The sequence below is a fragment of the Heloderma suspectum genome, chromosome 4 (genome assembly GCF_057233095.1).
Source record: "Heloderma suspectum isolate Gila_16-S chromosome 4, 16-S_ref, whole genome shotgun sequence".
Lineage (NCBI taxonomy): Eukaryota > Metazoa > Chordata > Lepidosauria > Squamata > Helodermatidae > Heloderma > Heloderma suspectum.
The window spans coordinates 118,749,177-119,011,674 of NC_139461.1; the positions used below are offsets into that span (position 1 = coordinate 118,749,177).

Consider the following 262,498-nt stretch of genomic DNA (forward strand, 5'->3'; position numbering starts at 1 on the left):
CCACTTATAAGGAAGCACCATTTTTTAATAACGTATCACTCCCTATTGCAATACCCCAGAACCAAAATGGCTTCAAACAATGAGGTATGTGAGCTCTTCAGTCTTATCTCGCTGATTAAAATCTGCCCCATAGATTAATCTATTAAAGCAGAAGTGGCCAATCTTTTTCAGCAAGTGGAACACATATGAAGAAGTGCTTTGCCAAAAATTTCAATTCTTCCATTTTCAGCATTTCATGGGGGGTTTGAGGCAAAATGAATACTCTGGAGAAAGTGTCTGGGAGAGCTGAGAATTTCAGAGAATTTTCTCCTTGGGAAGGGGGACAGGGTTTCCACATACCTTTTTAAGTGTAGACAATTCTTGAGGAGTCTTCTTTCTAATTTTAATTTTTTTAAAAAACAGCCCTTGCATTTGCAGGAGCCCAGGCCTCTTCTCCAGCCCAGCAGTTCTTCCTGAAGTCCCAGGAAACCATGCGATGGCCTCACCCTCTTCAACAGGCATTCAGGAAGAACTCCTGGCTGAAGAAGAGTCCTGGACTCCTACAAGTGCAAGGGGTGTTTTGTTTTGGGTTTTTTAAATAAAAAATAGAAAGACCCCTCAAGAATCGCCTACACTTTAAAAAGCTATATGGAAACCCTATCCCCGTCCCTAAGGAGAAAATTCTCCACAATTCTCCCCCTCCCTGCAAAAGAGGCAGAAAAACAATGCCTCTTTCACAGGGAGAGAAAACATTTCCAAAAATAGCGGTCAGGATTTGGCACAACACTACTAAAATGAAGTTCAGAGGATGAAATAATGTCATTCTACTGCCCCATATGCTGCCTCCTTTCTGTGGTTTTGCCTCTAGCAGGGCTGGCTCCAGAGGGAGACAAAGTTAGGTGTTTGCCCGGGCCCCAAGTCCAGCAGGACTTGCCATTCTCACTTTGCACAGAGTACCCAAGAGGGCAGAGGCAATGTGAAGGAAATCTCAGTCCCTCTGTGTGTACCTCCTTGCTTGCTTACAAAGGCCACTTATGTTATAGTTCTTAATACTGGATGAAAAGACTGGTTCCTTCAGTTTCTCCATTTATATCATTCTTTGAACATACTTGTTTCGTATAAGCCCCCAAATATGAAGATTTTAAAGTCTGGAAGGAACATGATATCTACCAGAGGTGGGCAACCTCATGAGGTCCAGGGGCCATTATCACTCCCCCAGACCCCCCCCCCATGGGCTGCAGTCCATAGAGCACCCTGGAAAAATGATTATTATTTTGAGTGCCCCAAGATTTTCGGGGGGGCAGAACTGGGGGGACAGCAGTGTTGACCATCACTGATGTATACAAACCTAGAGACTTATATGTTAACTCTCAGCCCCATAGAGCCAAATGACACATCATGCTTGTGTAAGCACATAAATCCCCACCCCCATATGTGTGGGTGGGTGGGGAGAGGGAAAAAATTATCCACTGGAGTCAATGGAGGCTTTTTGCCTCCTTTTTTTAAATGGGTGTGGGATTTCGGGGTGGGGGGGAGCCATTCCAAAGTGAATCAAAGTTAGCATGCTTACACAGGAGTAAGGATGTACAGATTTCATAGAATCTGTTCCATCTGCATTTCATGGATTGTCAGGTGCCTTTCATTCCATTATCTGCTCACTGACAGAATTGGACTTTTTTCCAGTTTCCTGAATTTGTGTGAATGTGGGGGGTATTTGCAAAAATGTGCAAATACCCCCCAAATGTATACATACCCCCAATGCATGAATCCCCCCAAATGCACATTTTCATGCTTAGCCTGTGGGGGAAATGTGCTTTTTTTATTTTTATCTTATGTATTTTTCTATGACTAAATGTGCTTAAAATTCCAGAAAGTAAAATAACTGGTCTGCAAGTACACAGAATCCATGTGACTTGAGAAAAGCTGATCAGCTGCGGAATCTGCAGGTTGGATTTATAGAAATCCGAACTCTTTTGATTCCATTGTGGATTTTTGCAACATTCAAGCACAGAATAAAACCCAAGATTAGCCTCAGCAACCCACTATGAGATTAGCATAATGTGTACGTTGGCTCTTAGTTGTGTGAGCAAATTTACAGCCTTGTAGGAGTGTCTCTTTGCTACAGTTCCATTTTACTTGTATATTTGCTGATAAAGTAAATATTACAATAATGCTAAAATATAGTAAATGTCAATGAATATGGTGAATATTTTCTAGAGCTATACACAAAGCAATTTGTACAGGGTCAGTATAGGCCTGCAAAGAGATGTACAAGCCACTGATTTTTTTATGTAAATATTTACGTAAGATAAATCAGTGAAAAATAGGGAACGCAAATGGTGGCCACTGTAGCCACCGCCATTTGCGTACACTGCAGGGTTTTGGGATTTTTTGAGGTTAGCTGTGATAGGCTATGTAAATTCTTATGTAGCCTATCACGGTCCAAGGATGGCAATGGCAGCAGCAGCAGCAGCCCTGCCGCGGCCTGCCAGGAGACCAGCCGCCGCCGCCGTCGAATCCGCCCCAGGTAAGTGCCGTCCCGGGGGGATTCCGCAGGGGGGCGGGGGGGCAGGAGGTCGTTCTGCCATGGATTCCAGGGAGGCGGATTCTAAAGAATCTGGCCTCACTGGAATCCGTGGCGGAATTCTCTGCCATCCCTAATAAAAAGTGCTTCGTGCCCCTGAGTTCACCTGTGCCTCAAGTGACAGTTCTGGGTCCAAGTGCAACCCAAACTACGAACATGATCCTTTAGGGAGAGTGCAACCCCCTCCAGAACTGGTTGAATATCACCTAGCCAGGCAGACAAACCACCCACTAATAGTACCTCCATTTTTTCTGGATTGAGTTTCAGTTTATTGGCCCTCATCCAGTCCATTACCGTGCCCAGGCACTGATTCAGAACAGCCACTGCCTCACCTGGGTTTGATGAGAAAGAAAGAGAGGTAGAGCTGGGTGTCATCTGCATATTGATGGCACCTCAGCCCACACCTCCAGATAACCTCCCCCAGTGGTTTCATGTAGATGTTAAACAGCATGGGGGATAAAATAGATCCCTGTGGAACTCCATGCAGAGGGAGAAGGCTGCCAAGAGTCTAAACTTCAACAGGAAGTGATCTGACAAAGGGACAGATGTTAATTCCTCCACTTTCAGATCACCATCCTCCTGCCCAGTCGAGAAAACCAGATCAAGCGTGTGTCCTTTTATGCGTTGGGCCGATGACATGTTGGGACAGCCCCATGGTTGTCATGGTGGCCATGAAGTCCTGAGCTGCCCCGGATACAGCGGCCTTAGCATGGAAGTTGAGATCCCCCAGGACCATCATCCTAGGGGTCCTAAACACCAAGTCTGAGACCATCTCCATCAGCTCAGGCAGGGAGTCTGATGGGCAGCAGGGTGGGCAGTCCACCAACAGACTCCCTTATCTGTCCCAGGTACCCAACACAAGGTACAAGCACTCAAGAGCTGCACTTGAATGAGCAGGAAGCCTAGAGAGGGGGATCGAATTCCTATAGACCATGGCAACCCCCCTTCCCCGACCCTCGAGTCAGTGCTGGTGCTGCACTGAGTACCCAGGAGGGCACAGCTGGGAGAGAGTAACCCCTCCCAGTTCCCCCACCCAGGTCTCAGTAATACATGCCAGGTCAGCCCCCTCATCCACAATCAAATCATGGATGAGGGAGATTTTATTTTGGGCCGACCTGGCATTCAGCAGCAGCACCACCAGACCTGAGGGCAAGTCAGTAAGGCCACCAGGAACCATCAGGTTGGAGGAAGAACCAGAAGAGGGGATAGCCATAAGGTGTCTAGCCCCTCTTCTCCTCAGCTGACCTGTTAATCCCCCAATGCCATGTCTCCCCCTACCCATGACCACAGTTATGGTGGCACCTCCCCGACCCCTGAGTCACTCAATGGACTTCCCAGGCACATATTAAAATGTTAAGATGTAAAATATAAAACAGTATAAAAGAATATAAAAGAGAGCAGCAGCTAAGAAGGAGCAGATAAGATCCGTGTTTGCCCCTTTCTTCCTGTTCTTTAAAGATGCTGCCCTCTGCTGCTGCTATTTGCTGCTGGTATCTCTGGCTGCTGATGTCTCTGGAGAGGCAGTGGGTAGATCTTCATATGCTCTTCCATGTGTCTCCAAGTGAGACGCTAAGCGCACACTTAGCGTCACACTTGGCACGACGCCGAAGTGCACGCCGCCGAGGCGCTGACTCTGGCAGCCCCGCCTCAAGTACCTGTTTGGCAGGGGCAGCAACAGGCTCAGGGTCCACCTGGTGCAGCTGGTCCTTTTCCCCACAAGCCCCTTCTCCTTTTACACCTTTGTAAAAGTCTTGCTTTTGGAAGGCAGGTGAAGACCTTTTTCTCCCGCAGGGCATTTCGAATCGGAATGGAGAGCATCTTTATACATGCTGCTGTTACAACTCTGTTATTTTGTTGTTTTTACTTGTAGCAGCAGCAACATGAATGTGCCTTTATAACTGTGCACACTCCATTGGAGGGTTCTCCTGTAACAGGCCCACTGGAATTAATAGGAGCCATTCACTCCAGTGCAGCTGCATGGGTGTTCTTCCTGGTGGCTGCACCCAGTGTTTTAGGAATTAAAAAAAGCCATATATTATAACCTTTTTCACCATGAAAAACTATGCAGTTGACACAGGGCTGCATGAACTAGAGCAGCTTTCTCCAAACTGGTGCCCTCCAGATGGGTTGGGCTGCAACTCCCATCATTCCTATGCTGGCTGGGGATGATGGGAGTTGCAGTCTAACCCATCTGGAGGGCATCAGATTGGGAAAGCCTGAACTAGATGTTCAGTGGTGACTCTGGTTCCCTGACCCAGGACTGCTGCTAAATGTCTAGTTTTGACCTAACTTGGCTTTTAAGGCTGAGAATTGTATGCTGTGTTTGTGCTTTCATTTGTGTAAGTTGAATGTGATTTTTTAAAAAGTGATCTTCCTTATTTTTTTATTGCACAGTGTAATGTTTGGTTGCACATCACCTTGACCATTCTATTAAATAAATTGAGTAAGGAAGTAAATAAATACAAATGATATTCCTTACTATCACGATCACATATGGACACTTCAAGTGAAACAAAAAGTTGTTTGTTACCCCATTTAGAGCACAATTTCCAGTTCCCCAAACAAGTCCAATAACAATAATTGACCCCAATTGACCTACATTAGTTCCATCTAACTTTACTTCCAGGGGTCTTTAGAGCAAGATGTGTAAAGTTATGACTCTTTAAGATACATCTTAACTCAATGTGAAATGAAACAGAATCATGTAGTAACTCCCACCGGTATTTATGTTTAGCTTAACCATTTGTATACAAGGCAAACAAACAAACAAAAACAGCTCCTGCTTTTGAACATATGCACCTTAACAGAGCAATGCTAACAACAGAGTTGCACATATTTTTATATTAAGGCAATACTTTCCTTCCTAATCCTCAGCATTGTCTTATTGGTATCTTACAATTTTTAAAATACATAAATATTTCCCTTTAATCACAGCCTGTTGGGACATTCCTAACCACGATGACCACTTTAACATTTAAATAATCACACTTGATATGCATAAAGGAGGAAAAATACAAGCAACAATTACAGTAGAAAACTGAGCATAGACTTTCAGCAGCTCTGGAGGAAACATCAGTCGATGTGGCGAGTGCATATGTGCAGTAGCGTATCCATGTCCACTCAGTATTTGCCAGAGAAATCACATAGCTCTCTCAGGCTACAGCAGCACATAATCTCTTTGAAGGTTTTCCTCAGCTCTTGACTCCGGAATGCATAGATAAGTGGATCAATAATGGAGTTGCACATGATAAGGATGAGGTACAAGTGAAAATGGGACATGAAACAGATGCAGTATGGATTATGAGGGCATGAGATATAGAACAGCAAGTGGAGGAAGAGTGGGGCCCAGCACACCACAAAAACTCCAATCAAAATGGTCAAAGTGATGGCTCCTTTCATGTTGGCCCCTTGCCGAATTGAGCCAGTGCCGGGGAGAATTGCAATCTTTTTAATATGCAGCCGGGCCAACATAAACATGTGGACGTAGAGGGAAGCCATGAGGACTAGCATAGTAAAGAACATAGTGATGAGGCAAATGATGACAACACTGCTGTCGGAATAAATAATGAACAAAATGCCTGAAATTGTGCAAGCAGCCCAGATGCAGGTGATAATGATACTGACACGCCTCACCGTCATGATGTTGTGGTATTGTAGAGCATAGAAGATCGTAAAATACCTGTCCACAGCTATGGAAAGTAGGCTACAAATGGATGCAAGCAAGGAGCTGCAAATGACAGAGTCAATGATGTTGTCAATGCTGACCGTGAAACTGTGCGCGTCAGCCTCTGTGTTGTTCAAGAGGGTGATGACAATGGTTTCCGATCCATTTGAGACGCTCACCAGCAAGTCAGCCACAGCTAAGCTGCAAATGAAAAAATACATTGGCGAGTGCAAATTCTTGTTCTTGGCTATGGCCACGATCACCAGAATGTTCTCTAATAAGCTGACAAAGCCTAGAGTGACGAACACTTCCGGCGACACAAAAAGTTGCTCATAGCACCCTTCTGAAGAGTAGCCCTTTCCCGCTGATCTATTCATGCCGCCACCACGTAGTCCATAGCTGTGATTCCAAGAGTCAAGAGGCTGATAAACTCCATAGTGGTGTGTGAAATTCATCTTACGAAGCACTGATTCAAAAGCAGATGGTGCTTTGCCAGCTTGCTGCTTGTTAGTTCAGTCCACGGGTCTCTGAGTTCCCCTGCGCTCTTTGAATGGTTTCTTGGGGTTTTCATTGGCTAGGGAGCTGTAGAGATAACAGGGAGGATGCCACCCCAAACAGCAGCCCAGTGTACAACTGGAGGAAATCAAACTCCAATATGCAAGAGGAAGATGCAGTCTTTTGTTGTCATTGCTTGCTTATCCAACTCCACGATTGCCTGTATCCACTGGGACGAGACACTGTATGGTGTTTCCTTCTCATATAGCCTGGAGTTTCAAGAGGCATTTTTCTGTGATTGTCTGTGAGAGTAAAACCACAAGAGTAAAATGCTCTGGTCCCTACAGCTGAGTTAAAAAATCATTTCAAACCATAAATAGTATTCAGCCTTCTGTGCAGTGCGCGCCTGCCTGCTGCCTGCCTGCCTGCCGCTGCTTCTTATACTGTGTTGGGGGGGGGGGGAATAGTTAGAGGCATGCCCCACCTCCAGATTTCTGCTCAGCCAATAGAGAGAAAGGGATTTGTGAGTGCAGGAGGTGCTGCTGAAATGCATTTCAGATTTCTGCACGGCTTGGTAAAACGGCTTCAGATGCTATGCAGTTCCTGAATGCTACAGGAATGCAATAGGGGCATAGCGGATTTCATTTGATTTATTTGGGTGATTTTTTGTTGAGATGTTACAACCTTATCAGTGTCACTTCTGGCTTCCAAAGATGTTCACTGGGATGCAGAAAAGAAATCCTTCACATGCGCTGTGCTACAAGTTAGAGCTTTTCCCTCTTCCTTCTTTTCGTTGCACAATTCAGTCAGTCTGTTTGAATTCGCTTTGGCTTTGCTTAGGAATGCCAAAATCACACAAAGGCTTTTGCGGCGCTGAAGTAACGACTCCTCACATTGCAGCAATGCTGGATTTGTTTACACCAGTAAACAGCTTCATTGTGTGGCAGCAGAACGATGCACCCGGTTACTAGCCCATAAAGCCTGACTAAACTAGCAGTGTGTTTCTCTAGGGAGAAACAGTCTGTGGGAGAGGTTTTCCATAGCAAGCAGCGCCCACAATCTGTTAGGTCCTGTTTGGACTGTACCCCTCCAAGAGGGCAGCATTGCCGTTCCGCAGACTCAAATTCCACTAGCATACCTCCGCTGAATCTTTCTGTTGCGGAAGTGATTGCCCATTATACTTGGGCAACCGGTTGTGCAACAGCAAAAGTTATGTTCGCACGAGCACGGTTGCGCAAGCAAGCAGTTATGCTTGTGCAACTCGTTGTGCGTAACTCTTGGGGGGCAACTCATTGTGCAAAGCATTGTGCAACCATTTGCACAACAGGTCACCCAATGGGTTCATAAGTATAATGCACAACCGCGCTTGCACAAATGGAACTTTAGTTGGATTCTTCTTTTGCGCATAGTTCAGAACCTAGTGTCCACTAGCGCAACATCATTTCGGCTAACAGAATGATGCGGTTGGATACTGCCCCAAGTACCATATAAGTGCAAATCTCAGAGCACAAGTGCAGGCCCTTTAAAGAGACACCCCTTATCCCCAGAAGGTGAAACCCAACTGGGTCTGCAGGGCCTACTGTAAAAGCTCAGTCTGGCTCTGATTTTACCTGGAATGGAACTGCCAGCTTTGGAGCTGAGGGCCTGTTGCTCATACCCAGGCAAACTGGCTACCTGGTCACTACTTTCCTAGAATTCCATACTATCAGGCCACTCCCACAACTTTGCCTTGTCCTGAGGATTCCTGCTGGAGCATTCTCTAAAAATGTGTGTATTGCTCTTAGGGGTGTACGAAACCCACTCACCAGTCCTCTGGGGGGGTCCACAGGGGGGGAAGGTGATCCATCCCTCCCCCTGGAATCCTCCCCGGCCGGTTCCTCTCTGCAGCGAGTCCACGGAGCTGCTGGCCGGGTCCATCGCAGCCGGACTTCCATCTGCCCCCAGTCTGCGGACGCAAATGGTGTCCAGCGTAGCAGACACCATTTACGTCCCTGCTCTTTGCCATGATAGGCTGCTTAAAGGTTTACATCCCACTACACTGGATACCATTTGCTTCTGCAGGATGGCAGCAGATGGCAGTGGACAGACCGGACCTGGCTGGTGGCAGGTAGGATCCGTTCTGGGGAAACTTCGCAGGGTGGTGGAGGTGAGTGGTCCGTTCCACCATGGACTCCGAGGGGCTGGATTCTTTAGAATCCAGCCTCATTGGAGTCCGTGGCGGAATTCTCTAACATCCCTAATTGCTCTCCCTTTCAATTAGGAATGTCAGAGAAATCCACAATGGATTCAAATGAGTTCGGATTTGTATGAATCCAATCCGTGGATTCAGCAACAGATCAGCTTTTTCCGAGTCATGCAGATTCAATGGACTTTGGGACAGTGTTTTTTTCACGGGGGGGGGGTATTTGCACTAATGTGCAATTGTGCAAATACTAATGTGCATTAAATAATGCAGATTAGCACATTTGTGCAAGGGCACATTTGCGCTAATTCAAACTAGTGCAAGTAGAATGAAATTCTTGTTTTAAAAAATCTGATTCGATCAATGAGTGGATGATTGAATGAATGATGCCTGGCAGCCGGTGAAACACAGAAGGAACAGATAGCAGTGTATGAAACCCCACTTACCTGGCTCCGCTGCAGTCTGCAGGTGGGGGGAGGTGATCCGTTCCTCCTCCCCCCCTGGAATCCTGCCTGGCTGTCTCCGCTCCGCGGCCAGTCCACAGAGCCGCTGGCCGGGCCAACCCGCAGCAGGGCCTCCACCCGCTGCTGGGCTGCTGCAGACACAAATGGCGTCCTGCATAGGGGACGCCATTTGCATCCCTGCTTTAGCTGTGATAGGCTATGTAAATATATAAGTAGCCTATCACAGGCTAGCATAGGGACGCAAATGGCAGCCGCTACGATGACCACCATTTGCAGCCGCAGGAGCCCGGCAGCGGCCGGAGCTGCTACAGCCGCCGCCACTTCATTTGCCGCTAGAGCCGCCGCCAGAGCTTCTGCCACTGCCACATCCACCACCGGGTAGGTCCGTCCTGGACAGATTCCGCGGGGTGGTGAGGGGGAGGGAGGCCATTCCATCATGGACTCTGGGGGGGCAGACTCTAAAGAATCCAGCCTCACTGGAGTCCGTGGCGGAATTCTCCGCCATTCCTAGGAACAGATCTAACAAAATCCATACATGGTTACTTTCAGTTGCTTTTGCTTGCTTTCAGGGACATCATCCTGTAGCCAAATTGGATTTGACATTCTGATTAAATGTGTGGTTCCTGATTGAATGGGATCACCCATGCAACGACTCTGGGAAGAAGAAAGAAGCAGCAACAAAGGAGAACAATTGTCCTGTTATAATTTTTTTTAGTGGTGAAGATTTACACCAAATTCTACTCCATTGAAGTTACTATTTTCAGTCAAAATGGGATAATATTCAGCAGAGTCCTATGGCTTTCTTGTTGCTGGTAATTCTTCCTTATCACCAGCAAAGCTGTAACTCAAAGGCAGGTTGAATTCTGTTTCCTCTGAACTTTAAGGAGAGGCATTTTTTCTCCTGAGTTGCCCTTAAATAAATACATATTACATTTAGCTCTCGCCCTTTCCCCCAAGGAGTCCAAGGTGGCATCTATTATTATTATGATCATCAACCTCTCCATTTTGTTCTCACAACAACCCTGTGAGGTAGGTTAGGCTGAGAGTCAGTGACTTGTCCAAGGTCACCCAACGAGCTTCATGGCTGAGTAGGGATTAGAACCTGAGTTTCCTGGGTTCGCAGTCCAACTCTCTAACCACTACACCACAGTGGCTCTCTTAAACAGAATCAAGATGTTCTTTTTGGGACTGAGTCTACAAGCATCTCTCATTCATGCTTCCTTAATTTAAAAGCATACTACCTCATTCAAGCTTCACAAATATGACAGTTATTTAGCTACTTGTAGACACATATTATTATAACTACAGAAGAACTATACATATAAAAAAGAAACAAGTGTAAAATTATGTGTTGACCTTAACATTCATAGGAAACGTCAAGGAAGAGATGCCATTTCTGCTTGATTTATTGTTGTGAAAGTCCTTGTTTGTTTCATGAAATATTTTATTTAAAAATTTCAGTTCTGGTCAAAGCTGTTTTATTTTGACTTGTCATGTTTATCTTTTTCACCTTGACTCATAATTGCCATCTGTCCATCACCTAACTAATGAAACAGATGTAAAATACTTTCCTTTCATATAAACTGCACTCAAATGAATGAAGCTGTTTCAGCTGCCCTTGAAAAGAGTGAGTGAAGCACAACGGTAAATGTACCAAATACTGTCAAATAGCTCTGTATTTTGATGTAGCCTTTCTTTAAATTCAATTTTTTGTCTAAAATCTACTTTCTCCTCATAAAGATAAGAGAGATAAGAGAAGTGCAATAAAATGTCAGGGCACACACTCATGGTTACAAATGGGGGAACTTACCCTGAGTGAATTTCTTATATACTCAGAAAGTAACTAATTTGTCCATGTGAGGTCAGATGAGAGTTTTCCTTTAATATGAACTCACATTCCGTGTATATGACTTCTTGCACATGTGAAATATCAAGGTGCATCTTGGGAGCTGTAGCAAGGATGCTGGGGAAATCCGCTGTGGACTCCAATGAGAATTCCCAAGAATTCAAACTGCAGAGTCCACAGTGGACCTGCTCCACTCACCTCTGAGTCCTTTGTATTTGCCATGGAGCAGCTCTTTAGCATTAGAAAAGGTGCGATAAGTGAATGGTGGCTGCCATTAGCCTATCATGGGGAAATTACAGGTGTAATTGGCATATTTTATACTCTTTGTGGCGGAAAAGCACCTCCTTCTATGTAAATTACAGCCGTTCGTGGCTGCAATTTATGTAAAAGTGCTTTAGCCATTAGCCTATCACACCTTTTATAATGCTGGAAAGCTGCCCAACAAAATCTAGTAGATGCACCAGGGCTCTGGGGAAATTTGCAGGAGCTCAAGTGGCCCAGATTTCCCTGTGCCAGACCCTCTCCCCCAGACCGGATGTTGGGGGTATTTGCCCACCCCTAAGCTGTAGTTCTCCAGCAAAGGAGATTGTTACCTTGTCATGGTGCTGGAGCTTGAGCAACTCAATGACACCATGAGCTAAACCATGAAGGGACACCCAAGACAGGAAGGTCATGGCAGAGAGGTCAGACTAAATACGATCCCTGGGGAAGGTAATGGCAACCCACCCCAGTATTCTTGCCATGAAAACTAAATGGATCAGTACAACCAGGGGGACAGGGGGAGTGCGACCCTGTTGATTCTCCTGGACCTCTCAGCGGCTTTCGATACCATCGACCATGGTATCCTTCTGGATAGGTTGTCTGGGTTGGGAGTTGGAGGCACTGCACTACAGTGGTTCCGCTCCTACTTGGATGGCCGATTCCAGAAGGTGGTGCTGGGGGATTATTGCTCTGTGCCATGGCAATTGTGCCATGGGGTTCCACAGGGCTCTATTCTATCCCCCATGTTGTTTAACATCTACATGAAACCGCTGGGGGAGGTTATCCGGAGGTGTGGGCTGAGGTGCCATCAATATGCGGATGACACCCAGCTCTACCTCTCTTTCTCATCAAAACCAGGTGAGGCAGTGGCTGTTCTGAATCAGTGCCTGGGCATGGTAATGGACTGGATGAGGGCCAATAAACTGAAACTCAATCCAGACAAGACGGAGGTACTGTTAGTGGGTGGTTCGTCTGCCCGGCTAGGTGATAATCAACCTGTTCTGGAGGGGGTTGCACTCCCCCTAAAGGATCATGTTCATAGTTTGGGGGTGCTCTTGGATCCAGAACTGTCACTTGAGGCACAGGTGAACTCAGTGGCACGGAGCACTTTTTATCAGCTTAGGCTGGTATACCAACTACGCCCTTATCTGGACAGAGATAGCCTAGCTACAGTTATCCATGCTCTGATAACTTCTCGTCTGGATTACTGCAATGCATTATACGTGGGGCTGCCTTTGAAAACGGTCCGGAAACTTCAGCAGGTCCAAAACAGGGCAGCAAGATTGTTAACAGGGACTGGCCTGCGAGCGCATATTACGCCAGTACTTTTCCAGCTGCGCTGGCTGCCGGTCCATTTCCGGGCCCGATTCAAAGTGCTGGTGTTAACATTCAAAGCCCTTAACGACTTGGGGCCAGGTTACCTGAAGGATCGCCTCCTCCCATATGTGCCTGCCCGGACCTTAAGATCATCAGCAGCAGCCCTTCTCCGTGAGCCCCTGCCAAAGGAAGTGAGGCGGGTGGCTACTAGGAGGAGGGCTTTTTCTGTTGTGGCACCCCGGCTCTGGAATGAGCTCCATAGCGAGGTTCGCCTGGCGCCTACATTGTACTCCTTTCGGCGCCAGGTGAAGACCTTTTTATTTTCCCAGGCATTTTAGCTTTCTAAATTTTTATCTTTGCTGTTTTAAATCTGTATTTTAAATTCCTGTACTGCTGCTAGGTTTTATTGTGGTTGTATTGTTATATTGTGGTTTTAATGTTCTATATATTTTAAATTGTTTTATTGTGTGTTGTTTGGTTTTAGTTTTTGTGAACCGCCCATAGAGCTTCGGCTATTGGGCGGTATAGAAATAAATAAATAAATAAATAAATAAAAATAAAAAAACCAGAGATATGTCGGTATACCATCGGAAGATGGTCCTCCCAGGTTGGAAGATGGTCAAAATGCTACTGGGGAGGAACAGAGGATAAGTTCAACACGCCCCAGATGTGATGATGCAGCTAGCTCAAAGCCGAAAGGATGGCTAGCGGCCAGCGGTGCTGGTGATGAACGACGAATCTGATGTTCTAAAGATCAACACACCATAGAAACCTGGAATGTAAGATCTATGAGCCAGGGCAAATTGGATGTGGTTATTGGGGAGATGTCAAGATTAAATATAGACATTTTGGGTGTCAGTGAACTGAAATGGACTGGAATGGGCCACTTCACATCACATGACCACCAGATCTACTACCGTGGACAAGAGGACCACAGAAGAAATGGAGTAGCCTTCATAATAATAAAGTGGCTAAAGCAGTGCTTGGATACAATCCAAAAAAAAGATAGAATGATCTCAATTCAAATTCAGGGTAAGCCATTTAACATCACAGTGATCCAAATATATGCCCCAACCACAGATGCTGAAGAAGCAGATCAGTTCTATGAGGATCTTCAGCACCTACTGGATAATACGCCAAAAAGAGATGTTATTTTCATTACAGGAGAATGGAATGCTAAGGTGGGTAGTCAAATGACACCTGGAATTACAGGCAAGCATGGTCTGGGAGAACAAATTGAAGCAGGTCATAGGCTGATAGAATTTTGTCAAGACAACTCACTGTGCATAACAAACACTCTCTTCCAACAACCTAAAAGATGACTTTATACATGGACTTCACCAGATGGTCGACACCGAAATCAGATTGACTACATCCTTTGTAGCCAAAGGTGGCAGATATCTATACAGTCGGTAAAAACAAGACCTGAAGCTGACTGTCGTTCAGATCACAAACTTCTTATTGCACAATTTAGAATCAGACTAAAGACAATAGGAAAGACCCACAGATCAGTTAGATATGAGCTCACTAATATTCCTAATGTGCAGTTAGGAGGTGAAGAATGGATTTAAGGGACTAGATTTAGTAGATAGGGTCCCAGAAGAACTATGCACAGAAGTTCACAACATTGTTCAGGAGGCAGCAACAAAAAACATCCCAAAGAAAAAGAAAACCAAGAAGGCAAGATGTCTGTCTGCTGAGGCTCTGGAAGCAGCCCAAGAAAGAAGGAAAGCAAAAGGCGACAGTGAAAGGGGGAGATATGTCCAATTAAATGCAAAATTCCAGAGGTTAGCCAGAAGAGATAAGGAATTATTTTTAAATAAGCAATGCACAGAAGTGGAAGAAAATAATAGAATAGGAAGGACAAGAGACCTCCTCCAGAAAATTAGAAACATCGAAGGTAAATTCCAGGCAAAAATAGGGATGTACGAAAGTTACGCCACGGATCTCCGGGAGGCCGAATGCCAGAGCATTCGGCCCCCCAAAATCGGTGGCGGAACGGCCCGCCCCCCCCCGCCCTCCCCCCAGGACGAGACTTACCTTGGGCGGATCTTCCTGGCAGCGGCGGCTCCAGCGGCGGTGCAGCGGCGGCAGCGGCAGCCGATCTTCCGACCGGCTGCCACCGCCACCATTTCCAGTTTAAAAACAAAACAAAACGTGATAGGCTACGTAAAGATTTACATAGCCTATCATAGCTAGGTTTTAAAAAAAAACGTGATAGGCTACGTAAATGTTTACGTAGCCTATCACGGCTGACTTTTTTTTAAAAAAATGCGCGTACGCAAATGGCAGTGGCCATGGCCACCGCCATTTGCATTCCTTATTTTGGCACGTCTTAGTCTACGTAAACATTCTACGCTTAGTCTACGCTATTTGCATTCCCCTTATTTTCGCCGTCTTAGGCTATGTAAATCTTTACGTAGACTAAGACGGTCCAAAATAAGGAACGCAAATGGCGGCGGCCGTGGCTGCCGCCATTTACGTACGCGTGGGTTTTTTTTCATTTTTTTTAAGTCAGCCGTGATAGGCTATGTAAACATTTATGTAGCCTATCATGGCTGACTGCAGGGACGCAAACGGCGGCGGCTATGGCTGCCGCCGTTTGCATCCCTGCTAGCCAGGGGCCGGATGTCTGGCTGCTGGCGGAGCCGGCCGGCGGCTCCGCAGAATTGCTGCGGAGCACAGCCGGCCAGCCAGGATTCCGGGGGGGGGGAGAACGGAGTGCCTCCCCCCCAGCAAGGATTCCAGGGGGAGGAACAGAATGCCTCCCCCCCAACCATAAACATAATTCACGAAAGGTAAGTACCTTTCGTACATCCCTAGGCAAAAATGGGTATGATCAAAAACAAAGAAAGGACCTAACAGAAGCAGAAGAGATCAAGAAAAGGTGGCAAGAATATACAGAAGATCTGTATAGGAAGAATAATAATATCGGGGATAGATATGATGGTATGGTCAGTGACTCAGAGCCAGACATCCTGAAGAGTGAGGTTGAATGGGCCTTAAGAAGCAGTGCTAATAACAAGGCAGCAGGAGATGACAGTATCCCAGCTGAACTGTTTAAAATCTTGCAAGATGATGCTCTCAAGGTGATGCATGCCATATGCCAGCAAATTTGGAAAACACAAGAATGGCCAACAGATTGGAAAAATCAACTTATATCCCCTTACCAAAAAATAGGGATGTACGAATCCCTTACCTGGCTCTGCACTGGGGCATCCGCGGTGGGGTTGCAAGAACGCAAATTATCCCCCCGGCCAGGGGATAACCGTGGGGTTATCATGGCTGCAAGAATGCAAATGGCGGCCGCAGCAGCCCGGCCTCAGCCGGCCAGGAGACCAGCTAGAGCCACCGCCGGAGCCACCACCACATCCACCCCAGGTAAGTTCTGTCCTGGGGGGATTCCGCAGGGTGGCTGGGGGCGGGAGGCCATTCCGCCACAGATTCCGGGTTTAGAATTCTTTAGAATCCGGCCTCACTGGAATCCGTGGCAGAAACATCCCTACCAAAAAAGGAAAACACTAAAGAATGTTTAAACTATCCAACAGTGGCACTTATTTCACATGCCAGTAAGGTAATGCTCAAGATCTTGCAAGGTAGACTCCAGCAATTCATGGAACAAGAATTGCCAGATGTACAAGCTGGGTTTAGAAAAGGCAGAGGAACTAGAGATCAAATTGCCAATATCCGCTGGATAATGGAGAAAGCCAGGGAGTTCCAGAAAAACATCTATTTCTGTTTTATTGACTATTCTAAAGCCTTTGACTGTGTGGATCATAACAAATTGTGGCAAGTTCTTGGTGGTATGGGGATACCAAATCATCTTGTCCGCCTCCTGAGGAATCTGTATAATGACTAAGTAGCAACAGTAAGAACAGACCACAGAACAACAGACTGGTTTAAGATTGGGAAAGGAGTATGGCAGGGTTGTATACTCTCACCCTACCTATTCAACCTGTACGCAGAACACATCATGTGACGTACTGAGTTTGATGAATCCAAGGCTGGAGTTAAAATCACTGGAAGAAACGTTAACAATCTCAGATATGCAGATGATACCACTTTGATGGCTGAAAGCAAGGAGGAGCTGAGGAACCTTATGACGAAGGTGAAAGAAGAACATGCAAAAGCTGGGTTGCAGTTAAACCTCAAAAAACCACTATTATGGCAACCAGCTTGATTGATAACTGGCAAATAAAGGGAGAAAACGTGGAGGCAGTGACAGACTTTGTCTTTCTAGGCACAAAGATGACTGCAGACGCTGACTGCAGCCAGGAAATCAGAAGATGTTAACTTCTTGGGAGGACAGCAATGACAAATCTTGATAAAACAGTTAAGAGCAGAGACATCACATTGACAACAAAGGTCCGCATAGTTAAAGCAATGGTATTCCCCATAGTAACCTATGGCTGTGAGAGCTGGACCATAAGGAAGGCTGAGCGAAGGAAGATAGATGTGTTTGAACTGAGGTGTTGGAGGAAAATTCTGAGAGTGCCTTGGACTGCAAGAAGATCAAACCAGTCCATACTCCAGGAAATAAAGCCAGACTGCTCACTTGAGGGAATGATATTAAAGGCAAAACTGAAGTACTTTTGCCACATACTGAGAAGACAGGATACCCTGAAGATGCTGATGCTAGGGAAAGTGGAAGGCAAAAGGAAGAGGGGCCAACCAAGGGCTAGATGGATGGATGATATTCTGGAGGTGATGGACTCGACCTTGGGGGAGCTGGGGGTGGCGATGGCTGACAGGAAGCTCTGGCATGGGCTGGTCCATGAAGTCGGAAAGTCGGAAGCGACTGAACAAATAAACAACAAACAAAGCTGTAGTTTGGAATCACATAGTGCAGCATGATGTCATGCATCACTGTGTTATGCTCCCCTTCTGATTGATTGTTTTCACAAAGCCTGCCTGTGTGATGATGCCATGTGATGTTTATTGACCGTCACTGATCACTGGTATGAAGATGGACCCTGTGGAGTCAGAAACTGCTCAGGAGACTGCTTCAAGTACATTTTGGAGGGGCCTACATGGTAGGATGTCTGAAAATTTGGGGAGGGGAATCTGTGTACTGCTTTATTGCACATGCTCTGAGGCTCACAATCAATTCCAAACTTAATAGCAAGTTCATAATACATAGAACCAGGCTCACTACAAAAGTGAGCATTACAAAGAGACAAATTTCATCCAATGAGCTGATTAATTATAAAATTCAGTGACATGACTATTCATGGTCACTGAATCCCAGTTCTTTATCCATTGGTAACTCTTTAGCTATCCAGTTAAATCTACAGTCAAATCTATCTATCTAAAATTAATTCTAGGCCACCTTTAAGATGAACTTTTTCCCACCTTTTCATATCCAATTTAGTAAGTGTGGAAACAAGATGTGGTAGGAAGTCTCTCTCTCTCTCCCCCTCCCCCTTTCCCTCCCCCTCTCCCTCTCCCTCTCCCTCTGTGTGTGTGTGTTTGCATGTGTGTGCAGGTGCGTCTGCCCTATAGCTGCACTATAATTGGAATCTAGTCCACACTCTGAAGTGGAACTCACAATGGCCACTTGACCTCATCAGGCAGGTGTTAGAGGCCTACCATAAACTGGAAATGTCCCCAGAATGCACAAAACCTAGCAGAACATGGTCAGCAGTGTTCTGCTCTAACATGGCAAGATGTTGCCTTTGTACCTTGAAGGTCCCATGGCATGCCTGTACATGTGTACAGAAATTTAGCAAAGTCTGCAAGCCGCTAGGTTAGGGCCAGAAGCTAACAGGAACTTAGTCCCAGTTCAGATCCAGAAATAATTCCTTCCCATCTGGAAATCCAAATCAGAGTCTGATTCTGGTTTAGGAGAAGTTCTGAGACTTTCCACTCATATGTAAAGCTCATGTAAGCATTATTTGCTTGGTGCATTTCAGCTAGGGTGGCCATATGTCCTACTTTACAGAGGTCTGTCCGCTGTTTGAAGGGCTGTGTCTATCAGAGAAGTGTCCTCTATTTCAAGGCATCGTCTGTTTGAAGGGTTGGCCAGTCCATGTCCTGTTTAAAGATATAGAACCATCAGAAGGAAGAGCATTGGCCTTGACCATCAACAATACCTGGACAGCAGACTTTGCAGACCCACTGGTAGGGATGGCACAGGCGCCCAGCTCAGTCTGCGAGTCCAGGCTGCATCCACCTAGCCACTGCCCCACTTGTGCCCTCCCTGCCTGCACTTGCCAAGCTGCCCTCACCTACCCTGAGCCATCTGTGAGCATCTGTTGTTCCCGCAGTTGCCATTTTGTGAAAAAAATGTCAACTCAGGAACTCCCATAAATTTAATATTGCACACATAGTGGCAATGAAGGCCCCATCTATGCAGTATTACAGTCATAATTGGGCCAAGCTCCTGCCCTTGCTCACATGCCCCCCAACCTGCTCCCCCCCCCATGCTCATGGGTGCAGGGGCACATGAGCGGGGGCAGCAGCCTGGCGGGCACCCAGAGGGCCCGGATGGGGGGGGCATCCATCCATCCCTACATACTAGTCACTGTCTTCCACACCATATTAAATTTTTATTTAAATCATACTAATTATTTCTAGATTTGCATCTATACACAACATTAACATATGCAAATCTTTTCTTCTTTTGTCCTCTGTTTTTGATGATGCATTGCTTCTTTTTCCTGTAAGTGGCCACCCTAATTCCAGCCACGGAGGGTGCTTCCAAATGAGGTTTTAATGTGCATTTGCCTTGCCTCATTCAGAGAATGAGGTGTTGTTGTGTTGTATGGGGAACAGGAGGCTGTCCTTGGGGCATGTCCTCCTCCTCATAAGCTCATTGGCTCCCTACATGTGAGGATTGCATGTGGCTGTCACTGCTACCAGAGCCACTAATTTGTGGCCTTTGGTGGTGTCAAGAATGGGTTAATAGATAAGAATTTTGAGGGCCATTGGGGCAGTCACATAAACAGCAGCCACCTGGAGGTTGATGGGTTTTGGCCATTTTTCAGCCTGGCAGCTCAAGGCCATAAGTTGCTCTGCCTAATTGGGAAAGTGATAACAGCCATACCTGGTGGGAAGATGCAACCTCATTGTCTCTTCTCGCTCTGACAGTACTAGGGTGTGCTGCTGGTCAATGGCTGTCCTGGGAGGCCCATACTGTGGTATGTATAGGATAGACTAGTTAGCTTTATTGTTTTGCTCTTGGGAGTGTGCGCCCTGAGGTTTGGCGTTTCTGGTTTTGCTTGGAGTTTTGTATCCATTCGACTTGCTTGTAATTTCCTGTACAACCTCCCACCTCTCCCCTATTCCTTCCTCTTTGCCCTTCCTTTCTTTTTTTTTAAATAAACTTTTACCCAACCTTTAGTTGGTGTGGTCTACGTGAATAACTTCAGTGTTAAATACAGTGCCTATTGGCCTGGGTGGGAGCTACTGGGTTACCTTGGGGAAAATTGTGGCCAAGTTAGGCCCATCCTACCTTGCAAGGTTGTTGGGGTGAAACCAACAATCCTTCACAGGTGGTATTTCCATGCATGCTGGGGGTGTGGCTGCCATTTTTGCACCATTTGAGGATTCTCCTAGTGGTGTATTTTTCCCCTCTCCTCATAGGCTGAGTGTATGTATGTATGTATGTATGTATATATATATATATATATGTGTGTGTATATATATATATATATATATATATATATATATATGATAGACAGACAGACACACACACAGAGTAGCAGCGGTGTGTTGTTCCTCCAGTGTAACTGAAGTATAGGATCGCTTGACTCATGGTGCAAGGCTCCACCCCCTGCTCATACAGGGTCCACCTGTGAGTCTCAGGCTCCACCCTTGGCAACCCTGTCACTCACAGCAGAATTTGTGGACTGCCTCCATTGAAAAGCATGGTGTTTGGGATTATGCAAGGCAATACAACCATTTTTCCCCTATAAGATCTGACCATGATATTGCAGTGAAGAGATTAATTCCATAGAGCTGTGAATTCACTTGATAAATCTGAGCTATAATGTTCCGAGAAACACATCTGCTTCAAAGGGGCACATTTTCTTCCCCCTTCAGAATCTGGCAGCTGACTAAAAAGAATGAGCAATCAAAGTTCTTAATGAGTCGTTAATGAAGCTTCCAGTTTTGAAAACAAGCATGTGTTTATGCCTCTGTAAGGTCTTGGCAACAGAACAAGTCTTCTCAGCAATAAACAAAACATTTGTATCAGAAATGGTCCATTCTTTTGCCAAGACCTTAAAGCTGCATATGCATACATTCTCATTTTCAGAAGTGAAACCTTAATTAACAACTCATTAAGAGATCTCTTAGCTAGTTGTGGGTGAAACATTTGCAAAATATGCATGCGTGCGTGTGTGTTCATGGCAATAACTGCTTTTTAACAGACAGAATTAAAAGGGCAAGTTTTCGTATAACAACATTCATGCTCTTTTTCAGCAACCTTCATTTTCACCCAATTTACATTCAATAAATGTGCTCCAATCCTGAGAAACTTGTTCATCTTTAGATCCCATAGCAACTCACTTCCTCTGGATTTCAGCCATTAAGTTACTCTGCAATGTTGATACAATATCCTACTTGATACTGTGGTTGCTAGGTTGCAAACCAGAAGTTTGTGCTGGATCTTTAAGATCATGGTGGAAGGAGGACATAATGCAGTGATGGTTTCTCCTCTACATTCCTTCTGCAATCTTTCTCTCTCTCTCCTTCACTCCCTGTCTAGTAACTAGTAAGATTACTAGTTAAGTAACTAGTAACTAGATGTAACTAGTAAGATTCCAGCTGGGCTCAATAACAGGTAGAAGAGAGGATACAAATAGTAGGAATGTACTAGATAAGAGCTTTGTTAAAGATTTTAAGCATGCAGTGCAAATCTCGAAGGCTGGATCTACACTTACCGCCTTTTTTCGCTTCCAGTGAGGTTTCACCACCCGCCTTTCACACTATGTAGTACCCGCCTTGAATTGGAAACGGAATTTCCCACTTCTGTGCTCCCACTTTCAAAACCCTAATATCCCGGTATTTCCCCTTAACGTGCTCTGATTTTCCGCCTTCACTACCGTATCCGGTCGTAGTCCCCTCCCCCGCCTGTCCATATACGGCGGTATTTGTATTTCCCTCTTGTCCAATCACAGCTCTCGACGGCCCCATGTCTTCTTCCTGCAACTGATCGCATAGCTTCCTCAGCAGCCCCCATATCCTCAGCAACAAGCAAAGGGCTGGATGTGCGTGCGCTTGTCTGATCTCGGAAGCTAAGCGGGGTCGGTACCAGTCAGTAGTTGGATGGGTGACCGCCTGGGAATCAGGCTTCCTGCACTGAGCAGGGGGTTGTTGTATCCCTTCAAATGAGATTAAGTTTTACCCTCTCCTATCCCCCGCTCTGGATGTGTTTTTTTAAATTAAGGCAAACATCGAATCTTCGAAGATCATGCCTGAATTAGAAAAAAAAACATCGCGGAGAAGCCCCGATTCTGCAAGGATAACGCCTTAATTTAAAAAAAAAACATTCGGAGCGGGGGATAGGACGGGGTAAAACTTAGTCTCATTTGAAGGGATAGAACAACCCACTGCTCAGTGCAGGAAGCCTGATTCCCAGGCGGTCGCCCATCCAACTACTGACCAGGGCCGACCTCACTTAGCATCCGAGATCAGACAAGCACACGCAGGAAAACAGCACAGCGCTAGAGTGTGACCCGAGCTCGTGCATTTGATGAAGCACTGCAACAGAGAAAATGGGTGAGTGTGAATAATCACGTTTTAATGCGAGAGCATTTAACCCAACAGGACACCAAATTCATTGCAATGGCAGGCACAATGTAGATCAGCCCTAGGTTGTATCCTCCTCTCTTTTAAGCCCTAAACAGTTTGGAGACTGGATACTTTATGTTCTTTCCTGAACACTCCAATCCACATTCGAGCTTCTGTTCTGGGTCCCCCACTCCCACCAGCGGAAGTGCGGCTGGTGGGTAAAAAAGGCAGGGCCTTTTTCTTTATTTATGGCACCAGTGCTGTGGAATCCTATCTTGCAGGAAGGCTCTCCCCTTCTCCATCATCTGGTAAAGACATCAATTTTTAAGGAGCTAGGATGACTTCTTCTTTTTTTAGAAGGACTTTGTGGAAGATAATTGCTGCCTGGGATTTCATACTGGTAGTGCAAAGTGTGTGTTTGGGTGGGGTGGGGGGCGTTATGGCTGCTGTTGGGTTTTTTTTCTTATTGCTGCTTCCATTATTTTATTATGTTGTTTTGATCAGTTTTGTTTGATTGTTTGACTGTTCTTTGCTGTTAGCTGCTTTTGAGTTTTCTGGAAGAAAGAGAGAATGATGTAATTCTTTTTTAAATAAAAGAGCAAATTTATTTAGCAAACAGCCACCCATCCCATCCCGGCATTTTTGTCCCATTTCAGGTTAGTTTCTTGTATCCTAACTGAGGCAAGAGGGGGAGTCAAGTGGTGGATCATCTGCTATTTCCAAAGCCCTGCTAACTCTGGTGGGGCGGCTTCACCTTTTTCTATCTGCGATGGGCCTTTGTTTTTTTATATACATTTTCCCCTTCCCAATGGTTTCAACAGGAAGGAAAATAACTATGCCATCTCCAGGCTAGTGTGGGTGAAGGATACCATTTTGAAGCCTCTTGGGGGAATGAAGGGGTCTTGGATCTAGTGGGCCACCTCCAACCTGCCCCCTGACCCACCACCCCCGGATGCCCCATTTCAGGCCCCACCACTGGCAGAAACACTATCAGCAGTATATCTATGCCCATGGAGCTTTCCATGGGTGTACTGGGGGCGCCAGGACAGACATGCTCCCTTCTAAAGGCAGATATGTTCTCTGTTTGTGGAGGGGCTCATCTTTCCCAATCTTAATCCTCTCTAGCCAGTGGATCTGGGGTTAGGATTGTGCTCTTAATCAGAAAAACTCATTTCCAAATATTATTGCACAGACTGGCCTCTTAGTACTAAAACTGATTATTTCCTTATACATGGTTAGGTGACTGCCTTTACTGCCAAATGTTCACATTTCCCTCCCTAACCCCATAGCATCCATGTGAACATCATATGTGATCTGGTCTCAAGATGTAGCTTCACTTCAATGGCTTCCCACTTTAAATTGCCAGAGTTTGACTTTTTAAGCTGGTCCTTAGACATTATTAGTAGGGCTGTGCACGGACCCCCCTGATGTGCTTCTGATGCTGCCTTGGATCCTCAGAAGTGATCCCTATCTGTTTCAGACCGATTTGGACCCCCTCCACTCTGACTCGGATCCGAAGCGAGATTTGGATATACAGATCACCCGTTTTTGATGTTTTCCCATTCACATTGGCATGGGAAAACACAAATAGTCATAACTTTTTCAGTTTTTATGATACAGGCATGAAATTTGGGGACCTCTCCACCTCCTGGAGAGGAGGCCACATGCAAAATTTCAGACAGTTTGGCCCAGTGGTCTTTGTGCTAGGTGGAGTTAAAATTAGGGATGTATGAAAGTCACTTACCTTTTCGAAGGGTGACATCTGCAGTGGGGGGGAGGCGCTCCCCCCGAAATTCTCCCTGGCCTGCTCCGCTCTGCAGCGACTCTATGGAGCCGCTGGCCGGGGCCACCCGCAGCCAGACATCTGGCCGCTGGGCAGCCTGCACAGGGACGCAAATGGCGGCCACCGTAGCCGCTGCCATTTGTGTCCCTGTATTTTGCTGTGATAGGCTACGTAAATATATACATAGCCTATCACAGCAAAAAAAAAAGGGGGGGACACAAATGGCGGCGGCTACGGTGGCTGCCATTTGCATTCCCTTTTTTTTTGCCATGATATTTACCTAGCCTATTACGGCAAAAGACAGGGGCGCAAATGGCCGCCATCCCTGCGTTAGCCGTGATAGGCTACGTAAGTATTTACGTAGCCTATCACGGCTATAATGAAGAAGTGAATGGCGGCCGCAGACACAGCCACCATTTGCAAAGCAGCACGAATGGCAGCAGGTAGTTGCTCCGTTTCGCGCGCCTTTTGCGGGGTGGGAGGGTGGGGGGCTTCATTCCGCCATGGATTTCAGGGGGCCAAATGCACTGGCATTCGGCCTCACTGAGATCCGTGGCAGAACTCTCTGACATCCTTAGTTAAAATCTGATGTTTTCCACAGAAACTCTCAAATCAAAGAGCTGTAACTTCTCCCTGTTTCTACACATGCACATGACACCTTGGCCTCTCCCAGCCCCTATCGAAGGCATTGCACCCCCCGAAGCCCAGGCAGTTTGGCCCACCAGCATGTGTGGTAGGCACAGGTTGAATTTGATATTCCCAGAAACTCAGACCAAACTCAGAAGGGAAAGTGTGTTGAAGCAGAGGTCCCTAATCTCTGCCACAGGTTTCTTTGAAGTGCAAAACAACCCTTATTCAGAAGAATCACCAGCTCTGCCTCTTTATGTCTGAATACACACATTACCTGGCAGGCAGGCTGGAAGAGGTTATTTTTTATCTGCTTTTCTTTATTTCTAGCACACACTAAATGAGTATTTTGAATGTATTTTACATAGTGGTTGCTGCTCTGGGTGCAACTAAATTTTGATTTTCTCCACAAAAACTGCCAAAGTAAGGAGCTGTAACTTCTCCCCATCTCTGCCCCTGCCAACACCCCAAAGATGCCTCATATTGAGCTGGATTGCTTTGCCACACAGTGGAGTGTTATTGGAACAAGAAGGTGATTAACATAAATACTATGTGTCTCCTGCTTTTTCAACACTGAGTTGAAATTTGGGCTTATAGCGTTGGTGAAACAACAACCTAGCACTCACGCACACACAGACACAGACACAAGACATTTTTTTTAAAAAAGCAGAACTACCTAAGCAAATGATGGGTGTCTTTAATTTATTGTTTTATATTTCATGGTCTTTTATGGAAGGCATGGTAACTTCAAGAAATACAGGACAACAGCGCAGGCGATAAGATAAGACCCAATAATATAATATATTAATTTAATATATAATGATATAATATATTAATATAATAATAATAATAATAATAATAATAATAATCCTTCTTTAATTTCTGTTTTGGGAGGATCAGCACAGAGAAGACACAGACAGTTCACTTCAGCACAGGGGGCGGGGGGACAAACACTACATACATAGGCTGCTATAATATGCCTTTCTTTCAGAATTTAGAAAGAAAACAATAAATGCTTGAATATGACTTTAAAAGGTGAAGGGTGAAGGACATGCCCAGAAGTCAATGTTTGCTTTTAAAAATAGAAATAAGACTGAGTTTTTAAAAATCTAAAAGAGACAGAGTTGAGTTAACAAACAAAAATGACAAGGAAATAGAATAGAGAAAGCAGACCTGAGGGTCGACCTTAAACAACAAATGCAGCCTTTTCCAGAGTCCAAAATTGAGATAAACAAACAAACACAGGAACAACAAGCTTGAAAAAGCTATGTTAGTTTGAAAAAATATGGAAAGGAGAGATGAATCTAAACAAATACAAAAAATGAACAAGTTGGAGGTAGAAGGGAATAGGACAAGGCAGCTGGAAGAGGTGCTGCAAAAGACACTATCCCAAAGGGGACAGAATATCAAGGAATGAGGAAATGCTCCCAATACAACCAAACTGTTTCCTTTTAATTAAAATGTTGAGGAAAGCCTAATGGTGATCAACACCAAATGAAGTGAATGAACAACTCCTAGAAATGCACGCACGTGCACACACACACACACACACACACACGTTCATCTACCCACACCAGCCCTCTCCCAAAGACACAGCTAGCGCAATAACTGAACGCAGCCTTTCGCCAAAGTATATATACCCCCTTCCTTCACCTCTTTCTCTGATTTGAGGCTGCTGGCGTCAGTTCTGGCTGAGAGTTCCTATTCGCCAAGGCACACTCCCTCCTTCTTCTGTGCTCACCTTCCCACCTCGCCACACCTTCCCACATCCACTTGCCTTCCCCCTCCTCCTCATGCCCTTCCACCTGAGCATTCAGAAGTTGATACATTTTGAAGACAGCCTGTCCGGACTGCTCTGGCATTAAGAAGATCTCTGAATATACGCGGTGGAGGAGGTGCTTCGGGGGGGGGGACACTTTGGTACTGCTCTGACCCACTTTGTATCATGAGGATTTTGCTCCAAATAAGCCTGCTTTGCCTCATTATTCGGGCTTCGTAATGAGGCAGTGCACAGCCCTAATTATTAATTCCATGGGAGGGAGAAGTTTTGTTTGGCAGGTGCAACTTTTCATTGCTCTGCACACTTGTGACAGAGGAATGTTATTCCCAAAGACCAAGGACACAAGTCTGGGCATGAGCTGGCAATGTTATGCCTGAAAGATGAATTAAGAAATTATCTGAGTGAGTTGCAATTTTAGTGTGGTGATATAGACACACACTTTTTTGTACATTTATAGTAGCATCCCAGCCCAAGGTGTGTAACAAGTTAATATATGACAAATCCATCTGGTTAAAATACCATTGAATAACACAACTGGCCAGTGGGAAGGACCAGGAGAGTGATAGAGGCAAGAAAAACAGACATTAGAACCTGTTCCAGTTGAGTTGTGTCTCCCCCCTCCCCCGGCCAGGACAACGAGCACATACCCTGTGGGAAGGATCCTAGTGAGTTTTATTTCAACATTATCTTACTGTGATATTATTATTGTATTTTGATTTCACTTGCAAGATGCTGTGGGAGGATCTGTTTTTTTAAAGGTAGGATATAAACAATTGCAATAATTTATTGTTCCCAGCTCTCTGCCCTTGAAAGCCAGCCCAAAGAGGTCTTAACAAAGCTTACCAAAATGTTGCTCAGGTTCAATAGTGCCTACTAGATGTTTTTGGTTTCAACTCCCATCAGCCCTAGCCAACATGGCTTATGGTCAGGAATTTTGAGAGCTGGAGTCCAACACATCCGGAAGGCACCAGTTTGGGGAAGAATGTCCATATTCAGAGAGATTATGCCTGTGGAAGCTAGATGCTGAGGACCAATAGCACCTGGCCTGGCAACCACTGTCATGTCCTGCTTGTAAATTTCCCAGGAGAATCCTACAAGCTACTGTGGAAAACAAGTTGTCCCCAGTAGGGATGTCAGAGAATTCCGCGACGGATCTCAGTGAGGCCGAATGCGAGTGCATTCGGCCCCCCAAAACCCGTCGTGGAATGAAGCCCCTGCCCCCCCACCCCATGAAAGGCACGCAGGACGAAGTCCCCACCACCACCACCCACGAAAGGCGCGCGAAATGGAGCACTTACCTGCTCCCGTCCGTGCTGCTCTGCGAATGGTGGCCGTCCTGCTGTACGTCCTATAGCCGTGATAGGCTACGCAAATACTACATAAATACTACGCAGGGACGCCATTTGCATAAATATACGTAAATATTTACATAGCCTATCACAGCTCAATACAGGGACGCAAATGGCGGCAGCTACGACAGCCACCATTTGCGTCCCTACAGGGCTGCCCAGCGGCTGGATGTCCGGCTGCGGGTGGCTGGAGCCGGCCGGCGGCTCCACGGCTTGGCCGCGGAACAGAGCCGGCCAGGCAGGATTCCGAGGGGAGGGACGGCGTGCCTCCCCCCCCCCCACGGATGCCCCTGCGCGGAGCCAGGTAAGGGATTTGTACATCCCTAGTTAGGCCTCATCTGGAGTACTGTGTCCAGTTCTGGGCACCACACTTTAAGAAGGATGCAGACAAACTGGAGAGGGTTCAGAGGAGGGCAACAAAGATGATCAGGGGATTGGAAACAAAGCCCTATGAAGACAGACTGAAAGAACTGGGCATGTTTAGCCTTGAGAAGAGAAGACTGAGGGGAGATATGATAGCGCTCTTCGAGAACTTGAAAGGTTGTCACAGAGAGGAAGGCCAGGATCTCTTCTTGATCATCCCAGAGGGCAGGACACGGAATAATGGGCTCAAGTTACAGGAAGCCAGATTCCGGCTGAACATCAGGAAAAACTTCCTGACTGTTAGAGCAATACGACAATGGAACCAATTCCCTAGGGAGGTGGTGGGCTCTCCCACACTGGTGGCGTTCAAGACGAGGCTGGACAGCCATCTGTCAGGGATGCTCTGACTTGGATTCCTGCATTGAGCAGGGGGTTGGACTCGATGGCCTTGTAGGCCCCTTCCAGCCCTACTATTCTATGATTCTAAGATTTGCAGAGGTCCAAACAAATCTTTAAGAAAACCCTCTAAAAGGTCAGCTCCCCCCACCCCCAAAAAAACAGCCTTAGGAGGACTGGGCTTGCTCAATGGCCACAGTATACAGACTATATTGTGGGGGAGGGATAAAAAAAAAGGAAGGGGAAATGGAATAGAGTATCCCAGAGGAATACATGGTTAGCTGGATGGCTGAACAGGAGCACTCCACACTCCAACATTTTGTTGGTGCTACATCCAATAAGAAATGAGAGTTACAACAACGTGTATTGTGTTTACAGAGAGCTTTTCTACACAAGGCATTTACTGTGCACTCATCTTTCCCTACTCACTATTGTTTATGGCTTCTTTAGACAATGTCATGAAGCTCCCGTTTTGCTTCTGTTTTAAATGATACTTTCAGTGAGTTTTTAGAGCAAGAAAAATGCAGTATTATTTAAAGAAAGCAAAAGGAAACACTATTTCCACTTGTGTATTTGCACTATTCCATTATACCACAGAGCAACCTAGAGGTTACGTAGCAGAAAAGCAGGAAAGGAAATGTGCTTTGTGTAGTGTTTGGATCTCAAGCCTATGACATAAATGAAAGTAGATTCAGCACATTAACAGCCTCGTGCAGAACAGCTCAGAGTAACAAACAAAAGACAGATCCCTGCCCTTTACAGTCTAAAACTAGCCACAGGACGAAGCAATAGAGGGAGAGAGACATGCCCCAGGCTACACACATGGACAGGGCCATGTCCACATTGACAAAGTACAATGTTTCACTGTTTGAAATGATCAGATCCTTTTCTTTCCAAGGGAGCAACACTGGTCACTGAAAACGTAACCCCACAAATAGCAGTAATTTCAGTACTTCGGATTTGCCCAGTGCTCTATGCCCCCACTCCCCGTACACATGCAAAATCTGCTCCAGAGGGTTAGGGGATCCTGATGACTGACCAAGAGTCCCCCACTCCTCACTTGAGCCAGACTGAAGGAAATACAAAAATCCTACCAACTTTTTCAGATCCATCTAAAGATCAGGGAGAACCTTTACTATGTGGATGAAGTCTATAGTCATCTCAGCCTCTGTGTCTCTTCTTTTAAAGGGAAACTTGTTAGAATTATTCACAGCAACAAGGACATGTGTTTAGATTACAATGTTTTGTACATTTTAAGCCACAATTTCTAACTGCAACTCAAGTCTGGTACATTAAATGATGTTTTCCCTTTGTTGTTACCTATGCACTGTTTCTGACATGCCCCATCTCTGATGCAATTCCAAAATCTGGTGCTCAGTTTTGACCAAGTTAGTTTAACCTAGAATTATGATAAAAGAACAGCATTACATCATATAAGGCAGACTTAAAACAAGAAAATAGCCAAGCGCTGCCCACTAGTATGTATTGCTATATTAATAATAATAATAATAATAATAATAATAATAATAATAATAAATATCCTGCCCTTTTCCCAATACTGGGACTCAAGGCAGCTATACTGGGACTCAAGGCATATTGGCTTTTAAAAACTGCCAACTGCTCAGACAGAGAACTGTTGCAAAGTAGAAGCTTCTGCACTAATTACTCAATTTGTAAATATTCAACTGTATCACCATTTGTTAAGACAATTAGAAGCTTCATTCTGCCTTGAAATACCCAGAGCTTGTTCATCTTCTTTTTTTTAAAAAAAGGTTCCTAATTTATATACCCTTTCAGACATAAACTTTGCCAGCTTCAATATGCAAGGTTAATAGCTGTTTTTATTGAATCGGCTGTAAGTCATTGAAATGTACGGAAATAATCTTTTTCAGCAATTACCTCACTGTAGTAAACAGAGCGGTAGGGATAGGGACTTAACTACATGAATAATCTGTAAATCCCTGTGTTAGATAAAAAGTCCTTGCTTTCGGTTTAGAAGAAAAGAATGCCAGGCAGGCAGCAGTGGATCCAACACTATTTTATTGAACGTTTTGCAAAACGGGTGCAGAGCAGTCTGGACCCCGAGACACGTGTGCAAAAGCCCTTTATATCATATCGCTTCTATTGTTCTCACCAGTAACCAATGAAACAGTTAGTACATCGGCTCACTAAGTTAATATCCAATAAACAGTCACTATCAGCTTACCAAGCCGTTAGTCATGAGTGCGTCAGTATGATTCCCTTTTTGCTCCGCCTATATTTTCCCGCCACTCGGGCTCTTACGTAACTTGAGACGCCAATGGTTATGGAGTCTCCTTTTTTCTAACAATTCCCTCCTTTAAGTCTTTATTCACGTCTTAAAGCATTTAAAATGGAGTTTCTTTATCAGCACAATAAAGCAAGAGCATCTGTTTTGACAGAGCGGTTTCAATTAACCGCTGGGATAAGCCTCTAGCGCAGGGGATAATGCAACAACCAAATAACACTAAAACTCCTATCATCACTACTAGCGAAATAAGGATTGAGGCTGCTAGGTGTTTCCATTTTCCAAACCATCTCTCCAACCAGTCAGTCACGGGGTTGTTAATCCCTGAATTCTCGGCTAATTCTTCACACAAGGCGGTGAGACCCTGCAAAGCCCTTGTTACCGTGCCATCTGGGGCAGTGTTGTTAGGGATGAAGGTGCAACACCGTCCACCTAGCATGACACAAACCCCTCCTTTTTCTGCTAACATCATATCAAGAACACGCCGATTTTCCCAAGCCATTTGGCTGGTGGCATCTAGCTGCTCAGCCAATCCTTTTACAGCATCTCGAGTATAGTTTATAAACCTCTGCTGATTATAATAAACGTAATTGATCCAATCTACATTTTTGTTAATGGTCACCCACCAAAACAGGGTAGATTCAAATCCTGCAGAAATTTGATTTCTTCCTTTGAACTCATCTGGCACTCCCCTTGGTACTCCTATGGAGTCAATATATATTTGATCATCAAAAGGGGTTACTGATCGTTTCTGCCGGGGTTGGCCAGTCTTCTCTGCTGGATGATATGCAATTGAAAAGGGGACTGCCAACTGAACTAACCCACAAGCTCCGGACCAATTGGAGGGCAATACCTCATACAACTCTAGGCCACCACAATACCACCAGAGATCAGCTCGTGGGATTGAAAGGGAATTATTCCTAAAGCGGGTAGAATTAACACATCTTACTTTACTCGTCAGGTTCCCTATACGCCCCTCTGTGTCTGCAAGGTTTCGGTGTATGCATCCGGTATGGTTTCTTCTTTGCAGGAAGACTGTGGAAGGTCTGACACGATCCTTTGATTTGAGTGGGGGGTATAATTTATTGAGGGTTTGGCATTCCTCCTCTCCCCATGCATCAGGGTGTTGGAACAAACGGATCACGCAGGTGAGGAGGGAAGGAGTGTCCCATCCCAGTGGAAAGGGCAGCACCTTTGCCACAGATCTCCCTGTGGCACAAACAAAACAGTCAGACTTATTTAAAGACTTGGCTGTATACTTTATCCACTCTAACCACACATTATCAGTTTCCTCTGTTATTGGGATCCCTAACCTGGTTCTCCAGGGACGCCTCTCTTTCTCAGGGATCTGTACCAGAAGTGGTCTGAGGGGTGTTGGTGTGACATTTCGGGGTTTTATCTTAAAGCTGTCAAGCCCAAGTCCTTGAGGTATCACCATCCACGTTAATATTTCTTTAACCAACATTACCAACACCACCCACAATACTTGCTTCATATTACAAGTTTTTTGTAATTCGAACCCGAGCTTTTCCCAGATGTTGTGACTTGTATATTACAGGCGATTGTGGCTCCTGGATGGCTTCTTCGCCTGTGTCCTTGGCAGCTTCCAGAGGGGTGCCAGGGAGCAAAGGACCGTTGCCTGTGTCCTCCTGTTCTTTCCAAGTGACAGAAGGAAGCGAGGGTCGCTTAAATGGCTTTATCCGGCTGCAATGTGTCCATTTACTAGAACCCACAAGCTTTACACACGAGTGGCTGGTTGGTCCCACCAAATAAGGCCCCTCCCACCCTTCCTTTAAAGCTTCTTTATTCCACTTTTTCAGCAACACCTCGTCTCCCATCTGGAAGAGATGGATAGGTGCATCTAACGGCAGTCTCTGAAACGGAACGGAATAAGCTCGTAGCTGTGAAAGAACAGACTGTAGAGAAGTCAACTGATCCCTTAGCATCTGATCACCCACCTCCCACTTGACTTCCTCCCTCCTTCTGCAGTGTACCCGAGGCGGGAACCCAAACATCAGTTCAAAGGGGGACAATTTTATGTCCTTTCTTGGCATCCTTCGAAGCTTCGTTAAAGCTATTGGCAGAGCCTCAACCCAAGTGAGCTTCACCCCTCGTTGGAGTTTGGTTAAAGTCTCCTTGAGGCTCCGATTGATTCTTTCAACCTGTCCATTTGCCTGGGGCCTCCAGGGGCAATGTAAATGCCACTCTACTCCCAGAGCTTGTGCCAGCCCCCGTGTAATAACTGAGGTGAAATGTGAGCCCTGATCGGACTCTATAACTTCGGGCAGGGAGAACCGGGGCACCACCTCCTGTAACAATTTAGCAACAACAGTTTTAGCTTGGCAGTTCCTACATGGAAACGCCTCTACCCACCCTGTCATTTGACATACTATTACAAGCAAATACCTGTAACCCCTACATGGTGGCATCTCAGCAAAATCAATCTGCGCCCTCTGGAAAGGATAGTAGGCCCATGGTCGCCCTCCTTTTGGAGGAGGGGGTGCCCTGGGAGGGTTGGTTTTCTGGCAGACTTCACAGGTTGCGGCTAGTCGGTGGGCGCATACAGTTAAGCCAGGGGAGACAAACAGCCTCTTGCAATAGTCGATCATGGCTGATGCTCCAGGGTGTCCAAGAGAATGGTGAACTTGCTCTAGAACAACCCTCTGCAGGGTCTGTGGAAGAAGCAGTCTTCCATCTGTCATCTGGATCCATCCGTCATCGCAGGGACTTATTCCGTGTTCTTGTGCCATCCGTAACTCAGCAGGGGAGTATGTGGGGCGCTCTTTTCTCTTGGGTAGAATGAGGAATGTTCCTTGGATTCCCTCTCTGGCTGCTCTTTTTGCGGCCTCATCTGCCTTCTGGTTTCCCTGTCTCCATTTTTCCTCTTTTTCTTTCCCATGGGCTCGGACGTGGACAACAGCTACTTGTGAGGGTAGCTGGAGGGCATCCAGAAGATCCACTATTAGGCCGCCATTAGCCACTGGAGATCCGTTTGCTGTAAGGAATCCCCTCTCTTTCCACAGTTGCCCATGAGCATGCACAACGGCGAAGGCATTTTTGCTATCGGTATAAATATTTACTCGCTTTCCCTTGCTGGCTTGCAGGGCTCTTGTCAGGGCTACCAGTTCAGCGGATTGGGCGGAGAAATGAGGAGGCAGCCTTTCCTCACGCACACTCTCCTCCAGAGTAACGACAGCCGCGCCTGTGTAGCGCCTTCCATCCAGCATATAGCTAGATCCATCTACAAACAGATCTCTGGCTCCCTCTATTGGTTCATCCTCAAGGTCCGGTCGGCCTTTGGTGTCCAGGTCTAATACTTCAAGGCAGTCATGATCTGGGAGTCCTGATCCGTTTGTGCCCAGTAATGTTGGCAGTAGTGTGGCGATATTAAAGCTGGAGCAAGCCTTAAAAGTGAGGTTTTCGTTTGTTAGTAAACCTATTTCATATCGGGAATGCCGGGCTGGGTTGAGAAATTTGCTTCCTCCTCCTGATCCCAAAATTTGTGGCACTCCATGCAGCACCCAAATTTCAATGGGTCCTCCCATTGTCAGTTTCTCCGCTTCAGCGCAAACCAGAGCCGTTGCCGCTACTGCCCTCAGGCAACTTGGCCATCCTCGCGCTACGACATCTAGGACCTTGGAGTAATATCCCACTGGTCTCCAAGAGGGCCCTTTTCGCTGGCAAAGCACTCCCGAAGCTATGCCCTTATTTTCATGCACATAAAGTCTAAATGGCCGGCTGGGATTTGGTATGGCTAGAGCAGGTGGTGACACAAGAGCAGCTTTAAGACTGAGAAAAGACTTATTCATTTCCTTAGTCCATTTCCATTTATCCAGTCTATCTTTCTGCAGCGCCTCATACAGCGGCCGCGCTGTCTCCCCATAGTTTGCTATCCATAGTCGGCAGAATCCGGTCAACCCCAGGTAGGCCCTCAATTCGCGGGGGGACTTAGGGACAGGAGTGTCACGGATGACTTCAACTCTTTCTTGATCTAGGCTCCGAGTCCCCTTAGTTATGTGGTAGCCTAGGAATTTTACAGTTGGTTGGGCCAACTGTACTTTTTCTTTTGACACTTTATACCCCCCCCCCCCCCGCTAGATAGTTGAGGAGGGAAACCGTCCCACTCAGGCACGCATTCTTGGCCTTGGCTGAAATCAGGAGGTCGTCACAGTACTGGAGGAGATGCACCTCTGAGTGCTGCTGGACCCAGGGTTCGAGATCCTTTTGAAGCTGCTGGCCAAAGACCACCGGTGAGAGATTCAGCCCCTGAGGGATGACTGTCCATGCTAATTGAACTTTTGACACCCCCCCTGGGCTTTCCCATTCAAAGGCGAACAAAGGCCTTGAATCAGGGTGGAGGGGGATGCTGAAAAAGGCGTCTTTTAAGTCTATGACAGTGAACCAGGCGTGCTCTTCCGGAATTCCTACAAGGAGGGTGTGTGGGTTGGGGACCACAGGATGGGGGGCCTCGATCTGCTGATTAATGAGCCAGAGGTCTTTCACTAAGCGAAAGCCCTTGCCCCCCTCCCCTTTTTGGCACAGCGATGATGGGCGTGTTATAGGGGGACATTATCTCAATGAGCCGGCCTTCTTCTCGGAGCTTTGTTATTACTGGTTGTAGGCCCTCCTTTCCTTGGCGGGAAAGGGGATACTGTTTCACATGAACAGGCCTTGCTCCCTCCTTGAGGGGAATTTTGTATGGTGCTGCCGACTTGGCACGAGAGGCCCCTCCAATCCCGGCCCAAGCTAGAGGGTTGACTCTGTTTTCTATTAGGCTCCAGTCCTCAGTGGCCTCTGGGGTGGATTCTTCTGCAACCTTCAAAAGGGCCATTTGGTAGTTACTACTCTGCTGTTTAGGGAGCCGTATCTCCATCCTTCCGTCAGGAGTAAAAGCAATCTCAATTTGGAGTTTAGTCAATAAGTCCCTCCCTAGCAATGCCACCGGACAGGAGGGGGTACAGACAAATGCATGTTCTAGGTGTGTTTTCCCAACCTTGGTGAACAGGGGACGAGAGAGGGGCACTTGGGTTGCCCTTCCCTCGACCCCCATTATGGTGGTGAACCCCCCACCTCCCGTTGGGGGCTCACTGAGGGGGAGGACGGACAGGGCGGCCCCTGTGTCCACAAGGGCTTTGTAGGAGCGGCCCCCAACCTTTATTTTGACCATGGGGTCCCGTCTTGCCTCAGAGACGGCTAAGAGGGGGCCGGGCCCCGGTCTGTCCTAATCTCTTTCCTGTTCATACAGAACTCTCTGCGCTTCTCCCGTATTTTCCCCTCTCTCCTTCCTCTTCAAAGCCTCACAGTCACGCTTCCAGTGCCCCATTTTCTTACAAAAGGCACATTGATCTTTCCCCAGGGGAGATCCTTTCCTTCCCCCTTTCCTCCCCTTCCTAGCTCCCTCCTTGTCAGGTTTAAGAACCGCAGCAAGGAGCTTGGCCTGCCTCTTGTCTTTTTCTTTTCCTTCTTCTTCTTCTCGCCTCTCATAAACCTTTTGAGCTACTTCAACTAAAACTCCTAAGTCAGCTGCCAACCCTCCTTCAACTTTTTGCAACTTCTTTCTGATGTCCTGGCAGCTATTTCCCACGAACTGAGTCGTGAGGATCCTTAAATTATTTGGATCATTCAAGTCAATGTCAGTATATTTAGCGAAGGCTTCCCTCAGCCTTTGGAGGAACACAGCAGGAGGTTCGTTTTTGTCTTGCTTTAGAGTCAGGACTTTTTGCAAATTGGGGGCCCTTCTCGCGGCTTGCTTCATGCCTGCTAAAATGAGTCGAAAATAGTCAGCATGTAAGCGTCTATGTGCCGCTGTGGCCACCCCCCAATTGGGTCGCCCTGTGGGCAGAACCTCCACCGTCTCCTCCTCAGTTGCTTGGGGATTTTCCTCCCTATACTTGGCTCGTGCCCCCGCAAGGATGGTTGGCTTTTGGCTGAGAAAACAGGTGTTCAATAGCATTTGTGTATCGTCCCATGTGGGGTTGTGAGTAAGCCTCACATTCTCCATCAGAGACAGGAGTGGCCCGGGATCCTCTTCAAAGGAGGGGTTAAATTGTTTCCAATTATACAAATCAGATGTTGTGAATGGGACATAAACAAACATCGTCCCTTGAGGATGTTGGGTGGTAGGGTTGGGGACTTCTCTGATGGGGAAGGTGAACTTCACCGGTGGTTGGGGGTCCTTTCGCAGGTTGTAGTTAGGTCCCCCTTTTGCCTCTCTCTGTAGGACCTCCAATCTTTCCTCTAGGGAATATAGACGATCTTGGAGAGTGTCCTGGCGTTCAACTAGAGGGGTGGGGTCCTCCGGTACTATTTCATGAGAGGGGTCCTTCTCGGGGGCATCTAACCGCTGGGCAGGCCCCTCAGGAGAGGGTGGTGGTTGCAACGAGCGCCCTGCGATGGCTGTCCCGTAGGGAGGAGGAAGCAGTAGGTCCTCCGGTGCCGTGGCCATGACCCTGGGTGGTCCTTCTTTTGGTGGTTTCCTTTTGACCACCATGGGAAGGGCAAGGGACATGCATTTAACAACCCACGGAGCAGGCCTGCCGCCAAGGAGCACACAAGTTGCCCACGGATCAATATAAGGGAACTGGTCCCAACTTCCCCTCTGTGCTACTATTGTTCGCACATCAGATACCAAGGTTGGGTCAAAAGACCCCTCGGGTGGCCATTTGGGTTCTAATATTGGCCATTCCCGGGTGCAAAAAAAGACAAGACGATCCTTTGTCATCTTAGTTCCATAATCCTGCTTAAAATGTGACCAATTGCGCAAACAACACTCCAAGGGCGTATGGGACTTCTTCGCAGACTTAGATTGGGACCCGCCCATGACGGTGGGAATTTCAGTCAGCAATTCTTGCGCTTCGCCCTCCTCTGACCTAGCCCGTCTCCGGGGTAAGGAAATGCAGATCGGGGCTCCTCACTCGCTTCGCCCGTAGGCGTCTCACACAATCACAAACACACCACCGTCCTGCGTTTATCCCCTAATGTAAGCTGTTTCACTTACCCCAAAAGCCTCTTCTGTCCCGCCCGCAGCTGCGTCCAGCTGCTTTATTGATCCACTGCCGGTGCCTAAAAGGAGTGATCACGTCTCCCTCTTCCTCTGGCGTTGGTCCCCAGGCACTTCTGCCGCCACCGTCATGAGGAGAAGGCAGTATAAAACAACCGCCTGTGGCCACTTCTCCTCCGCGGCCCCTCGGCTCAGCGCGAAGGGGACGCGCCCCGAAGCAGGATCCGAGTCACGGCACCAAATTGTTAGATAAAAAGTCCTTGCTTTCGGTTTAGAAGAAAAGAATGCCAGGCAGGCAGCAGTGGATCCAACACTATTTTATTGAACGTTTTGCAAAACGGGTGCAGAGCAGTCTGGACCCCGAGACACGTGTGCAAAAGCCCTTTATATCATATCGCTTCTATTGTTCTCACCAGTAACCAATGAAACAGTTAGTACATCGGCTCACTAAGTTAATATCCAATAAACAGTCACTATCAGCTTACCAAGCCGTTAGTCATGAGTGCGTCAGTATGATTCCCTTTTTGCTCCGCCTATATTTTCCCGCCACTCGGGCTCTTACGTAACTTGAGACGCCAATGGTTATGGAGTCTCCTTTTTTCTAACACCTGGATAGATTCGCAGCATGTTTTTATTATTTTATCGTGCAATCCCATGCTTGTCTATTGAGAATTAAGTCCCATTCAGTTCAATGAGGTTCATTCCCAAGTAAGTAGATATGGGATTGCAGCTTTAGTGGATTTTAGTGATTGTCCCATTCCTTCCTATTAGGCATACGCAAATCCAATTCACCACAATTCCTGGTACATTGGGATGCTAGAGTACAAATTTATAGCACTGTCAGAAGGATCAAATTATAGAGGAGAAACTAAAACAGGAAATTAAGGCTGCAATGCACCTACCTGGGAGTAAGTCCTACCTTGAACTAGACATGTATAGGATTGTGCTAAAATTACATGTGGGGATGTGTTGTGTAGTAGTTAGAGTGCTGGACTAGGACTGAGAGATGCAGGTGCTAGTCCCCACTCAGCCATGAACCTCACTGGGTGATTTTGGGCCAGTCACTGGCTCTTAGCCTAACCTACCTCACAGGGTTGTTGTGAGGATAAAATGGAGAGGACAAGGATCATGTAAGCCACTAGAGTTCCTTAAGGAAAAAAAACAGGTGGGATATAAATGTAATACTAAATAAATGAATAAAAAATAAAAGTATGTATGCTGCATTGTTACAGAAGTACATAAAGCATCCAGAAAATGGTAAAGGTACAGATTTTGCATCTTAAGGATCTCAACTTTATTTCTTTTTTAGAAAATCGAGTTTCCTGCTTCTGCTTGGAAATGTATAACAATGCTTGGTGAAGTGTCAGGATCCAGGGGCCTTGTTAAGTAAGAATTCCAACATTCAGTATACCTCATTTTCCTCCCCATGACTAGAAGAAGCAGAATCTATTATTTAAACTAGACACATTGCAAAATGCTTTAAGAAAAATATAAGAAATCACATAAAGTTGCTGAATTTGCATAATTTATACAGGTTGCATAAGTCAATTTTTTGTTGCAGAATCAACATCTTGTTAACTTTTAAAAGCGTAGATTACAAGGAGCCATGAATTTATTGATACTTGGTTAAGATGGTCTTGCATTAAAAAAGCAAACAAACCATTAAAGGCTACTTAGCAGCACAAAGTACGCACTCGCCCTAGGCCACTTGTTATATTCCAAAGCCACAGCCCAGAGAATTTCATGACTAAATCCGTGCGGTCGAAAGAGCTTTAAAATTTCAAACAGCGCCCACCACCACAACCACACTTCTTTTGAAACTCAGGGAGCATTCAGAAATAGATTGCAAGAAAACATGGCAGGCTTCTGTCCATATATAATGCACAAAAGGATATGTAGATGATAACATATATAAACAAAAACAAACACTGCAATTGCTATCCCACTAGACTCAGCATGGAAGTCTTGGAAGAAGCAATGTGCAGCAGGAGTCTTCATCCATACATGAATGCTGATCAGGTGGATATGCTTATCTGGATGCATGAAGGTGTATGCACCACAATGCTCATTCAGCCCACTCAATCAGGACAAATTACAAGATTCTCCTGAACTTGGCAAATAAACAAAGTCCAAGTCACAGAAGGCTTTCAGATTCAATAATCTTCCCAACATTTGCCAATAACCATTATATTCCTTAAAACGGGGGGGGGGGCATGTGTCACATTCTTGCTTTTTGCACTTTCCAGCTTCCTTTTTCTCACTGCAATAGATTTAAAAACACACAAGGACCTTGTGCAGAACTCCATTCAGCACGACTTTGAATGTTTAAACCAGTGCAGTTTGGCACCTGCAGTGCTTCATGGCTCTTTAAAAAAGTGTTGATAAGTGCTTTTCCCAAACATAGCTCAGCAACATCATCATTAGACTGAAAACAGTAAATCATCAATCAGCCCAAGCTGCAATGGAATAGATAAAAGTAGCAACATAACAGTGTGCAGCTGGGCAATCCCACTTTAAACAGAAAAGCCACTTTTTAAAAATGCTGAGAAGTCAAGTAATACTGAACATTCTGAAACGTTCAAAGCCCTTCATATAATGGAGGCTGGTGGCTCCAATTTCGGTGGGGCTGTGAATCCATTCTGGTTTTCAGTCAGAACCGGTCAGAACTCTAAAGGAGCTATCCAGTGTGCTGAAGCTATTTTAGGGATAGGATTCAGCACCTTGGAAAACTCCCTTGGGGTACTGGATGGTTCTGACTGAAACCCAGAATGGATGTACAGCCCCACCAAAATCAGAGCCACCGGCCTCTACTGGCTTCATATCTATTGTATATCTTCCAATCTTTACAACAGCCCTGCAAGGTGTACTTACCCTGTAAGTATCATTATTCCCATATTTCAGATGGGAGACTGAGGTTGAGAGATGAGAACTTGCCCAAGGCCAACAACAAATTTCAGAGCAAAGGGAAGATTCAAGCTTACCCTTTTAGCCACAACACCACACCAACTCTTTTGTTAAATAATAACAGAAGCAAATTTGTTTCTGTTCTTTCATTCCCACCTTGCTTCAATTCTTGACTGAAAATGTATTAATTTAGAGAATTGTATAAACAAGTTTATTTATAGAGAATTGCATAACCAGAAGAAATAAGTACTGTATATAATGAAAGACTATATAGATTATAACATAGATAAACAAAAACAAACCATGCATTCCCTATCCCAGTAGACCTTCCTCACCCCATAATTTTACACTTTTATCTCTGCCCATAACCCTGTTCAGGTGATCTGTATAGGAATAGGGTAAATACGGGGGGAGAGGGAACACTCAAGCCCAACCTCTCTCATTTGTCACATTCATCGCCCTCTACTTGTGGAGGGCGACTGTCCATGGAGGCTCTCCAGATGAGCTAAGCACTAATTTCCCAGCATTCTGGCTTGTGTGGAGAGCCTCCACAGATACAGGAGATTCTCTTCTGTAGACAGTTGCCTTCCACACGTCGAGGTGGACAAATGTGACAACAGAGAAGGGGTGGGGCTTGAGTGCTCCTTTTTGCCACATGTTTGCCCTATTCAAGTACAGAACACCTGAATAGGGCTCATCTCTATCCACAGGTGAATGATGACTGATAACCCCTAAAACAGCCAGACATTTATATTGCATTTATTTGCATTTATTGCATTTATACCCGACCTTTTTTCCTCTTGCAAATATATAGAATATTTGGATAAACTTTAGAAAATGTTGCCTAATTTAATTTAAATGGCTGTGAAGAATTTCTTCTATTATATTTTCTCGTTCTTTTCAGCTGTAATTTCTTCTATTTGTTTCTTTATGTTCCTTTACTTTGATGCTATTGGGCAATCAGAATGTAACAGTGCTATGCTTCCTTTTCCCCTTTTTCTTTTTTTAAAATACTATTAAATCCAATTTCCACTAATAGCCAGTTTGTGAAACTTTAAATATAAACATAGCCCAGAACAAGAAATTGCCACTACTCCACCAAAAAAAAAGTGCTGGATATCAGCAATCTTTAGTGTAACATATGTATTCTACATGAGAATTTCTACAGTCAAATATTCACTCAAGACTTCAAAGCTATGTACTACATACCTATAATTTCCCCACCCACACCCCGAAAGAGAATTGTGTATTAATCATTGTAGAACGCCCTGTAAATTTGCTAGTCCTTCCTACCACCATCAGCTCACCAACACCTCCAGAAATGTCTACAGTAGGTACAAATGTTTTCGTTTAAGCATTCCAGCTCACATAGTTCCTGACTTAGTTCCTCCTATAATTCAGCCAGCTCAATCATATTTATGCTTCTCTGTAAGCAACAATATGGATACATTTTTATCCATGGACTGTCAGTTATTTTCCATAGGAGCTATCTCAAGTGTACACAAAGGCATTTGTGTAAGGCATGGGTGGGATGAATTCAGTCTTCTTTTGTCTACATTCCTTTTACGAGTATCCTCTGCTGACAGAATGAAGGTGTCAGGGTTGTATCTGAGGCCATAGAGTCCTAAAGCAGCTCTGATTCTGAGGAAGAGAGGCAATTCATGGGGGAGGAACTTTCCCAGACTTCAGAGGCGCAGCTGGAGGGGGAGCCCCCCCCCCTCGCTCACATCCCTGGGAGCGACAGCACACAAGGCATGGAAAGGGGAGGAGAACCTGAGCTTCTAGACGTGAGGCACAGACACAGGCACAAGCGAGAGATCGCAGGGGCCGAGCTTCGGCGCTCAGCCCGATTGGCTCAACATCAACAGCTGCGCCCAGAAGCATCACGGGGGAGGGGGAGATCTTCCCCTCCCACCCCTTAAGTTCAGAGAGTTGCCACGTTTTTCCTAAACGGAGATCAACGGACGGCCTGACCCTTAGAAACCCCTAGATGGCTGTTCCTTTGTAGTATCTCTGAGTCTCTAGCAATTAGCATCTGTATGCCTCATTAGGATAAATGGAATTAAAGCCTCGGAAAGCAGCCCTTTTGTCTGAGTGTTGATTTGGCTATTGGAGTATTCAATAGGCAAAAGGGGAACCCTGACAGAAGGTATTATTAACTATTACTTATGTAATAATGTCCAATGCCATATGAATAGAGAAGGCCGAGTGTTCCTGCCCTCCTTGTTCACCTGTTTCACTTCTTTACATCCATTATGGGGGCATAGCATTTGAATATGGTAAACAAAAGACTGAAAATATAAAAGCACTGAATGATTTCAAGCCATCCCATGTCACCATGTGGTCCACCAATGGGCCTTAATTGACAAAGCAAGAGTGTGTACTCAGGATCTCTTAACAGGCAAGGCATAACTAATTTGTGTTAAGTGATCCTGTAAATGCACTCTTCTTTCTTCTTCTCCTTCTAAAAATACAAATGTACAAAACACAGACGTCATAAAAAAGTCAGTAGTACGAAATAAAACATACACAGCAATTAGGGATGTACGAAAGTCACTTACCTTTCGCAGATTATGTTGATGGTGGGGAGGGAGGCGTTCCGTCCCTCCCCCCGAAATCCTCTCCGGGGGGAGGCACTCTGTTCCTCCCCCCCAGAATCCTCAACGGCTGGCTGTGCTCTGCGGCAGCTCTGCGGAGCAGCCGGCCAGGCCCGGCCAGGCCAGAGCCATCCGCAGCCGGATTTCCGGCTGCGGAGGGCTCTGGGTAAAAAGAAAACAAAACAAAAACCGCGAATGCAAATGGCGGCGGCTATGGCCGCCGCCATTTGCATTCCTTAGTTTGGGCCGTCTTAGTCTATGTAAATATTTATGTAGACTAAGATGGCGAAAATAAGGGGAACGCAAATAGCGTAGCAGACGCTATTTGCGTTCCCCTTATTTTCGCTGTCTTAGTCTACGTAAATATTTACGTAGACTAAGACAGCCCAAACTAAGGAACACAAATGGTGGCGGCCGTAGCCGCTGCCATTTGCATATGCCTTTTTTTTTTTTACCCAGTCGTTTTAGGCTACGTAAGTTTTTATGTAGCCTAAAACATCTGGGTAAAAAAAAAAAAAGGCGTACGTAAATGGCGGAGGCAGCAGCCGGTCGGAAGACCAGCCACCGCCGCCGCCGGAGCCGCCGCCGCCCGGAAGATCCGCCCCAGGTAAGTCTCATCCCGGGGAGGATCTGCGGGGGGGCGGGGGGGCAGGCCTTCTGCCACAGATTTCGGGGGGCCGAATGCACTGGCATTCAGCCTCACCATGATCCGTGAGAGAATTCTCTGCCATCCCTAAGCAGTATCCAATACAGCCCACCCACTAGCGCAATGGGAGCATAGCAGTGTCCGAAGCAATCAGAAAACAAGTCAGCTGAGCTCGAAGGAAAAACAAAAGGTGTTTTAATCGCACTCCATATATTAATTAATTTACTGGGATGTTTGTGTTATCAGCAACAACTGTTTTGTGAATAGCCACTGTTAAGGAAGGAATTGTCACTGTCTGCACTTCCTGCATTTAATTTCTCATGTGTATATATACATGCAGTTCAGGATAATACTTCATACATCTGATGAAGTGAACTCTAGTCCACAAAAGTTTATGCCATAATCAATTTGTTAGTCTTTAAGATATGACAAGGCTCTTTGTTGTTTTGTTCAGTTACAATGGATGGGGTTAATTTAGGCTGCTACTGGAATTTAGGAGCCTTTCTACACAAGGCATTTATTGTGTGCTTGTAATTCCTCACTCATGTTAGTTTGCAGGTACTCTGCATGATGCTGTCATCCTCCAGGGCCTGTCCCGTGCTTTCCAACTATTTTTGCTTTTTTTTTTTTTTCTAATGAGGAAACTCTGGTATATCCTGAATGGGGGCATAAAATCCTCGAGCATTTCCATAATTCCACTATATACCACAGTGCCACTTAGTGGTTGTGTAATGGAACATATAGAAAGGCCGAGAGGACACCCCCCCCAAAAAAAAAAAGCATGTGTAAAGGAGTCGATCTTAATCCCACAAAGAATCCAAAAGCCTTGGTAAAGTGGCAGGTTAAAACCCTCAAGTAGAAAAGCCGTAGGTGGTTTAGATTTTAGCATTGTGGCTGCATGGGCGAGGGAGGGGAGGGATAGCTTGTTTTTCCAGTTATTAATTTTAAGACTAATATACAGGGGGTTTGTTCTTTAGGTTTGTGCAGCAGTTCATTATGAATCTTTGGGAAAAGGCTGGATTGTTTGAAACAAACAAAACACTAAGATAAGGTTATTCAGCACATGCTTTCCTTGAACTGTAATGCTCTGTTTCAGAGTGCTGAAAAGCTACCACTGTGAGAGCCAAACATCAGAGGAAAATTGTACGTGACCAAGAGATAATAACTGCATTCACGACTCACTATGTGATAGATACCCAGGGGTGGGCAGAAGGCCTGGGTAATTTGAAGTAGATAGGCAAGGATTTCTGATTCCCAGTTCTCTAACAACAGCAAAATCTAAAATGCTTTCTCCTCCACTCCCACTAAATGAGGTTGCTGATAAAGAACACCAGAGTAGATTTTTGTGTAAAAAGACTTGTGAGCTTAGGGCTGATCACAAATCCCTGGGATGAGGACATGCTCATAGGCACTCTGGACCTTAATTCTTACCTTACGTCTGCTCATTAATTTTACTAATTAAAAGCTCTATGGTTACAATCCAGCCAGAGGTAAGACTTTTAAGTCTGAATGATTTCAGTGGGAAGGTTAAAGTACATGTGCAACTTCCTCCAACTGAAACCAATGGGAGAACGTACAAATCAGTTGGATTATGTTCAAATTACTTGTTAAGAAAAAAAATATTTGGTCACTCTGTAAGGATTTTCTTGGGCCTTGCAATTTACATTTGGGTACAATATGAGGTATGGGGACTTTAGAGTTTAAGGGGTAAGAGATGGTGCTTTTAAGTGGGGTCAACGTTAATGGGGTAATGGCACAAGTAGGGGAGCAAGTTCCATTGTATTAGAAGCTTGCTAGATGCCATATATAAACTGATAAGAGATGTCCTGATAACTTTCCAACTGTCTATTCCTTATAAGGAAACTGGGTAATAGGTAAGGGGTCATAGAAAAGAATACATTGTGATTTGGGATTCCCCTGTCTGGAAATAAAGGAAGAAAAAAAGGAGCTGTTGACCACATCAAAGAAGAACTAAGGCTCAGAAAGGAGTAAATACCTTATGTCAAGAAGGGAGGTGATTTTGGGGATGAAAGCTTAGACTTTCTGGGAATAGGATGACCTAAAACGTTACATGAACCAATAGACAAAAAGATTTCAGAATATGTATGAGAAAGGAGGTTACCAATTTGGGAGAGTATTTAAGTTGATCTGGGTCTGTCTTTCTTTTTTCACCCTGAACCTGAGACTTTACTCTGAGCCTATCACTTAGGCCTCAGTGACTCCCCAGTCACGCTTGGAGAAGGAGAGAGTCCCTTTACTCATGCTGGTAAAGTACAGGTGTGAGTGATAGGCATACAGCTGCAAGGTTTGTGAGTATGCCTTATATCTTTGCTTGGCTGAAAGTTTGTGTATTTGATAAATTTTCTTTATCTTTCTTTAATAAATGCATTTAGCTTAGGTAATTGTTCTAGCCCTTATTTGCAGAATTTAAGTAAATCTGAGTGAATGTGAAAACTCTGTCGCAGTTGCCAAAGGAACCTCACCTACAACATCAGGGCCAAGCTGAGGCTACTTAAAGTAAGTGTGCCTATCCAATACCAGGAACCCTGAAATTTTGGCCTCCAGTTTTCCCCTTGTTGTTGTTCTTCAGTCGTTCAGTCGTGTCCGACTCTTCGTGACCCCATGGACCATAGCACGCCAGGCCTTCCTGTCCTGGGCTCTCTCCCGGACCGTGCTCAAGTCCATATTCATTGCATCAGTGATGCTATCTAGCCATCTCATCCTCTGCCGTCCCCTTCTCCTTTTGCCTTCAGTCTTTCCCAGCATCAGGGTCTTTTCCAGAGAGTTTTCTCTTCGCATTAGGTGGCCGAAATATTTGAGCTTCAGCTTCAGTATCTGTCCTTCCAATGAGCACTCAGGGTTGATTTCCTTTAGTATGGACTGGTTTGACCTCCTTGCAGTCCAGGGGACTCGTAAGAGTCTTCTCCAGCACCACAGTTCGAAAGCATCGATTCTTCGGCGCTCAGCCTTCCTTATAGTCCAGCTCTCACAGCCATACATTATTACTGGGAAAACCATAGCTTTGATTAGACGGACCTTTGTCGGCAAGGTGATGTCTCTGCTTCTTACTATGCTGTCTAGGTTGGCCATAGCTTTCCTCCCAAGGAGCAAGCGTCTTTTAATGTCATGGCTACAGTCACTATCTGCGGTGATCTTGGAGCCCAAGAAAATAAAATCTGTCACTGCTTCCATTTCTTCCCCTTCTATATGCCAGGAAGTGATGGGGCCAGATGCCATGATCTTAGTTTTTTTAATGCTGAGTTTCAAACCAGCTTTTGCACTTTCCTCTTTCACCCTCAACAAGAGGCTCTTGAGATCCTCTTCGCTTTCTGCCATTAGGGTGGTATCATCTGTATATCTGAGGTTGTTGATAATTCTCCCGGCAATCTTAATTCCGACTTGTGATTCATCCAACCCGGCGTTTCTCATGATGTACTCTGCATATAAGTTAAATAAGCAGGGTGACAATATGCAGCCTTGTCGTACTCCTTTCCCAATTTTGAACCAATCGGTTGTTCCATGTCTGGTTCTTACTGTTGCTTCTTGACCCTCGTACAGGTTTCTCAGGAGACAGGTAAGGTGGTCTGGTACCCCCATCTCTTACAGAATTTGCCACAGTTTGTTGTGATCCGCACAATCAAAGGCTTTAGCGTAGTCAATGAAGCAGAAATATACCTTTTTCTGGCATTCTCTTGCTTTCTCCATGATCCAGTGAAAGTTGGCGATTTGATCTCTAGTTCCTCTGCCTCTTCAAAACCCAGCTTGTACTTCTGGTAGTTCTCGGTTCGCATACTGCTGAAGCCTAGCTTGTAGGATTTTGAGCATCACCTTGCTGGCATGTGAAATGAGCGCAATTGTACGGTAGTTTGAACACTCTTTGGCATTGCCCTTCTTTGGAATTGGAATGTAAACTGACCTTTTCCAGTCTTGTGGCCACTGTTGAGTGTTCCAAATTTGTTGGCATATTGAGTGCAGCACTTTAACAGCATCATCTTCTAGGATTTTAAATAGCTCAGCTGGAAGACTGTCATCTCCGCTAGCTTTGTTGTTAGTAATGCCTCCTAAGGCCCACCTGACTTCACTCTCGAGGATGTCTGGCTCAAGTTCAGTGACCGCACTATCATGGCTATCAGGGACATTCAGATCTTTCCTGTATAGTTCTTCTGTGTAATCTTTCCACCTCTTCTTAATCTCATCTGCTTCTGTGAGGTCCCTGCCTTCTCTGTCCTTTATCATGCCCGTCTTTGCACAAAACATTCCCTTGAGATCTCCAATTTTCTTGAAGAGATCTCTAGTCTTTCCCATTCTGTTGTTTTCCTCGATTTCTTTGCATTGTTCATTTAAGAAGGCCTTCTTGTCTCTCCTTGCTATTCTCTGGAACTCTGCATTCAGTTGGATATATCTTCCTCTTTCTCCCTTGCTTTTCGCTTCCCTTCTTTCGTGAGCTACTTGTAAAGCCTCATCAGACAGCCACTTGGCTTTCTTGCATTTCTTTTTCTTTGGGATGGATTGAGTTGCTGCCTCCTGAACAATGTTATGGACCTCCGTCCATAGTTCCTCAGGCACTCTGTCTATCAGGTCTAATCCCTGAAATCTATTTGTCACCTCTACTGTATATTCATAAGGGATATGATTTAGCTCATACCTGAATGGTTTAGTGGTTTTCCCTACGTTCTTCAATTTAAGCCGAAATTTTGCAACAAGCAGCTCATGATCTGAGCAACAGTCAGCTCCGGGTCTTGTTTTTACTGACTGTATAGAGCTTCTCCATCTTTGGCTGCAAAGGACATAATCAATCTGGTTTCGATGTTGATCATCTGGTGATGTCCATGTGTAGAGTCGCCTCTTGTGCTGTTGGAAAAGAGTGTTTCTGTGATCAGCGTGTTCTCTTGGCAAAACTCTATTAGCCTTTGTCCTGCTTCATTTTGTACACCAAGGCCATGCTTGCCTGTTATCCCAGTGATTTCTTGACTTCCTACTTTAGCATTCCAATCCCCTATGATGAAGAGGACATCTTTTTTGGGTGTTAGTTCTACAAGGTGTTGTAGGTCTTCATAGAACCGATCTACCTCAGCTTCTTCAGCATCAGTGTTTGGGGCATAGACTTGAATTACTGTGATGTTGAATGGTTTGCCTTGGATTCGTACTGAGATCATTCTGTCGTTTTTAAGATTGTACCCCAGTACTGCTTTTCCCACCCTTTTGTTGACTATGAGTGCTACTCCATTTCTTCTCAGGGATTCTTGCCCACAGTAGTAGATATGATGGTCACCTGAAGTAAATTCGCCCATGCTTGTCCATTTTAGTTCGCTGATTCCCAAGATGTCGATGTTCAATCTAGCCATCTCATGTTTGACCACCTCCAGCTTACCTTGATTCATTGATCTGACATTCCAGGTTCCTAAACAATATTGTTCTTTACAGAATCAGATTTTCTTTTCACAGCCAGACACATCCACAGCTGAGTGTCCTTTTGGCTTTGGCCCAGCCGCTTCACTCTTTCTGACGCTACTTGGAAATACCCTCTGCTCTTCCCCAGTAGCATATTGGACACCTTCCAACCTGAGGGGCTCATCTTCCGGCGTCATATCTTTTAGCCTTGTGATAGGTTCCATGGGGTTTTCTTGGCAAGAATACTGGAGTGGGTTGCCATTTCCTTCTCCAGTGGACCACATTTTGTCAGAACTCTCTGCCATGACCTGTCCGTCTTGGGTGGCCCTGCACGGCATAGCTTATGGCTTCACTGAGTTACACAAGCCCCTTCGCCACAACAAGGCAGTGATCCATGAAGGGGAGTTTTTTGTGTTCCGTAATTCTGAACACAAGGGAAGGGACTCTGGATTACTGGCATACCTAACCCAGGCAATCCTTACACAGGGTTCCAACCCCCAGACAAAGAATGGGAATTATTCCTAGAATGACCCCTCAGGTAATCAAGGGATAAATTCTTGAAAGGCCTAAACAAAACCACACCCGTAGAGAGTCCAACTTCACATCTTTTGTTGATAACTCCAAGCTACATAGTTGAAGCCTATCAAGATCAATAGAAGGGTAAACCCAGACATACCACCCCTTTCGCATTGGTGCCTCCACACTACATGCATCCAGGCAGAAGAAAGTCTAAAAGTCGTAGAACAAACCCAGCCTGTCAGTACACTGACCTGACGACAAACAAAGATCCACAATCTTTGGATTGTTTACAGCAAACAAGAATCGAACTCTATGAAAAGCCTCACAGTACTTTTCATAGCAAGTTTTTAGCACTCCAAAGTTCCAATTAAGGGAGAGTCCATGTGCATAGTGCCTCCAGAAGCCCAGAAGATGATGGATCCAAACAGAGAAGGCTTCGGACAATGAAGATGAGATGTTCCTGGCAAAGACTCTTCACCTTTGCATAGGGGTGGACGAAAGTCACTTGCCTTTCGTCGAAGCTTGTTCACGGTGGGGGGGAGGCGCTTCGCTGCTCTACCCGTGAAGTTCAGGCCGGGGGGGGAGGCTTCCCGCCTCGCCCTGGCTGAAATTCAGGCCGGGGTGGAGGCTTCCCGCCTCGCCCGGCCGAAATTCAGGCCGGGGAGGAGGCTTCCCGCCTCGCCCGGCCGCAAACTCGAAAGTTTAAAAAAAAAAAATGCTCCCGTGATAGGCTACGTGACGATTAACGTAGCCTATCACGGCTAGATCTGCAAAGTCAGCCGTGATAGGCTACGTTAATCGTCACGTAGCCTATCACGGGTGATTAAAAAAAAAAAAAGCGCGTACGCTAATGGTGGCCCCCATAGGGAGCCGCCATTCACGTTCCTTATTTGGTCGCTGTAGTCTACATAAATCTTTACGTAGACTACAGCGACCAAATAAGGAACGGGAATGGCGGCTCCCTATGGGGGCTGCCATTATCCGTACGCGCTTTTTTTTTTTTAAGTCACCCGTGATAGGCTACGTGACGATTTACGTAGCCTATCACGGCTGACTTTGCAAATCTAGCCGTGATAGGCTACGTTAATCGTCACGTAGCCTATCACGGGGGCGATTTTTTTTTCTTTTATTGGAATGGCGGCGGCGGCAGCCGGTCAAAAGACCGGCTGCCACTCCCACCCCGCACGAACACCCACCGAACCGCCGGCCGGACCCGCCGCCGGGAGGGACATTCGGCGAAGGTAAGTCCCGTCCCGGGGGGGGTGCGGGGGGCGGGGGGGTACAGAGGATTTCTCCCCAAAACTTGTTCGGGGGGCCGAACACGTTGGCGCTCGGCCCCCCGAAGTTTCGGGGAGAAATTCTCCACCATCCCTACCTTTGCATCAGCTTAAAAGGGAAGGCATGATGGTAAGACACCCCCTCTGGATCCCTTGATAGACAAGGGTTTTTAGCCTTTTAGCAAGGCCCCTGTCTAAACAGGGTGTCAATTCTCAGCCCTCCAAGCAGTGACGCTTCAACCTGGGCGACCCTTCTGCAAACCCCACCCCACCCCTGTCAAGTTCTCACAGACAACTTCCAGCCTCCCTGCCTGCCAAGGCCAGACCAGCAGGTGGACAGGGAATCAGGTGACTCCCCCTGGCTCTGCCCTGAGAACACTTGACAGAGATAAACTCACACAGATTCTGACATTCCAGAGGCTGAATAAGCCCAAGCCCTGCCAGGCTACTTCTAATCAAAATAGCTATGACTTACAAGGCCCACCGCAGTGCTGAAGCTGGACCCTGACACTTAAAAGTGCAGCACCAGAAAAAGAGATCTGACTACAGAAAACCTTTTTAAAAACAGAGGTATATAATGATATTACAGTCTTAATCAAGTTTCCTAGAATATGTTCTGCCTATTTCCAGAAGAGGCTCTTGGTGCATAATGGCTGATGGTGAAGAGTTAATTGAAACTATCAAAAAGAGAGGCAGAGGCAGATAATGGCCCAGCCATGATTAAAGTCTGTGGCGAGCATAATTAGTAATTAAAATATTAGCATGAAGAGTTGTGAAGACTATCCCTTGAAATAAGACATGGTAATCAAAAGCAAAATAATAATAATATTAATAACCACCACCAAGAAATAATGCTTAATTTCACATGGCAACTGCAAATTACTTTTAATGTTCTTTTCATTCCAGCCACAGCTTGTGTAGCAAAGGCAGTGTAGTGTTGGTGTAATCATCAATGTGGTGAGTTTCAGTACAAACATGGGGAAGTACCTTAGGGTATGACTTCATCTTGTTAAGCGAGATGTAATCGTTTAACATTAATTATAACAACACCGAGTGGCATTTTCCCTGAACATTATGTACTCTAAGGAACTGTGGAATAGGTATCTGAACATGTCCCTCCTTGGAATGGATATCCTTGCACTACACTGGTTTTTTTTCCCACAGGCCCTTTTTTCTTTTTACACACTTGATGCTGCACATAGGGTTGGTGGAGAATTTCTCCCCGAAACGTCGGGGGGACGAGCGCCAACGTGTTCGGCCCCCTGAACAAGTTTCGGGGAGAAATTCTCCGCACCCCCCCGCACCCCGCACCCCCCCCGGGACGGGACTTACCTTTGGCGAATGTCCCTCCCGGCGGCGGGTCCGGCCGGTGGTTCGTCGTGTCTTCGTCTGGGGCGGGAGCGGCAGCCGGTCTTTCAACCGGCTGCCACCGCCACCATTCCAATAAAAGAAAAAGAAAAAACACCCCCATGATAGGCTACATGACGATTAACGTAGCCTATCACGGCTAGATTTGCAAAGTCAGCCGTGATAGGCTACGTAAATCGTCACGTAGCCTATCACGGGTGACTTTAAAAAAAAAAAGCGCGTACGGATAATGGGGAGCCGCCATTCATGTTCCTTATTTGGTCGCTGTAGTCTACGTAAAGATTACGTAGACTACGGCGAAAATAAGGGCAACGCTATTTGCGTTGCCCTTATTTGATCGCTGTAGTCTACGTAAAGATTTATGTAGACTACAGCGACCAAATAAGGAATGGGAATGGCGGCTCCCTATGGGGGCCGCCATTTGCGCACGCGCATTTTTTTTTTTTTTAAGTCACCCGTGATAGGCTACGTGACGATTTACGTAGCCTATCACGGCTGACTTTGCAGATCTAGCCGTGATAGGCTACGTTAATCGTCACGTAGCCTATCACGGGGGCGTTTGTTTGTTTGTTTTTACTTTTAATTTCGCGGCCAGGCGAGGCGAGGCGCCTCCTCCCCGGCCTGAACTTCACGGGGGGAGCAGCGAAGCGCCTCCCCCCCACCGCGAAAATCTGCAAGACCAGGTAAGTGACTTTCGTGCACCCCTAGCTGCACACATACCTGACTACAGAATGCACCGAGGAAAGGTGCATTGCTGCACGCTTCCCTAATTGCAGGGCATATGCATTCATACCGTTCCCAGCATGAATCTTTGGAGAGCAGTACAGCCGTTATCCTAAAGCATGTCGAAATAGCTGATCACCGGACAGCACTGCTCCGCAATACTGTGCTCCTCAGCTTGATAAGTGCTGTACTGCTGCCAACAGTTATTGACCGATGAGCATATCCCACATGTTCATTTCCATGTCCCACATTCCATGTCTTACGACCAGAATGTGATTTAATTTCCTATTTATTTTATTCTTGAAGACAGGGGAAGTTAAAAAGTAGGAGAGCCTGTATTACAAGGACAGACCTGTAGGCCTGAGACAGTTATATCACATGTTCTCAGAATTTCTAGAGAGTCTACTCACTTGCAGGTCGTCTCTCTAGCCAACTTGGCTGTCCTTCCCTGACCCAGAGTTCATGGAGCTGTCCAAAATAGACTGGTTCTTGTTCTCTCAGAGGGGCCCCTGAGAACTTCTCCATGGCTTCAAAGAAGCCCGCCTTTAAGGTCTTGAACTTCTTCTAGCCTGAACTGTAGTACACTGGTAACCCTTCTCGGTGAGTGCTCTCACAGCACTTTTGAAAATATAGATGGTGGCCAGGCTGGAGCTATGCATGATCTGCTCTGCCTCCCCACTCTGTAACAATAAGGAAAGAAGGATTGTTATCTCCCTGTCCTGCCAGTATGCAACACGGGGGCGGGGGGGAGCCATATTGGGAAGAGAAATGGACTTTGACTTCTAGGAACCATAGAGTAGAGTTCTGTTAAAATAAAGTACAGCACCACCACCTGACAGGCATGCACATATGTGCATCATCACTCAACAGAGACAGGAATTGGATACAAGGGCAACCCATTGTTTATTATGAACACTTTAGAACCAAAGAAACATACATACATTGAAATTTGGAAACTACAACAAACTGAGGCAAATGTGTAAAATTCACAGACTGCTGTAGGCAGACACATACATTCATCGCCCAACTGCCCTCCTGTTTTTCCAAAGGTAATTTTTAATTGCCTCCCTGACAGCTTAACCCTGCTCAGACTGAACATTGCCGTCATCTGGGTAGGGCAGACCCAAGGTGGGAAGAACAATGGTATTGTTTTCCTGGAGATTTTCAGATAGGGCATGTCCCTTAGTATCACATATGTTGTGTAATATAACACAGGCACAGATGACCGAAGGCACATTCTCCTCCGCAATGTCAAGTCGTCCAGAAAGGCACCTCCATCTGCTTTTCAGCCTTCCAAATGCCCTTTCAACAACATTCCTGGCTCTCCTTAAACAGTAATTGAAGAAAGACTTCTTTCCATCCAGATGCCCTCTGTAAGGTCTCATTAGCCAGGAACGAATGGGGTATGCTCTGTCTGCAACTATTGGTGTGTGTGTGGGGGGGTATTTCTTCTACATCCCCTACAGACCAGGTCAGGTTTCCTGGAACAAAAGCTCCAGCCTCCATCGCCTTGAACAGTGCTGAGTTTCTGAAAACATAGGCATCATGATTTATTCATTCAATTTATTCAAATTTATTTATTTATTATTTAGCCAGCAGCTGCACCGGGTGGATCCTGAGCCTGAGCCTGCTTCTGCCCCCGCCCACAGGTACTTAAGGCAGGGCTGCCAGAGGCTGCTCGGGAAGGAGCCTGGGGAAGGAGGACCAGCCAGCAGCTGCACCGGGTGGATCCTGAGCCTGAGCCTGCTTCTGCCCCCGCCCACAGGTACTTAAGGCGGGGCTGCCAGAGGCAGCACCGCGGCGTCGCACCAAGTGCGACGCTAAGTGCGCACTTAGCGTCGCACTTGGAGTCACGTAGGACCTGAAGACCTACCCACCTGCTTCTCCAGAGACACCAGCAGCCACAATACCAGCAGCAAATAGCGGCAGCAGAGGGCAGCAGCTTTAAAGACAAGGGGAAAGGGGCAAACATGGACTTTATCTGCTCCTTCTTAGCTGCTGTTCTCTTTTATCTCTTTTATCTTTTATATTTTTTAAACTGTTGTGCATTTTATATCCTAACATTTTAATATGTGCCTGGGAGGACTATTGGGCAACTCAGGGGGTGGGGGAGGTGCCACCATAACTGTGGTCACGGGCAGGGGGAGGTATGGCGCTGGGGGATTAACAGGCCAGCTGAGGAAAAGCGGGGCTAGACACCTTACAGCTGTCCCCTCTTCTGGTTCTTCCCCCAACCTGATGGTTCCTGGCAGCCTTACCAGTCTGCCCTCGGGTCTGGTGGTACTGCTGCTGAATGCCAGGTAGGCCCAAAATAAAATCTCCCTCATCCATGATTTGATTGTGGATGAGGGGGCTGACCTGGCATGTATTACTGAGACCTGGGTGGGGGAACTGGGAGGGGTCACTCTCTCCCAGCTGTGCCCTCCTGGGTACTCGGTGCAGCACCAACACCGACTTGAGGGTCGGGGAGGGGGGGTTGCCGTGGTCTATAGGAATTCAATCTCCCTCTCCAGGCTTCCTGCTCATTCGAGCGCAGATCTTGAGTGTTTGTACCTTGTGTTGGGTACCCGGGACAGATTGGGGATTCTGTTGGTGTACCACCCACCCCGCTGCCCATCAGACTCCCTGCCTGAGCTGACGGAGGTGGTCTCGGACTTGGTGTTGAGGACCCCCAGGATGATGGTCCTGGGGGATCTCAACTTCCATGCCGAGGCCGCTGTATCCGGGGCGGCTCAGGACTTCATGGCCGCCATGACAACCATGGGGCTGTCCCAACATGTCATCGGCCCAACGCATACAAAAGGACACACGCTTGATCTGGTTTTCTCGACTGGGCAGGAGGATGGTGATCTGAAAGTGGAGGAATTAACATCTGTCCCTTTGTCATGGTCAGATCACTTCCTGCTGAGGTTTAGACTCCTGGCAGCCTTTCCCCTCTGCAAGGGTGGGGGAACTATTAAAATGGTCCACCCCCGGAGACTAATGGATTCCGATGGATTCCAGAGGGCTCTGGGGGATTTTCCTGCTGGTATGGCTGGTGCTCCTGTTGAAGCCCAGGTCGCTCTGTGGAATGCAGAGATGACTCGGGCAGTTGACACGATCGCGCCCAAGTGCCCTCTCCCTCTGAGCAGAGCCGGGCCAGCTCCTTGGTATACACCTGAGCTGAGGGTAATGAAGCAAGAGGGGAGACGGCTAGAATGCAGGTGGAGGAAAACTCATGCTGAGTCTGACTGAACACAGGTAAGAGCCCACTATCGAGCCTACTCTGTGGCGGTGAGGGTGGCAAAGAGACAGTTCTTTTCCACCAACATTGCATCTTCTCAGTGTCGTCCAGCGGAGCTTTTCCGAGTGGTTCGCGGCCTGTTACATTCTGGGCCAGGGAGAGAGACGGTGGAACCCTTGGTAGCACGCTGTGACGAGTTTGCACAGCAGTTTGAGGATAAAGTCGCTCAGATTCGCCATGAATTGGACACCACCATTAATGCAGTTCCATTGGTAGAGGCGTTCAGAGCACCATCTGGTCCAGTTTTATTGGATGAGTTTCAGTTACTGAGGCCTGAGGATGCGGACAAGGTGCTTGGCCAAGTCCGATCGACCACTTGTGTGCTTGACCCTTGACCTTCATTGCTTATTAAATCAAACAAGGAGGGGTTGTCCGGCTGGGTCCAGGAGGTTGTAAATTCCTCCTTGAGAGAGGGAGTGGTGCCTGCCACTTTAAAAGTGGCAGTAATTAGACCACTCCTGAAAAAGCCTAACCTGGACCCAGAGGATGTTAACAATTATAGGCCAGTGGCCAACATCCCCTTCCTGGGCAAGGTGCTTGAGCGGGTGGTTGTAGGACAGCTCCAGGCACTGTTGAATGAAACGGGTTATCTAGATCCATTTCAATCGGGCTTCAGGCCTGGTTTTGGAATGGAAACTGCCTTGGTCGCCCTGTGGGATGACCTCTGCCGGGAGAGGGACAGGGGGAGTGCGACCCTGTTGATTCTCCTGGACCTCTCAGCGGCTTTCGATACCATCGACCATGGTATCCTTCTGGATAGGTTGTCTGGGTTGGGAGTAGAAGGCACTGCACTACAGTGGTTCCGCTCCTACTTGGATGGCCGATTCCAGAAGGTGGTGCTGGGGGATTACTGCTCTGTGCCATGGCAATTGTGCCATGGGGTTCCACAGGGCTCTATTTTATCCCCCATGCTGTTTAACATCTACATGAAACTGCTGGGGGAGGTTATCCAGAGGTGTGGGCTGAGGTGCCATCAATATGCAGATGACACACAGCTCTACCTCTCTTTCTCATCAAAACCAGGTGAGGCAGTGGCTGTTCTGAATCAGTGCCTGGGCACGGTAATGGACTGGATGAGGGCTAATAAACTGAAACTCAATCCAGACAAGACGGAGGTACTGTTAGTGGGTGGTTCGTCTGCCCGGCTAGGTGATATTCAACCTGTTCTGGAGGGGGTTGCACTCCCCCTAAAGGATCAGGTTCGTAGTTTGGGAGTGCTCTTGGATCCAGAACTGTCACTTGAGGCACAGGTGAACTCAGTGGCACGGAGCACTTTTTATCAGCTTAGGCTGGTATACCAACTACGCCCTTATCTGGACAGAGATAGCCTTGCTACAGTGATCCATGCTCTGATAACTTCTCGTCTGGATTACTGCAATGCGTTATACGTGGGGCTGCCTTTGAAAACGGTCCGGAAACTTCAGCAGGTCCAAAATAGGGCAGCAAGATTGTTAACAGGGACTGGCCTGCGAGCTCATATTATGCCAGTACTTTTCCAGCTGCAATGGCTGCCAGTCCATTTCTGGGCCCGATTCAAAGTGCTGGTGTTAACATTCAAAGCCCTTAACGGCTTGGGGCCAGGTTACCTGAAGGATCGCCTCCTCCCATATGTGCCTGCCCGGACCTTAAGATCATTGTCAGCGGCCCTTCTCCGTGAGCCCCTGCCAAAGGAAGTGAGGCGGGTGGCTACTAGGAGGAGGGCTTTTTCTGCTGTGGCACCCCGGCTCTGGAATGAGCTCCCTAGTGAGGTTCGCCTGGCGCCTACATTGTATTCCTTTCGGTGCCAGGTGAAGACCTTTTTATTTTCCCAGGCATTTTAGCATTTTAGCTTTCTAAATTTTTATCTTTGCTGTTTTAAATCTGTATTTTAAACTCCTGCACTGTTGCTAGGTTTTATTGTGGTTGTATTGTTATATTGTGGTTTTAATGTTCTGTATATTTTAAATTGTTTTATTGTGTGTTGCTTGGATTTAATTTTTGTGAACCGCCCAGAGAGCTTCGGCTATTGGGCGGTATAGAAATGAAATAAATAAATAAATAAATAAATAATTCCACTCCAGCCAATTTCAACATCCACAAACCGACCGGAATGATCTGTTGTTCCTTGGAGAAGCATGGAGTAGTAGTTCTTCCTATTTATGAAATCACTGCCTTGACGAACCAGAGATTTGATACAAACATTTGTGCTGTCCACCACAGCAACACCATGAGGGAATCCAAGGGCATCAAATCTGTCCATAATATGTGTTGCGTTGCCATTGTTTGTAGGCAGGGTGGAAAGGGAGATAATAAAATGAAGAATAGTTAGCTCTGGGTAGAAGTCAAAGGAAGTTCATTTCAAGTAAGTACATACTTCAAGAATGTTCACACACACACATGCGCAGGCACACACGCACAGGGAAGGGCATACACAGACATTTAGGGATGTACAAAAGTGACTTACCATTCGTGGATTATGTTGATGGGGGGGAGGCGTTCCGTCCCTCCCCCCGGAATACTGGCCAGGGGGGGAGGCGCTCCGTTCCTCCCCCCAGAATCCTCGAACTTCCTCGGAATCCTCGGATTTCCGGCCGCGGAGGGCTCTGGGTAAAAAAAAAAAAAAGCGTATGCAAATGGCGACGGCTATGGCTGCCGCCATTTGCGTTCCTTCCTTTTGGCCGTCTTAATTACGTAAATATTTACGTAGACTATGACGGCGAAAAGAAAGGGGAACGCAAATAGCGTAGTGGGCGCTTTATCATTCACCGTTTTAGCCTACGTAAATCTTTACGTAGGCTAAAACGGCGAATCAAAAGGGGACGCAAATAGCGCCTGCTATGCTATTTGCGTTCCCCTTTCTTTTCACTGTCATTGTCTACGTAAATATTTACATAGATTAAGATGGTAAAAAGAAGGAACGCAAATGGCGGTGGCTGTAGCCGCCGCCATTTGCGTACATGGTTTGTTTTTGTTTTTAACCCACCCAAACATGATAGGCTATGTAAAAAGATAGGAATGTAAAAAGATTTACGTAGCCTATCACGTCTTTTTTTTCTTTTTTTTTAAACCTAGCCATGATAGGCTACATAAATCTTTACGTAGCCTATTACGTCTTTCTTTTTTTTTTTTTTACACAAGCCTGGAAATGGCGGCGGTGGCAGCCAGTCGGAAGACCCGCCGCCGCAGCCGCTGCTGCCGGAGCTGCTGCCGGAGCCGCCGCCAGAGCCCCTGCTGCCTGGAAGATCCGCCCCAGGTGAGTCTCGTCCCGGGGGAGATCTGCAGGGGGGCAGGGGGGTGGCAGGCTGTTCTGCCACGGAGTTCAGGGGGCCAAATGCACTGGCATTCAGCCTCACCGAGATCCGTGATGGAATTCTCTGACATCTCTAATAAAAATGCACAAGCAGGGGCAGGTTTTGTGCCAGAGGAGGAATAAGGACATCGGTATGAATCACTTACTTTCCTGTAGGGATGGTGGAGAATTCTGCCACGGATTCCAGTGAGGCCGGATTCTGTAGAATCTGTAAAATCCAGCCCCCCGGAATCCGTGGTGGAACGGCCTCCTGCCCCCGCCCCCCCCGCGGAATCCCAGGACTGCAGTCACCTGGGGCGGCTCCAGCAGCCCAGAGGCAGATTCAGCGGCAGGGATGGTGGCGGCAGGTGTGGCGGTGGTGGTGGCGGGGCGGCGGAGCAGCGGCGGGGGCAGCGGCAGGGCAGCAGGGGAGGTGGCGGCTGGCAGGTACTGCGGCGGGTCGGCGGGTGCAGCGGGGGCAGGGGTGGCGGGTGCTGTGGCAGGGCAGCGGTGGCTGGTCTCCTGGCCAGCCATGGCCAGGCACAGCTTACACAAATGGCGGTGGCTACGGAGGCCGCCATTTGCGTTCGCTATTTTTCGCCGTTCTAGCCTATGTAAATACTTACTTAGGCTAGAACAGCGAAATATAGCGAACGCAAATGGCGGAAGCCATATCCACCGCCATTTGCGTACGCATTTGTTTTTACTTTGCCATGATAGGCTACATAAATATTTACGTAGCCTATCACGGTTAAGTACAGGGACACAAACGGTGGCGGCTACGGCCACTGCCATTTCGTCCCTGCTACCCAGCAGCCGGATGTCCAGCTGTGGGCGGAGCCGGCTGGCGGCTCCGCAGAATCCCCGCAGAGTGGAGCCGGCCAGGCAGGACTCCAGGGGGATGGATGGAGCACCTCCCCCCCCCATCGAGGATTCCGAGGGGAGGGACGGCGCGCCTCCTCCCCCACCACAAAGCAGATCTGCAAAACGGTAAGTGATTTTCGTACATCCCTGCTTTCCTGGCATCTCTGAGGAACACTGTACGTCGAAGGAGGTTATTTTCCAAGCTGGAAAATCCTCCGGAGCAGATTTTTAGGCAGCAGCACAGATGGCTTTGCCAGGGAGAAGAGAGAGTGAAAGTCCCACCATGCTAGCTGACATCCGCTATTGCGACATGGGATTTAACCCAATGTCTGTACCAAATACATGATACTAATGCAAAGTGACTGCCATAATGGTTGAAGCTCTATTGAGGTTTTATAGAATTTTTAGTGTGATGTTAAGGGAAATTTATCTGACATGTGCAAATGTTAAGCTTTATAACAATTAATTGTAACTTTTACACCCAAATAGAATGGTTCTACTGGACTATTAATAAAAACATTCTGTCAGAGTCTTCTGGGCTGGGCACTCTTGTTTGTATACAAAATTATTCACATGAGACACTTCAAAGCTCATCTCTGTATCACGAGTAAATGTTATTAATGCAAAAGATAATTACATTTTGCATTCCAGCCAATGTAGGTTTTATGATCAAGACTAGACTGTCAGTTATTTGGGGCTCAGTTCTATGGGTTGTGCTCTGGGTACACAAAACCCCTGCAGCTATTATTCTGAAATTTGGCAGACTTCATCCAATTATGCCATGAAATACAAATGTTAGAGGCAGTTCCCTTTTAATTAAAAAAAAAAAATCTAATTTAAAGGCACATAGCACAAAGTCTCCTCCTGTACCTATTGTTCTGATATTTGGCAGGTGTGATTATCATCCAATCCTGACTGAGAGAGAGAAAAAAGTTACAGCCATTTTTAGACTTCTCATTAGTCAATTGGAAGCATGAAGCCTCAGATTTCTAATCCTCAGCTCGGGTTCGGTACCAAGTCAAAGTGGGCAGATTCTGAATCGGTCTGAGCCACATTGGGCCATTTTCTGAAATGCCAGATTGGGGTCTGAGTCAAAGCTAGGGGTTGGCGCACACCTCTAATATTTGTATATACTTGAATGAACACTTCATGCATCTGATGAAGTGGATTGTAATCTAAGACAGTTTAAGCCATAATAAATTTGTTGGTCTTTAAGGTGCCACAAGACTCTTTGTTATCTAAGTGTTATTCCAGCATTCTTTTTCCTTTCTATGGCAAAATTCATATGAATAAGTGAAAGAAATTTTTTTTTTTTAAACTCAGCAACTGGGTGGCACATTGTGAACCATAATCATTTAAGTTACACTCCAAGGGAGAAGGAAAGGCTTACTTTGCTAGAGCAGGTAAGAGCACATTTCATTGCCAAAAAGCTATTCTTCTCACTGTAATACAAGAGAGGACCAGCTTGAAACATAAATGCATTTTCAATGATGCCATTTATTATAGTTAACTAGTTACCATTTGTATAACAAGAATTTTATCTATATATACAGATAGCCAGACCAGACTGAGTGGGTAAAGCTGCATTATGTAGTTTGAGGGGGGGGGGGTGACATTTTAGATAATTTTACTAGATAGGTCTCATCATGTTTCTTCACTTGCCTTTGAAAATTGCTGTGAAGAAGATTCTTTGGAACATTATCCTGAATGGGAGCCTAAATGCTCATAATATGCTTGAAACGCACATCCACTGACCATTCAGTCCATACACATCTTTGTACCCCCACTCCTCACCAGACATTGCCCTGCTTATGAGGAAACACAAACCTCTGACTACAACCCAGGGATTTTTCCATAGCAGCATTTCATATAGGGTGGCCACTTATGTGTAGGGATGTACAGATTGTGTACTATCTATTCTGCCTGTGTTTCGCAGATTGTGAGGTGCCTTTTGTTCCGTCATCCACCCATCGACAGAATTAGATTTTTCTTTGTTTCTGAATTTGCGCATATTTGCACATGCAAAAATGTGCAAATTCCCCCCAAATGTGCATTTTCACGCTTTAGTCTATGCAGGAAATGCACATTTTTGGCCAGGTTTTTTTTATTTTGTGTATTTTTCTATGATGAAATTTGTGCAAAATTCAGGAAAGTTAGAAAACCGGTCTGCAAGTCTGTGGAATATGCCCAACAGGGGAAAAAGTGGTCCACTGTGGAATCCCCTGGTTGGATTCATGAAAATCCAAGCTCATTTGGTTCCATTGCAGATTTCTCCAACATCCCTATTTATGTAGGGGTGGACGAAAGGCACTTACCTTTCGTCGAAGCTTGTTCGCAGTGGGGGGGAGGCGCTTCGCGCCTCCCCCTGCGAAGTTCAGGCCGGGGGGGAGGCTTCCCGCCTCGCCCGGCTGAAATTCAGGCCGGGGAGGAGGCTTCCCACCTCGCCCGGCCGCGAACTCCATTGTTTTTTTAAAAAAAAAAACGCCCCCGTGATAGGCTATGTGACGATTAACGTAGCCTATCACGGCTAGATCTGCAAAGTCAGCCGTGATAGGCTACGTTAATCATCACGTAGCCTATCACGGGTGACTTAAAAAAAAAAAACGCGTACGCTAATGGCGGCCCCCATGGGGAGCCGCCATTCGCATTCCTTATTTAGTCGCTGTAGTCTACATAAATGTTTACGTAGACTACGGTGAAAATAAGGGCAACGCAAATAGCGTTGCCCTTATTTTCGCCGTAGTCTACATAAATCTTTACGTAGACTATAGCGACCAAATAAGGAACGGGAATGGCGGCTCCCTATGGGGGCCACCATTATCCATACGCGCTTTTTTTTTTTTTAAGTCACCCGTGATAGGCTACGTGACGATTAACGTAACCTATCACGGCTGACTTTGCAAATCTAGCCGTGATAGGCTACGTTAATCGTCACGTAGCCTATCACGGGGGCGTTTATTTTTTCTTTTGTTGGAATGGCGGCGGCGGCAGCCGGTCAAAAGACTGGCTGCTGCTCCCGCCCCGCTCGAACACCTGCCGAACCGCCGGCCGGACCCGCCGCCAGGAGGGACATTCGGCGAAGGTACGTCCCGTCCCGGGGGGGGGTGCGGGGTGCGGGGGGGGTTCAGAGGATTTCTCCCCGAAACTTGTTCGGGGGGCCGAACATATTGGTGCTCGGCCCCCCGAAGTTTCGGGGAGAAATTCTCCGCCATCCCTATATTTATGAATCACCCTAAAAGAGAAAACACATCACCAAAAAAGAGGACCAAAGAGAGTACAAATAATATTGATGAAAAACTTTCTGAATTGCCACATTATCGGTTAATTCCAATCCACTTTCACTTATTTTCACAATTGTCTTCTTTTCTTTTTCCTTTCTGGGTTTATAGGCCAACCATCTTCCTGGTTTATTAGCAAATTCAAAATTTCTTTGTTTTACGAAGTTTTTTTTTTTTTTGCATATCCTGAACTGTTAACATCGACAATTGTTGTTGGAGTAATTTAATCTGTCAGAGGACACTTGCCTTTCCCAGTTTTTTTCTATAGGAATTCTTCTTTCTCCTTTATCTTTTTAAAAATATTTTGTACCTTCTCTTCTCTTTTCTTTTTCAGTTGCGTGTTTTGTTGTATAAAATAACCTCTCATATAGGCCTTACTTGCATCCCATACTGTTCGGATATTTGTTCCCTTGTCCAAATTCAATTCAAAAAATTCTCTCAATTTCTTTTTAGTGTCATCCACAATACTTTTATTTTGAAATATCATTTCATTCAATCTCCATCTAAAAGTAGTGCTTCTTTCCTCATATGACATAGATATAGGGTTATGGTCCGAAAATGATCTTGGTAGAACTTGTATTTTGCTAATATTTGTGGCAAGTTGTTTTGTTGTCAAAATCATATCAATCCATGAAAAAGATTTATGTCTTTCTGAAAAATATGTATATTCTTTTGAATTTCCATTTTTTTCTCTCCATACATCTACTAAGGCCAAGTTGTCCATCAATTCAAAAAAACTTTTAGGTAATTTTCCTTGATTACTCTTTATTTTTTTTTCTCTGATACTCTTATCAGTTTGAGGTGCAATCACCTCTTTCCAATCTCCCATTAAACACCAACTGTCAAAAGTTAGATCCATGAGTTTGGTTAAGAGATCCTCATAAAATTCCCCTTTATGGTCATTAGGTGCATAAACCCCTAAAATCAACATTGATACGCTGTTCAGTGTGATTTTAACTCCCACAAAATGACCTTGTTCATCTGACAATACTAAGTCCGGTCCCACATGTGGCTTAATATATAGAACTGAACTGCTCCATTTTTCTTTTTTTGGCTTGCAGTTATAATCTCTTCACCTAATTTTTTATTAATTAAATATTGGTATCTTCTTTCTACGCTCCGGGAGAGAGCGCAGGACAGGAAGGCCTGGCGTGTTATGGTCCATGGGGTCACGAAGAGTCGGACACGACTGAACGACTGAACAACAACAACAACAACAACACTCTTCTTTCTTAATACGTGTTTCTTGTAAGCATATTATATCTTGTTTCAATTTTTGTAAATAATAAAATATTTTCTTTCTCTTTTGGGGAGCATTTGCCTCATTGATGTTCCAAGTTAAAAATGTGTAATCCATTTTTTAAGAAATATAAGATTAAGATACCTTCTTAATTTCCACCTGTTGCACCCTAAGTGCTGTCCTCGTCTTGTACATCAGGTTGTAAGTCTGTCCAATCTTTTCCATAAGTTCGCAGGAACTCTCTTGCTTTTTGAACTGAGTTCAACTTATATCTCAGTTCTCTATAAGAAAAGACCACACCTTCTGGGAATTCCCATCTAAACATCATCTTTTTCTGTTTCAGGATTATTGTTAAAAATGTGTAATCTCTCTTTTTCCTCAAATCAGAAGGAGAAAAAGAGACAGAAAAAACAGAATAGAAAAAGAAGAAAGATTTTTCATAAACTGCTGATTTTTTAGCATCCAACGGGTGTCAGCAATACTCCTTCTTTAATAAATTTCAAGCAGTCAGCCCACAAATTGATATTATTCCAGCATATTCCAGGCTTTCTGCCAACTTTTTTTTTTTTTACTTTGTCACTTTCTCAAGGTCATGCAGAAGAAAATAGTAACTGGACAAAAACATAGCTTTCAGCCATATAAATTCAAACATTCAAACCTTGAAACAATGATTTAAAGAAACAGAAAGTTAAATAGACTATAATACTTATTTTAAAATGTAAACAGTCTTAATACTCTTTTCTTTTTTCTCCTTCTCTAAAAGAATCTCCTGAGGTAAATTCGCTTTGTAAAAGTCTGCAACTCCTTGCCCCTTCATGGATCACTGCCTTGTTGTGGCGAAGGGGCTTGCGTAACTCAGTGAAGCCATAAACTATGCCCTGCAGGGCCACCCAAGACAGACAGGTCATGGCGGAGAGTTCTGACAAAATGTGGTCCACTCATCTCCAATCAACTCCTTGATTTTAATTCAGGTTAGTTTATACAACTGCCATACTTTCGCTTTTTGCTGTGCAAGAGGTGCTTGCTGGTAGCTTAAGTTTCCAAATACTATCTAAAATTGGAGCTCATTTGTCCTTGTAGTCTCTTAGTTAATTAAGAGTTTCAAAACAGTGTTTCAGTAGGTGATTAACTCCAGCGACTAACCTTAGTTTTGGGCCCCCTTGCACCCTCCACAAAGGCAGCTGTTCTTCTTAGTTTTTATCCGGATGGCACCGTAGGCTTCCCCTTTATCTTCCGGGGGGGGGGAGAGGTTTCTCAATCTTTTCACAGCTGTTTGAAAAAAGCAACCTGAGGAGCCCTGCAAGTCACTGCCAGGACGACACGGCTCCTTACCGCAGCAGGCTCTTTATCAAACGGCCCCACAATGTCAATGGCCAGCTTCTCCCAGGCTGAATCAGGCAGCGGGACAGGCTGTAGTGGAGGCACATGTTTGGTTGCTATCTTGTCATGAAGCTGGCAAGTTGCACAAGATTTGATAGCAGCCTCAGCTTGCATATCCATTCCAGGCCACCAGTATAAATCACGCAGTCACTGTTTCATTCGTACAATCCCCTGATGCGTATCATGGACCGGTTGTATCAGTTCTGCTTGTAATTCTGGTGGAACAATGGGAAAATGAGTACCCTGGATCACTAAACCATCATATAAGGACAATTCCTCACAAATCTTAAAGAAAGGCAACAGGGCCTGATCCACATTACGCACATTGTGTGGCCACTTCACCATGAAGTAATCCCATAGTTTGCATTGTACCAGACAGGACAAGCAAGCAGCTTTAAACTTCTCCCTGGAAATAGCTGTCAGAGCAGATGTGATGGAAGCAATCACCTCTGTGTCCTCATCTTGTTCAGTTTCTGAGGATGGCAAATGTAGCCAGGATAAACAGTCTGCAGTAACATTCTCAGTGCCAGGTCTGTACTCCATCTTGTATGTAAAAGCCAACAGTTTAGCAGACCATCTAGTAATCCTCTTTCCTGCCCTCCCCAAACCTTTAGTTGTAAGCAAGGTTGTCAATGGATTGTTATCAGTGCACAATGTGAATGCGCGACCCCACAAGTAGGTCCTCCATTTCTCTGTAGCCCATGCACATGCCAGTGCCTCCTTTTCAGCTGTAGAGTAAGATCTTTCTGACCCTTGTAAAGTTGTGGATGCAAAAGCAACTGTCCTTTCACTCTTGTCACCATGAACTTGGGTAAGTACAGCCCCAAGACCATAGTCAGAGGCATCTGTAGTCACAATGGTAGGTAGTGCAGGGTCAAATAAGGACAATGCTGGCCTATGTACAATCAGTGATTTCACTGTCTCGAAGCTGGTTTGTGCAGCTGATGTCCACATCCAGGGTGTAGATCCACCAAGCAACAGATGTAGGGGTTCTACTACAGATGCATAATCTGGCACACATTTGGCATACTAAGACATGAGGCCTAAGATGGAGCGCAGTGTTTGCATATCTCCAGGTAGTGGAGCACCTGTAACTGCCTTGACATGGTCAGGATCAGCTTTCAATCCATTTTGTAATATAATATGCCCAAGGAAAGGTAACTCCTTCTGTCTGAACACACATTTGGAAAGGTTCAACTTCAGTCCTGCTCCTGCATCCATTATGCATTGCAAGACAGTTTGCAGATGTTTTTCATGTTGTGGTGGGGTCTGTCCAAATACGATAATGTCATCCAGATAGCACTGAACTCCTGGCTGATTCTTAAGAATCAGAGACATCGTCTTTTGAAAGGCACTGAGGGCTGATGCTAAACCATATGCAAACATTTAAAATGAAACAAGCCATAACGGGTGATGAATGCAGTGGGGTCTCTGCTGTCCCCCTGTAATAAGACTTGATGATATGCATTTTGCAGGTCAAGGGTGGAAAATAATGCGGCTCCCCGCAGTTCAGTCAAGATGTCTTCCATGTGAGGGAGCGGGTGGCTGTCAACCACCACGGCCTTGTCTGGCTCCTTCAAGGCCACACAAAGGTGGATATTTCCTGTCTTCTTTGTGATCACAACAACGGGGGAACCCACTCAGAGGAATCAATGCCCTCAATGATGTCATTCTGCACTAATTTGTTAAGTTCTTGTGAAACAGCATCTCAAGCAGATGGTAACCTGTGTCGTTTCCATTGTACTGGCCTCACATTGTGTCTAATTTTAACTTTGTGAATGAAGCCCTTTCCCCAGCCTAATTCTCCTTCTGTATTGTGAGCTATTATGGTTGCAAGTGAAGTATGAACTGTCGTATTGTTGGGTGGCATGGAGGTGTTAGTCCCGTTAAGTCCTTGCACACACAGGGCAACAAAAAGATCTCTGCCCAGGATGGGAGTTCCCTCTGGTACAACGCAGAACTCAGCTGCCACACAATGTATCTCAAATGCTACTTTTGCTGATCAACAACCAAGGACTGAAACTGGATTCCTTGAGTAACTTATGAGACGCAATTTAGGTGCTGTAAGTGGTGAGCTACTGTATATAAACAGACTTGGGCAGTATGGAGACTGCACAGCCTGTATCTAACATCAACTCAATGTCCTGGGACTTCCTTACCATAGGAACACTCACTGTAACAATGCATGTCATTCTGTCCACTGTAGCAGCTTCAGCAAGTTCTTCCAGATTTAAAACAGTAACTTCTGGTACAGCAGCTTCACTTATAGATTGTTGAGACTGGGCACTCCGGCATACCCTGGCGAAATGTCCTTTCCTTTTGCACTGCCTGCACTGAGCCTCCCTTGCAGGGCAGTTAGCATAATTTGATGTATGTTTGGTTGATCCACAATGATAACATACTGTCTGTGCACATTTTGAGGGCTCTGGGCACCTACCATCTTTATACTTGTCCACAGACCTCAGGATTTTTTTTGAAACACTGCACAGCCTGTACTGGTTCTACCTTGCCTTGATCCATTAGCTTTGCCTCTGCCACTGCAGTTTTTATCTGGCTGGCAATTGTCATGGCTTTCTGCAAGGTAAGGTCAGTTTCTAGCAAGAGGTGTTCCCTGATTCAGGGCATCACTGTCATCTCTGCCAACTGATGCTGAATCATTTCCTCTGCCATATCTCCAAAATCACAAGTAACAACCTTTTCCCTCAAAGCTGCAATATATTGATCTATGTAGTTTCCCCTTGTTTCTGTCCCTACTGGTGAAATTTATAGCATTCTGCCACAATATTTATTTATTTATTTATTCATTCATTCATTCATTAATTCATTTCATTTCTATACTGCCCAATAGCCGAAGCTCTCTGGGCGGTTCACAAAAATTAAAACCAAACAACACACAATAAAACAATTTAAAATATACAGAACATTAAAACCACAATATAACAATACAACCACAATAAAACCTAGCAACAGTGCAGGAGTTTAAAATACAGATTTAAAACAGCAAAGATAAAAATTTAGAAAGCTAAAATGCTAAAATGCCTGGGAAAATAAAAAGGTCTTCACCTGGCGCCGAAAGGAATACAATGTAGGCGCCAGGCGAACCTCACTAGGGAGCTCATTCCAGAGCCGGGGTGCCACAGCAGAAAAAGCGTATAATACGTATAACGCATTGCAGTAATCCAGATGAGAAGTTATCAGAGCATGGATCACTGTAGCAAGGCTATCTCTGTCCAGATAAGGGCGTAGTTGGTATACCAGCCTAAGCTGATAAAAAGTGCTCCGTGCCACTGAGTTCACCTGTGCCTCAAGTGACAGTTCTGGATCCAAGAGCACTCCCAAACTACGAACCTGATCCTTTAGGGGGAGTGCAACCCCCTCCAGAACAGGTTGAATATCACCTAGCCGGGCAGACGAACCACCCACTAACAGTACCTCCGTCTTGTCTGGATTGAGTTTCAGTTTATTAGCCCTCATCCAGTCCATTACCGTGCCCAGGCACTGATTCAGAACAGCCACTGCCTCACCTGGTTTTGATGAGAAAGAGAGGTAGAGCTGTGTGTCATCTGCATATTGATGGCACCTCAGCCCACACCTCTGGATAACCTCCCCCAGCAGTTTCATGTAGATGTTAAACAGCATGGGGGATAAAATAGAGCCCTGTGGAACCCCATGGCACAATTGCCATGGCACAGAGCAGTAATCCCCCAGCACCACCTTCTGGAATCGGCCATCCAAGTAGGAGCAGAACCACTGTAGTGCAGTGCCTCCAACTTCTAACCCAGACAACCTATCCAGAAGGATACCATGGTCGATGGTATTGAAAGCCGCAATATTAACTTTAGGCACAAAAAAAGTTTCTTAGAGCAGCCAAAGCTGTCTCATATTTATCATCCACAACAGGTAAATTATAGAAGATTCTCTGAGCTTCTGTTCCCAAGCATTCTGTTCCCAAATGGATGAGTAATGCCCGCTTCCTTGCATCTGGAAGTTCTTTATCATGAATAGCCAGCACAGAGGTCTCAAACATTCTAGTCCAAGAAGTATATGGAATCAACCGGGGTTTGGAGGAAAGGTGATGGTGGAGTCAAAGAGCCACCCCACCGTTGTTGCCAAGTTGTTGTATTGCAAGAATCCAGAGACACCAGAGACAGCTCCTTAAATGTTTCTTTATTCTATGCCTTCACTAGGCCTTTTATCAAACTGAAACTCAAGCAGTCTTCCTCTGTAACCCTCCTGACTCCTCCCTTTCACTTCCTCTTCCTTCCCCCTTCTTTCCCTGCCTCTGCTACAACTCCCAACATGCAATTCACCTACCACAATGCCACATCCAGCTGACAAGGTCTTCCTGCCCCCTCCTCTTTCTCTTAGCTCGCACAGCTTCCCCTGGGATAAAAAAGCTGGTCAATAATCAATGTGGAGGTTAGCTCTCTATGGGAGACAGCACAAAGGAAAGGTTCAGGCCATTATTAAGGTAGAGACGTGCTCTCCTTTCCTACCTCAGGGTCCATTCCTCCAAGTCTCTCAAGTGTGTGCAAGCTCCATCTCTACTGTATTATTAGAGGGCAGTGGCCAAATACAGCCAATTTCTCCAACTGGGCCATGGCTCCCTCCCCCACCTCTTCCCTGACTCCTGTGGGTCAGGGTCAGACTCATTAAGTGCCGCAGGAGTTTCTACAAAATGGTGGAAGGGCTGTGATGCCCAGCACCGTAACACATAGTAGAATCCAGCCTTCCCAAGGAAATAACGAGACCCAATTCCTTCAAAATTGTGAAGGATTTTTGTTTTGAACACATCTACAGAAAATCAATGCATATTTTAGTCTTAAAATAATAGTACCATAAAAGAATAGAATAAGACTTTTTAAAAAATTCTGTATTAGCAAGAAAGCTTTTCAAGGTTTTGCTGTTTTCCAGTAGTGATATTATGGGGAAAATAATGTTCCTTTCAACCGCCAAAAGCTGAAGAATAGCAGAAAAGAAAAGAAAAAAACTGTGTCAGATCACCATGACCCATTTGTGCTGAAATTAGAATGTCCTGTACAATAAAGCACATCTCAGCTCTTCCAAAATGGATAACATTGTTTTCAGGCACTAAAAGGTATGAAAAATTAGGAGTGAATCCTACTTCCCATTGCCTGTAAGTATGTTTTCTAGGGTGGTCACTTATGAATCACCAAAAAAGAGTGCAAAAGAGCACAGTGATTTGTATAAAATGTGCTTGTGCTCATTTAGATGCAAATTTAGAATTAATTATTGTGAGTTAAATAGAAATAAAAGTACACCTTACCATAATGTGGAAGATGTGACCTGTGTGTTTGCCTGCTCAGTCTGGTGTCCAACTGCTGATGGGCAATAGTTCTTATGGTTCTTTATCTTCAAACCAGAATTTGACAGGACAGCCCTTCAAACATAAGGTACCTTCACACAGAGGACAGTGCTGTGGCAGCCCTTCAAATAGAGGACTGTTCTCTGTTAAAAAAAAAAAAAAAAGGACTAATGACCACTCTTTTCCATTTACGAGGATGTGTGCATCTGTACATAGCTGCACGGGACTGCAAACTTCATATTTTCAATGGGGAAAAGTTAGTTGGAAATTATATTTTATACATGGTAGTTCTCATAATACCCTCTCATAATACTAGACGCCAGGGTCATCCCATGAAGCTGATTGGTGGGAGATTCAGGACAGATAAAAGGACATACTTCTTCACACAGTGCATTGTTAAACTATGGAATTCACTTCCACAAGATGTAGTGATGGCCACCAATTTGGATGGCTTTAAAAGGGGGCTAGAAAAATTCATGGAGGATAAGGCTAACAATGGCTGCCAGTCCTGATGGCTATATGCTACCTCCAGTATCAGAGGCAGTATCTCTATCTACACCAGTTGCTGGGGAACATGGGTGGGGGGGTGCTGTTGCATTCCTGTCCTGCTTGTGGGTTTCCTGTGGACAGCTGGTTGGCTAATGTGTGAAAAGAATGCTGGACTAGATGGACCCTTCGCCCGTTCCAGCATGGCTCTACTTATGTTCTTAGTTTTTGGAACATCGTATTTTGAGAAATGGGTTGATGCTAAGTGGAACATGTAACAGAGTCTAGCACTTTTTTCTGTTACTGGTGTTAACTTGGTTTTATGCGCTGGAATGGTTTTATCCTTTGCTGTTGGTTTTATCTTGATTTTATTCTGCTCTGTTTTTATTTTTTTGTTTTAACATTTGTAATATGTTTATAATCTATTCTACATTATGCAGAGAACTTTGGCTATTAGGAGGTTTAAAAGAACAAGAAATAAATTCACTGTTTTCTGAAACCATGTCTGTTAGCCATGATAACTAACTAGAAATGTGAACAGCATAGTCAATATTTACAGTTGCCAGCCTAAAATCTGTAGTTTGGCCTTTACCATTTGCATCTAAATATTTACTTATCAGTCACGTTTCTGTGAAAATAACACTGAAGGTGATGAAGATTAGAAAACCAAGCAATAAACAAGAAATATCAATATAATCTGAAGAGAACAATGCAGAAATAAAAACCATTTAAAAGTCACAGGAGATTTTTTTTAAGGTTTTAATCTTTAAAAAGCAGAGTGGGGCCCTCCTGGAAAGCTGTTTCCAAAGCTTTGGTGACACAACAGAGAATGCCCTCTCCCAGACCTCAATAGATTTTACTTCACACAAAGAAGGGGCCTGGAAGAAGGCTTCTACAGCATGTTGCAATAAGCAAGAAGGTTCATATGTTGCTGACCAACTGAGAAACAACTTATTTCCACAGCGCCACCTCCCACATAAATTCCCTAATCTCCATCTTTCTCTGTCTTTGTGTCAAGCCTATTAGAACCTGTAGACTGGTCCATTCGCTTGGAGGTTGGTATATTAACCAAGCTGTTTTTCTCTTGTGTAACGTGTGTGTGTGTTGAAAAATAAAGTCTGTAACTTTGTACATGAATGGTTGTTTGAGCTAACTCTCCTTATCTCCTCCCACTTTTGGACTAACTGCCCCCACATTGAAGCACAGCGCATAAATCTGCTGTGTGCACACCACACCTCAGGCAAAGGAATCTTCATTCCCAAGTCTGTCTCGACACATGTATGCATGTGAGTTCTCTTGTACGTGTGGGAACAGACGAGGACATGTGGCAACAGGCAAGTGGAAATTAATGTTTCACAGCCTCTTGTTATTGACACCACCTCTGAATGGTGTGGGTTTTTAAAAATTGCTTTATCTTTTTTGCCAGTACTACTAACACCACATGGACTGTTTTTCCTCCTTACAGGGAAGTTTAAATTCTTTTTTTTTCCTACTGAGTTCACACTGGTCACTCTGAATATAAAATAATTCTAAGGGCTTCCAGGGGAAATTTTTTTTTAAATGCACGGAGTTCAAACATAACTGATGTCTTAGAAAAAATCGATGTTTGTAATCTTGGCTGCCAAAGTAAAAAAAAAAAAAAATGTTGGCAATTATTTCCTTTGGCCAGTTCTTTCCAGTCAGTGCTGAATAACATATATTTACTGCACAATTACAGAAATGTTCAAAGGGCCTAACTGGTAGATTAGGAGATTAAATAAGGCCAAACTACACATTTTAAACAAACTGAAATGCAGCTATGTAGGTCTTGGATTTACTCATAGCATGGAGGGAATGTTAACCTTTCTCTCTTGCATCTGCAGCAATTTCCCAATCAAAACTGCCTGCCCCTGGTGCTGTTTGCTCTGGGAGGGAAAAAATATAGTTACTAAGAAATTCACACATTCAGTACCCCACCTGGATGTGGTACACTTCTGGAATGTATTTACCACATGTCTACCACATGTGTACATTGGGTGTGAGTATGGGAAAGATAGGATATAAATTACTATATAATATACACTTACTTTATTGTATGGAAACCTCTGCCAGAAAATACCCATCTACTGGTAGTGCTTCCTCAATCAATGATAGCATTTTTCACTTGTGCTTTTGAATTCTTCACTGTCAAGTATCAAACAGGGAGTCCTCTGAGGTGAACTCTCCATCTCTCCCTGCTTCACAGTTCACACAAAACATTGTGGTTTTGAATCTTCTCATTTTAAATAAGTTCACATCAAACCCCACACCCATACCTTTTCTCTCACACCATTTGCTGAAGAAGACAGGATGTCAGAGGATTTACACGAGATGCTGATGCACTTTCTGTACCACCAACTTTTTGATGCCCCTTCCTCATTGTAAAAATGTAGTAACATACGGAGGGAGCAATCCCATATCCCCTAGACAGCATCTGGGGGACATAGAATTTTTTCAGTTGCCTGGCTCTGAGCTCTGAGCTGGGAAACCACGCTCTCCTCCCTGACCTCCTCATAGCCAGCATGGAGAGAACCGCGCCAGCTGCCTCTCCTCCACCCATAAAACAGAGCGTGGAGACAGGGAGAAGAGGGCATTCCCAGGGGAGGGGAGGAGAACGGGGCAGCAGTCCTATGAGCTTTCCTACAGCCTCCCTTCCCCGAAGCCTCCACTAGATGGGCAAAATTGCCTGTCTAGCTAAAATGCAGAGAGGCAGGTGCAAGGTGCCCCCATCTCTACATAGGATATTCGTAAGCCTCCACATTTGGGGCTTATGAGTACCCAGAGCACAACCCATAGAACTGAGCCCCAAATAACTGACAGTCTAGTCTTGATCATAAAACCTACATTGGCTGGAATGCAAAATGTAATTATCTTTTGCATTAATAACATTTACTCGTGATACAGAGATGAGCTTTGAAGTGTCTCATGTGAATAATTTTGTATACAAACAAGAGTGCCCAGCCCAAAACTCTGACAGAATGTTTTTATTAATAGTCCAGTAGAACCATTCTATTTGGGTGTAAAAGTTACAATTAATTGTTATAATGCTTAACATTTGCACATGTCAGATAAATTTCCCTTAACATCACACTAAAAATTCTATAAAACCTCAATAGACCGTCAACCATTATGACAGTCACTTTGCATTAGTATCATGTATTTGGTACAGACATTGGGTTAAATCCCATGTCGCAATAGCGGATGTCAGCTAGCACGGTGGGACTTTCACCCTCTCTTCTCCCTGGCACAGCCATCTGTGCTGCTGCCTAAAAATCTGCTCTGGAGGATTTTCCAGCTCTCCAAAGCAGATTTTGAAGGCATGCGGATGGCTGCAGTGGGGAGAGGGAACTGCCCGTTCCTGGTTCTGCTTCCATGACAAGGTTGGATACAACCGATTATTGTTATGGGTATGCCTTAAATTATGAAATTGTATTCAAAAATTCCGTATTTGTCATTCAAGTAAAACAGGCTAAAAGATGCTCTAGCTTCATATACAAGTAAACACCTCACCCAAAATAAATTCTGTGGATGAACAGTGTAAGACCAGAGTTAACACTGTTGGCTAAGGGGTGAGGCATCATTTGATGCGAAATGCTTTGATCATGGAGCTTCCAGCAAGGAAGAATCAATTCCATCAGGGTCAAGATTAGACATGACTCTGAGTTGGCTCAGTCAAACAATCAGTTTTATTGGATATAACCATAAGTTCTTACAATTTTACATGATAAGAGACAGTCACACAGAAAAAAAAGATCGAACAAGCCAGTCAAATCAATTCATCATATGCACAGCTTACATCAACAGTTTTTGGGACCTTTGCTCTAATCTTTTTAGCAGCCATAGCAAATAAAGCTACTAGATTGGTTACATACAGATCCGTATCTACAAGTAGTTTACACATTTGTTCAGCCAAAGTTTTATCAAAGATTCCTTCCTACAAAGGTGTAAGAAATATTTTCTTGGGGAAAGTGTATAATTTACAGAAGAATATATAATGAATAATATTCTCTATTAGTTGACTCAATCCAGCCATCATTGTTAGGGTCAATTTCTGCATTACCTGCAAGACATACCATGACAATTCACACAAATTAGTCAGCACTTCCAATCCTACTTTGTGTAGCCACAGGTTGGAATACATGTAGAGTACAACCACAGCTAATTAGGTCAAAAACCTCTAAAGAGCAGGCTGTGATAATGTTGTGTTATTAGCGTCAAGTGTCCATTAGGAAGCTTTCATCTCTGTTGGGTTTGATACAGATGTACCACATGCTACAAAAGAACTTGAACATAACCCATGTGCTTGCTTTGCATGCTTGTAGGACCTGTGTTGTCGTTGGTATACTCATTTCAAGTATAGTGATTGCTGGTTCATGAGACGTCTGATATATGTGCAGTATTTGGAAGTCTCATCGCTGCATGCACCATACATAGCAAACATAAAAGACCTGCAGCTACAATGGCATCTGTTTGGCAAATGGGTCATTGAATAGACAGGAGTCTCCCAACTTTTGGGGGCCAGTGGGCACATCTGGAATTTTGAGAGAGGTGTTCTCACAAAATGGCTGCCATGGAGGGGGCTTGCCCATTCATAAAACAGCTACTATGGTGGGTGTGGCTGGTCACAAAGCACTCATTTTTCAGAAGGCAAACTGGTAGGTAATTTGTCCAAGAACGTAAGTACAAGTCAGAGGTGGGGTCCAAAATACAAAATCACTTTTTGGAACCCAAAGAAAGATGGTGCTGGAGGGTAGCACTTTGGTTTGCAGCATGCCAGCCTCCCAGTTTAATAATAATAACAGTAATAGTAATTATGATAATACCACCACCACCTTAGGAAATAAATGTATTTGATTTTATAGGGGCAAGGTGCCTTGTGGATATCAAGAGAGGTGTCTGGGGGCACATTAGTGCCTGTGGGCTTATTGAAGACCCCAGGAATAAAGCAACTTTGTCATGTAGCTGTGAATCTTTCTGGAAGAGCTTGAACACCTTTCTCTTCTCTTGGTGGAACATTGCTGATGTTGTATCATCATACCAATAATAGCACGAACAAAAAACTATAGAAAACATTAGTTCTATGCAATGATTTAAAAAAAACCTGACAGTGTAAGACCAGAGTTAAGGCTATCTCATGTTGGCTTACGCTCCACCAAGAAATTGGAAGCTAAGGTTTGTGCCTTAACTGACGTGCCCCGTGATCAATAAAGATGTTGCACAATGTCACATACTGGGCTTGCTTACAACTTACCCTCCATGCACCCACTCTTTTCCTTGGTATTTCAGGCCCAAATCCAGTTGGGGAAGATGCAGTACCTGGCACCAGAAAAGATGCCCCACGCTGTCCTTGTCCTGTATTGCTTTATGAAGCATCTGAACCTTAATGTATTGTTAGAAAATCCTCCTGCAAGTTGCATGTAAGAAAGCACAGTTTCTTTTTTTCTTCTTCAATTTTTTATTGTGAGCTTTAACAAAACAAAACAAAGCAAACAAACAAACAAACAAAAAACATAACAAAACCAAAAAAATTAAAAATATAACAACATATTCTAAAATCCTTAGTTTCAAATATTACAATATTCTAGGGAGGAAAAAAGAGAAAAATAATAGATTACACATAAACTTCAGTAAAAGCAGACCTATATACAAATTAAGTCAATTTGCAAGTTACACCTATATACCACTCTTTCAAATGTTGCTAGTGTTGTTAAGTCTTCAATCCATTGCATTATAGGTGGTGAGCTTTTTATCCTTCCAGTATCGTAGTAGTATCAGTCTTTTAGCAACCAAAAGAGTGTGAAAGATCCATTTACGCTGCCCATGTGTTATATTCCAAAAAGCAGGTAAGTAATTTAAGAGGACATTTACATCAGTAAATATTAAAGAGCTTTCCAATGCAAAATGTATCCGTATAATAACTTCCTCCCAAAAGGAGGCAACTATTGGGCATTTCCAAAACATGTGAATAAGAGACGCTTTAACTGCATTACAAGTCCAACAATTAGCCGAGATTGACAAACCTTTATTAAAGAGACACTGTGGTGGCAATAGCCCTGAAACAAAAGTTTTTGCTGAATAAAGTGTAACTGAAGATCCATAGAGATATCTGATACAGATGCCAAATCAGCAGTCCATTTATTAGACAAAATAGGACATTCTAATTCCAGAAAGCAATTTGTGACATTGCACAACATCATCAGTGATCGTGGGCTCGTGTCCTGCTTGCAGGTTCCTGGTCGACAGCTGGTTGGCCACTGTGTGAACAGAATGCCGGACTAGATACACCCTTGGTCTCATCCAGCACGGCTCTTCTTATGTTCTTCTGGGGAGCAGAAAACAAACAAACAAAAGAAGTGTCCAACTGTGTTTCATTCATCATAACATCCTAGCCACTGCACTTATTCTTCTGAATTTTTTACAGGCTACTTACTAACAGACACTCTACAACATATACATGCAAACTGCCCACAAAAACACAGGGTGTATGTGAATCTCTTTTTATCCCTCCCTCCAATCAAACGTAAAGGTGCCTAGTACAACCCTCCTCCCCCATACATATCATTCTAAAATATTTCCCCTAAAATAAAGGTTTGTCATTTTCATATAAGCCCCCCCTCCAAAGGGGGTAAGCAAATCCTATTTTGAAACCCCTGACACTGTAAAGGCAGCTCTTTCACACACATCCTGTACCTCTCTATCTGAAACTTGGCAGGCTTTATCCCCTTAGTAGGGTGACTATACCTATAAATTTCATCAAATTCTACCAAAAAGCAAAAATGGCAATTTTATCCAAAGCAGTCTGAGCAAAATTGGGCTGCTAATTCCAAATCACTGAAGTCCAAAGAGAATCTTCTGGTGGTCAGTACAGGTTCCTAATTCAGGGCATCATTCTGCATTCAAGTTCAAACCCAACTCACACCCATTTTCAAGGTGGGCAAGAAAAATATAAAACACAATGCAATGCATCTTGCAATATGTCCCCTGAAGATTGATAAATCTGGATGAAAGTGGATGTACACATTCCAGATACCATTCTACATCTCAAGTTAGAAATGCTGCTTCACCCAGGGATGGCCCAAAGCATTTTGCTGCCTGAGGTGAAGAACAAGATGGCACCCCTTCCCATTCCACATACAAAATCCAACTGGGCTGGCAGATGAATCTGTCTTCAACATTGATCATAGAACAGCATCCTCCACTAGGGATGGCATGGACGTCCAGTTGGGGCTCAAAGACTGGCAAGAAAACACCATCTCAGTGCCCTGGAGAGCAGGCCGCAGACCGCACACTTCCCGACTCAGCACGTGCAAGTGTGCAGGCACCCAGTCCCTCAGCGAGCCACCTGCTGCCACCACAGCAGCAGTGGTCAAAATATCTTACATTTTATGTAAGTCTCTTACCTTCATGTAAAATGACCGGCCTGTCCCTGCCACTGCTGCCACCATAGCAGGGACATGAAGGGGAGAATAGAGCTCCTCTTCTCCTTCTCCAACCCCTGCGACAGTGGCAGCAGCAGTGGCAGGGACAGGCTGGTCATTTTACATAAGGGTAAGTGACTGATGTAAAATGACTGGCCTGTCCCTGCCACTGCTGCCACCATAGCAGGGACATGAAGGGGAGAACAGAGCTCCTCTTCTCTTTCTCCAACCCCTGCGACAGTGGCAGCGGCAGTGGCAGGGACAGGCTGGTCATTTTACATAAGGGTAAGAGACTGATGTAAAATGACTGGCCTGTCCCTGCCGCTGCTGCCACCATAGCAGGGACATGAAGGGGAGAATAGAGCTCCTCTTCTCCTTCTCCAACCCCTGCGACAGTGGCAGCAGCAGTGGCAGGGACAGGCCGGTCATTTTACATAAGGGTAAGAGACCTACAGTCAGGGCCAGAAATATTGGAACAAGGATAACTGTTTTGGCAGTTGGCCTCTGTACACCGCCACATTGAAGTTGAAAGGAAACACACCCAGATGGGAGCGAAGTCAGGACTTTCAGCTGTAATTCAAGGGGTTTGACAAAACACAAAAGTGGGGCACTCACCATTCAGAAAGGACAGCCAGTGGCATACACACACACCCATCGTGGGTGGCTCATAAGTAACGGAACAATGGAACACCCAGGCCTTTTCTCTGCTTGATTGGTCCTGGAAACAGGCCACACCTGGCCATGCAGCTGCTTGTCAGCCATTCGTTCCATTACTTATGAGCCACCAACGATGGGTGTGTGTGCATGCCGCTGGCTGTACTTCCTGAATGGTTCGTGCCCCACTTGTCAAACCCCTTGAATTACAGCTGAAAGTCCTGACTTTGCTCCCATCTGTGTCTGTTTTGTTTCCTTTCAACTTCAATGTGGTGGTGTACAGAGGCCAACTGACAAAACAGTTATCTTTGTTCCAATATTTCTGGCCCTGGCTGTATGTAAAATGACCAGCCTATTCCTGTCGCTGCCACTGCTGCTGTAGCAGGGATGAGAGGGGAAATGTCCCAAACTGCTCACCGAGCCCTCCAGGGCTTCCACTCCAGCTCGCAGGAGTAGGTGGGCTGCAGCGGCAGCTCGTGAGTGCTCTCATTCGGCAGGCACAAGTGAGTCCATCCATTTTCCTATCCTCCACTGCACCTGAAAGCAGCAGGCTAACATAGGGGATGCGGAGCAGGCTGCGTGGTCTCTCCTCCAACACCTTGCTGCCACTTCCCAACATCTGCTACCTGACGTGACTGCTTCACTCTACCTAATGCTAAAGCTGGCCCTGGCTTCACCCAAGTATCTTTTCTTAAAGAGGCCAGGAAAGATGCAAAATGCATTGTAATATGCTAGCTAAAGGGAGGCCTCTCAAACACTTTACTTTACTAGTTAGTAGGCAACACAAACTGCAGTCTACCCTTGCTCTTGTTTTCATCCTGGAGCATCTATCCATCCACACTGCCACATGTCTGACAACCTTTATGTTACAGTTGAATATGGTTCATTGGCTGGACTCACAGACACAGATTATTACCACATACCTGTGTGTGTGGAAGGTATCTTGCTTCTCTTGGTCCTTTACCCTCTACAGCAATGAACCGCAAATAGTACAATAAAGGAGCCAATTCCCAATGACCTTAGTTATCCTGGGGCTCATTTCAGATTCATACTTTAGAAACTCACAAGACACACTTTTGGTTTAAATAATACTGCTTACATTTAATTATGAAAATGAGCACTTCTCATGTCGTAGGGCCAGTTTGAGCTACACCTCTGTGAATACGGATGGTGTGGAAGTAAGCTGTGTAGAACATGTAAGTCCAGGGGCTGCCCTAGTTTTACTGTAAAATTTTATTGTTTTAAACTGTTCTATTATACACTTTGTACATTGCCCAGAGTTGCTGGGTGACCAGCCAGATGGGCGATTAATAAATTTAATAAATAGTTGGAGGCCCAGTCCTATGCCCTGTGCCATGTAGACCTTGTACATGGGCATAGGACTGGCCCAAGATATTTCACTGTCTGAGGCAAAGAACAAGATCGCACAGCCCTCCCACTCTATGTACACAAACCAACTGGACTAGCAGCTGAATCTTTCTTCAATATTGACAGTGTCCTCCACCACACCTGAAGGCAGCAGGCTACCACTGGGGGTTCAGGGCAGGGCATGTGGCACACACTGCTCTCTCACCCAACACCTTACTGCCACCTCCCAGCTTTTACTGCCTGAGACAGCTGCCTCACTTTGCCTGTTGGTAGGGATGTCAGAGAATTCCGCCACGGATCTCGGTGAGGCCGAATGCCAGTGCATTCAGCCCCCCGAACTCCATGGCAGAACGGCCTGCCACCACCCGCCACCACCCCGTGGATCCCCCCCGGGACGAGACTTACCTGGGGCAGATGTTCTGGACGGCAGCAGCTCAAGCGGGGGCTTTGGCAGCGGCGGTGGCTGGTCTTATGACCAGCCACCGCTGCCGCCATTTGCAGTCTGTTCCCCCACCCCCATTCGTGATAGGCTACGTAAAGACTTACATAGCCTATCACGTCTGGGTTAAAAAACAAAACGCGTATGCAAATGGCGGTGGCTATGGCCGCCGCAATTTGCGTTCCTTATTTTTGGCCATCTTTGTCTATGTAAATATTTACGTAGAGTAAGACGATGAAAATAAAGGGGAACTTTAGTGTCCGCTATGCTATTTGTGTTCCCCTTTCTTGTCTTCATCTTAGTCTGTGTAAATATTTACGAAGACGAAGATGGCCAAAAATAACAACGCAAATGGTGGCGGCCGTAGCCGCCATTTGCATATACTTTTTTTTTTTTTTTTTAACCCAGACGTGATAGGCTACGTAAGTCTTTACATAGCCTATCACGGCTGAATTCAGGGACGCAAACGGTGGAGGCTACGGCCGCCGCCATTTGCGTCCCTGCTAGCCAGTGGCCGGATGTTGGGCTGCTGGCGGAGCCGGCCGGTGGCTCCGCGGAATCCCCGCGGAGCGGAGCCGGCCGGCCCGGATTCTGGGGGGAGGGACGGAGTGCCTCCCCCCCGCAGTGGAACCCAGCAAAGCCAGGTAAGCGGGGTTTCGTACATCCCTACCTGTTGGTAGGGCCAGACCTTCATGGGCACACAGTGACTGGGTTTGCACAATCAGCAGGAGAAAAGAAGCCATCGTGGCTTCTTTTCCCGCTCATTCCGCTTGTGTGCCTGCTATTTGATCATTACCAATGGTGCGGGTTGTCGTGCCATCTAAACCTGGCACAGTGTGTGGTGGGGTGCCTTCTAAGCCACCCCACAAACCATGGCTTGTGTGAACCTGGCCAGTGCAAACTTCAGAATGGTTTGCTTTGTGAACGAGCTAATAAACCATTCGGCTGTAAAAAGATTGAAGCACGTTTATTCTGATTGTCGCCTCATTTGTTTTTGCTAGAGAATAAGTCTGCTTCCAATTTTATTCGATTCAGATGCTTCTTCAAAGTTAGCTATAGGCCCATGTGAATCTGATTTTCATCTTGTTTAAATGAATTCCCAGTTACCCTAGGTATTGCAAACTCAGTAGCACTAGGGGGTTCACAAACAAGTAGAATGAAGCTCAGTTAAATAATGGAAAAAATGAGGTCTGGCTGAAAGCAGCTGTGTGCACAAATTATTAATACAAACTCATCATTAGCATATCATTGCTGCCTTGTAATACAGCTTTCCTGCGGTTGGAAAGATAGATTCAGCCTAGTTCACTTGTAAACTGCTATGGAGCCAAAGCCTGCTCCTATATGTTGTTGTAACATATAGGGCTATGATTCACATACTTAAAGAAAGCTAAATAATTTGAACAATTTTATTAACTTTTTATATAAAGCAATTATGACTGTAAGAGACATGAGAATAGGTAAAGGATGCCCATCAAACAGCTATCCATGACACCAAATTACAGCTCCCTAAACCACTGTAACCCTATGCAGGTGTTTGCCTGTCCGCTAAAGTGTGAAGGGGTCATGGGCGCTCACGTAAGCCCTTCCTCTAGCTAGGGGTGTACGAAACCGCACTTACCTGGTTCCGCAGGTGGGGGGAGGCGCTCCGTCCCTCCCCCCGGAATCCTCGCTGGGGGGGGGAGGCGCTCTGTGCCTCCCCCCCAGAATCCTGGCCGGCCGGCTCTACTCTGCAGCCAAGCCGCAGAGCCGCCGGCTGGCTCCGGCCGCCCGCAGCTGGACATCCGGCTGCTGGGCAGCCCTGCAGGGACGCATATGGCGGCTGTCGTAGCCGCTGTCATTTGCGTCCCTGCAGTGAGCCATGATAGGCTACGTAAATATTTATGTAGCCTATCATGGCAGGGGGAAAAAAAAGCCCAGTGTACGCAAATAGTGGTAGCTGCCACCATTTGCGTATGCTGGGGTTTCCCCCCACCCCCGCCGTGATAGGCTACGTAAATACGTAACCTATCACGGCCTCCACAGGGACGCAAATGGCATAAGTATTTACATAGCCTATCACGGCTGAAGGAGGAGGAAGCGAATGGCGGCCACAGGACGGCCGCCATTCGCACAGCAGCACAGATGGGAGCAGGTAAGTGCTCTGTTTCACCCGCCTTTCATGGGGTGGGGGCGGCAGGCACTTCGTCCCGCGCGTCTTTCGTGGGGTGGGGGGTTGGGGGCTTTGTTCTGCGACAGGTTTCGTGGGGCTGAATGCACTGTCATTCGGCCTCACCGAGATCCGTTGCGGAATTCTCTGACATCCCTACCTCTAGCATCCTCACACGGCTGGTGCCCAGTTAGATGCAACAAGGTATGAAGAGGGCTCTGTAAGTAGGGATACTGGAGAAATTCGAGATGGACTAAAATGAGCTCTGATTTCTAAGAATCCATCCTGCAGAATCCGCTACAGAGCGACCCCCTCAGGCCATGTGGAGTCTGTGGAGTTCTAGGTATTTTTTGTTTTGTTTTTTTACTTTCCTCAAATTTACGCATATTTATTCGTAGGAAAATATGCAAGTTTCTGCTGAGGAAAAGTTGGATGGAATGGGGGACACTACACTAAGTGTTACTTACTAAGGTAAATTATGTAAATTGTTACAAAACCTCTTATGTAATTATGTGTGTAATTTTCTACATGGTGAAAAAAATAATAATTCACATCTATTTGTGAGTGGGCAACGGACCAAAAGGCCCTCGCAATCTACGAAACACAGAGCGGATTTTACACAGTCTGTACATCCCTATTTGTAAGTGTGTGTTACATCTTGTGCTGACCAGGGTAAAGAAGACACACACACCAGCTTGCAGGGTGAGCTAACAATGAAACTTTACTCCTCCCAGTAGGAGTGTGAGTGCAAGTGCGAGTGTATGGCACTACCACCACCATCGGGTGGCAGTGATTGAACTATACCACTTTTACATACATTACAGACAGTAAGTGCGTTCAGCTGAATGCACTTACAGAGTTCTCATGATCAGAAACTCTTAGGCAGAGTTCGCAGTCCTGGGAACTCGGTAAGTGTGTTCAGCTGAACGTGCTTACAGAGTCCTCTTGAGACCTTCACGTGGAAGCTGGGAGCACAGGGATGCTGGGGGCAAGGCTTACATGCATGCCCATGCCCTCTGCCACATTTTAACCCTACACATGAGCAGGCAAATGCCTGAATGGAGCTTGTGGATGCCTGAATATCAGGATTATTGTACTTAACAGAACCTGTCCCAGAAGCCAGAACACAGGCTAAGTTATCTGTAATGACTGCAAATGACTCCTGCAGATGAGTAATTTGGTCTGAGAACCAACAGGCTTTTCAGAGACTTGGAAGTAAGATTGCCACATTTTTTCTGCCCCTGCCCCTTTAACAGCAGCCATGCTGCCTGGGGCATGCTGGGAATTGTAGGGCTTTTTTTTCTGTCTAGACAGTCAAAGGATTGCGCTCTGAAGTAGTTGTGAGGACATCTTCATCACAGGTGAACACGATCAGAAACCTTTTCCTGGAGCAGCTCTTCTTATGCCTTTAAGAGCAGGCTGGCACACTAAGGCTACAATCCTATGGGGATAGTCGGCCGCCTCCAAACTCAGAGGTAGCTAACTATCCAATGCAGGGCAGGTGGAGCATAGAGGGAATCCTCTCTTCCTCACTCCGGCCACCCTGCATTTGCAGCTGGACAGCTGATTTAGGCTGTCTAGCCAAGGCGCATCGGAGTGGGGGGAGGGTAGGCCAGATGATGCATAGGAAGCACCATAACGGTGCTTCCACACTCCCCGCCCCCAGGAATGCCCCCTTTTTGCCTGCTTTGTGCTGCTGTTATGAGCGTGGAGCCAGGGACATGCTGCCTACAAGGTGGCTGGGGAGGGAGCAGGGAGCCAGGTTTCTCAGAACCAAGCTCCAAGCCTTGTCTCTGAGCTTGGTTCCCAGAAACTATGGTCGTTTAGACGCTTCCCATAGGTTGGCTGCTGTGGGAACAGTGGTCCAGACAGGATTTTGGTCTGATCCAATAGACCAAAAACCTAACTTAGGTTCTTATAGTAAGACTTCCCTCACTACTTGGCAGGGCAATACACAAGATAGGCTTACTAATGAGTTAATATGTACACTATGATACCTAGTAAATGGATATCTTGATGGACCTGTAGTCCAGGGCACCAAGGTATTGCTTTGCTGTCTGTTTTTCATCCACACTCAAACACATACTCTCTCAAACAACAAATTGAATATCTGCACAACATATGATGAGAACAGTTTTGGGAAACATAGGCTAGATCACTACTGCTTTATAGCGGTATTCAAGTGCACTGATAACTGTTGGGGCACATTACACACTCGATATACTGCTGTCATAGTGTTATTCCATGCTTCCTATTGTACATTATCCAAAATACCACAACAAATGCTATTGTGTGTCCTACAAGGAATAAATGCGCAAGAGGGATATAGTGTTACCATGATGGGATCGTAATGATATGACACTAGGTGTAGATCTGGCCATAGATGCACCATATTGCACTATGGTTTACACTTATTCTCATTCCATTTTAGCGAAGTTGAATGACATCTAGCCACTCTTGGGCAGTATCCAATGGGATGCTTACACCCCCGCTGATTCTTTTGTGCCCTACCGATTCTGTTGCACAAGTGCCCCCCACTTGTAATTTAGCACTTCTGGATGGCAACCTGAAACAAGCAGAAACACTCGTTTCTGGTAGGGGGCAGGTCAGCTCAATCTAGAAACCTGTCCCTGGACCTGTCCTGATCCAGAACAAGTGTTTCCACCACTCAGTTGGGGATTCCTCTAGGAAGTGCTAAATCTCCATTGCCTGAGTGGTGGGTCCTGCTTGCACAAGAGAATTAGCGGAACCCACTGCTTGCAGAAGGGAATAGGTGGGGCAGAAGGGAATCAGTGGGGTGGATACTGCCCCTTGTTTGAAACAGATGATAGAAGTTTCTAGAAGAAACATATTTATTCACATTATTCAGCACACCTTGCAATATTGGCACAACTGCAGAATATCACTACTGGCTTTTTTTTCTTGACACAGATTCTGTGCTTTTAAAAGAAAAACTGCATCTGTTTAACTTCTGCATGCCAGCTGTTAAAGATATAGAATCTATGTCAAGAAAAAGGATAGCAACTGAATGCCCCAGACAGATATTTAGACAGTAAAATGTGATCATACAGATCAAACAGGAGATGCTAAACGCCAACAAATAAATGGTACATGCACAATCTCAGACTCATGCTCAAGAAATGCATATATTATTTTCTAGGCCATGTCTCAGTAATCCAGTTCATGTATAACCTCTGCCATTGAACAGATCTTACAGGTCCAGTAAGTGCTTGCTGGGGATCAGAGTCCACAAAGGTGAAAGTGCTGACAACCAAGCGTTGGTAGTGAGATGGATGCTCTAGCCCTGAAGCTGTTCCAGTAAGGACAAACTGAGTCTGGTAATTGTCACCCCCATATGGACACCTGAAAGAGACAGAACTGCTGCAGTAAGATAAGAGCTCTTCAATAGCCTCAAATCCCCAACTTCTCTTGAAGGTGTTACCTGTTCACCAGGATGGGCCACTGAGGCTGCTGTAGAGGGTTAGTGCTTGGTGTGGCCCAGCACTCATGAAGAACTAAAACAAGGTTTGGGTCCGTTCGTTGCAGAATCCGTACCTCCAGGAAAACAGGATCCTTCAGGAGCTTAACTACAGGGTAATCCCAGTTAGCATAGTATTCACTGTAGCGTTGGTCTGTAGAACAAGATTCCAAAAGGTTACATGCTACTGAAGAATGAAGTTGTGAATGAAGGATTCAATACTGGGAGCCAGCCAAGAATGTGCATGCATCTCCTCAAGCTTTTTTCAGAAGTCATGCTTTCCTCATGATTTGTAGGCAGATAGTATGTCTGTACAAGATGGTCACCCCCATCTCTTACAGTTGGCTAACCAAGGTCTTGCATTGTGTCTAGCAGCCTTCCTCCACATGTCACCTTCTACACAATGGCCATTGCACTATTTCCAGGGCAATTGGGAAAGACATCAATAGATACCTTATTATCCTATTTCACTCTGCACCAAGAAGTGTTACCCTTGGCTATATTTCCTACACTTGCAAAGTTACTTAAGAGGATTGCATGTCCCCGTTTTTATTTCACTTTAGTCTTTGGAAGTCTGAAGATTTAGTTACATTCCAGTTTTGTCTATTCACTGTACTGTACATGGGTGGAGGAAGCTACTGAACACTTCACAATAAAAAAAAAACACATTAAGTGTCAGGAGCTATGGAAGCCACTGGATTTTAGCACATGAACATAATGGCATTTACTAGTGGCAATTCTTAGCTCTAGATTGAGTGGACCATACTTAAAGCCTGAACTTAAAGCCTCCAAATGGTCAGCTTTCACTGCCATTATTTTACAAAGTTATTTTTCATTTCATTTATTATATTTCTATACTGCCCAACAGCTGAAGCTCTCTGGGAGGTTCACAAATTTTACTGGAGTGCAGTTACTGCAAATTATGAATGCCAGAAAAAATAGATTTTAATTCTGCTACAGTACCTGCTTTTCAGGCACAAGAGTACCATTATGGATTTTCTCCCTAGCAGAAAATTCTTGCTTTGGTCCTCCATCCAAATGTTTCAAGCTAATCTATGCTTGAAAATGCTAAAGATTAAGTGCCAGTTGCACCAGAGGAGCTGTGTATGTTCACACTTCAGCTCAGTGTAAGAGGCAAGGAGCAAGCTGCACACATGAACAATCCCCTCATATCAGACAAGTGCACTGCTTCTGAATCTGCAAGTGTTCTGTTCTTTACATAGCTCAAGTCAAACAGGCTATAAAATTAATTTTACCTTTCAGGTACTTCTGATTTTGACTACAATCACCAAGTGTGTCTTCAAACAACCTTGTTTCCTTTTTGGCAGATGGCTCTGGGGTCTCAAAAGAACTGACACTTTGGCACTCTCTTTTTGAAAAGCATCAATTTCATTTAAAATTCCTCTGTGCTAGAGTCAGATGGATTTCAGAGAGAAAAAAGAACATGAGTGCCACTCTAAAGAATGCTTTCCAACTTCTTGCCCTTTGTTTATTTCAAGTTTTTTAAGGATTCTTTTTAATGGAGTTGGTGCAACAACTGTTCTTCTGGCCATTTTCATTTCTGTTTGTTTGTTCTTCAGTAAATGGCTTAAGATTTGGGCCTATAAAAAGACAGTAACCTCAGTGTTCTTTCAAAGTAAGGCACTTAACAGTAGCAATTAGAAAATCTAAGTATGTCATCCAATGAGAAAATTGAGGAATTTCATTCAGAGCCTGAGGATATATGTGGAGAGACTGGGCCACTATGGGTATCATCACACGAGGCTAAAAACCCACACCCTTACCAGAGCTTTGTCTTCCGGTGTCTTCACGGAATTATGATTGTCAGAATGGATGCGGTTCCCCCTTATTTGTACCTGTTTCCTGTGTGTGCAAGCCCCATAGGTTTCATTTATATTGCCAGTAGATGGCTCTGGCGTGGGCTGGCCCATGAAGTCACGAAGAGTCGGAAGTGACTGAACGAATAAACAACAACAACAGATGGTGCTGTGATACTGTGCAACATTTTGCCATTCTGGATTTTCAGCACCTCTTTGTTTCGGGTTTCATATATTAATCTATTTTCAGCGAGTTAAATCATGGCAGAATAAACCTAACAAATGGCGGGAGAGCCACCGGAGGATGATGATGTCGAGAAAAGGACCCACAAACATCCGTGAGTGATCCATCACAAGTGCACAATAAAAGCCTTGTATGATGACAGCTTATATTTTGGCCAGTGAAATCAATGGTGGGGACAAGCAAAAAGCATTGTTTCTGTGTGTGTGTGTGTGTGTGTGTGTGTGTGTGAGTGAGAGAGAGAGAGAGAGAGAGAGATTGAGAGAGAGAGAGATTGAGAGAGAGAGAGAGAGAGAGAGAGAGAGAGAGAGAGGCAGGCAGGCAGGCAGGCAGGCAATAAAAATTACTCCCTTTTGAGAAGTTTGTTGCAATTAAGAATGGACGGAACAGTCTTTATCTACTTTGTAGCCCTTTCACATGTGTTAACCTGTTCTGTTCCATTTCTGTGCATATTCCCCTCCCACCCACCCCCACAAATTTAGCATATCAAAGGTAGCCAAAAGGTACTTACAGGTTAGTCCAAGGGTTCATCAACTTTTTCTTTTCTGATACTAGCTGCCTGGAGCAGCTAAGGGCTCACCAATCTTTTCCTTTTCCTTTCTTTTCCAGATACTGGATCCATGTGGGCAACCATGTTTTTTCCCTTACAACATCCCTGAGCAAGACAGCATTTCATCATATGACATCACTCATAGAGGCATTTGTGGCCTCAGTTGCAATGTGCACAGCAGAGGTTACACTTTGTTGCTGTTGCTAAATAAAGAAAACAAAAAGGCTTCGCAAGCCCTTGGAACATCTCATCATGGAAATCAGTGACAGTCCAGATTCTGAAACAGACCACATCCAGGCTGTACATTAGCCCAGGAAGTACAGATCAGGTGAATTCGGACCCACCAAATTCATCAAGCATCCCTGGTTGCAGCCACAAAATCAGGGGATAAAGCTTTAACAGAGTTGCAAAAGATCTTGTCTGAACACTACTCCAAGGCCAAGTATAATTGTGGAGTTCCATAACAGGAGGAGGAAGCAAAGTGAATCTATATCAGAGTATAGAGTTGATACAGAAGAAGAAGAAGAAGAAGAAGAAGAAGAAGAAGAAGAAGAAGAAGAAGAAGAAGAAGAAGAAGAAGAAGAAAACAGCAGCAGCAGTTCACTGAACATTGTTCTTTGGAGAATATTGCAAAGGAGATGTTGAGAGAGAGATTTGTTCATAGAGTTGGTGATGTTAAAATCCAGAGCAATTAGTAGCAGATGGGGACTTGATCTGGGATAAAGCTGCAAATGTGGCAACTGCCATGGAAGCACCAGTGAAAAATTTTATAGGATTTACATCTAGACAAAAAAGAAACTCAAGATGAGACATAAACCAATTGCAAAGCTTGCAACAGATGTTTAGGGACCCAGAGAGGTGTTTCCATTATGGAGGAATGCATTCAGCCTCAGTTTGTAGTCACATCAGGCCAAAGAAAAGGTAAGAAAGCAGAAAGTGGATCATTTACAGCAGGGGTGCAGAACCTTAGGCCCAGAGGCCCATTCCAGTCCTCTGGGGTTCCCCAGATGGCCACCCCCCTTCTCCTTCCCTGGCTCCATCCCCTTTCACTTTGACCACTGATTGTTCAGTGGTTTCCTGGGTTTTGTGTAGTTTTTCTCCCATCTAAACAGTTGAAATACCCCTCCGAAGGCTTAGTTATAGCCGTAAGAGCTTTTAAGTAAAATATGCGGATTTTTTTTAAAATCTATTTTGGCCTCACTCTTTTGCCTTTGGCCCTGCCCACCTCTGGAATGTGGCCTCCATGAGCTTCCCCAAAATGGAATTTGGCCCTTCAGCTGAAAGAGGCTCAACAACCCTCAGGAGAAAGAAGGAGTCGAGTGAAGAGGGCCACACTTTATACCGTGGAATTGAAGAAAACAAGGAGTCTTCTAAAGTAACTGTACAATTAATCACAAATGGACCTGTAGGCATGGAAATATAGGAACTTCTATTTCAGTGGTCAGTGAAGAGACTTATCAACATTAGAAAGCAGTGCTGAATTCATTGGTCAAGACAAGAATGAAATTAAGCACCTGCACTGGGGAAGATTTGTCCTCCAAGAGAAAATTGACACTGAATGGAGAGAATGGAACAAGAAGCTTTATGCAATCATCCACATCTGTGAGGACTAGTCATGATCAGTCAAGTCCCTTTGGCCCGGTAGGAGTCCACCAGGAAAAGAGCCATCAGAGTGGTGGCCCCCTTCCTGTGGAATTCCTTGCCTTTGGAGGTCAGGCAGGAGCCAACGTTTTGTTGCTTTCAGTGCCTCCTGAAGACATTGCTATTTCAAGAGGCCTTCCTTAAGTGTCCAGTGGTTTATTAAGTTCAGAATCTGTTCTTTTAAAATGTTTTGTTTTAATTATGGGGTTTTATCATTGATCTTGTAGTTCACTGCTTTGAAATCTTTGATGTGGAGTGATATATAAATATTGTAAATAAATAAATAAAAATTATAAATAAAGGTGCAATCCTATGCAGGTTTAGATAGAAAAAGGGCCTGGTAAATGCTGGGAGTTGTAGGACTTTTTTTCTGTCTAAACATGCAAAGGACTGTGACTTAAAGTAGTTGTGAGGACGTCTTCATCACAGGCAAACGTGATCAGGAGCACCTCTCAACATTCAAGATTGCAAAGGATTTCAAAGACCAGAAGAAGCAGGTCTATGTTTGAAACAACACAGCAACACTTTTTCAGGAGGCTTGAAGTACAGTACTCTGGCTGTTTAGGGACAAACAAGGTCCCAACTATTAAAAAGGCACCACTTACATTTTGTTGTTGTTGTTCAGTCGTTCAGTCGTGTCCGACCCTTCGTGACCCCATGGACCAGAGCATGCCAGGCCTTCCTGTCCTGCGCTCTCTCCCGGAGCGTGCTCAAGTCCATATTCATTGCATCGGTGATGCTATCTAGCCATCTCCTCCTCTGCCGTCCCCTTCTCCTTTTGCCATTTACATTAACTGCTCTTAAATTGGGCCACATTTTTAATGTGCAATGTTCTGTAGGCGCTCTGTTCTTTGGCAGCCAAATCTGATAAGTTGAAGGCATTTCTCCATAACCACAGGTAAGGAAAATTTTTAGGTAGGTTTGCCATCCTTCTCCTGGAGCGGCTTCCGTGGTCCACGCCCCACCCCCAGGAATGCCCCCTTTTCACCTGCTCCACATTTGTGGCTAGACAGCCGATTTTGGTTGTCTAGCCAGGGTGTGTCGGAGGGGGCAGGGGAGAGGCCAGACGGCACATAGGAAGTGTCGTAACATGCTGGGCTCTTTTTTGGAGAGAATTAGAGATTAACAATGTAATCCTAAGTACATCTAATCAAAAGTAAGCCCCATTGAGGGCCAAAGTAGACACGATGTTAAAGGCATAGATGTTAATGTAAGCACAGGGGGCTCAATCCAGATCAGAGCCCTAACAGGTGGGTTAGCAGGCTTTACCCCCCACCCAGTCAGAGATAGTTTCCTTTATTATTACTTCACATTTTTTAAGACTCAGATCTGGCTAATGTGCCGAAGCACAAATTAAATTGGGGATGGGGGAAGAGGAAATGAGCTTTCTGAGGAAAGCTTTCCTATGGCAAAGGATGAAAGTTGTCAAAACTGCTGGAAGGGAGGGAAGGGAGAAGTACTGGAGTAAATATTTGTGTGGCAGGGAATGTGCTATGTATCTATGGTAAGAAATGCTAATTGAAGAGGTGGTGCTGGGGTTCAACCTGCATGGGAGCCATGAGATCTTTCAAGCCCACTCCTTTCCTATGAATTGTATGTGTATGAATGCCCTGCTCTCAGCAGTGAGGGCTAGGCACTCTGCACATGCCTAGAGGCACATTCCTGTATTGTATACTGCAGATAAAAATGGTTAAGCGCTAGGTGATGACAACATGAAACTGGGCATACAGAAGGTGCTACAGCACCATCAGTGTATGTGGAGCTTGCCATACTGAGTCACATAAAGACAGACCCTCAGCCTGGATTGCAGCAGTAGACCTCACTCCCTGTCATTTCCTGGCTGAGGAGCTGCTGACTGGGTGAACATTGTGTGTGGGCAGTAAGCTGTCGTCTCCTTACAGCAAAATCCTATGCATGTCTACTGAGAAGTAAGTCCTACTGAGTTCAGTAGGGCTTAATCCTAAGTAAGTGGGTATAAGACTGCAGCTTAAATCAGATGGTGCAAATCCTGCACTGGAAGGTAGTCATTTTCTTACCATGGTGTGTCTAATCGTGTTTATGCATGCTCATGGTTCAATACAACTTATTTATGCAAAGATCACCTCAACCTCCTAATTGGGTAGGTTGTAGCTGCAGCATTGCTCAGCCCAGTTATTCTGAAAAACTAATTGGAAAAACTAATTTAAAAAACTGACATATGACTGTACTTCAGAATGAAACATTAAGGCATTCCGAACACGTTTCTTTACACTACAGAGCACAGCACCGGCTTGCACAACTTATGATGACCCACCAAGCTTAATGGGGCCATGGAGCTCACTCAGGGCCAGAAGAGATGGTGTGACTGAAGTGTTTGCCCCGTTCATATATTCAATTTCCAACAAACAAACAAACAAACCTCTTTCGGTTAACATGTTTTGTTATGGGCTTTCCATGTTCCCTCAAGCTCCAAAATGCTGGAAAATTACAGCTGTTAACAGCCATGGATATGGTATGGGTATGGATATATGGTATGGTATCCATATGGATATGGTATGCTATGGATATGGCATGCTATCCATATGGATATGGTATAGTATGGTATGGATATGGATATGGTATGGTATGCTGTGGCTACTTGCAGCTTCACTTGGAGCTGGATGGCTGTGAGTGGCAGAATGGTAGACCCAAATCCCAGATTTGTCTGTTCACTGGAAATAGACACATGGAGTCTATGCAACTGAAGCTACCCTTCCACATTACAAGTACCCAACTGGCAGCTAATACCATCCACACAGAATGATAGAGTTGGAAGGTAACAGAGTATCCTAGAAGAGGGTGTGGCTGGCTGGAACTCTGAACAGTAGCACTTCACGTGGCTACACTTTGTTGCAGGTAGGTCTTGTAATATCTCTAAGCAAAGCAGTCGACCCAAGTTAGACAGTCACCATTTAGTTTATAAGTGAACAGGATTTATGCCCTTGGCATGCATACCTAGTACATAGACCCATATAGGTAAGTGTTTACAACAGGTCTCACACTGTAGAACCAATGGGTTAGCCAGAAATATAGGTGCTTCTCAGGAAGACCACTTGGGAAGTAGGGAGGGTCACCTATCCTCCCTAAAAGGCACTACTAAAATAAAGACTAAAGCAGCTTTTGCTTTAATTGGTGAATCATTTTTTTGACTATTTGCCAATTGCCATAAGACTAGACCAAGCATAGGAAACCTTTTGGGCACCTGGGTACATTTGGAAATTTGAGAAACTGTCCTGGGCACAACTATAAAATGGCTACCATGGGTGGGCCTGGCTAGTCACAAAGAACAAGTAACCTGCCCAGAAGTAGGGATGTATAGATTGTGTAAAATCCCTACTGTCTGTGTTTCGTGGATTGTCAGGTGCCTTTCGTTCCGTCGTCCACTCATCAATGGAATTGGGGGGGGGGGGGGTTAGTTTCTGACTTGACTCAAATTCACATTAGCACAAATGTGCGCTTGCAAAAATGTGGAAATCCTCCCCCAAATGTGCATTTTCACACTTCAGCCTATGGGGGAAATGCACATTTTTGGAGTTTTTAACATTTTTTGGCATATTTTTCTATTACCACATTTGCACAAAATTCCCAAAGGTTAGAAAAATGGTTCACAAGTCTGAGGAATCCTCCTGACGGGAAAAACCAGTCTGCTGCGGAATCCATGGGTCAGAGTCATAAAAATATATGACTATCATTTGGTTCCATTGCGGATTTCTCTGACATCCCTACCCGGAGGCATTCATGGGAATTGAGATGGTAGCACCTAGAGGCTCCCCCTTCGCTTTGAAGCAATTCCAGCTGCCAGTAAGAAAATGTAAAACAAATAAAATTAAAATTGGGAGGAATAGGGCATCTTGGTGGGCACCAAGGAAGGTGCTCAGGGGTAGTTTGGTGTCTGCCTACCACTGCATTACAGGTGTGGTGGGGAGGGAATTCGACTATTTTAGCACTTGTACTTCCGGTAGTTCTCGGTTCACATGCTGCTGAAGCCTAGCTTGTAGGATTTTGAGCATAACCTTGCTGGCATGTGAAATGAGTGCAATTGTGCGGTAGTTTGAACACTCTTTGGCGTTGCCCTTCTTTGGAATTGGAATGTAAACTGACCTTTTCCAGTCTTGTGGCCACTGTTGAGTGTTCCATATTTGTTGGCATATTGAGTACAGCACTTTAACAGCATCATCTTTTCGGATTTTAAATAGCTCAGCTGGAATACTGTCATCTCCGCTAGCTTTGTTGTTACTAATGCTTCCTAAGGCCCACTTGACTTCACTCTCGAGGATGTCTGGCTCAAGTTCAGTGAGCACACTATCATGGCTATCAGGGACATTCAGATCTTTCCTGTAGAGTTCTGTGTATTCTTTCCACCTCTTCTTAATCTCATCTGCTTCTGTTAGGTCCCTGCCTTCTCTGTCCTTTATCATGCCCATCTTTGCACAAAACGTTCCCTTGATATCTCCGATTTTCTTGAAAAGATCTCTAGTCTTTCCCATTCTATTGTTTTCCTCCATTTCTTTGCATTGTTCATTTAAGAAGGCCTTCTTGTCTCTCCTTGCTATTCTCTGGAACTCTGCATTCAGTTGGATATATATTCCCCTTTCTCCCTTCCTTTTCGCTTCCCTTCTTTCCTCAGTTACTTGTAAACCCTCATCAGACAGCCACTTTGCTTTCTTGCATTTCTTTTTCTTTGGGATGGATTGAGTTGCTGCCTCCTGAACAATGGTACGGACCTCCGTCCATAGTTCCTCAGGCACTCTGTCTATCAGGTCTAATCCCTGAAATCTATTCCTCACCTCCACTGTATATATAAGGGATATGATTTAGGTCATACCTGAATGGTTTAGTGGTTTTCCCCACGTTCTTCAATTTAAAACAAAATTTTGCAACAAGCAGCTCATAATCTGAGTCATAGTCAGCTCCAGGTCTTGTTTTTACTGACTATATACAGCTTCTTCATCTTTGGCTGCAAAGTACATAATCAATCTGATTTCAGTATTGACCATCTGGTGATGTCCATGTGTAGAGTCACCTCTTGTGCTGTTGGAAAAGAGTGTTTGCTATGATCAGCGTGTTCTCTTGGCAAAACTCTATTAGCCTTTGTCCTGCTTCATTTTGTACACCAAGGCCATGCTTGCCTGTTATCCCGGTGATTTCTTGACTTCCTACTTTAGCATTCCAATCCTCTATGATGAAGAAGACATCTTTTTTTGGTGTTAGTTCTAGAAGGTGTTGTAGGTCTTCATAGAACCGATCAACCTCAGCTTCTTTGGCCTCAGTGGTTGGGGCATAGACTTGAATTACTGTGATGTTGAATGGTTTGCCTTGGATTTGTACTGAGATCATTCTGTCGTTTTTGAGATTGTACCCCAGTACTGCTTTTCCCACCCTTTTGTTGACTATGAGTGCTACTCCATTTCTTCTAAGGGATTCTTGCCCACAGTATTGGATATAATGGTCACCTGAATTAAATTCACCCATGCCTGTCCATTTTAGTTCGCTGATTCCCAAGATGTCGATGTTCAATCTAGCCATCTCATGTTTGACCACCTCCAGCTTACCTTGATTCATTGATCTGACATTCCAGGTTCCGAAACAATATTGTTCTTTACAGCATCGGATTTTCTTTTCACCACCAGACACATCCACAGCTGAGTGTCCTTTTGGCTTTGGCCCAGCCGCTTCACTCTTTCTGGCGCTACTTGGAAATTCCCTCTGCTCTTCCCCAGTAGTATATTGGACACCTTCCGACCTGAGGGGCTCATCTTCCGGCATCATATCTTTTAGCCTTGTGATACGTTCCATGGGGTTTTCTTGGCAAGAATACTGGAGTGGGTTGCCATTTCCTTCACCAGTGGACCACATTTTGTCAGAACTCTCCGCCATGACCTGTCCGTCTTGGGTGGCCCTGCACGGCATAGCTTATGGCTTCACTGAGTTACGCAAGCCCCTTCGCCACAACAAGGCCATGATCCATGAAGGGGATTTTAGCACCTAAAAAGGGATAAAGCACAGGATGACTCAGGATTGTAGCTGAGAAGCACAGTGATGGTTAAACAGTGCATACACACACTCACAAGAGTACTTCACTACCAAAAGTACTTCAGTGGTAACTTTCGGGTTATAATATTTTAATTATGCTTTTATTGTTGTGACATAATTTTATTTTACATTGCAAGGTGCGGCAGTTTCTTTTTGAAGGAGAGTGGGGTATATACAATAAACCCTGCCATTCCAGTTTTTTTTTTGGAAGACAATATTGTTGCTGATCCAAAATTGAACAGCTTTTTGACAGACTGTAACCACCACAATCCCGTGACTCCCGCCTCAGAAAGCTTTATCGGTGGCCTTTTCAGCAAAGCCAACAAGCTTACAAGATATTAAAACAAACAGTGCCAAACTGATAAGCCACTGAGGTCAGAAAAGTTTCTGTTGATGTAGGAGAGAAAGCATGCATGGTGTGTGTGTGTGTGTGTGTGTGTGCACGCACATGTGCAGGCGTGTGTCTGTTCATTCTGCTGTGTAATTGGTGCAGCAAGGGAAAGCAATCCAGAATCCAACTTTTTTCAGGAAAATCAACCCACAATTTTAGCCTGCATACTTTGGACGTTTCCTGTATAGGCAGTGTTGTTGTTCAGTCATTCAATCGTGTCCGACTCTTCGTGACCCCATGGACCATAGCATGCCAGGCCTTCCTGTCCTGCGCTCTCTCCCGGAGCGTGCTCATAGGAAGTGACATAGTGGTAAAGTTTGAATTTCAGGTGCTCATCATGACATTCCCCACAGCCACACCCACAAGGAGAAGCCAAAAATTCAGGCAGCTGTGTTGATCCATATCAACAAGCCAGTACTGGCTTTCCCCTGTCAGGTGGATTCCACACTTGCAGACCGGTTTTCTAACATTGCCAATTTTTGTGCAAATCTCCTCTTTGGAAAATACGCAAAATAAAGAGTGCCAAAAATGTGCATTTCCCCCATAGGCTAAAGCGTGAAAATGCGCATTTGGGGGAATTTGCACATTTTCACACGCGCAAATTTGCGCCAATTCAGAAACAAAAGAATCCGGTTCTGGCGGACGACGGGTGGAAAGGCACCTGACAATCTGAGAAACAGTCGGAATGGTTTTTACACAACCCATACATCCCTAGGTGGAGGTACCCAAAAGGGGTTTGCTCCACTCCGCACCATGGCCAGACCATGTGAGGGGGCAGGAGGGGCCACTGGAAGCAGTTCACTGCCATCTCTGTTCACAAGTTATGCAGACTTTTTATCGTGCCTCAAAAACATGTAAGACAGAGGGAGGGAAATAATTATTTTTGTTTAAATCAGAATGAATACAAAGTTCAACTGAGTATAAAGCCTAAATGGAATTAAGGTATGGGATCTAAAAGCATTCATCGTTTAAGAATCCATTACCGAAAAAGCAGCTGAACAGCCATTACTCACCTAACCATGATAGAAAATCTGTATGGGCAGAGAGGAATCATAACTGAAATATTGCAAGCTCCTGCTAATGTCAGCATATGGTTTGTTTTCAACAAAATATATGCCAGTCTATGGATGCCAGCCACTTTAGTTCTTCTGAGGACAATATAGATGTAAATCAGGCCCTCCTAGGTGTATGTTAGCATTTCCCACTTTTCAGTCAGCCATGGTACCAATTCCTTTTAAATGCAACTTGGTGTACAGATATGGCAAGGTGATCATGCTTACCTCTCAGGTGTGAAGACCCGCTCCAGCTGATTTATGCACATCAAGTGGCTTTTTTCCTGGCCAGTCGGTAACTCCAGGCAGATGCAACAGCTCAAATGGAGGTATGTGTGTACAACGAAAAGCGGATGCCATGTTTTCTCCCTCCAAGAAGAATCTGCAAGTTTGCCAGTTCAGTTCTTAGAGATCTTAGAAGTTCTCATGTGTTTGTGTCAACACAACTTTGGTTTCAGTGTGAGGAAAAATGAACCACTCTTAATGACTCTCAAGAAACACAATGTGGTCCTGCCACCACTTCTGCCACCATTACTACGGTAACAAGAAACAAAGTTGGGCAGGACTCCAGTATCTTTTCTCCATTTCAGCAGGTGTGCCACTGCACGACAAGCTATGGCTGCCTTAAGTCCCTTTTTTACACACTTATGAGTGGTCAGCCAACTCCAGGCAAAAATGCAGCTCATGAGCCATGTATGATGGTCCGCCAAGGATAAGCTCCTAATTTTGATGCCTGCCCAGGGCTGAAGAGCAGGGTGGTTGTCAAGTACCTTGCAGGCCACCAGAACCCACGGAGCTGTTTTAGCATCATGGGTGGTTTATTAACCACCGCAAGAACCCACCCGTGCCGGGCTTACATATAAGCAGCTAGGGCGCCCCCTGAATATTCAAAATGGCAGCCATCAACACAACAAGAAGCCCTGTGGGGAAATTCATCCATGGTGACTTCTCATTACTTGTGAACTGGGCTAATGTGAAGGCTCTCTGGCCCTTTTTATCTCTGTCTGTTGCTTTCTCCTTTTCTGGCCTCTCCATTTCATTCCCCATCTCACCCCATTGTATTATTTTCCTCTCTGTCTCTCAACATCCTGTACCACCAAGTCCTTATGGGGCTGGTTTTGGGGTGCCCCCCTCTTGTGCTTTTTCCCCCCATAGGATTTTTTTTTGTACTTCTGCAAGTCTCATGAACTCTCCACCCCACCCCGCGCAGTCAACCTCCCTCTTCTGTGTGAATGCTGTTGTTTTCACTACATAATGGCGGGCACTCTCTCCCAAAGTTCAGAAACAGAATACAAGATGATAAATGCAGATTGGAAGTGCTGTAGGCAGGGGTCACCTCTTCTGCATTCTTTGTAATATCTTACAGACTGTGACTGCAGAATCAAACTTTTAAGTATTAGTTTTGAGGTTTCTCTCTCAAATTAGGGGTTGCCATAAAACCAAACAAATACATATTGCTGTGTGAAATTTGCATACCCAATTTAGACATGAAAACGCAGCACAGTGTGTTTATTGCAAAACTAAATTGCCATTGTTCAGTGCCTGCGTTTGCCATGTTATTTTTTGTGTACAGTTGTCCAGCTTTCTTTGCCAGTTTTCTCAGTCATCTACCTTAGGCCTCAGTGCAGGGTCTAGATTTGTGAGGACGCTTGGGCAAAGAAAACTCAGTGGGCCCCCTACTGCCTCACCACCATTGTCACCAGCTATTGCTTCTCATCTTCTTTCCCACCTCAGACCCAGCAAACCATATGGAGCCTGTCAGCCATGTACTGTGGCCAGCCAGGTGCTTGACAAACCTCCTGTTTTTGCAGATCCCCAGAAGGCAACACAACTAACAGGTTTACCAAGCAATTGGCAGGTCTTACACAGGAGGAGGTATAGCTGTGTTTAATTTGGTAGGAGAGATGTTGTGTAAGCCCAATTTACATTAACAGCAAGTAAGTGCTGTCTGCACAGCATGCGAAATATAAAACAAGGCAAGATGATAAACCCTTTCAATCCCAACCCATAGCTCCCATAAATCTCTTTTAAATCAGAACATGAGGCAGGTCTAACCAAGTTCCTTGTTCTTAAAGCAGCTCATTGCTTCCTAAGAGAGGAGACAAATCAATAAACTCTGTGTAAAGTGACCCATCTAGTGAATAGATAAAGAATTACAGTTAATAATTCTGAAATGTACAGATTGAGAGCTTTTCTTAAACAAACAGGTTACAACAGCTGGGATTATTTAGCTTGAAAAAAGGAGGGTAAGGGGAGACATGACAGAGGTGTGCAAAATTATGCATTGTGTGGAGCATGTGGAAAGGGAGACGTTTTTCTCCCTCTCTCAAAATACTAGAACCCAGGCTCAACCTATGAAGCCGATTGGTAGGAGATTCAGAACAGATAAAAGGAAGTACTTCTTCACACAGCGCAGAGTTAAACTATGGAATTCGCTACCACAGGATGTAGTAATGGCCACCAATTTGGATGGCTTTAAAAGGGGACTGGACAAATCCCTGTAGGAAAAGGCTATCAAAAGGCTAGTCTTGAGGGCTATGTGCTACCTCCAGTACCAGAGGCAATGAGCCTATGTACACCAGTTGCTGGGGAACATGGGCGGGAGGGTGCTGTTGCACTGATGTCCTGCTTGTGGGTTCCTGGTCAACAGCTGGTTGGACACTGTGTGAACAGAATGCTGGACCAGATGGACCGTTGGTTTGATTCAGCATGGCTATGTTCTTAAACAGGGATGTTTCCTTCATCCCTATACAAACTATACTTAGTCCCAAACTAAGTTGGGGAAAGGAGTGGCCTCAGGGTAGGGCAGGGAAACTATTTTTTCTGTTGAGGACCATATTCCCTCCAGGGTAATATAAAACAGTAACAACAGACCAATGCTACAGGAAGATACCTTTTTAAAAAATCCAGGAAGGGTATTTGCAATCTTCTATTTAAAACCAGCCTCTCTCAACATGGGGCCCCTCCAGATGTTTTCAACACCCAGCATTCCTGACCACTGGCCCTGCTGAAGTTGGGGTGATGGGAGCTGAAGTTCAAAACAACTGGAGGGTCCCAGGTTGGCGAAGGGTTTGACCCTTAAACATGACCTAAAAATAATTTTTAATAAACAGTACAGCATCTAAAGCATACGTAATTATAAGTAGATGAATAAAACTATCCATGTACCTTAGAGGAGAGTTATTTGAGTATTAAGCTGTTGATGAAAGCAGAGTGGTGATGGTGAGAAGGACAATGAGTTCTCCAATAGTTCCATTTTACTACTTTGGAGATATTTAACCAGTTTAATCTGTGGTTACAGATTTAATGTACTCACTATGGTAAATAACGGAACACTTTCGTGGGACTGTCCAGCATTGAACAATTCCTCTGTTTAACCTCGAGCTGGGATAAGAACATTGCTAGCTCCACTCTTTGGGCTGTATCCAACACTGTCCATCGGCCAGCAGAGTGGAAACCATTGGTGGAACATAAGCCACCACCACCTGCCCCGCCTCGCCCAAAATCTGATCTGAAGGGTTGAGGGACCCTCCAGAGCAGGGAGCAAGGGGAAGCCCCACTGCCCAAGCACAAGTGTGCTCCCATGATGTTGGGTGGAGCACTCTGTCTTTATTTCAATTGCACTGTGGAAGACCTGGTGGAACATGACAGCGAAGAATATAAACCAGGAAGTCCTCCATTCAGGGCACATCTGAGCCATGCGACCTTAAACCAAGTGACCTTAAACAAGTCATGATTTTCTGTACCTCCATTGCCCATGTAATAGAGAGAGAAGACTACTGGCTCCTCCAAAGCACCTTCGAGATGCTAAATATCTTCATCTGGATAACACCACTGCTTTCTCTCTCTGACAGTTTGCAAATCTTTGCTCCAAGAGTCGTAAGACGACCAACCACAATCTGGGCATCAAATACTAGGGGAGTTGCTCAACCATAAAATAAATGCACTCCCCATGTTTCAGAAGCAGAAAAATCAGAATCACAAGAAATATCTGGGACTTTATTGTAGGGTTGCCACTTGACTAAAAACTACACCTACTCCTACGCTTTTTACGGGAGCCTGACACACGGTTATCAAAGGAAGTGTTTTCTACCACTTATCTCCATGCTAGCAAGAAATAAAAAGCTTTCCCTGCTAAATCTCTCTGCCACACTCTCAAAGAAACAGGGGTAGCAACTTTTGTTTTCTAAAGGCATTTGCCTGTTCTTAACTTTTACACTACAACAATAAAACCATTCATCTTAGTCACATATAAAAGCGGTGTTTTAAACATACACCCTTGGAATCTTCGCTGAATAGCCCAGTCCCAAATATATTTATGCAGAAGTACATGGCACCAAGTTCATTAGGGCTTGCGTCTTAGCAAGAATGCTTAGGGTTCCAGAAAAGAAAAAATCTCCCCCCACACACACAAATGTTATCATTTCTTAAAAAGAAATCTCTCAACTTTGAAGATGCAACTCAGGGTGAAATAGTGGGTAAAATGTTACACTTAAGACTGGGGAGTTTTGAATTCAAATCCTACTCAACTCAATGGCTCAACTTGGACAAGCCATTATATTTCAGCTTAACTTACACCACAGTGTTCTTGCTGCGAGAATAAAATGGGATAACCCCATGAAGGTGCTTCTTTGAAAAATGGTGATTTTTAAAAAAAATAATAAAACATACAAGAAACAAAAAGCCAGGATGGTCAAGGCTTTAAAGCAAAATGCAAATCTTTCCACAGTATTTTCAACAAGAATGAACTGAGAAATCGATTCAATAATGCTAGAGTAAAATCTGAGATCTCTTCCTCAAATGCTTGTTTGTACAAAGAGACCTGCAGAATTTCAGGAAGACCTATTTCCTGGTCATTTTTCCTCTTCTTATAAGCAAACCACAGAAAGTTTATTTTAAAAAGAAAAAAGGTCTGGGTGGCGAGTGTCACAAACAGAGTCCAACCTCATAGAAAGTGTTTGATTCCAGAAGGATGCCATTCCGCAGAGAGAAACACCTTCATCATATCAAGTTTTTGCATCCGTGAATACAGCTGCATCCATCACGCCATGGAGGAAGAATTCGTTCCGGTGGGACATGCATTTTCCAAGTACTCTAAGTGAACATCCAGCGTGCCATATGCCAAGCTCAGCACATTCATGACCTTTTCTTGTATGAGCTCAACTTGCTCGGCGGGACAGTAATCATCCAAGCTAGACCTGCAAACAGTGGTGGTACTTCTTTAGGTTTACTGCAAAGAACAATGCTATAAGGTGATCACTGGTATAATGATTCAGCAGATCAGTCTATTTTTCTCCCTCTCTTTCCCAAGCTAGGATTTCAGCTTTCACACTAAGGTTCCCTGCTCCCCTAGGCAACTCGGGCTAAAACACACTTTCCTAGGAGTACATTCCATTCAAGTCAGTGGGACATTTGAATTTATCTATACAGTTTGACACTTTACCTGAGAGATGAAAAACTGGATATACTAAAAGCGAGACAATTTTGCTAGCATAGCTGAACAAATAGCCCCTGCAGAAAAGCACTTAGGGCAGTATCCAACAGTGTCATTCCACAAACTCAAATAGCACCAGCACAGCTCCGCTGAATCTGTCCACTCTGCAATCGGTCGTACGACAGGTTGCGCAAGCAGAGTGTGCAAATGCCTGCACAACTGTAATGCGCAACGGTTTGTGCCAGTGTAATGCACAACTGCTTGAGCAAATGTAGCTTTAGTTGGTTCCTCCTCTCACGCATCGTTCAGAACCTAGTTTCCGCTAGCACAAAGTCACTTGCACTAATGGAATGATGCAGTTGAATACCGCCCAGTGACAGACAGGTGTTTTTAAAACAAGATTATTTGACAGATCAACCCTATATATGCCTATTCAGAAGTAAGACCCATTGTGTGCACTGGAGTTTATTCTCAGCTCCAGTGAGGATTGCAGCCTGCATCTTGATTTGGTTCATCATCCCCATTTTTGTCTACTAATTGTTTTAAACGTTATATGTTTTTGGTTGCCACCTTCAATATTTTTGTAGAAAAAGACAAAATATATCACGCTGAGTATTTCTATCTCATTATTTAGCAGACTTAAAAATTGTCTGTGAAACATTATGATTATTAATTAATAATACAGTGAATTTGGATGTGATTTATGTTCCATTTTTAGAAATCTTCACCTTGGGGCCTCCTATACAGAAATTTCCTTGTTTCCAATATCACCATTTTAGAAAGGATACAAGAAACCCTTCTACAAATTAAAAAAGAGTTACAGCCCAAATGAACCTTTAAAAAACCACAACCGCCTCCGCCCCCCGCTGCTTTATTTACATTATTTAAAGATGCCCCTTTCCAAGAAAAATCAAGTCTGGTCAGCTTGAGCATCTGAATGCTCTTCCTTGGTTCAGAGTTAATTGGAAACCATGGCTCCCTGCTCCCGATTTCAGACTCACAAAATCTAAAACTTCTGCTTTTGATTTTAAAACTATGTTTAAACTATGGTTCGGGAGAACAAACCTAACCACAGGTTAGGGAGGGGGCTGTTGCACTCATGTCCTGCTTGTGGGTTCCTGGTCGGCAGCCAGTTGGCCACTGTATGAACAGAATGCTGGACTAGATGGACCCTTGGTCTGATTCCGCATGGCTCTTCTTAAGGTCTTACACCAAACTCGGGTTTGAGATCCTGGTTGGTTCTTCCTAACAAGAGGGCAGAGGGGGAGTGCACAAGCTTGAGGTTCACCTAGACTTGTTCTTGAAACGCTAAGGCAGCCTCCCCTAACCTGGTGCCTACCAGATGTTTTGGGCTTCAACTCCCATCAGCCCAAGCCAGCATGGCCAGTGGTCAGGAATATTGGGAGCTGCGGTCCAAAACATCTGGAAGGCACCATGCTGGGGAAGGCTGCACTAAACTAGAATTCTGCGAACCACCTCGTCATGTCTGAACCAAGCCTCTGATTCTACTGTGAATATCCCTATCCCCAAAGTGTGCAGAGCTGAAACAGGGTCCAACATGGCTTGCGCCACTGTGGCTGCAGGGGCATCTCGGCATGTTCAGCCTACCGGGCTGCACAGCACGATACATCCGTACTAAGGCTTACCGGGCGATTGTTACAAGAGTCGGCTTTGGTAAGTTTCTCAAGAGGTGTTTCACGGACTGTACAAGACGCTCTATCTCTTGTTCGGTGCTAACGTGGTGAGGAATTTCTGAGTAATCGCACGTGAGGCCAGCCTGATGGACCTGAAAAATGGAAGACACAAAGCAGGTCACCCCTACCCTACTCAGGAACCGGAAAGTAAAGAAACCACAGTAAGAGGACAGAAAATGAAAAGGAGAAAATACTTGATGCACTTGTGGGTTTAAGATTCTAGATCCCGAGTTTGGACAGCGCACACCAGTTTGTCAGCATCAGACCTCAGAATGGATTCAACTGGCTTAGACACAATGGCCACATTCAGATGTCACAATAAGCCAATAATAAAGGAGCTATCCAAGGTGCTAACATGTTTTGGGTTCAGCATTTTGGATAGCTCCTTTTGAGTTCTCACTGAAACCCAGGGCGGATTCACCGTCCCACTGGCAAAGGAGCCACCAGCCGCCACTGGTTTACTGTGATTGGCATGAACATACCTCCCCCAGTGTGTGCACTCCTGCCCACCCCCATGCAGCTGCGAGGAAGAGTGTGGAAATTTTGGTTCCTGCTTATTATTTATTACATTTCTATACTGCCCAATAGCCGGAGCACTCTGGGCGGTTTACAAAGATTAAAAATATTAAAAATACAATATACAGAGATTAAAAATCATTTACATAAAAAACACATGACCAGTCAATATACACAAAAGAAACATACATCTAAAACAAACAACCTCAAAAACAAACAACCATAACCATAAGACATTCCAGGATTGATTGAACACTTATGATATACTGTCGAATGCCTGGGAGAAGAGAAAGGTCTTAACCGGGCACCTAAAAGATAACAATGTTGGCACCAGGCGGGCCTTGTCGGGGAGATCATTCCAAATTTGTGGGCCACCGCTGAAAAGGCCATCTCCCTTGTCACCGTCTTCCGAGCTTCCCTCAGTGTAGGCAGCCGGAGGAGGGCCTTAGATGTTGAGAGTAGTATACAGGTAGGTTCGTGACGGGAGAGGAGCTCGGTCAGGTATTGCGGTCCCTAGCCATGTAAGGCTTTATAGGTTAAACCCAGCACCTTGAATTGGGCTCGGAAACATACAGGCAGCCAGTGCAAGCGGGCCAGAGTCAGTCTTATATGTTCAGACCTTCTGGTCCCCGTTATCAATCTGGCCGGTGCATTTCGTACAAGCTGCATTTCTGAACCGTTGTCAAAGGCAGCCCCACATAGAGTGCATTGCAGTAATCTAACTTGGAGATTACCAGAGCATAGACAACTGAAGCCAGGTTATCCCTGTCCAGATAGGGGTGTAGCTGGGGCACCAACCGAAGCTGGTAGAAGGCACTCTGTGCCACTAAGGCCACCTGAGCCTCAAGTGACAAAGATAGCTGTAGGAGAACCCCCAAGCTACGAAACAGCTCCCTCAGGGGGAGTGAAATCCCCTTCCAGAACAGGTTGAGCACCCTCCATCCGGTCAGCAGAACCACCCACCAACAGGATCTCAGTCTTGTCTGGATTGAGTTTCAGTTTATTAGCCCTCATCCAGTCCATTGTCGCAGCCAGGCACTGATTTAGCACATCCACAGCTTCACCTTAAGAAGATGAAAAGGAGAAATAGAGCTGTGTGTCATCAGCATACGGATGACAACATGCTCCAAAACTCCGGATGACCACACTCAACAGTTTCATGTAGATGTTAAATAGCATGGGGGACAGAACTGACCCCTGTGGCACTCCATACTGGAGAATCCAGTGGGTTGAGCGATATTCCCCAAGCACCAATTCAATGGAGGCTTGTCCTTCTGTCCAAACCCATAAACTGTGGTTAAATATGGTTTGTCTGAAAACACACACACACACACACACACACACACACACAAATGGTTTGTCTGAAACAAGTCAACTTCAAACTGTGGTTTATAAAGGTGGCTTGTTTCAAATAAACCACAGTTAAAATTAACCGGGTTTTGGATGTAATATTCAACTGTGGTTAAACGCAATCCACAGCAAACAAACTTCCGATCTCCTCATGGCTGTGCTGGAGGAAGGGAGGCGGTGAGCACAAGGCCAGGGTGGGGCTAGGCTCATTTCTGTCACAATAAACCATGGTTTACTGTGACATCCAAAAGCCACCAGTATCTAGGCTTCCAGTTTCACATGGCAAAAATATGGTCTAGAAATTCTATAAAATAAATAGGTTTACCATCTCATAATCAGGGGTTCCCATTCGATTTTTCAAACTATGCACAAGCTGAACAAGAGACTTCATCCTGGGATAAAAACACAGACATCAAAATCTGCAATTAATTTTGAATGAAATAATTCCATACAAATGCTTTGAACAAGGCTAAGAACAGTGACATACAACAGTCAGGATCTCATGGACTGTGTCATTCTGTAAACTGTGACACCCCCCCCCACACACACACACACATTCTAAATCTGGACAGGTATGGGTAGAATTCTGTCAGAAAATCCATCTAGATCTCAGTGTCAAGAACTAGCTCCCAGAATCTCAAACTTCCATATGAGCACAGGTACCTAATTGAAGCTGGTGAAATGGAAGTCTTGCAACTGATTCTGTGTGAACTGCCTGCACAGAAGAAGTACTGCACTTTTCAAGGATGGCAAGTGCAGGGCTTTTTTGGTGTTAGCGCCTGTGGCCTCTCATGAGGATTCATGCTGGGATTTATCAGCCAGTTAAGCCTATCCTCTTGCTCCTTAACACGGCACAACCCTCACGCCAAACAAGTCCTACGTTGCCTACGTTACCTCCCAGCACCACTTTCCTAACTTTTCACAATAGCCCTGTTCAGGCATCGCAGTCCTCGCGGTTACTGTACCCAGGACTGGAAGCCCATCTTTTCAGATTCTCCTCGGTGTCATCATCACATAAGTCGGCAAAAGCTGCTTCTAGATCTTCTAGCTGGTGGATGCGATTCTCAACGCAGTCTAGCAAGTCTTCCTTGAAACATTAGAGCAGAAAGAAGTTGGACAACAGTAGTGAACCGGAGCCTTAATTCGACGGCCAACTGCCACTCTGTGGGCCCAAGCATACGAGCTGCCGCGATTACGTGGTGGTGACCATCCCCTACACCCATGTCCCGGAGCAACTCAAATTCTGTGGTGCTGGGAAGGGAGGGAGAGCCAGTTGTGGGGAAGTGGTTAGAGTGTTGGGCTGGGACTTGGGAGATATGGGTTCTAGTCTCCACTTGGCCATGAAGCTCACAGGGTGACTTTGGGCCAGTCACTGACTCTCAGCCTATCACAGGGTTGTTGTGAGGGTAAAATGGAGAGAATGATGATGCAAGCTGCCTTGGGTTCCTTGCTAGAAGAAAGGCAGGATATAAATGGAATAATGATGATGATGATTTTAAGAGAATGCTGGACAGGCATCACCAGTGCCCCCACCCCAGAACATTGAGACCATGAAATTTGCCTGAAGATGCTGTGTGTCAACACCACCCCTGCTTAACTCTATGATGGGCAGCAGACCACAGTAGGTCAGTCAAAAAGGCATGATCCAAAGAAAGTCGCCTACACCAAAGTATGTGTGAAATCCAGAGCTGTTAAGCACACGTTCAAGCTCCATAATCCCATTGATTTCAGAGGCGCTGGAGGGGATTTCCTCTGGATCACATCCAGTGGTCCCAATCTACAGATCTTCATACGCAACGCTGGGCTTCATGGAGAACACCGTTTGAAAGATTTCCCTATTGAACACATGACTGGCATGGTCACTTTTGACAAGTGTTACCATCACAGTCACCAACTGGGGGAAGGGGGGCATGACTGGTCTCCCTGCTGAAGAGCTTAAATTATTTTAGGGGCAGTGTTCGAAGTGCTCCAATTTCAGTAGCTCTCTCAAAACAGATGAACATTGACATCCTAACATAAAACTACCAAAAATTAAGCCCAATTTAAGACAAAATTATGTGGGAGAAAAGATGCCTATGTCTGTGGGAATCAAAAGCCACACTTTATGTCTTGTCTCACCTCAGCAAATGAACTTTTCGTTGGTATAAATTAAATTTGCACTCATGGTGAAGCACCATGGAAATTGCAGAAACATATTTTGTGAAGAAATCATGTCTAAGGCACCACTGCACAGCAATCAGCCTAGCGTAATTGCAGGCCAGCTTAAGTGTTTTTCACAGTTATCGCCTCACACTCCTTCTCTCCCCAACACCCATAAACCTTCTGAGATAAACAAGATTAATTGCCCACCTCCCTCATTCTCCAGTGCACAGCAAGAACAACATACCTCTGATGAATTGCTGTTAGGCTTCTTAAAACTGTACAATTCTTGTAAAATCTTGTATTCCTCCTATTTTAAAGAAAGGAAAAGGGGGAAAATATTAGAAGCATCTGCAACTGAAGTATGGCAGCTATGCTTTTAAGTGTCAGAGCAGTTTCTTCTTTACAGCCTTCCTTAGGACTTATTCATGTCACAATTTTTTGTACATGGAAATTCAGACTTGTAGCCCCCAAAGAATCAAGAATGCCTAAGCAAGTGTATACTCTGTCTAGCACTCACATTCCCTTCCCAGTTCCTATATCAAGACTAAAATATACGATGGTATAGCCATTTTGGATTTCTTGATATACACCCAACTATAGATCTCCATGCATGATACAAAGAGCTTCAGCTCTGAAAAATCCAATCTCTCTTCCCTCTTTGCCTCTCCCTGTTCTCATATCATAACTGCCAGTTCACCAATAATACAATAGAACCTTATTGGGCTTTATCCTCCAACTGCATGGGGAGAGAGCAACTGTGTGTGGTCCCATTCCGGATAGGGACCACCAAGCTGTGGGAGGAAGGAGGTTTAAACCTTTCCCCCTCAGCCATTTGGTTCCCAAAATTCCAACACCCCACCCCCACCACTTGAAAGAAAGAAAGAAAGAAAGAAAGAAAGAAAGAAAGAAAGAAAGAAAGCAAGCTTTCATTGCCACCAATGAGGTGAAATTTTGGGAATCAAGCAACTGGTCGATATTAAACATATAAAGGAAGACATAGTCTTGTGTTATGTTGGGCCTATACTGCGTTTGTTACTTCCCTACTTAAAAGAAGCATCATTGTTCATTATGCCTCGGAAGGTTAGGGAATCTCCTTTAATTGAAATACAAGGAGCACAAAGCAGGGCCGAGCTCAAGGGATGCCTCTCTCAAAAAGCAAACCCAAACTTTAGATACTTAGGGAGCAATCCTATGGCTGCTAGACAGTGGCTAGATGGCCATAGGATATGCTGTTTTCCGGAACTGACCTTGGAGCCCGTGCTCCGAGGTCAGTTCCTGGAAAACCGACCTCCCCCCACTTCCATGCTGCCTCCGAGGCAGCATGAAACAGCCCCATCTTCCGCGCTTCTAAGAGGGACGCGGAGTGGCCAGAAAGGGGCATGGCTGGGGGTGTTCCAGGGCAGGGAGAACATAGCTGCCTGTACAACACATCCTATGTGTCGTACTGGAGCCTCCCTCCCCACTCTGTGCTCCCGCGGCTAGACAGCCGAAAGCGGCTGTCTAGCCGAAAAAGCAGTGCAGGAGTGTGGAGGGAATGATCCCCTGCGTGCTTCTCCTGCCCTGCTTTGGACAGGCGGTCGCCTCCTATCTAGATAGGATTGTGCCCTTACAGTGCAATCCTGTACATGTCTACTCTGAAGTAAGTCCCACTGAGTTCAATGGCGCTTACTCCCAGGTACATGGGCATAGGATTGCAGCCTTAACCACACATAGCAAAGATCTTCCTCAAGATCTATGCACAAGAAAAGTCTCCTTTCTAGCTTAAAAATACATTTCCATGTTACACAGATAGAGGTGGTTCAGGTGAAAACAACACCTACCCTTATTTCTATGTGATTTTGTGCCATTTTGTTTGGCAAGTTGTGAAATAAACAGCCCAATATCCTGTTGAAGATCCTATATAGTATTTATACCAATAGCAAACTCAATTCTCTGGGTGTAGCTCCTTGTACAGTCAAAACGGTACCATCCACGCACAAGGCTATATCCTGGAAGGAGGCACAGCTGCTAAGAACCTTGAACAAAAGGACTCCACATTGCAACCTTTTGCTCGAAGTCCAACTTGCCACATATAAAAGATAATGGCATAGTCACTTTATCCTACTTCGTTACTAAACCGGTCATCTTTTTTTCTTTCTGGTTAAATCTTCATTAGGAGATTTCAGATACATGGGTGACAGAAGGAAGTCAAGTAGTATCATATGCCTCAGAATCAGTATGCCCCTTTGTGTAGGTAAGTTGGGAGTTATCTTTTACATCAGGGCAAGCTTCCATACACAACTATACCAAATCACTGAAGTAAAATCTGAAGATTTCCACCCCCTTGCTACTGTAAGCTGCTATTAAAGAGAAAATTATAAGTCCTCTATGTTAACAATTTTGTACCTATAAATTGGGAAAGGAGTGCAAGTACTGGGGTCTTGGGAACTAATTGTTTAGTAATAACAGAAATCTGATTAAAAATGCGATCCCAAAAATCAGATGCATTGGGGCAAAGCCCCCCATGTGAAAGAAGGACCTGCGTTCCATGCATCCTTTCCAACCATTAGGGGATGAAAAAGGGTTCATAAAACTCAATTTCACTGGAGCAAGATACCATCTATGAAGCAACTTTACGTTTTTTCTCTTTCTTTAAAAAAAAATCTTACATCAATTATTTGCGTTTTCATTACATCTGCATAACTTAGCATATGAATAAACAAATTGTTAAAAAGTAAAACTGAGATGTTTAAGTACTGGAAGGAATTTTATATTTTCAACATCATAAATGAAGTTCCCCCGCTCTGCTGTTTTTATGGAGACTTGATTGTGTGGTGTTATTGGTTTTGTTTTATCGTATGTTCTATCATTCTTGTTTTTTGTTTCAATTTCCATTGTAAACTGCCTTGGGATAAGTATTTATGAAGAGCAGGATATAAAAGCCTTAAACAAATGATGCATGCCATGTCACACAGGCACTATCTAATCAGGGTGGGCAACTCTGGGAGCCATCCTCACCCCCTCCCGACCCCCTCCTACCATGGGCCACACACCTCCTACTACCACCCGTAGAACTGAAAGCTAGCTAAATCTGGCCACTGTAGTGTTTTGTATCAGTTTGCTGCTGAAAACAGGTGGCAAAACAGCTTTTTTTTTTGCTGCCACAGCTGCAACAAAACCTCCACACTGCCCTTTCCAATCTAGATTCTAAGGGGAAGTATTCACTTTTACATGAGCAAGGGAGAGAGAGAGAGACCCCGTAAGCTGGCATCCATGGCTTTTTAAGTACTTGTATTAAAAATAAACATCTGATGCCTACTTTTTTGGGTGGGGGGACCCTGTAAATAGATTAAAATGTTTTTAAAAAACCAATTCAATTACGAGATTATTTGACTAAAAAACAATTGCAGCTTGATAGTTACCTGAGTGTATATTTCTTTGAACGGATTCTTAACAGAAAAGAAATCTAAGTCAATATCTAAAACGTAAGCAGCCCCCTTTTGCAACACTTGGAGAACGTCTTTGACAAGCTCCGTCGTCTGGCACGTGTGATTTCCAAAGGAGCAGGACGCAGAGGGTGCCTGGAAGCTGGCCAGCTTTTCATGCACAGGGACTCCCTTTTCTAAGCCTTCAGTCTGCACATCCACGCAGTTGCGGGCAAGGAGAGCACCAGCGGCCTTCGATGAAGAGGCCACTGCGGCGTGTGCCGTGTCGTCTCCGCTCAACTTGAGCTTCTTAGCAGAAGGCAGAGCTCGGCTTTCTTCCCGGTTGTCAGAGGGTTCGGAGGGATTCACAAGGCAGACACTCAGATGTAGAGACTTCTCATTCTCCAGCTGACTGGCAGGGACGTAAAGGCCGTCGGAAAGGAAATAATAGTCAGTGCTTGTAACCCTGGAATAATAACAACAATAACAATAATTCTTTGCATTTGTGTAGTGCAGCTTTCCCAACCTGGTGTCTTCCAGATGTGTCGGACTACAACACCCAGCATGGTTGGGGAATGCTGGGGGTTGTAGTCCAACACATCTGGAAGGCAGCAGGTTGGAGTAATTTCAAGTAAGGAGGCAAGAATATAAGGAACGCCTTGCTAGAACCGATCAAGGGTCCATCTGGTCTGGCATGTCTTTCCAACATTAGCCAGCCAGATGCCTCTGGAAAGCCCAGAAGCAGAGCTTGAAATTAATTGACCCTTATTTTAATAATTTATTTTAATTACCATTACTAGTGAATGGACCCAACTTAGCACAGGTAGGAATAGCCCTTAGTTTGATACAGCAAAGGCTTCCAACAAACTCACACAGCTCTGAGAGTTGGACATGGCTTCCCTCAGATGAAGTGGGAACAACATGTCCACTGGTACCCCTAAGCATGGCCCCTGCCATGATGCACCCCTATTGCCCCTAAGGGAAGGGTCTGTCAAGTTTCAGGTGTCTAGGTTTCATGGTCTTGGTGCTATAGCACTGGTGGACAGACACACAACCTCTTTTATTATTCCAGGTTGCTATCTACCCCACTTTTTTACCAAGTAAAGCAAGGCAGCTTACAAAAGTATCAATACAATAAAAAGGCAATGTAAAGCCCCAAAGCAAAAACAATTCACAGCAAAACAGCAGCAGCAGTTAAGAATCAAAGTACTAAAAAGACCACCCTGCTTAAATACGATAGCTTTCACTGCCTGCCTGAAAACCAGCAGTGAAGGGTGCAAGTGTACTCTTTTAGGGAGGCTGTTCCAAATCCCTGACTCCATAACTGAGGACCTCTTCCTGGTGTCCTCATCTCAACCCTCACCTGTTGTTTGCCCCTTTCATCTGGGACTCCACTGTTTGGACTCCCATATAAACCTTTCCATTCACTGAAATCGTCATCCAAGGCCTTGTTTTGGGTGCCACTGCCTTGAGAGATTAAGTGGCAAGTAGCTAGGGACAGCGTCTTCTCTTTGAAATACCTTCCTCAGGAATGTTTACTTGGCCGCCATGCTGTTGTCTGCCCACTCCTGGCCTCAGAGTTCTTGGCCTTGTGGGACCCTCTTTGGTTTTCTTGCTAGATCCCTGAGATCTACCAGCCAGAGCCTAGTACAAAAGTAATCCACTTAGAATTAGAGAGTTCTGTGCCCTAGAATTTGTTTGGAGAGCCAAAACTGAGCAGAAACTTCCACACGCAAATCCACTCCTAGTTACCTCAACCTTTCTTCGTTTCAGCAGTATGATGGGAGGGGAGTGGTGCCATTATGTTTCTGCTGTGGTTAAAAAGTTGTGAGTTAGAAATCCTGCTAATCTACTGCACACCACCCTGAGATGATCCAGTAGATACTTTAGGCCAGGTGTGCGCAGAAGCTAGAAGAGTACCTACTAGCAGAACTCTGGGTGATTTTACCTTACATGCAGAAACTTACATGCAGACATAGACTGGGCTCTAGGTGCTGACATGGGAGTAAGCCCCATTCAACTCAGTAAATATATATAGACCTGGTCCACATGTCATGGCCAATTTCTCGGTTGCTTAATCCAGGAATTGGCAGGACTGCCCCAAAGGGAGCGAACATGCTGCCTCCCACCTGTTCACCACTTCCGCTTTCAGTTAATACCCCAGGAATACCCCATAGTAATGTGTATTTTCTAGAAAAAAAACTTCACTGGAAAATTTTCTGGAACGTCTTCCAATGCAGATTAGGTTAATTTGCATAGGAAGATTTTCCATTTGTACTGGAAAGTGTTCTGATGCTCTAGAGCAGGGATAGGTGGACCACCAGAAGTTTTGACCTACAACTCCCATCATCCCTCAGCACTAGCTATGCGGGCTAGAGCTGATGGGAGTTGTAGGCATCTGGATGGCCACAAGCTGCCCAACCTTGCCCCTGATTGATCTAATTTAGCATATTTATTTTACTTGTATTTTGTAAACTATGCTAAGAAAAGTACCCTATGTTAATTTTTGTCCCAAGACACCACAAATATTTAACCTGAAATATTTGAGAGGAAAAAATCAAGGGTGCAATCCTGTGGGGATGGCTGTAAGCCTCCGAACTCGAAGGCTTACAGCCATCCAATGCAGAGTGGGAGGACTGGAGGAGGCAATCTTTGCCACTGCGCTCCCCACACTTTGCATTTTTGCTAGAAGGGAATTTTCGCCCATCTAGCTGTGGCGGTGGGGAGGAACAGAGGCTGAAGAATTCCTCTTTAGTCAGCCTGCCCAGTCTCCTCCCTGCCCCGCCCCGCCCACGGGAACACACCCTTTCCGTCCTGTCTGAGGTTGCCTTTGCGACCTCGGAGAGGCAGCCAGCACGGTTCTCTCCATGCTGACTGTAAGGGGGAGGGGGCGGGGAGCTCGGACATCTGAGGTTGGAGAGCTGTCTCCGGCCTCGGATCCAGGAATCCGAACTATCCTATCGCTCCGACAGTCTTTCTAAGGGACAGAGGATTGCTCTCTAACGGCGCAATCCTACGGAGATAGGCGGCTGCCTCTGAACTATCCAATGCAGGGTAGGAGAAGCACGGAAGGGCTTCTCCTGCCCTACATCTGCGGCTAGACAGCTGATTTTGTCTGTGTAGCTGCGGGAAGGCAGAGTGGGGGAGGAGGCTGCTAGACGACACATAGGATGTGTCATACCAGCATTTCTACCTTCCCCACCCCGGAATGCCTCGGTCTGGCCACTCCGCGGTCCTCTTCTGAGGGGGGAAGGTCGGTTCCTGGAAAACCACATATTCCAGGGCCAACTAGCCTCTGACTAGCAGCCATAGGATTGCTCCCTCCAGCTGGTCTTTTCATCTGTTCTTTTAAAATGTTTTAATTGTTTTAATTATGGGGCTTTATTATTTTATCTTGTCGTGCACCGCTCCAAAATCTTTGATGTGGAGCGGTATATAAATACTGTAAATAAAAAATGATGGTAAATATTGTAAATAAAAAATGATGGTAAATATTGTAAATAAAAAATAAGTAAAACACACCGAATGACCCAGTTCGCATGTAATGGCTTGCTCGATGGTGTGAACCAGGTTGTTTGATGGTGTGATGGGATTGGGCTACACAGATTCTATACAGTAATGTGCATTCTGTGAAAGAAACGTGCTATCGGTCTAACTAAAGTTGATCGGGAAGCATTTATGGGAAACCACGAAGATGGAAGCACATAGGCACACGCTAAATTGAACTCTTCGAACACTGCTAAAAACACACATACCATAGTTACCTTATTGTAGTAGTGGAGATGTCTTTGCCCACTAAAAAATGATGGGTGCCTTCTTCAATCTGCTGAGCCCAAGCTGGATGTAGCCATATCACATGTGAGAAATGACCAGCATAAACAGCAGGCATGATCCAGTTTTCAATACTTAGCTCACTGTAAAAAGAAAATATGGATTGGGATGTCTACCGCTGTTTGAAAATGTCGGGTGCAAATATTATTGTAATGAAGGTATTTCCAGCATACAGCACTTACAAAAAGGAAAACATTAGAGCCAAACAACACATCATGCTAATCACATACCTGAGGCTTGCCTTTTGTCTTATTCGAGCTTCATTTTGTAAAATAAGGGTGCAATTCTATGCATGTTTAGACAGAAAAAAGTCCTACAACTCTGAGCATTCCCCAGCCATGCTGGCTGGGGAATGCTGGGAGTTGTAGGACTTTTTTTTGTCTAAACATGCATAGGATTGCACCTGAAGAGTCTGTAAAAAGAGTCGTGGAAAAAAACGCAACAAGACAATAAAATGTTACTCTGTGGAATGCTCCTGTTCAGGGTGCCATCAACCCATGACCGTCTATGATATTCCATTCCTTCCCCACCCCTCTTTCCATGTTTCCTCTCTCCATCAATCAACAAGCACTCTCTGGCCACTGACCACATTACTGCACTGTTTGGGGTCCCCTTCCCCTTTAGGGGAACATGTTTATAAAGATGTTTTGTACTTCTGCAAACTTCAGGGTTCCCCCAAGCCTGCCCAAACCACTGTCATGTTGTGGATGGTGCTGTTTCAGCTACATAAGGATTTACACTCAGAGAATGAGCTTGCATTTCATATACAAGACAAGTGTGAATGCTCCAGCCAGCCACGTCCTCTTCCAAAATACTCCATTCCATTCCCCCTCCCACCCGGTTTTCCTCCTCCCTGCCTTCCTCCCGCAATAGTCAAGTCAGTGTTCCGTGGCTACTGAGCATACTCAGTCCTCACTGGGCTGTTTTTGTGACCCTCCACCCACCCTTTTAAGCTGTTGGGGTTTTTTGCCTAAAGATTTTTTGTACTTGTGCAAACTTCAGGTTCTTTTAAGTCTTCAGATACCTTGCTCTTGGGTGTAGATCATATCATTTTGGCTACGTCAGCAACGGCAGAAACATGAGAAACAGAGGGAATGATGCGTAGTTCTGCCCTTAGTCCTATGTTAATAGAACTGTTCTTGGTGTGAACTTCTGAGCATCTGTATATTTCAGATACCCCTTTCTGGCCATTATGATAAAACACACACACACACACACACACACACGCAGAAGACTATCTTGCTTAAGGCAAATAAAGAGCCACATTAAATTTAGGGTGCAGTCCTATGCAAGTTTAGACAGGAAAAAAAGTCCTACAACTCCCAGCATTCCCCAGCATCCTAAGCATGCATAGGATTGCACCCTAAACTGTGTGTTGTTGTTGTTTTAACCAGAGTTATTTTGGTAATTTCAACTGATTTGGCAAGCCAGTAAGTGGTTCTGTGCATAATCCACATGAAAGTGGCAATGAGCGTTGGAGTTGAAGGGCTTCCTCTCATATTGCACAACTAAGCAATACTCCTGCATTCATACCCATACAAAATTCTTTTCGTCAACAATGCTGACAGAGATGATGGGAACCTACCCAAACAAAGCATCTTTGTCGAACACAGTATCTGCAGGCATGTTTACTGGGATAAGAAGATCCGGGTGGGAATCCAAATGGAGAAAGCTGATGTTACTGGCAGGAAGGTGCTTTGAACCAATGGCTCGGTAAATGAAAGGAAGAACCTGAAATGAGGGGTATACGAGCAGGGGCAAAGCAAGTAAAGTCAATGCAGTATGATTATTGATAAAACATCCATAAACTGTAGTTCATCAGGCATGCAGGCACAGACACCAGAAAGTAGGGACCATTACTGGAAAACAGGATTAGGTGGAACAAGTGGCTGACTCATTTCCTTTTCTCACAACTGTACTTGCATCTGCTTCTTATATACCATTTCTCAAAAGGCAAATCCCCACAGTTCAATGTGACTTGTTCCTAAATAAAGCTACCGTCCTAAGCAAAATATGCTGCCAAGTACCACTGAATTGGCTGGGAATGTGCTTGGGATTTCTACTGTGCAACCCTATGGGCCAAAACAGTTGTTGTTGTTGTTCAGTCGTTAAGTCGTGTCCGACTCTTCACAACCCCATGGACCATAGCATGCCAGGCCTTCATGTCTTGCACTCCCTCCTGGAGTGTGCTCAAGTTCATATTCATTGCATCGGTGATGCTATCTAGCCATCTCATCCTCTGCCGTCCCCTTCTCCTTTTGCCTTCAATTTTTCCCAGCATCAGGGTCTTTTCCAGAGTTTTCTCTTCGCATTAGGTGGCCAAAATATTTGAGCTTCACCTTCAGTATCTGTCCGTCAATGAGCAGTCAGGATTTATTTCCTTTAGGGCTGACTGATTTGACCTCCATGCAGTCCAGGGGACTCGTAAGAGTCTTCTCCAGCACCACAGTTCGAAAGCATCAATTCTTCGGCGCTCAGCATTCCTTATAGTCCAGCTCTCACAGCCATACATTACTACTGGGAAAACCATAGCTTTGATTAGACGGACCTTTGTTGGCAAGGTGATGTCTCTGATTCTTACTATGCTGTCTAGGTTTGCCATAGCTTTCCTCCCAAGGAGCAAGCATCTTTTAATTTCATGGCTACAGTCACCGTCTGCGGTGATCCTGGAGCCCAAGAAAGTAAAATCTGTCATTGCTTCCATTTCTTCCCCTTCTATATGCCAGGAAGTGATGTGGCCAGATGCCATGATCTTCGTTTTAACGTTGAGTTTCAAACCAGCTTTTGCACTCTCCTCTTTCACCCTCAACAAGAGGCTCTTGAGATCCTCTTTGCTTTCTGCCATTAGGGTGGTATCGTCTGCGTATCTGAGGTTGTTGATAATTCTCCCAGCAATCTTAACTCCGACCTGTGATTCATCCAACTCGGCGTTTCTCATGATGTACTCTGCATATAAGTTAAATTAGCAGGGTGACAATATGCAGCCTTGTCGTACTCCTTTCCCAATTTTGAACCAATCGGTTGTTCCATGTCTGGTTCTTACTGTTGCTTCTTGACCCTCGTACAGGTTTCTCAGGAGACAGGTAAGGTGGTCTGGTACTCCCATCTCTTTCAGAATTTGCCACAGTTTGTTGTGATCCACACAATCAAAGGCTTTAACGTAGTCAATGAAGCAGAAATAGCCGTTTTTCTGGAATTCTCTTGCTTTCCCCATGATCCAGTGAATCCTGGCGATTTGATCTCTAGTTCCTCTGCCTCTACTGAACCCAGCTTGTACTTCCGGTAGTTCTCGGTTCACATACTGCTGAAGCCTCGCTTGTAGGATTTTGAGCATAACCTTGCTGGCATGTGAAATGAGCGCAATTGTGCGGTAGTTTGAACACTCTTTGGCATTGCCCTTCTTTGGAATTGGAATATAAACTGACCTTTTCCAGTTTTGTGGCCACTGTTGAGTGTTCCAAATTTGTTGGCATATTGGGTGCAGCACTTTAACAGCATCATCTTTTAGGATTTGAAATAGCTCAGCTGGAAGACTGTCATCTCCGCTAGCTTTGTTGTTACTAATGCTTCCTAAGGCCCACTTGACTTCACTCTCGAGGATGTCCGGCTCAAGTTCAGTGAGCACACTATCATGGCTATCAGGGACATTCAGATCTTTCCTGTAGAGTTCTGTGTATTCTTTCCACCTCTTCTTAATCTCATCTGCTTCTGTTAGGTCCCTGCCTTCTTTGTCTTTATCATGTCCATCTTTGCACAAAACGTTCCCTTGAGATCTCCGATTTTCTTCAAAAGATCTCTAGTCTTTCCTATTCTATTGTTTTCCTCCATTTCTTTGCATTGTTCATTTAAGAAGGCCTTCTTGTCCCTCCTTCCTATTCTCTGGAACTCTGCATTCAGTTGGATATATCTTCCCCTTTCTCCCTTGCTTTTCACTTCCCTTCTTTCCTCAGCTACTTGTAAAGCCTCATCAGACAGCCACTTGGCTTTCTTGCATTTCTTTTTCTTTGGGATGGATTTCGTTGCTGCCTCCTGAACAATGGTACGGACCTCCGTCCATAGTTCCTCAGGCACTCTGTCTATCAGGTCTAATCCCTGAAATCTATTCCTCACCTCCACTGTATATTCATAAGGGATATGATTGAGGTCATACCTGCACGGTTTAGTGGTTTTCCCTACGTTCTTCAATTTAAGCCGAAATTTTGCAACAAGCTGCTCATGATCTGAGCCACAGTCAGCTCCAGGTCTTGTTTTTACTGACCGTATACAGCTTCTCCATCTTTGGCTGCAAAGTACAGAATCAATCTGATTTCGATATGGACCGTCTGGTGATGTCCATGTGTAGAGTCACCTCTTGTGCTGTTGGAAAAGCGTGTTTGCTATGATCAGCGTGTTCTCTTGGCAAAACTTGGCCTTTGTCCTGCTTCATTTTGTACACCAAGGCCATGCTTGCCTGTTATCCCGGTGATTTCTTGACTTCCTACTTTAGCATTCCAATCCCCTATGATGAAGAGGACATCTTTTTTTGGTGTTAGTTCTAGAAGGTGTTGTAGGTCTTCATTGAACCAATCAACCTCAGCTTCTTCAGCATCAGTGGTTGGGGCACAGACTTGAATTACTGTGATGCTGAATGGTTTGCCTTGGATTTGTACTGAGATCATTCTATCGTTTTTGAGATTGTACCCCAGTACTGCTTTTCCCACCCTTTTGTTGACTATGAGTGCTACTCCATTTCTTCTCAGGGATTCTTGCCCACAGTAGTAGATATAATGGTCACCTGAATTAAATTCGCCCATGCTTGTCCATTTTTAATTTGCTGATTCCCAAGATGTCGATGTTCAATCTAGCCATCTCATGTTTGACCACCTCCAGCTTACCTTGATTCATTGATCTGACATTCCAGGTTCCGAAACAATATTGTTCTTTACAGCATCGGATTTTCTTTTCACCACCAGACACATCCACAGCTGAGTGTCCTTTTGGCTTTGGCCCAGCCGCTTCACTCTTTCTGGCGCTACTTGGAAATACCCTCTGCTCTTCCCCAGTAGTATATTGGACACCTTCTGACCTGAGGGGCTCATCTTCCGGCATCATATCTTTTAGCCTTGTGATACGTTCCATGGGGTTTTCTTGCAAGAATACTGGAGTGGGTTGCCATTTCCTTCACCAGTGGACCACATTTTGTCAGAACTCTCCGCCATGACCTGTCCGTCTTGGGTGGCCCTGCACGGCATAGCTTATGGCTTCACTGAGTTACGTAAGCCCCTTCGCCACAACAAGGCAGTGATCACATCTGCCAAGCAGCAAAATCTTTTTTCATTTTTACTCAACAGCAGGCACAAAGGTCCCAATCTGGATCAGGACCTTAGCATGGTGGGTAGTGAGACTTTTAAAATCCAGACCAGCCCCCTGCACCTACTCTAACATAAAAATGAAAAGAAATTGCGGCTAGAAAACAATTTTCAAGTAATCTCTGTTTCGGCCCTGTTTACTCAGAAGCAAACCATCCCCATGCGCTACTTGGGTCTTGGCTCCCAAGTACATGCACATAAGATTGCGCCATGAGTGTAAACGCGACGGGCTGTATCCAAGGTTAGCCTTACTTAAGCCCCTTTCATTTCAATGGGTCTACTCTAAGTACAACTACAACTCAACGGACCCACTTTTCCATCTCGTTTGGCGATGGGCATGTAACTTACGTCGTGATGATCTTCCACCACCCAGACGGGCAACGTCGGGTACGGACGGAGAGCGCTGGTCCCGCTGCCGTCGTGTCCGGAGCTCTGCTCGCCGCCGCCGGCGTTGCTCATTTTGACTGGCGTTACGAGCTTCAACGCCGTGGAACGCTCAAGGAAACGCAAAATTCCAACCCCAAACGCGGGAATCTCCGCCGTTGCAGGGACATCGAACGCCGGGCGACGCAACGTTCCAAGGCCCGAACGCTGGCGCCGGCAACGTTCCAAAGGGAGCGGGGGACGCGTCTAGACGTGACACACCCGGGCATGGTGGGAAAGGAAGGAGGAGCGGCGGCGGCGGCACCGGCAGCAGTTCCGTTTGCATCGCAGCGCCGAAGCAGCGTGTGCGGGGGACTCGTCTGGCTGGGGGGCTACGGAATGCTGTTACCGACGTGCGAGGCTGCGCGCGTCCTAGCTCAACTGAGCTAGTCCTGCACTTTCCCCCTTCGCTGGCTCTCGTTCGCCCCGCACCACTTCCGCCTTGTGGTGTTGCCCGCTCCGCCTTCCAACCTCTTCCGGTGCGCGTGTTTCTCCCCCCCCCCCCGCCCCCGGATTCTAGGGTCGTCGGGGGAACCGGTGCAGGTAAGATCAATGCTTTACTCTCAGAAGGGTTGCAATAGAGATGCGTTGGTGTTGGGTCTTGGGGACCATCTCCCGCCTTTGTTCCGCTCGGTGTACTTGGAAGGAAGCGCTCTCTCGCATTTCTGGAGAGTTCCGTTACTTTCCCCCTTTCTTCTTTCCTTAGAAGAAGAAAAATGCCCCCTTGTTTAGTTAGGGAATAGACTCGCTGATCCCTAACGATTCGATTTGTCACCCGGTTTATGGTCTTCCTCTCCAAGTGTTGGAAGCTTATTCAGACGTGCACAGCAAGGAACCCGATCAACACGGAGGTTCTGTTTCTCTTTTTCAAAGCTGGAGTTCTGTGAACACTTACTTGGAGGAAGACCCATATGGGACATGCAGCGCAATGGAGTGCATGCCTCCGTGAAAGTAAATGTTCAGTGAGGCTTACTCCGAGTCCCAGCTAAGCGCACATAGGATTAGACATAAGAAGAGCCATGCTGGATCAGACCAAGAGTCCATCTAGTCCAGCATTCTGTTCACACAGTGGCCAACCATCTGTTAATCAGGAACCCACAAGCAGGACATGAGCACAGCAGCACCCTCCCGCCCATATTCCCCAGCAACTGGTGTACATAGGCTCAATGGCTCTGGTACTGGAGGTAGCTCATAGCCATCAAGACTAGTAACCATTGGAAGCCTTTTCCTCCAGGAATTTGTCCAAGCCATCCAAATAGGTGGCCATCACTACATCCTGTGTTGTAGCTTTAAAACTGGGTTTGGAAGGTTGATTGCACACACACACACACACACACACACCCGCCGCCCTTGCAAGTTTTCATTAATTGTCATGCATTTTTAATTCTATTCCTTTCGCGCGTGCCCCCAATCAAGGGATTTTTTTTGTCTGCATGCAAAGCATGTGTTCTGCTACTGAGCAATTGTTCCTTCCCAAAGACGGAGGAATAAATGGTACTCTCAAATTATTTTCTTTTCTTAAAATTATGTGAATATTAGTCTAGGCCAGGAGCAAGCAACCTTGTGTCCTCCAGATATTTTGGGCTACAACTCCCAACAGCCCCAGCCAGCATAACCAAAGTCCAGGGATTATGTGAGTTGTAGTCCAAAACATCTGGAGGGCACCAGGTTGCCTACCCCTGATCAGTATGAGTGCTTTTCTGTAAATATTCCTGTTAAATTCAGTGGGATTTTAGATATGTATGTTTTTTATTTTATATGTGTTTGTATATTGGGGGTTCTTCTTGGAGTTTCTAGGGTTATGCACACAGACACATGTAGAATTAAAAGTTAAATGAAAGTTATACACCGTTATTTGAGCTTGACCACAGCTAAAGACTGATCTATGAGCCATTTACCCAATGTGTTCTTATAGTGTTTATAGCACAATCCTGAACATGCTTATTTTGTAGGAATAAGCATCCCAAGCATGTTTAGTCCCACAGAATTCAGCAGGATTAATAGTGCAATCCTATATATGTCTCCTTAGAAGTATGCTCCATTGAGTTGAATAGAGCTTACCCCTGGTAAGTGGGTATAGGATTGCAGCACCCATGTTTTTCTATTTCCCATCGAAGACTTCTGCTTATCGATTCCCCCCTTCGTGTTGCCTTTATTCCTTGCTGTGTAGTCTCTATCTGACAAACACTTTTTCACTTGAGCTGGGAAGGTCTGTGTGCATGAGTGTTAGTGTTTGGGGGTCTTCCCCCATTCCTTAAGTGGTCCTCCTTTTAGCACAGAACCCCCGGCATGACGGCTGAAAGGTGCTGTATAGGTTTTAGATCAATGATAAGGCATCAAAGCTCAAAGGGGACACTGAGGACTGTTTCACATTTTACAGTAAACACATCATGAATGAACGGCAGACCTGCATCTCTAAGCATGCAGTGGACACACACAAAGCCAATCAGAGCCATGCTTAGGGATGCATATCTGCCCATCACATAGAACAATATGTGATAGATATAGTAATGACCATACCAACACCTAGCATTTATGTGACAACAGCTTGAGTATTGGCCAAAGAATTGAGTTGATCCGATCATGCTGCTAATAATGCCAGGGCTGTGGGTTCAGGGTCCACCCTGGCCATCCATGGTGAGGTGAGGGCTTTACATTTCCCTCATTGGGCAGGGGCCATAATAGCTCAGCAGTAGGGCACATGTTTGTATGTGGAAGGTCCCAGGTTCAATCCTGGCATTCCCACTTTTAGAGGATCAGATAATAGGGGATGGGAAAAGCTTCTGCCAGAACCACTGGAGTGCTACTACCAGCTACAATACTGATCTAGATAGATGAGTTATCTGATTTAGCATGAGGTATATATTTATTTAAGTCACTATCATGACTTACCACTATTAAGTCACTATCATGACTTCAGTCACTTATAACCTACATTGTACTTTTTTTTGCCACCAGACCTTCTTATTTTCCCAGGCATTTTAGTGTTTTCGTTCTGTTGTTTTAAATCTGTCACTGCTGCTAGGTTTTATTTTGGTTTTGCTTTTATACTGTAGCTTTAAACCTTTAAATTTTATATTGTATTTTGTGCTGTATTTTGTGGTTTTGATCGTTGTGAACCACCCAGAGAGCTCTGGCTTTTGGGCGGCATAGAAATGTAGTAAATAAATAAATAAAATCATTATCTCCCAGATGTCGGCGCTGGCATTGAGAAAATAATGCCTTGCCTAAAGCCACCTAGTGAGTTGGTGGCTCAGATTAGGTTTGGGAGCCAAAAATGAGGGCCTCAAAAAGGTGCTGAGAAAAAATATACAAAAGTTTAATAAAATGCCCAAGGTAGGTGAAAACCTTCCTCGGGGGCACAAGAATTTAATTTATTGTGTATTCCCAATAAAGCTATATCTAGGAACCTCTCGTAAGATACTCAGTAATTCTTGTGCCTCTGTGGAAGGTTGCCACTGAAATACGTTGGGCATTCTGTATATATTTTTCAGCACCGTTTTGAGATGTGCCTCGTTTTTGCTCTCTTGTGTTTGGGGCTATCTCCCTTTCCCCCCTGCCTCCTATCTCTGGGGTGGGATTTTTGACCTGGAAATTTCCCAGCTCTTGGCAGTTACCTGACAGTGTATGATACAGGTGTTGCCAGGGCAAAGGTGTTTGGGACGTGAAGCGGCACTGTGCGAAATGTTTGCCTTAAAACCGTTGGTGGAGCTTGCCTGTGAGAACTGGACATGAAAGGCATATCCAGGATGTGATGAGGGGATAATAAGAGGCGTATGGTATATAGCATTTTCTCTTCTTTTTTTGAAGATGTACGATGTCTTTCCATTCTGGGCGCGGGGGTCCTCGGGGCCGAGGAGGAGCTGCCATCAGAGCTTCGACACAAACCTTTCGCCCCCAGAACCTGAGACAGCTTCATCCCCAGCAGCCGTCGGTGCAGTATCAATATGACCAACAAACTCCGGCACCATCTACCTACGCGAGCCCTCCAGCAACTAGTTATGCACCTCCTCGGCCGGATTTTGTCCCATATCCGCCACCGATCCCCCCGTCGCCACAGAGTGCCGTTGCCCAATGTCCTCTGAGGCCGCCTTTTGCAGGTCACCAAGTGAGGCCGACTTTTCCGCTCCTGCCTTGCTTCCCCCCAGCTCCACCCCCTGTCCCAAATCCCGGGAACCCCCCAGTTCCAGCAAACGCGACCGGGCAAAACACCTTTCCTTACATGATGCCACCACCGTCCATGCCGCATCCCGTGCTGCCGCCGATAATGCCTCAACAGGTTAATTATCAGCCTGTGTATTCTCCAGCCTACTCCCAGCAGGCTTTTCCTCCTCCTAATTTCAGTAGTTACCAGCACAATGCCAACTCTTATCAGAGTGGCGGTGGTGGCAGCCCTAGCAGCAGCAGTAACAGCAATAGTAGTTTCCGTCACCCGAGCCAATACCAGGTGGAAAAGTCCCAGCCTGAACGGAGGTCCCCGGAGCGGAGCAAGCACTACGACCAGCATCGGCACCGGGAACACTGTCACGGGCATGGGGATCGTCACCAGTCCGCTGGTCATGCCGATCGGCGGGATCGAGGGAGGAGCCCAGACAGGCGGCGGCAAGAGAGTAGCCGGCACCGGTCAGATTACGTCAGAGGACGGACGCCGCCCCGCCACAGAAGTTACGAATGGTACAGGTAAGTGGGCTCAACTCTACCCCTGTGATATCCTGTCCTTCCTCCAAGTTAGCTCGGGGTGATGTACGTTGGGGGTTTGAACCTGTATTATAGACCTAAAAACTTTTTGAGGTGGGTTAGGGGAAGGGTTAAATTTGCTTTGACGTTTCGGGGCAGGCCCTTGATCTGTGCATGGCTCATTGCAGTGGTAGGTTTCTAGGGGTGGGGAACATGGAATAGCTGGATTTGATTTTTGTGGCTTGTGGGATAGGAAGAGCCACAGTTTGCAGCTTGGGACTAGAAGAGGGAGGCGGCGGAGCATTGGGTTGCTTGGCCTCTGTGCACAATTGGCGCTGTGTGCATCCACTGGGCGCAGAGGCAATCCCAATGCTTCTGTCTCCCACCCCAAGCTGGAAGGGAGATGTGGAGGAGCATTGTCTTGCTCTGCCTTGCCACCCGTCAGGTACTCCAACTTCCGAGCATCTGTGGGGTGCAGACGCGAGCCTTCTGTCTTTAGCTTGGAGCTAGAGACGGAGGGTTGCTATGACTCTTTGCATGTGCCCAGCTAGCACAGAGCAAAAACAAATCCCAGGCATCAGCAGATGGTTGAGCCTGGTGAGGGAGAAGTTTCATCCTCTCCTCTCTTTAGCGGCAGGTTCTGAGGAAACCTGGACCTGTTTTGCCTGCCATGGTGAGCAAGATCATTGGATCTTGAAACATGTCTGAGCTGCATCCATCAATTTGGTTTCTGCCATGCATTACTTTTAAAAATCTTTTTATATTGTTTCTTTGATTTTTTTCAAATGAGTGCAAGAGAAATTGGGGAACATTATTCTGTGAGGAAATGTACAAGAGCCATGAGAGGAGGATATCGCTTTAGGTTGTATTTTTGAGGTCCTCTTCTGTTTGTTCTGCTCACTGGAACAACCGCGCAATGTTTTTTTCTTTCTTTTCATGGAGAAAATGGCTAGAGTAAACAAGCCGCTATATTAGCTTTTGAGCTGATCAGGTGTCAGAGTCTGGAAGAAAGCAAGTGCTAGACTCTTAAGATAGGCTGTTTGTGAGCCGCTCATTCTGTTCTTGAGTGATGAGTTGCTGAGATGGAAAACCCAAACCAGAGTCAGCAGGGTTATAAGAACAGGTGGAACCCTATTGGCCAGCTGGGTCACCTGATTCCTCCTGGATTGGTAGCTGCAATATTGCCCTCTGCCTGCCTGCAGTGGAGATGCTACAGCACCCAAGAATGAGGTGGCAATTCCCTCCTCTTCCAAGCTGCCATAATGGCATACAAAGTAAGGCACTCAGGTTTGGCTGCATCTTAAATCCAGGGGCCCTGGTTTTAAGATGACACGGGTTTCAAGTGGGGAGGTTAAAGAAATAAGAAGCATCCTGTTGCACTCATGTCCTGCTTCTGGGTTTCCCGTGGGCAGCTGGCTGGCCACTGTATGTGAGGATTGGGCACAGCACCTCTGAGAAGCATCTCTAGAGGGTGTGGGAATGGACTCTGAGTCCGATGAGGAAGAGCGTGAAGCAGTGGGGGAGTTACCAAGGTTTCAGGAGATAGAGCAGGGAGAAAGGAATCTGTCCAGATGCCAGTTCATCAGTTGGATCAAAGCCAAACAGAAACTTCTCCATCTATGGGAATACAAGATCTTACGGGGAGGGGGTGGCTTGGGGGTGGCAGACACCAGAATCAGGCATCGGGTCAAGAGGGAGGAACAACTTTGGGAAGTAAGGTTTTCCACAAGGTTGGCCTATCAAAAGAGGTCCCTAGGGGAAGACCCTGTCTGAGGGCAGGACTAGAAGAGCCGCGCAAGTTTCCTATGGCTGGCACTGGTTTCGTTGCAACTTTCACAGCAATAGTAACCGTGCTGGTCCCAGGCATGGTCTGAAGGCATGTGAGACAGCTACCTTGCTGAAGCTGAGCAGGTCTGGGTCTGGCCAGTGCTTGGAGGGGAGACCACCTGGGAGTCACATGTAGCCACCTTGAGTCCATGATGGAAGAAAGATGGGATATAAATGAAATAAACAAACAAATAGCGCATCCAAAGGGATCTTTGTGTAGTCTGTGTAGTATTGTGCAAACTTAATTCGAGATCTTAGTGTTAGATTGCTGGAGGCTGAGAAAGTCTATAACCTGAAGCTCTGTTGATCTGGCTAATTCACATAATAAAGGCTGTTTACTAAGTGATCCACTTCTTTGTTGGACTGCAAACATGCCTGGGTGGTTTGGAACTTGACACTGTGTGAACAGAAAGCTGGACTTGATGGACCCTTGGTCTGATCCAGCATGGCTTTTCTTATGTTTGAAACAAATAAGCTTGTTGTACATGACAGCCATTGAGTGGTATTTGGGGAGGAGGCTGTGGTCTCCTGCCCTCTAGACCATTTAGGTTGGCAGTCTGTTCACTTCTGGTTCTTCCCCTGTAGTTCAGGTCCTGAATTTACTCACATTGAGAACTAGGACTTAAATCTCCTTTGTAAAAAGTAACATAATTTAAACTCTTGAAGGGACCGACAGAGGGAAAGACACAGGCACCGTGATAGTCGGCGATCGCCGTCTACAGAGAGGTCCTATAGAAAAGATCACAAGAGAACAGGAAGGTAAGATGGGATACTTGGCTCTGCGAACTTTTGTTTAGCCACTGGGGTTTGTTTGTTTTTTTGTCTTCACAAGACCAGACTTCCACAACTTGGCATCCCCCAGTTGTGTTGGACTGCAGCTTCCAGTATTCCAAATCAGCATGGCCATGCTGGCTCAAAATGTTCCGTGTTTCAGTCCAGCACATCTGGGGGACACCAGTTTTGAGAAGGCTGCATCATACAGTACCTTTTGACCTGAGAAATGGCATACCAAGAAAGGAGGCTCTGGTAAGACTCTCAGGACCAATATAGTCTCTGGGCCTCTTTTAGAACCCTTTTCCCCAGCTTGGGCGGTGGGGTGACTGGTCAAGGCATTTAATACACCATCCAAGCTAAATAAGCTTCCTCCGTTTCTGCGTCTTCCTTTTCTTGCCGATGAACACGTGCTCCAAAGAGCTTTTGTCATACAATAGTACAAGGGCAAACAGAGATACAACACACACAGAGCTGCAAACATAAAGTTGTCCCCACTTGATCATGCTTTAGGTTTTCACACTTTTACTGAAATCATTTCAGGTTTTCACCGAAACAAATATAACATCTGAATTGGCCCCAGATCTTGTGGTTTCGAATGTTTGGATGAGAAAATGACCACATTGGCCTATTATTATAACACTGGGCCATTTGGGATTCTGTTCTTTAATTAACTTTTTAATCTTAACATCAAATTGCTGAAGGCTTGAGAAGATCATGTATGAATGTAAATCATTCAGTGCCAGTAACATCAAATGACGGCTTGCATGTGTGAATGATCCATCGCAGTTCAAACGCTACAGTGGGAACATTTATGTAAGCTCAAGACATTGCAATTTTAGCAGTTCACATGTTCAGCTGCATGTATTTTCATGGATTAGCTTGTGTGGCTTAGAGTGGTAGGCGGCAGTATTGCAACCGAAACTCGCCCCACGACCTGACTTTGATCCCAGCGGAAGCTGGGTCCCAGGTAGCCGGCTCAGGTTGACTCAGCCTTCCATCCTTCTGTGGTCAGTAAAATGAGTACCCAGCTTGCTGGGGGAAAGGTAGTCATGACTGGGGAAGGCACTGGCAAACCATCTCGCTACAGTCTGCCATGAAAATGCCAGGGCAAGCGGCATCCCTCTAGGGGTCAGCAATGACTCGGTGCTTGTACAGGAGGAACCTTTCCTTTCCTTTTCTTTGTGATCTGGCCCATTGAGCAATATATGTGCTTTATTTATTTCATTTCATTTCTGTACCACCCAATAGCCAAAGCTCTCTGGGCGGTTCACAGAAATTAAAACCACAAGGTACAGTATAAAAACAGTATAAAATATAAAAGCTTAAAAGTACAATATAAAAGTCCAAATAGAATAAAACCGAGAGGCAATGCAGAGATTTAAAATTCAAATTTATTACAGAATTTAAAAGACTAGAGTGCTAAAATGCTGGGAAAATAAAAAGGTCTTCCCCCTGGCATCAAAAGGAGCACAATGTAGGTGCCAGGCGAACCTCACTAGGGAGCGCATTCCACAGCTAGGATGCCACAGCAGAAAAGGTCCTCCTGGTCGCCACCCTCCTTACTTCCTTTGACAGGGGCTCCTGGAGAAGGACCACTGAGGATGATCTTAGGGTCCAGGCAGGTATTTATTATTTATTCATTTAAAATATTTCCAAACTTCCCCACCTCTCAGTGAGTACTTATATGTGATTTATACTAAAGCCATAAGCACAATAAAATAGAACAATTTCAAATGATACTAAAATAAAACTGATAAAAGTACATAACAATAAAACAGGGGAACCTTCTAAAATCAAACAGCAGCCTTCATCAGTAAAAGCTCCCTGGAACACTGTAGTCTAAAGGTCAATAACAAAGAAGCCAACCTAACTTCCCTAGGAAAGAAGTTCCACACCTGAGGTGCTGCTGCACAGAAAGCCCCGTCATGGGTCCCCACCAGCCTCTTCTCTCCAGGAGACAAGACACATAATAGGGCCTCAGATGACAAACATATATTCTGGGCAGATTTATATAGGAGAAGATGGCCTATCAGATATCCTAGCCCCCTGATGCTTTGTAGGTAAGAACCAGCCCCTTGAATTGGGCTTGGAAACAAATCGGGAACCCGTGAAGTTGTTTCAAGACTGGTGTGATGTGGCCTATAAAATGCACACCAGACAAAGGTCTGGCCACCACATCTTTGCACTAGCTGTAGTTTCTGAACACTTGTCAGGGGCAGCCTCGCTCAGAGTGTGTTACAGTAATTTAAACATGAGGTGATTGGACCACTGTGGCCAGATCTGCCTTCCACAGGAAGGGAAGCCTAGCTGAAGCCACCCCTGCCACCTGACCATCCAGGAACGGTGTTGGACCAAGGAGCAACCCAAGCTGTGTATCTGATCCTTCCCCCTAGAGCACGTTGTATTTCCAGTCCCGGGCGGGCCTTTCTACTGACCAACAGGACCTCCATCTTGTCTGGATTGAGCCTCACTTTATTCACCCACATCCGTGTATGTGTGAATTGGGCCCAGAGCCGCCACAAAAGGTGGACTTCTCTTTTCTTCCGTATCTAGCCGATCTCCCAGCCAAGACCGAAAGAAACCTCGCTGGGAGGATGACAGGGAGAGGTGGTCGGAAAATGCCAGTAGAGAGAAGAGTTACACCTCCATCAAGGACAAGGAGCCAGAAGAGGCTGCTGTTGAAAAGAACGAGGAAGATGAGGAGGACCTGCTGAAGCCTGTGTGGGTTCGTTGTACCCATTCAGAAAGCTACTATTCAAGTGACCCCATGGATCAAGTGGTGCGTATTTTGAATACTGACAGCCGATGGCTTGCTTGCTTAGTTATTTGTTGCAGTTATATCATGCCTTTCCTCCACGCAGAATCCTCCTCTTCCTCCATTTTATCCTCACAACAACCCTGTGAGGTAGGTTAAGCTGTGAGTCAGTGACTGGTCCAAAGCCACCCAGTCAGCTGCATGGTTAAGTGGGGACTAGAACCCGTATCTCCCGAGTGCCAGTCCAACACTCTAACCACTACACCACACACTGGCTCTCATGCTTGGCTTAAGGGCACAGTGCTATGCATGTTTGGACAGAAAAAGGGCCTACAACACCCAGCAGCTCCCAGCCAGCATGTTTGGCTGGGGCATGCTGGGAGATGTAGGAATTTTTTCTGTCTAAATATGCATAGTTGATTGCATAGTTGATTGATTGTGCCTTTAAGGACGTTCATGGAAGGAAAGTTTCCTCCTCCCTCTGCAGCTATTTGCTGTGCCTGAAAGGTCTCTCTGGAGGACTAGAGGGTGCCGTCCTGAACAATGTGGCTTGGGAGAGGGAGGCTGCTGCAGAAGAGGAGAGTTGCCCCAAATTAACTGGACTTCCACCCGATTTTGGATTATTCTTCCTCCTGCCCCAGCTGCCCCCTATGTTCAGGAGCACCCCCCACCCCCTGACCCTCTGGACAGGTTTTTTGGGGAGCGCAAACAACTGCAGAGTGGACAGGAAACTATACCTTAAGATCCAAGCTAATGTGCTGTTGCTTCCTTTCATGAAATGACAGAAGCCCTGGTCAGATGGATGCGTGAGGTCTTATAGTCTGTAGAGAGTTGGGGCCATGCAAGCTGGCCCCATCCCAAGAGTCCCTGGGCGTGCTTAGTTCAGACCTTGCCATGTTGAATCTAGAGCAAGGGCTGCTGTTAGGCTGCAATCCTAATCCCACTGACCAGGGAATAAGCCCCCTTGGATTCAGTGGGGCCTACCTTTGAGTAGAAGTGTATAGGATTATGCTGTTAGTGTGTTTCTTCATGACATGAAAGTATTTGTAGACAGTCTGAATATGATGTAATATGACTATTTCGTATATTTAATGTTTGATATATTTTTGCCCCTGGTGTGTGTTAGAGTCTCATGAATGCAGTTTTTAAGAGACTATAAGGATGTTAAAGAGATTTAACATGTTTGCGTTACAGTCTGGTATTCTTCAAGAGACAGTTTTTCAGGAGACAGTTACATTACACACACACACACACACGTTAAAAATGAAAATCAGAATTAAATGTTAAACAAATTTAAATTGTTTTAAAATCTGTTCTTGTAATTTTTTTTTAAAAAAATCCACCTTGGGTCTCTTCCCTCTGTTACAACATGCAAAACAACCATGTTAGGCAGAAGATGGGCTGACAGGGCAATCCTAGACTGTCTACTCAGAAGTAAGTCCCATTGAATTCAGTGGTGCTTAATACCAAGCAAGTGTGTATAGGATTGCACCCTAAACCCCTCCTCTCTGACATGCTAGCTCTCCATGTGCTGGGAGTTTTTAACATGGGGAAGGGGAGACTCTTTTGGGGGTCATGTGTACTGGGTAAGGGCCTCAGCATGGACTTAGTTCCTGTTCTGTTTGCACTGGGACCGTAAATGGAGAGGCAGCATATCCAATCACCCTAAATTAGGGTTGCTTCAATAGAATCATAGTATCATGGAGATGGAAAGGGACTTTTAGGCCATCCAATCCAACTCTTGCTTGATGCAGGAAATCTGGAGCTAAATCCAGCTGATGGCTGCCCAGCCTCTGCTTGCAGACTTCCAATGAGGGAGAGCCTGGCACCCTTTTAGAGAATTGGGTCCATTGTCAAACTGCTCTTACTGTCAAGAAGTTTATCCTTATGCTCAACTGAAATCTACTCTCCTGCAACTTAAGCCCATTAGATCTAATCCTGCCGTCTGGGGCAAGGGAGAAGAGGGTGAAGACCTGTCTTCACCCTCGTCTGTGTGATAACCCCTCAGGGATTTGAGGAGTGCTATAATCTCCTCCCTCAGTCTTCTCTTCTCCAGATTAAACATATCCAGTTCCTTCAACCTTTTCCCATAGGGCTTGTTTTCTGTATCCCTGACCATCTTTGTTGCCCTCTTCTAACTTGTCTCTCTCCTTCTTACCTGGACATGCAGCATAAAGCAGAACTATTAGTTTCCATGATGCGTTACTGTCTTCTGCCGTGGAAAGCACTTCTGGGTAGAAGGTGCAGAAAGCACTTCTGCACTTCTCAGCCTGCAACCCTACGCATTCATGATCACCTGGTGCGATGATTATTGCATCTCCACACATGGAGATGCTTTCTGTGTTGACAGTGTTTACCTTGGGCATACATGTATGTGGGGAGCTGGTGGCCTGTAGCATCCATCTATGTGGTGAGGACAACTTTACCACATCCTTGTTACCCTGCAATAATGCTTGGTATTAGGTGCGATGTAAATTTTCCTCATGTTGTGGATGGATGGAAGAAATGACAGGTTCCCACATGCTTGTATACCAGGGGTGGGCAGCTTGTGCCCTTCCAGAAGTTTGGGCGTACACCTCACATAATGCCTCACCAATGGCTTTTGTGGTTACGGCTGATGGGAGTTGTAGGCTAAAACATCTGGAGGGCAATAAACCCATTGATATATATCTCCAAAGTCTGATAAGGTTGCATTATCTGTACAGTATACCAACATCCAGTCATTAAGCAATGAAGAGAGTAAAATCAAATTGTACAGTCATATCATTCAATACCAGAAATAACCAAACGTGTTTCAACCTTAGGTCTTCTTCAGTGGTCTAGTATATAAAAAGGTATATGAATATATATATATATATATATATATATATATATATATATATACACACACACACACACACACACACACACATACACACACACGCATATATCAATCCAAACTTCTCACATCTATTGACAAGGTAGAACTCTGCAGTGTCTCCACCTGCAATTATAAAAACAAATTCATTTTTGTTAATAAAGGTAAAAAAAGTTTGGTTATTTCTGGTATTAAATGATATGATGGCACAACTTGATTTTGCTCTCTTCATTGCTTAATGACTGTATGTTTGCAGCCTATATAGATAAAGCAACGTTATCAGACTTTTCGGATATTATTCGGATATTCACCAGTTTGCTTATCCAATTGGTTGGTTGCTTTTTTGGTTTTGGTTCACAATATATGTCCTGTTTGGTCTGTAAAACATCTGGAGGGCCACAAGTTGCCCACGCCTGTTGTATATCATCTATGGTAAGTTGCCCCTTTTCTGCCATCCATCCTACATGGTTGGTTTGCGTGTTACATGTAGGTGACATTTTTTCACCTTCTGAGGGTTGGAATGATTTGAGGTAGATATTTTCAGAAGATTCTCATCTTTCAGATTATCCTTAACTTTCTTTTCTTTTTGTAATTAATTGCAAGGGAGATTCCACTGTGGTTGGAACGAGCCGACTCAGAGATTTATATGAAAAATTTGAAGAAGAGTTGGGAAAGCGTCAAGCGAAGGCCAAAGCTGCCAGGCCACCATGGGAACCACCCAAGACCAAACTGGATGAAGATGTAGGTAAGTATTATATTGAGAAAGCCTACACCTACCAGAAGAAGGTGCTTGCCATTTTATGGCAGGAGTAAGCGACTGGAGGCCCAGAGGCTAAATCCGGCCCCCGAAGGCTTTCCATTTGGCCACCAACTGAACACCCCCACACACGCTATAATGCATCATTTTCTTCTAAGATGAGGCATAGGCAAAAGGGTTCTTTAACCATCTCTCTTGCAGGATAAATAGTAAGAGAGGTTTTGTGGAAGAGCCTCTCCTTATGATGCACCTAAGTTGCTCGCTCATGAGTAGAAGCCTGAGAAGCAGCTGAGGTGCCTGAAGAAATGGCCCTGCCAGTTATTCATTTATTGTGTGCATTTATAGGCTGCCTTTCTTCCATCGTGGAATTCAAGGCAGCGTACATGGCGATCTCCCATCCTGACTCAGGCCTGGACCTGCTTATCTTTAGCAACGTGGCTGCCTTGCGTGCCTGCAGGCGATGCCCAGGACTTTGCGCAGTTCACCCTGGGGAAGAGGAGGGTTAGTTAGTCAGCTGATTACTAAACATATCCTTTTCCCCAGTAAAACCTATGAAGCTGCTTACAAAATATTGAACACAAATATTGAGAGCCAGCGTGGTGTAGTGGTGACAGTGCTGGACTGGGAGCCGGGAGATCCGGGTTCTAGTCCTCACTCAGCCATGGAAGCTCACTGGGTGACTTTGGGCCCGTCACAGACTCTCAGCCCAACCTACCTCACAGGGTTGTTGCTGTGAGGATAAAATGGAGCGGAGGAGGAGGATAATGTAAGCCGCCTTGGGTTCCTTGCAAGAGGGAAAAAAGGTGGGATAGAAATGCAATAAATAAATAAATAAACACATCACACAAGCGTTACGTTCATACGTACGCTTTCGTGTACCTGCATATGTCTACGCACACACATGACTGTTAAACCAACCCTTTAATATAATACAATAGAAAACAGGAGCCAAATATAATGCACTGGGCCATTCAAAGGTTAAAGAGCCTCTTGCCTGGTTCGGCTTGCATGAGAGCGAGCCAGTGGGTGGGGCCAATATTGCTGACCCTTCTTCCCGGGCTCAGTTGAAAATATGGCCTCTGTCAAAAAGTAGTTTCTGGCAGGAGCTTTAGAGCAATGCAAGTGGTGCTTGTCCACCATCCAGGGCATTTTCAGAAGCCAGCAGGAAAAGTTAGCTTGTAGCATGAAGGTGGCATGGAGCAACAGCTTTCTTCAAAGGAAAAATAAAAGTCCTACTGGGTTCCCTGTAGCTAGCATTTGTGGTGGTGGTGGGAAGCAGTGGTGTCTTTTCCCAGATCTCTGAGCCGGAAGGAGCGTACAGTTTATGTCTGGAACCTCAAAATACTTTTCGCGGGTCCCATTAGTAGACTAGATTTTTGATGATTTTCCGTAAGAGAGCCTTTGGTACAGCCCTTCAGAGACTGTATCCCTTCGAGATGCTTGTGAGGGGTGTCATTTGTGGACGTCCACATGGTCACCAGCCCAGTGTGATCTCTAGGCCAGGGGCGGGGAACCCTTTTTGTGTTGAGGACTTCATTCCCTTGGGGACGGCGGGGGGGGGGCAGAGCTAAGACAGGGTGGAGGCAGAGCTAAAAGTGAGCAGTCTTTGCCACGTTGCAGGATTATATAGCAATCTCTCTGTGCTACCCCATCATCCCCTCCCTCTCCATCCCCTCTCTCTCTCTGCCATCCCATCTCTGAGTCATAAGAAACTAAGGTGAGCACTGCAGGTTCTCCACTCCTGCTCTAGTCAAGGGGCTGCAGGCATGAACAGGCCGATCGCAAGTCTTATTGATTATGAGTGAACCTACTTTGGTGTTAAGTGTGTATAGGTGAGTTACAGCAGCTGCTTCTGTTTATGAGATTACAGTGGGATTTTTTTTAACCAGTCAAAACATCATCACACCAACACCCCCTTCCTCCACTCTTCCTCCCCTTTCCACTGCTCCGAGCTTTAATATATAAGGCATTTTCAGCCATTGCAATCCAGTGTGAAGGTGCTGGTGCGTGCAAATGGTGCCTCCTTGTGACTGAGCCTGCTGGTGACCCTGTGTACTCCCGAGGTGCTCACATGAGGGCTACCAGGAATGCTCCATTCCTCTTACTCTTTGGCGTGCTGTGGCCCAGCCTCTGGGGCGTTCTCTGCCCCAGCTCCTAGAAGGCACGTTTGTTCAAAGCAAGGGTGACGTGGAGACTGTGCAAGAAGGCACCTCCCACTTCCTTTCCGGAACCCATTTTCTCCTGCTTCCGGAGGGAAAGGACACAGGTTTGCCTGAACCGCAGCCTACAGATCTCCATTTGGTGATAATACAGAAATGGGCCTTCTCTGCAGTGGCTCCCGCTCTGTGGAATGATCTCCCCTCTGAGGTACGTCAGGCCTGCCCGCTGGCATGTTTTAGGCATTTATTGAACATGTATCTGCTTGCTTTGGCTTTCACTCGGCCATGAGCTGTCTTTGTACCAATCTCATGATACTATTTTGTATGTGTGGTCTCTTTCGTTACTTTGTTTTCTTTGTTTTTATTCTTTTGTAAACCGCTTCGGGATTTGTTTCAGATGAGAAGAGGTGTATCCGTATCTTTAACAAATGAATAAATAGGTTTGGCACTTGGCCAATATATAGCCTTATTTGGTGGGCGGAGAGAGGAACGAGTGGGTAGTTTTCCTAATGTCCTGTTTTTTGGCTTCCTGTAAACGTAGGGAGCTCCAGTGACTCCGAGTGCGACTCGGACGACGACAGCTGCTCCAGCAGTTCGGATTCGGAGGTCTTTGACGTCATTGCAGAAATTAAGCGCAAGAAGGCTCACCCAGATCGTCTGCACGAGGAGCTGTGGTACAATGACCCCGGGCAGGTACTGTATGTGAGGAAGTGAGCCAAGACATTTGTCCCAGGCCTGTACAGATTGTGACCTTCCAAGCCCAAAGCAGGGGGAGTTCACATTAACGGGGACTAATTAGTGGTGACTACCTTTATTGGTTTCGATGGGCTTAAGCCTAGTTCTTCCTAGGGTGGCAGTCCTGTGTCTTGGCTACTTCAGACCGTAGGCGCAGTTTCCCATGACTGAATGCTCCGTACCGGAAAAATCGCTGCATATAGAAAACTAGATGTCAGGAAGAAGGATTCTAATCTAGCCTTATCCCTGATGTGAGAGCTTTCTGTTTGGAAGGATGTTCAATCATATAATCCCCCCACCCCCGCCTCCAGTACAGCCTAAAGTGTACTAAATCTCCAAGCTCTGGCCCTTAGTCATGACTGATTGTGGAACTCACTGCTATAGTGTATGTCAGGGGCTGCTAGCCTAGCTGGGTTGATTTTTTTAATAAATGGAACTTCCATGTTCGGAGGCAGTGCACCTCCGTAATGCAACTGCTGGGAAGTTGGGGGTTATCCAAGAGCAGAAGACAGCTGTTGCCTTCATGTGGACTTCCCAGTGAAGCAAAATGAGGACAGCAGTTGCAAATAAAAACAACCAGCATAATGCTAAAAAGCACACAACCGCTATAATTGAGCCACAGAACTCTAGTATGCTGATAAAAGGCTTCTACGCATTTGATTACAAAATATATACACATGTAACGTACATGGAATAAGATCCAAATATACTGTGCCTAAAGGCTAACAAGCAATAAACCCCACCAAAAGATCCAAATAACTTAAGATGAAAGGCATGGAATTCTGACTTGCTGCATAGGTACGTCTTTTAAAGAAATAATTAATTGACAAAGAAAGCAGCACTCCTTTTCCCCTGGACTTCCCTGTGGCACCTGAGAACCTTCTGCTTTCTTACACTCAGAATGAGAACAGTGGCTATTTTTAGTGACACTAATAGTTAATTTGAGGGGGGGCGGGGAAGCAAGCAGATTGAGAATCATTCCAGTTGAAATGAGAAGGAAAATGGTGCTGAATACTCTCAGAACAAAGACCTTGCCACTCACAGTTGTGTAAAGCTTCAACCACACATGTGAATCCGACTTACTTTTTCTCCTGCTATAATGATTTTGGATGGGGAAACGCTGCATCCTCTCTAGAACAATAAGATATTGGTTGCCACGCTGGTTCTACAGAATACAAAATTTATTAGTCATTGAGATCAATAAAGTATATTATATCGGCTATTCATTTTTACGTTTGGTTGGGTCAACGTATCAAGAAATGATGGTATATTCGTGCCTGCATATTGTTTCCATTTAATTTAAATCAAAGTATTCTTAAAGTGGTGAGCCCTGCAGAATTGCTTGTATTTTGCTTGTATGTCTAAAACCCATTCTTGCAAATAATAGGTCTGTGGTCTGTGTTTATGATGTTGCAAAGGTCAGGAATTCATATCGAGCGGAAATCAGTCTCATGTACTCTTATGATGAAAAAACTGTAATTTCAGCCAACTTACCCACACATTTCTTTTTTCCCCTCGCTTTGAAAGCATATACAAAATTGCTTCCATACCATCGTTGCTGCTTGAGAGACGGATTTCAGTACAGCGCAGTTTTATTTTGAGCACTGTATTTTTCTCTAATTTTGTCTGCTCAGGTAGAGAGATCAAAATGCTCTAGATGAGCAAACGCCAAGCCACCTTGCAAAACCAGTGGTTGCCAACCCTGTACTTACATTAAGCATTCTTCTCCCTTGACCATCACATTCTCTAAGTGGTACTCTTGTCATGTGGATGGACTGGGGTAGCGTCACCAAAATTCAGTTAAATTTCTCAAAATTCTGAACTTTATAATGGATGGTGATGGGGAAATACTGGGCAGGGTAGACTGTAGAAAGTAAGAGTACTCCCCTACTTAGGCTCAAACTACACGTTGGGCACGGTCGCAGAAACCAAGCCAGAATTGCTGAGAATTCTGGCTTATCCGTAACAAGCAAGCATGCTATTGCGTGTGGCCTAATTGCTCTCGCTTGGCTCCGCCTCCAAGTGGGAGTGGCTACAGTAACCAGGAACTTACCAGCCATAGAAAGTGTAGCATTACATCTGAAATTGGATCCTGGCCTGTCGCTCTTTAACAAGCCAGGTGTTAGAAGAGGCAGAGAGGTTCTTTCTTGGGTTCAGAGCAATAACTACACAAGGGAGTAGAGTCAAAAAGCTTTATTAACTATAGCAGGCAGGGTCTTACAGTTCGGCATATGGTGTTATAAAGGAAAACTAAGCAAAATGCCTTACTCCTCTGTTCTGCTGGCAGGAGCCCCAGGTAACGACAGCGGAAAGACTCCAGTCGGCCGACACACAGCACCATGGTCCCAGTCTGCGCTGAAGCACAAACTGGGTGACACCCTGGAGGGATTTATATACCCAGAGTCTCCCATGGCTACATGCTGTCTGTCACAGCCCCCTAATCAGTTGCATCTGCCGTGATGGTCTCATGCTGTCTAGGCGTTTTTTCATCTTCAGTTGAATTAGCAGGTGGATCGCAGCCAAAGACATCCTCCCTGCCTTGCAAGGCCGTACCGTCCTAACTGGTTAGAAAGACCAGGAGTCAGGCCAGGAGTCTGGAAGGCTCTTAAAGAGGCCTGAGCAACTTGATTTTTAAGGTCTCACGGGAGTTTCCTGCATGAAAGAAGCAGTTGTGGCATGTCACACTATCTCCTCGATATACAAAGGTCTTCGGGGGCATTTCCACTACAGTAGGATCCAGCAGCCAACCACAAACCTTGGCTTCCAGATCTTGGCTTGTTAGAGGAGAGACAAGCCAGGAGTCTGGGTGTGCATGTAACACTAAGCTATGCACGGTTGGTAGATTCTGGTTCCTGTAGCCCAGTTGAACCTCAGGCTTGCAGGCCAAATCTGGCCTGCCTGTGGTCCCAATCTGGCTCTCCGAGTTTTCCCAGATGGCCCCACCCCCTTCCCCCTGCCTGCCGATCATTGGTGGTTTACTAGCTTCTGTGCAGTGTTATTCCCATTCTAAAAGGCTGAACTGCCTCTCCTAAGGCTTAAGGCTTAAGTGCTTTAAGTTAAAATATGCTGCTATTTTGGCCCTGCACCCTTTGCCTTTGGCCCTGCACCCTTTGCCTTCAGCCCAGATACCACTGGAATGCAGCCCTTGACAGCTTCTTTGAATTGAAATCTGACCCTCTGCTGTAGCTGCTCCTGGTTGCAAAAGGAGCCAAGCGGGAATCATCTAGCAGCATGCCGCAGCATACTTGCTTGTTATCTATAAGGCAGACTTGTCAGCAACTCTGGCTCACCATCTTGTGGCAATGAAGTGGATTTCCATGATTCTTTCCTTGCTATAGTTGCTGTATCCTTCTCTGGTTCTTTTTCAGCTCAATATCACTCTCCCCAAGCTGCTTTTTCCTTCGCAGAGGGAAAGATATGGGATCCCTACAACTTCCCTTTATCTCCCCGCTCCCTCATGAATGAAAAAGTAGTGTGGGTTGGGGCATTTTAAGAAGACAAAAGACCAGAGGGGAAACAGTAAAGCAGCCTCTTCCCAGCTGCCTTTTTTTCTATTCAAATGCAGCATGCCTAGGACTGTGATGGATTGTTTTAAAAAATGCAGAATAAAGAATCATAGAACTCCATGTGTTATCAAAAGCCCACGGCTAACTAACTACCTCCTCCCACTGTGATAAATAACTCAGGGACACCATGTTCTTGGGTTGTTTATTGTGATGTCTGAACCTGGAACTCTGTCTCCCAACATCCCAGAGTTCTGGGTTTGGATATCACAATGAGCAACCTAGGGACAGAGTGTCCTGGGTTGTTTATCGCAGAGGGAGTTTGCACTTACTATATATTCAAGAACTCACAGTTTGTCAACAATGTGTGAACTACTTCATTGTGTAATTTCAACCTAAGTTGGCCTCTGTATGTATGTATTTATTTGATTTATTAGCCACCTATCTGGCTGGCTACCCGGCCACTCTGGTTCAACCAGTTGAGGGTGGTGGGCATCCATTTTTTAATGCCTTTATAAATAACTAGTTTGCATTTTCATATCTCTCTCTTTCTCTCATTTGAAATAGACTATTTTTGCTTGTGTAGAGGAATAGGAATCACAAAGATAAGTACTGTACAAACTACAGAGTAGCCCACAATTCCACCACCATCTCAGCCCCCTCTCCCAGGAGAAGAAGAGGACATTGAAGTTTGCTTACTGATTTATTTTACTCCCTAATGTGTCTTAATTGCAGCAAATAGGTCTGATTCACCTATTTCTTTATACATGAAGTCAGAGTAGTTTTTAACATGAAATGTACCTTGTGAATGGTTCATCTTATGTGTCACATCTCAGTCCTGGTGATTTTTTTCCATGCGGGTTAAAATATAATTTATTGTGCCATTCAGAACACGAGTTGATATGAGGAAAAATCAGTTTGCATTGAAAGGGTGCAGGGAAATAGTTGTGTGGAATATTTGAAGAAGGTGTTTTACACATGCTGTGAGGGAAAGGCAAACTCCTGTTTGATGTAAATCCCGAAGCCAAAAGCATATTTCCCTGTTAAAAGATCCATAACTTTTTCTCATTGCCAGTTATTGCCGTTTAATGTCTATAAAGCAATATGGAAGAAGGTGTGGTGGTGGAAAGGTGAGATTAGGCAAGAAAGAACAGCTCAGGGAAAGCTAATAGAGTTTTCAGAAGAAGCATATGGTACAGTCATCACTGGACTGTATACCACTTCAGAGGGCAGGTAGGAACCATATATTTAAATGTTCCCCCATGTCAAAAAGTCTTTTCATGTGGAGAGCCAGCGTGCCAGGAAGAAGCCTAGGCTAAAACCATTCTTCCTGGATTACTAGCTTTCAGCATGCAAGGAACATTTGACATGCAATATTTCACTTCTGCATTTTGAAGAGGTATAGTCCAGTGAAGTGCTTCAGTCCATGTGCTTTTTATGAATATTTCTTTATTATTTGTTTGTTTGTTTGTTAAATTTGTAAACCACCCAGTAACAGAAGTTCTCTGGGTGGTGTACAAATAAAAATTTGAACTAGCTTTAAATTGTGCATAACATTAGATTTTAAAGGGATAAAATTGCATGCACTAAACTTAAAATATCTCTTCCTTTTTTGACCTGTTAAACTCTTATGTGTTTTTGACAGATGAATGACGGTCCTCTGTGCAAGTGCAGCGCAAAAGCCAGACGGACAGGAATAAGACATGGGATTTATCCCGGTGAAGAGGTAACTGGGTTTGAATGTCACAGCTGCAACAAAAACAAAACCCACTTACTGGCAACGCTTGCTACGAATAGGCCTGCTGAATCGAATTTAAATGAACTACCCATTATGTTCCATTAGAGGCATCCATTATTAGGGCATGAAATGTAGTAAAGGGTGGGGGGGACCCTGTAGGATCCAAACATTCTGGACTAAGGGATACTCCTTAATATTTGAAGCATCTGGCAGCCCTCATTAGGAAGTAATTTTTCTTCAACAGATAATTAAAGAAAGATGCTTTAGTTCAGGGATGCAAGACCTTAAGTCTGGAGGCCTCCAGGGTTCCCCGTATAGCCATTCCCCCTCTCTCGAAGCCCCAGTAGAATGCAGCCCCCGGCTGAAAGAGGTTCAACATCTGAGTGTAAGCTGTTGTCAGCATGTTCATTTGGGGTTATTTCTCTCTCTTTTTTAAAGCTGCTAATATCAGTAGATGCATATTAGGATTCTGCTAGGCCTCAATAAAGGAATTGTGTGAAATGAAGGAGAAGTAAATGAGTAGTCTCTCCCCATACCCGAGTCTATAGTAGCAGAACAGGTAATTGCCTCAGCATATGCCAGACAGCACGCTGTGTCAATATAGAGGAAACGTTGTTTGAATAAGATGGGAAATGGTTCACTCCGTAAGGCACAGGAGCTCCGGTCGGAAAAGAAGCTGGATTAACGAGCATACGGTAACTATACACCAGCCCCCAAACTCCCTGGTTCTGTTCTGATGGCAGAGAATATGTTTTTGAACCCCCACTTCCCCCTGTAGGATTCCATTCCAAGCAGGATGAGGGACATGACCCCCTTCATACTATCAAAGGATATGAAGAACTGAAGACATGCCCACGAAATGGTGGGAACGTGTAGGGAGATGTAGCCATAAAGATGGTACTGAGGGCCAGATAAAAGCTCTGCTAGTCACACTATGCATGATCAGCTTCCTTACTTTAGTGTAAGCATGCGTGGGGCCCATGGTGATTCAGAAGGGAGTGATTTAAGGTTTCCCACCTTCCGTTTTTGACTGGAAATCTCACACACACACACACACACACACACACACACACACACACACGTGGTGGTGGTGGGGAGAACTTCTCAGAATTGAGCCTACTCGTGCACACACTATAGTAAGGAAGTAGAACATTTAGCTTTTTTGACCCTTGAAAACAAATGATTTTCAACCCTTAGCCACTCTGAATGCCATTTTCTAATTATTACTTTTGGGGTGGTATGTGGGGGGGATGCGGATTGCGGGGGGAGGGGTCTGGTGTTTGTGAAAACACAGATCTCTCCAAGTTGTCCAACCGTGTTCTGTAGGCACATATATGAACTACTGATTGGGTTTGGAGGTTGGCCTGGTTTACATATGCATCAGAGTGCTGGGGTAATAGAATGGCCTGAATCATTTTGTACTGACTGTGGGAGAGGGGTGGGAATCGCAGTGTTTTGAATCCTCCCTGCATGATGAAAACTTACACAGCAGGGTATGGGTTAAGCTGGAATTGGTCTCGCTAATATGCTACTATGTAGCTTCTTTTAACTTGCAAGGAGGGTGTAGTTGTTGTTTTTAACTGTAGGGAATTATTCAAAAATGGCATTCCCCATCTACAGTTTGAAGTGATAACAGCCCATGCTTCCATCTCCTGCTTGTAAAGATTGGGCCTCAATTTTACTGCTTCTACTTGATTAAGCAGTAAAATTAATCTACTTGATTGTAGCACTCTCATAGACAGTCCTCCTTAGAGCAAGTAGAAGTTCTCTCTACCTCCTCTTGTTGGCATTAGCCTAATCACCTATTTCTGTTTCTTTCTCCCCTTAAAGCCTATTAAACCATGTCGGCCTATGACCAACAATGCCGGAAGATTGTTCCACTACCGCATTACAGTGTCGCCTCCTACAAACTTCCTAGTAAGTACTTAGTGAGAGAATGATGGCAGGCAAATAGATCTATCTTCATTTTCATTTGAAGCCTAATGGTACAGCCACTCAAGCTTTTAACCTTATTTCTTTAGACAGACAGACCAACTGTAATAGAGTACGATGACCACGAATACATCTTTGAAGGATTTTCCATGTTCGCACATGCTCCACTCACCAATGTAAGTAAGCTTTCTTTTATAGCCAGGTAGTTTTCTGCAAAGTAGGTAGGCCCACCCCACCTTGCGGAAGGTCCCAAGTTTCAGTGCCCACCATCTCCAATTAAGATCGAGGTCCCCAGCGTGCCGCCCACAGGCGTCATGGTGCCCATGGACACCTCCAATGGCACCCGCAAAGGGATCCCCAACGTGGTGCCTGCGGGGACCCCAAAAGTTTTATTTCTCTTTATGTTTTCCCATTTTTTTAAATATGCGTACATGGATTTGTATGAAATGCATACAGTTTCCTAGCAATTATACATAAGCCTCAACAAAAATGGACAAAATATTCGAATAGGTATCCATTTGAAGGGGATGTCTATATGCCACCCATTCAAATGTTGCAAGCTTTGTCTGGTCCTCAGTCCATTGCTTTAAAGAGGTGAGCGTTTATCCTTCCAATGTTGTAATATCAGTCTTTTAGCTGTCAAAAGGGTGTGGAGAGTCTATTTATGCTGACCATTTGTTAATTTCATGAAGCAGGTAAATAATTTAAAAGAGCTTGTACATCACTGAACATTAAAGACTGTTCCAGTACAACATTTATCTGTATAATAACCTCCCCAGCCCCCAAAAGAAGCAACTACTGGACATCGCCAAAACCCCAAGAACCCCAAGACGGTCAGATTGGCCCATGGGCCTGAGGCTGCTGACCCCTGTGCTAGGTAGGGGGAAACGTACAAGAATTGGCATTGTTCAGCTTGTGCAGTCTAATAACAGTGCAATTAACACAATTAGTGCAAGCAACACTTAGCTTCAGGAAGTCATAATGAGTTGTGAATGGCTTGCGCAAGTGGAATTGAAGTATTGGATTTGACCAGATGAAAATGGGGTTTCTGCAAGTGGTAGAACCTTTGCAGACCGTAGTTTTCAAGAGATGTTCTATGCAGTGATGTGGGGGTTTGTGGAAAACATTGAATTGGTAACCTAAACAGGTGTAGATCTGATTAAGCCTTTTTATTGGCTTCCTTTTAAAAGCATTCAACTAAATGAATATGTCATGTTCTGTTTATGTGCTGTATAAATAACATTTTTCCAGTATTAGCCCAAAGTAGTTGAACTGAAATATTTGACTGGGGGGGGGGGGGAGAATCAATAAGGTGTGATTTAAAAGTTAAATTCAAACAAGTTCAAAGCTTTACTTAGAATCTTTTTTACTGGAGTTCTTGTGAACATTTTAAAATGTGAGAGTTCAGTAGCATATACTTCCCTTAACATTATTTAAATTTTAAAGGTTTTTTTAGGGAGGGAACAAAAATTATTAACTTACAAACACCCACTGTACCCACTTATCTGGGATTAAGCCCCACTGAACTCAGTGGTACATACTGTGCTGTAATTTTAATATACCTAAAGAGGTGTGAGCATAAATATATGTCCTAGGGCAGGGGTGAGGAACCTGTGTCCCTCCAGATGTCATAGGACTACAACACCTATCATCCCTGAACATTGGCCATGCTGGCTGGGGCCAGTGGGTAGTATCCAGTGTTAGTCCTACGTAGAGTAGACCCACTGAAATTAATAGGACTTAGTCATGACAGACTTAAGTTTCATTAATTTCAGTAGATCTGCTCTATGCAGGGATAACATTGGATGCTACCCTGTGAGACTAGGAGACCAACCACATCCAGAGGGCCACAGTATTCCCCCTCCTCTTCCTGCAAAAAGTTAATTGCAACACTGATTTTAGATTTAACTAGTATTGTATGCATTCCAGTTACCCAATTTGATGTATTGTGTCTATTTGTTACATTTACTAATTAATTTTATGAAACTGCATTTCTAAAAGTGTAACTTTTTCCTCAGTAAAATATGCTAGTGGAATCTTTTTTCTGCGGAATGTTTTCCATCCCACATCATTCGTTCTGGGACACAAAGGAGTTCTCCAGAACTCTGTCAGGGTTTACTCAGTGAGAGAAAATGGCAGACAGTCATCCTTGAGGTGTTCGCCTGCTCAGAGAGTGCTGAGTGTAAGCCCCAGTCTCGGGTCACCCACAGTAGTGGCGAACCTCCCCGGGCTGAACCAGTGCCGTATAAACTGAATGTCAGGTCTGGAATGTGACCCAGAATTCTCTGAAATGTACTGGGTTTCTTTGGTGGATTAACTGCTATAAGAAAGGGTTGAAGGCAGAAGGTTTGACAACCACTGAGGTAATGCATTTCAAGCTGAGCGCATAATCTATGTTATTTATTTTTACTAGTAATACTTCTATACTGCTTAATATAATAACATCTCTAAGGGCGCAGTCCTGTGGTGATAGTTGGCTGCCTCTGAACTTGGAGGCGGCTGACTATCCAATGGAGGCCGGGGGGAGCGTGGAGGGGATCTTTTCGTCCATGCTCTGGCTGCCCTGTGTTTGCGGCTAGATGGCTGATTTCAGCTGCCTAGCCAGGGTGCCTCGGAGCGGGGTGGTGGGAGGCTGGACAGGCATAGGAAGCATCATACCAGCGATTCTGCAGTCCCCTTTTCCAGGAACGCTCCCTTTTCGGCTGCTCCGCGCTGCTCTCACTAGTGTGGAGCCAAGGACAAACTGCACCTCCTATGAGGGGAGGGGAGTCAGATTTCTGGGAAGTGAGCTCGGAGCACCAGCTCCGAGCTTGGTTCCCATAAAGCAAAGAATCCTATGACTGTCTAGAAGCTGTCTAGCGACCGTAGGATTGCGCCCTAAGAGGGTCTCTAACAAAACCTGTGTGTTAACCCCTTCATATGTGAATCACATAATAAGAGCCACATTGGATCAGACAAGAAGTCTGTCTAGTCCAGTATTTTGTGATTAATCATGTGATCACACTGCTAGCCCCTCCCATTAGACAACCACCTGTTGGTATGGGCTGTCTGCAGTGTTACCCCACTTCTGGTAATCACATCGTGCCCCCTTCATGTGGTTCAGGCTTGAACGGGGCTAGTATCTCAATTCTCCATGAAAGCACCTTTAGTCTGGAAAGCTGCAGCCTATGTTGTACAGTGGTCCGAGTACGGCTAACCTCCCAAGAAATGATGAGAGCTAGTGTAGGGTTGCGTTGTGTTCTAAGAACATGCGCTGTGAGTTCCAAGTCCCCTGTTCAAATCTTAGTTAAGCCATAGTCTTGGAGAATGCCCGTTAGGTAAGTTGTCATACAGGATCTGTAATATTGGGATAAGAATACTGGTGTGAAGCTTTTTGAGCATCTTAAGTGTTGCGTAAATAATAATAATAATAATAATAATAATAATAATAATAATAATATAAATTATTATTACTGTTAGTATTACTAGCCAGAAAACAGTATTTCCTTCAGCTCACCAGTGGTGTTAGCAGGTTTTATTCTATAGCTGCACTTAACAGTCGCTCAGTCTTGACTTCCAAAAGGCTTCGGTTGTTTTCCTAAATATACGCATACGTCCTGTGCCCATTGAAATGCCGCTTTTCATAAGATTTGTGCTTGGTGCCGTTGTGCCACAAATCTTCAGTAGATGGCAGTGTTTGATCATGTCATACACTTCTTGTCTACAATCTACCAGCTGGCCATCAGAAGATTTTTACATTTACATCGCCTTTATTTTTGATCAGAAGCAAGCAGAAAATACTGTAAGGGTGCTGATTGTATTGCTCTTTAAAATGAACCTCTGTTCCATGTTTCTTCCCTTCTCTCCAGATTCCTCTGTGTAAAGTAATCAGATTTAACATCGATTATACTATTCATTTCATTGAGGAGATGATGCCCGAAGTAAGTTATGGGAGTGATTGTTCAAGACATCTGTTTGCTTTGTGATGCATCAAGATATTTTAAATTTTGGTTCATGCATATTCTGAGAAAGAATATATTGTATGGCTGGATGAGCACTTGTGATTAAAGGTGTACCATCTTGGAATATCAATATAGAAATAGCACAATGGAAGGCATAAAACAAGTTAAGCTAATGTCCCCGTGTGAGCAAGTCTCTAACTTTAGCTTTGTGTTTGTAAATGAATATTGCATTGGAGAACAAGTAAGTAGCATTTTGCCAAAACTGCACGATGGTATGCTTAAACTAGGGCTGTGATTTGAATTCTTTCATCTCCTGGACATAATTAGCACAGGGCTATAATTTAAAAAACAAAAAAACATGTTTCCTATGGATTGTAAATGAAAGGGAGTGGAATTTCTAATTTAGTCTATAGAAGTAGTAATACTCAGTAGATCGAGCTTGCGGAGCAAATAAAACCCGTTAAGAAGTGATGCAAAGGAATAAGGGGAAACACGCAAAATCTAGGCTCTTTCAACAGCAGCACTCCACCCTTCTGTGTCTAGATATTCCAGCCACAAATGGGGACCCAAGATTGGGAAAGCCTGTTTCAGGCCTTGTGTGAGGATTTTCCTCCAGAACATTCGGTGACATCATAGCAGCTCAGCTCTTGCTGAGGAAGTGAGCAATCGGGCACACTTCCAGCCTCACGTGTCTCCAAACACAGGGTGTCTCAAGTCACAGGATCAGGAAAGACCTCTGCTTGACAGTGGAATTTCACAGTTGGCAAGAAACTTGGAATTCCCATGTTTACTGCTGAATGTGCCAAGTAGAAGTGGTGGGGTGAGTGTGGGGAGAGCAGGCAGGAATGGGGGATGATTAATCCAACCAAGGTGTCCACAGATATTGCCTTGGCTTACTAGCCAGCTTCTGTCTGTGCTCACCACCTCCCCCAAGCCCTCTGGTATGTGCAAAGCCAAATAGTAGAGCAAGTATCACCTTTGAGGCGCGTCCTTCTTGCTAGTCTGCTGAGCATCCTTCTTGCTAGTCTGCTGAGCATCCTTCTTGCCAGAGGATGATACTTCTGGTGAACTGGCGGGTGGATTTTTTTAGATGCCTGTCCTCCCACTCCACCCCACCCCTTCCTATAGATTCTCCCACCTCCACAGGCTCACCTTTCCCACTTGCCCGAGATGCAGGCCTAGGAACCCGTTCAAGTGGGGGAACGGCAGCTGGGAGGAGAGTTTGTGGAGGAAAAAGCAGCAGGGAGGAGAAAGGCTCATCAACTCCTGCCTCCCACTTCTCGGCCTCTGAGTGTGTAGTTCTTGAGACACTGGAGAGCTGCTGCCTGTCACCCAGTCACCACAGGCCGTGACAGACCACTGTTTGGTTTATGGGCGCTCCCTCAGCCATGCGCTCTGTCACTTCGTTTCCCTGAGGATCCAGGGCTGCGGCCATTAAGTAAGCAACGTGGTGCTCCATTGGATCTTTGGGACTAGAATTCCCATGACCCCTCTCTATGAGCCATGCTGGTTGGGGCTGCTGGGAGTTGTAGTTCAGAACATTTGGAGGGCACCAGATTCCCTTCCCCGGTCTACGCCGTGCATCGGCATATATATCTTATTCAGTTGTGTGTCTGTAATCCTCCAGTGTTGCATTGTTTTGTATGTGTGCCTTTGAGCAACAAGCCTGTCGCAGCTGCATGGAGAATATACAGTTTAATTAGTGTGGCTTCTTTCCAAACCAGGGCATGGATGATGATGATGATGATGTTGATGATGATGATGATGATGATGATGTTGATGATGATGATGATGATGTTGATGATGATGTTGATGATGATGTTGATGATGATGATGTTGATGATGATGTTGATGATGATGATGTTGATGATGATGTTGATAATATCATCATCATCATCATCATCACCTTGCCCTGGTTGTTCATAAGGACAATAACCCCCGATTTCTGATTTGTGTGACTAGGGGAAGAATCTTGTTTCAGCATCACTGGTAATTTATCACCTTTTAGCTGGAACGTGCTGGGTGAAGAGAATTATGAGGGAGGCGCTCCTCCCTGCGTATATCATCTCTTACACTTATTCAAATGAAAGGCTTTTGGCATGCTGTTACTTGTGGCGTAGTCCTGAGCTCATTGCTTTTGCCTCCCGCTCGAGTTTGGGGCTTTTAATAAGAAAGAAGAACGCGCTCTGTTGCAAGGGGATTCGCTCACTGCTGGAGGTGGCATCTACTATTTGTGTGGGGGCGGGGAGCTCCCATTGGGGTGAATGAGAACTCACACACACACACACACACACACAATGCAAATAGCAAGCATGGAACATAGAAAGCCGCCTTGTACTGAGTCAGACTAACGGTCCGTCTAGCCCAGTATTGTCGACTCAGACTAACGGTCCGTCTAGCCCAGTATTGTCAACTCAGACTAACAGTCCATCTAGCCCAGTATTGACTGGCACTGGCTCTCCAGAATTTCCGGCAGGACTTTTTCCAGCCCCACATGAAGATGTTGGGGATCGAACCTCGGACCTTCTGCGTGCAAAGCGTGTGCTCCACCCACTGGGCTACGGTCCCTCCCCAGGGGCTGATCTGGATTGGCACTGCAGCAGGAGGCAAAAGGTTGCAGCTCGGGCCTCGTCCTACACTGGTCATTTATGGGCAGTATCCAGTGGTGGCAGCCCACCAACGCTCATCAGGTTGTGTTAGCGGGACCAACCACTAGCACAAAGGGAAGCTATAGCGTTTGCTACCTCAACCCCAGAAACTAGCTCCAACCAGCATTTCTGGAATGGGACAGGCACCCCACTGGCTAGTTTCCAATTGCTGTAGGAGGCACTAGTTGTTCCCGCTAGCGCAAAAGCACCCGTGGGTACTGCCCAATGAAAGAAAAATGCTGCATTCAGGGGCAAGCCACGGGAATAACGTCACATGTATCTTGCCCCAGTCACTTCTGCAGTGTAGGGAGATGTATAAGCGTTTGCCTGTTTGGCATGTTTTATTCTACTTCTGCTGGTCACGGGACTTACATAAGATACTGAAGTTTACTGCTGGAAATGCTGCTCGTCTCCACCTCCAGCTTCTCAGAATCCACCAGAAATTGGTGGTGCTCTTATTCGCATATTGCCATATACGTAAAGGGCTAGAATCTTGCTTTTTTTAAAACAAGCAAACACAGAACCTGGAAACTGACATCAAAACACTGAGTTTTGTGCCCATGACCAAGAATACTGCAGAATACATACAGCCCTGGGCAATGAACATTGTTGTGGTCTTGAGATATTGTTTATACACGGATGTTGTTTATACACGGATGATTTTGTATGATGTTGCAATGACTGCTTTTTCTTTTCCAGAATTTTTGCGTCAGAGGACTGGAATTGTTCTCCTCCTATCTATTCAAAGACATTCTAGAACTCTACGACTGGAATCTAATAGGTAACGATCTAGTTTGAAAATAGCTGAGCTCTCCTATAAATGCATTTACAACAGGTATTTTAAAACGGTTTTTAAACAATTGTTCTTATGAGTAGTGTCAGAACAGTAATGCTGATCTTTGACACATTGAGGGCACAATCCTATGCCTGTTTAGACAGAAAAAGTCCTACAACTCCCAGCATTCCCCAGCCAGTCATGCTGACTTGGGAATGCTGGGAGTTGTAGGACTTTTTTCTGTCTAAACAGGCATAGGATTGTGCCCTTAATTGGAAGGAAGCCATCTTGATTTTGGTGCCAGCTATTTCCAAAAAAAGTGTGCTTGGATCTGCGTGCTCTAAATTTGTACTGGAGCTATGATCAGTTGCGTAGCCCCAACTGTTTGGAGATGCGCCTCTCCCCTTCACTTTTTCACCAGAGCACATGCCAGACTACTAAACAGCAAGCATGATTGCTAACTAGGGTGTGGATTGGTCTTTCATGGTTGGCTTTCCTCAGCTGGTCCACGCAGAGGGCAGAAGATGCCCACCTTTCCTTCATGAACCGTGGCCTATGTCCTCTCCATAGCCAGTCGTACAAAGGGATGACAGACCTGAGAGGGAAGTGAGCACTGCCTATCTGCACTGCCTCAGACACAGCTTGACATTTAGGGTGCAGCCACGGGCAAGGGGTGGGATGGCCTCCTTAGCTATAGGCAGAAGCGTCTTGGTTGGAAGACCGAGAAGAGGGCCCACACATCAACCAGCCCAGCACTTCATACACACACACACACACACACACACACACACAACACACACAGATTACTGGTACAGGCGCTAGTAACCTCAACATGCTCTATGTGGGGCTGGCCTTAAGGTTGGTCCAGAAGCTGCAGATAGTGTAGAATGCAGCATTTGGCTTTTGGGAGCTATCCCTTTTGGGCATGTCACATCTTTGCTGAAGGAACCACACTGGCTGCCTATTTGCTATCAGGCCAGGTTTAAGGTTTTGTTCTTGGTGTATAAAGCCCTAAACAACTTGGACCAGGATATTCGAGAGAATGCCTTTTCCTACACGAGCCTGCCTGGTCACTTGTCATAAGATGAGGTACTCCTGGTGGTTGCACATGGATTTGCAGTCCATTTGGAGTCCACTCAGAGTAGAGCCTTCAGTGTACTGGCTCCCTCTCTGTGGAACTCCCTGCCTGTTGATGTCAGGCAGAACACCACCGTTTTGTTTTGTTTTGGGCTCCTGCTGAAGACACATTTATTTAAACAGCCCTTCCCTGATTGACCAGCCATGGTTTTATTGGTATAGTCTGACTGTAAAATTTAATTCTTTATTTGATTCTTTTGCCTTTTTTATAGTTCACTGCTCAGAAATCTTATTTGATGTAGAGCATTACAGAAGTCCTTTAAATAAACAACATGCATATATAGCACAATCCTGCCCCCCCCAAACCCAAATCCATAGTTAGACAATACCTTTATTAGGACCAACCAGAACATTTACCATAGTATTTATGTGTACTAGAATCTATGCCAGGACATTTCGTTTATAAGTGTGTTTGCTGCATATGAACATGTTATTACTTGACAACCTGGACTTATGAATTTAACCCCACCACCACCACCCCACACACAAACCACCACCTCCCTTTAGTAATCATCTTATGCACTAATATGGAACTCAGTTTGGAGTTATAATGGCTATGGAGCAAAACAGGGCTACTGAGAAACTAGAGGGAGGCTTCCGAATGCTCAAGGAAACTCAAGGTTTGCCAGAGTAGAAAAAATATTTGGGAGAACATAACAAAATCCTAAAGCCTGCTCAGTGTCCACAGAATCCTGACTGTGTGTTGTGGGGGTGTGAGGATGGAATGGAGTATCCTGAGAGAAGGCATGGCTGGCTGGCTGGAACACCGAACAGTAAGCACTCCACACTGCAACGTTTTGTTACAGATCCCACTCAGTCTTCATCATTTGTCAGGGCGTGGGGGAGAGACCACCCCAAATTTTAATTATTATAAAGTGTGCACTGCCAGTTGTTATAGTAATGCTAGACAAAAACATTAACAACATGGAGCTCACAGACAGAAGGAGCATGTGGCTATAGTACAATGCAATAAATTGTACCAGTGTCTTGTAACCAGTCGCAGGTGGCAAGCTGTCATTTCGGTTGGAAATTTTACTCAGATTGTGTCACAGTAAAAATGCAGGAATCCATGTTGGCTTCCTCCCGCCCCCCCGTCCCTCTCACCTGCTGAGTCTTGAAAAAAAGCAAAGGCTGGTTCAGAAGAACATTGAGCAGAGGTTCATAGGCGTCTCGTGGAGCTGGTTTGTCTCTGAAGACTTATTTTAAGCAAATGCTTTCTTTGTTGGGAAGGAAAGGCTGATGAGATTCTGTTTTGTGTGCTTCTGCTTTGTTAACAAATATGTCCCCTAGCTCCACGTTGGAATTAATGATGTTGGCATTTTGCTTATTGTTTTTCCCCCCTGACACAAACTGAAAGGCTAATTTGAACAGAGCAGTCCTATTCTTCCATTACACCAGGACCAAATTGAATGTGTGTTCAGCCTGGGAGGGGAGAGGGAAACACACAACTAAAAAAAGTAAAAAATATGTGTGAAAACGACAGGCCCCCTCCCCTAGCCCCTGGAAACACCACCAGTGCCAACCAGTCAGGAACTTTGTTGGCGGTGACACCCACTTGTTACTTACACACATGCAGGGGCCAGCGGATGAGCTCGGGAAGCCCACAACTCTGCCCCGTTCCTGTCTGGTGTGAGGAGACATCCCTCATGGGTTAACTCCTCCCACTGCCTGAGACAGGCAAGGAACATGCGCTCTGCCTGGGTCCTGGCCTCTGTGGCTCTCCCATCCAGATCTTCCCTTGCCTCCACCCAGGACAGTGCTTGTACTAGTTTCTCTTTCCACAAACTCTCTATCTAGGCCTCACTGTTCTCTTCATCTCTTCCTGTCTTTTCCCTGTGCAAACTTTAGAGTAGTTTCTTCTTCCCCTTTTCAGTTTTTTCTTCTGCTCCTCATATTTTTAAAAGAAGAAAAAGGGGAAGCGTTTTTTTCCATGCCTTCTCTTGGCTCTTTGTTTCTTTTGCCCCAAGATGGCTCCAACGAACAAAAAGGCCTTCAAGTCTGAAAAAGGAAAAGAGCGGTCAGCAACTTGCATCACAACTGCCCAGAACCAAACCGCTGCTTTTGAAGCGCGACCCGCTTGAAATGGGGGCATGTTTGGTCACTGATTCTTCAGATTGCGAGGAGTCTAACAGTGGGCCTGTTGTGTCCGGGCATAGCCAATGCCAGCGCCCCACTGCCTCCACTGCCGTTTAAGTGGTGGAGGCAGTGGGAGCTGCAGCACGAGAGTTCAGGCCCTGATGAGGGTGTGTCGTTGGCATGGCTTAACACACCACCCACAACCCTAAAACAGCCCGTAGGTTCTGGGTGGTTTGTTAGCCATGCCAGCAACCTATCCTTGCCAGGTTTGCACAACAAGCTGTGATTGGGGCTTGAATATTCATAAGAACATAAGAAGAGCCATGCTGGCTCAGAGCAAGGGTCCATCTAGTCCAGCATTCTGTTCACATGCCTTTTAAAGCCATCCAAATTGGCAGCCATCACTACATCCTGTGGTAGTGAATTCCATAGTTTAACTATGTGCTGTGTGAAGAAGCCCTTCCTTTTATCTGTCCTGAATCTCCCACCAATCAGCTTCATGGGATGACCCCAGGTTCTAGTATTTTGAGAGAGGGAGAAAGATGTCTCCGTATCCACATTCTCCACACTATACATAATTTTGTAGACCTCTATCATGTCTCCCCTTACCCTCCATGTTTCCAAGCTAAATAGTCCCAGCTGTTGTAACTTTCCCTCATAGGAAGATGCTCCAACAGGCTCAGCGTTTGGTCACCGCTTCTACAGATCGTGAGGAGACGAGCGGGGGGCTTATGTCTGGGAGTAGCCGATGCGCATGTCACACTGCCGTCATTGCAGTAACAAACCCCCATGCAATGTAGGAAACAGAGGCCAGTTGCAGTGGACCCTCCCTGCAGCCCCAGCACAGGCTCGCTCTCTCTGCCTGAAGTGGGAAAGAACTTACACTGCTGCCTCACGTCCCTTCCCCTCCTCTAGCCTTGTTTCAAACCTTCCAGCAGGTGATTAGGCTGGCTCAGCTTCATGAGCATCAAAGGGGGCATAAAACACCTCTTCCTCTGATCCTGATGCTTCCCCACAACCTAAGGAACAACAAAAGAGTGTAGTTACTGCCACACCCTCAAGAACATCCAAGAAGAGTGGCTTGCTCCTGACTCTTCTGCTGATTCAGCTTCTGATTCTCCAGACCTTTAGCTCACCGCCAGAGAGAAGCATCATAGGACTAAAAAAGGTTTCACCTGAGCATCTTTCAGATTCTCCCATTTTGTTAGATGCAGCAACAGAGAAGGGGAATGGTCTGATTCAGGTCCAGTGGAAGAAGCTTCCAAAGTAAGGTTGTTCACTGATGTTGATTTTCTGCTGAACCTTCTCCCCAAAGCTATGGTATCTCTAAATATTCATTCCTCCACTCAAGAACCAGCCAAGCCTCCTTCAAGAAGCGATGCCTTGTTTCCACAGCCAGCCCAAATTCTGCGACCTCGGTTAATTGTGGAAATTAAGCAAATTTGCACATTATTTGCCTGATTGATTCTTCAGCTGCTAGTCAGGCGATAGAGCCTGAATCGTGGCCTCTGAAAATCTTGCTCAGCCATGCATTGGCTTTTGAGCATTCCCAGTGCATTGCTCACATGCGTCCAAGCCTCTCTTTAACCATAAGGCAGGAGCGTGCAACTTGTGGCCATCCAGATGTTGTTGGACTCCAATTCCTTTCAGCCCTAGCCAGCATGGCCGGTAATTAGGGATGATGCAAACTGTAGTCCGACAAGATCTGGAGGGTGCCATGTTCCTCACCCCTGCCATAACTAGCTCTTTCAAAAATAAGACAAAAATGCATCACCAAATCCTGTGTTCCTTCCGATACAGAATTGTATGCCAGATTACAAGTTCTTTGCCTCTGCAGTACAATCATAGAATACACTTGGCTCAATATAAACCTTTTTTTGTTCTATTCGTATGCCAAAGATGCAGGTAAAGGGCAGTATCATATTCAGCATTAGCGCTAACATAAATTACATTGTGACCTCTAGTGCAACGGCATTAGCGTTGGCATAGGTTCAATGAGTTTTCTTGCCAGCAAACATTATTGCTAGAGATTACTTATGCTAGTGTCAGGGTGGGCATCTTGCTGCCCTCCAGACATTTTGGCCCACAACTGCTATGATCTCATTGGCTATATTGTCTGGGGCTGATGGGAGTTCTGGCTGAGACATCTGGAGGGCACACGTTGCTGACCCCTGCGCTAGCACAGCGTAATTTGTGTGCCAGTGCCAAATAGGATGCTGCCCATAGACTCATGTGAAATCCATTATTTGTCTTTTGAATTGCTGTTATTTTTCTTATCTAAGGTCCTTCATCAGAAAACAATGATGCCTCTTGTCCCCGATTTCATTTCATGCCACGTTTTGTAAGGTTTCTTCCAGGTAAGTCATTGCTGTGTAGTGATTTGACAGCTAGACTTTGACGTAGTAGCTCTAACAGAAATGGAAAAAACCTATGTCTGGACTGTACCACTTCAGACTGCAGATGGGGGTTCTTCTTCTTAAGGTGCCATCTCCTATCAGAGATTAGCTATAATTACAGCTATTTTTATTTTTGCTGCCACTACTCTGACTAGTTGTATAGAAGTACAGCTGAACCACTCCCTCAGATTCTTTAACCACAGTGTTCATCTTTTTCCTATTGATCTTTTTCCTTCCATTTTCCCTTGTATAATGAGCTGGAGTATGGCGTATTTTTTGCCTCAGATAATATGACCAAGTTATTGTAACTTTCTTCACTTGATGGTCTTTACCAATTCTGTTTGTTCGCTTACTCTAACCCCCACCTAGCCATACAAGCATTATGGGTTGGTGGGGGTTGATGATGATGATGATGATTATTAATTCAACTTATGAGTCACTCTGTAGCCCAGGGGTGGGTGACTTTGGGCAGACTGGGGGCCAATTTCCAGCTTCCGGGGGTGGCACCCTTATCACTGCACCGCCCACAGAAGCACACAAATGGCGGCAAACTATTTTTTTTTTTAAACAAGCTAAATTTGGCACTTTTGAGCCTCCATAGTGGTTTGCAGTAGAATTTTGGCAGCAAAGTACCGATTTGTTTCACTGCTGTACCATTTCCGCAGTGCTGGGGTAGCAGCAGGGGTGTTGGGGGGCTGCACCCCGGCTATAGCCAAAGCTCTCTGGGCAACATACGCAACAAAAAACAAATACAACAAATGAATGCTCCTTCATAAAGAATTTTCCCTCGATGCAGAAAACTGAACGTTAGGAAGAAGAATTGTAGCCTTGCCTTCTCCCTGGCATCTAGTATTCTGTGTACAAGTAACTTTTATTTTGTAGGGAGGATCATTCAATTATGCTGACCATAGGCATACCACCTCAGTGAATATTTAGGCTTTCATTACTTCACTCTTTTCATAAACATTTCTTTAAACAAAGGAGCCTTGATGTGTAACTGAAACTCAGTGTGTGCTCAGTCTCAAAGAGAACCCACCCAAGTGCCGGAAAGCGCCAACTAAATAAGAAATAGTTTGGAGGAAGGTTTTTTTAGACTGAGGAATGCAACAACTAGAAATGGTTATTGTTTGCTCTCAGTGATGGATGGTCTGTGATTGAGGGACTGAAATGGACATTTGGACTGCTCCTTCATTTGGATCAGTTTGTTGTTGCCTGAACTTCAGCTTTATTTGTTTGAATGAGAGTACACTCCTCTTACTATTTGCCGTAGCTGCTTTGGGATACAGAGTGGGCCGAACTGGAGCCTTTGAATTCCTTAGCGTCAGGAATGCTGTTTAGAGTAAAATCCTTCTGAAATTCACTTCCACAAATTGTATTTAGAATTTCCATTCCTAGCAATAATTTTGTGTAAGTGTAAAGTGTATCATTTTACATTTAAGAGTTTGTGCGATACAAGCTGTTTCAGTATTGAACTGGCATCTTCAAAGAACAGGTAGATTAATTGGAGTTGCCTTGAGTTTGCTTTTTTCTCCCGTTTTTAGTTTTCCTACCAGTGCCATAGTCTGAAGCTTCCATTTCTTTGGAAGACCTTTTTTTAATTATTACGATTAGCTCTGGAAATGCCATTTGTACTGGCTGAATTATATTTTAGTGTATTTTATTGTATTTACTTTTATTTATTTACTTTTATTTAAAAGTTTTATTATAATATTATATTACTGGTTTATAATATACACATTCATACACATATTTGCTGCCTTGAGTGGTCTTGGTCCAGAAAGGTCACTTAAAATATTTAAATAAATACAGTTTTTTAAAAAAATTGAGGTTTAACACACAGCCTAATTGTATAGTAACTCCTGGGTTCTTGGGCTTGTGAACTGAGTGAGGGTGCCTATTTGCAGTTATAGCATCACCAATTATTCCACCAGGCTTGAAGGCGGAATTCCACGTTTACATAACAATGCTGCCTGCACACGTTTCCTTTTGCTTTAAATTTTAAGTTTTAAAGCAGCATCACTCTGGGTATTCCTCAAATCTGAGTTAAGCTGATCCCAATCTGTTCATTGCACAGCTAAGAAGTGTGAAATAATGGATACCAAACATATAGGCCAGGTTCATGCATCACAGTATGTCAGAGTTGCTGAGAATTCGCTTTTACCACGAATAAGCTGGTTAACGCTGCTCAATCGCTCCTGCTTGGTTCCTACTGCCAGCGGCAGCAGCTGAACAAGCCAGGGAACCTTGGTCTGCGGCTTGTTCACTGTTGCATCCAGATCAGCAGCTCTTGCCTGTTCCTCTCTTAACAAGCCAGAATCATAAACCAGGGTTTGTTCTTGGCTTGTGATTCTGGCTTGTTAAGAGAGGAGCACATCAAAGATCCTAGTTCAAATGTAACAGTAAACTAGGGGTGGGCTGCATGTGGCCATGCTGCCCCCCCCCAGTGTGGCTCCTGCTGCGCCCCCAGTTTTTTTTAAAAAAACACACAAACCAAATAGTGCTCCATAGCAGCTACAGAGTTCTAAAATGGACAAATTTCCATTTGCTTAAAGGGTCAAAGTTTAGCTTGCAAACAAGCTAAATTTAGACCCTCTGCATGCTACAGAGCAGTAAATATGTTTACCTGCAGTAAACAAACCACAGGCAAAAGTTCCTTGGCTTGTTTAGCCACTTCCCCTTGGCAGGAGGAGCCAAGCGGGTGCAATCAAACAACATGCACCAGCGCTCTTGCTCCTTCATGGTAAGCCAGAATTCTTGACATGTCTGGCTTACTGTGATGTCTGAATCGGGCCATAGTAATGTATGGCAGTGGAACAGCCCCTCTTGGCTGGTTTAGATTTTTGGCAGCCTCCATGCAATGTCTTGCAGGAGCATGCAGAGTCTCTGGTGACCTTGTGACTCTGTAAAGGTTTCATGGAAGCACTAGTTTGAAAGATCAGAGCCCCCGCGTGACCCCCATCATGTTCTGAAACTTCTTGGAGGCCTCACGTGGGCCACCCTGTGTGGACTGCTGACTTACTGAACCAGGGCCTCAGTCATTCTTTCCTGCGATTTGTTGCCCTGAGCAAATTGCTCCTTTTTCATGCATGCCTTTCCTTCCTTCAGCAATGTTTTATGAGGGGCATTTGTGATTATATCCACTTTCTGTTTTTAAGATGGAGGGAAGGAAGTGCTCTCTATGCATCAGATTCTGCTGTATTTGTTACGATGCAATAAGCCGTTGGTGCCAGAAGAAGAGATTGCCAACATGTTGCAGTGGGAGGAGCTCGAGTGGCAGAAGTATGCAGAGGAATGCAAAGGGATGATAGTTACCAGCCCTGGCATGGTACTGGAGATATTTTCTTGAAATGCAAGCTAGTGTTGAGTGTTGTTATGCTGCACACAAATCCCCAACCATAATTGTAATTCTTGTTTTATGTATTTATTTGTATTAACAGCATTTATATGCCTCCCAATAGCAGTGATCTCTGAGCTAGAAAGCATTAAATTACAACATTGATCCCATAACAATTGAAAACAGTAAGCAAATCCCAGCATTAACATTTCAGCAGCAGCGGGTAAAACAGCACGGAGAGTACACAGAGAGTAAAACATCACTAAAAGGATGCAACAGATCTAAAATGTAATGGGTTGTATCCAATATTAGTCTCATTCATTTCAATGAATGGGTCTACTCTAAGTAGGACTAACATTGGGTATAACCCAATGGATTCAAAAATTCACAATTTAAAAGTAGATTTTTTAAAAATGTTTTCAGCTAGCGCTGAAAGGCTGCAAAAAGGTGCCACGAGAGCCTCTTTGGGGAGGGTATTCCATAACTGGGGTGCCACCAGTGTGGGAGCCATTTCCATTTGGTTTCTTCAGATGCTGTTGCAGTAACTTTTAGAAGCATGACCCCCACCCACCCTACCCCCTCCAAATGCAGATGGCTGTTCTGATCTGTTAGGAAAAAAATCCAAACAACAGTAGCCCAATACGTTTATTGGGACCAATTAAAGAGTCACAATGTAGTGAGCAATCTTTTCGGTTCACCAGAACTCTTTTTTTCATGGTGGATGTTAAGGCAAAACCCGAGCAAGTTGTGTGTCCGGGGGGGAGAGAAAAAATGGTACTGGGTCTGGGCTGGATGCGCCTGATCTCGGCAGCTAAGCAGGGTCAGCCCTGGTTATTACTTGGATGGGAGACTGCCTGGGAATCAGGCTTCCTGCACTGAGCAAGGGGTTGGACTCGATGGTCTTGTAGGCCCCTTCCAACCCTATGATTCTGTGATTCTGTCTATGATGATAAGCCTTTATCTCCTATTCGTAATAGCATGGTGAAATGGAAGATATGTTTTGTAGAGGTAGACTGCAGTCTTGCATATAGTTACTGGAATGCTGTAGGAGTTACTTCTGAGTAAACATACGTAAGCTTGCCTGTTAATAAGGTTAGGCCAGTGTTCCCTGACCTAGTGCTCTTCAGGTGTGTTGGACTATAACTCCTATCTTTCAATGGCTGTGATGGCTGGGCATGATGGGAGTTATAGTCCAAGGCAGCATGTTGGGGAAGGCTGGATTAGACCATGTCTAGTGCAAATAGAACTTGGTTTGTAGCAAGGCAGGATGGGGTGAAGGAGCAATTCAGATCTGTCTCAAGCACCAGTTGTCTGGATCTGCCTCAAACACACGACCCTTGTAAGACCTAGAACAGAAATAAAGAAAAATGTGGGATTTCTTATATTAGCAAAGCATGAGATTCATTTTAGGTTGAGTGCATGGTAGTAAGAGCAAACAGAAACCAAATTGGGCCTAAACCGGGAACCATGTGGTGGGGCCAAGCACACGGATCTTTCCCACAAGAGAATCTGGGTGACAATTCTGTGGGAAAGACACTTCCAGTTGTTGTGGTCAACATGCTGTCAGTCCTATGCTTTCACGGCTAAACGAACGTTGTTACGCTGGACTAACAGATGTCGTTAAGTGCCATTAGTTTCTTGGCTACTGTGTCTCAGGCTTCATTAGTAATTTTAATAGTGAAGTTGTCCACATTATTCCACCCCCATCCACCTCCGCACATGCACATTTTTCCCTCCCTAAGAACATTTCATCTGTCTCCAACAAGTCCGCCAAAAAGCTCTGAGTGGTGGGCATGCAGTTCTTCTTGTTTTATTCTCTGAGTTCTTGGTGTGCATTGTACAATGCACAGTAGAGGCAACCTTCCTTGGAACGGCAGGAATGACTTCTGACATCTTTTGTGAATATTGGCATTGAAAGTTTCACCTCATGCTTGTTGAACTTGGCAATAATGTACTCATTGATGATAATGGCTAAAAAGAGAAGATTATGAAGTGTTTTTTTCTTGGACTATTTCTCTCTCTCTCTCTCTCCCATTACGTGTATGCGTAAGAGAGAATACAGCTTGTTTTTTAAGTGAGACGTGAAGGAGGGAGGGGAAAAATAGCCATAGGGCGCACGCTGACACACACACACCGCCGCCCCTACTCAGTTCCTTTAGTGACAATAGCACTTATTTTAATTTCCACCAGGAACAAATAAAAGAAGGAGATTTGTGTGGGGGTTTTGTGTCTTTGTCAATGTGAAGGCTAAATAAGCGACAGAGAAGGAATGACTTGTAGTGTGTGACCTTGTAAACTTCTTTTAGAACAGCTCCACATTATTTAAACAAAAGTTAGTTACCAAACTGCTTCATGCTTAACACATTGCTTCTGTTCACACTTTTCTTTGATGATGTCACTCTAGAGTATGACAAAAACCCACTGCAAAATTGAACTCAGTGCAATATTCTTTATTGAGTTTATTTTTCCATTTATATTCCTCCTTTCAGCTGTAAGAAATCCGTAACAATGCTTGCTCGCTTTAAACACTTACATACATAAAGTAAACAGGGAAAACATTAGCTGAACGATAGTTTTCCTGCTGTTTTTTACTTTTAACTTGTGACAGGTTTGTCATGGAAACAGTTTTGTGGAAGTGGGGGTGTGTGTGGTAATTTCACTGTCACTTCCCTGTTAGTTAAACATGGACCCATACAGATGTCTTTAACTACAGGAGCCACACTCAGGAACTCTTACCTCCCTTATCCATAGTTATTCACGGTTCTCATTTTACCAGGATTTAAAGCTGCAGCTTGAAATGGCTTTCAGATTCGCCTTATTCGGGCATTCTAAATCTTACTAATACTAACACATGAGGAGGGAGATCAAGACTGTACACGGTAGCTCTGCTATCCCCCCCGCCCCCCATCACCATTGTTGTTTCCCTTTTTAGGTTCAGGGCAAACTTCTTCAGCGGGGAGCCTTGTGTATCTGATCTGATGTAGTACCCTGATTTTCTAGGGTTCTACATTTCGTGGAGCACCCCACACATACACAAGGCTCTCTGCTACACAGGTTGGCCCTGAACATGATGGGGGCAGGAGGGGCGGAGCTAGTACACTTGTTCTTGTTCACCATCTTCATGCGTTGGTGTAAGAAAGATTTCAAATACCTGGATAGGGATTTTCATTTCATTTAACAAGTGGAGGGAACCCAGTGAAAGCTAGAACGTGCCCTGCTATGTTCAACACTAGCTGTTCCTGTACGGAGGTGCTATTTTCATAAAGCTGTGTGTACCTGCGACTATATAGCCAACAATACCTTCAATAGAACCATTGTTAATTTCATTCAACTTGTTGATCTCTCCTCTCCTCTTACTCTAGAAACCCAGCTCCGTTCGTATTGATCAACTGGATCGTGAGCAGTTCAACCCTGATGTGATTACTTTCCCCATTATTGTCCACTTTGGGATTCGGCCTGCTCAACTCAGTTACGCTGGAGACCCGCAGTAAGCTATTATTGTTAAGCCTGAAGTTAAACGTAATCCTACCAGCATTACTGTTGAATGACAGGAAATACATGCTTCTGTTAAAGTGATCGTGAAAGCATTTTTTTTAGTGCTTTGGAGCGTAGATTGAGGGTTTTGAAAGCATTCACATTTTGTCTACAGTACAAGTACAAGTTGTTTTTCCAGGCTTTTCCATTTGCATCGCAAATGCTAAAATTCAAGTGTGTGTTTTTTAAATTCAGTGGTTATTGTGGCTTAATGTCTGTCTGTTACTCTTTTTTATACTAAAATTGTAATCCATAAACCATTTAAGACAACTGTAATTGAACCTGTGCTGGTTCCTTCCCATCTGGTTGAAATCTGTGGGTTAGTTCCCTTCCTTCTTAGTTATATGGGATTGGTCATCAGCAAAACATTTTCCCTGGGGAGAAATCCATGACCTGTGGTGCCCAGCAGGAAATCTTAGATGCGCTTCAGGAGTCCATATGCAAAACGTTCAGCCCAGTAGTGGGAACTGTTTCTCTGTGGTGACATCTGAAGCTGCTGTGGTAATCATTTGGCTTAGCCAAATTGGTGCCCTCCAGAGGTTTGGGGCTAAAACTCCCATAATCCCCAGCCAGCATGGCCAGTGGTCAGGGATTATGGAAAGTGTGGAGGGCGCCAGGTTACCTGTCCCTGGAGACAGTTCCCACCCATTTATCACCTAACTGCAGGGTTGTAGAACTTCAGTCCCAGGGACCAAATCCAGCCCCCCCCCGGGGTCCTGATCCGGCCCTCTAGGGTTCCCCAGAGGGCCGCCTCCTCTTTCCTCCAACCACTGATCACTTGGTGATTCCCCAGCTGTTGTTTAGTTTTTGCCCCATTCCAAAAGGTTGACATTTATTTATTTATTACATTGAGTACTGCCTTTTCTCCTCCGTAAGGAACCCAAGGCGGCTTACATAATCCTCCTCCTCTCCACTTTATCCTCACAACAACCCTGTGAGGTAGGTTGGGCTGTGAGTCTGTGACTGGCCCAAAGTCATCCAGTGAGCTTCCATGGCCAAGTGGGGACTAGAACCCTGATACCCTGATTCCCAGTCCAACACTCTAACCACTACACCGCCCTGGCTCCTCTAACGCTTCTAATAAGGTTTAGTTGCTGGCAGAATGAGCTTTAAGCTACGATATGCTGTTATCTTTGGCCCTGCCTGTTTTGCCTTTGGCCCCACCCGCCACTGGAATTCAGCCCTGAATAGCTTTTCTGAAATGGAATTTGGCCCCCAGCTGAAAGATGTTCAACAACCCCTGCCCTACTGTATTCTCCACTGGCAAATGTTCATATTCTATCTCAGATACACAATTCATCTTCTCTTGTAAAGTGATGTCAAGCGAAGAGTCTGGTATCAAGAGCCTTCCAAAGGTTTAACTCCATTAGCTGTGGTCCAGACAACCATGTTGTCATGTTCCTTCGTTCTCCCCCTTCGCAATCAACACACTCCAGGAAACAAGGACTTTGGGCTACACTACTTTATTAGTTAAGGACTAACTTCTTTACAGATACAGATTTCTAGGAAACTCTCAGACTGCATAGAACCAGCTAATCCACACATCGACAAATATCAATAGAGGAGACAAAGTGGGAGTTAGAGAAGTTGCCAGCAGTCTAGGCATGAACTTCTCAGCCAGACTTGCTTCACAGGGATGCCCCTCCCTTAGGGTGGCTCCCTTCTACATTGGCTTCCACGAGTGGCCAACCTGGTGGAGTGTCTGAGCCCTGCCCCTAACGTTTCCCGCTTCGCTCTGCGACGGACCCTAGCATCCCTCAACTCATGCCCCTTGTGCTCCTCCTCCCCCTTCTCCGAAACCTGGGCTCTCATGGTGGAGGAATGGGGGGCTGTTCAGGCTGGGCCACCTGTGCGTTCAGGGTCTTGGGAAGAAAGTCCGGGCTCGCTAGGGAGGGCACCTCCCTCTGTTCTGGCTGTTCCCATTCAGCTTCTGAATCTGAGTTGCCAGACATCCACACACTCAGATTCATTCCTGACACGTGTTGTTCTGTTTCCTGTTGCAAGCAATGGGGGATACCACCTCGGGATTGTAAACGTCCGTATAGGTGACAGAGGAAAAGTGTTGGCCAGTGCAGGCTGGTGGTTCCAATTTCAGTGGGGCTGTGAATCCATTCTAGGCTTCAGTCAGAACCAGCCAGAACTCTAAAGCATCTATCCGTGGTGCTGAAGCTATTTGGGGGATAGGGTTCAGCATCTGGGATAGCTCCTTTAGAATTCTGGCTGGTTCTGGATTGGGCTGTGCTGTCTTTCTGGATCATGGCCAGTTTCTATATGGGTGTGAAGAGACTTCCAGTGTAGAACTGAGAATTACGGGACCAACTGTCTTACTAAACAAAACACATAATGCACTGTGTTTTTAATTATTGAACTGGTTTTTCCCCTCTCTCCCCCTTTTCTTCTCAGGTACCAAAAACTGTGGAAGAGTTATGTGAAATTGCGCCACCTGCTGGCTAACAGTCCCAAAGTGAAACAGGCAGATAAACAGAAACTAGTGCAGAGAGAAGTATGTTGCTGTTTAACCTGTTCTGATTTCCGTCTTCGAACATAACGCTTATTTTGTTCGCACTGCTGCCTTTGGTTGTCAGTGCTAGTAAACTCAGATATTGAACCTTAAAAAGAAGAAGGTGTTAGGAAATATTGCCGTGTTAATTACAGGAGATTTTCAGATATGTAGAATTCTTTTTTGATACCCAAGATTCAAAGAGGTGGGTGCAGACGGTAGACCGTAGTGAAACAGTGGACCAATGGCCAATTTCTGATGGATTGCTTAAAGGAGGCTTCCCCAACCGAGTGCCCTTCAGGTGTTTTCAACTTCGACTCCCATCAGCTCCAGACAGCAGGGCCAGTGGTCAGGAATTGTGGGAGTTGAGGTCCAAAACATCCGGATGGCACCTACTGGTTTCTGGGATTCTTGGAAAGAACCCTGGGCTTGTGGAAATTAACCTGGCCTAGCAAGGCACTCCTGATGTTTCTGTGGGTGAAATCCAGCATCACATGAGCAGACATCCATTTGCATAGCAAGATGTTCTCTGCTGCTTTCCCTGCAGCCCCCTCATGCTCCCGCAGATCTGCTCCAGAGAGTCCCCCACCCCTCCAAAGCCAACGAAAATGGAATTTGACCCTCTGGTTCAAAGAGGTTCAAGACCCCTGGTCTACATGTGGTTCCGTGCCTCTCTCTGCATGGAGACAAAAAATATATGGGAAGGGAGGGGCTTTGGGATGAGACCCTGCCCCTTGAGGTAATCTGGCCTGCTGGCTTGGTCTGCCGGGGTGGAGGGTATAATCTGGCCCTGGACCAAAAGTATTTGCCCTCCCTGCTGTAGATCATAGGTCGGCAACATGTGGCCTGCCAGATGTTGTTGGACTCCAGCTCCCACATCTCTGAACATTGGCCTTGATGACTGGAGCTGATGGGAATTGGTGTCCAACAAGATCTGGCAGGCCACAGGTTCCCCAAGTCTTGTTTTGATGTTTACTGAGAAATAAATCCCACAATACTCAACAGGATGTGCTCCCACATTAGTGGGATTTATTTCTGGCCTCTTGTGCCACTGGACACAACCTCAGCTGAGGTTGGCAAACTGGTGCCCTCCAGGTCTTTTGGACGACACTTCACATAATCCATGACCATTGGCCATGCTGGCTGGGATTGATGGGAGTTGTAGTCTGAAACATCTAGAGGCCGCCAGGTTGTCTGCCCCGGTTTATAGCGTTGCATCCTAAATCCACAAAATCAGCTTTGGGCTTCTCTTTGTCTGTAAATGGGCCATGTGGTATGTGACAAAGCCCCTCCTCTCTTCACCTAGCCTACAGTCCCTCAAGAGGGGGAGTTCGTCTTTACTTCCACCTTTCTTATACTCCTTTTTTCCCTAGTATAACTGTGTGTGTGCATTGAGCCCTTTTTTAACGTCTACCTAGGTTAAGTATAAATAGCATGATGAAGACTTCGGTACAGACTCGATGTAAAAGAATCAAAATAATGTATTTAGTTTATTGTACAGATTGAACTTTAAAAGATTTCTGTTAACATAACCTATGCTAAACTAAGGCCTAAAACCACTAACCACCTGTCCTTATCCCCAGGAGATGTTTTATCTAAGAGATCAAATCCCTCTCTCTCTCTTCTGTCTTCAAACTGCCTCTTTTAACTCACTCTAACTCTCCCTCCCATCAGCATTCTCACTGACCAGTCACGCGGCCCCAGGCACTCAGCCATTCACACTGTTCCATACATTCTCACACACCCACCAGGCAACCTACAATGTATGGAGAAGCTACAAACCCTTAACATTATGTTTAAACAAAGAAAACTATGGGGCAGTTCTGCCACACGGTACTAAGAACTCTGTGCTGTCATTTTGAAGAGCAATGTTTTTTTCTACCTTTCATTGCTGCAGTGGGGAACAAATGGAAGATGAGAACTTTTTATTAAAAAAAGCTTGCTCTCTCTCTCTCTCTCTCTCTCTCTCTCGGGAATAATGGATGAGTTATAGTTAAAATTATAGCAGATAAGGCTGGGGGATGATTACATTTTGTGGCAAAAGGAGAAAGAGCTGCTTTGACATTTATCACTTATTGTGGCATAGTTTTCTTGTTTCCAGATTTTATCGCCTGGGCTGATTAGTTTTCTCATGAAAATGCTTCTGGTTCATATCAAGCCGCTGTCATGGATGTACTGCATGGCCTTAAGCAAACTGCTCTCTGTCTGTCAGTTCCCTTTCTGCAGAATGGTGATAATAAAGACCTACCTTACAGGGTTGGTGTAAGGATTTCCACAAGATAACGAGGATGATGAGAAAAGTGTGGGAACTGGTTCCAAAGCTGTCAGGGATCCATCAAGGATTAGGCCACAATGGGGTCAGGTTTTTGCATCCAGGAGGAGTCTGTCCAGTGGCACAAGAGGCCAGAAGCGCAATTCAAGGCAGTTTGAGGTCAAGCCCCAGAGCAGCAACAAAAGTTCAGAAAGGCTGGGAGTGGGTAACCTCACCTAAGACAGGCAGGAGTCAAGTTCCAAAAGTAGCAGCTAAAGCACAAAAGGGGGATGAAACAAGTAGATTAATCCAAGGCAAGGCAGGAGGTTGAATTCCACAACTGACAGTGTGTTGTCAGGTAATGGCACGTAAGCTGGCCTTCATAGTGGTGGTGCCCACCCTCTGGAACACTCTGCCACATGTGATTCGAGAGGTGGGAACTGTGGCGAGGTTCAGACACCTCTTGAAAATGCATCTCTTCACTCCACCTTTGCCGGACTTGTAATCAGTCACGACACTGCTCTGTTTTATTGCTTTATTGTAATATTTTAAGGTATTTAATGTTTTATACTGTTTTAATATTGGTTTTTATATTGTATCCTATGCTTTTTTATGTAAGCCACTTGGAAATCCTGGGATGTCAAGCATCATAGAAGCATCTTAAATTAATAAATAGCAATAAATAATCCAGTCATGCATCTCCCACGCCATATGTAATTTGCTCCTCAGTGCCCCTGTTCTCTGTGGTAACCATTTCTGGAGGGGTTAGTCTGGTTGCAGCAAAAACAACAGTGTCTTGTGGCGTGTTGAAAGACTGAGACTTTTTTGTGCCATAAACATTGCTGGGCTGAAGTGAACTGCAGTCCACAAAACCTTGTGCCATAATCGGCGTGCTAGTTTTTAAGGTGCCACAAGACTCTTGATTGTTTCCTTCTGAAGTGAGATATACCATTTTGATGCATCCAGCCTCAGCTCCCAAGGGTCTCCAACAGCACTTTCTGGTCCCCCGCATTTGAATGTGGGCAGGCAGGGGCACTAGTGAGACCAGAGTGGTGTGTGCTGTCTCCTGTGGGATGCTGTGGTGGGATTGTATGTAGGGATGGACAAATCTATCTGTTTTGTTTTTTCTCCGTTTCCCTTTTTTTCAGTGTTAAGTTCGGTTCATCTAGAATTTTGAGGATCCCGCAGTTTGATGTTTGGTTCATCCCGAATGTTGAATTTTAAGTGCTCATGAAAATCCACGAACGTTTTTGTGCACATTTGTCATCGTACATGCATTTTTGCCTAATATGCACATTTCTTGCAAGCAATTTTCTGACTATGATGCATTTTTCAATGTTACTTTTCCCTAATACATGCATTTTTGTACATACTTTTTGATTGGAAAACTCAATTGCCAAATTTGGAGAATGTGAATTTTGAAGGATAACTGAGTTTCAGTTTGCACAGTGGTTCAAAAGTGCAAAATTAGGTAAGTTTGCATTAAAATGGGAAGTGAACAGAGTTCTCCCTCATCCTTAGTTGTATCTCACCACTGGCTTTTGTTCTGACAGGTTTTTTTTTCTGATTTTACTATGTTTTGCTCCGAAATTCCAGACAGCAAGTGAAAGATGCTCTGTCTCACTTTTCCCAAGACTCCTTTATGAAAAGTACTTTTCTATATACACGTAAAGGAGATTTAGATTGCTTAACAAAATAATGTTATTTTTTCTTCCCCGAAGGAAGCCCTGCAGAAAATCAGGCAGAAAAACACCATGAGGCGGGAAGTGACTGTTGAGCTGAGCAGCCAAGGTTTCTGGAAAACTGGCATTCGCTCTGATGTCTGTCAGGTGAGTTACCTACCCTTCTGTATGCCTAGTAAATGAAGAAAGTCCATTGCATCCATTTCTGGCTTTTTGAAACCTAAGGGGTGTGGATGAGGCAAGATGCCTGGGTGGGGGTGGGGGACTGGCCAAGCGGCTTGAGGCATGGCTGTCAGCTTCTCAAAATCCAAGAGGCCCACCAGAGACTCTCCCCAAAATTTTGTCTTGAAATTAGCTCTTCCCTTTCTTAGGTAAGGTTCTTCTTGGAAGTAACTCGGAGTGGGATGTTACGTTACGTTACCGTTTATTTCTGTGCTGCCTTTCTGCCAAAAAGGCTCCCAAAGCAGCTCACAAATGTATATAAATGCAACATTCACAAAAGCATAAAAACATCACAATTCAAACAGTACAATAAAATACAAGTTTAAAGCAACGATATCAAAATAACTATTTAAAACAAAAAAACCTAAAGCCTGAACACATCTGTCCTCTTGTCCAAAAGCAAAAACCAAACAGTAGAAGTGCCAAAGGAGAGCTGGAGTTACCCTGGCACCTTGTAAAGTCTCCAGGTAGAGCAGATGGCATAGCTCACCCTTGACGGAACCGCAGTCTCCTCCCTGAAGCAGGGCCTCCCAAGCTGCGGTAGCAGGCCTTATGGAGCCTCCAAGCAGGGAGATGGCTCAGGGCAGATGGGAGAGTTCCACCTTCATGGTAACAGCAGTCGTTCCTCTGTAGCAGTACTGGTGGGGTGGGGTGGAAGGGAGAGAAAGGCACCTGTGAACATATCTCCGAACCAGGGATGCTTGAGGAATTCAGTCTTTGTGTATTTCGATGCAAACTGACCTGATCTGCCCTTCCTGGATGAACATGCAGATCAGGACATCATTGACTTTTGGGTTTCACACTTCTCCGAGTGTTACGATAGGGTTCTCGGCTTGCATTTTCTTCCAACGCACGATTCAACAAGAGGGATTATTAGAGCACTTTGTTTTATCCCTCTCATTACTTTCTGATTGTTTGGTTGCTTTGAGTTTGAGGCAAATAAACAGAAATTTTCAATGTAAGTGGTATTTTCCCCTGCCCTAGATGTTTTCCATCCTTGGTTTTGTGTTTCTAGAATAAGTGTACTAATGGAGAATCCAAGTCGAACCGCATATTTCTGTCTTTTAGCACTTACAAAGCAGACTTGTTCATGGCCTCTAAAGCCTTTGCAGTTTATCTAGTTAGAAGTTCTTGTTTTTATTTTTATTGTGGAAGGGCAGCAAAGTGCCAAAGAGCAAGGGCTATGGTATATTGTGGAATCAATTGTCTTTGAGAGAGAGGGAGGGAGGGAGAGATCCATCCCCAAAGAGAGGTCAGAAAGAGACAGCGTATCTTAAAAAAAAGGAAAAAAAGTACACTTGCTACTGGTGTTTTTCAGCTTTGTGTTTTCTACTAGATTGAGGAGTGGTAAAATTGAACAAGTGTATATCAACGCTGTAGGCAAGTTTAATGCAGAGTGGTTTAAATTACTGGTTTGCAATTTTTCTCTAAAACCCAGTAGAATAGATTGCTTCAGTATTAGAATAGTTTCAGCCTAATGATTTTAAATCATCTTATGTTCAGATTTGCTAACAAGGTTTCTGCAGCACGTTCCATGCGTGGAGGACCTTGATAGGGATCTGTGGAGTCCAGGTTTGTCCCCCTATCCCACCTACAACTCCTCCCTGGAATAGGGCATCGGAGGGTGTGGGAGATCTGTGCATGCCTCCAATATGTACATCCAGCCCTCCTCCCCCATGCTTCCAACTCTTTCAGGACCTTCTGCCTGCAGGCACTTTGCCTGTGATGCGACTGGATCAACCCCCTAGTGTTATCCAAATAGAAACGTCACATGCGTAGGAGGACAGATTGAAACTTTCTTAATTTGAAATAGCTTTCCACAAGAGTTCAGAATAATTGTGTGGGTCTGGTATATGCATGATCATCCCTTTAACTTTAGCAGCTGAAATGAATCAATTATTATTGTATATATTACTTATATTGGCTGATGTTTAATTTTTCTTGTCTATATTCACATACTTTCACAAGGTGGGTGATATGTTTTATTAATATTTTATTAATATCCTCTAACTTGCCTCATGGAATACCAAGCAATTTTTAATCCCACTTAATGGAGGTTAAATGAATCATCCATGTATAATATTTTTAAAAATAAATATTTTGCATCGATCAGAATTTGATCACACATGTGATTATTTCCTCCCCCCAAAAATCACATACACTCACATATATTTCTGCTTAAAATTTTGTGGGGGGGGAAAGGGGGATCCAAGTGTTCATTAGTGGGAATATAGTAATTATGAGAAAAAAATTGCCCACTATCTCTTGGAAATGGCACAGGACTACTAGATAGTTTGACTACTCTTTATTTCCCACACAGAAGAAAAATTGTGGGGACATTAGCAAATTGCTAACAGGGCAATCTTCTGTAGGTCTGTTTCAGAAGTAAATTCCATTGAGTTCAATGAAATTTACTCCCAGTAAATGTTTATAGGACTGCAGCTTAAAATGCTAATTCCAAAAGATTTGAGGGGCTGCAGTATGCCTTGAGACATTAACAGAGCAATCCTATACTTGTCTTCTCAAAAGTAAGTCCCATTGAATTCAATGGAGCGTACTCCAAGTTAAGTGTGTAGGATTTCAGCCTAAGCTACTGCATTGGATGCAGTGGGGACCCATGAGGATCTCATGAAGATGTGCAAGATTTTAATTTCAGGAGAAACCTCTCAGGATAAACTGAATGAAGCAAGCCGTCTTGACTCCCAGCAAACAATTGGGTTGGGATTTTCCTAACTGCACACCATGCAGTCAAATATTGGGAAATGTGATTTAAAAGTAAACCCCCTTTACCCCATGTTCCACCAGTGAATGGTTTTCATAATCTGAGCCATTAGGGTCTAGATCTGGGAAGGCTGGAGCAACTAGGGAGATTAGGTTTGTAACCCCAGTTAAGCCATGGATTCGCTGCATGCCTTGGGCAAGTCATGCCCTCTACTATTTATATGTAAGACCCCAGTTATATATATTCTGTACATCGGGGGTGGGGGAGAATGACATAGCTCATGGGATTGCTCTGAGGATTAGTGGTTATTCTGAGAGCTGGTATAATTTAAGTAGCTAAGGATGTGGGCTGTGAACCCCCCCTGCTCAAATCGGCACTTAGCCATGAATTCGCTAAGTGTCCTACTCCTTAGACAAGCCACGGCTCTCTCAGCCTTATCCCCAGTCTGCATTATGGGGATAATGGTGCTGGTCTCTGTTGCGAGGCCTTTTGATAAGGATTACTGAGATGACAGTGTACGTAAAGCACTTTCAGTGCCTGAGATGTGTTTTTGAAATGCGTAGTGGTATGCAGACACCGACAACCATGCTAAAAGCTAAATGAGTAATGGCGGTTCTTTCCCTAGCATGCCATGATGCTTCCTGTCCTAACTCACCACATCCGCTACCATCAGTGTCTGATGCATTTGGATAAGCTGATAGGGTATACTTTTAAAGACCGGTGTTTGTTGCAGGTAAGAAAATGCTAAAAGCTCCATATATTTTAATGTGCTGGGTGTGTTTTAAGACTGGGTTGTGTTGAAGTGAAACCAAAGAGAAAGCAGGTAGACATACTGACAAATTTGTAGCATCCTGTGGACGATAGAGCCGAGGTCCTGAGGGGCCCAACCTGGAGGTGGGCACTAAAAGAGGCAGCTGGTTAGGGATTCAGAAAAGGCACCCAGAACAGCAAGCCTTTGAATCACTTGGTGGGCTTAGAGCAAGGAGTGCGGTTTGGTTGGGCAAAGGTTGGTGAAGTGGGTAGAGTCAACAGCATCCCTGCTGGGAGTTGTGAGCAAGACAAAGAGCCATGGAGATGCAGGAAAATACAAGTGTGTATGGCAAAGGACCTGCAGGGCCGAAGTTATGCTAAGCTCTGAAACAGGGGTGCAAGCAGTGCGGGCCACAGGCAGCCCCCCCAAGCCCTATCTGGTGGTCCCCAAACCCACAGGATCTGTTGCCGCTGAAAAAAAATGTGGGGGGGAACTCTCTTAAGAACAGGCTGAATGGTTTCTGCCTCGTTCCTAGAGCATCCAAAGAAGCAGTGGTTGAAGGTTCCTGCCTACTTCCTAGGACACTCTAGGAATGAAGTTCCTGCTCTGTGGCAGGAACCATAGAGCCTGTTCCTAGAGCATTTATTCCTCTTTTTTGGGTGGTCTCATTGGGGTGGCTGGGGCAAGGAAGGGGGGTTCGGTGCTTTGATGCTGTTGCTGCAAGATCAGGATCTGTTGCTGCTGGGATTTGTGTGAGAAGGATGCATGTGTGAGACAGGGTTGTATGTGGGTGCACAAATGTGTATATATGCATATGTGTGGCCCCCACCACCCCAGTGGTCACCCGATGCGGCCTTTGGGACCCATAAGGTTGTGCACCCCTACCCTAAAAGGTGGAGGGTGCAATGAATCCAGGACCCCGGATTGTAAATTCCTCAAATAAAGCAAGCTGCTATTGAAACCGCTTATGAGCTGTAACGTGGTGGTTTGGGGAGCATGTTCCTGACTGGATCTCAGTGATATGGAATTGTCCCCAGCAAGCCAAAGGTGACACAGCCTTTTAGGAAAGTACTAGCCCCTACTAAATGAACTTGAGCACACTCCAGGAGAGAGCGGAGGACAGGAAGGCCTGGCGTGCTATGGTCCATGGGGTCATGAAGAGTCGGACACGACTTAACGACTGAACAACAACAACAAGCCCCTACTAAAGAGCCAGTGTGAGAGCCAGTGTGGTGTAGTGGCGAGAGTGTTGGACTGGGAGTCAGGAGATCTGGGTTCTAGTCCCCACTCGGCCATGAAGCTCACTGGGTGACTTTGGGCCAGTCGCAGACTCTCAGCCCGACCCACCTCACAGGGTGGTTGTTGTGAGGATAAAATGGAGGAGGAGGAGGGTTATGTACGCCATCATGGGTTCCTTAAGGAGGAAAAAAAGCGGGATATAAATGTAATAAATAATAAATAAATAATAATTATAGTAAAATGAAGTGCTTAATTGTTTGGTCCTCTAATATCAGTCTGTATGAGATATCCAAGGAGCTATTGCTCAGATTGATAGCTTCTTCTCTGTAAGCCACGGATGGCCAGCTTCTGTATTCTCAAGAGGCAATGAATTCTCAAGACAGGCCTGGAAGTGTATTTTGCTGCACAAACAGAATTTCTTGTGGGTGGCTGGTTTCCCTAATAATATTGCTGCCATCTAGCCATGATGACTTCACAGTTATGGAGCACAAGCATTCAGGCATAGATTTAATTTTTTTTAATAATTCTATACTTTTCCCATGTTTTTAATGTACATGGCAGCACATTTACTCTAAATATAGAAAATGGACTGTATTTGCATTTTTTTATGGGATTTTAATTTGAAATAAAGTTTAAAATACGTTGACATTTTACTTAGATATTGCATATAAGATCCAAAACAGGTGTAGAAGTACAGTATCTCTTTCTGACCTGGTTCGCACATAACACTAACACATGGTTTATTTAACCCTTGTTCTGTTGAATTCTGAGTTGTCATGATGTGTGGTCCCAGCCACGGTAACAAACTGTGGTTGTTAACCAAGAACAACCCAGAAAAAGAACCCATGATTTGTTGGGTTGTGAACTCTAGGCTGTTTAAACGATGGGTTGTAGTTATGTGTGAACTGAAAACTGTGGGCTGTTTATGGGTTGTTTTGCCAGGCTACAGAGGTGGTGGGCCAGAGTGATAAAAAACAGCCACTCTACTTGCTAGCATTACAGTGTTGCAAAGCATTTGGGATACAGGGAGGGAGTAGGTGAAGGACTAAGTAAACAAACAATCCAGGGATTCAGAAAACAAGCCACAGTTTGTTCGATCATCTGCCAGATCAACCCTGGGTAGGGCAACAAACCATAAGTTAACCATTACGTGTGAACCAGATCTGAGTCTTACAACTTGAAAAAAAGATCCTTACCTGGGTGAATGTTTTACCATACAGATATGGTACAGCTACCAGAAAGCAGATAAATTTGCCTCAGAGGACTGATCTGGTCCTAAGGCTACTGGAAGGCCATCCCTGCTGTAAAACCATTGTGGTGGTGTTCATGAAAACAACAGAGTGCAGAAACAAACGTTTTATTACTTTTCCAAACATTTATTTGTTTATCTGATTTATATCCCAAAGGATATGAGAGGCTTTGACAAATACCTAACACTTAAAGAAAAAAACCTTTCAAAAGATGTCAATATTTCCCCCCACCCATTTTAAATCTTTTTAAGTATATAATATGCAGATAACCAAAGTGTTATAGATCTGTTTATTGTTGTAGGCTATCTTGATATCTCTGTAATAATTAAACAAAGGCATCACACAGTATCTAAGATGCTTTTAAACAGCAAGAGCATTATCATTCCAGATCTTTTTATTTCATTTTTTATTTTATTCCAGAACCAAATAGACTTCAGCAGTTAGATCCTCACATGACATTTTATATTGCTTAATGCAACTGCTTCAGAGTATGTGAAAACTATGTTATGGGGAGGGGAGAAATGTAGTTCAAATATGTGTGTAACCTAAATAGTCTTTCACCTGGGGTGAGTAAAATTCTCTTCCAGACAGCCAGATAGCACATTTTGCAATAAGTGGGTTTCCTTTTAGGCCATCAGTGATTTACAGAGGGCTGTGTGGGCAGATAGAATAGTGAAAATGTGTGTGGGATAGTAGAATTAGTGGACGGAGGGAGCAATCCTGTGGCCACTAGACACTGTCTAGAGGGCCATAGGATTTTTCGGTATTTGGGAACTGAAGTCAGAGCTAGGGCTGCGAACACGGTTCCCAGAAACTGCGCTCCCTGCCCCCTCCACTGCCCCCTTGTAGCCAGTGTGGTTCTCTCTGTGCTGCCTATGTCTCCGCTTTTGGAAATGGAGCGTGGCAATGGGGAAAAGGGGGTGGTCACTGGGACGGGGAGGGGAGGAGACCATGGGAGCAGCCTCCTTCCCTCCCCTTCCCTGAAGCCGCTGCTAGACAGCCGAAATCGTCCATCGAGCCAAAAATGCAGGGCAGATGGAACACTGCCATCCTGCATTGGATACTTGGCAGCCTCTGATTTTACCTGGTAGAGAAGGTGAAAATTCACCTTCTCCAAAAATTCCAAAACACACTTTATCAGTTATGCTGAAAATTTTGAACACATTTTATCAGTTATAAATGTTGGGTACTGAAGTCCCCTATTTCCGTGTCTTGCTTGGCTTAGAATCTTGCTTGGTTTAGAGGTTTCATGCAGTTCTCATTGTGAAAACTTTGCAGGGTTTGAATGAGCAAGGAATGTTTTTGGCCTTGTTTGTTTGCTTGCTTTTTGGATTCTGCATCTTAGCTTGCCATGACTCACCCAAGCCATCACTTAAACTTTGGGATGAATCCAGACCACGCAAGAAATTCCTTATCAAATTGTGGAATCCGACAACCCAAATATGGAGATCGGAAAGTCCATCATATGCATATGAGGAAAAAAGGTACATGGCACCTGTAGTCTTCTTTTGGTCACCATTTTTAATAACAGAAGATTGTGTTGCATGCTGCTTTTTCTTGACCTGAATGTTAGATCCCTTCTGCAAAGAGGGGATAAGGTGAGCAGGCAGAGTATTTGGTCTGGACCACTTCACAACAGTATTTTAAGAGGTGCAGGGTGTGTTTTTCTTCCCTTCCCTACTCTCTCATTGTTGTCTTCCCTACTATTAAAATATAGCTTGTAATCTACTTTCTGCAAGAGAATTTGTGGAAGAAGATGCCAGTGCCTACAAGTAAATGTCCAGAGGGCAACTACTAGAGGGTAGTTTATCTGGTGGGATGATCATGAATTACTGACACTGTGTGAGTTGTATGGGAAGGGGCAACCTTACCCAGAGTAATGTGTTGGCAAGAAAAAGAATGAGAGAGGACTGGTCAGTGTTGCTGTGTGGGAACAGTGAAGGACAAGCACCTGTTATGGCCAAGCTTACCATTTGGACGATTGAAATTCAAGACCTCTGGGGCCACACACACATACATATGGATATGCGCCATAAAGGAGAGTTCCCAAAGCAGGGCATCTTGTACCTGGGGGGGTTGGTGGCAGGACAGATGAGTGGAGAATGCATAAAACCAGAAAGGGTAGGGAATGACATGATATTGTTTGTATTTTGCAGGCATAAACACCTTGATCAATATCATGTCACGTCTTGGACAAGATGATCCAGCTCCTTCCAGGTACAGAAATGACTTAATTTCTTTATGGTGGTCATTGCAGGGTTGTGGTGGTGGTGCAAACGTGTTGCACTTGCATGGACTCTTTGGTCCAGAGAGTACTTAGGATTGCTATGGAACAGGCTACCCCCGTGTGACTACTGGGAGACCATGACTTTCCAGGTGCAGAAATCAATCTCACTCCCTGCAAATCATGGTTCGCAAATCAGCACCAGACTTCTGTAACAGAAGCCCTACTTTGAGAAAAAAGCCATCTTGATCCTAAGCAACAACTGCATCCATCTCTCTCTCTCTCCTTTTTTTACACTGCATTTGCTCTCTCTCACTCTCTCTCTTTCATTTTCAGTGATCGTTTGTGCAAGTCATTCTTTCCCTATCAGCAAATACATGCTTGCTCGTACGGCTAACATGAAGCCCATATCTGTCATTAAAGTATTTAGGAGCTGGGATAGCATCGCAGGGATTAATGTATCACTGTGCATGGGGAAAAATATTATGCAGTAAAGGGTCTGAAGTGTACCTGTGTAAACTTTGAAAAGGGTACAGCTCCAGGTATGGTACCAGAAAACAAGGGAGATGAGAAATTGCAGGGCGTTTTTTTTTTTGGCTTTCTGAAAGCAAGAGTGCTTCTTTATTCGAATTCGGCCCATATAATCCAGTATTGTCTATCCTACTCAAACTGGCAGCAGTTCTTCTAGATCCCTGGCAAAGGCCCTTCCCAGCCCTGCTGCCTGAGTTCCCTTTAACTGCAGATGCCAGGGAGTGAACCTGCAGCCTTCTGTATGCAGAGCACGAGCTTTGACCCTGAGCTCTGTCCGTGAGCGAAGGTTGACTACATGTTTGTGTTGCAATCTGGAAAAGGCTGTGTATCAAATCACTTTTGGAGCTGGTAGGATAAGCAGGCAGATGTTGCCTTTTCGCTTGCCTCATGCTGTCGCGCATGTAGAGGTCTGAGCATTAGAGATTCTGTACCGGTCTTGGGGTTTATCTTGAGACACTGTGTAATTACAGCAGTGTAATCCACATTACAACTGTTGTTGTTGTTTATATGTAAAACTGTGTGTGTCTGTGTGTGTGGTGGGGAACCTAACCCCTCCTCCCTGCGGACAAGAACAATGTATTCTAATCTATTATTCATTCACCCGTTCTTAATTAATCTGCCTGGGACAGCTGTACTTCTGAGCTTTGTGTTTGCCATTCTGTTTCTGCCTTTCTATAAGGAGAGATTGTGTACTTGTATGACACAAGTGGGACCTGCAAGAAAATGTTGCACTGTAGAGTGCTTCTGTTCAGGGTGCCAGCCAGCCAGCCAGCCAGCCATGCCCTCTTTCAGCATACTCCATTCCATCCCCCCCTCTATCAATAGTCAGACAGCGTTCCATGGCCACTGAGCATATTCATTGGGCTGTTTTGATTTCTCTCTTCCTTCAGGTTTTTCCACTCTAAATATTTTTTTATACTTCTGTAAATGCTGCATTCCCCCAAGCCTGCTATTGCCTCTTGTTTGTTTCGCAGTGGCCCTATATTGGCTACAACCCTGTTGACACACCCCAGCTAAGTTCGCTATTAGGAGTGATAGGCCTTTTGATTAGGGGTAGTGAGTTCTCTCTCTCTCTCTCTCTCTCTCTCTCTCTCTCTCTTTCTCTGTCTCCCCCTCTTCCCCCCCCCTCCATTTTCAAGAAGACGGGTTTATTTGTTATGTGAAGGAGGAGATGTTAAGGTGGGGATGAGGCAAAAAGCTGTGTTTTTTGCATTAAACCACTTCGGAACAGAAATAGGCTTGAGCTCTCAGTGTAAGTCTTTCCCAAAGTTTTGCACGCATTCAGATGGGTCCCCAGGATGCCTGTAAACTAGATGGTATAACTACTGTGTGAAAAACATTATTAGATTTCCAGAAATGTCAGGGGTTCCATTTTGGGTGGGGAATTCTGTGGGGTTGGTTCCCTTTCCCCATGTTTCAGAGCATCTATAATTCTAGATAGTTCACGCAGAGTATATAAGCAATCTATGGGGCTCTCTGCTAGGTATGTATAGCAAATGTATTTTCTTCAAGAAAAAGGATGTGGGAACGTGACTCTCCAGTGTTGGGAGACTATTATATATGTAGCTGTTATAAGGTATTAAAATGGTTATTTCTTTATATTTGGTTTGAATATCAAGTACTATTGGGACTCCACACTTAAAAAAAAAAAAAAAGCCTATGCTCAGGCTGCTCTAGGAAGGCATGAATCCTGCAGCCATCAACATTATGCAAATTGCTGAATTTAGTCTGGTGTTGGTAGTCATGGGGCAGGACAAAGCCCTATACAGAGCCTCTTAATCCCTCCCTTAATCAGTGGAAATCTGTTTCAAATCTCTGGCTTCCGGGGTGAAGGAGATATTGTTCACTCTCTTTCAAGTATATCGTTGAGGACATAAAGGCTAAAAGCTTTAGTTGGTTTCCTTTTCATATACCCAGCTGGGGTTCCACAAATTTTGTCTGGGCTTGGTAGCCAACCATGGTTTCTTACAGCTACCAAGTTTCAGGTTTCTCATTTCCTGCTTTGCAGAGCATTCACCTGCAACTCAGCAAAGGGGTATTACAGTACTGGAGCAGTACACAGGGTGCATAAGTGTTTGTAACATCCTCTCCCCTGCACCCCATGGCACTGACACTGCATCCCAGCATAAGATATACTTTGGTACCATTTTACTGCCACTCCTGTAGCAAAGTATGCCAGAAAGAGCTTTTCTTGCTCTTTGCCATAATTATATTTCTGACCACCAGTGGTGACCATATTTATGGATCCCAATATGCAACCCTGGTTTCAGGGCCTCCCCCGCACCCCAGTGCAATGATCATTAGAGATCTGTTGATCTGTGTGTGATTTTAACTTAGCTGTTTCTTTCCAGTCCCAAAAGCAAGCACACCTTTCTGTATCCTAGCAAGACATTTTCAGCAACTGTCCACATGCCTACACAGGAATATAGGAAGCGACCTTCTTCCAGATCAGACCATCGGTCCACCCAGCTCAGTATTGTTCACACTGGCTGACTGCAGCTCTCCGTGGTTTCAGGCAGGAATCTTTCCCAGTCCTACCTGGAGATGACAGATCGAAGCTGGAAACGTTTGCACACAAACCCTGCCCTCTACGACTAAGTTACGCCCTTTCACCTTGCATACACATGCAGAAGAAGAATACAGAAACGATAAGGCTCGTGCTGTGCAAAACAGAGAATGCAAACTTCCTGCAAGATGCTTTCTTTTCTTCTTTTGGGCAACATGCCAAGAGTCTGTAGATGGCCTAGGAGGAGGCATCTCTTTTAAATCATTGGCAGTAATGGCAGCTCACGGAAAAGCTGGGCTCAGCATGCCACCGCACGCCATTATCTTTTCCTTTTGTTAATAAGTTGACACCAAATTATGATCAGCCTTATTACCTTTCAGGCTGCCTGTGGGTTTTGTGCAGTGCAGAAGAAACCCAAATATTCACTGTTGTGCATCAGAGAATGCAGCATTAAAGAAGAAAAGCAGCAGGAGCCAAACGCTTTCTGCTTATTGCCTGAAGGACTGACTATGGGTTGTTTTTCCTTTGCTACTTACTAATATACATAGGGGTTACTCATAACCATCTCTGCTTTTGTTTGCAGGATTAACCATAATGAACGTTTAGAATTTCTGGGAGACGCTGTGGTTGAATTTTTAACTAGGTATGTATTGAGCTCATGCCTAACACATGTTCGGCTATAAATCATACCTTGCTTGTTTTTTTAAATATTCTGGTTCATTTTGGGCTATCAGATGCTTGAAGGCATATTCTGCCAGTTAACTCTGATTTTATTTTGTTGTTGTTCAGAAAGGAAGCACAAAAGATCTCTGCCCTTTTAACACACACACACTTATTCAACGCTTCTAATGTGTCAAGCATGAATGTTGAAATTCTTTCTTTCATCCCTCTAATATCCCTGCGAGCTAGATCACTTTCATTCTTGTTTTACAGAAGGAAGATAGAATCCCTTAGAGAATGACTTGCCCAAAGTCACTCTGCTTTTTAAAAACAAATGGATTGATTTTGTTGTTGTTCAGATAGGCAACACAATTATTATTTTTTTAAAGTCATTTAGATAGCACTAAAGCACCAAGCACAATCAAATTTGCAACTCAGTATGTTTAGGGCTGTGGATATGGCCTGGTTCAGAGATTCTCTCAGACTATATTGTTAGTACGTTGGCAAGTACTGATTACCTGTCTAGTGCGTATATAGTCAGATTTCTTCTAAAACTAGATACCATCTAGAGCAAGCTTAATATTTCACTCTTGATACGGGTGATACAGACTTCTACTTCTTAAGAACACTCTCTCAGACAAGATTTGTCTTTTTACTAATATTAGCATATCGGTACTAAATACAAGAGCTTATGCATTCATAAATTCAAACTCATGAAGCATCCAACATCATTCTAAACAAGGCTTCTAAGCAGAGTCAAGTACATTTGCCAGTTCTCGGTGATAATCAGTATCAAGCTTACTAGGTTGATTGTACAGGCAACACATTAAGGAAAGTGGATCCTAAAGGATAGCTTCCCCTGATGTGTTGCCTGTAGAATCAACCTAGTAAGCTTGATACTGATTATCACTGAGAACTGGCAAATGTACTTGACTCTGCTTAGAAGCCTTGTTTAGAATGATGTTGGATGCTTCATGTGTTTGAATTTATGCATGCATAAGTTCTTGTATTTAGTACCGTTATGCTAATGCTTTGTAGTAAAAAGACAAAAAAGACAAATCTCATTTATTGAACATTTACAGCAGGGAGTGTCGTGAGGGTTGAATTCCTTCAGAAGCGTATTTGAAGATAGATTTTATTTCACAGGAGCAGAGGAGATCCTGTCTTCAAATAAACACAAACAGCCAGTTACCTGCATGAGCTATGATGAGCCTCAGACTCCTCCCTCCTCATTCCTCCTCTTTTGCTTGCCAAAAGAGGAGAAGATCAAAAGCTTCCACTTTCAGTTCTAAATTAACCAGCGTTCCGCGTTACGTCTAAATTTGGGGATTCTGGTTAAATTAAACTGTGGTGAGTTGAAACAAGCCCGGATCAAGCCATAGTTTACAATCCTGGCTTGTTCCCTGACCATACTTTAAATAAACCAAGTTTGGATGTAACAGAAAACTGTTAGTTTAGAAACAGAAGCAAATGCTTTTAAGTCTCCTTCTCTGGCATGTGCCAGAGAGGAGGAGGGAAGCTATGAGCACCAAGTTATGTCTGAACCAGCACACAATGGTTCAGTTCAGGTGTTGCTTTCTGTTCACAGTGAGGAGTTGGTGGTAGGAAAGAATACACAAGCCCAAGGCCTGCTCCCCGTCTCACTGCAAGTAGAGGCTGGGCGAGATGGATATCATCCAAACAGGCCTAGAGTTTTCCTAAAAGGACTTTTTTAAAAAATTGGAATGCTAGTACCAACAGATATGGGCGGGGGGGAGGCTTTGTTGTGTTGTTTGTGTTCATTGTTTATTTAGCACTCTTTACATTGGAAATCTGTTTCCTCGTTGTTCATGGCGACAACGTTCCCAACGTGGAAATGAGTTGCTGGAGATCACAGTCCAGAACTAGATGTTACGGGGAAGATGCATGACCATACTGAGAGCAGCAGCTCCCTTGTTACTTCCTCCTCATTCCTCTGGTAATATTCGCTATTACAAACCATGCAACGTGACTTCCTCATGTTGCGAGTCTCTCCACTGCCACAACAAGGACCCAGGGAAATGTGTGATGCAGTGACATCATTGTTGGAGTGCTCTGGTCTGCTGGAACAGTAGGTTTCCAGTATCATTACTTTTTCGTTTGTCACACAACTACAATTGGGGGAGGGGGGTGGAAAGAGCCAAAAAGCCATAGGAATTAAATTTTTCCTCCCTGTCATGAATGTGCATCCTCACATTTTTAGGTCCAGATGGAAGCTGGCCTTGTTTTGGTTACTTAGGCCTCATACAGGGTTGTCAACTCAAAAGGTGTTGTGATGTTGTGGTCCTCCCAGTTTGGAATACCTCTCTTCTGTTGAGGGAGAGTGTCTGCTAGGGATCTACAGATATTGTTTAATCCATCCCATGTGTGTTTCACAGATTGTCAGGCATTTTTCATTCCATCGTCCACTCATTGATGGAATTGGGCTTTTTTTCCCATGCGAAAAAGCATGCAAAAAAGCCCACCCCCATTAATGTAACTTTGGCATGTAACATTTTGCATCTTTTTCTTAGCTCAGCGTCCAAAGAGCGGAGCGCACAAAGAAAGAGTGCTATACAGCAGAGGCTGAAGACAGATCAGAGACGTATAAAACTTTGTGTCCATTTTTTTAAAAAATGCCATTTATATTAGTATATTTCCCATTATCTTTTGTATTTTCGTACAACTAAATTTGTGTTCAGTTGTGGAAAGTTAAACAGGCTCTGGAATTTGTGCGACTTAGGATGAACCACTGTGGAATTCATAGGTCAAATTCATAGAAATCCGAAGTCATTTGAATCCGTTTCGGATTTCTCTGACATCCCTAGCATCTACCAGTTGTAGCAGCCTTGGCTTAGCAGGGCTTTTCCTGCCACTATTTCTGTTTCCTCCCCTTTGGGACTTGCTGCCATTTCCCCTAGCTGTTAAGGGACGTGCAGGTGGGTCAAAGTTTCCTCTTCTCTCTCCCAGCTTACTTTTACCTCGCTTTTCTGAGGTTCTGTTGTTCCCTTCTTTTTAGACATCTCGTCTCCCCTCTGCTCTGCCTCACTTCTGAGTATTACCTAGCAGTTTGGCATTAATGGCTGGCAACAAATCGGCTGCATGTTACTTTGGCAACAGCAGAGGGTCAAAGAGGGAGGCTGTCACAGATCAGGCCTGATTCCTGCTAGCAGTCACTGGGAATAAGAGGTGAAGCTTCCCTTACATTTGTGGTTCTTGTCCACTTTGCATGCCTCAACTATTCCCTCCCTGAGTTGAGTATAAGTAGAGATGTAAAATTTCCAGAAATTTTTGAAGCCATGGAAAACACCTGTGTTTTTTTCTGGGGAAAAAAACAGAAATTTGGGTTTATTTTATTTTTTTATTTATTAAATTTATTAATTGCCCATCTGGCTGGTCACCCAGCCACTCTGGGCGATGTACAACATACAATAAAAACAGTTTAAAACAATAAAATTCTACAATAAAAACATTTTCTAAAATACCCTAACCCACCCCAAATGCCTGCCTGAACAACAACGTTTTTAATGCACGACGGAAGCTCATTAAAGAGGGGGCATGACGGAGTTCCCTAGGGAGGGAGTTCCACAGAGTGGAGGCCACCACAGAAAAGGCCCTCTCTCATCCCCACCAGTCTAGCTGTCCTGGCTGATGGGACAGAGAGAAGGCCATCCGAGGCTGATCTTGTTAAGCGGCCTGTCTGGTGCTGCTGGAGGCGCTCCTTAAGATAGGCTGGGCCGGAACCATATAGGGTTTTAAAGGTCAAAACCAACACCTTGAATTTGGCCCGGAAAACAACTGGTAACCAGTGCAACTCCTTCAGCACTGGAGTGATGTGATCTCGCCAGCGGCTGCCTTTAATCAGGCGAGCCGCCGCGTTCTGTACCAGCTGCAGTTTCCGAACCGTCTTCAAGGGTAACCCCACGTAGAGCGCATTACAGTAGTCTAAACGAGAGGAGACCAGGGCATGTACTACCGATGGGAGCAGATGGTCCGGAAGGAAGGGGCGCAGCCGCTGTATCAGATGGAGTTGATACAGCGCTGTCCGGCTCACAGCTGACACCTGAGCCTCCATGGACAGCTGGGAGTCCAAAATGACCCCCAGGCTGCGGACCTGGTCTTTCAAGGGTAGCCGTACCCCATTCAACACTAGGTCAACATCCCCCAGCCTCCTCTTGTCTCCCACCAAAAGTACCTCGGTCTTGTCAGGGTTCAGCTTCAGCCGATTCCTCCCCATCCAGCCACTCACCGTCTCCAGACATTTGGACAGGGATTCTACGGCCAACCTTGGTGAAGATTTAAATGAGAGGCAGAGCTGCGTGTCATCCGCATATTGATGACACTGCACCCCAGACCTCCTGATGATAGCCCCCAGTGGCTTCACATAGATGTTAAATAGCATTGGGGAGAGGATGGAACCCTGTGGCACCCCACAGTAAGTAAGTGGCCACGGGTCCGAAACCTCCTCTCCCAGTGCTACTCTCTGGTACCTGCCGGAGAGGAAGGACCGGAACCACCACAATACGGTGTCCCCAATGCCCAACCCCTCCAGGTGGTCCAGGAGGATACCGTGGTCAACGGTATCGAAAGCCGCTGAGAGGTCGAGGAGAACAAGGAAGGAGCATTCACCCCTATCCAGAGCCCTCCTCATATCATCTACCAAGGCGACCAAGGCCGTTTCTGTCCCATGCCCAGGCCTGAAGCCCGACTGAAATGGGTCTAGATAATCAGTTTCTTCCAAGTGTGCCTTCAACTGCACCCCCACCACCCGCTCAATCACCTTGCCCAAAAATGGCAGATTTGAGACTGGGCGAAAGTTGTTCAGAACTTGAGGATCCAAGGAGGGCTTCTTTAAGAGCGGTCTTATCACTGCCTCCTTGAGGGCTGATGGCATCACTCCCTCCTCAAGGGAGGCGTTCACCACCGCCTTGATCCCCTCACCCAGTCTCTCTCTGCAGCTCATAATGAGCCAAGATGGGCAAGGATCAAGTAAGGAGGTGGTCGGCCGTACCGTTGAAAGCACCTTGTCCACTTCATCAGGAGAAAGAAGCTGGAACCGATCCCACAAAACCGGTTTGCCACAGGCCGCCTCTTGCTCACTAACTGTATCCACAGCGTGCAGAGTAACACACCTAATCTGATCAATTTTATCTGCAAAGTGCCTTGCCAAGGCCTCACAGGAGGCCTTAGAATGCTTCAGTGGTTCCGGAGCCACAGGACCGACCAGGCTCCGGACCACTTGGAACAGCCCCCTGGGACAGCGTTCTGCAGACGTGATGGAGGCAGCATAATAGTCCTTTTTTGCTGCCTTCACCGCCACGTGATAGGCTGAAGATACAGCTCTAGCCCGTGTCTGATCGTCTTTGGAGCGAGACTTCCGCCACCGGCGCTCTAGCCGTCTCACCTCCTGTTTCAGAGCTCGTAACCGCGGATTGAACCATGGTGCAGTCCAAGCCCTGTTCAGGGGGAGAGGGCGTTTCGGAGCCACCTGATCTAATGCCCCAGTGATTGCGGCATTCCAGCCACCCACCAGGGTCTCGACAGAGTGGCCGTTGGCATGCCCCAGAGAATCCCCAAGCATGTTCAGGAATCCATTTGGATCCATAAGACGCCTTGGACGGACCATTTTAATGGGTCCTCCACCCCTGCGGAGGGGTTGTGGAACCGAGAAGTCCAACGTCAACAGATAGTGATCTGTCCATGACAAGGGGGTGGTGGATATACCCCCGACTTCCAGATCACTCCCCACTTCTCCAGAAACAAACACAAGGTCTAGTGCATGACCGGCTATATGGGTGGGCCCAGTTAGAATATGGTGCAGCTCCCAGGAGGCCATGGTCTCCATGAAGTCCCGAGGTGCTCCTGTGAGGATGGCCTCCGAATGTACGTTGAAGTCCCCCAACACCAGTAAGTTAGGGGACTGCACACGCACATCAGAGACCACCTCAAGCACCTCGGCCAGGGAGTCAGTCGTGCAGCGGGGTGGACGGTACACGAGCAGAATCCCCAGACTGCCCTTCGGGCCCAACCTCCAGTACATGCACTCAGCAACCTTGGTCTCCCGGAGAGGGGGTCTGGTGAAGACCAAGGACTCTCGGTAGATAACAGCCACTCCCCCTCCCCGATCCCCAGCCCTCGGCTGCTGTGCATACGAAAATCCAGCTGGACACATGGCTGCAAGGGTTGGAGCAGCAGCCTTGGCCAGCCAGGTCTCCGTAATACATGCCAGGTCTGCACCCTCATCCAGGATCATGTCATGGATGAGGGAGGTTTTCTGGGTAACAGACCTGGCATTGCAGAGCAGCAAACGAAGGCCAGAAGATGGGGTCACGCCTCCCCCCAGCCATCCTTTGGCTCTGGACAGGCCTGGAGCAGGGGACAGATACTACACATCTCTGGGTTGTTGTTTTTAAAGCAGTACTTATGTTTTAGCACTCTGTATAGATCTAAAGTCACTTTGTTGCTTTAGGGCAGCCTTCCCCAACTGGTGCCCTCCAGATATTTTGGACTTCAGCTCCCAACAGCCTCAGGCAGCAAGACCAATGGTCAGGAATGCTGGACATTTTAGTCCAAATCAAGCAGCCTTTATGTTCCTAAAGTTATATTATGTATAACTTGGTTTGTTCATGAAATTATCATATTTAAAGACTTTTAAAAGTAAATTCATTAGGGAGCAATCCTATGGCCAGTAGACATTGTCTAGAGGGCCACAGGATTTTTCGGTTTCCAGAAGCCACACTTCCTGCCCCTCGTAGCCAGTGCAGTTTTCCCTGTGCCGGCTACATTTCCATGCTTGGGAGACGGGGGAAAATGGGCGGTCCCAGGGGCGGGGAGGGCAGGAGACTGCAGAAGCCGTGTTATGCAGGTTCCTATGTGTTGCGCGGCCTCCTTCCCTTCCCAAACCTGCAGCTAGACATGCAAAATTGCCTGTGTAGCAAAAAATGAAGGGCGGCCGGAGCATGGAGGCGAGGATCACCTCCATGCTCTGGCCACCTTGCCTTGGATACTTGGCAGCCTCCAGCTTCGGAGGCTGCAGACTATCTCAATAGGATTGCACCCTTAGTAAATTTGTAATTATTGTCTGAATAACCTATACTTTAATATACCAAACATGATCATTCTATGAGCTAACCAAGTTATACATAACATATTGTAGGTTTCTATTTTATATAGTAGTCCCTGAAACATCTGAATCATCCTAGAAACCGGAAGAAGCAGGAAGAACTGGAGACAGAGGAATACTGGTGTGCAGCATCTGTTGCTGCTTGTAAGGAAGCTTAGGGAAATTCCTAAACCTCTTCCATTTTGTGGGGTGAAGCTTAGGGAAATCTGATAAGAAATAAAAGCTATTGAGATTTTATTTAGCTGGGAAAGACTCAACTTAGGAATGGTAAGCAACCATATTTAATGTAAGAATCGTTAAGAAATCTCAGTCTATTATTTGAAGAGTGACATTTGATTCACTTTTGTAAATAATTTCCGTTAATGAACATCTTATTTTTTGTTCCTTTTTGAAAGGTCATCTCTGGTGATAGTGTCACTCCCATGCCTATACCATAGGAACCAGGCTACTGAGTTTCTTTTCAGCAGAGAGGGTTTATTCTAGTTGCAGCAGTTAAAAGGTTTGAGGCAGCATTTCCTAGCTGTGAGCTCTAATTGAGAACTTTATTAAAAACTATGGCATTGAGTTCTATAGACCCAAGCCTCAAAATAATAATAATAATAATAATAATTATCATCATCATCATCATTATTTTAAAGAAGAGAAACAGGTTGGATAACCCACATGCTGCTCCGTCAGATGTGGTGACTGGTAGGATAACCAGTCTTTTTTCACATGTGGGTTTTAGATTAGAACTACATTAACTGACTGCTACAGCATCTAACCAGAACAAGCTGAGAAGCACAGGACTCTATAGAACAAAACCCAAATTGTAAAGAATGCACATTTTCTTCCATTTTATGCTATGGTGACTCTATTCACATTGGGAAACAGAGCATGACTTGCAGTATCCCTAAATGTCTATCAGTAAAAGTACATTACATCAATAATTGTAATAAAGAATCAAAGAAATAACTATGCTGCGAATCTTACAGAGAGGATTAGCAAACATTTCCCCTCATGGCTTCATTATTTCTAGACATTTTACATTCCTAGTCTTTCTATAAAAGTCTTCTTGTTATATAGTTTTTAGAAATCATGTGCAGGGAGTAAAGGCTGGGTAACAATATATAAACACCCTGTCTTAAATTCTAAAAGAAAATATTTCATAATCCAAAGCTATTACATTTTTCAGAAAAAAAATCAGAAACAGTCCTTAGGGGGGAAAAAACTGCAAAATCTCCTTTCCTTTTCCAAATGCTTCTGGTTTTCTTCCGGGCCTTCACATCTCTAAGTGTGAGTTAGTCACATTATGTGTTTTATAACAGTAGATGTTACCACAGAAGAGAGGCAAAAGGAGACACAGTGTTCTTCCTTTCAGCAGCCACCATGCTTCCTTTAAAATGCCTAGTTCTGGGCTTCTGAGAATCCACTCCAATCAAACCAAACTATGGTCTCTGTTGAATGCATTTAATTAGTCAATTGCTGCTATTATTTGGTTTCCTCTATATAATGTTTTACTTGGCATTTCAAAGAAAGAATTTTTGTTTGCAATCCCACATACTTGGCTGTGGCTTGGAAGCTGCATGTCCACATATACTTTTGAAGTCTCCTGCCATGCCGAGGCCCTAAAGTGTAATATTGCGAGATGAAAAGCTGATGCCTCCATCCCGTCAGATGTAATTTAAAGTTGCTCATAACTGCTCTGGAGTACGGCTAGTTTTGAGGACCAAAAGCTTCAAATTTTATAAGCGGCAAATAAAAGGAATACATCATTTTAGAATGTGTCATCTTCTTGTCATGGAACTCCTTGATCTTTCTGCCTGTATTCTCCAGCGAGATGTGTGTTTACAAGTAAACTTGGAAAATGTTCTCCCTTCTCCCAAGTGTGGGGTTATTATTCATTAATCCTGACTTCATAAAGGCACACTTGGCATCCTGCCTTCCTTTTGGTAGTATGCAGCCACATTCATATACTCGCAATTTAAAAAAATAAATCACTAAAATATTCTCAGTTAATAGACGATCGCTCCAATTTTTTCTCCGTGGGCTTGTCTCAAAAGTATTGAAAAATGACAAAAATAACATCAAATTGACTTTTTATAGCCCAGTGAAAACAGCAGCCATTTTCTTGATAAATGTCATTTGGAACAGAAGGCAGTATCCCCCCAAAAAATCCAGGGTGGCAAATTTGAAAGCCATTTTCAGATCTCAGCTGTATCCACTTGTAATGGGGAAAGTAGTCTGTTATTTAAAAGAGAGGCTCTAAAACTGTTAAGATGTTACAGATAAAGAAAAGAAAAATATCAGCAATGCCTTCCAATAACTACTTCTTGCTTTGTTTTGTTTGCATTAAAATATATGTGAGCTTTCATCCCCTAAAATAACCGGTGCTGAAGGACAGCAGATTTATTTTAATGCTCAAAAACAAGCTCTTTTAGTATTTATATTTACAGTAAACCTCCACAGTACATTTTTACATGCAATCTTTTGAGGCTTGAAAATTGGCACCATGAAAATATAACTTTTCCTGAGGTAATTGTGTGAATTGCAGTGAAACTTCACAGTGACATTTCTGGCAGTCTAAAGGCTAGACTTTTTGCAAGTTTACTTGGAAGGAAGTTCAACTAAGACTGCAGTCCTTTGCACATTTACCTAGGACCCATGAACTTAGTTGGACTTACTTCTGTGAAAGCATGCTTAGGCTCACACTCGCTTCAGTGGGTGGCACACACTCCCAAGTAATTGTACAAAGGATTGCAGGTAGGCCAAACTCTGCAATTTACTTCCAAGGAAGTGTAGCTAGGATATGTTCTGCATTTACCTTAATTAATCCCTTCAAAGTGTATTTATTTACTGTATATTAGCTGGAACATTTTTAAACTGTCCTTCATCCTTGCAGTTGCCTTGACAGTGTGCAAATATAATTCAAACAATAAAAACACCCAAACCTCCTCCTCCTCATCAAACAAAGAAGTCAGCCAATGCAATATAACAGTCAAAATCAGGCAGTTAAAATGTCGGGGTAAACTAAAAGCTTTTGAGCCGCTGCTGAAAACAATTCTGGTCTTGTTGGCACCTGTGGCTTGGGTATCCATAGTTGGGGTTCCAAGCCAAGAAGGCCCTCTCCGTTGTTGACACATAGCGTAATCAAGATACTTAGAGAAGAGCCTCCCGTGTCAGTCTTAAGTCATGGACAGGCTGGTATAAGGAGAGGTGCTATTCTTGCTGTTCTCTGGTTCAGGGCTGGGGAATGTGCAGCCCTCCAGATGCTGTTCGACTGCAACTTCCATCATTCCTCATCGTTGGCTATGCTGGCTGGGGCTGCTGGGATTTGCAGCCCAACATCTGGAGGACCACATGTTCCCCAGTCCTGTTCTAGTTCAACCTAGTTAGGATGCAATCCTGTGCAAGTTTAGACAGAAAAAAAGCTCTAAAACTCCAAGCATTCCCCAGCCAGCTACGCTGTAGGCCTTTTTTCCTGACCAAACACATACATAGGATTGTGCTCTTAGAGGATTAACCTGCAAATGACTGGACAAACACACTCAAGTTGAGGCTTGCCAGGTAGGAAAAGTGATGAGCATGTTTAGCTTATTGAACTAATGTGATGTTTTTCTCTTCATCTTTGTCTAGTTGTCTTTATTTTTTTAAGAAAATATTAAGGCTACCTCACAGGGATGTTGTGGAGCTAAAACACCTGTCTGAGCTCATCAGAAGAACTGAGAGATACAATCATGGAATCAGCTCTTTAAGGCTTTTTAAGTAAAACTGCCTTACTGCCTTTGTCTCAGTAGTCACTTAGTCAAGTTGTATTTGTTTCAAGTTTTTAGGATGCAGAATAAGAAAAGTACTCATGTGAAACTGACCAAAGGAGAAACTTCTCTAGATTGTTTCTTGATTCTTATGTTACTGCAGTATATGGGAGCCACTTCCCCGTGGCTTCATCCCACGCTGCTCCAGCAATACTTGGATGAGAATGCACATGGGTGAAGAGCCAAAGACGCATGGGCTTCTTCCCATGCAAACTTCACCCGGAAGGGAGGGCAGCATTCACTTGAGAAAGGATCACATCATTGGCCTCGCTGAGCCCTCTCAAGTGATTCCTACATCCAGACTTTACCAGAGCTGTGTGGGAAGAAGCCACTGAAAAATGGGTTCTTCCATTACTCAGGTAACATGTGAAACAGTCCTAAGACTAGCAGGGTTCTGGGTGGCATCTGATCTGCAGACATTTATATTGCATATCAGCAAATTTAGGACAGCCACAATGTTGGTGGAAACACCTATTAAACATATCCGCAATTGAGAACATTAGGATATTAATTTGATTTTTATCATTTTTTTCCAGTGTCCATTTGTACTACCTGTTTCCAAGCTTAGAGGAAGGAGGCTTAGCGACCTACCGCACTGCCATTGTTCAGAACCAACATCTTGCCATGCTGGCTAAGGTCTGCACCATTATTTTTATTATATCTAAGTTTAAATTAGTTATGACATCAGGCTGCTTGACAGATTACTGAAGCTTTGCAATCCACACGTGTATGTTTGCTATGTCCACATTGCAAACACCTCATATCTGGCAGAGCTTCTGGGTTTGGTTTTTTAGAAGCAGCACCTAAGTCAGTGCCCTTCAGGCTCAAGATAGGCCTTGCAAGTACCGCAAGAGGTTCTCTGAATGGTGATGGATATGTGTTGGAGTTTAGCTGTATCATTAGGAACTTACGGAAGACATTTAGTAGGAGGCAACTCCTACAAGTTAAGCTTCACAATACACATCCAGCATTCTCTTCGTGCACAATTCACGTTACATATACCCCTTTTCACCAACTCATTGAAGTAGCATTTATAACTTCCATTATTATAAATATGCAAAGTAGTACTAATAGCAACAATGAAAGTGGACAGGAGCTGATAGGAGAACCAAACATTTTTTTGTTTTATATTAATCTGTTTAATATTATGAGAGTTCTGGAAAATCATTTAATCAGTTGGTTTTCATTTGGTAGACTGGGTTCCAAAACTCTGTTGCACCCTTGCTTAATGTGGGTTGCTCCAGCATATCTGCCATTTTGTTTATTTAGAGATGTTTAAAAAAAAATAGAAGAGAGATAGAAAAACAGCCTTGCCCAACCTGGTGCCCTCCAGATGTTGTGGACAACAACTCCCATAATCCCTGGCTATTGGCCATGAGGCTACTGGGAGTTGTCAGCCAAAACATCTGGAGGGCACCAGGTTGGGGAAGGCTGGAGAAAAAATTGACCTGTATAGCTGAAATGTAAAGTGATTGAGAATGAAGGTGGCAGTCTATGAAAAGGTTGAAGATTACTTGTAATCTACTTTTATCACAGACTCGTAAGAGTAAATAATGTTGTTAAAGACCATTATAAAACACTGTAATAACAAAGTGTTGGAATGCAAGACCTCTTCTAAGTAGATCAAATTGAGAAGGTCAGAAGTGTCATAATGGTTTTCAGCAACAGCACAACTGCCTTGTTGTTGACAATGACTCATATTTTAGGCTTCAGAAGAAGCATACAGAAATTTCCTGTTCAATTACTAAAACTGAAGAGCAACTTTTGCAGTTACTACACATCTCCAAGGGGGAAAAAACCCATGTGCCCCTCTTCTAAGAATATAATTACTCCATGAACAAACTATATGTAATAAGCTGGCCCTTTTGCTGGTTTTATACATCAAGTAAGTTTGTTAGATCAGTTGGTGCATGTAATAATTTAGCTGATGCTCTCTGTCTGTATTCCATGGATGTTAATTCTACATTTTTTGTAAGTTCATACATTGATGTTCGCCCTCACCCCGGTCAACAATTGTCCAGTCAATAATCTTCTACAGAGTCACTGGCGATTTAGCAAGTTAAATCGCTTTTTCCATGTTAGGAAAAGCTTCACCTTCTAAATAATGGTGTCTGTCCACCAATGTCTGTCCACCAGTGTAACAGACACCACTGATGGAATAGATTTCCCCTCCAGCTTGCAGCCCTCCCCCGCCGCCCAGTGCTCCAGTGGGCCGGGGAACCTCCCAGAGCAGATTTGGGGTGCAAGGGTGAGGAGAGGACTGGAAATACCATTGCATGAATGGAAGCACACACATCGCCCTGTTTGTCCAATTTGTTTAGATATAGATATATCCCAAACCCTGACAGCTGTGACCAGGATCCAAAAAGCAGTGCATGCACCAGGGCTTTTCTAGTCCACCACTGTCCCACCAGAAAGCCAGCCCTAAAGGTTTGGGGGCCCTCCCCTTGCAGTATTCGATGTAGTACAAGGAGCTGCACTCTGAAAAAATTGTCAGCCCTCTCCCATGCATGCATGGACGTACTTAGAATCCTGGCCTCTGTCTGTATCCCATGATTTTGTGTGCTTACTCATTATTCCCACTATCGCTACTTTTGAACACAACCATAAAGCAAAGCCTACCTTGTATTTAAACTACTGAAAGATTTACTGGCATGCTGGATGCTACTAAAAACATAGAAGTGACTTGCTTACTGCCCAAAGGGCTTACGATTGATCTTTCAATTTACTTTCCTTTAACCAGTGTCACTTATGCTCTCAAAGATGCATCATTCATTGATTTCCCCTTTTATTTCTTGGGATCCTCAAAGTCCCTTTCCCTCCATGTTAATTATCCCACGACACCTTCTGCCCAGACATCACTGTTTTTCATCCCAACAAAGCCCAGCAAATGTTCGTGTTGGGGCTGTTACTCTCTCGATTTCTTGCAAGCCATTAATATAAAGCCGGGAGGTTTGCATTTTCTCCCTGTCTGGTCATCTGTATTTTTCTCCTTCAGATGTATTCCCCTCCAATTCAGCTACAAAACGTTTTCAAGGCAGTAGTGTTTCATACTCTCCCAAATTTAGGGTTCACTCTTGCTGTCCAAGCCGACGCACCTCAGTGAATTGCTGGTAGCACTACAAAGAGTTGCACATTTTTCTTCTTAGTTTATGTCCTATTGTTGCTTTAGCCTTTGCTAATCTTTTTGGATTTTTAAAGAAACTGGGAAGCCATCTTTCTGTCTGTCTTGCAATGCTTTCCCATTGTCACTCCAAGTTGATTATTCCTCGAGATTGACATGGACCAAATTCAGACACTATCTTGTATAGTGTGGGAAGATCCACATTTCTGTGGCTTGATCTTAAACTGTTCTGGAAAGATAGGAAAAGAGGAACCATAGGAGACGGGCATGATAAGCTGTTTACTTCGGCGACAATATTGCCTGTAGTCAGGCAGTGATGATGGCATGGAAAATAACCACATCAGGACTTCCGGTAGGAGCCATGTCACCCTGGCAAGCGTCTTGCGGAGGCTCCGCAGATCGCCTCCTCAAACAGCTTTTAAAAGGTTGAAAACCTTTTATCTTACCCTGGAATTAAAAGGGGAAGCTAGAGTACTATCTGGATAAGATCTTGGAAGAACAACTCCTTTTGCGGAGCAGCAGAAGAGCTGGACTCTAAGGTCAGTTTTCCGGAGCGTCATCTACTCAAAGCTGTTTTGAAACTCCTATGTAATTAGGAGACTTCAGGGCTGATGAGTTTCAAAAGTATTTATGGATTAAAAATACCAACAATATCTGAGGATCTGCAAAATCTGTTGAAGTGACTGTTTGTAATTATACTTACTTCCTTTCTTTATGGAAGAGGAGGATGGCAGCATCAAGGGGAAGGAAAAAAGCCGCAGGACCACCGCCAACTCCCCCAACCCCTCCCTTGGCAAAGGTTTCTACAGATGCCGGAGATGAGAGCCAGTGTGGTGTAGTGGCTAGAGTGCTGGACTGGGAGTCGGGAGATCCAGGTTCTAGTCCCCACTCGGCCATGGAAGCTCACTGGGTGACTTTGGGCCAGTCACAGACTCTCAGCCCAACCTACCTCACAGGGTTGTTGTTGTGAGGATAAAATGGGGGAAGGAGGAGGATCATGTACGCTGCCTTGAGTTCCTTGGAGGAAAAAAGGCAGGATATAAATGCGATAAATAAATAAATAAATAAATAAAATGTACAGGAGTTGCTAGCTCTGATAAAAACTTTGTCTTCTCAATTAACAGAACAGGCTAAGAGTCTGGATACAATCCAAGATTCTATTACTAACCTTCAAGGGGCTGTGGATTTAATTAATAGTTCCTTGCAAAAGATGGAATTGAAGGTTAATTCTCTCCAAGACCAAGTGTCTGTGCAAGAGACCACTATGCATGCCTCCCATAATATCCTGTCTGCGAGAATTTCCCAACTGGAAGCATATACTCGTAGAGCAAATTTGCGTATCATTAGTATCAAAGATCTGCCTGCTGATATAAGTTTGTTTAAATTCTTGGATAAATTTCTGCATGAGCTACTCACTCTGCCATCTGATTATTTACTTGGTATTGAGCATGCATACCATGTTCCAGGTCCAGTTCGTGGCACCAAAGGGACTGCCTATACTGTTATAGTTCAATTTGCAAGGGTTTCCACAAAAAATCATATTTTGCACTTGGCAAGGGAAGTGGGAGAACTTTTTTGGTGGTCAACATGAGACAAAGTTATGTTATTTCCGGATTACACTAAAGAAATTGCTGACAAAAGAAGGCAATTTACCAAGGCGAGAAATCAGGCAAGACAAATGAATCTGCAATATCGTATCAAATAACCTGCTATATTTCGCATTCTTTTTGAAGGCCAGATGAAAAAGTTTTTAAATCATGAAATGGCAGAGGCTTGGCTAGCTGGCGTTCAAAGTAAGGCAAGGGAGACATCTTCCCCAGCCTCATGAGCTGGGAACTTTTCAATTATTATTCTTTTTTCAGATTTATTTGGGTTATAAGCTCCGGGCAGTATGCTAATCCAGAGGATTGTTTACATATATCCTCTTTTCTCTCTCTCTCTCTCTCTCTCTCTCTCTCTCTCTTTCTTACTTCCTTTTTTTTTACATTAGACATGATATACTGTATAATAAAATTCCTGTTTGTGTGTGTATAGATATGTATACATTCATATATAGATTTAGAAATGACACTATCTAAAATATAGATAGCATAAAGTTATTATTATTACTTATCCTTTTTAATTTCCTTCCTTTTTATTATTATTATCATTATTATGAGACTTTGATTAGTAATATTTTTGACTGGTTAAATTGTTAAGCTTTACTATTATATGTTAACTGAAGGGCAATATATAATAATAATAATAATATATGGTTATTGGAAATGAATTGTAGGCTTGCTCCCTTGCTATAAGACTGAAGATATGATATTGAAATGTAAGGTTAATTATCTAGTACTGAATTGTATTATTGGCAATGTTATAGGTATAACTTTTAAGGAGAATGATACTTGAAGTTTGTGAGTAATGCAGTTTAAATTTAATCCTTTTAAGTAACTTTTTATTTTTTTATTTTTCTTTCTTGCTTTCTTCTTCCTCTTCCTTCTTTTGTTCTTTTTTTTCTTTTCCATTATTGCTGTGTCCTCCTAAGAATACTGTATTGTTGGAAACTGTAGATAATGACTAGGTTGTTGGTACTGTTTATGTCATTTATAAAGATAAAAAATAGAATAAAAATTATTTTAAAAAAATAACCACATCACTGTGCCCCTCCCAACTCAGGGCCAAAGCGCACATTACTTTAAAGACATAGCAAGTAGCTACATCTTTTTAAAATTTAACTTAGAGTAAGTACAGGAGCCCAATCCAGGTTGAGACCCTGTTTGGAGTCTTTGACCCTTCTCACCCACTGCAGTCACAATCTGCAGTGTTCTCCTCATACCTGCCATTTAATACAACCAAATGGTCATGCATTAAAGCAAATGGATCATTAGTACATCAGTATTTAAATATTTTTTGTATTGTGTCTTCCATATCTGAAAATGAGATTTTCTCGAAATCGGGAGCAGTACATTGGTGTGGCTGTTTTCTTTTGTCCAGTTTACACAGAATTCCTCTTAATGGGTCTGCCCAAGTACAGTCTCCCCTCAAAAAATTAGGAGGGGTGATAGCATGATGATAAACCAAAACTAACACTTAGGGAAGCTTAAATTCAGCCAGATCTTGAGTCTCTGAGGTAGCTTCTCTCCGTCTATAATTGCAGTAGAACTGAATAGGTGTTTTTCTTATGCTGTGCAGTTGGTAGGCTTTCAACAAATGTCTCATTGACAGTTCAATGCTGTTTTTCAAATTGAAATGAGGTTTTTTTAGAACATAGGTCTCTAATGTTTCAGTTCTCCACTCTTACACATTAAAGATACTCCAGGGGGAATGCAGGAGGAAATAAATGAGAGATTGGTCAGTAGAAACTTACACAAGGGCAAAATGAACTCTTCTGATGCAGGAAATGTGCTGGATAATGCACAGGTCTCTCTCTCTCCTCCCTCCTCCCATCCTTTACCTTTAAAACTCCTCAGTGACTTTCTGCCAAGTAAGATGAGTGTATAAAATAATGTTGGAATACATTTCCACCCCAGAATTAGCATGCGTTACATAATGCCTCTGATTTAAGATTTGAAGGAGATTAGCAGACAACTTGATGTTGAATAGCCTATGGTTGGAAGCAAAGGAGACGCTAGATGGAGCTGTAGGGAAACATACCAACCTTTCTCTCTTGCTCTTAGAGGTATTTGCTGTGTGCTGTTAGTATAGAGGGAAATACAATCATTAGCACCTATTCAGAGAAGCAGTATGTTGTTTGAGGTTTGCTTATTTCACCATTTTCTTACCCTGCCTATGTGGGTGTTCCATTTATTCATCTTCCATTATTTCTTCTTCTTCTTCAGCAAAACAAAAACATATAATATGATGACATTCTTTAACTAAGTTTACTCCCTACTTCTCCCTAACCAACAATTTACTCCTTTTCTTCCCTTAGCCCATATAGTAATTCTGGCTTCCTGCAAAACATGGTTTGCAAATAAGAAACTAGCCTCAGTGAACCCCTGTCCCCTTCCATCTCCTGAGTAATTTTGCACCACTTTTCCCAGCACTGTCCATGGTTTCACATTATCTGTGTACCAGTGCAAGCCATTGTTATGGCAAACCAGATTCCGTCATAAACATGGTATGCAAATCCACTTGAAATCATGGCTGCGACCTCTGCTTTAGAAGAAAACTATGGTTTACAAGGGAACCATGGTTAAAATTAGTGACGGTTTGCATATAATACAAAACCATAGCCAGTGCTGGAAGCAAAGAAGGAAATTGCTCTGAAGAGGGAAGGGAGTGTGGGATCACAATGTTGACTCACAGTTTGCAAACCATGGTTTGCAGGTATCCATGTTTGCACTGAGCCTAAGAGTGTGGTTTCTTTTTCTATTATCCTTTTTCCAGGGATGGTCCTCCTGTTTCTTTTCACTGACTCAGGTCTAAATTGCAGTGGGAAATCATTCTATAAATGGAAATTTAACAGCAAAAATAGTTGTTTAAAAGATGAATGTGAAACTGAACTTGAGAACAGTCAAATGCACATCCTTTTTAGTGCCAAATCATGTATTCAGTGGAACCAAACTCTGTGTGTACACATGTTTCTTTCTTTTTTTCCAAATGTGTGCCTTGGCACTGAAGTAGATACAGATTTAACCATGCTCAAGTTAAATGTGACACATAACTATTGAAATGGGCTTTAAGAGAAAAGCTGTAAACATTAACTTGGGAATAGATCCTCAATTCTTTTTTCTGTCTTTCTGAGAAGTGAGAAGATTTTGATTTAAACATCGAACAGCAATGTTTTCAAAAGCCCTTTGCAGACATTCAGTTATCTACGTGGGTTGGGGAATCAGGTTCACCCTGGACCAGCATGTCATCTGCACATTGTATTCAAATATGTGTGCATAGCCCCAGTGTGTGCAGTGCTTACCCGTCAAAATTGGCGTATGTTCAAACAGTCGTGTAGATGAGGCCTGCACACATTAGCTGCGTACACACTGACACCGATTCGTATGCGAAGTCCGAAGTACGGATATCAGAAAGGCCTGAGAACAGCATGAGCATGCTGGGAGCGGGGGTAGGACGAGACTTGTAATCCTGATGTCCCCAGCCTCATAACGTATATCTATCTACGTAGGGATTAAGAGATCACAGTCAAGGAAGCAAATTTAGAATATGCTTCTGTTTATTGCATTTCAGCTCATGATTTCAGTGTCCATATCTAAAGACATTTTAAAGGACTGAACCTAATGTTTCCTCCTGAGAATAACATTTTTGGAATATGAATACTATGGTCTTAATGCAACATTTCCACCGACTGTAGCTTAGCATCCACTACATTCATCAAAGTGTCATGCAAATTATAATAATTATGGGCAAGTAAATAGGTCAGTTAGCTATGGCTGTTTGGCTCATGATGTATTTATAGCTTGACCTTGAGTGCTGTACAAGCTGCCGATCACTGCCCTAATATGCACATATCCATAGTCATGTTTGTTCCTGTGTTTCTCCATAGTGAGTACACGGTCTGCAGTTTGCGGCATTCTTCATTTTACGAAAACTGTTTTGGTCTTTTGTAGAAGCTGGAGCTGGATCGATTTATGCTTTATGCTCATGGGCCTGACCTTTGCAGAGAATCAGACTTGCGCCATGCAATGGCCAACTGCTTTGAAGCATTGATAGGTAAGATCTCTGCCCTGTAGCTTCTTTGTTGTTCATGTTGTGTTTTGGCAGCAGTAAGCTGTGGTATATTTCTGCTAGTGGAATTCACTGCCATAAAATGTGGTGACAGCCACTAGACAAATTCATGGAGAATAAGGCTATTACCCATGGTGCCTAAATGGAACCTCCAGTACCAGAGGCAGTATGCCTCTGTACACCGGTTGCTGGGATCATGGGCGGGAGGGTGCTGTTGCACTCATGTCCTGCGTGTGGGTTTCCTGTGGACAGCTGGTTGGCCACTGTGTGAACAGAATACTGGACTAGATGGACCCTTGGTCTGATCCAGCGTGGCTGTTCTTGTGTTCGTGTTCAGAGGCAGTGGGATGAGGAATGAGCATAGGGGCTGAGTGCTCTTCCCTCACTCTTCTCCTCATCCTCCAGGATCCGACCCTATCTTGTTATCCTGGTTTGTTAACTGACATTAAGCCAGAGTTTCCCAGTTTGGACATAATTAGTTTATGAAGCTAAGAATGAATGTTGGGGCATAGTATTCCTCCCTCGCCTTCTCCCCTCATGCACGAGCTTTGGAGCTTCATTTCCAGCTAGTATTAAGCCAGAGTTCCCAGTTATATCCAAACTGGAAAACTCTGGCTTAATGTCAGTTAACAAACCAGGATAATAAGAAACCATGGTTTATGAAGCTGGGAAAGATCATCCAAACCAGTCCAGAATGTTGACTAGCTTACCTTTGGACTGACCCAGCAAGGCAGGTTCTAAAATGAGGAATTCTACCAGACTTCTGCCATATGAGCAAGTGTTAAATAGTAACTGATCACAGTATTTATGTTGCACTGAATCAAGTTAGGCTAAATTATCCTGGTGGGACTTTAAAGCTACAATCCTATGCATATTTACTGGGGCATGAGCTCCACTGAACCCTGTTTAAGCTCTACTATTCTGTGTAACAGTAATAGTATTATTTCTAAAGTGCTTTCAAAACAGAGTGCTGTACAGTGCATAAAATTAAATAGGTCCTGTCTGCAGGCTTACAGTCTCATAGACAAAGAAAAATAGGGAAGGAAAAGGAACACAGTAGGAGGGGGCAAATGGAAGAGAATCAACTAATAGGTAAAGGCCAGAAAATAACAAATGTGTTTTCAAAAGCTATTTACAAACGAAAATGGATGAAGAGGATCTAATATTAAGATGTGTGGCATTCCAAACATACATAATTACAAGAGAAAAAAAGATTCAAATGAGAAATAACAGATAAGGTTTTGGGTTTGACAAGAAGTACCATGAGACCATAAAGAACAAGGAGAACTATAGAGCTACAATCCTATGTGCACTTACCTGGAAATAAGCCCCATTGAACACAGTGGAGCTTTGTTCTGAGTATACATGTGTAGGATTGCACCATAAAGCAGGGGTTGGGGAACTTGCAGTCCACAGATGAGCTTGTCCTGCTTGCTTCTGAGTAGACATGCTGCTCATGCTTACTGCTGAGTAAACACACTGGAGCTTGGTATTTGGGATGGTAATTGAAAGTGCTGCTGGGAAATTCAGTCCTGCTTATTTCTGAGTAGACATGTAGAGGCTTGTCCTACTTATTTCTGAGTAGGCTTAAAATTGGTAAGAATCACATATTGGCTGTGGCCATAGATGGAATGTGGCCCCCAAGATCTTTCCCAGATTGGAATGTGGCCCTTGCACTGAAAAAGGTTCCCCACTCCTGTCCTAGGAGTTACTCAAGAAAAAGGTGTTAAAAATAAGGCTGAGAGAAGTTTTTGTTTAATTCCATGAGCTTAAGAGATCTACAGTGGAATTTGAAGAAATAAGGTAATAAAAAGAGGGAAGAAGTGAAATAAACTATCAGACCTGAAATTGCTGAAATTGAGCCTTGGAATCAAGGTAGATATTAAGGTCTCCCATTATAACAACTGGGAATGAAGAGGACAAGAAAAGAGAGAGCCAGGATGCAATATTGCACAGAGAAGAAGCAATAAGGCCCAGTGGGCAACAAATGACAGACAAGCAGAGATTAAAAGGAAAAATTCTAATTCTGTCATATTCAAGAAAAGGATAAGATGGAACTGACAAATGGAAAAGAAAAAAAGAACCCCTGTCATGCCCTTCACACCAGTTGGCTGAGGGGAATGAGAAAAAGAAATGGATCCAGATGAAAGAGCAGCAGGAGTAACAGCATCTAATGGGAAAATCCATGTTTCAATAAGAACAAAACAAGAAAAACGATAAGAGATAGCAAAGTCATTAAGTACAACAGCTTTATTAACTACAGAACGACAGTTTAATAAAGCACCAAAAATGAAAGATGCTGCACAAGAAATGGGACCTAGATTAGCATAGCAGCATTGTCAAGTTACAGGACCGAGATGATCACCAGCAAGTAAAAGGAGAAATGCAAGGAAGAAATTACTTAAAAAAAAAACACTAAAAAAAGAAAATGTAATTCCAAATTAGTCAGAATAAAGAGTGGGTGGGGGGTGGAAACCCAAGGAAAAACAAAATGACAAAGATGAGTTGATAGATGATTTGTTGGTCCAGTTGAAGCCACCCAGAAGCCTAGTACACCCAGGAGAGGCTGGGTGATGTCTCTGATGATGAGAAAGAGGGCAGCAGCGGATAAGTTCCTCTCTAGGCTCCTGGGTCTGAGAAGATATAAAAAGGCATGAGGATGTATACAATTCACACCTTCTACCTACAAGCAATAGAGGTAGCAGCAATTTGATTGCTGCAAGTGCAACTGCTTTCACCCTGTCCCTGGCTTCTTGTCTTTGTCTTGCTCTCCCAGTGATTGGTTCATGCTCTAGGTCAGTAGTGGGCAGACTGCAGGCTTGCGAGATCCATTTTGTTTTTAACCAGAACCCCAAAATCCACTAACCATAGCCTGATGCAAAAGACATGCACCCAGAATTAGAGAATTCTGAGCCCAAGAATTTGTTTTGAGTACCAGAACTGAACAGGCCCCACAAAAAGTCCACTCCTGGTTATCCCAAGCTCTCTTCGTTTTAGCAGTATGATGTAGGGCAGGGGAGTGGGGAATCATTTTGTTGCTGTTGATAAACATTTGAGAGTCGGAAATCCGTTCCAGTCTACTGCAAATCACCCAACGATGTATCTGTAGATCCATATCTGCCTTCTGCCCACCCCTCTTCGGTGCGCCTCTTGTTAGCCTCCTGTTAGTGTAACTTCTTCTCTTCCCTGAGGGAATGGGGGGTGGGGTGAGCATGAAGATTATGTACATAGGAAGCTGCCTTATACTGAGTCCGACCATTGGTCCATCTAGCCCAGTACTGTCGACACTGCCTGGCAGCAGCTCTCCAGGGTTTCAGACAGCAGTTTTTCCAGCCCTACCTGGTGATGCTGGGATCAGACCTGGGACTTTCTGCATCCAAAGCAGGTGCTTCCTTCCCCACATGTAGATGGAATTGACAGGAGCAAAGGAGAAAGAGTAAACCCGCATTGGATCAGGCCACACACAATAGAATATCCTGACTCTTATTCTCATGCCTTTTGGCTTGCCTCAGAAAATATATTCTAGCCTTTTCTTTTCTTTTTTTACCATGTAACAGCTATATGGGTTCTGCCTTGGGCTATATTGTGTTTCATCAGATCAAGATAAAGGAGGAAAGCAGTCATTTTTAAACACAGCTTTGCTCTTCACAAGTGTTTTGCTGTTTAATGTTAAAAAAGGAAAGTACGCTTGCGGGAGGACACTAACAAAAGATATGTATCTACTGTATAGTTCAAATGCTCCAGCTTTTCAGATGAGGTGGTGTGGGACTAGTATTTTCTAATAGACTTCCTGTTTATCATTTGGCATAGGCCAATAATTGGCCTACGAAGTTGTTTCATTTAGTGTGGAGTTCTTTGGTCCTCTGTATGCATCATATTGCATGGAAGAAACACACAGGTCCATAGCACGGTAAAGAGGGGCCCAAGTTGTGGACAGCTGTGGACTGCTTAACAGTACGATGGTCTAAGTGGCCTTGTGCAGAACCCCAGCCCGCCAGGCTCCCCAATCCAGCCTGCGGAGTTCATGGGGCTTCTCCTGAGGTTCCTCTGAGGGACCGGGCTTGGCCTCCAAGTCCTGCCCCCTGGAGAGAATCTCTCCTGTTATCTCCGATTGGAGATCTCTGATTAGAGATCAGAGATAACCACGAGGATGTGGCTGGCGGGAAACTCAGAGGCCATCATGTGCCTCTCACTGCTTCAGTGCAGGTGATTAATCAACCAGAATTTTTTTAAAAAAATGAGCCCTTGATTTAGCGTTTTAGGGACATATGCTGTGATGCACGAGGAGAAGCGGTAGAGGCACTGGGTTGAAGCCAGGACCCTTATTTATAACCCAGGAACAGACCAGAGGGAATAGGTTCCCTCTGAGGTCCACTCCAAGGACCCACACCGAGAAGCCACCCTGCTCAGCCAGTTGGCCACCAGGGCAGGGCCTGGGCTACAGCACGGCTGGGCAGTGTGCAGGATCAGTAAGCTGCTGGCTGTGCCTGGAAGAAGATCCCCCATGCTCCGTGTCAGGGGAGCAAAGAAGGGCCCTCTCTGTAAGCTTGTACCCAGGGCTTCTTTAATAAGATGTGAGCCCCTTGATTTAAGCTGGAAACATGGGGCAGGCGCTGGGCATGTTTTGCCTAGAGGAGATGGGAGTTTTCATTGGGGAGCTGATGGCAGCATTCAAATCTGTTTTATAAAGAAGGGCAAGGATCCCGTACTGGGTCCCCTCAGGCGTACCTAAGAATCAAAGAGGCTCATTGCAGCAAAGCACATTAAGGTCAGAATAGATTTTGTATGTGTTTTCCAACTGTAAGAAGCATTGGGTAGGAGAATGTGCCCAGGGATGCTCCGGAACCTCCTTCTCTAGCAATTTCCAAAAGACCAGCAATACACCCATGGGGGATAGGTATGAATCCATCCATTGTCAACACACACACCCCCCCCAGGCTGCAAACACCCCTCTGTGGTGCTGGAAAAAAAACGGTATCCAGAGCAGCTACAAAGTGCCCAAAGGGTCAAAATTAGCTTATTTGCAAGCTACTGTTGTCCCTTTTGGTGCTCTGTAGTAACTACGGAGCACAAAAAGTGTCAAAATGGCCGCTCCAAATGCCAGTGCCATATATATATATATATATATATATATATATATATATTCCAATTTGGGGGGCAGCAGAGGCTGAATGTGGCCTGTGGGCCATGTGTCCCCCCCCCCCATCTATGGAATCCTGATGTCTCTTGGGGATTGGATTGCATGTCCTATAGTATCCCTTCAAACTGAATGCTTAGCCCTGTGCATTGAATGTCTTAATTCTGTCGTTCAACTCTTCCTGAACGTCCAGATAAGTGAGGCTGAAGTGCATTTGCTCATCATTTCCAGCCTCAGGTTTACCTTTTGCTTTCCTGGGCAATCCAGAACTGTTAGTGCAAGTCTTTCCTATGGCGACTTCTGTCACACAGGGGCGGTTTATCTGGAGGGAAGTCTCGAAGAAGCCAAACAGCTATTTGGACGCCTGCTCTTTAACGACAAGGTATGATTTTATTCATGTCCTGGCTATGCCTTGCAGCAGGCTGTAATTCTGCCAGGGCTCACACCTTTTGATCTTCACATACTCAGCTGCCCACAGCCCAGCCCTGATGCGTTCAAGTTATTCTTTATTCTCTTTTATGCAAACATGTATAATGTAATCATATTATCTTGTCACCGTTGGTTGATTTGTGCGGCTGTCTTGCCTCTTTTCTTCCTTTTTTTTTTCTTCTTTTCCTTTTTCTAAATTTCCTGTTGGCTGGGATTACTGTCCTTGTCTTTTAGTTACAGAACTTTTAAGCAAAAAACTGGAAACCCGTTATGTTGTTCAAGAATTGTATGTATTCTCCCTCTGCCTAATTGACGTGAGCTAAATAGAAGCACTACATTTAGTTTGAGGCAGTTTGAGCAGAGAATACCTGCTTTTTAAAAATTAGTTTGCCAGCACTATTGAATTTGCAATAAGCAGAGTCAGCATCTGAAACCATTTCAGCATTCCGCAGAATGACATTTTATTTAGCAATGTGGAATTTGTTAAACGACTCCCTTGAGCCTTAAAAGCGTCTCTTGATGTTTGCAGGACCTGCGGGAAGTATGGCTTCATTATCCACTGCACCCTCTCCAAGTAAGCGTCTCCCTTTTCACTAATGAATTTAGAGTGTGGTGTTTTTTTTTCCTTTTACTTAATTTTTTTGTTCCCAAGGATGCCTTTTATTCGCATTCAGCCGTGCTGATACCTTTGAACATTCAACATACACATGGTCTTTGTGAATTCTTGTACCAAATAAGTGTCAAGCTCTCAGGCTCAAGGACAGGCAAGTAGCTTATAGAGCTGACATGCAAGCAAAGGGCAGGCAGTAATTTGGCCAGCAGATGTCATTCACAGGGTGGCCGCATGGAGGACCAGTAATTAGTAAAACCAGGGAGATAATAACTTGGTGGCTTTCCTCACTAACAACTTTTCCAAACTGAGAAAGTGAAACAAATCTGGGAGCTTTATATCAGACAGTAACACAGGATTGGTCTTCCGGTGTCACCTGATTCCATCAGGGTCAGGAAGGTTGTGAGTGTCTCAGGTAGAACTGCCCACAGTTCTCTGCTCTGGTAGCAGCCCCAGGCACAGGGGCTCCTGGTTTGAAGCCAGCAGTTCCTGACAATAAGCCTCAAACCTCATGGATGAATTGGGTACCTCACTTCCTCCTCCCTCCTGTTCCTTGAATTCCATGGTATGAGGAAAACTATGGCCCTGTTGGTTCTCCAGGATCTCTCAGCGGCTTTCAGTACTATTGATCAAGGTATCCTTCTGGGTGGCCTGATGGGGCTGGGCCTCCGGGGTGCTGTTTTCCAGTGATTCTGGTCCTTTCTGTCAGGCCATGTCCAGAAGGTGGTGCTGGAGGATGATTGTTAGACTCCATGCAAATTGGTATATGGTGTCCCACAAGGTTCTATCTTGTTCCCCGTGTTTAATATTTTTATGAAACTGCTGGGAGAGGTCATTCAGAGCTTTGGAATAAGGTGCCACCAATATTCTGACGGTACTCGGCTCTATTGCTCTTTATCATCTAACACCAAGAAGCAGTTGAAACCTTTGGGTTCAGTGACGGCCTGGATGAGGATGATGACAGCATGACTCATAATTAGAATTCATCCTACTCTGGAAGAGTTGCTCTCCCCCTGAAGGATCAGGTCTGCAGTGCAATTTGACCCTACGCTGTCCCTGGATCTTCAGGTGGTAGAGGTGGCAGGGAGTATGTTTACACAATCACGCTTGGTACATCAGCTGTGACCTTTCCTGGATCAGTCTGTCTTGGCAACAGTCATCCAAGCCTTGGTGACATGACGCTTAGGCTATTACAATGAGCTATACATGGGGCTACTCCTGAAGAGTGTCCAAAAAATTCACTTGATATAAAATGCGGCAGCTAGGGTACTAACTGGTGCACTGTATCGGGACCTTATTACACCTCTCTTAAAAGATGTGAACTGGTTACAAATTCTTTTCTGGGCTCCATTCAGGGTGTTCTTTTTAACCTTTAAAGCCCTAAACAGCTTACGACCTAGCTATCTAAGGGTCTGCCTGTCTCTGAACCTGTCCAGTTATTAAAATCTGCACAAGAGACCCTCTTGAGGACACCAATCCCTGTTGAGGCCCTTTTCTTGGGCACAGATGTAAGGGCTTTCTCCTGTGTCACCCTCAAGCTGCAGGATGTGCTTCCCCAAGAACTACAGTTGGCCCCCATTTTCTTGGCTTTTAGAAAGGGTGTGAAGACACATCTTCTTAATGTTTCCTTTTAAATTATGTAGTTGTTTTAATGTCTTGCCGTTCTTAATGTTCTTGATTTTTATTGTTTTAAGTTATAGTGCACTACCTGGATGGCTTTTTAGCAAAGAAGGTGGCATAGAAATATTAATAAATAAATAATAAGAAAATAAATAAATGAATAAAAGACACTTTTTTCGTAGTACTCGGAGCCCTTCACATACGTTACTAGAGTCATCCATTATCGGAAAATCTGTAAGCAATGAAGTGGTATTATCTCCGGTAGTATTATGAGCTTGAATAATTTTCAAAGATTTTGTAAGGATGCATGAGATTAAAATGTACAGTTAAATGAAATAAAAATCATAAAACCCTTTTTTTCCACTACTGTTTATATAAATGATTCATTTCACAATACCAAGGTACTGAAGTTATTGTGTCTCATCTCTGTATGCAGGTTCCTCAATGTTCTATTAGTGTTTTGAACTGAAAATGTGTAATGGGTTATAAAGGTTGCAGATCCATTTGTTAATGTATGGAACATTCCGTATACCTAACATTTCTGTAAAGACCTCCAGCTGAGGTCTTTGCATTCAGTTTCTGTCCATAGAGAAGCCAATTTTTAACAAAACCGGAACAAACCCTTGTAAAAATATCACTATTTATGTCCCCACAAAACCCCAAATTATTTTCACTATTTTAGCCAGCATTCTTGCTGACATCCAGCTAAAATAATTTAATCTGAAAAGACTAAGTTAAAGAAAGTAGACAGAGGAATTGATGGTGAAAGAAAATTAAGACCTTTTGAAATAAGACTTAAAAAAAAAACACGTGGTTTGTTGGCTTGTTCTTCAGCAGACAGGTGTTTTCAGCACAGCTAAACAATAAAAAATAAGAGCAGTACAATCAGTCAATAAAAATTACTAAACCAACAAAAGATATAATCAATCAATAGGGGAGAGCTAATAAAAACTTTAAAGTGCTTCAAAGGTCTTAAAGGCCTGGAGAATTAAAAGGTATCAACAAGATAACAAACATAGCACCAGGTAAACCTCCCCCTGGATAGGATGTTGCAAAGGTGGGGTGCCACAAGCAAAAAGACCCTGTCTTTCCCAAAAGGCATTTTTGCATAGTCTTGAAAACGTTACGTGTTCATAGATTGCTGAATCTGCCCACATCTCATATGGATTCTAAATTAAACATACTGTGTGTTAACATCTGGTCACTTTCAATGACAGTGGTGCATGTTTATAAATCTTGTGGAAAAACGTTGTGATCTTGAAACCTCCAGTTTTTGTGGAGATGAACTTTTTAACTTCAGAATTAGCCACTGCCTTTCTACCTTAAAAAGGGATTCTGGCTCAATTCATGCTTTATTATTCCATGGTCGACACAGAAATCTACTTTGTTGTGTTTCAGTCCCATGACACTTCAATAATGTACAAAATACTCAGAAATACTCATCATGGGGTGGGAGGGTCATATGCCCACATGAGCTTTCTAAATTGGGCCATAAATCTTTCTTCTGAAGTTCATGGTAACTTGCTGTCGTCACTGTTCATATTTATTTTACAGCTGCAAGAATCCCATACTGACCGACAGCTGATTGAGACGTCTCCAGTCCTTCAGAAATTGACTGAGTTTGAGGGTGCCATTGGAGTCATTTTTACTCACGTTCGACTTCTAGCCCGGGCTTTTACTTTGAGAACAGTGGGATTTAACCATCTGACTCTGTGAGATTTTTTTTAAATCTTGTGTCACGCATTTCCTTCCTATCAGACAGGCTGAGGGACTGTTCCGCTACATGCAGGGAAATCAGGCATGGACCCCAAGTTGCACGCTCCAGCCTCCATAAGAAATTTCAGTGTCTAGGGCCAAGGAAGATCAAGTAAACACAGGACCTCCCAGTTTTTGCATTACCGTCAACTTGTGGTTGAGGGTGCAGAGGATAGGTGGGAAGGAAGTGCAGGAGACCAAGCCCTGCTCTGATTTCACCATGTGTAGATGAGATTGGGAACATTGTTTTTCCAAATATCCCCTTATTTTTAAGCACAGAATAGAGTGTGTAAATACACACTTACAGCCTAATAGGACCAAGGCATATCCATATGAGGTGTGTATTTGGCATTCTGTTAAGAGTTATTATGAATGAAGTTTCAGGAATTCCTATCCTTGTACATCTACCTGAGGAACTACAAGAAGGCCAGGCCACTGCAGTATTTCCAGAGGGATCTTCAGTACACACCCCTCACCCCAGTGGGTCAGTCTAGAAAGTGTTATTTAATGAACTACCTTACAGGTGGGCTCAACACAACTAGTATTTGTAGCAATTGTCACATACAAGTTTCCATTTGTATTCATAGGTACTGCTTGCATATAATCATTTTTTTTAAAGTTCAGTCTTCGATGGCTGCCATGGGATTTTCCACGGGATATTCAGCCAGGCTGAATATTTAGATTGCAAGCTGCTTGGGGCAGGGACTTGGATTGAGCTGTATATACAAGAATACTGTCACATTTGTTGTAATAGGCTACTGAACATAAAGGGTCTTGCCACAATAAGCCAGTTAGTTTTATAAACATCTTTGTTTTCAGGTTAGCTCAGATTTGTTGCAGACATAGCATTGGTAGGAGGAACTAACACTCCTGTAAATATGCCACTAGAACTTACATGGGAGAATAGGAGAGCTAGGGAGGGTTTGGCTGTAATGCCAAACCAAAGTTTAATGCTACATGAACTAGCCATAGCTTCGTGTGCTTCCCCTCTCCCTTCTCCTCTGGCACAGCCATATGGAGGAGATTGGAAATATCTCCTTCAGTTTTCAACTAACCACAGTTTGGCATTTCATCTAAAACATGACAAACTGTGGTCAGTTTAAATCAGGGATGGGCAACTTGTGGCCCACCAGATGTTTTGGACTACAACTGCCATCATCCCTCACCATTGGCTATGCTGACTAGGGCTGATGAAAGTTGTAAGCCAAAGCATCTGGAGGGCTGCAAGTTGCCCGCCCCTGGTTTAAACTATGGTTTGTCCATAGTTCAAACCAAGCCAAGATCATTCCGTGGTTTCTCATCCTGGCTTATTCAGATAAACCATAATCAAAACTAACTAGAGTTCGTGGTCCAAGCAAAATAACCAATGGCGGATAGTTGAAAATAGAAGCGGATGCTTCCGATCTCCTCACAGCTGCTCCAGGGGAGCGGAGAGCTGGCTCAGACATGAAACAGTAAACTGAGGGTTAGCATTACATCCAAACAAGGGCCCAATGTAGTGTAATGTAGTACTTGAAAACTTGAGCTGTTTAGCTAGGCATTTCTTAGTTCAAATCATATCTCGTTATTGCAGACATAGGGCATAATCCAGTGGGGCGCTTCGGCCCTGCCAATTCACTTGCACCCATCAGTTCCTACCCACTGCTTGTGGAATGAAGATTTAGCATTTCCAGGGCAACTGGAAATGAGCGAAAAAGCTCATTTCTGGAACATGGCAGGTCAGTGGAGCTCACATAAGGGAGCTCCACCGACCTGTCCCAATCGAGAAACAAGAGTTTCCACTCATTTCAGGGCTTCCTCTGGCAAGTAGTACATCTCTCTTGCGCAAGTGCTGGGTCCCACTGAGGGGTGCAAGAGAATCGGCTGGGGAGTAAGCACCCTCTTAGATTCTGCCCATTATATCACATCCAAGACTTTCCTATCACTTTTTGCACAACCTCAGATTCAGAACTCACTGGAGGCAGTTCATGCATTCAGCTGCCAGCCACCACCAGTACAAAAATCAAGTTTAAACTGAAAGCAGCGTTAAACCAGTATAACTGCTGTGGCTCCCTCCAGCAAAGCCTGATAATTATATTAGAGGTCCCCATGAGGGCCTCTTGTGGCGCAGAGTGGTAGGCGGCAGTATTGCAACTCTCCCCACGACCCAAGTTCGATCCCAGCAGAAGCTGGGTGTCAGGTAGCCGGCTCAGGTCGACTCAGCCCTCCATCCTTCCGAGGTCGGTAAAATGAGTACCCAGCTTGCTGGGGGAAAGGTAGTCACGACTGGGGAAGGCAATGGCAAACCACCCCGCTACAGTCTGCCATGAAAACGCCAGCGCAAGCGGCGTCCCTCTAGGGGTCAGTAATGACCTGGTGCTTGCACAGGAGCAACCTTTCATTTCCCATTACAGGACTAAACTTCCCAGCATTTCGTGGGAATAACACTAGGGGGTTCACACGAATCCCCTCACATAGGGTTGCACTGTCTAGCCACCACCCACCCACCCCTGCTAGCCACTCATAAGTACTAGTGTACTTATGTAGGGCTCTTCCACATGAGGAAAGATTGACCTAGGGTTCTCACTCATGTGGAGGGATATGCAAGTAGGATTCTTTCAAAAGGCTAGCACATGGAGGCAGGGTTAGTTGATCCAACCCCACAACTCCCTCACATGTGATTTCAACACACGCCTGAGGAAGTGTGTGGGAACCCATCTCACACTTACAGCTAAATCTGTGGAGACAATCCTTTGGTGCTCCCTTCTGAAATACAGTCTTAAAGCAAACAAACACACACACACACACACACCATTTCCTCTTACCTAGCTAACAGAAATGTCGTACAAATATGTACTATAAACCATGTCAAACTCCAGTTTAACTCTTCTTTGTTTTTAAATCCAGATCTAGAGCCAGGCAGGGCTGTCTTTTCCATTTTGGTAACTGTATTTAATCTCTGCCTTTTCTTGCCTCAGGGGACACAATCAGAGGATGGAGTTCTTGGGTGATTCCATAATGCAGCTGGTGGCCACGGAGTACTTATTCATACATTTCCCAGATCATCACGAAGGCCACCTGACGGTGAGATCTCCATCCATCACACTTTCCAGGAGCAGAAATGTGGGGGGTTGGGCAGGGAGCGAAAAAGCCCCGTAGAAGCAGCTAGTTAATTATTCTGGGCTTAATTAATACCGCAACCCCAGTCCGCTGCTAGCTGTTAATAATGTGCTGTTAATTTGAAGATGTGAAACCTGCCACCATCGAGGAAATTTGATTCATGAAGCCTGGGCCTGGTGTCATCTCTTCTTTAAAACAGATCAATAGCTTTAATAACCACAGTGATTAACTTGTTCCTCTTAAAACTAGAGGTAATGCTTGTTCATTTGCCAGCATGAGAAAGCAATTGAGGTAGACAGATACCATTAATGTGAGATGTTGGTTTGTTGTTGTTGTCGTCCAGAGCTAATAGCAGTTTGTCTTGCTTTTTAAATAATATTTACTTATTATATTTTTCTTCGCTCTTACGTTGCTCCAGTGTCCTCCCATCCAAGGGACTGATCAAATCGACACCTGCTTAGCTTCAGCAATGCTGCAGCACCAGTTGGTCCCAGACCATCCAGCTGGGTCTGTATGCTTATTGCAGCATGTTTACTTTGCCCCAAAGAACTTAACGGGATCCCTTTAGAATCAAGCCTTTCCTAGCTAAATAGCCCCACCTCGGTCTCTATTGCTTGGTTATACTACAGCAGGGGTAGGCAATGGGGGGGGCAGGAGCCTTCCTGCCCCCCCAGTGGGTTGCACTATGCAGGGTGCTGGGGGAGGGAGATTGGCTGTCCGCTGCGGAAATTTGGTGGTGTGCAAAAAGAACCGAATTTAGCTTGAGAACAAGCTATATTTGACCTTTTTAGTGTTCCGTGCCACTAAAACCACCGATCTCCACTACCACCACCCTGCTACTACTGAACTTGGCCGCATGGGCCGCATTTTTCCCATCCCAGTGCTAGAGTGCAATATGACCAAAGAAATCCGCTTTTATATATCTACATTATGATACTGGCTGTCTGCATTAGCTAGAACCGGGATGGGAGTGTGTGGCCCTCCAGAGGTCAGTGGGCTGCAACACCCAACATCCTTCACTATTGGCTATGCTGATGAGGACGTGCTGATGGGGAGTTGCAGTCCAGCAACACATCTGGAGGGCCATCCATCCCCCACTCCTGAGCTAGAAGGTGCGGCTGTCCCCGCCTTTCTCTTCAAGGGCGACTGCGAAGCTTTCTGTGGCAGGACGGAGGCCCGGCTTGGACTTACAAGCCACTATCTCACACCCCTGTGCCATCCATCGCTGCCACCGCCCCTTGTTCTTCTTAAGAGATTTCACTCCACCGGTATCTGAGCCCTAGTTTCAAAGAGCTGTGTGCTCTTTGAACCTGTAGCTGAAGAAGCAGAGCACTTTAATGAACTGTGTTATGAACCGTGAATGCATTTTTCCCCTTTTTTGCCTTGATGCCCTTGAGCTAGCTTTTGCCCAAGACCTTCCATTGAGCATAATTTGGGTATATCTCCGTTCCATTTTCTGTTGAATAAATATTATATGTTAAATTTCTTATCAACAGGTCTGAGCTCTCTTTCATCTAATCAAACAGGAAGAATCTAAAAAAAAGAAGCTTTTATGTTGCATATATGCATTACCTTCTGTTTCACAGTATTATTGTGTTCTCCCTGCCACCGCCCATATCTTTCAATCTTTTGCAGAAGTTTCTCCTCCTTGGCTATTCATCTAGCCTTTGCATCCTATGCAAATTTCAACATGCAGTTAAGTTCTGCTTTCCGAGTCACTGATTCACGGCAGAAGTTGTCCCAACAATAAGTTACATGCTTGTTCTTTTGGAAAGTTGCTGCTGTTAATTAAAGCACTTGGCTCCCTCTTCCTGTCAACTGGTTCTTGAGTCTCACAGTCCTTAATTCTCAGTTGCTACAGATGACTGCATTTTAAAAAATTAACACTCTTATAATGGACACTTTGGGGACCAACTTGTTTCGTCCAGTATGAGAGGATTATATGTTGTCAAGTCTATTTAGGTTAAATTGGCCAAAGCCATAATAACATTCACAGATCTGGAATGAGAGTAATGAATCTACAGCCTAATATCATGATTTGTGCAACATCCTTTTGGCTATGGGAGAGGAATATATGTAAGCAGTATCACAGTCATTTCCATCATTGGCAAGTTACCAGTTTTTATCTGATACTAAGTAGCTCTCTTTGTTTTTTATGCACAAGTATAAGTAGAGCCCACTGTATACTGTTTCAGATATAATACTAAACCATAGTTTAGCATTACAAGAGTGAGCCTTGAGATCCTCCTCCTTTTCTGGAGTGATGGCAAGGAGGAGTTCAGAATCTTTTACTTCCATTTTTTTTTATTAAGAATGGCTTATCAGATCTGACAAACTGTGGTTAATCTTATCTTGTTTCCACTAACCATACTTAACTTCAAACCATGGTTTACGAACCTGGCTTGTTTCCACTAACCATAGTTAAATTACTCACAGTTTAAGGTTTGGATGGCATGCTAAACCGTGGCTACTCTAAAAGAAAAGAGGAGAGAGAGCAAACAAACCTGAGGCTTGCTGCAGCTCGTCTTTGTAATTCTAAACCATGGTTTAGTGTTACTTTCAACATGCAACTCAGCTATTTATCTGTAAGACAAATAACATTTGCTGTGCTTTCAGCTTTTACATTGCTTTGTAAAAAGTGGGAAAGTATTGCGCAGTAGAGACCTAATGCCAAATCATGGTTTAATTACGGTTTGCAGGACAAGCACAAAACTGTAGCTTGCCAGTTCAGTTTGCCACAAAGCAGGAAAGAAGGGAGGGAATAGCTCTGAGCTTGGGAAGGAAAGAACATACAATATCAGAGGTCCAGGTGAGAGTTACTCATGTAACACCAAACCAAGTTTGGGTGCTTATGGCCAAGCCACTTGGTTCTGTCTTTCCTGCCCCTTTCTGGAAGCCCCTGTTAGGCCTCTGCTCCATAGGGTCTCAGAGTAGAGGGAAGGCAGTTTCCTTTCATCCTTCTTCTAAACCTCCTCCTGCAAGTCCCTCACCTGGGCATCAGGTGCTATCCTTGTGGGGTGTCATCCTTGGCTCTCACTTCTCTCTTCCATATCCATCACCATTTCCTCCCGACTGCCTCTCTTGGTTCCTCCTGTAACTTCCCAACCATCTGACTCCCTAAATTAGGATTGCACCAAGTCATGCATACCAAGTAATCCTGCCTTCTGCTGTTGTAATTGCAAGGTTATTTTTGCAAGACATAGGAAAAAACTAGGGTGACACCCAGCCCTCGCTTCCTATTCCCCTTTGAAAGCAACCATTTGATTGGCAGGAGCATGGCAAAGAGGGGTGTATGGAGAAACTCTGTTCCTTCATCTCTGTGGGTCAAGTGAAAGAGCCTTCATATGAATCAGGCATAGTGGTGTTCACCATGTAGATCACCTATAGCATGTGCAGTGTCAACATCACCAGATCATCCTAGGAGCAGCTTGTGATGGCATGTTATCATGCAGTATGGGCCACACACGAGGTAGCAAAAAGCCAGAGTAGGTGTCCTGCTTCTGCTTGTAATAAGCATTTTAGAGGAAACCCCTCCTTGATTTGACTACCAATGATATTCATTCACACTCTGGCAACAATGTTCCTGGCTTCTGAATCAAAGCCTCACTTGTTCTCTTGCCCGCTATCCAAATTTTAAGTCAGACTGTGTTCCAAGGATGCCTCATAGGCTTTTTAATGACACCTCAGTGACAAAATAGCAATGATAGCCAAGCATTCCACCCTTACCCTGAAACGTATAATTACAGGGGATCATAGGATGTGTTCCAAGGACCACTGTCGCTTCAGGCAGGAGGATGGTAAAGCCTAACAGGACTGATGAGTGCTCCACAGGTCCTGCATGTGCCCCCTAGAATTTTCCCAAGAATCCAAGATTCAGGAGTTCTGGGGCAGATTCATGGGGCTTTATCAGCCTAATGTAGAAAGAGAAGACAAAAAGTTTGAAAACCATAGTAAGTGGTTACTATGAATAGCAACTTGGACCAGGCAAAACCTAGCAAAGATTACTTCGTTTCATTTGGTCAAGCAACGGCTAGAGAGAAATGGTCCCCCACTTAGACTAGAGCTAGTGTTACTGTTGGGCATTCTAGAGATGTTTACCTCGTTGGGGGCTCTCTTGTGTTGGTAGTTGTTGCGAAGCTCCCTGGTCAACAACAGGACGCAGGCCAAAGTGGCAGAAGAACTGGGGATGCAGGAGTTTGCCATTACGAACGACAAGACCAAGCGGCCAGTGGCTTTGCGGACGAAGACACTAGCGGATCTTTTGGAGTGTGAGTGACAACACCATAAATGTCTTTCCCTTCTGAGATAACTTGGTATTTTAAGTAAAGTTGCAAAAATCAGATCGTCGAGGCAAGAGAGTCTTTAGTGCAACTAAAGATGAGCTTTATTGCTGCTATGGTCATCCCTGTATAAAAAGGACCAGATCTGGAGGATTCAGGGTGTTATTGAGGACATATAAGATGTTCAAGGTGGTAACTTAAAGGACTTGTTTTGTTAATGATAAATGTGTTATCTAGGGCAGCAAGGTTAGGTCAGCATTTATTTGTGTATAAATAAGGAGCTCCTCCAAGGAACTCTGGTATTACCCCATTTTTAACCTCACAGTAATCCTGGGGAGTAGGTTAGGCTGAGTGAGAGTGACTAGCTGAGTGTCACCCACAGAGCTTCTAGCTTGAGTGGGGATTTATAATGTTATGCTTGGTCTGGAGAAAGTGGATTGAGAGCGGTTTCTCTCTTTCTCAGTTACAGTACTAGAACCTGAGGTTGTCCCATGAAGCTAAATGGTGGGAGATTTAGGACAGATATAAGGAAGTACTTGGTCACACAGCACAAAGTTAAACTGGGGAATTCACTTGCTCAGCATGTAGTGATTTCTGCCAACTTGGACGGCTTAAAAAGGGTATTAGACAAATTCATGGAGGATAAAGGCTATCAGTTGCTACCAGTTATCATGATGGCTATATATTACCTCCAGTATGCCACTCAGTACCAGTTGCTAGGGAACAACAGTGGGAGAAGACGATTGCCCTATTGTCATGCCTGTAGCCTTCCCACAGGCATCTAGTTGGCCGCTGTGAGGCACAGGATGCTGACCTAAATAGGCCTTTGGACTGATCCAACAGGCCTCTTCTTATTTTATTTACTTATTTATTTACTTTAATTTATAAAGATTTATATCCCACTCTTCTTCACAAACAGCCCAGGGCAGCTAACAACTAATATAAAACACAGTGCATCATAGAAACGTGTATTCTTATGATTTGAACTCAGCTCTCTTCAGTACACCTGATACCATGCACTCTACCACGCTAGCTAAATAGATTAATAAACTTGCTTATTTTTGGAGCTGTTTTGGTTCTGGTCTGTTACTTTATTAGCAAATGAAAAAGAGAATATCAAAGGATAGCCTTTCCTCCTCCTCCTTCTCCTCTTCAGAATGAATGGTTAGATTTGTAAATTGTAAGTTCTATTATACTTCTTTCAATTTCTCTAAAAGGTATTTTGAGTTTGTGTGGGGTTGGGTTTTTTATTTTTATTTTTTTGCAATATGCACATTTCTTTAAATTTAATCAGTTCATGACAGATGATCAGCTATTGGTTGATAGTCTGAACAATCACAAACAGATGCTGCAGTCTTCCTGATGTTCTTAACCATGGTTAAGTATTACATCTGCATCAACTTTAACCTTGGTTAATGCTAATCAGGATTCCTTCTTAACCAGGATTTACAAACCCACTTTAAACCCAAGTTTCAAATGCTTTTTAAGAAAGAAGCCATAGTTAGCATTAGTGTTGGTGCAGATGGGAGCCTTAACCATAGCAAGAGAATATTGGAGAAGGGCAAGGCATGAGCTTGCACCGGAGAGGGGAGGCACTGGGGAGAGGGACCGCACGATCCTGCAGCTTGCTTCTGATCTCAAGGGATCAGGAGCCTTACATCTATTCTGGAACATAATGTCTACGGCAGGAAAACAAACATTCTTCAGAGAGGCATTACCTACCCTTAGATACCCATATGTGACTAAAGAAATTCAGGAAAAATAGGTTTCCTTATTTCATTTGAAATATAATCAATTTACAATTTCATAAGTGGCATTGTTTCCAAAGGCACTGTAATGAAAACCCACACAGTGAAGTGTGCGTCGCCTTTCAGTTAACTGTAAGGTGTTGTGTTTTTTAAGTTCTCCTTCCAGTGCAAGTGAAGTGGCAATAAATATCAGGGCAAGGAAGTTAATCTCTATCCAGAGCATTTTAATACATTTTGTGAGCTGAGCAGGCCCAGTGTCTCTTGCCAAATCCTTTTAGTAAATGGAAGTAGTTCACAAACAGTCATGATTTATATCCAAGGCACTGAGAATGTATACTTTGCTGTGATTTATTTCTGCGAAGTTATAGTGTGCTGGCTAAACCACAGGATTGGAAGATCTGGCTTTGTCTGCAGCAATTCAGGATGCTTTTCTTTATTAATTTGTGTAGATGTTGACATTTTCAGTGATTCAGTTTCCAAGGAGAGGTTACGGCCATGACAGAGGATGTGTTCCTCAATGACCTTCTACTAGACCTGGTATGGGGAATGTGTGGCGCTCCAGTTGTTGCTGGACTGCAGCTTCCATCATCCCTCACCATCGGCTATAGTGGCTAGAGCTGATGGGAGCTGCAGTCCAGCAACATCTGAAGGGCCACACGTTCCCCAACCCTGGACTTAGACCATCTGGTGAGTCTTCATCCCCAGTGGTGCCCACAATCATTCTCACGTTAGATGGGGACTATAGGGCTGCGTATTGTGCTATTGAAATGGCCCAGGGTTCAGTGCTGGCATGAGATTGTCCTGTATCACACTGTGCCACTGTTACCAGTGCACATCTCCAAACTGTGAACCAAAAGCAAGAGAGACTTCCATATGGAAGTCTCTTTCTCCACCCGTGAGGCATGCTTACCTGCCCAGGCATAGTTGCTAGAAGATGCGCTAGCTTCTCTGCAGTCCCCTTTCCACACATCTTTTATGTATGTGTTGATTAGGCAGAAGACAGACCCCTCCCTCCGACTGCCCCCAATAAATATGATTGCAGAGAGTGAATTCCTTTCCATCTGCGTTATTTGACAGTACAGATATCGGTGGGCCAGCCCTGTTTTTTAATTTCCCTTTTGCTATCTGAGATGTCCTGTCTTTCAGGCGCCCTCAGTGCATGCTGTGGGTCCTAGCAGCCCCGCTTCCTCGTTCCTTCATTCTGTCTTTCCCGGTTGCCAAGATGGTGAATATGCCAATAGCCAAGCCGTCTGTCTTTCTTGCTTTTCTGCCTTGATATGCACTGTGGCAGTTCGGCCACCTAGTTTCTGGAGTCAGGAAAGTTTGCTACAGGAGACCTTGAAAGCTCCGCAGCATATGGATTCTCTGGAAGTGTTAACGGTTTGTTTTTTAACCCAGTAGATACGAACAATACTCTTTACATGTTTGGTGCTTGTTGTTTCTTTTCCCCAGCCTTTATTGCTGCTCTGTACATAGATAAGGATCTAGAATATGTCCACACCTTCATGAACGTCTGCTTTTTTCCACGATTGAAGGTAAGCCATTTCACAGCAACAAACCTGGGTTTGGCATAGAGGATGCACTTAGTAAGGAGTGTCAGCTGATCCCAGATCTTTGAAGAATATACCTGTACGATAGCCTTCTCCAACCTGGCGCCCTCCAGATATGTTGGACTGCAAGGCCCATAATTCTCTGCAAATATGTTGCAGACCAACATATTTGAAAGGCACCAGGTTGGGGAAAGCCACTGTTCTGTTACATTTGTGCTTTGCGTTCCTAAGCATAAACTTTTTTTAAAGAAATCTTTTATCAAGACTCCCATTTTAACCCTGAAGTAGTTCCCTGTTTCCAACCTGTTTCTCCTCCCCTGACTTAAGCCTATTGTTACTTCCCTCTCTTTACATGTATATATATAGAGAGAGAGACAGAGAGATATAGATATATATTTTGTCATCCTAGGAATTCATTTTAAACCAGGACTGGAATGATCCAAAGTCTCAGCTCCAGCAATGCTGCTTAACTCTCCGAACAGAAGGAAAGGAGCCAGACATTCCTCTGTACAAGTAAAGACCCTGTCTTTTCTTCCTTGTGTAAAATAATTACTGCTTTGTGAGCCAACGTCTCACTTTCAGCTCTACGCTTGACACTTATTTTTGTCTCTTATTTCCATATGACTTGGATTAAGCATTCTCTACCCTTTGTTTAAAGGAGAAATTAGCTTGCACTTCTCAAACCAAGCTCAGTCTTTCACTTTTGGATCTCAATCGCTGTTTAAACCACTGCAAATGTAGTCATGAGAGCTGCTGCATATGGAAGGTGCGATGGCTTTAAATACAGGAAAGTGTTGATAGTTTGTTCCTTACAGTTAAGTGCAATTTATTCACGCACAAAATATTTCCCCTGCCTCCTTTCACACATCGCATATTAGGGGGTGCAAATTTCTGCTTAAGCACACCCCATCATTTCTGCATGTGCAGTGGGCATTCCGCCAAGTCACTCGGCATTGGTGGTGGAGGTGCTCTTTTTATGTGAGAGCCATTGTGTAGAACCTCAGGCCGGAGGGCTGAATGCAGCCCTCCTGGGTCTCTAGAAGGCCACGCCCCCTTCCCCCAACCACCAATCATTTGGTGCTTTCCTGGCTTTTGTGTGGTTTTTTCACCATTCTAAAAGGTTGAAATGACTCTCCTAAGGCAGTAAGACCTTTAAGCTTAAATATGCTGGTAATTTTTTTTGGTCCCGCCCCTTTTGCCTTCAACCACACCCACCGCTGGACTATAGCCCTTGACAGCTGCACCACAATAAAATTTGGCCCTTGGGCTGAAAGAGGTTCTGCATCCCTGGTGTAGAATGTCACAAGTAGCTGGAAGTAGAACATTCTAGAGCAGGCAAAAGAGAATGGGGGATGGGGAGTTCAGCTCCCTGTGGACTGCAAGCACAGGCTGGGGTAGAGGGGGAAGGCAGGACACTTGCCGCCTTCCAAACCAGTTCTCCATTTCTACCATGTGTGAACTCGACCATGATGGGAATGGAGAACTTCCTTTGTAGCAGCGGAGGCTGGTGGCTCCAGTGGCAGTAGAGCAGTGAGACCGCTCCGGGTTTCAGTTAGAACCAGTCAGAACTCTAAAGGAGCTATCCTGGGGGAAGCATCTTGGATAGCTCTGTTAGAGTTCTGACTGAAACCCGGACTGACCACCCCACTGACATTGGAGCCACCAGCTTCCACTGTTTTGCATATCACAAAATGGCTGTCCATATGACAGGTTTTGTGTATTTGTTGCTCCAGTGTGTACATGTGTAGGGAGGAAGGGCTCCTGTACCTCAAGAACCCTTGCAGGGTGCCACGTTCAGAGACACATTGCAACAGACACATCTTTCCAGCAGGATCCATTTCAGTGAGGACTGGGACACCCAGTGCTGATGTGCAAGGCAGGTTTTGTCTTCCCTGCAACAGTGCCCCCAAGTCCACTACTTCACTTTTCTCCTAGATGTGAGTGGCACCTGTTCCCCTATATGAGGTAAAGGGAGCCTTCAATGACACCATTGGGGCTTGGGCTTAACTGTTCCGTAGCCCTGGTGATCCCAGCCGTTCAGAATCAGTCCCTTCCTATCCAAACAGTAGTCCCACCTCTTCGCCTGGATCACCTTGTCCTGGGTTCTGTTTCTTGGTGGCAGAATATTGGGAACTCACATAAATGAATAGTAAATTATCTTAGCGCGTTGCTCAGTGATATGCTCCTTACATGCAAATTATCTAGCAATTCTCTTGCTTTAATTTCCCCTCCTTGCCATTGTCTTGGTGGATGAAGGGTGCATAGAAACATGTAATTTGGGACAGGCCTTTTGGTTGGCTTCAGTTGCCTATGCATATGCTGTCTATTTAGTTATACTTAAACCATGCAATCCTATCCACATTTCCTCAGAAGTAAGCCTCATTTAGTTCAGTGGGATTTACTCCCATGTAAGTGAGTATAGGACTGCAGCCTTAAAGCAATTTTAAAATATAGCTTGTTGCTGATACTAATACTAGAACTAATTCCCAGTGCAACAGTGAAGGTAGATAGGAAGGATAGACAGGAAGGAGGAACAAATTTATTGTTTGTCTAAGAAATTGAGTCTCGTCTTAAAATGGTTGCAGATTTATATCAAACTCTTCATCAAATGGAAAAGCTGCCTAGTTAGTGACAGATCCAGTAACTTTCTGTTACTGATGGAGCAATTTGCAATACTTGCCATTTAGAGTGACAGCATTTTTCATAGCACCTTGTATTTCTATCCTGAAGATCCAAGTTTGCCAAAAAGTTTAAATGCATACAATTCTACACCAAGCATACATAAATACTTCACTTTGAAACCAGTGACGTCTTGGCGGTGTCTTGTAAAATAATCCATAAAGCTCTATCCATCTGCAGTCCTGCAATAATCTTAGTAAACATGGTTGTGTTTATGTTAAGAGGTCTTGGTAAGTCCATTTTTTAAAGTGTGTGAGTGTCTCTCTTGTGATTTAGGACTCTGCAAACAGTTGGACCTTCACATGCAAGGACGTACACTGTAGCTGTTTATTTCAAAGGTGAAAGAATAGGATGCGGTAAAGGACCAAGGTATGGTGAAGTCCCCTCTTTTAAGTATCTTGGGGTCATATTCCAGCAATCAGGGTTTTGGTCCCTTCAGATACAAACCAACGCTGTCCTGGCTGATAAGATTCTTAATGGGCTGTTACACTTCCACCGTACTAAAGGAGGTAAACTTGTGCATTTGGCGCTTGAACTTTATAGGGTTAGAGTCCTGCCACAAATACTATATGGGGCCCCATTGTGGGCAGTGACTAAATTAAATCCATTGAAAAAGCCCAAAACAAATTTCTACACAGACTCCTTTCTGTCCCACTTTCTACCAAATTGGTAACAATTCGCGCTGAATTGGGACTGATGTCAATAAAAGTTGAAGCCCTTAAATTAGCCTTGTTTTTTTTTGGCTAGGGGTGTTATTTAAGCATGTCTGACCATATTGACTGCAGTTGAGGAAATGTACCCCATTTCATGGAGACAAAAGATTCTCTTTATTATTGTAAATATGGGGTTTTCTATACCCTTCTTATTGACACTGGGTTATGACAGAGTGATGTCAGTACTACTGCAACGCCTTAAAGATATTGAGATGCAGTCCCAACTGGCCAAAATTTCAAGCTGTTTATCAAACAAGATATATGTGAATTTAGTCCCTTCTTTTCTTAAACCTCCAAATTAGTTTGCTGATTTACCCCCTAGAAAGATGAGATCAGTCTTTTCCTGGGCAAGACTAAATATACTTCCATGGGCAGATTGTATGGGGTGCCTTCACAGTATCAAGGAAGGTAGAGTTTGCTCTTGTAATCCTTTAATTTTGGGAGATATTACCCATTTTATTTTAGAATGTGACGCCTATTCTGATATTAGGAAAATATATATCCTTCCATTGTTGGTTTGGATGAAAGGATGGTCACCTATTGAAAAGCTATGTGTTTTATTGAATGATTTTAACAAATGTGTAACTTTTAGAACTGTTTCATTTCTTCTGCTGGCCTTACACTCACATGCAAAGGCCAAAGGGATGGATGCAGCACATTTATGTGAAGTTGTATAATGGCTGGCTGCTAATTACAATAAACCTTTGCTTTGCTTTGAAGAAAATGTATATATATTTAACCAGGGTGGCCAAACAATAGCTTGGAGTTACAGGACAATCCTTGGCATTTTAGATGGGGCTTCGAAAGAAAGTGAACAATAGAATTCCTGCCGCTTACCCTTATCCCTCTCCTGGGATCAAGGAAGGACACACACATGATGTTGACCCTCAGTGTAGTTCTAAGGTGCTTAAGCCCAAGGGTGGGGAAATAACATGCCTACCTGTGCTGTGAGGTCATCATCAGAGGTCCTGTCCTAAGTGCCCCACATACTGAGATTCAGCCTACTCAGGAGTGGGCCTTTTCAGTGTGTCCACCCTCCAGTTGTTGTTGCACTCCCTAAAGAGGCTTGCCTGGCACCTTTCTTGTTAAGCTTTCAGCACCAGGCAAAACTTTTCAGGGATTTTAGCTCCCTACTTGTTTTTATAGCCCAGTTATATTTTCTGGTTTATATCTTAAGTTGTGTCTTAAGCTGTTTTGCCTCCATGATTGTTTTAGATCTTTTGTATTAGCTGCCTGAACCACGACTGAACCTGGTTCAGCCATCTAAAGCATGGCTGAATTGAATGTTGCCCTTTGGGGCATACCAAAAGACTAACTGTAGGAGGGAGGGAGGAGGAAAGAAAGAGAGAGAGAGAGTCTTCCTTGGGGGATCCTTCCTGAACTGAAATGGGCTATGGAGTATGCAGATCAGGGGAGAAAAGGTCATGCCTGATGAAGACTTAATTCATGGACAACCTGGGGGGCCCCCAAAGCTGCACATTATATCCAACTGGCCTGTCTTTAAGAGACTTCAGGATATTAATGGGCTGGGTTGGAATTCGTCAGTGCCAGGCTTGCATCCAGAAATGTCAAGAGTTAGTTACCCGTTAGCCCACTGTAGAAGCTGTTACTTCTTTATTTCGAAAGTGCAGTTAAAGCATTTCTTGCACTCTTTTCATCCTTGCTTGATTCATGCATTAAAGCAGTGAATAGGGCCTGCTTCCCTTATGACCACCCATGACTTCATGCACATGTTGCTGAAGTAACATGAGACCAGACCAAGGAGAAACAGCTTCTATGCCACTGTTGAAAGAATCAGAAGTGGAATGATTTCTGTTAGTACCTTATAGAACCAAGTCTAATATGGACAGGAATGTGGTGCCATTTATGTAGCAACTATCTTCATTGTTACTTTCCATGGATGAACCTACCCATACTACAAATATGTATCAATTTTATACCAGTTTATCTGTTTACCAGCCCCATCTCCACCACTAAAGTATTGTCAGGAGTGTAATTTGGAAGGGTGCTGAGAGTTCTGTTTTGGAGACCCCCTTTCCCCCTCCTCCCAGCTTACATCTGTAGCCTGCTGAAAGAAGCTGTACGTTGTTACAGAGCCTGTTCACAACACAACCCACAGTATGGGTTGCCATTGAATTGTTAGTTGTTGTGTTGTGTGAACCCAGCCATGCTAACAAACCATGGTTTGTTAACTATGAACAACCCATGAAGAGAACCCATAGTTTGTTGTTGGGTTGTGAACTGTGGGTTGTTCATGGTTAACAAGCCATGGTTTGTTAGTGCGGCTGGGTTCACACAACACAACCACCCATGAGTCAACGACAACCCATACTCAACCCATACTCTGGGTGATCGTGTTGTGTGAACCCAGTCACCGTCTCAATAGCTCTGTTGGTAGGGTCTTTGATGTGCAAGGACTGGATTCAAATTCTAGTTCAGCAAGGGTCTTTCTGAGTAACCTTTGGACAAATTAGTCTGTTCCAGTCTGACTTTCCATTTAATGGAAAAATAACAATGGAAAATCTTCTTTGTACATTTGTTGTGAAGACGAATGAGCAAAGCATCATAAAGAACTCTGTACACCGAAACTGCCAACTGTATGATAAATAAAATGTAAAGGGTTTCCCACTCCCCATTGATCATCTCCTTGCACTGCCCACACTACTTTTAAGAGTAAGATAAAAATAATCCCTGATAAAAATATTAGGGGGTAAAATGTGCTATAATCTTGCCATCCATTTTCTAGCATTGTAAAGATGTGAGGGGTTGCTTGTGTGTTAATCTTTTCATTAAAATAATTCACTAAAGAATTATGAAAGGGGGATAGCTTAATAGTATCGATCTATGTTCTAAAACAATTCTGTTGGAAGCTGGCTGTGTATGTGTGAAGGATTTTTATGGGAACACTACCCAATGATTATTTGAAGAATTGGTCTCAACAGAGTAATCAGAGCAGTTGCTTCTGGGAAGCTGTTGTTTACCCCATAAATGCATTTGCCATGATTACTTTTTTTTTCCCTTTTTTCCCCCTTTTGAACAGCATTCAACAAGCCGAGATGTGTGCAGCAATGGATGCCCTGGAAAAATGTAAGAAGGTTTCTTGGAAACTATTGCAGATTATTTCATGGGGTTGGGGGAGGAGGGTTCAGGCATTGCATACTATATAGAGAGAATGAAAAGTACCAATAAAGTGGGCAAATACACCAGCATTTTCCCCACCACCCTTCTTATACCTTCTAGGGCACAATCCTATGCATGTTTAGACAGAAAAAAGTCTTACAACTCCCAGCATTCCCCATGCACTCGTGCTGAGTTGGGGCTTGGAGTTGTAGGATTTTTTTTCTCTGTAAACATGCATAGGATTGCAGCCTTAGGTTATTTTAAACCAAGAACTAGCTTCTGTAACACACCATTTTGCATTCAGTAATCTGTACAGCATAGTGGTCCTAGATGTTTGCAGCGTGACCCTTTGTACATGTTGTTGTTGTTCAGTCGTTCGGTCGTGTCCGACTCTTTGTGACCCCATGGACCATAGCACGCCAGGGCTTCCTGTCCTGCGCTCTCTCCTGGAGCGTGCTCAAGTCCATATTCATTGCATCAGTGACGCTATCTAGCCATCTCATCCTCTGCCGTCCCCTTCTCCTTTTGCCTTCAGTCTTTCCCAGCATCAGGGTCTTTTCCAAAGAGTTTTCTCTTCGCATTAGGTGGCCAAAATATTTGAGCTTCAGCTTCAGTATCTGTCCTTCCAATGAGCAGTCAGGGTTGATTTCCTTTAGGATTGACTGATTTGACCTCCTTGCAGTCCAGGGGACTCGTAAGAGTCTTCTCCAGCACCACAGTTCGAATCCCACTACAGCGAGTAGTCTTATTGCCAGGTAAGTAAGAATACTTAGAATTGTAGCATTGGTCTCAGTCCCCATAGCATTCAGACATTTGGCCTGTTCAAACAGTACGCCACCTCAGAATTCTACCAAGGGTGTGATCATGAATAGGTCTCAGGCTCGTATGTTCTCCTAACTCAGGTAGAAAAATGAACCAAAAGACCCTGCATTTATTTGACCTCTGGGTCTCCCGAGTCCTGCAGTGTGGAACATGTCAAAAAGTTCTATTTACAGAGCCAGAGAGATCCAGTGTTTAAATACGTATAGGATCTCCCAGTTCACTTGTTACCATTCCCCTGACGTGAAGAGACACGCAATCCCAGTCTCATCCCAGGCAGAATGTCTGAAGTGACTCTGTGTGAAATATTTAGTTTAGAAAAGTGTGCTTGTGTTTCTACACTTGCTAGAATATGTTGGCTTAAAACTCTGTAAAATAGTCTTTGACCATTATTTATTTTTAAATGGCCTAGCAGGTTTTTTAATCAGTGCATTGTTAGTCCACAATGACAGGATCTCCCTGATTAAAAATAAGTGTTGATAAGTATTGGCATACGAAATGAAAAATGAAATTTTTAGGAACAGAAACCCTCTGATTATTACCAAACCTCAGGATCAGAAAAACATTATAATCTGAAATGTTGCTCTGCATTTTATGTAAATCTCAAGACACAGTGCTGATATTTGAATATCCCATTCCTTTACTTCCCATCTTCCCCAGACTGGTGCCCTCCAGATGTTTTGTACTACAACTCCCATCAATCCCAGCCAGCATGGCCAATGTCAGGGATGATATGATGAGAGTTGTACTGCAAAACTATTTGTGCTGTATTTTATTCTTTTAACTGTTTGTAATCCACCCAGGGAACATTTGTTGTTGGGTGGGTTAAAATATAATAAGCAAACAAACATCTGGTGGGCACCAGATTGGGGAAGGCTGCTTTACTTTATCATTTGGGCAAAATGGAATGGGCATAAAACGTGGGAAAATGTCAACCATCTATGATACGAAAACCCCGTAATTTAGTGATACACTTTCTCTAAATGTATACAGAGCTCTGTGTGAACAATTTTTTAAAAGATCTAGAAAAAGGTTTTGCTTTCCATCTGTGATATATACAGATATTGGAAAACTATGCCTGGTAAAGGGATCACGCTCTTCCTCCCTGGGATGTATGTCCTGACACACAGACACACACACATTCACACCATGCGATGCCACATTTGCATAGGGGTTAGAGCCCAACACATGTAGGTCTGAACAGAACAATCCAAGCACCACAAAATCGGCGTGTACTAGTGTCAGGGTTCCTCTTATGTCCTGGACCCCCTGAGCAACTCCTTAAGGATCTCTTGCCTCCTTCAGAGACCCACCTTTTTTCTGGGGTTTAGGCTGTAGGCATGGGGTGATTGACACTCTAGACACAGGGTTTAGCCATGACAGTTTACTGGTCAATTAAAGCAAGCAAATCACAACTAAAGGTATTTACACAATAGAGCTGAGTGATACAAAAGGCATTAAGAGAAAAATAAATATTGCAGAACTCAAGTTCCTTTACTCTAGCTGCACTTAGACTTCTCCAGGCTGCTTCTTCCTGCTGTCTCTTCATGCTCTGGTCTCTCTGACTCTGCTTTTACTGACTCTCTCATTCTCTTTATGTATCCCCCCTCTCTCAAAATCAAAAGTATCATTTCAACCCTGAATAAATGAAACTTAACTGGTGAAATGAAACTAAACTGGGAAAATGAAACTGATCCTCTCAGAGATAACCCCTCCCAACAAAAAAACCCAGGCCTCTAGGCCTGACTTTTTTCTTTTCCTTGCCTCTGTAGGCCTCAAACCTTCACAACAAGTCATCTGGTTCAGGCCTGCATGCACTGAGCATTATACTTGCAGGCCTTATACCAAGGGTGCAGAACCAAGGGTCAAATTCAACCCTCCTGAGCTCTCAATCCAGTGCTCCAAGGCTCCCCAGATGACCACACCCCCTTTCCCCCAACCACCCATCATTTGGTGCTGTCACCGGGTTTTGTGCTGTTTTTCCCCTATTCTAAAAGGTTGAAGTGCCTCTCCTAAGGCGTAGTTACTGGCACTAGCTTTAGGCTCTTTAGCCTAAAGAGTTTTAGGCTAAAATATGCGGGCATTTTTACTCTGCCCCTTTTGCCTTCAGCTCCACCCACCACTGGAATGTGGCCCCCAAGAGCTTTCCTGAAATGGAATTTGGCCCTTGGGCTGAAAGAAGCTCAACACCCCTGCCCTATACAAACTTGACATCAATTGGGCAGGCCCGGGGCAGGGGTGGGCGGCTGGGGATGGGGCAATAGGGAACAAACACAACTCTGATCCCCTCATCATGCAGATACCCTTGAGCAGCCATCCCCAGCCTGATGCCTTCTAGTTGTTTTGGACTACAGCTCCTCTCACTCCCCCCCCCCCAGTCAGCATGGCTGTTGACCATGCTGGCTGGGGGCGATAGGAATTGTAGTCTGGCACATCTGGTGGGCACTGGGTTGGAGAAGGCTACCTTTGAGCATCTGCACAGAGCAAAGGTAGAGCTATGTTGGATGTATTTCTGCTTAAAGGTTCAGCTCAAAGTTGACAAGTTTTCATTCTGTGTTACTTTCATGTCTAGCTTTGTCCCTTTAAAAAAACACACACATGCACCAGCGTAATCCCTCGGAAGCATTCGCAGTATTTCAGACACAGGTGTCGAGGACTCAGACAAGTAAAGCGCCAGGCTCTCTGGCCTTGGTCCAGCAAAGCACTTAAGCCCGTGCTTAAATTCAGGCACACGAGTCATTCCACTGACATTCATGATCGAGGCATGGCGATTAAAATAAAGTCAGGGCTCTGTTAGAAGGGGGCCAAAGTGCTCACCTTGCGGGATTGATTGAAAAACCCACAAGCTCCTGCCAAACAGGAACTTAAATCTTTATGTTACAACCCCAGATAATTCTCCATCTCACTGAAATCTCTGGCAGAGGTTGCCTTGCTTTATCTATCTGAGTTGAGCTGATCTGCTTACATCAGCCAAACAGCTAGTAATCTTCAGGCCCTGTCTTTAAAGAAATAATTTTCTGCTGTTCTTTTTGAAAACATATGCATGAGAGGTGCCCATTTTCCCACTTGTTCTGAGTTATGTTGGTTATTTCCTTTCTTGTATGAATATAGAGTCCTGATACTGAATCCCACCTCTCTGACCCATATTCCTTGATTCCTTCCTCTGCCTGCACTCTCAGAGCCAAGTCTGAGATTCTCAACTGATATTTAAATTACATAGTGGAACAATAAAATAGCCACAGAGGCAAGTTTTCATGATGTCTTAACAACCAGATGCTAGTCTCGTGTGTAGAGCTGTCAAAATGTTCTTAAATCAGTTGTGTATGTCTGCAGTGTGTTGGACAATCCATAAATTGTGAGGACTGTCCGGGGCTTGCAAGGGATCCTGGGGGAAACACAACGGGGAAGAGTTGATTAAACTTCAGCCTCCATAAGGGAACTTCCTTTTCTACATCAAGCGCCTGTGAACAGTACTTTGCACAGTTTCTGCAGAAGTGACTTTGTGTGAATAAATCCTCAGCGTTCCCTAATGTGGGTCCCTCCAGATATATTGTGCTACAGCTCCCATCACCCCTGACTGGTGGCCATGCTGGCTAGGGCTGATGAAAATTGTAAGCTAAAATATCTGGAGGGCACCAAGTTGGGGAAGGCTGTCTAAGCTGCCGAAAACATCTTCCACTCTTTGAGGTGAGACTTCTGGCAGATTACCAGAGGGCTTCTCAGCACTGTCTCCTTTTCTTCAGTCATCGTATCTCCCTACAAAGACTCATGCACATTTTTGGAGAGGTTATTTACTTACTGCGATGGCCTTGAGTCTGAGTCCTTCACGCAAGGCTCCTCCTAAGTGTCAGGGTGGACACTGAGCCCATAGAACCTCAGAGCAGTTCTGATTCTGAGGAGGAACAGCCGTCCGTGGGAGAGGAGCGCGTTCATCCCTCCCAGGCCCTGCAGCTGGCAGAGATTCCTCCTACCGGCATTCCAGAGATAGATAGCGGTCCTGGGAGTGAAAGAGCGCAGGAGGAGGGCTGGCTGGATGCTCGACACAGACACAAAGAGCGACGAGCTATGGAGGGCGCGGAAAGGAGGCGTAGCGCCCGTTTTGCGTGCAAGCAACGGTCGCATCCAGAGGACCCAAGGGAAAAGGGGAGGGACTCTCCCTAGCCCATAAGTTCAGGGTCTTCAAGTGATTCTTGTTCAAACGGGGACCAACTGTTTCCAACCCAGGGCATAGGTTACTCTCCTGTTCATAGCTTAGTCGCTGGTGATAGAGTTATTAAGTTGTAAAAAGAATAAAACCTTGAAAAGAATCCTTTGTGTCTGGAGTTGGCTACTGGAGTAGACTGAAAGAGGCCGGCTAAGGCCCTCTGACACTAAGCCTCTTGCATCAGCGGTGCTTCCTATGCTTTGCCATAAAGCCTCATTTTTCCCAAGGACACCAGCTGTTTCAGCGTCAGCAGTAGCTAGTCAATCACAAACAGCAATTTGTCTTCTGGCACCAAATCCAACACAGGCAACGCTTTCATTTGTGACCTTCCACCTGGCATCACCACTGTTGATGATGTGTTTGTATACCTTATTTTGTACCACTTTTGCTGAGCTTATAATAACTGTCTTTGGCTTCTAGATTGTGTTTATTGGTTTTTAAGAGCCCCCCCCCCCCCGATGCCCATTATGGTGGTAATGGGGAAGATTATCTTGATTAGCTCCAGATGGAGCCCTTCTTGTCCTTGATGAAAAATGATAGCCTCTCAAACTACTGAGACCTTCCCAGCATAGTTCACTGATAGGTGATATGTTACAGATTTTCCATAATATTCCCTCCCACTGAAATGTTTCACGGTAGGGACTCACAAACTGCTGAAAAGTATTTCATGTAATATATTCAAATGGAGAAATAAATAGCCATGCTTAATTATTGCTTTGTAAAACAACAACAACAACGCCCCTCACTGTTTCTGTTGATTGATATTTATTTATTTATTTATTTCATTTCTATACCACCCAATAGCCGAAGCTCTCTGGGCGGTTCACAAAAATTAAAACCAAACACACAATAAAACAACTTCAAATATATAGAACATTAAAACCACAATATAACAATACAACCACAATAAAATCTAGCAGCAGTGCAGGAGTTTAAAATACAGATTTAAAACAGCAAAGATAAAAATTTAGAAAGCTAAAATGCCTGGGAAAATAAAATCAGTCAATATCTTTTGACCCCAAGATAACTTACCTTTCGACCCAGGAGGATCCCCAAGGCATCTTACATAAAATAACAAAATACGATGAAATTGAGGCTGCTTCCTTCACCTCCTACATGAAGCAGTGCTCAGGGGTGGCATTCCCTGCCCTCCAGCTCCAGTGCTCACTATGCCATTGTGGCTGATCTCATCCCCTGCTAGCAATTGGATGGCTAGTTGTCTTGGTACATCAGGGGTCCCCACCCTTTTTGGGTCAGTGGGCACATTTGGAATTTTAAGCGTGTGTTGTGGGCACTTTCACAAAATGGCTACCATGGTGGGCATGGCCAGCTACAAAAGGCTCATTTCTCAGAAAGCAAACTGGTGAGGCTAAAAGAAAAGTAACTTGTCGAAGAACCTAAGTAAAAGGCAGAGATGAGGTCTGAACTCCAAAACACAAAACCACTCTTTTGAACCCAAATAAAAATGGTGCTGGAGGGTTGGCCTTTGCTTTGCAGCATGACAGCCTCCTAGTTAAAAAAAAAATGAAAAAAAAATCAGGAGGGTCAGGGAGCCTGGTGGGCACCAAGAGAGGTATCTGCAGGCACATTATTGGTCACAGGCACCACACTGGAGATCCCAGGGGTGCATGTTTCTTGCTCCCTTCGTCCAAAGATTGGAGACCATTTCACTGTCCAAGGTAGAATGGGAAGAGCCAAGGGCAGCAACCAGTTACGGAGATGCACCTCCAGATTCATACAATTCCATGTCAATCTTTAAGATTGTTTTTGTTTTTTGCAAAACCTTCAATTTATTACGAAAGGAGGAGCTTGAGTGGGCTAGGAAGATAGATTTCCAGTTCTTAGTAATGGCTAGAGTTGGTTGCAGTGTTGTTTTTTAGCCTCTCTTCCAACAGTGCCCCAAACATTCAAGCACTGGAGAAGTTGTTGCATCTGTTGCTGTAACCTGATAAGTCTTGTAAGAAATGTAAAAGAATGTAAATGCAAAAGAACTTCCCCCAAATCAGTCAGTTCTGGTATTGAAGCATCCCCATTCTATGGTGTTAAATGAATGCCAAATCAGTTATGGCAACTCCCATAAGGTATGTCATAGTTTTAGAAATGAAAGGATGCCTTCTGACAAGGATAAAAATAACAGGTAGGAGATGATAGCACCAATGTAACTGAACTTACTCACTCATGTCCTATTTATATCAATGGGAAACGTTAGTCAGAGCTAGCATAAGTTTATTTCTTAAAAGATAACTAAGTTTCGTTGATCTGGGCCCAATACTTTCAGTTAGACCTGCATGTTGCTGCAATTTGGTTTTTGTGTCTCTTCAAATAATATAATTATTCTTGCTTAGTCTTCCAGTAATCAATTGTACTTTTTGGTTTGCCCTTTCATTCTTCATATATAGCCACATGCAAACTCGGAATTCATAATATCTGTGTCTTGCCCACCAAGCTGAATATTTGTATCACCATTTCAGTCTGCAGTGTTGGTATAAAACAGGTGTGGGAAACATGCGACCTGTGGGCTGCATGTAGTCCCTGCCACACACCCTGGTGCAACCCTTCCACTGTCCTGCCAAATTTGGAGTGACCCAGAAAAACCTTTCCCAAAAAAAATTTAAGGGGAAAAAATGGTGTCCGTAGCTGCTATGGAATGCCAAAAGGTGCTCTGAAGCAGCTATCGATGCCTCCCCCCGCCCCTAAAAATCTAGTTTTAAAATATTTGTTATCGGGTCGCTCAATGGACTGTAAGGGGCGAAAGTGTTCCCTGGACCTCTCGAAGTTGCCCACCCCTGATATAAACTCACCACAACATCAGCATAATGTTTTCGTTTTGAGATGTTCTGTTGAAAATTGTTGTAGCAGGTCTTAGAATGAAGTTGCAAGGTATATAGAAATTGGAAAAAAAGTCATACTGAATAGGTACTGATATTGAAATCCTTCTGAAACTGTAAAGGGAAGCCTTCAGTATTGCAGCGTAGCGAGTACGTTTTTGGAGTTGTGGCTGGGGAGGCCTCTGTTGGCCTTTCTCTTCAGCCACGATTTCATTGAGAAGCCTTGAGCAAGTCACACACTCTCACCCTGATAGGATTGTTTGGCAGATAAAATGGGATAACCCAATGTACATTTGGACACAAATGTAATAAATAATGAGATGAAGTGCTCTTTATATTGTGTAATAAAATAATAACACTTGGAACATTTCTTTGTACCACTGGCTGGCCTTTATTTAACATATGAAACATTTCTTCTTGTCTCAGATAACTTCCCTCAGATGGCCCATCAGAAACGGTTCATTGAACGGAAGTACAGACAAGAGCTTAAAGAAATGAGGTGGGAAAGAGAGCATCAGGAGAGAGAACTGGAGGAGACGGAAGACATAAGGAAATAAGTGGAGGCTATGAAAGCAATGGCGTATTTACTTACTTAATAACTTTGATCGTGGCCTGTGGAGACCTAGCCTAGTTTCATGTAAATGAATGAGTGACGTTTGCTCATTGAATCATGTTCTATTTTAATTGTTTTTTTAAGGATGTGTTTTATTCTGTTTTTAGCTACCAAGTTTTATTCATAAAGCTTTAAAAATCATTTCTTTTGATATTCTTCCTTAAGAATTGTGCTTTTGTTTTCTAGCTTGCGTTTGTGGAACAATGAAGTGTTTTATTTCAGAATATGTAACTTTCCAAAAAAAGAAAATTTTTGTGTTAATTGTATTGTTTAACATAAGAATTTATAAGGCTTACATGGAATACTGGGTCGTCGTAGTCACCACCACCACCACCACCACCACCACCACCACCACCACCACCTATGCTGTAATACAGCCAGGAAGAGATTGGTTAATCTGTGCTTGGGTTGAAGGGCGATGAGGGGGATTGTCTCAGAAATTTTACCTCAATAGAGGTATAGTGGAATACTACTTAGTACCTAACAGTAGGGTAAATGAGGAAAATTTGTGGGTAAAATTCACAAAAGTTGAGCCAAAATAAATAAAATCCATAAACAAAACCTGGAAAAAAATTAATCCATATTATCTACACTTTGCAACCTCTATCAGACATTTTCTGCAAGATGTTTCTGCTTACTACGTTGATATAATTGGTCTCCAGTCATTTCAAGCCTTCTTGCTAACAAATTAGGCTAAGATCGTGGAACTTATAGCCCCAAACTCTTAAACTGGTTGGGTGCCAAAACTGTTTTGGGGCCTATATTTTTAAATGTATCCTGCAGGTAACTATTGGAAATGGCAGAAAATCCTGCAGGTAACTACTGGCCCAAGATTAGTGGGGTTATTGGCTACATAAATCCATAGAAAGAAAGTAGTTAGCAAACAATGGAGTGAAACAAGTTAACCGTGGTTCTTACCCAATTGCCTGTGTGCATAGTTAAGTGTTTTAAAAAATGATGGCCTATGTGGTTTTAACTATATCTGCTGATCAATTAGGAACTTGTTTCTTTCTTATATTCAGTCAGCCATGCAGCTTGCCACTGCCACTTGGAGCAAGGAGCACTGAGAATGTTACACTTGGGACCTTGTCCTGGTTCTTTCAAGCTCCTGCCCAGAAGAGACTGAGCACTAAGACCGTCAGTTGCCATAGTGCTGGGGAAACATATGGCGTTGCTATTGCATTTGTATGCCTTGACTTCCCCCCCTCCCTCCCCCCCCCCTCTCTCTCTCACACACACACAGCAGAGAGAGTGAAGCAGTCTGTGTATGATGCTTAGATATACTTAGTTCCATACTTACCTACTTAATTCATACTTTGTCTCGGGAGGAGGAAGTCACCTTAGGATGACTATTGGTTGACTACTAATTTACAATACTGTATAAAGTTGTTTGAAATTCACTTTGTTTGTATTTAATACACATTTTGTACGCACTTAAAACAGTGATTGATAGAGGTCTATTTCTCACAAACGGCAGATGGAGTAGTAAATCTGTGTCTGGACTGGAGACTTCACAGTACAGGTTGGGAGCGAACATGGCTGTATTCTCAACCATTAAAAAAATGCACTGCACAAATAAAACTGGGGGAAGGGTTTTAACTGGGGCTGCAATCCAACAAAAGGAAGTTTAGTTGATTAACATTATTTTATTTATTTATTTCATTTATATCCCACCTTTCTGCCATCGTGGAACTCAAGGTGGCTACATGTGGTTCCCAGGTGGTCTCCCCTCCAAGCACTGACCAGTCCCAGACCTGCTTAGCTTCAGCAAGGTGCCTTCAGACCATGACTGGGTTATGAGTTTTAGGTGATTAATTGAATAAGCTATTTGTTAAATTTGCATATATGTAAAACCACTGTTTCTGAAGCAAGAAGTGTACTTTCTTTGTTTTTAGGTGATGCTCTTGTGTCATAGCAGGCGTGATCTGAAAATGGAGTATTCCATCCTGTGTGAGAGAAAAGGGAGAACACCTCTTTTAAGAAGATGCTTACCATCTGAAGATTTTAGAAGTACTTCATTTTTAAAAAACTGTGCCTGATTAATCAGGGGCACTTTTTAGTAAATTAAAAGCCTTTATAAAATTAATCTAGTTGATTAATCAGTTAAACACTGTTGCCCTAATGTAACCTAGTTTTATATGTGTAAGAATGGGTTTTCATGGGGGAGCCTCGTGTAACCCCTATCTGCAGTCTGACGTGATACTATCCAGATACATGTTTTCTTTTATCTATTTCTCAGGTTTTTATACAGTATAAAATTATAGGTGTTGTTTATAAAAACTAAAACCACAGGGTAATTTAAAAAAAAACATTGGCAAATACTATTGAAACAGTAGAATAAAAACAAAAATAAAACCAACAATAAAAATGGCAGAATTGAATGAAATTGTGGGAGTAGTTGCTCCTACTGAAGGGACTGAGTCTGCCATGCTTCAGATGAATAGGTCCAGACCTACTTGTACAAGAGCAGCCTTTACATTTTGAGAGTATCCAAAAAAGGATGCACTTATCCCATTATGTTCCTTGTGGATCATATTTATGAAAATGACAGCATAAAGGTGGCCCCTATGTAAGAAACCTGCAAAGGTGCAGAAGCTAAGGAGTTGAAATGACTGAAAACCAGTTTAAGGCTTTTTTCACAGTGAAGCTTGGTGGCTTTGGAAGAATGGCCAAATGATGGTCTCATCATTGCCGTCCCCCAAAGCACAGTCTTTGGAGAGGCCCTGGTAAAACATACCCTATGATTAGAAGAGTGTCAGTCACTCAACCCCACTCTCCCCCCCGCCCGCCCAATCAGCATTTAGGGTTCCTACAACAGCCATGGGTTCTAGGTGGCTTGCTAACCACAGCAACAAGCCACCCTGGCTGGGTTCACACAACATGGGAAGCTGCACTGCCAGGGATAAATATGCTAATTCCAGCCACGTGTGCAGTGGAGAAAATAAGCCACTGTGCTTTATTTCCCCCACTGTGATTGTGCGAACAGGCTTAGTGTCTTTCCCAAAATAGCGTATTTTGCTTCTGTTTCTCTAAATGCTGATAGGGGTTGGAGAGTGGGGTTGAGTGACTGACAGGCCCACCTTCTAATCATAGGACACATTTTATCAGGGGCTCTCCAGTGATAGTGCTATGGGAGAGGGCACTGATGGGACTGAGAGATGGCTATTCTTCCGAAGCCTCAAAGCTTCACTATGAAAAAGACATTATGAGTTTTAGTTGGTTAATCAGTTAAGCTATTCGGTGAATTTGCACAAGGTAAAAATAATATTTCTGAAGTTAGAAGTGTACTTTGTTTCTAGCTGATAATCCTGTGTTATAGCCGTTGTGATCTGAAAATGAAGCATTCCGTCCTAAGTGAAAGAAAGGGAGAACACCTCTTAAGATGTTGCTTACTACCTGCGATCGTGCAAACTGGGTCAATGTATGTCTTCCTGACACCCAAATGAAGCCCCACATAGGGTCCAGTCCTAGTCACTTCGGAGGGAAACCCAATTTCCCTCAAGAAGTACCAAAAACAGTCCAAAGGGGCCTAATTCGACTCGGACTTCAGCCAAATGCAATTCACATCCCTACTTGCCATCACGTACATTTTTTGCCTTCTTAATTTGGCAAAAATGTACACATATGTTTGATCTCAAGCAATTTTTTGCTAGATACCCTAGATAATTCCAACATCAGTTGGTTTCTTCTGATGAGGGAAAGGAGGCTGACACTCATCTCTAGAACCTGGATCTAGGGTGCCAATTTTGCTGAAGGGCCAATTGGGGAGGGTGTGTGCAAAGTCAAGGTGACAGCTGCCATGCGGCCTGCTGGCAACTCCATTACTTCCATTGTCACTCCCTTCACAGGCCATTTTGCCCCTCGACTGGCAGTTGGAGGAGCCAGATATCCCCAGGGGTTCAGATTTGGTCTCAATTTGCTGATCTCTACTCTAGAATTAGGTTACATTCTTATTTAGTCTCAGCACCCTCTCTTTGAAAGATGTTGCCCTGAATGCTTTTTGCTTTTACCATTATTTCTTCTTGGAAATGTCTTTTCTTGCAAGATTTGAACAGTGGTTGACTGCAAGGTAAGGCTGTGACTTTTGTTATCGTTCAAAAGAGAAATTACCATAACAATATAGTAGATGGCAGAGGGACTGAGATCTTTCTCATCTTGTCACAGATTCATCCCAATATCCTTTATCCCTCAACTGAACTGCTAATTAAACCATAGCTCACTGATATCAAAAGGTTTTAATATGCAAGGTAAAATTTTGGGGTGTCGTCTCCCTTTGATAGTTGGTTTGCTCATCAAAATTGCCATCCCATTGTTGGCTTTTGTTTACTGGGAGCGAGATGCATAAAGATGCTTTGAATTCTGTGGCAAGGAGGGGAAGAATAGAGCTTGAGGGTGGCTTTTAGAATTAGTAATGCGACCTCTGCTTGCTTCCTGTGTTGGAATACCATCTCCCAGGCCTTGGCTCTGGGTGGGAAGGAAAATAAATTCTCCAAGGCAGTTTTCATTGATTATGTCAGCCACAACTATAGCTCAGCTTGTCATAACAAAGTTGGTATAGGAATATAAACTGGCAAAAAGCCATTTTGAATTCAGTGGATATTAAAAATGCTAATAGTATTCAATATCCAATTATACAGTTTCTGGGAAAGCCAATTACAGTTCTGGAAGATAAGGCGTTTCCGCGACTTCATTGGACAGGTCAGCCTAAACTGCCTTATCAGCCATCTGTTTTTGGGTGATAAAGATTTTCGATTGTTATTGTGAACCTCTAGATTTTGTCATAATTTTTTTTAGGGGAGTGATTTTGATCCTATTAGTGTGAACTAAAATGACTTCTGTTTTAGTCCTTGAAGAGCTGGGTCATACAGCCATTGCAGATGCCTTCATCTGGTACTGCATTGGATATTGCGTTGGCACTTCTGGCTTTTTTCCAATGTTCTTATATTAGTGGGGGAAAGGCTTTTGAATGCATTTGTTCTGCCTTTGTTGAGGTGTAGCATTGACCTTGTCCCTTTGCTCACCACCACCCTCCCAGTCAAATAGCCTTGTCTCTGTGGAATAAGCTTGCATAAGATAGCCTAGAAAATTCTTATTTTCTAGATAGCAGTGTTGCCACTTTGGGGGTGGGGAGGGATTTCTTATGACAGTTTCATCTGTTATATATACATGCTGGATTCTAGGTTTTCACATTCAGGCTTGTTCTCTCTGTCACACTCTAGTGTGATCAAGAAGTGATAGCCAAAGACATTTTGCTGCCTGAAGTGAAGTTCAGATTACGACTTCCATCACTGCTGGGGCCGATACTTTCAAAGGTCTTCCTGCACCATTCATACCCTAATTCCTGCTTTCATTTATTTTCCCACCATGACCACAACCTTCACAGTGCCATCTGAAGGGGGTCACGTTACTCTGCTGTATGACAGGACTGGCTATTTGACTAAGAAATGAAATCTTAGGTCAGGCTTGGACAGCATCAATGGGCTGCAGCTGGCAAGACTGTCTCTCAAGAAATGGATCCCAATAAGCATGGGGCATATTTAGGGTGTCTCCACACAAGCAATTTATTTCATGCTCATGATTGGTCACTCACGGATGTTTGTGGGTCCTTTACACAACATCGTCAACCTCCAGGACGTCTCCTACACATTTCCTCCTTTATTCCACTTTCAAAAAAGATCGGAGATAAGCTAGTAATAAAAGTTAATGGAGCTATATCAGCAGTGTGTAATGCCGGTGTAGCGCTATGAACTTGCCGACGAAGGGCTTACCTTGATTCAAACCATGTTAAATGCTTGAGCACATTTTTCAATAGGCTGGTCAGAGGGAGAAGAGAGTAAAATGCCTCCCTGCGATGAAGGGAGATGGATCTCATCCCCCACCCCACCAAGCGGAGAGTCAATGTCCTCTGTTGATTCAGCACGCCCCATTAAGTTCAGTGGGGCTTACTCCCAAGTAAGAGTGCCAAGGGTTGCAAACGTAACAGCACAACCTTACATGTACTTAGAAGAAAGTTTAGCTTTCCTGGGGGCTGCGAGGAAACAGTACAGCACAAGTTAAGCGACAAAAACAAGACCCACCCACCCTGCTCCTTTGCACACATGCCAGGGAAGGGTGGGGGAGGCGCTCCTTTGATTCAAACCACATGTCTGCTGTGTAAAGGAGCCCATCATAATCCCACAAAGAACTGAAAGCAGAAAGCCATGGCAAGTACAGTCAGGGCCAGAAATATTGGAACAAGGATAACTGTTTTGGCAGTTGGCAGAGGCAACAATGTACAATGTACACCACATTGTACATTGAAGTTGAAATGAGACACACCCAGATGGGACAAAAGTCAGGACTGTCAGCTGTAATTCAAGGGGTTTGACAAAAGTGGGGCACTAACCATTCAGGAAGTACAGCCAGTGACATACACACACACCCATCGTTGGTGGCTCATAAGTAATGGAACAAACCAACATCATTTCAAACTCAAGGATCGCCTTTAATACCTGGATGAAAATCCTTTGCAGTCAATGATTGCCTGAAGTCTGGAACCCATGGACATGACCAAATGCTGAGTTTCCTCCCTCAAGATGCTTTGCCAGGTCTTTACTGCACCTGCCTTCAGCTGCTTGTTTGTGGGTCTTTCTGTCTTCAGTCTTGTCTTCAGTAAGTGAAAAGCATGCTCTGTTGGGTTGAGATCAGGTGACTGACTTGGCCATTGAAGAAAAACATCCCACTTCTTTGGCTTGAGAAACTCTTGGGTAGCTTTTGCTGTATGTTTTGGGTCATTATCCATCTGCAATATGAAGCGGCGTCCTATGAGTTTGGCAGCATTCGGCTGAATCTGAGCAGAAAGTATAGCCCGATACACTTCAGAATTCATCCTGCTGCTTTTATCAGCAGTCAAGTCATCAATAAACACCAGTTACCCGGCTCCATTGGCAGCCATACATGCCTCCACCATATTTGACAGATGATGTGGTATGCTTTGGATCATGAGCTGTTCCTTTCCTTCTCCATACTTTTCCCATCATTCTGGTACAAGTTAATCTTGGTTTCATAGGCCAAAGAATCTTATCCCAGAACTAGGCAGGCTTCTTTAGGTGTTTGCTGGCAAAGGCTAATTTGGCCTTTCTGTTCTTGAGCGTTACCAGTGGTTTGCACCTTGTTGTGAAGCCTCTGTATTTATATTCATAAAGCCGTCTCTTGACTGTAGATGTTGACAATGATATACCTACCTCCACAAGAGCGTTCTTGACCTGGCTAGTTGTTGTGAAAGGGTTCCTCTTCACCATGAGCAGAATTCTGCGGTCATCCACTTTAGTTGTCTTCCATGGTCTGCCAGGCCTTTTGCTGTTGCTGAGCTTGCCAGTTCATTCCTTCTTTTCCAGGATGTTCCAAACTGTTGTGTTGGCCACTCCCACTGTTTTTGGTATCTCTCTGATGGGTTTATGTTGTTTCCTCAGCCTAATGATGGCCTCCTTCACTTGCATGGACACCTCTGTGGACCTCATGTTGGGAGTTCTAGTGGACAGCTACCAAATGCAAATGTAACACTCAGAACCACCTCCAGGCCTTTTATCTGCTTGATTGGTCATGGGGTACCCAGGAAACAGGCCACACCTGGCCATGCAGCTGCTTGTCAGCCATTTGTTCCACTACTTATGAGCTACCAATGATGGGTGGGGTGGGGTGTATGCCACTGGCTGTACTTCCTGAATGGCTTTTGCCAAACCCCTTAAATTACAGCTGAAAGTCCTGACTTCGCTCCCATCTGGGTGTGTTTCCTTTCAACTTCAATGTGGTGGTGTACAGAAGCCAACTGCCCAAACAGTTATCCTTGTTCCAATATTTCTGGCCCTGACTGTATGTGGGTTTTTTGCTTAATGTAGAGAAACCATTAGCTCTCATCCCAGTTAGTTTCCTCCATAACCCCTTTATTTTTTCTGTAAAAATGAATGGTTGCCATTTACTACTATGAGATGGGGGAAAGAGCTGCACTTTACGCCATTGCAAAAAAAGTTAGGGCAAAACCTGCCCCTCCTCTGCGGTGGGGTGACCTAGTTTCCATGTAGAGAGCAGAGAGATACAGTGTGCTCCCTTGGGGTCTTCTACATGTCTCTGCTCTGTCATGATGACAAGCATTTAACTAGTCATCATGACCAGCTAAACAACACTTCATGTGAATTTCACACTACCCTAGCTGAGGTGGGAATTGGCCCATTGTCTGCATATATTTTTCAATTCTATGGGAGCTTTGTTTTTCCTAGTGAAATATAATCTTGGTTTGGTTTTTTGAATCCCCCATTACATCTTTTTTCCCCTTAAAGATAATTGTGCATTGTATCTGTACATGGTGTATGTATGAACTGTATGTTACATCCAGAGGACACTGCTGGGTCAAGGCATATTAAAACAAAACATGCAAACCCAAATAAATAAATAAATAAATAAATATTGCATATGGGGTAGGTGGACTTTTGTCCCCCCCTGTGGTCCCACTCCAGATCTGGGCCCATATGTCTACTATTAAAATGTATGCCTGTGGGCAGGGACTGCCATGCACCTTATCTTGTAAACTGCTCTGGGAGCCTTTTTGACTAACGGGCAGAATATAAATCTTAAAATCAATACATATTTGCATTGGAATAAAAGCTCCCATTCATGACAATGGAAGTTCTCTTCCCCCCCACCCCCATAATGAAAATAGTAGGTGCGGGACAGATATACAGATCAGCACCACAACAGGGGTCAAAGGGCTAAAGCAACTCTACCACCTCCATACCGGAGTCCCAATCCAGATCAGGCCCATCCACACCTGGCGTTTACTTTGTATAAGCCATTCTTCATTTACTAATGGCATGAATGGTTTCTTGTCTAGTTTGGCCCCCATCCATCCATCCATCCATCTATCTATATTTTAAAGGGGCACAGGAGTGCCCCTTAAGTTGAGTTGCAAAAAAAAAAAAAAGTTCTACCATTATAAGCCTCAAAATTCTACTTCTTATAAAAATGATACTTGTTGAGCTAATTACTTAAAACTTGGCATCCATGATTCTACCTAATGAGGTCTACAAACCAATCCAATAAAAATTGTCATGGGTACAGGAAGTTAAAAAGTGCTGGTAATTGACCTATTTCTCCAAGCTGTGGGTCAGCATATCATATATTTCTTTCAAATGTTGGTAAACATTACTGGTGTATGTTATTCTGGCTTGTTGAGAAGTGTGCCTTTCATTGCTATGGTGAAATTCTGAGCAGCAATTCAAATGATATTAAGGTTTTTCTGCCCCATGAAAGTTTGTTATAGCAACTGCTGCCAAAGTGATGTTGGGCATGGTCAATTTCACTCTGAAACTAGAACGCTGCGAGTACTCCAGTGTTTTCAGACACATTCTGTCACAGACAGCTTCTCTGTGTTATGACTACTCCTTTAGTTATGAAATGTGGCCTCACAAGGTGAGACTACACATTACTACACAGATTAGGACCCTAGCATGGGAGGGGGTGGTGGTAGAGAGACTTTAAGCCTTCCCCCCCCCACTCACTGCCATCCCAGTCTGGATCACGCCCCCCATGACTCCTATTTACTTTGCCAAAATGGCCTCCAGTTATAAGGTAAATTGCAGGCATAGGGAAAAGGGTTAAAGATGCATTGTTTAAGCAATATGAGCATGGTATGATATCCTATGCTACTTCCAGCTTCCCACTCTAGCCCCATAATACGCGCATGTCATCCACATGTTACATGTTCATTGTGGGAAACCAGTGTTACACTCGTGTACCCATAGCAAACATGGTTGCCACGTAGGGTGCAGCGATGTCCTAAACATGTTCACAACTGAGCTTTTGACTAAAAAGTGTTCTTCAGCATCCGTGTACAGATGTTGGATGATCCTCGGGCAAGATGCCCTCAGTGGAGCTGTCCTCCTTGAGTGGGCCCACCTCCTTGTCACTGTCACCACTGCCTATTTGCTTTCTCTCTCCCTCTGTCCATACCAGAAGGACAGGGCAAGGCAGAAGGACAGGGCAAGGCAGAAGGACAGGGCAAGGCAGGTGGAAGCTGCTGCTTCTCCTTGTGCTTATCACTCATGCTTGGAGAATACAGGTGAACAGGCAGCAACAGCAAGGAGGAGCAGCAGGATCAGGGGCTCTGGGAATCAGCAATGCCCCCTCACACCTACTAGGCTTTGGTCCTCAGCGGTTGCTTGATATTGGCATCCCCTGACACTGGCTTTGCATGAACATATATGTGATCAATGCATATAGTGAAGCAACCTCAAGCCAAATGAAAGCATGTCCCAACAATTAGGAAGTATTTGATCAAGGTCTCTGTATAACCTACAGCAGAGGTGTTGAACCTCGGGCCCATGGGCCAAATCTAGCCCTCTTGGGTTCCCCAGGTAGCCATGCCCCGTTCCTGGCCACACACTCTTTCCCCTGACTGCCAACCATGTGGTGGTTTCCTAGCTTTGGGGCATTGTTTCCCATTCTAAAACATTGAAATGCCTCTCCTAAGACTTAGTTGCTGTCAGTAAGAGCTTACGGGTACAATACTTGTTTTATTTTTGGCCTCACCCTCTTTGCTTCCAGCCCTGCCCATCAGTGGAATGCAGCCCCCAGAAGCTTATCCAAAATTTAATTCAGCCCTTGGGTTGAAAGAGGTTTGCTACCCCTGGTATTGAATCACGCTTTGTGAATCTTAGACCACATTTGTACGGCGATCCACCCTTTGTCATTTCTCTCTGAACCTCTTAGCCTAAAGTATCCCCTTCTGTTCCTGCACTGTTTGCATGGCTACAGACTCAGCTATCTGAGGGTTGCAGTTTGGGAAATAAATGGGAAACCGTCAAACGGCTCCATCTCCCACTGGCAGAACTGGGAATCCTCAGAAGTGTTCACTGAAGCCTGCAAAAGAGTGGAGCTGCTCCCGTTTAAAGCAGGGTACTCTGTGACTATCCTTGACAGGCACAGATCTGATTTTATAGAAGAACTACTTAGGGCACAATCCTATGCATGTTTAGGCAGAAAAAGGTCCTACAACTCCTAGCATTACCCAGCTAGACTTTTTTTTTGGTCTAAACATACATAGCACTGTGCTCTTAACTGCTCTGGAGTTACGGTACTGCTATGCTTTGGTACTGTGGTGCAAATTATAGGCTGGTTCACACATAGCCCTGGCATGCAGATTATACACATGACTTGGCACAGGAGTAGTAGTAGACAGATCCAATGGGTGGAGACTGCTGATGTGTCATGATTTAAGCACACACATCAAAGTTTCTGTGTGTTGTTTTGGAGGACTTCGGAGTCCATGCTTTGCTCCCACACCTTGCAACATTCATAATCAACATGCCCAGACTGTGCGTGAAATTCAGACTGACCTCCGTTTATAGACATCTAAGTTTATGGCAAGGAATAAATGTTGCATGTTCTCTTCCTCCTCTGAACACGTATTATGCAATATATATATTTACCTGACCATCTTGTTTGGTACAAAACATTGACATATCAGGCAGTGCAGGAGGGCAAGAAAAGGTCCAAACAGGCATTTACAAGAATTCTTCACCTCCTGGGCAACCCTGTCTTTTTGTGATTGGTTTGTGTGTTGTATTTAATGACACTGACCTTTGTAGTGAAAAGTTGGCTTGTGGTAAAGGCAAGAATCTTTGGCCTTTGGGGACTTGCTGCTTAGAAAGTTGAGGAGGTTTTCTTCACTAGTTCAGGTCTGTAGAGATAAGCTTTTGTTGACCAAACCGCCCTTTATCACTTGATTGACAAGGTGGGCTAGAACCCAACGCGTCATGCCATTCAGTAGTAGGTAAGAAAAGAATGTATGAACATTCTTTACGTCTTACTTCTTGCTTGGGCTTGTGATTGTGTTTAGATCTTTTTTAAAAAATCTGAAAGCTGTAGGGTAAAATGTCACTTATGACAACAGATAATGTGGAAGCAGACTAATGAATGCATCTGAAAAGGTTGTAGTTGCTGCTGGTGCTGTTTTAAATGAACTAAAGGCAAAATTATTCTGTGCATCTACAGAATGCCTTTTCCTTCTGACAGGAAGCCTATATATGTATGTATGTATGTATGCTTCCTGTCAGAAGGAAAAGGCACTCTGTAGATATATCTGTCTGTCTGTCTGTCTGTCTGTCTCACACACATTTACGTACATGTATGTGTGTGTGCATGTGTGTGTGTGTGTGTGTGTGTGTATGTATCTTAGAATCAGAAGAGTTGGAAGATGCCTTGAAGGCTATCCAGTCCAACCCCCTGCTTGATGCAGAACTCCAGGAGCTAGAGCATCCCAACAGGGGGCTGTCCAACCTCTGAAGACCTCCAGTGAGGGAGAGACCACCACCCTTCTAGGGAATTGGTTCCATTGTCAAACTGCTCTTACCATCAAGACATTTCTCCTTATGTTCAACCAAAATCTACTATCCTGTAACTTAAACCCATTAGATCTCTGGGGCAGCAGAGAACACGTCTTCTTATGTGATAGTCCCTCAGGGATTTGAAGAGTACTATCATGTCCCCCCTCAGACTTCTCTTCTCCAAGCTAAACATACCCAGTTCCTTCACCTATTCCTCATGGGACTTGTTTTCCATACCTTTGATGATCTTTGTTGCCCTCCTCTGACCCATTCCAATTTGTCTCTGCCCTTCTTAAAGTATCGTTCCCAGAACTGGATACAGTACTCAAGATAAAGTACAGACAAACTGGGATTGGCAGAATAGGCCAACAAATAGCCTTTGAGCTTGTACAGAGTACTCCTTCTCTAAAGAGACCCATCCTTTATTTTTTCCTCAGTACATCTTATTGAAAATAAAGAAATAACAAGGAAACAGAACACCATCTTTTTCTGGCCCCTGTTCTGGCAACTTTCCAGAAGGATCAAATTCTGTTCAAGTCAGTAAAATTCTGGCTGGAGTGGCAGCCCTATAAATAGACTCAACAAACAGGTTACCCATATATAAAAATAAGTATCTGGAAATCTTGGTTTAAAGGCACACAAAATATATGGAAATCAAGGGAGAGTCTGCGCCAGAAGCTAATAAAGAGCTTGTATTTTCTAACTCTGGAGGCCTGTGTTAAAGAAGAAATGTGGGGCTCTCAAATTATTACAGCCACGGTTGACATTTAATCACTACCTGGCCTACAGTGCCAACCTGAGTGCTTACCATAAATATGAGACTGCCACTCTAGACTAAGGATGCAAAACCTTGGGCCTCTAGGCCTCTCCATCTGGTTTGTGGCCTCCCCTTCTCCCCCACCCCATCCCCACAGCCCTTGTCCTTTTTAAAAAAGGACAAGGACTCCATTGGTGCCACGTGGGGCTTATCCTCACCCTCACTCACTTCAACCTTCCCCCGAAAATCACCCCCCTCCATGCAGCAATTAGGCTTTTTAAAAGGCATCATTGGTGCCAAGCCTATGCCACTTCAGGGGGGCAATTTGGGGGGAGGGGCATTGTACTTAGGGAGGGAAAGCTGAAGTGACCCCTCCACGTGCACGGTGTCAGCACATCTGGAGGGCACCAGGTTGGGGAAGGCTGGTCTAGTGCAATGGCTAAAACAAGTCTGTCTGGTCAGCCAAGAAGTCAAACCCTCAACCACAAGTTCTTCAGGGGCCCTGAGGCAAGGCATTCTCAGCTTCACCCCACCCTGCCACCCCAAACTGCAATAAGAGAATAATAGTACTTGCCTACATTACAGGGCTGCTGTAAGGATTACAAAAATAACGGCACGGCCAATAACTGAAATGCACTACCTACGTTCTTCACGTTGTTGTGTATGGCTGGGACTAGCAGCCTTTGCAGGGCACCAGAGCTGAGTACAGCCACTGGAAGAGAGGCCTTCTGCCAGGGTTGCAGAACCTTAGGCCCAGGGGCCAATTCTGGCCCTCCAAGGGTCCCAATCTAGTCCTCTGGAGTTTCCCAGAAGAACCTGCTCCCTTCCCTGGCCAGACTTCCTTTCCCCAACCAACAATGATTTGGTGGTTTCCCAGCTTTTCTACAGTTCTTTCCCTGTAGAACCATTCTTAAAAGTTGAAACGGTTCCCCTAAGGCTTAATTACTGTCAGTAAGAGCTTTAAGCTAAAACAGGCTACTTTTTTTGGACTTTTGGCCTAAACCTTTTGCCTTTGGTCCCACCACTTTTACATTCAGCCACACCCACCACTGGAATGTGGCCCCCAAGAGCTTGTCCAAGCACACTAAGAACGTAAGAAGAGCCATGCTGGCTCAGACCACAGGTCCATCTAGTCTAATGTTCTGTTCACACAGTGGCCAGCCAGCTGTCAACTAGGAGCCCACAAGCAGGACATGAGCGCAACACCACCCTCCCACCCATGTTCCCCAGCAACTGGTGTACGTAGGCTCATTGCCTCTGGTACTAGAGGTAGCTCATAGCCATCAAGACTAGTAGCCATTGATAGACCCTTCCTCCAGGAATTTGTCCAACCCCCTTTTAAAGTCATTCAAATTGGTGGCCATCACTACACCACTCTACCTTCCCCTGAAATGCTGCATTAGATAGTCCTTTGTTCTGATCCCGCATGGCTCTTCTTATGTACCCTGCATTCTCCTGAATTGTCTCAGGTTAGATAAGAAGTATAAGATAAGTTAGATAAGTTCCGGAGCCGCCGCCACCTGGAACATCCGCCCCAGGTAAGTCTCATCCCAGGGGGGATCCGCAGGGGGGCGGGGGGGGGGTGGCAGGCTGCTCCGCCACAGATTTCGGGGGGCCAAATGCACTGGCATTCGGCTTCACCGAGATCCGTGGTGGAATTCTATGACATCCCTAGTTCAAACCAGTTCTTGCGTTTCTCTCACTCAACCTTTTTTCTACACCCCTTTGGCATAGGGGATTTTGTTATATTCAGCCAACATAGCTTTAGTTTATCTGTTTGTGGAGTTGGGCAAGGAATAGACTTGGGGATTGTTGTGGAAGAGAGTATTAAAAGGACAGCAGGGACAGCAAAAAATGAAATCTAAACAGATAACCAAAGTGCATTGGTGTCTCTCACCATGGGGTAGCTTGAATGTCTGCGTCATCCTGCCAAGTGGTAAGAAGGATTTTTACCATCCTGCCCATGTCCTAAGATCTTCAGAGGAGGCCCTTCTCCAAATACCATCAGTGGGAGACATGCACTATGCATTTAAAAAGGAGATGGCCTTCTCTGTGTTGGCGCCCTAACTTTGGAACGCCCTCTGAAAAGAGATATGATTGGTTCCAACTTTGTTTTCTTTTTGGCGCCAAATTAATTTTTTAAAAATTGCCCATTTTAAGATTTTAGAATTTTACCATTACTTTTTAAAATTTAATTATTTTAAAACTGAATTGATTGTTTTTGTTTGGTTTTCTGGTTGAAGAGTTGTTGTTTTAATTTGATTTTTTTTTTAATGTGTAATTGTATGGTTTTTATATTGGATTTGCTTGTCTTTAATGTTGTGTACACCACTCTGGGATCCCTTGTGAATGAAGGGTGGTTTATAAATTTTTAAAGAAAAAAAACAGATTTTGTTTTTAACCACACCTCAGCAACAGACGTGTGATAGCATGTGTTTAAGAATTTGCAGTAAGGTGGTTGTCTCTTTAGTCTCAATGTCTGGGTTTTATGTGGGAACTAGTTTCATTTGTGTAGGATGGAAAGAGGACAGAGGCTGCATCCAGATGACCATTTACCATGCAGAAACTTACCACAGTATATATGTAACTACTTGGTAATCCAGATGTGGGCATGTGCTGCTAAGAGGTAAGGCAAATCTTACCACAGATCATGTGCAGATGTGTTGTAAAATAGTTATTTGTATCAACTTTGGGGCACAAACCACCAGGAAAATCTTCTGCAGAATGCCTGTTGAAATGAATGGGAGCAAAATGAGAGCATGGTAGAAAGTCAATAGGTGAGCAATTATGAATCACCAAAAAGGAGGAAATTCATCAGCAAAAAAGAGGACAAAAGAGGACACCGATTTGCATAAAATTTGTATAGGCTGATTTATATATATAGATGTAAAATTTATGAACTGTTATTAGAATTTAAATAGAAATACAGTCCATCTCAGCATAGTGTGGAAGACTATCACCAGGCAAACTGTGTGTTGGCCTCTTCAGTCTGCTGTTCGGGCGCTAACTGTTAATGAGCTACAGTTCTTATGTGTGTGTTTTTAATCCTTAAATTGGAATTAGACAGGACAGGCAGCCCTTCAAAGAGAGGACTGTCCTCACATGGCTACCCTAGTTGAGAGCTGACAGGGAGCAAAAAGGGGCTTTAACTCCTCCTGTGCCCTATCATTATCCCTCACCAATGCTCCCTAAAGTTTTTTTTTTCTTTCCTCAGCTGGGCTTACTGCTACTTTCAGAACCCAGCTGGGGAAAAAAGCAATTAAAATTGCCTGGGGAGAGACAATACCATGGGAGACTCGGTGGGTGGGGGAAGGATTAAATATCCCCTCCCACTGGCCGGTTCTCTCCCGCTTTTGTGTTTTTGAGGAAAATATTTTTCTTCATAATGTTTTCCTCATAATGTCTCATTCTGCCCTGAGCTCCACTTGAATTCCTTGTTCAAATCAGCAGAGATACACAACCGCTGGCTCTTGGTGAGGTGAACAAAGCAGCCAAAGTGATTTGATACATTTTCAAGCCCTTTAGAGGCACCGTTACCCTAAGACTGAAAAGGGACTATTGCTCCAGGTTGAAAACTTTCCACCTGCCAGTTCGGTGGCCCATTTCCTCCTCCCCACCCCTGCCACCGCTGCCGCCAACCCCCATTGCTGCTGTTCAGTGTGTATCATTTTCAATGCCACGTTGAAAGCCTTGGCAACTCTGCCCAACAATAAAAGAAAATGACAGGCCAGTGAAGAGGCAGGCAGGCCCTTTTCTTGATCAGCGCCTGTGATTGTAACAGAGCGCTCTGGTTAGTTATATTGATTTGCCTCTGAGAGCTCCTTCTGTCATATAAATCTCATCAGAAATCTTTAAAGATCGAGCTCCACAAGGCCATTGTTTAATTCTTTCCCCCCTTTCCTGAGGAAAAAGAAACAGAAGCAAGAATTCTTTCCTCCGTGGTGTTTCAGTCCTCTCGCAAGCTTCCTCTGAATGTGTGCATATTTTAACATTCAGAGTGTTACAGAACACACACACACACAATTCCACTAGGTTTATTATGATTACCTTTCTGTGTATGCAGAGGTCTGTGTATGAAAGCATGCCATAATACAAAGAGGGGCTTCTATCCCTTTTTTAACAAAACAATCTTTGACGGGTATGAATAACAAATATTCTTGATATTCTTTAAGTCCAGAGAAGTTGATGGGGAAAATGTATTTATTGTGTCTTCATCATTCAGTGTAGGAAACATTTGGTATTTTGTTGTTCAGTCATTAAGTCGTGTCTGACTCTTCATGACCCCATGGACCATAGCACGCCAGGCTTCCTGTCCTCCGCTCTCTTCTGGAGTGTGCTCAAGTTCATATTCACTGCATCAGTGATGCTATCTAGCCATCTCATCCTCTGCCGTCCCCTTCTCCTTTTGCCTTCAATCTTTCCCAGCATCAGGGTCTTTTCCAGTGACTTTTCTCTTCGCATTTGGTGGCCAAAATATTTGAGTTTCAGCTTCAGAATCTGTCCTTCCAATGAGCAGTCAGGATTGATTTTCTTTAGGATTGACTGATTTGACCTCCTTGCAGTCCAGGGGACTCGTAGGAGTCTTCTCCAGCACCGCAGTTCGAAAGCATCAATTCTTCAGCGCTCAGCCTTCCTTATAGTCCAGCTCTCACAGCTAGGGATGTACAAAACCCCACTTACCTGGCTCTGCCGGGTTCTGCTGGGGGGGGCCAGGCACTCCGTCCCTCCCCCCGGAATCCTCCCCCCAGAATCCTGGCTGGCCGGCTCCGCTCCACGGGGATTCCATGGAGCTGCCAGCCGGCTCCACCAGCAGCCGGACATCTGGCCACTGGCTAGCAGGGACGCAAATGGAGGCGGCCGTAGACGCTGCCGTTTGCGTCCCTGTATTCAGCCGTGATAAAGCCATGATACTTACGTATCCGTGAGCCATAAGCCGTGATACTTATGTATACTTACGTATTCAGCCGTGATACTTACGTAGCCTATCACGTCTGGGTTAAAAAAAAAACACGTACGCAAATGGCGTTCCTTATTTTTGGCCGTCTTAGTCTATGTAAATATTTACGTAGACTAAGACGGCGAAAATAAGGGGGAACGCAAATAGCCTCCGCTAGGCTATTTGCATTCCCCCTTAGTTTCGCCGTCTTAGTCTACGTAAATATTTACGTAGACTAAGACAACCAAAAATAGGGAATGCAAATGGTGGCGGCCATAGCCGCCGCCATTTGCGTACATGTGTGTTTTTTTTTTAATCCAGACGTGATAGGCTACTTAAGTCTTTACGTAGCCTATCACAAATGGGGGGGGGGGAGACTGCAAATGGCGGCGGCAGCTGGTCAGAAGACCAGCTGCCGCCGGAGCCGCCGCCATCCGGAACATCCGCTCCAGGTAAGTCTCGTCCCGGGGGGGATCCGCAGGGGGCGGGGGGGTGGCAGGCCGTTCCACCACGGAGTTCAGGAGATCCGTGGCGGAATTCTCTGACATCCCTACTCACAGCCATACATTGCTATTGGGAAAACCATAGCTTTGATTATACGAATCTTTGTCAGCAAGGTGATGTCTCTGCTTCTTACTACGCTGTCTAGGTTTGCCATAGCTTTCCTCCCAAGGAGCAAGCGTCTTTTAATTTCATGTCTACAGTCACCGTCTGCGGTGATCTTGGAGCCCAAGAAAACAAAATCTGTCACTGCTGCCATTTCTTCCCCTTCTATATGCCAGGAAGTGATGGGGCCAGATGCCATGATCTTCGTTTTTTTAATGCTGAGTTTCAAACCAGCTTTTGCACTCTCCTCTTTCACCCTCAACAAGAGGCTCTTTAGAGATGCCTAAAATGCTGCTTAGGCTGAAACTTGACTTTCTCTTCAAGTTTTTTTTTTTAAATCAAAATCAGCCCCATGCATGTTCAAGGGAGGAATGGCTGCTTAACCCTTTCCATGCTGGCTATTTTCTGCTTAAAATCATACCCTTCCCCACCCAGCTGTTTCTCTCTCCCAATGCAAGTGGGTTGAGACTTTGAGCAACAAAAACAGGCAGATAAAAGATTAGGTGCATCTCTACACCAGCCTAAAACCCTGCATTTAAAATGGGGCTTTCTGCTTCCATTTTAAATGCAAGATCACAACAGACTCCTTTTATATGGGCTTCTCCCCCCTCCCCATTCCCGCTCCTTCTCCCCCTTATCTGAGTCTTCCATATGTTTCATTGGTCTAGCTCCTGTTCTTGCGGCTTCTTTTTCAAGGAGGGAACTCAAGCAGAACACAACCAGGGTAATTTGATAGCTCATTATCTGTGATCTATTTAAAAATGGAATACAGGTCATTTAGTACAGGAGACACCCTGAAGGTTCATGACATCATCTAAAAGACCTGCAAACTTCCATGAGTGAGCCATGTCAATAGCAGGATAAAAGCTCTGTGTGAAGGACCCCGAAGTCACCCCAGCCATTCCTTCACTTAAACTGGCACCCTCGCAAGGTTACTTTGTTTTGGTTAGTGGAAAGTTACACACCACTATGTGTAATAGTTAAATGTTTATTGTTTTCAGACTGAATGTTTAGAGAATATATACGTGTGTGCGTGTGTGTGTGTGTGTGTGTGTGTATATATATATATATTTCCCCTAAACATTCTTATATATTAATAGTGTCCATGTTCAAAATAACCCTTCTAAGAACAGGTGAAGGACCTCAGGCCTCTTCTTGAAAGAAACTCTTGGAAACATAATTGTTAGAGGCACAGTTGTGCCTCCAATACATAAGGTGATCAGTCAAAATAGGGCTCCATAATGTTAAATGCAAATCAGGGAGTGGGTTATTCTAACCTTAGTAAAATCAAAAGAGTTTCACCAATCTTCCTGAAGCCAGACATGTGCCAGACAGAAATGTCTAGTTTACATAACCTGAAAATGTCAGGACGTTTAGTTAAAGATTGAAGGAGAAAGGGCAGTTAACAACAACAACAACAAAAATACTTGGTCATGCAGTGTTGGCACTGAGAACATGCTTTGGCAACTGTTTGGGCCCATCATTTGCCAAAAAGCTGGAGGCTATATATGAAAACCATATATGTTTTCCTATTCACTTTCTGTTGTAGTTGATGGAAAGGAATTTCTTTTAAAAAAAATCAATTTACTTATTTTTAAATAACTTTATTAGTATAATGAATCCCTATGAGATTTCATAACGTGGCACTCAGAATGTTGAGAGCGGGGGGGGGGGGGGATAACTGCTCTGTGGAGAAAAAGCAGCAGCAGCAGCAGCTGACTGAGTTTCTGGGTCCTCTGTGTGTGTGTTCACAGACAAGCAATCCCCTCAGCATGACCAGACCCCACTGCTTCTGTTTACTGTTCTGCACTCCCAGCCATTCCCTTTCTTCCTCTTCTCCCCCGTTTCCCCTTAATCATTTACTAATTGTATTACTAAGATTCCTTTTTGGATTCAAGTGCTGGGTACAGAGGGCTTAGAAGGACCAGGATAACGTGGAACATCTTTGCTGATCCCAGGCACTGCATCTTTCCAATCTGGATTTGGGACTGAAAGACTCAGGAAAAGTGTGGGTGCATGGAGGGTAGGTTGTAAGCAAGCACAACTTGTGACATTGCACAACATCACAACTGATTGTCAGATAAGCCTCATCGCCTGGTCTTTTAAACCAGCAGGTTGTTTTCATAATCGAATGTGTTCTAAGGTCGCAAGCCATTTATACAATGGTGATGGTATTGCGTTACTTACTACAGGCTCACCATCATTAGAAAACCATGGGCAGTATCCAATACTGCACGTCCACCATGAGCACAACAGGAATGAGCACTTCCTAAAGGAACCCTGGAAATGAGCGGAAAGAAACACTTGTGTCTGGAACAGTGGAGGTCAGCAGGGCTCCTTTCTGTGAGCTCTGCTGACCTGCACCATTCCAGAAATGAGTGTTTCCACTTGTTTTTGATTGCTTCAGGAACTTCTAGGTTCCCATTGCACTAGAAGTAGTTCCCGCTAGCACCAGGGCAGTATTGGATACTACCCAGGTTCTCGACATCTGTCTCATAATACAGGTGTTTTTCCTCATTGTCCAGCTTATCAACGATTGCTGGTTGACGGAGAACAAATGACTACTAATAGGAATGGGGAAATGGAGATCTTGATCGGGGTGGGGGGGGGGCATTAACTTCTCCCCCCAGTGACCCTGATGAAGCTAAGATTGCAGTCTTCCCACTGCTAACAGTAGTGGGAAGACAGCAATCTTCAGGATTTAAGAGAGCAAGACCATAGAATCATAGCATCATAGGGTTGGAAGGGGCCTGCAAGACCATCAAGTCCAACCCCCTGCTCAATGCAGGAA

The 262,498-nt window shown here is 44.5% G+C and overlaps 4 protein-coding genes across 10 annotated transcripts; 1 reads left to right on the plus strand and 3 right to left on the minus strand.

Annotated features, from left to right (window-relative positions):
- Positions 1-5,683: 5,683 nt before the first annotated feature.
- On the minus strand, positions 5,684-6,682 carry MC4R (melanocortin 4 receptor). Its single transcript, XM_084848134.1, has one exon. The coding sequence runs from the start codon at positions 6,680-6,682 to the stop codon at positions 5,684-5,686; it is 999 nt and encodes a 332-aa protein (XP_084704260.1).
- Positions 6,683-87,735: 81,053 nt separating this feature from the next.
- On the minus strand, positions 87,736-89,539 carry LOC146347368 (zona pellucida sperm-binding protein 4-like; the record flags this gene model as incomplete). The annotated part of the gene is made up of 3 exons (XM_084851498.1): positions 87,736-88,047; positions 88,127-88,316; positions 89,419-89,539. Coding segments are annotated over 3 exons (525 nt in total), but the record flags the coding sequence as incomplete, so codon positions are not given.
- Positions 89,540-101,776: 12,237 nt separating this feature from the next.
- Positions 101,777-124,240, minus strand: C4H5orf22 (chromosome 4 C5orf22 homolog). The gene is made up of 9 exons (XM_084850552.1): positions 123,973-124,240; positions 119,862-120,007; positions 118,210-118,359; positions 114,443-114,911; positions 111,286-111,348; positions 109,865-109,986; positions 109,225-109,291; positions 106,986-107,125; positions 101,777-105,103 (listed from the first exon to the last, which is right to left on the minus strand). Exons 1-9 carry the CDS (start codon positions 124,081-124,083, stop codon positions 104,947-104,949), a joined length of 1,425 nt encoding a protein of 474 aa, XP_084706678.1. The 5' UTR covers positions 124,084-124,240; the 3' UTR covers positions 101,777-104,946.
- Positions 124,241-124,511: 271 nt separating this feature from the next.
- Positions 124,512-243,385, plus strand: DROSHA (drosha ribonuclease III). 7 transcript variants are annotated; one of them, XR_014790276.1, is made up of 34 exons: positions 124,512-124,590; positions 127,858-128,727; positions 131,218-131,310; positions 133,879-134,104; positions 137,541-137,682; positions 140,395-140,546; positions 145,737-145,817; positions 147,660-147,746; positions 147,851-147,937; positions 151,610-151,681; positions 155,050-155,131; positions 160,621-160,695; positions 163,890-164,059; positions 167,431-167,555; positions 170,006-170,105; positions 174,075-174,182; positions 177,605-177,712; positions 181,565-181,703; positions 182,376-182,436; positions 186,064-186,123; positions 197,591-197,690; positions 205,728-205,830; positions 211,294-211,364; positions 211,941-211,985; positions 215,196-215,353; positions 218,354-218,459; positions 222,622-222,763; positions 225,976-226,058; positions 226,483-226,586; positions 229,029-229,121; positions 232,506-232,552; positions 240,863-241,073; positions 242,748-242,856; positions 242,945-243,127. XR_014790276.1 is itself a non-coding variant. In XM_084850548.1 (34 exons), the coding sequence occupies exons 2-33, from the start codon at positions 127,865-127,867 to the stop codon at positions 242,809-242,811; spliced, it is 4,020 nt and encodes a 1,339-aa protein (XP_084706674.1). In that variant the 5' UTR covers positions 124,512-124,590; positions 127,858-127,864; the 3' UTR covers positions 242,812-242,856; positions 242,945-243,385. The 7 variants fall into 7 exon arrangements, 4 of the variants coding, with proteins under 4 accessions (XP_084706674.1, XP_084706677.1, XP_084706675.1 ...); XM_084850548.1 differs by having other exon boundaries at positions 240,863-240,935; positions 242,945-243,385; XR_014790277.1 differs by lacking the exon at positions 242,748-242,856.
- Positions 243,386-262,498: the final 19,113 nt, after the last annotated feature.

What these genes read in the sequence shown, in the direction of transcription:
- DROSHA (XM_084850547.1), top strand. Translation starts at nt 127,865, where the DNA reads ATGTCTTTCCATTCTGGGCGCGGGGGTCCTCGGGGCCGAGGAGGAGCT. An exon ending in CGCCTCCTACAAACTTCCTA is followed by an intron (nt 147,747 to 147,850) that starts GTAAGTACTTAG and finishes TTATTTCTTTAG; the next exon opens with ACAGACAGACCAACTGTAAT. An exon ending in TAGTTACCAGCCCTGGCATG is followed by an intron (nt 164,060 to 167,430) that starts GTACTGGAGATA and finishes CTCTTACTCTAG; the next exon opens with AAACCCAGCTCCGTTCGTAT.
- C4H5orf22 (XM_084850552.1), bottom strand. Translation starts at nt 124,083, where the DNA reads ATGAGCAACGCCGGCGGCGGCGAGCAGAGCTCCGGACACGACGGCAGC. An exon ending in TCAAAGAAATATACACTCAG is followed by an intron (nt 111,349 to 114,442) that starts GTAACTATCAAG and finishes TCTTTAAAATAG; the next exon opens with GAGGAATACAAGATTTTACA. An exon ending in ACTCTTGTAACAATCGCCCG is followed by an intron (nt 105,104 to 106,985) that starts GTAAGCCTTAGT and finishes CACTGTTTGCAG; the next exon opens with GTCTAGCTTGGATGATTACT.
- MC4R (XM_084848134.1), bottom strand. Translation starts at nt 6,682, where the DNA reads ATGAATTTCACACACCACTATGGAGTTTATCAGCCTCTTGACTCTTGG.